The 286,020-nt window shown below is 41.3% G+C and overlaps 9 protein-coding genes and 2 long non-coding RNA genes across 25 annotated transcripts in view; 5 read left to right on the top strand and 6 right to left on the bottom strand.

The window, feature by feature from the left end:
• Positions 1–8,724, bottom strand: part of PCID2 (PCI domain containing 2) — an 11,686-nt gene extending 2,962 nt beyond the window's left edge. Inside the window, exons 1-10 of one of the 2 annotated variants that reach the window (XM_048077962.2) lie at positions 8,572–8,724; positions 7,617–7,706; positions 6,965–7,038; positions 6,181–6,246; positions 5,608–5,649; positions 5,028–5,082; positions 3,305–3,408; positions 2,470–2,545; positions 2,205–2,346; positions 1,700–1,800 (exon numbers count right to left, since the gene is read on the bottom strand). In XM_048077962.2, the coding sequence (XP_047933919.1) occupies positions 1,700–1,800; positions 2,205–2,346; positions 2,470–2,545; positions 3,305–3,408; positions 5,028–5,082; positions 5,608–5,649; positions 6,181–6,246; positions 6,965–7,038; positions 7,617–7,706; positions 8,572–8,607 (786 nt within the window). In that variant the 5' untranslated portion in view covers positions 8,608–8,724. Of the gene's footprint in view, positions 1–1,699; positions 1,801–2,204; positions 2,347–2,469; positions 2,546–3,304; positions 3,409–5,027; positions 5,083–5,607; positions 5,650–6,180; positions 6,247–6,964; positions 7,039–7,616; positions 7,707–8,544 lie in introns of both variants that reach the window. The other variant, XM_066990528.1, reaches the window with a different exon arrangement.
• A 552-nt stretch (positions 8,725–9,276) lies between these two features.
• Positions 9,277–46,577, top strand: CUL4A (cullin 4A). The gene is made up of 20 exons (XM_048077954.2): positions 9,277–9,528; positions 9,796–9,911; positions 14,386–14,489; positions 16,565–16,634; positions 18,034–18,107; positions 19,611–19,773; positions 22,310–22,399; positions 23,746–23,828; positions 26,692–26,759; positions 29,644–29,762; positions 32,236–32,428; positions 33,815–33,919; positions 34,362–34,472; positions 34,793–34,878; positions 35,864–35,971; positions 37,149–37,262; positions 38,339–38,444; positions 43,517–43,689; positions 44,499–44,651; positions 44,980–46,577. Exons 1-20 carry the CDS (start codon positions 9,363–9,365, stop codon positions 45,073–45,075), a joined length of 2,298 nt encoding a protein of 765 aa, XP_047933911.1. The 5' UTR covers positions 9,277–9,362; the 3' UTR covers positions 45,076–46,577.
• On the bottom strand, positions 45,098–50,445 carry LOC106046446 (uncharacterized). 6 transcript variants are annotated; one of them, XR_010828642.1, is made up of 4 exons: positions 50,366–50,445; positions 49,731–49,937; positions 47,617–47,812; positions 45,098–47,317 (listed from the first exon to the last, which is right to left on the bottom strand). It is a non-coding gene; the product is annotated as an uncharacterized lncRNA (long non-coding RNA). The 6 variants fall into 6 exon arrangements; XR_010828643.1 differs by lacking the exon at positions 50,366–50,445 and adding an exon at positions 50,162–50,356; XR_010828645.1 differs by lacking the exon at positions 50,366–50,445 and adding an exon at positions 48,588–48,873 and having other exon boundaries at positions 49,731–50,155.
• Positions 50,445–69,290, top strand: LAMP1 (lysosomal associated membrane protein 1). Its single transcript, XM_048077959.2, has 9 exons — positions 50,445–50,615; positions 58,827–58,942; positions 60,255–60,468; positions 60,565–60,726; positions 64,280–64,500; positions 66,235–66,357; positions 67,211–67,280; positions 67,451–67,621; positions 68,267–69,290. The coding sequence occupies exons 1-9, from the start codon at positions 50,489–50,491 to the stop codon at positions 68,404–68,406; spliced, it is 1,344 nt and encodes a 447-aa protein (XP_047933916.2). The 5' UTR covers positions 50,445–50,488; the 3' UTR covers positions 68,407–69,290.
• A 1,488-nt stretch (positions 69,291–70,778) lies between these two features.
• GRTP1 (growth hormone regulated TBC protein 1) lies at positions 70,779–107,653 on the bottom strand. Its single transcript, XM_048077965.2, has 8 exons — positions 107,491–107,653; positions 105,935–106,086; positions 100,108–100,266; positions 92,532–92,656; positions 89,382–89,478; positions 73,791–73,963; positions 73,483–73,668; positions 70,779–71,271 (listed from the first exon to the last, which is right to left on the bottom strand). The coding sequence occupies exons 1-8, from the start codon at positions 107,526–107,528 to the stop codon at positions 71,182–71,184; spliced, it is 1,020 nt and encodes a 339-aa protein (XP_047933922.2). The 5' UTR covers positions 107,529–107,653; the 3' UTR covers positions 70,779–71,181.
• Positions 107,654–109,789: 2,136 nt separating this feature from the next.
• On the top strand, positions 109,790–118,023 carry LOC106046422 (uncharacterized). Of its 2 annotated transcripts, none has more exons than XR_010828651.1 (3): positions 109,790–110,657; positions 112,273–112,424; positions 112,623–118,023. It is a non-coding gene; the product is annotated as an uncharacterized lncRNA (long non-coding RNA). The 2 variants fall into 2 exon arrangements; XR_010828650.1 differs by lacking the exon at positions 109,790–110,657 and adding an exon at positions 110,667–111,189.
• Positions 118,024–120,933: 2,910 nt separating this feature from the next.
• Positions 120,934–160,953, bottom strand: ADPRHL1 (ADP-ribosylhydrolase like 1). 4 transcript variants are annotated; one of them, XM_066990506.1, is made up of 9 exons: positions 160,422–160,929; positions 157,227–157,391; positions 150,313–150,438; positions 147,900–148,040; positions 143,359–143,486; positions 139,578–139,710; positions 137,530–137,683; positions 131,434–131,632; positions 120,934–125,595 (listed from the first exon to the last, which is right to left on the bottom strand). In XM_066990506.1, the coding sequence occupies exons 1-9, from the start codon at positions 160,633–160,635 to the stop codon at positions 125,284–125,286; spliced, it is 1,572 nt and encodes a 523-aa protein (XP_066846607.1). In that variant the 5' UTR covers positions 160,636–160,929; the 3' UTR covers positions 120,934–125,283. The 4 variants fall into 4 exon arrangements, with proteins under 4 accessions (XP_066846607.1, XP_066846608.1, XP_066846606.1 ...); XM_066990507.1 differs by having other exon boundaries at positions 120,934–124,725; positions 160,422–160,925; XM_066990505.1 differs by lacking the exon at positions 120,934–125,595 and having other exon boundaries at positions 126,595–131,632; positions 160,422–160,953.
• A 6,764-nt stretch (positions 160,954–167,717) lies between these two features.
• DCUN1D2 (defective in cullin neddylation 1 domain containing 2) lies at positions 167,718–192,192 on the bottom strand. 2 transcript variants are annotated; one of them, XM_066990529.1, is made up of 7 exons: positions 192,065–192,192; positions 189,970–190,186; positions 187,018–187,186; positions 184,423–184,553; positions 171,789–171,871; positions 169,189–169,285; positions 167,718–168,246 (listed from the first exon to the last, which is right to left on the bottom strand). In XM_066990529.1, the coding sequence occupies exons 1-7, from the start codon at positions 192,065–192,067 to the stop codon at positions 168,167–168,169; spliced, it is 780 nt and encodes a 259-aa protein (XP_066846630.1). In that variant the 5' UTR covers positions 192,068–192,192; the 3' UTR covers positions 167,718–168,166. The 2 variants fall into 2 exon arrangements, with proteins under 2 accessions (XP_066846630.1, XP_066846631.1); XM_066990530.1 differs by having other exon boundaries at positions 189,970–190,366; positions 192,065–192,179.
• Positions 192,193–192,319: 127 nt separating this feature from the next.
• TMCO3 (transmembrane and coiled-coil domains 3) lies at positions 192,320–221,962 on the top strand. The gene is made up of 13 exons (XM_013197485.3): positions 192,320–192,465; positions 193,967–194,509; positions 198,371–198,550; positions 201,454–201,645; positions 202,482–202,610; positions 204,420–204,512; positions 205,706–205,892; positions 206,821–206,938; positions 207,523–207,718; positions 213,859–214,009; positions 219,302–219,381; positions 219,964–220,113; positions 221,734–221,962. Exons 2-13 carry the CDS (start codon positions 194,063–194,065, stop codon positions 221,845–221,847), a joined length of 2,037 nt encoding a protein of 678 aa, XP_013052939.3. The 5' UTR covers positions 192,320–192,465; positions 193,967–194,062; the 3' UTR covers positions 221,848–221,962.
• Positions 221,963–229,469: 7,507 nt separating this feature from the next.
• Positions 229,470–271,135, top strand: TFDP1 (transcription factor Dp-1). Of its 4 annotated transcripts, none has more exons than XM_066990525.1 (12): positions 229,470–229,614; positions 231,026–231,110; positions 243,794–243,860; positions 254,180–254,286; positions 258,613–258,734; positions 260,468–260,633; positions 260,828–260,974; positions 264,498–264,566; positions 265,619–265,770; positions 266,447–266,613; positions 267,181–267,262; positions 269,815–271,135. In XM_066990525.1, the coding sequence occupies exons 2-12, from the start codon at positions 231,099–231,101 to the stop codon at positions 269,960–269,962; spliced, it is 1,239 nt and encodes a 412-aa protein (XP_066846626.1). In that variant the 5' UTR covers positions 229,470–229,614; positions 231,026–231,098; the 3' UTR covers positions 269,963–271,135. The 4 variants fall into 4 exon arrangements, with proteins under 4 accessions (XP_066846626.1, XP_066846627.1, XP_066846625.1 ...); XM_066990526.1 differs by lacking the exon at positions 229,470–229,614 and adding an exon at positions 230,110–230,339 and having other exon boundaries at positions 260,831–260,974; XM_066990524.1 differs by lacking the exon at positions 229,470–229,614 and adding an exon at positions 230,113–230,339.
• A 4,361-nt stretch (positions 271,136–275,496) lies between these two features.
• On the bottom strand, positions 275,497–281,282 carry ATP4B (ATPase H+/K+ transporting subunit beta). The gene is made up of 6 exons (XM_048077935.2): positions 280,546–281,282; positions 279,547–279,660; positions 278,785–278,984; positions 277,362–277,418; positions 276,723–276,815; positions 275,497–276,551 (listed from the first exon to the last, which is right to left on the bottom strand). The coding sequence occupies exons 1-6, from the start codon at positions 280,634–280,636 to the stop codon at positions 276,390–276,392; spliced, it is 717 nt and encodes a 238-aa protein (XP_047933892.2). The 5' UTR covers positions 280,637–281,282; the 3' UTR covers positions 275,497–276,389.
• Between the last annotated feature and the right edge of the window lie 4,738 nt (positions 281,283–286,020).

Genomic DNA, 286,020 nt, shown 5'->3' with positions numbered 1-286,020 from the left:
CAAATTTTACATTACAGTTGTATGATCTGATCTTCAAACAAAGTAACTGTGGGAATCCCATGCATTACTAATAATACAAGCAGTGCTTCAGCGCTGTCAAGTGCCACCTCAGTCTGTACCAGACTTTTTCTTCACCACGCCTCCATGTGGACATTCAAATGTCAGAGAGAGAGAGAGAAAAGACAGTTTAAATTTAAAGAAACGAAATTCTCATTGTTACATCAGGTAAGACTGAACCAGGTGGACTATCAAAAAGAAACTTTGTTTTTTTTTTTTTTTACCACCCCCCCCTTGCACAGTGGAGATCAGATTGCACACTGACTTGGTCAGCCTTTAAATTTAGTTACTGTCCTGCTCTGTTGTTGGTAACTCCTTTGCTGGTTGGAGGATTAACTGACAGCAGAACCCTGCTGCATGTTTACTGAGAGCTGCTAGGAATAAAAATAAAATTAAAAAAACACCACCGCCCAAGCTATTTTAGTAGAGTTTTAAGGTTAGTGTTAATGTTTGGAATGTGATTTTAAAAAGCAACTGTAAAAACAATGACCTTTAGATTCTTTAGTGCCTCTTGTACACTAGAGCTGCTACAGAAAAGCTACAGTTATCTCAGGCCCTACAGGACCCACCAGTTTAGGGAAGGCTGTTGGCTTTATCGACCTTACCATTGATTGATCTGAAAATAACCACTAAGACAGACAACAAACAAGAGCAGAAGCCGATTCTGATAGCCACTATGCTTCTCCCTTACACACGGTTAACTTCCTCCATCAAAAGACAGCTGCAAAGGAAATGAATTGACGCTGCAAGGGATGGAAAAAGGAGCACAAAGGGGAAAAAGGGAGAATGGTCACGAGCGGGCTGGGACAAGGGTGGAAGGTGGGAACTCTCTGAAGTGGATAACAAAAAAAAAAAAAAAAACAACATTCTCCACGAGGAACTCTGGTAATAGGGCCAGGAATAGAAAACTCTGTAAAATCTCGTTCTTGTCCCCTCAGTTACTCTGAACTAAGTGTTTGCATAATCCCACTAACTCAGGGGATGCACAAATACCAGTGCAGCACATGGGGAAGGACATGAACAAGAAGCAGAGAGGCACTTAATTCTTTTAACAAAAAGATGAAGTGATCAGGTAACCAGTCCTCACTGATTTCTTCAAAACGCAAATGCTCTGTGGTTCTTGACATGCCTCAAACGGGTAAACACACAAGGTGCAATTAGAGAAACCAGACAGCAGTCCTTTCTTTCCTGTGGCAAACGCACCACAACAGTCCTCAACCATTGATTTGCACATCCTCCTTCCCTTCCCCAGGTGAAAGGACCACAGATTTGCAGCTGTGAATCCAAACATTCCCTGGTCCGTCTGTGCACGGTTATCACCACACAGACACTCTGCTAAGTGACATAAATTACTTTAAGTTAATTTTGAGCTCTCTTATTTTTATTACAGAAGTAACCTCAGGTTCCACCTTTCAGATAGGTGGGAGGAAGTTGGGGAAGCAGCCTTTTTCTCCTTTCCTACTTTGCTGTAAATAAAAATTCTACATTTTCTGTCCTCAGCTCTCTAATAAAGTTTGCATACACTGGTGTTTATAGGGAGGAAAAAAAAAACAAAAAACACAGAAGAGCCAAACTGAGGTTTTTTTTTGTTTTTTTTTTTTTGCCTCCCAAAAAGTCATTTGGGAAAGTAACATTTACTCACCAACAACATCTTTACTGGCAGCAGGTAGATCAAGATCATTCTTTTGTTTTTCTGGCTTGAGCGGTGACAGTGCTCAAAGGCAAAGGACAGGTACTCCTCAGCTGCAGACACAAATAAAAGCAGTGCTAGTTACAAGAGTCAACAACAAAAATTGATTAAATCAGTAACCCAAATTCTCTGCTCAATGCCCATTTCTAGCTTGAGGCTATAATTGAAATTATATTTAAAAAAATCACACAAAAGACAAGGTATTACAAGAAAAATAAGTCTTCTCTCAGAAAGGAAAATACAATTTATCAGTATCCAGATGTCAGGTGTAACAGCTACAAGCAATATTGGAATTTTCAGCTCAATTCACTGATATTATTAGTACCAGCACGACTTTTCTGTCATCAACGCGAACATAACTGCACCTTCTGCACACATTTTGAGCCACACACGCATCGTAAGCCAGAGTTCACACCAAGCTGCAACAGCTTAAATCGGTCTTACCACCACACAGTACCTTGCTTAAAGTCACTGTCAAACATGGCTTTGCGTCCCACATAGTATCTGTATGTAACTCGCTGTGCCATACTGTATTCGTCCTTCAGATTTGAGCTGTCAATTGCTCTAATCAAGGGTTTACATAGGTGGAGCTTGTTGATCTGGTAAAAAAAATAAAATTGTGTTTTACTCAGAGAGGGTAGATACGCAACATCATGTAAAAAAGGGTGAATTTGACTCAGACTACAAAATACAAAACACAGCTTTTAAGACTTGAACCCTACCTTAAAATAAATTTTGAACAGCTGATTCACGAGAAACAACATGCCCCACTTTTTGGAATCTTCAATGCCTGCTCGACTGTCATAAGAATAGAAAAAAAACAAGCTGCTAGTACTGAACATTGTAAGGAAATAATGACTTTTTTTTTAAATGATTAATTCCATCCCTAGATATTTTATGGATTTTTTTTTTTTTTTAAGGATAAAAATGAGCATCTGAAAATAAAAGCCAAAGCCAAATTCTTTGTCTTAAACCATACCAATACTGTTAAAACAGAATGTGCTCCGATCTTAACTTCTGAACAACTCTGCTGCACTTCTTCTCAACATAATGAGATGTCATGTAGAATATTATTCATCTGCAGCAGAATCCTCCCTCCAGCCTGCAGCTAACACGTACACTAGGATAGCAGTTGCTTGTAATATTCAAGGTGAAAGATGGGTGATGGGTTTAAAAAAAAAAAAAAAGGCATTTTCTCCACCTGGAAAGTGCTAAATTGCTAAGACTGGAAACCAAAGTCACCTCTTCCCAGTCTGATCGCATTGAAGCAAACTTCAAGAGAGCACAAAAGGGTTAATCACCTTCCCTGAGAGAGGAGGACATAGCCAGTCCCTCCCAATAACATCTGCCAGGAAGCTTAAACCTGACAGAGGCCTCTCCAGCTGTAGTTAATAGTCAAGAGAGAACAGACTAGAAATGAGAGGAAACAAGCCTCAGAAAGTGTTCATTCTTACCCAAATATATAAGTAACTTAGTAAGTAGAGAAAACTTATGTAAAAGTTCATTAAGCTCTTAACAATTTAGCAGTCCGAGTTCTGCGGAGCATCTTTCACTTACGTGTCACTGGCACAGACTCGGAAACAGCTCATCAGCAGTTCTGCTGCTTTTTCCAACATGTCACCAACTTTGCTTTTCCCTTTCTTCATTAGCTGTTGATCTGCCTAACATCACACAGCAAGAAACAACGCGTAACTCTACATCCTGGTTCACCGGACTGTAAACAGGTTGGTTCCTTAATATAGTATTTTATAAGGCATTATAACAATAGATGTTATCTCTTACTAACCCCTAAATCTTGATAGTAGTCAAGCTGACAGAACAGATGTACCCAAAAAACCCACAACCCACACTTGGAGAGGTTCCTAAACATCCTGTACCAAACTCAATGCAGAGCAGGCCAGCCAGAACTTTGAAAATAGCACTGTCCACTTTTACCTTCAGCACCAAGAAGCTTAATGCGGCTCTCAGAAGGATCATCTTACAGCTGAACTGGAGCATCCACGCTCCAACTCAAACTTTAAAGTCCAAAGATCAAGCAAAAAGAAATATCTTTTAAACAAGAGCAAAAAAAAAAACATTTCCCCAGTTATGGAATCTTAGTTTTAAAAATTATAATCAAGCTTCTCTTTACAACCACAAGGACTAGATTTTATTTCTAACCTACACTCAACATTTTCTAGTAGTAATACACACTGCTGCAACCTGAGATTTTCAAGAGAAAGGAACACATATGCTACAGAGTCATAAGAAAAGTTGGCAACGCTGTTCACGGAAAGCCGGAAAGAACCATACACTAATGAACATGGAATTAAAACAACAAAGAAGACTGAGAAAAAACAGTGAGTGGATTGTTGCTATGTGCTTTCTGGCAAGTTTTACTCTAACACTTGCATTCTCATTAGCTGAAATGTAAGGACAAGAAATGCAAATACATCCTCTGCTGCACAAGTCTTCCTTGTACCCACATATTTTGAATAAGGTTAAAAGATAACATTCAAAACTGACCCCACTTTCTCTCTCTCTCTCACATACACACATGCAACAGAGTCTTCTCTGTGCAAATATGCAAAACGTGCTGCTTTGGATTTCCTGGGCACAAGGAAGTCCTGAGTGGACAACCACTAACAATATTGGATATTGAGAAACTCTAATCTAGCTTGGGCCAACTTCATCTCTTCAGGTCAAGTGGCTAGCAGCAAGGTCATGACCCTGTCGCTTACCTCGGGCCAAGCATTCCTCATTAGATCCCTACGCAAGCTACTTCAATTCACTAAGAAAAATAATGTTTTTTGTTGTTGTCAACAGTTGTACGGAGTCAGCAAGGGCTCCGATGAGCATCAAAAGCAACACACACAGAAGGAAGAGGGAAATGAGGGAAAAGTTTCCCTCACAAGATGTGGTGAGTGCTTAGACTAGCTTTGTTGCCTTGTGCATCTCCACCCTTAGAAAGACACAATCCCCAAGGATAACACACCGAAACCATGAGTTACACCATCGTGCTATTCTATAAAGACAGTGCGTGATCACTTTGTATGCTCTAAGCTGTCAGTTGCGTGCAGGTGCCCAGAACCTCTCCAGTTAAAGCTGCAAATGAGAGCCAGGCAGACTCAGCCACCTAGTTTTATAATAGGATGGGACAAATTTAGTGTGTTAACAAAATCTTAAACAACAAATTAGACACTAATGAGCAAAATTAGGCTATGTAATCAAGGAAAAATATTTCCACCGTAGAAACTCGTAACAGATAAAAATAATGAGGTTGTTAATCCGTTCTACTTACATTATTAGCAAAAATTCGAAGATCAAGGGCTACAGCATACATAATAGGCAAGGCCCTGGAAAAGTGAGGCACAGAGTGCTTAGTAAATGCAAATCATGCAGTAAAAGACATTAGAAACAGTGGTATTTTTTCTTGCTAGTTGGTCATAAATCTAGAAGAATATACACAAATCTTTAAGTAAAGAAGAATGCATGTTTTCAAAAAGGTAAAGTCTTCAAGAGCTCAGTATTTCAGAGTCCTACACTAATGGAAGAATTAATTTCAAACACAGTGAAATAAAAGGCTTATAATGGCTTTAAAAAAAAATCTCACTTTGAACAAATTCTTCATGTTTGCTTATTGATATTCTAAATACTTAAGCTTAGATGTTCAGTTCTCACACTTTTGGACCTAAAAACTCAGGCAGCAAAACCAATTAGGCTGCATCTCAGTATCGCTGGAGGTAAATAAAAACCGTAGGCATAATTTTAGCTTGATTACTATATTATACTATATTATAGTGTATAATATATACTATATTGTATTATACTAGTAAAAAATGAGAGTCCAGTTTTGAAGCAAGTCTCTACAATACACTTACCAGTTTTCTTCCTTATGTGCCTGAAATGCTCGCAGGAAAGATGTGTTGCATTTAAGAGAATTTAAAACGAAACGAACTGAAGCACGGATTTAAAGAACAGAGGAGTTGTCACACCATATACTACATGCTGTATGAAAGGGCAGAAGCAAACAAAGCAGCAAAGGAGATAAGAAAACAGGGTGCAAAGACACAGTAGGGAGGAATGTGAGCACAGCCACATGCTCTTGGTGCTGCAGTAGCAATGAAAAACATTGGTCACTTAGAGATAACAGCAGCTTTCTTTATCGGTATCTTCCCTCCAGCCAGGTACAAACTGGGACGTGTATTAATGATTTGAGGTTCTCCTATTCTCTGTTAGAAAATAACTTTCTATTTTACAGGCAAGAGGCACATTCCTTCGTAGTCCCAGAGAAAGCTGAATGGAGAAGAGCCTACCTGGATTTCATTGCTTAAGAATTTAAATACGTGAAGCGTATTTGCAAGCAAAATACATTCTAAAAGGGATAAGGATAACTTATTCTACAAGAAAACAGCTAATCTGAAAAAAATATACAAGACTTATGAAAAGGATATTGAACGATAACTGTTTGGCACTTGTATGCTTCTATAAAGTCATGGTTTCCAACAGCGTAAGTACATCTGCCAAAGAAAAGGAGCGTTAGCACATCCAAAGATACATACATAAGACAATTGTTGTTGTTATTGCACCTTTTAGCAGGTACAGGCTTTACAGTTCAATTAAAGGAGATACAGTGAGAGGATTAAAAATGTTCCTAAGAAAACAGCTAAGTATTTTAATGCAGCACTGAGTTTGATAACTGCAGAAAACTGATCCAAGAACAGGGATTTGTTTCTGCAGTACGTACAGAACCAACTGTACATGCTAATTCTTATTGAAATGTCACCAAGACTACCATAATTAAATATTTCCAGGACTTCTGAAAGTGAACTAAAGACAGTGTTAATACAACATAGAATTTCTTTTTATTAAAAACCTCACAAAACTACTTAAGCCTTCAATCTGACTTACGAGTACTTTGATGACCCAAATTACCTTTTTTAAACGTTTATTTCCCTTACTTACTTCACTCTAAATTTTCATATAGCTAGTAAAAGCAGAGCAAAGAAAACAAGAAGCACCAATGCCAAAGCTGTGCCAATGACCATATACAGGTGACTGTCAGGTACATAAAGAAAACTTAATGTGGAAAAGAAATGGAAGGCCTTTATTTCCTGCAGTCCTAAATACCAAGCCTTCAGATGTAAGCCCTTAAAAAAATAACTAAGTAAACTTTATGCTTCCCCATCCCTGCTGGCTGCCTCACAACCAACTTGCCTGTTCCTGGTCCATCTTTACCTTAAGTGGGCTGCAAACATTTCATCATATGGTGGTTCCAACACTTGTTGACACTTCTCCTCTGGAGATGGAAGCTAAGGACAGAATAAATCAACGAATCACGAAAGGAACATCCGTACGATGTTCTGTTTCTGGTGCAATGGATATTTCATCGTGGTAGTCTTATAATTAAGGTTCTGATAGATTGCAAAGACACGTATGCATATTAATAATCCAACACAGTGTAACGAATTGCTACAGTGTGCATTCTGTCTACCAGAATTAGAGCCAGTCTTATATAGAAGCACCTGCAACGCACGTGGCACAAGCACTGGACCCTTACTACCCACTGTTTTGCTCTTTTTATTTGTTTCCATGGTGCCACATTACTGACTTCACTAACTAATGCAGATCTGGCCACAGCGGACCTCCAGGACTCTATCCAGAAAGCAATTCCAAGTGGAACACACAAAGCCACCCAGGATAAAAATGAAAATACATCCTTGTAAAAAGAAAGGGGAACTAGTCTACAAGGGGATCCTGCTCTGGACTATGAAACCGATTTCTGAGGCTTATCCCCAGTGGGCAGGAACGCATAAGAACAGCTAAGGAAACTGAAAGCTGAACAAAAGAAACATCAAAAACAGATTCTTCCAGTGTAATAGGTTCTTACCTGAAGCCTTGGGTTTGCGACATGAGGGTGTTTAAATGATACCAATTCTGCACAAAACTGTCCATCTCTGCTGTCAATGGCTTCTTGTACCTACCCAAGGAAAGCACAACACACACTGAAATCCAGCTGCAGCCGTACAACACATTTACAGGTGACTACGTAAGCCACCTGCTCATAAACCGTGTTCATCCACCTCAATACCTTTTCAAATGCAAGTTTTCAAGGTTTAAAACCGGATAAAACAATGTACTTTCAATCCACCTGATTTTCAAAAAGGGATCAGGAGAGAGAACGGTGTGAATGCCATTCTGTTTTTTGCTCCTTTGTAAGATACAATCAAACCAGAGAACCTCAACACAACTTGGATGGATTCAGTACCATAAAGGAGTAGCTGTGAACCACGTTTACAGAAGCTTTTTTAAATGCCAGTTGGACTTATGGGCATCAAACATGTATGTGAAGGCGTGAGCTATCTCCGAGGACTACTCCTTGTGATGCTGCAGATGGAATTTTTATATAAAGAACCAGGACTTGCAAATGGAATTTTAATGTAAATCACCAGGACCTGCACATAGATTTCATACAGACTTAGTATTTAACATGAAAAACTGGCAAAATTCAAAGTTAACTTTCCTTTGCTAAAAAAATAAAACAAAAGTCTCTGAAAGAGCTTAAGTAGCTGATTTTATAACTCTCCTCTTTTGCAGCTTTCGTTGCTACTTTGTTCTACGCTATTTTCCATGTGGCATGGGGTTTCCATACGTGACAAAGATCCCTTTTCCTGTCAAGGTTTACAGACGGAGTAAATAACGCACCGGGAAGGGACCTCTCAAGAGGCACCACCCAGACGACCACCGCCGAAGCCGTTGCCAGCCATGACGGACATCGCCGCGAGCCCCGCGGAGAGCCAATTTGTGACGAGAGTTACCGTTAGCGGAGGCGCCGCCGGACCCACCTGCTGCAGGTACTGGTTGATGGTGATGTGCGCCATGCCGCCGCCCGCCAGGAGCCCTCCTCACCGCCCGCCCGCCCTCATGGCGCCGCCCAGCACAGCACTTCCGGCAACCGCCACGTCACTTCCGGCGCGGGCTAGCCGCCCACCGGAGCGAGAGCCCCCACGTGACGCCGCGCCCCGCCCCGCCCCGCCCCAACCCGCCGGGTCACGTGCTCCTGCTGCGCCTCTTTCCCGCCCCCGGCAGCGCGCGGGGGGCGTGGCCTCGCGCCGGCAGCCAAGGGGGAAGCGCGGTGGGCGGGGCCGGGCGCGCGCCGGCCACAGACCACGTGCGGCGGGGCGTGCGGCGCGTCAGTAGGCGGGGCGGAGGGGCGCGGGGAGGGTGGGTTTGCCGCTAAGGGGGCCGAGCGCGGCTGTGAGCTGTCTCCAGCGGCTTCGGTAGCGGCCGCGCCCCTCCCGTTGAACACACAGCTCCCGAAAGCACCGCTCCTAAAGCCCCCCCCGCTCCCCGGCCGCCCCTTCACCCCCAAGGGGGCTGCCATGGCGGGGAGCGCCCGGGAGCCATTTTGTGCGCGGGGCTGCCGCTGCCCGCACCGCCCAGCGGCCGGGGCGGCGAGACGGCGGCCGGGGCGCTGCGGGGGGGAGGCGGGCGCTTGCCGGTGACCGCCGGAGCCCGTGGGGGCGGGCGGAGGAGGAGGAGGAGGAGGAGGAGGAGGAGGGAGCGGAGGCGGGGACCAGGCGGCCCAGCCCAGCCCAGCGCCTTGCCCCGGCCGGACACGGCGCCCGGGGCGGAGATGGCGGACGAGCCGCAGAAGAAGCCGCACTTGTCGGCCCTGGTGGGGCACACCAACGGGCTCACCAAGCCCGCCTCGCTCGCCGCCACCACCGCCGCCAGCAGCCGGGCGGGAGGCGCCGCCGCCGCCGCCCCGTCCAAGAAACTGGTCATCAAGAACTTCAGAGGTGGGTGCAGGTGCCGCGGCCCGGCCCTCTCCCCACCCTTGTTTACAACGAGGCGGGGGGGGCCTCCCCTCGCCGCCTTATCGCGGTGTGAGGGGGGGACACCCGCTTATCGCGGTGCCGCCGCCTCGCCCGGCACCGGGCTGCCCCCCCCCGCGGTGCCGGAGCCGGGCGGTAGCGAGAGGAGAAGGGGGGGGGGGGGGGGGGGAAGATGGCTCCGCAGGGCCCTGCCCCCCCGCTGGCAGCGCCCCGCGCTGTGTCTCTCGGCAGAAAGGCCCAAGCTGCCCGATAACTACACGCAGGACACCTGGCAGAAACTTCACGACGCCGTGGGAGCGATCCAGAGCAGCGTTTCCATCAAGTACAACCTCGAGGAGCTCTACCAGGTAACACCTAGAGGGGTTTTCTGGGCTCCTTTCTGAGGGGAAATTAACTGCTCCGAGGGCTACGGATTTAACCTGGTGGGGTTTGGGTTGTTCAAAGCTGACCGCATCCTCCTAGCTGCGCTCCCCATACTCTCTTTCCACTCAATTTTCAGTTTTGTAGATCAGCGGCTCCTTGGAGAGCTACCAGGATCTGGGCCCATGAAAAAGCAATTTGTGTCGGGAGGCATGGAAAGCTGTGTCTGGGCAGGGCTGAGCTTTCAGCCTCTCTGGTACCGTGCCCCCTCAAGATGCTGAAAACGGGGTGTTAGGTTCACCAGGTTCTGCAGATACATATTTTATAATAACTTCTTTTCTCTATGCTTTAGTTCCTTGTGGATAGTAAATGTTAAAGTATTTGTTTAAAAAGAATCAGACTTCAGCATCAGTACTCTTTAGAGAACGAAAGAAAGAGTCTTGGTTGAGCAGGCACCAAACTCTCAGTTTACCTTCATTCAGAGCACTGTTGTATTTTCATAGTAATCAAGGATTTGATTTTTTTAGTGAAAATAGTGAAAAAGTACTGCTGAAACATCTGGACTACTGGAGGGGGTCTATGGACGAATAAAAAAAAAGAAATAGTCACAAGCCTGTTCTTCCTTTCTACTTTCCCCATCAATTATGGCTTAGTTCTTTATTATTTTAAATGTATATGCATTAAGATACTTAGCTGGAGTAGTAATTTTTTCAACCATCGTGTCATTATGAAAATTACTGATGCGGTAAGTTCTGCTACATAGCTTAAGTTAATTATGAGTTTTCTGTGGGTGCAGGTGTTTGGTCTGCAGATGTCGATCTCGCTGCCAGATCAGGACTTATGGCATTAATATTCTCACCCCAAATTTTCTAAATGTTCAGTAGAAGTAGGTTTGATGTTGTCTGCAGAGTAGAGACTCCGAGGGGAGGACAAAGCCAGCAGTCCACATTGGGTCCGTGGTCAAAAAATCAGGCTGAATTTCGAGAGCTCATTAGATTCTCTCTGTGATTAGTCAAGGTATATAATGTATGGTTCTAAAATGGCTCATTATGTAAATGTATATTGACTTAATAGGATTTAATGCCTTTAAACAGATAACTGGACTGATATATTCATCTATTAATATTTGCAGGTTTGCAGAGTTTGACTTACATGATATGTTTCATGGTTTTCAAATGAGCATTTGAAAAATCATGCTCTTTCATGCCCAGCTTAAAAAAAAAAAAAAAGAAAACCACAGATGCTTTGAATGTTACCTAACTTGTTTTCAGAGGCTCGGAAATGAGATTATAGTAATATGGGTATGAAATCGCCAGGCTACAGGCTTGAGTTTTGGCAGAAGAGAATGAGAGAGATTTCAGATAAGCTGTGGAGGGAGAGCTGTACTTTCTGCTTTTTCTGTTTGTCTGCTTGTTTGTAAAAACTGCACGTTATAAGGTCAGCCCAATAATCTGCAAGGCACTAGTGCAAATCAGCAAGATTTCTGTACAGTGGGTGGTGGCTGTGAGGGTGCCCATGCATACGTACTTCTCCTGCCAAAGGAATAAAAGATGAAGTTCAGCATCTATTGGAAACCCGATCTGTACTTACAGATCGTTTTAACTGTTGGTGAGCATGGAGCCATCCACTGGGGAAAATTTCTGCATTTGTACCAGTTGTTTTTGCTGTCGGGGCTTCTTTTTGTGCATCTCTGGCATCGTGAGAGGAGGTGAGAGCCTGCTGGGGCTCGGTGAGGTAGGCAGGCTGCTCTTGAACTTTTTGATTTGTTTAATTTGACACTGCGGCTGAGGAAAAAGTGAAGAACGGTGGCAAGGCCTGGTGGGAAATCCAAAGGATACTCCTTCCCAGGCGTTAGTGGCCAGCAGGGGTTAAAGCAGGAAGGTGCTTGGCAGAGCCAGTGAGCAATGGGAGGGCGGCAGCCAATTTTTTGCTACTAAAATAGAAATGATGCCTGGGATTGGTGGTGGATTGCACAGATTTTGATAGAAGTAGCTGGTATTTGATGGGATAGAGAAAGTGGGGCAGCGCAAAGAATTGCCGAGTGAGCAGCGAGTGATTAAAAATAATGGAGAAAGAAAATTCCCTTTGCAACAAGATCCTAAATAAACTGAAACGGGGCAGCAATGCCTTTCCTGAGGGCATAGAGAAAGATATTGTTGCAGTGAAGGAAAAAAATAATATTGGAGCCTTGACCAGACTTTCATTTGTATGGATGGATAGGAAGGGCTATGTCTCAAAAAATAATGAAGTGTCAGAAAAATAGCTGTGTGTGATTACTGTTTCTTGCAGAGGTCACCTTATGTACCTGTTTTAAGACCAGAAAAGCAAAAAGCAGTGTAGGCACCTTATGAGTACTTTTCTGTTTGTTTTCATTTTGTGTTTTAGAAGACAGGCTCTTCAGGATGTTAGCACCTATGGAGGAAATAGAACAAGCAGTAGCAATAATTTGCATACTAAAACTGAAGACTGCTCAAAACAAGCCATTAAAAGTGTTATTCAAAACTTTCACTAGGTTGATGTAGGCAAAGAGCCTGCAGCGTTGTCTCTCTCCTATCATTGTAGATTCAGTAATTACTACAGCTTTTTTTTCCCAGACTAATTGTGTGCAAGATGAATAAAAGTCAAATTACATTTCTTCAGAAAGAGAGACAGCAACAACACTGGATTAAACAAGAGGTGAAGAAGAAGGGAATTACTGGCTTGCTCCCCCCAACACCAGCCACAAAAGAAAGCACCAGCTAGTTAGAGGCAGTACGGAGGTGATAAGGCTGCAGTTTGAAGCATGCTTCAAGCCAGTGCTGCTGCCCAAAGAGCCACTTTTCCCTTTCACCTCTCTCTTGACCTGCTCACGTGCTAGCACAATTGTTTGTATGGTCTTAAAACAGAGTGTAGATCATGCGCTAGTACTTTTGACAAAGAGTTAGGTGCTGGCATTAGGCAGCATAACGTTTCACATGGCAAACAAGGCGCACACAGAAAAGCTAAAATATCAGCAGAACCGAGTAAAGACCAAGCACTGGGGAAATACTGAAACTTTCTCCAAGTTCATTTATGCTGTTCATCAACAAAATATGTGACTGTAGATCCTCTGGAGCAAGGGAAAACATTCTTGGGTCACTCTCAGTCGCCCGAGTGAAATGGTGCTTCAAGTGTCATGCAGTGTTCCCTGAGGTACCATCTCACAGAACAGAGGAAGTTGAGGTGAAGTTAAAGGAAGAGACGGGGTGATTTTCTCATCTTGTCCAACTCCTTTGGATAATTTTGTGTGAAGCACTGAATGGCCGCAAATACTTACTGCAAACTTTACAGCTCTCAGAGTGTTTGTCTGTCTTCATTGTGATTCATTTTAGATGCTGCGGTCTATTAATAAAATAGTTTATTGAAATACGGCACACAAGTTAAAATAAAGCGCGCCTGGAACAAAATCTAAATATAGGCAGTGGTATCAAGTGAGGCTACGTTTTCTCTTTGGTATTCCCACTCAGTTTCTTGTGAGGGGAAAAAAATGTTAGCGTGAGACAATGTAATTGCTGTATAGCTGAACAGGGGCATTACAGAGGTGTCCAGAGCTGTCCCAGCATAGTCTACGTCAGCTGCGCAACAACTCAGTTCACATTAAAGTGGTGACTGCAACAACACTTGATTTGGGGCAGAATTGGTGTTCTTAACTAGCAAGGATAAATCCTCAACTGAATCCCAAAGATCCAAATAAATTAATGCAAGTTATTTAATTGTTAATGCTTTTGTTGTTTTTCCACAGTTTGTATACCCAATACCTAGCGTGTGTATCAGTGGAAATAGAAATAAGCTAATAAAATGACAGGACAGCAACTATACTTATCATATACATATTTTGAGACAATAGTTTAAATGTTTGGCTCTAACGTTATTTCCACCTCACCTAATGAATGTGAAAGATGCAAACCCCGTCTTATTTAAATGTCTACGAAAATGATGCTTAATAATTAAACACTTAATCTACAGCAATGCTGAAATGCATCAGTATTCAACAATAATTCATCCTTAATGTTATTAAGAGAAGGGATGAAAATATTTGGTGCGATTGTGCTTTTATAAAACAAATAACACCAGTGTGCACATGTGGAGGGATGCGCAAGGGGATGTACAGAAAGAGTTCTGCTGTTGAGTGATATGAATGGGGGAAAAAATCTTGTAATGTTTAACAGCACATCTGAAATATGATAGAGATGATGATGATGGACCTTGTGCGTGACATCTGGTAGCGTAAGAAAGGACCTAAATCAGAAAGGAACCATAGAATCTTTATTTTTCTGTGTAGTTTGGCTAATTTTATTTTGATAAGCTTTATTTTGGTGCATAGTTTGGACAAGTAATGATGACTTTTTTTTATTTTCCTCTTTGGTGTTGGTCTTGATAACACAGGGAGAATCTGACTTCATTTAATTTTCTTAATCTCGTCTCAACTTTTTTTGGTTTTAGGCTGTTGAAAATCTCTGTTCTTACAAAGTCTCTGCTACACTGTACAAACAGCTGCGACAAGTCTGTGAAGATCATGTGAAAGCACAAATTCTTCAGTTTAGAGAATATCCTTTTCCCGTGCACAGATATGGTTAGATTTGGGTTTAAAACGTTATTTTTTTAAATAAGTTTTTTTAAAATGTCAGTGTTATTTGCAAATGTGTTAAGAGGTTCTCCGTTTACCACTTAAATATTTTCAAATCAACCGTATGCAACTTCAGTCATCTGGGTAAATAATTTTTGTGTACAGAGAAGTAGCGTGGTGACAACCATTTATTTTAGTAGGAATCCAAATTTTATAGCTAATCTAGAAAATTTCAGTAGCACTATCCGTCTAAGTAACAATATACGAAGTACACCTGTCTGTATGACTAATTAATTATAAGTGCTGGTCAGCACCAATATGTAGCAGAGGTGTCCAACAAGCCCTTAGATACCTCACATGCACCTTGGGAGGTTTTTGGAAGAGAAAGGGAAGTTCAGAAGATGACTTGGCTGCCCTGGGACCTGCAGAACACTGAACTTGTACGGTAAATTTCCCCCCAGTTTTCTCAAGTTCCGTTACCGGGCTTCTCTTTCTGTGGCTGAACTGATAACAGAAGTGCCTGCAGATCCTCTCTGTACACTTGGGTGCAGCCAGCCCTCTTCTCTGAAGCCCATTGTGCTCTGCGTGCTGAGAGCGTGCTTTATGTCTCTTCTGTATAATAGCCTACTGGTTACGCTTGCTCGGGAAGTAGGGTAAGTAGAGTCTACGCCCACCAGGCTGTCCTCGAGAGTGCCTTGGCAAACAGATGCTGGAGAGTGCCGTAGTGAACAGATGCTGCGGTGATCTGAGAGCTAACCCTATTTCCAAGCTCTCTTGCGTGTATTTTATTACAGAAAATCATTGGTTGAAATAGAAAGAAACAGGGGAACGGGGCCCAGAAAGAGCCCTTTTTCTAGGCAAATGCCTTAAATGCGCTTTGGATTGTAACTCTCAGTTTCTCAGTTCACTGCATTCCCCAGGTAGGTGCCTACACACACAAAGAAGATAAATTGCTGTCTCTGTTCTATTTATTATTTTTTTTTCTTTCTAGCTAAGTCCCAGCATGGCCTTTTTTTTTTTTCAACTTCTTGTCCCAGTAAGGGAGACTGGCTTCTACATGACACATGAGAAATATTGATACATAAATTGGCACTGTGAATTCAGCTCTTAATTATGCAGCACGTTTTTTCATTAGATTTAATTTGATGCATTAAAAATCACCTCTAACTAAAAAGCTCATTAATCAGTGCAGCAGTCTCTTAAACATAACTGAGGTCCAAGTGTTTTAGCCTAATTTAAAGCGGTGTACAGTTGACCAGTTCTGCATCCCAGTCTTTTCAGACCTCATCCCATCTTCTGAAGAGATGTTGTAAAACTTAAAATTTTAAAACTTCGCCTTCTTCCCGCGAGCCCAACAGAACCAATGTCTGAAGAGCTGAGAATTTTGTGTTTTACAGGTATACTGCTTTATATCCCAAGGACGTGAGATTACATTAATCAGATTTGGCCAGAGGGAGTTGGGGATGATACTGTGTGTGAAAGGAAGGCAAAGCCCCGCTTGGATTTACTTATATGACATTCTAGAATTCTGAAAGCACAAGTAACAATTGGATCTGTTGTGTAACTAATAAAACTTTATAGTTTACTTTGGGAGACCTCGGGATGTACATGAAAAGAGTGGTATTTGGATTTATTGAGGATTATTTAAAATTGTAACTGCTTTTAAGAGATTAGGGTCACTCCTGTTGCGCACGGTGTGAACTCATTAAACAAAGTAAACCTTTCTATCCAGCTCACCTCGATTGGCAATAAGGTTGTTTTTGACACTGATGGGATTTCTTGTTTAAATCTGTATTGGAGTTGTACAGTGCAGCCGCTAGATGGTATTGCTGAAGAGCTGTGAGCGTCATTCCTTGAAACCATAGGGAGGCCTGTTGGAGAATTGCCATCCCCTGTGCTGGGCAGAAGCTTTGCAATTAACCGTTTATCCCTAGGCAGTCCCAGTAACATCAGAATATCCACAGAGCAGATTTGCTTAATGGCTGGCAAAGACCATCTCTGGAATCTGGCCTCAGACGTTACTGGCAAGCTAGTTTTCCTTAATAGGTGTTGTACAGATTCTCTGGATAGTCTTTTATTTTTAAAGAAGATAAATAAATGCTGGCAAGATCATTGCAGACAAATGGTAAGTTGAATGTTTGTTCAGAATGTGTGTCCTTGAGATGTGAAGCCTGGCAAAGGGGAATTTGTTATGGTTTAAACGTGGGACTGTTGCATCTCCTCCAAGTTTCAGCATAGCCTTTCACTTTCCGTTTTGTTAGCTAGGGGCAGTTTTGTTGGTGAAAGCCAGGTTCTGCAGTGCTGTTGACTCTGATGCTGAAATATCACTCAGAAATGTATTGAAGCTTGTGGAATTGTTGGCTGTTTGCAATTTAAGTAATTGGAGCATCCACAAGCTTTGCTTTTAGATAGCTCCAACAGCTGGGTTAATTTGTGACTCTCTTCTTGTGATGCAGAGATGAATATACAGAGAGATTAAAGAGCTAAATCTCTTTCCCCTTTTTGTCATCAACCTCCATGATGAATTATGTTATAGAAAAAAATCCCCTCTCAAATACACTTCATAGGAATTGTCCTTTTAAAATGTTTCATTATAATTCTAAGACAGCATTTGTAAGTTTTCACTGCAGTCTCACCTAGCTTTGGCTACAGGTGCCCAAAATAGTTGAATTTTTATTTTCATTCCTCAAGTTCTTTTCTTTCCCCTTCCCTGTGGGGGATGGGCAGAGGGTAAGTGCTTTTTATCTCAAATAAAAATAGAAAGTGTTGTGGAAACTATGCAAAATAAATTCAACAGTCTGATGAAAATAGAGTTGAAGGCTTTTGCCTCGAAAGTTTAATTAAACTGGACTTGTGTTTTTGTAAAAATATGAACTCTGTTCACTTTAATTACTTTTGAGAGTTCTTTTGTTTTGGTCCTCAGAGCAACAACCTGTGGCAAGTGGCTCTCTTGCCTTTGTGCTGAGTTAGCACTTGTGGTGTTTAAGGAAAAAAACAAAACGTCAGTCACATTGCTGTTTTACTTTGATACGGTTGGCCAGAAACTGTATCAGCTTGAGAATTGCTTCAGAAGCAACTAACTTTCATTGTGAAAATGTCTTTTGCACAGTTTATTAGTGTCTCTGCTTAAAGCTTCTTTTTAAAAAAATAAATAAAATTTAAAGTGAAAACCGCAGCAGCATGCTATTTCAGGGTGTTTACTGGAAGTGTTGGTGATACTGCTTAAATGGCTCATTCATCTCAATAGCACTGAAACTTAAATAGCACTAAAACGGGCTAATAAAACTGGTTAAATGCTTATGAATTTGAAAACCACTTCAATATATTTTGTTGTACTGCTTAGTCATAGTGTTAACATCAATAAATTACATATCAGTAGCCATACAAGTCACCACAAGAGCTGAAAATAGATGTATCAGCAATTAAGGTACGTGTGTATGTGATATAACTTTCACAATTTGTCTTACAACTTAAAATGCTATGTGCTGGTGAAGGCAAAAACGATTTTTTTAATGTATTTTCAGATCATGATCAGAAGCATTTTCTTATTTCTGGATCGCACATACGTACTTCAGAATTCAATGCTTCCTTCTATATGGTGGGTACCTACATAAGCATTTCTCTGATCTTTAGAATCTGTACAGGCTATTATATTTGTAAAGGTTGAAAATATAATTTGCACGTAATATTTGAGTTGTGTAATAGGCGGATCCAAATTCTGTGTCAATTTGTGGAAATTTACATGTTGGTGTAGGCACACATCATTTCCGCCATCCCCAGGAATACCTGTTGTGAAGCGAAGGTAAAAGAAGAAGGTCAGAGGAATTAATGCTGACAAGTTCAGGCACACACAGCTGCAGCTGTCACCGCCTGGGTGAGGCTGTGCTGGGAGCCTCCTCTGGCCGCTGCCTCTGGGCCCAGCTGTACTGCAGGTGCTCCTGGTTTGGCAGAGTTCAGAGCTCGGCTACTGGCTCTTTTTTTTTTTTTTTTTTAAGTAAGTTAGGTACACTCACAAGGTGCAGATCATCTTTCCTGCACTGGCCTCTTCTGAGTTGAGGGCTGTGGCTCAGAGCTTTGAGGTTAACCCTGGGTGCTGCTGCTGGACTTGGAACACCCGCCCCATGGTCACGTCTTTGGGTGTTCTGTTTCTTAGCATCCTTCCTGAGAAGGATTTCGAATCATCAAGGCAAACAAACCCAGGCTTTTCCAAAATTTTGTGGTATTGTTACTCTGTCTAAAGAAAAAAAAAAAGTAACAGTAAAAAAAAAAAAGTAACAGTGTGCTTCTTCCCTGCCTGTGTTACTTCTGTGCTTTTGAGAGCTCCTCAGGCTTGGGGAGGAATCTTGTGGCCTTTTCCCACCTCACACTAGTTAGGTCCCACATGAAATCTGCCCATTTTGGTCTCTGTGTTAGTTTTTTTTGTTTTGTTCACACTTTGTGCTTTTTTGCTCATACTGGGAAAATCCCATTTACCGAAATCTTGATGCATATGAAGAAGTTGGGGGTAACAACTTTTACCTAAGGTTCTTCTGTTTTCCTTGATAAAGAACATGATTAATGATTGCCTTCTTCGTGATCGGATGTAGAGGCATCATTCCTCATCACCTTAGTATGAAACACAGATCTGATACAGGTGATCATAAGGTCATAAACGTACAGAGAATTCGTGATTTGAAACAAAACAAAATTTATGAATGACTTAAAGGTTGATCCTGGGGATCTTATGTGAAGGTAGATGTTCATTTTTGTAATTATTTTTATAATAGCAATGTGTTTTTTTGGTGGTGGTGGTCTGTTTTTTCATACACAGAGATCATTATAGACTTATGTGAAATACAGACAGACTGCTCGTAGTTCTCACCTGAACTATGCATAAACTGAAGTTTATCCATCTTGTAGCACCTCACCTGGTATTTTTGTGATGGTTATTGTTACAGTTCCCTTAGGGGATCATGTCAAAGAGAATATATGCACAATTAATACATTCACTCTCTGTATTGTATATATAATATATATTTTAAATGTGTATGTATTTTCTTAAACTGAGATGCATATTTTTGAAAAAAATCAAAAATATAATTTATTTTCAATGTTCATGCAGGGATATGGGGCTAGAGTTATTTAGAAACCATGTCATTAGTGATAAGCAAGTTCAAAACAAGACTATTGATGGAATTCTTCTGCTGATTGAACGAGAGCGAAGTGGTGAAGCTGTGGACAGAAGTTTGCTGCGAAGTTTGTTGAGCATGCTGTCTGATCTGCAGGTGAGCACAGCAAATTTCACTAATAACCACTACACTTAAAAACAGAGTTTGGACTTTTCTAATATGTGTATTGTACAGAAATAATTGTATTCTTCTAGTAAGCATGTGCTTCAAAATCTGTCTAACAGATTGAGAAGTGGTTCCCTTTTATTTACCCCATCTAGTCTTTCATTCTCTGCTTGTAAATGAGACCTCTTTGCTTGTTTTTCTTAGCTGATGCACTGGCCTTCAGGCTTTACAAGGTCGGCATGTCTTTTAGTGTGTGTAATACCTGTCTGTCTTAACCACTTGTTTTGTAATCCTAGTGAAGGTGGAGTGTAGCAACCAAAAAAGATTAGTTCTGTCACTGTAAAAAGATTTTTGGAGCCCAGATCATGGGTCTTACCACAAAAGACATCACTACATCAGCAACTTCTTAGCAGAGACCAAAGAGAGTTAGATGCAAAGTTAAGGTAAACATTTTTAAATGGTTATAGTCAGTCTATAGATAATTGGGATTTTCCATTAGAATAGATACTAAGTAACCAAACAGAATATAAAAAATATTGTGGTTTTGACTTTGGTATGTGTTGTCCTCTGGTCGACTTTGTTGTATGATGTGCAATAAAACTTAGGAGCTCTATTTCATTCTTAGAAACTGTTCAGGTTGCTCTGTTCCCAAGTGACATACGTTATTACAAAACTGGATAAGGGTTTAAAAAAGAGTGCAAAGGGGAAAGACTGCATGGAAAGCCTGTTAGAAAGTACTTTTTGGCCAGGCAGCTTACCTGCTTTTCTGCCTTTCACGTTAACCTTCCAGACTTTAATCTGTAATTACACTCTTCAGTGTATGAGAAAAATTTATAAGTAATTATTCTGTTCAAGAGAGAACAGAAACTTCTGTCAATGAATTTTCGGATCACATGCATGCCCCTTTCCCACTTTTATCCCATTGTTATTTGCAAGTCTTCTCTAATTGCATCAGTTTTTTGTAGGTGTTAACATTGATTATTTTTAGGAATATACTCTGCTAACTAAAGATAAACATTGCCCTTTATTGGATCCTTCTTACAGAATTGGATTTCAGTCTGCAGTCTTCTTCACTGGCTCAACAGTGTGGTTTTCTTTCTTCACTAGGGAACCTAACCAAATCTGTTCTTTTGTGTTACCTGTCACTATATCAAGGCACAGATGTGCTTATAATCCTGTAATTATACTCCAGGATCTCTGCTTCTCTATTTTCTTTCACCAGAGGTTAGCCTGTGGTGAAAGATGAATTAATAAAGCAACTCTTATATTTCATTCGAAAACAATTAAGCTCCTACTCATTCCTGATTTTTTAGGCAATTATGCAGTGGAGGACCGGCTGTTGAAAGCTGATTCCTGTTCATGTAAATCCTATTCTGTAGCAGTTGCCTTGTTGTAAAGAATTATACATGGTTTATACAGAAAATAGTTTCATATGCTGTTGCATTAATGTATAGGTCAGAAAGTTATACCAGTTATCTTGAAGGAAAGGATGGTAAGAAATGAAATCTGGTATTCAATCATGTTGAACATGGAGCTAGTGTAGAGAGAAGGCTGAAGCAATCACTTGATGTCTGCTCGTGATGCTGAATTAGTGAACTCATACACTGAGTGCTTGTCAAGCCTGAGGTTTCATGTTTGATGCATTGAAAAAAAAAATCAAACTTTTTTCCTCCTTATGGACTTCGAAAAAAGTCACCAGCCCCGCGGCCCCCCCCCCCCCAAGCCAACCTAGTCAGAATGTAATAATGACTTTTACAGCTCTGTGTTGTCTTTTGGGAGAAGTATTTCCTTCTATTCATCTACCATACTCAAGGACTCTTTTTTCTTTTCACTGACTCTCTGTTCATGTGTCATTCCCTAGCTACCTTCTCCAGTCTGCTTTAACTACTTTATGTAGTTGTCCTTTCTAATTTATCTCCTTTCTATATTAAAGCATGTTAATCATTATGCAGAAGTTTCTCAATTTCTGTGGTTGTTGTTGCTGCCCTTTTTTAGTCATCACTTTGTTCCTTCACTGGAGAAAGGAAGTTCATCTTACCTGGTATAATGAATTTTTCTTTCTTTTGTGCCACTGAGATGAGCCTGGCAGATGTGAGTTAACATATCAGTGTTGTTCTGAAGATTTGTTACTGAGAATATCATCATTTTACTGTTGGAAATTATCTCTTTTGGAACTTTTTTTTTTGGCCACAGAAGTATCAGTGGGAGTCTTGAGCTTAAGTGGATTAGATGTGCTGTTGTGTTGGATACCAGTTTTAGTCTATGTGAATTAAACAGAAGCTGTCAATTTAGACAATTTTAGCGCTGATGACTGAAACACACTATTGCTACACTGGAAAGTCATCTCTGATCAGAGTATTTCTAAAACCAGTAGATAAACAGAGAACTTATGAGTTTATACAATTTTAAACACTTGTCATAATTGTGTACATTCCCAAGGTTTTACTTGCCTTTTATGTCTGACAACCAGAATATGCTACCCTTATTGGCAGCTTAATGTAAGTAACTAAATCTGTTTCTTGAGCAGGTTTACAAGGAATCCTTTGAACAGAGGTTTCTGGAAGAGACAAACTGCTTATATGCCGCAGAGGGCCAAAGATTAATGCAAGAAAGAGAGGTAGGTGCATGATATAGATGATCGCTTTTACATTAGCTTCATCTGCTGTGGGATTGTGTGAGAATTTGGTAGGGCCATAGTGTGGTAATAAGTGAAATTTACTGGTGTGAATGGTGTTTACGCATAGGGGACTGCAGTACTGTATCAAGGGGAAGAGTGGAGTCCAGTTTGCCTTAACGTTTTATTGTATATGTGAATATACGTATGTTATATAAACGTATACAAATATAAATAAGGAGTGGAGAAACCCAGTGATATTTTTGTGTAGCTAAAGTCACACTACCAGAAAGTTAATCTCCACACAAAGCTTAAAGGTGTGCCATCAACTGTGTTTTTGCCCAAGAGCTGTGAAATATCCACTGGCATCATTCTACTCTGTGCTTAATACTGAAGCAAACTGTTTACTTTTTCACTGTTTTGTTAATTTATTTGTCTGTTTTATTTCTTTTGCTTCGCAGTTAAATAGACTTGACATTTTTGTTTTCTATGCTGTTGAGATGAAATCATGCTGTATGGTAGGCAGCCTGAAAATGCGTTTCTCTCTGAAAATGTAAATCAAATGAAGTGTTTCTTGGTGGTCTAAAATACAGCATATTGCTTTCATTAGTTCAATTTTAACACTGACTCGCTACAAACATTCTGAAAATGCCTGTCTACATGGCACCGAGGTGGATCTTTTGTGTCTAGTCCTGTTCCATTCACCTCATGCCTTGAAGTTCCCCCAGGACCTGAGATGAAATGCTCTGATGCATAGTTTTCCCACAAGTCTTACTGCTTTATAGGCCTGGTGGAAAACTGAGGAAAAAAAAAAAAACTAATAAGGCCCTAATTTATAGTGTTTACATTTATATGTTTATTCATATACATGTGTATATGTTTGTGTATGCATATATATTTACACACACACACGAACATATGTGTAACTGTTTTGATCATTTGAAGCCCAAGTTTCATACCCGTCTCACATGTGCTAACTCTCCATAGGGACAGATAGCCCACTGGAGAAACTGTATGGTTCACACCAACTGAAAATATGCTCTATGATATTTTAAGGACTAGCTTAACTCATTGGGTTTTGAGGAAAAAAAAAATTCCTCAGCAATAACCTCAGATTTCTGTTTATCTGCTTCTTTCTGTGAAGTGCAGTTGTAATACTTTAATTATGAAGTAATAATGTTTAATAAAAGTATAGGTATTTATATAATATATAACAACATTGTGGTGGAATAGTCCTTTCCAGTTAACTGTCTTTAAATTTAGAGTTAAAAATTATCACCATGAAACAGGATTGTCTTTTATGGTTTTGTACTTAACTATTGAACTTTGTCATTCTCTTCTATTGCTAGGTTCCAGAATATCTTCACCACGTTAATAAACGTTTGGAAGAAGAAGGAGACAGAGTGATAACATACTTAGACCACAGCACACAGTGAGTACAAATTTTGTCATTCTTAGCAAAAGTCAAGCATCCTTTATAAAACGGTGTGGTTATCCATGATTGTAGAGACAGAGATCATCTCTATAGTATTTTACAGATGTTATCTTGTAGACAGCACTCATGATACAGTTTAGTGTTTTTTTTAAGACTTTATTTTCATCAGAACTGATTTATTTAAAATCAGAATATTCTCTCAGTACAAGGGGGAGAAATTGGAAAAATTTATCGGTGAAATGTGAAGTTAACAAAATATTATATAACTCAAATTTGTATTATGAGAATAGTAGCTCATTTTAAGCATTCATGTGCTTATAATAAGGGAATATTTGCTGGGAGGGGGAGGAGGATGAAGAAAAAGGAAAAAAAGAAAAAGTTAAATTATGGCATAGGATAGAGAACATGAACAGGAACATTCAAAGATGTTTAAAGTAGATCAGCTTTGGTGTAGCTGCTGCCAGTGGATTGTGCGAGGTAGCTTGTCACTTTTTTTCCTGAGCTATTGAGTAATAGCGTGTGCATTGCTGGGGTAAGAATGTGCATTCAGGAATTACAGCACAGTCACTGTCAAATTATAAATGCATACGTAATTTATAAGTAATGCAGTAAGCTGTTGCCTTTTTTTAAAGAACATAAGCAAATAGAATTAACTCAGAATATAGCCCCCACCCCCTTTTTTCATTTTTTTATCTGATATGTTGGCATTTTATTGGGTGTGGAAATAACAGTATTTTTTTTTAACTTGTATGTATACATATATATGAAGAAAATAGGCTAAGCAAATGCCCTTAAGTTAATGGTGCATATTTGAACTTGAGTCTTCTTCCTATCAATGCTGATTGCAGGGATACACAGTCCTTGCTTTGAATCTAGTCCTTAGTCAAACTCTTAGAAACCTACTTTTAGAAGGCTTTGCACTGATTTCCTCTCTTTGCATCAAGAAACAGCAGCTCTTAAAATTAGTGCCCTTGAGTTGTCCTCAGGTCCTACTGTCTCCCCAGGTGTGCATGAAGAGAGCAGGAAGGATGTTAAATTTAGTTTAGCTTTGAACTTTAGACAGAAATGAAAACCAACATGGGAAACATGATTCAAAATACTTCAAAACGTGTTTGTGCGACGTGTGGAGTGTGTATTGATGCAGATCATTGAGTGATTTATTCAGCCCACCAGTACATGCCTCTTTCTGGACAGCTGACCAGAATAAGCAAATCTCCTGGCTGGTCAGTAGGTGCATACTTTGAGGCCGTACAGAAGGTACATCTATGGTCATTCATCAGCTAGATGTCAAGATAAATACTTGTTCTGTCTGTCTGCTTCTTAGGAAATACTGCTCTGTCTCAAGCAGACCAATTACCCTTACTTCCTCTGTAGGGTGAATAGGTCTTTCAGGGCAAAGGATGTTATTTTATGCAACCCTGAATCCTCCTGTCCTTGGAGACAGGCAGCAGTAGTTGGAAGTTTCAGGGAAAACAAAAGTAGCTATAAAAACAGCCGTATGTGTTAAGACCAAGGGTTTGTCTAACTGGTCTTCCGTGTTCACTTAGAAGCACTCAAGGGAAAGTGTATGTGATGCCCTGATACTGTTGTAGGATCTGCCTGTTCGCAGCTCAGCGTATTTTCTGAACCTGATGCTGTTTGCATGTCTAGTGCTATCCAATGAATCTTTCACATATTTGTGCCGTCTTACTGGGACTCACTTAAGTTTTTTCATCTATGACATCCCTTGGCAAGGAGATCCCACAGAGCACCAGCCACCATATGATAAATCCGATATAAACCATATGATAAAATTTTTGTTTAAGTCTGACACCCAGTACCATCACTGATGACCCCAAATCTTGTATCCTGAGGGAAAGTGGTCAGCCCCTTTCTTTTCACCTTTTCCCACATCAAAGGCTCCTGATGTGTAAAGATGTTTCTCTTGCAGATGCTGTTGCATAATTCGATCATCCATGTTCCCTTCTCCAGACCTTCCCAAATTCTAATTTAATCTTTTGAGATGAAGGGACTTAAACTGTGTATTGTGTATTAAATGCTGAGCAAATCATTGATAGGAGGTATTTTAGCAGAGGTGGGGGCTGCTACCTAACAGGCTTCCATCAATCTGAGTTGAACACCTTTCTTTTAGAAAACCTAAACTAAGGGTCTGAGAAACAGTTTTATAAAACTTAACACGGAAGGAAGTGTTTGGTCTGTTGTTGTCATATGATAAACAACGGTCGAAGTGTAGATAGTGAAATTAATTATCCCTTTGTGTTTCAGGCATTTTTTTCCTCTTTTAGCCTATAAGTGATGGGAAGGTAAACTTGCCATTATATTTCAGTCCTGTCTAAAGGGAATGCATCAAAAATATTTAATAGTAAAAAGCAGGGAAAACTTCAAAGATGAATTTTAAATGATTTACAAATTTGAGGAGTATTGTGGTTCTAGCTCAATTTATTTGGCTGCATAATACAGTTGGATAAAAAAATTTTCAGTTTTGAACATCACAAGTGTATATGGTATCGTGTTGTTTTGGAGTGCAAACCTTTGGAAGGTTTCCTTGTTTTCAAGAAAAATGTCAAATTGACTTTTTCCAGATTATGTCAATACAGATTTTTGGTATCTAAACTTCTCTCTACTGTTCTATAGCTTGTTTTTATTATTCAAAACCAAATTTCTTTTTTAATTGCATATGTGGTTCATTGCTTTCTTGACTTATATCACGTGAGATTTTTTTCTTGATTTGTAGCCTTTGTTTTAAGTAGAAAATTGTTGATTTTTGTACAATAAAGTAAGTTTCTCACAAATATACTCTGATGGGATGCAATACACTTATGCTGTAGTACTTCTAATATACTTTTCTTGCCTCATTTAGGAAACCACTGATAGCTTGTGTGGAGAAACAGCTACTAGGAGAACACTTAACAGCTATCTTGCAAAAAGGTATTTTTTTAACGTGCATTCTCTAATAAACAACAGATTCTTGTACTCTGCAATAACTTTAGAATCCACATCTTTTATTTCGTGAGAAGTGATAGCTGTGAAAAATACATCCATAGACACAGAAAGCCGATTCAGTAAAGCTCTCACCCCCGCTGTGACAAGTAGATCCTCCATGAGGAAACAAGTATCTAAAATGTAACTCTGTATTTGTAAAGCTTGATGAACTCTCTAAGTCCCCTTTGACTTGGAGTTTAGGATTTAAACCTTTGGAACTGCTGATTTCCTGTAACTCATATAAACTTCCAAATGAAAGCTGCAGTTACTGTTGTAGTTTCTTTTATGTGGTGACTACACAGCTCAAGTGCAATAGCTTCACATATCCTTGTGATTATATAGTTAAAGAATCATGAGCTATTGGAGCTGACAACGCTCAGAGGTGATGTACTTTATATGCTTTTTTCTGTATTTTGCCTTCTGTCTGGCAATTCCAAATTTGAGCTGCAGTCTTCTTAAGAACTCCCCATTCAGATACCAATCTTCAAATCGCCATTTCTTTGTTCCTCTTAATTTTTAATCTTTGCCTTTTTTCACTGAATTCCTGGGTTTGGTCTGATCTTCTATTACTTTAAATAATCCCTTCCTTTTCTAGCACTAGCCATCTTTTAGGCATTAGATCTTGTAGCAGTTTATCCTTATGTATTCTTTTACTGCTGCAAAACTGTTACTGTTATCTTCAAGCTCCATCACATCCATGTTTGTTAATACTTTTGAATTGTTTTGCACACGCCTTTCACTTCTTTCTTTGTCCCCTTTTTAAAGACAGATGCATGCTTACAGTTTTCACTGAACTACTCTGGGAATAGGTTATTTCATTATTTTCAGTACATTTACAAAACTAAGCATGGTTACTCTGTCTTAGCTATTCTTAAGCTTATCATAAATAGAAGGTAAGAATAACTAACAGTTTTGTTGATACATGCTAATTTTGCTTGTTTTTTAATTCAAGTATTATTTTCAAGTCACTTTGCCAATGACACGTGTTTCAGTTGGCGTAGTCAGAAACGTGTTCTTGTTTTAATCTGCACTCTTTTTTGGTTTATAATGTATATGCAGTGTCCATGTAAATATGGAGAAAATTGTACATATTTCTAGTTACTGTATTTTGGGACTTGTAATATTGTTGCATTATTTTTACATTCTATGTGTACACTTCAGGAAAAAAAGAAGCAAGTCTAACATCACTTGGCTTACATAACTTTCTGCCTTCATTTGATCCAGGGCACACTGTAATCCACTTACAACATTCTAGTATTCAGTGCAAGTAGATGATGATACTGCCTTTTGTAGGTTTTCTTCCTTACGAGAGAAGGCATATGATGTAGTCAGTTTGATACAGGAAAAAAAAAAAATCTTAACCAATGCAGGGTAGGTATGAGAAAGTTTTTCGTGTATTATTACAACTTCCATTGACTAGATGCTGGTTTTTTTTTTCATTGTAAGTACAGTAAAACTTGTCATGGCTGTGACAGTGCTTTCTGGAAGTTGTGTGAAGCCTTGTGTCAGAGGACTTACCTAAATGTCTTTTTTAATTTGTCCAGTATGTGACAAAATGCTTGTTTCCATCATGCAGTTTATATGCCAGAGGAAAAAGAAGGGTTGAACTTTATCAGCTAGGTTATAACAAAGCAGTTAGTGTATTTATTGGTCTCCCTAAATGAGTAGGAAGTGATGCTTGGGTATGATGGAATGGGCACTTCTTAATTTCAGTGTTCAAAAGAACATCAGTAACATGTATTCAAGACTTTGTAATCTGTTGTCTTATACACTTCTATAGTATGTTAATTCTTCTGGTATCTCTGTGTGGGCAAAAGCTTACCTGACATCATTCTTGAATACCGTCTGCCTTTCTGAACATGTAAATAAGTTTAAATCGAAGTATTTTAAGGTGAACAAGAAAGCAGAAAATGGGGTCGTGTAGTCAAGTAGTGCTTGAAAATCCTTTGTAATCTAATACCATTTAAAAATTGGAAGTAACTAAGTAATTTTGTACATGAGGTAGAACAGTTGTACAATGTCAGCTCACTGATGTGAATTGTCAACTTGTGTAAAATCCAGCTTTCTGGATTTTGAACAGTGGCATAAATCTTTGTTACCTTTGCATTTTACCAAAGCCTCTTGTCACTGACACCAGACAATGTATCTGTGATTACATTGGGACTAAATTCACCATGTTCTCAAATGTTAAAATGTGTATGTAATTGTCAAAAGTGTTACATTTAGCCTTGTGTTTTTCTTTATTCATTAGTCCAAGGCCTAGTCTCACATAGGGTGAACTGGTAAAAGGGTAATGTTGCTTGGAAGGAGTTTGTAATCATGTGTTATTACATCAGTACGAGCATAGACAATTTATGCACGTTCTTAATCTAAAAACATGGCTCACCACACTCTACAGAAAAAAAAAATCTTGCAAAGTGCATGTCTTTACTTTAAATTTGGGACAGTGTACTTAGCTTACTGTTTTTGACATTCTTTGGAGGTTCTATGAGTTCTTTTGATAAAACTGCACTTAAAATCAAGTACTTTTCATAAACATTCTGCAAAAGGCTTAGAGTCAACACCTTGTTGGAAAAGTACTTCAGCTGACTTAGTTTTATAATATCATAATGTAAATCAGTTCATCCAATTTAAACAAGGGAGCATGTTAATCCTGAGCATAATACTTGCTTTCAGAAATTTAGTCTTTAAAAATTCATACTTTTATGCATACTAGAGGGTCTTGTCTTTTGGTGTATTTCATAGAGATTTTTGGTTTTCTGATGTATTCCTAATTGTGTTTATGCAAGTCCCTTCTAATTCGCTTGTATTTCTAATTTTATTTTTTTAGGACTTGATAACCTGCTTGATGAAAACAGAATATCAGACTTGACCCAGACGTACCAGCTGTTCAGCCGGGTAAAAGGGGGGCAGCAGATCCTTTTGCAACATTGGAGTGAATACATCAAGGTATTTCAAAGATCTGTTCCTACTTGCAAAATTTATGATGTTATTGTAAATTGCTTCTTTCAGAAACAACAATAGTGTATCTTTTAGGTGTATACATCAAAGTTCTGTTTTAAGCAAGTATGTTGATGCTTGATGATACGTTGATTCCCAGTAATGATCACATGGTGAGAAACAGCAACGCTTAAGTTTTGATTTTAAATTCCTAGCTGCTTGGAAATTGCTTTTAATATAGGTTTTAACAATACGCAAGAAGTTACTTTGTTTACTTTTAAATAGAGCCATATGAACATTTATTTAGAGTATGCTGGATTGTAGTATATGTTGAGTTTTGGTACAAATACACTCAACTATTTTACATACCTGGAAAATCAATGTAACACCATAGTGCAGCTGTCCTACTGCAGATTAGCAGTGCTTCACATAACCAACTGCACTAATATGAATGCTCAAGCCATTTTGATAAGAATGCTCTTTTTGAAATTAATCCATTATCAAACTGGGGTATCTGGTTTGTTTAGTTAGTCATAATATGCAGGTAGTACGCTGCCCCAGAGAGCTTGGGCTCCAGTGCTCTTGCAAGATGAAGGCAGCAAAGCTTCACAGAAAATATTTCTCTCTGGAGTTGGTAATTCCCGATGTGCTAGTTCTCCCCTGAATCGTAGTTCTCCCCTGAATCGTCCGTGGGTGTCTCTACCTTCAGGGCTAAGTGCACAACATCAGTTCATTTGGGAGGTGACTTTCTTGTGCACCTATATCTGGAGTTATGCACAGCACATGGGAGAAAGGCAGCGTCTCCCCTCCACCCCCAAAACTGAGATGCAGTTTGCTCAGCAGGGTGTTGTCCCGTGTTCCTACGTGCACCCTGTGGATCTGTGGTCAGCTGGGCCAACAAACAGCTTGCCTTGGCTCCCAGATCTTCTTCCTCGCTCCTGGGTCACACTCCTGTCCTATCACTTGCATGGCCTGCTGCTCCATAGACTTTTTTGTGATGTTTTTTTAACGCTGTATGTGGGCAACATCAGGGTTATGCCAGGTTTAGTGAGCTTAAAGAGGCTCACAGAACGGTGCTGGTGCTGGCCCAAGGAATAGAGTAGTTCAGGACAGTGTAGGAACCTATGGGAAGGAGGAGCAGGCCCTCACCTTCAGCAGCAAGTCGCTTAGTTGGCTTGATCATGCCTTATGTCTCACAAAATCAGACCTCGTTTCTTAAAAACCTTTTTTTATGTGCTCAGAAATCTGCACTTTCTATCAGGTTTTTTCCTTTCCAACATTCTGTATGACAGACTTCATGAAAGTGAGGCTTCAAGAACTTAAATTCTGTCTTGTGAGGCAGCATAAGAAAAAGCACAGAGTGCTGGGGAGAAGACCTGTGCTCTGCTGTAGTCACCTTTTTATGATTTCAGGCATACCACTTAGCTCTCTGTAGCTCAGCTTGCCATTTGTGGAATGGCAACTTAGGAACACAAGTGATGGAAACAGATCTGGATGCTGTGTTAATGAAAGGGAAATTGTATTCAGTGCAAGATGTACGTACTGAGTCTAAGGACACTTGGCAGCCTCACGTTGCTGTTGATTCACTTGGAAATGGTTCTTGAGAAAGATCTTGGAGAAGGATTGCAGTGGATCATTAGGTATTTAAGTGGAAATTCTGAGGTTTAAGAGGGATTTTCCCATCTCTGCCTAACTGTTGTGGTTAATGTACTTTAGTTGATGTAAATATACTGGTTAAATGGTATTCCACTGTTACTGTGCAGATGTTGCCCTTTCCCATGGTGGAAAACTGGTCGTTCTGTCTAGGGCAGCAATTGGTGTTATTAAGCAGTTGTCTGATAGGTTAAAGTCTTTCCTTATGGGACATTTTGGTTTGGTGGACAAACGGTGTTATAGCTCTAATGTTAGGATAGTAGATGAACAAGAAAAGAAAGCCAAGTCTGTGGCTTCTTGCAAATGGGAAAACTCAGTTTTGTTGCAAATCAGCTGGATTTTTTTGGTTCTGTAGCCCTCACTGAGAGAGCAGTCTCGGAGCGATGAGCAGTAGTCGTATTTCAGCCACCTGTTCCTGTCAGTAGAGCTCTGTAGTGGATTTCAGCAGAATGGTGCAAAGCTTTCCATTACACTTAACATTTCTGAGGCAGTTTCCATATAATTTCTTTTACATGAATCATGTAGTTCTGTATTTAACTGTGAATTTGTACATCATACAGTCATGTCTACTTTGTATTTTTGTTTAGCTTCTGTCTTAAATGTATATAATCCTTAAGTCAAACGCTGATGTTTGAAATCCATTAATGTGTGTCTGGGTTTTTATTTCAAATTTTAATGCATCTCATTTTTTGAAAACTTGAAGTCACATAAGTAGCTCTGTAACATTTTTATTCTTTCTAATGATAAATTTTATAAGCGTGAATGTGTCTGTTGGGGGAGATAGGTAGTACTCTAAAGTATTTTATTATCAAAAGTGTTTGTTTTGCAGAACTTTGGGACAACAATAGTGGTTAATCCTGAAAAGGACAAGGATATGGTGCAAGAGCTACTAGATTTTAAGGATAAAGTGGACCATATCATAGAAGTGTGCTTTCAGAAAAATGAAAAATTTATAAACTTGATGAAGGAGTCCTTTGAAACATTTATCAACAAGAGACCAAATAAGCCTGCAGAATTGATAGGTACACAAATGTTTTTCTGTAAAATATTTCCAAAGTCTGTAGAAAGCATGATGAGATGCTGCTGCTGAGTGTGCTAGTGTAATCGCAGTACACGTCCTGCTTTTAGGAGACTTGCTTTGGGGGTGCCAGGCAAAAGTTAACCTGGGAGCACGGCGGGACCGAAAGCGCGGGTGTGTTTGGTAGGTGTGTGCAGCGTCCCAAAGGAGCATGTCAACCTCTGCTGCTCTGTGCTCTGCTTACTACCCTGTGACTGGTGCTAACACTTGCTCAGAGAACATAATGCGAATCCTACCAGTGGTGTGAGGGGCTGGGAGAAAAGCAGCCGTAGCAGAAAAAATGAACCATTTTTGACCGGTAGTAGACAAGCTCTTTGAATGTTACAGATCTCTCAGAAAGGAGTAAGTAGTGCCCGTCTGACTGGAATGGAAGGTTGAAGTTGGGAGAAAAATTGTAAAGCTTTCGGATATAAGGAGGAAAAAAAATAATCAGTACTTTGACAGGGGAACTAGATTTCATTAAGGGGAAAAATAATATAAAATATCTTAAAAGTACTTTTACTGGAATTATCCCTGATCTGGCAAAAGCTGTTCAGGCTGCTCTTTGCCTGCAGCTAGTGGAATCATGGCATTTACACCAAGAGAAGATCCTGCTCCTAGTTTTTTTTCCCTCTTTTGACTCTCTTCACCATGTTTTGTGGCTTCATCCTAAAACAAACCTAATGTAGGACAAATCGCACAACCTAGTGAATACAGGTTAAAGCCACGATACAGCTTGCTGTTCTTTGTGGATTGTGTTGTTTCAGCTATTGCAATGGCTTCCATCTTACCCCTGTAGAAGATTGTATAGGAATACTAATGTGGCTGAATCAGTACTTAGCTAAATTCGTGGCTTAACATTATTTTTGTCATTCTGAAGCTACTAACTTGAAAGCATTGCTTCTGCTTAATTTTTCATATGTTCATAGCAAGGAGCAAGAGGAGCCTGCTGAAAGTTATAAAACTATAGTCCTCTTTGTGTTGTTTGTTTCTGTTTCTCATAAATACATTCATATGCATTATACACTTCCAAAGCATTGTCTCTCAACAAGTAATGTGTTTGCAGTGAATATAACAAAGAATGTGGGAACTTCTAATGCATTAATTTTAATGATTTTACTCTATTCCTTTGTTTTTCCCTTGGGTGATTCCTTTTTGTGATACTTTTCCATTATGGCAGTAGTACAATAAGTGCTCTATCATTCCCCTGAACATAGGAAGAACAGAAAATAGGAAGCTTACCACTTATCCTATATTTTTAATATATGGTAATATTTCAAGTGGGAAACACTGAAGTTGGTGACTTTAGATTTTTATTTTTAATTAAACTGTTAAAATGTTTTATTTATAGCAAAATACGTGGATTCCAAGTTAAGAGCTGGTAATAAAGAAGCGACAGATGAAGAGTTGGAAAGAATCCTTGACAAAATCATGATCATATTTAGATTTATTCATGGTAAGAAATATCTGTTCAAAGTTAATGCAATTTAAAAGGTTTTTCTAGCTACTAGCTGAACTTTATTCCTCTGAGTGTAAGAGATTTTTTTTTTTAGCATGAGTTTCCACTAGAATTAGTCCTAAATTGAAGTTTCCTTACATTTGGAGGACCACATTATACACAACAGGGAGGACAAACTTTTTCTTTGGAGATTGAGTTGCAGACCTTTTATGGTCTCTGGGTAGACAACAAAGAGTTGGAGTAAAATTTTAAAAAATACTTTAAGAGAATAATTCAAATCTAAAAAGAACTCACTGTCTACATGTTCTTCTTTGTTGCATAGTGAATATTGATCTGCTGATCAACATGCCATGAGAAAGGCTTGTGTCACAAACCTGAAGTGCCATGGTACAAACAGTATGTATAATTTCATATGCGTTTTGCTCCCATTTCCATATAGGTAAAGATGTGTTTGAGGCATTCTATAAGAAGGACTTGGCCAAAAGACTGCTGGTTGGAAAAAGTGCATCAGTAGATGCTGAGAAGTCCATGTTGTCAAAGCTTAAACATGGTAGGCATCTTCAGATGTGTTTAATTTTTTTATTACTTTTTTTTTGGAAATTTGAACCCTTATTGTCTCATGCTTTAAAAAGTAACAAGCCAGATCTTAAGTAATAGCTGAGCATATCATTGTGCTCAGCGAGAACTATTGGACTGACCTCTCAGATATTTGACTGGTTCGTATAATATACCTATTTAGGAGCAAAATATGTACTTACGTGTGGGTGCTCTAGACCCTGGAAAATCTGGCTCAGCTGTCTCCGGTTAAACCTTTTGTTTGTTCTGTGCTTGTTTGTAATTGTGGGATCTTTGCTTTGATTTGTGTGACAGAATGTGGGGCTGCTTTTACCAGCAAACTGGAGGGCATGTTCAAGGACATGGAACTGTCAAAAGATGTCATGGTTCAGTTTAAGCAGGTACATTCAGATTGTGTTTGCGTGCTACATTTCAACAATGATGGGGAAGCACTTAATTGTGTTATACCTTGGATTAAGCTAAAATAAAATGAAACAGTTTTGAACAGGCCCTAATCATAGTAACAGTCTCTTTATAGATCCATTTATAAAGCAGAATTTATTTATTCTGTATCTATTCAGATATCTCTTTATTTTTTTTAAAGTGAAATAAAGTCTAAATACCACATAGTAACTTAGTTGGTTGACATCCTTTAAAGTCCCTATTCCTTCATTCTGGAAACTACTGCTGCTCTAATTCTTTGTGAATAAGACAAAAAAACTCCCTGAATGTTGCTACAATGCATAGAAATCATTTATATCTCAACCCCTGAACTTCCAAACTGTTGGTGACTGAAGAAATAGTGTGTACGCTTGCCTTGTTGTTATGCTTCTGCTGGGTACCTTTTCTGGGGCCTTACTGAAGACAGAGTTCTGGGCTAGAGGTCTGACCCAGAACAGCTACTCCACTAATAAAATACTGTAGTTTGTTGGTTTTTTTTCTATGCCAGAGTTTGCAGCCTGATTGGAATGCTGCTATGCTGAAGTTATAAGAAAATGTGTTGTCTCATAGACATGTTGAAGTCCTAGGGAATCACTCTGATCTTAAAATTGTTGCCCTGGCTTCTGATCAAAAGCTTTTTTTTTGCATGTGGTTAAAGTTTTTGACCTTGATACCTCATACAGACAGTCGTCTGGAGTATTTCAATGTATTTTATTTTTTTTCTTTTTACTTGCAGTCACTTGCTGTGTTTGAAATAGGTTGTTAGTGGGGCATTAACTAGACATGAAACTCAAAATCTTGGTAGAGCATGTCTAATCAAGGATGTGATCTGTAGGAATTTGTCATTCTTTTTTAATTTAAAATTTCTAATTCAAATTAAGTACGTATATTTTTCTAATTTAGCATACAAACAGTATACTTTGTTTTTTGTCTCTTGTATCTTAGTATATGCAGAACCAAAGTGACCCAGGAAATATAGACCTGACAGTAAATATATTAACTATGGGATATTGGCCAACTTATACACCTATGGAAGTCCACTTAAATTCAGAGGTTAGTGTTTGAATTCTCCTTATAAATGTAGATTATGTAATGGTATCATAATCACTATCACAGGGTGAACTAATGCCCTTCACTTAATGTTTTTCTGTGAGATTTTAAGGTTTTTTTCTCATTTCAAAATGGCAAAAAATCGAACATGGTGGATAAAATCCGCTGTTGTTTTTTTAGGTGATTGTTTCACTTAATGTTTTTTTCACTTCTTTAATAACGCTAATCTTAAATTAGTATTAAAATAAAATCAGTGTCCTATTTAACATTGCAGTCAGGCACTTAAAAGTTTAAAACAATTCACTGTAATCAGTCAGTTTTTAACTGCATTGGTTATGCACGTTGATCCAGCCAGTAGTTATGTTACTGCATGCTCTGACTTTCCATAAGATTCTTCCTCTGTTCTCTGCAAAGTCTCTCAGAAAACTATCCCCTGCATTTAAATGGCATCTGTCTGAAAAAAAAGATTGCTCCCAAGTTTACAGGTTTTGCAAAGCTCATACCTGTAGTTATTTAAGCTGAAATACGTATTTGGAGTCCTGTTTCCTGCAATACCTTGCTTGATCTGAAGAGCAGCAAACACCTAGAAGGCCAAAGGTGGCGGTGGTGCTCCCGTTCAGTTCAGGAGCGGTGGAAGCATTTGTGCGTTTGCTCCTGTGCCCTCTTTTCCTCAACAGCAGACTACTGTGGAAGGATCCAATCTGAGCAACGTGTCATGAAAATGGAGGAGTAAAAACCCATTACTTGGAATTCAAGCATTGAAATCAGACTTGACTCTCTATATGGCAAATAAAAGGAAGAACTTGGGAGCAGATGGCAGTAGGCAGTGTATAGGTGCGAGTTGTATGCTTCCTGTCCTGTGACGGCTTAGTCAGGAAATGTCCAGGACAAAACCAGTATTTTAGAGATTTTAAACCCATTATGGATGTTTCATTTCATATTTATTAAAAATAATAATAATCAGGGAAGTTGAAAGCTATACTTGAATTGAGAATATCTTTTGTACACAGTAGTAGCAATGTACTTGAGAGCAAATTTTAGCTCTTTAAAATAGGGATTGCTTTTTTCCTCACAAAAACATTTATTATGAAATACTGTTTAGGAGAACCAGTGGAATTAAATGTGAAATCATCCAGCATCACTGTACTGGGAAAACACTAATAATCTCTTTGCTTTGCAGATGATAAAGCTTCAAGAGGTGTTTAAAGCCTTTTATCTAGGAAAACACAGTGGTCGAAAGCTGCAGTGGCAGACCACTCTAGGGCATGCTGTCCTGAAGGCGGAATTTAAGGAAGTAAGTGCATGTTTAATGCTTAGCCTGTTGGGGTAAAATTTAAGTCAACTATTTGGAATCTAATCATGTTTAGTATTTTCTTTATAAAGGTAATAACGTGTTTGGTGGAGGAACAATCACAGTTCAATATTGTTATTTTGTACAGAAAGAAGATTTTTTTATAATTAAACTGAAATTCAACCTATCTAAAAAGACAAAAGCGTGATACCTTGCAGTAACATTTATATTCATTTGATAGGAAGTACTATTTATTTGAATAAAGAGAGTTGTAATAAAGCAGGAAATTAAAGAGAGAAATAGTACAGCATCTTATTTTTAATAAGGGATTGTTTTGATCTTAGAAATACTGATGACATTTATAGAATGCTTAATTGTTGCAAAAAGAGACTGAAGGGCGTTGGTGATGTGATGACTGGTTAAAATTTAAATGCTTGTTGAATTATTTAAGTCTTAAATAACCACATTGTTTCTTAATGTGGTTTTGTTTTGTCTCACAGAATATCTTGTGTTGCTAATAATGCAGCTTAATTGAAGCAGAGCAAAGACAAAAAAAAAAAATAAAGGCAAACCCACAACCTTGAATTCTTTTACCAGCTCACTGTAAATATGAAACTTACAGATTTTGGCATTATGTAACAGTAAGACAGATTTGTTGTTGATTGACGAAAGTGTGTACATCTGTCTGAAGAGTTTATTTCCTTTTCATTGCCTGCTTGTACAAACATTTGGCTACTCATAATACAGGGTGAAGTATAAAAAATTGGTTTGCTATTGGTGGTAGCAAAGCCAGAATTTGTAATGAAAATGAAGTAAATGATGTGGCCTAAGTGTTAGCTCATTCTAATGAGCTTCTGGTTTGTGATGTATTGCTACTGTTAGATTAGCAAAAAAGTTTAAAATATCCTGTTTCTTTAATGCTACATTTGAGCAGGTTCTTCTGTGTGATAGGCATACAAAAATGCACCTATCTTCTAGAAATAAAAAAAAAGTGTTGCTTCTGTAACTTATCAGATTTAAGCGATATGAGAGAAAATGGTCTGAATATTACTGCTAATTATTTTATATTTCTTTTTTAGGGAAAGAAAGAATTTCAAGTATCGCTCTTTCAGACATTAGTGCTGCTTATGTTCAATGAAGGAGATGAATTCAGTTTTGAAGAAATTAAAATGGCCACTGGCATAGGTAAGAAAAATACTTTGTGATTCTTATATTTATTAATTGAGTGATTGCCAATTACGAATCTGTAGGTAAAGGCCTAATTTTAAGAAATTTGTCATGATCATTAGGACAAACTTTGTGAGCCAACAGTATATCGATGCCAAAAAAGATGAGCAAAATACACTGCTCATACTTCCTGGTGTAGATAAAATGTTTCACAAAGTAGACAGTAAGAGGTGGGTAGCATATGGTACTACTAACAACCTGTCAGTTTTACAAAATACATTATGGCAGTTCTTAAAATTCAAGTGGTGATAAAGACTAGTTGTATGAACAGATTATTTTTGTTTAATCACACTTTCAAATATTATATTTTGAAAATGATTGATGAAGAATGTTGTCATTTTAGGATTATTGTTAGGTTAAAGGTTAGACTAGATGGTCTTAGAGGTCTTTTTCCAACCTAAATGCTTCTATAATTCTATGATTATTTGCAATTGAACTGTTCTTGTCCTTCTCTCTGCCATTACTGTTGCAGGAGTTCCCTTTTTACAATAGATCTGATTTGTTAAAAAGAGCAGTGTGCACTAGTGAGTGTACATTGTAGCTGTTCCTCTCTGCAGGTTGAACCTGAAGATACAAAGAACAACAACAGGAAAAAAAAAAAAAGAAAACGGTTTCTTTTTAACCACCAGCGGGATCTATCCTCTCAGGGTTTTTGTTTGGTGTTTTTTTGTTTTTGTTCTCTAAATCTACACTTTCTTGAAATAGTTACAGCCATTGGCATTAAAAAGCGTAACCCTTTCATCTCTTTATTCTTGGGAACTCTCTGCATCAACCGGCAGGTCATACCCAGTAGCTTTCTGTATGTTGAACCTTGAGATCAACCCAATAAAACAACTGCAGAAAAAGTACCTGAACACACCCAAGTACTAAAATACTGTAAATATATTTAATAAAATATTCTAAAGATGGGGTATCAAGAATCCCTGTTGTCTAGCAGGTTGTGTTTCGGAGGGCAGCACAGCCTAGGTACTCCAGCTTCTCAGGCTTGAATCTTCAGGTTGCTGAGTCACCTGTGCTACTAATAGTAAGGGAGCTGAAGAAAGCATGCCAGTGTGAGTGATAAGCATCAGGATGGTCCAGAGACTCACTAGGTCAGAGTACAATGCCTGCGGAACAAACAAAAGTTCACACAAGCCTGATCCAGATCCTGCATTCTCACCGTGTATTATTTTACCTCAGTGCTTGCATTCTGGCTGCCTTGCAGCAACAGATAAAATCTGCTGCATGGAAATCCATTATGTTGTAGCACAATAGGAAGGATTTTAATAGACTCTTTTCAAGGTGGCTGGCTAGAATTGATGGATAGTTGGGAGCTACCTTTATGTCCTGTCTGTTTCTCTCTCTCTTAGGAGGAGATAGTGTAGGAATCCCTGTAATGAGCTTATGGCTCACAGGGCCCTAGAGGCCAGGATGGCTGAAGTAAAATCTTGCTTCCAAGTTCTACCCGCACAAGGCATTCAGAGCTTCTCTAGAGAGGTCCCATTCCCATTTAGCAGTCTCCCTTCTTCTAAATGAGAGGAAAGTCTTATGGCCAGAAATGGTTTCGGAAGCAGGTCTCACACTGCACCCTTCCTGCCTCCTGCTACTTTGAAGGGAGGTCAGCATTTGCTGAGCAGTACCCTGATTTTTGCCCCACAGTGATAAGCTATGAAACTCTTGACCACAGCATGTTGTAAAAGCTGGAATTTTACAGAATTCAAGGAAGAGCAGTGCATGGAAAGGTACCTCAGTGCATGGAAGCTGCCTCTGCCTTAGGAATTCTCTGAGTTCCTGAATCCCCAAATGATTGGAGACTCAGTGAACAGTAGGATGAGGAGAAGAGGAGCAGCAGGGAAGTACGGAGCATTGCTGGGTTAGCTTCTCTTATGCAACGCTGACAGGGATGGTGAACCTCCCCACCCTGAAGAATTGTGTCTAGCCACTTCCTTTGCTTTGGTGTTTGAGTGCTGGCCCTTCCTGGGGGTTGCTGGAAGCCTTGTGCAGTTATTTAATTGATGTGTGTTTATGCTGAGACCCTGTTACAAGGTGTTAACCAGTCTTTGCACATTGGTGGTTATGGCAGAAGAGTCCAGGGAGCTACACCCAATGCACAGGACAGAATAAAGCGCTGTAAGTTGAAGTGTCAGTAAAGGGCTCAGAACAGATCAGTAAATCAGATGGTAAATTAGACCACCACCACCTGGTAGTATTCACCCAGAAGCTTTACAGAAACTTTCCAGTATAAATACCAGCTTAATCTCTCTGATTTATAATTTAAGTGAACCTTGGTGTAAGAAGAGTGGCAAATGATGAGAATAGTGGTTTGTTTGTTTGGGGGGTGGGTGTATGTGGAGTGATTCCACAGATTGCTGCAGGTTTATCAGGCCTGTGGTGGGGAGAACAGAATTGGGAGGCTCATGGCTAAGTGTGTATTAGGGAAGAGCATGATTTGTGACACATGATTTCCCTTTCAGCTTCTTTGAGGGAGTCAGCAAGCATATGCACGGTAATTGTACGCTTGGGTTTTAAAATCTTTTTTGGTAAGAGCTCATTACAGACTCATAAGTAAGTTTTCATGGCTTGAGAGGGAAATTCTTCTCACGGGTGAATGATTGATTAGAAGACAAAACAAGTAGAAATGAATGGGTCACTTTCACAGTGCTCCTAACTGGGATCCTAATTGGGATCCCTGTGTTAATATTCAACGTAGTCATTAATGATCTGAAAAAGAGGAATACCGATGTGACAATTTGTTGCTGATTCTTTAGGAAGGTCAAATCTGAAACTTTTAAACATTACAAAAGGATCTCCAACTTGAACAATTAGGAGATCAGATGACAACTAGTGTTGCTGAATACGAACACATCTGTGGAGGGAGGAAATAACTAACTACACATGCAGAGATCAGCAGTCATATTTAAGAGAGCCAGATATTTTGATCTAATCCATATAGCATATAATGCAGCTGTTCTCAACTGAAACAGGATTAGCTGTCTAAGGTTAATGGCAGACCTTAAAGCTGTCATTCTCAAACTTCAGATCAACTCAGGTTGTCAGCCCACAATGTCTTGCATGTACATTGATTTTTAATCGAGAACATCATAAATGTAATCATAAACTATATTCTGCTTATTTAATATCTTCCCATGGACCTCTTAGAATAAAGCCTCATGAATCATGTACTGGAATGAGGTGTAAATCATTTGGGATTTTCCAGTATTATAAAAACCAGTTTGGCACCTTTGGTACTCTTTCTTCTCCTATTGGAACTACTGAGAAAGCTGCTTCATGTTGGTTCCTCGGGTCTATCAGTCCCGTCTTCCTATCTCCTTCGGAGACTTCAGCAGAAGATAAGGCCAGTCAGATAAATATTTGGTTTACCTAAGAGTCACGCTGTAGTTGACATAAAGAAATTAAAAATTTATATGGTAGAAACCAGTAAGTCGTCATGACTTAAAACCTTCAGTTGTTTAATGTTTAAGGAAGCACTTTCACATAGTAAAACATAGCAATCTGTGTTCATTGGCAGGATAGGACAGCCGTGGGATAGCATAGTCCAGAAATCCAGCTCTTTAATATGTTATTCATACATTTGTTATCTAGAATGTGTCTTTTACAGAGGTGAGTATGATATTAAGTGTCTGGGCAGTAGAATCACAGATGGATTTCTGCAGTTCCTGTATAAGCTACATTGCTGTGTTCACAGCATTACAGGTTAGCTCTGTAAAAGTCATGTACTGGGCATTGAAGTAATTGGGTAAGGGGTCTCTACATGCATTTCAGACTTTGTGTATTGTATCTTTAATTTCCATTCCCATCTAACACAAAATACATGCACATTTCTGGGTGAGAAAGTCATACTCATTTTTCCTCATGCTAAATAGAAAAGTGGCTTATGGACTATTACAACATCCTCACCCCCACCCCCAAAATCATGAAGATTTCTCCTCTTTTGTCCTCATCTGTATTAATTGGTCATACTTGGGACTATAAGTTTTTTAACAGCATCCTTACACAGGAGTTTGGGCCTGGGCATCAGTCTGTATTTACTGAAGGTGAAACACCTAAAAAGTTTGAAACAGCATAAATGCATTATATCACTGGTTTAAAGTTTGGGCTTTTTTTTAGGAGTAAGAGAACAGCTGGAAGTTTTGTGGTTTTTTATTTGTTTTTTTAAAAAGAAATGGTCATTCTGTGTGAATGGGAAAATTACAGTATTTTAGAAATAATAACGGTTAATCTTCTAGTAAGCTATTTTGTGCATTTCAGCACTAGATTGCAAAATCTTTGATTCTTAAACTTTCCAGATCTGACATGTTCAGTGATAATTTTATATTGTCAATAAAAGTATTCTGGGAGACTGCAGAGGCTGTTTTAGTGCAAAATCTTGAGACAAGACTTTGCAATATAGTTAATAGAATGTTTTGGACTTTGTTCTAGCTACTTGTCCAAATGCTTTTACCTGTAAATCTTAATGGATAAAATTTTCCTCACTCCCTTTTTCCCACTGCTTTCTTGTTGTGGAGAAGTTTGCGACTATAATAGCTATACCTTCTCACAAAACATCTTCCTGCCAACTTAGGGTTCTCTCCTGTTTTCTTCTCTGTTTGCTTGTTTGCTTATCATTTGTGTTTATATTTTCTGGTGTGTGTTTAGAAAGAGTGATGAAATCATAAAATGGGTGGCTTGTGTTTCTTGTCATCAACTGATTTTTCTTCTGATTGCCAAACAAAACCACAGCAATAAAACCAGGCTCACATTGCTGTGATTTTTTTTCTGATACTACTGTTGGATAGAAACTTCGCTGAGATGAGTCTGAGTCTGTATTGTTTACTTGTAGAGTTCTGTGCACACTCTCAGCACTTGCCTGTGAGATGTGTGAGGCCAAGCTTGAAGTCTGTAAGTTGTTGTATAATTAGAACTTAGCTTGGAAATAAGTTAATAACATAAAAAACATTAACTTTTTTAATTTTATGGCTAGATTCATTGCATAAAACTTTTCATATTAACATTTTGTTCTATTTTCTCTTGTACTTTGAACTTCTTCACAGAGGACAGTGAATTAAGAAGAACCTTGCAGTCTTTAGCTTGTGGGAAAGCGCGAGTATTGATTAAAAATCCAAAGGGCAAGGATGTAGAAGATGGAGACAAATTCATCTTTAATGGTGATTTCAAGCATAAGTTGTTTAGAATAAAGATCAATCAAATCCAGATGAAAGAAACAGTATGTATTTATTTTTGCATTCTTTCTGGTTGACCGTTTACCCATGTCCCGCATGGAGAGACAAAATCTCTGCATTCTTGGTAGTCAGGCTAACTGATGGAGGCAATAAAGATCCTAAATCTCACTGAAATCAAAACAATTCAGGTTCCTTCTTCCCGTGCCTGCACATCTAAATGCCGTTACATTAAATTGATAGGATTTTGCAGATGTTTGTCTGTGTTAAAAGCTTTCATGGTATGACCGGAGTGCTGGTACTATACGGAACTCATTAATCAAATGTCACCGTGTCACTTTCCTTTATTAGGAGGGGTTATTAAAAGGGCAGGGTTGTCCCTTCATTTGTAGCGGATATATTTGTTTTACTTGAATCCCAATTCTTGACACCAGCTGACGTGTTTTAATTAGTATTGAGTTGTTTCCTTTTGGTCTCTGCGTGTTAAAAGAAAATTGTAAAAAGTCCTATCAGAGTTGAGCATTTTTAATGCAGAAGACCCGATGTGTTTGGACTGTCAAATTCTTCTGTGTTCCTCTAAAAATCTGAACTGAGTTCTTATGAATTAGTTTGATTTATCAAATAGATTTAAAATAAGACATGATTTTTTCTTTATGTTATCCTTAATGTTATATCTGGCTTGCTTTAGCAGTACTCTTCAGAATCACTTAGTTATTAGCATGCAGCAAGGTCTGTATCTGTCTCAAAGTCGGACAAGAATGTGTTTTCTTTTATTAGAAAGGTTAACTGCAGAAATATAATGGATAAAATAACAGCAATAAAAGGTGATTATTTGTGGTGTTGTATTGTTCTTTAGGTCGAGGAACAGGTTAGCACAACTGAAAGAGTATTCCAAGACAGACAATATCAGATTGATGCTGCTATTGTACGAATAATGAAGATGAGAAAGACTCTCGGTCATAATCTTCTTGTTTCTGAATTGTATAATCAACTGAAATTTCCAGTGAAGGTAAGTGATTTTGTTTCTCAAACCATCCTAGGATTATCTAAAAATATGTAATATACTTTCCCATTCAGATTGTAAGAGTAAGAAATGTGCAATATGCCTGAATCAAATTCAAAGATTCAAGTACTAAAATGAGCATGTGAACAGAACAAGCCGAAGTATCAATAGGAAATTCTGTTTAGCTATTCACAGTGGTTCATGTTCCTGTTCTTATGCGGTCTTCAGCTGTCCTCTCTTTTGGTTTTGTTTTTGTGTGTGTGTGTGTGTTTTAAATAAAATATATTTGCATTCCTATCATTAACTGTTTCACTAATCCCATCTTTTCTTGCAGCCTGGAGACTTGAAAAAGAGGATCGAGTCTCTCATTGACAGGGACTATATGGAGAGAGACAAAGACAACCCCAATCAGTACCACTATGTTGCATAATGGAGAGGAAATAATTTTATTAAAAAAAAAAATACAAATTAAAAAAAAATCCAAATATATCTTCAGGACTCTGAATACCTATGCTGTTCCAGACTTTATTTTTTAGCAGATTTCAGGTTGATGTATATTATTCAGCCAGCTGCATGCACTGCTGTGGACAAGAAGCAAAATGATATGTTAACTGATCATCCTTGTCGAGACTCCTTACTAATTTTAAATGTCGCATTTTTATTTCTTTCGGTTGTTTGTTTTGTTCTTTTGGGTTCTTCTCAGTTTATTTTTACAGTTTGGCTTAAAATTGTCATCGAAGTTGGTTGGAAAGGTAAAATCACCTGTGTAAGAAATACTTCTGTGATGGATGCAGGTCTGTTTTTTTTCATTTCTGTGTTCCTGACTGCATCCATAAAGACCCTATATGCTGCATTCTTTAGCTACAGTGACAACTTGGGTAACTTTTTAAAAACCCTTAATTGATGAACATTTATGTACAAACAGTGTTGTTGAAATACACTGAATTTTTGAAATTATGCACCATGAAAACTCTCGACCTTGCGTTTGTTTAATTTTCTTTCAAATGAGTATGAACTTCAGTCTGGTTTGGATAAATCAGGTTTTGAAGTGAGATCCTTTATGTGCCAAGAGGACAACTGCGTTCGTGTGTGTAGTGAATTGTTGGGTTATTTAGCTAAAATATGGATTATTATTTTATTACTACTTCTGCTGGGTTGGGTGGCAAGGATTAGATTTGAGTCAGAGGCCCTACCTCATTTTAGGGCAACTGGTTTTTATCACTGTTGATGTACTTGCCGTAACATTTAGTTTTGCCTTTAAAATCACAGACAGGGAAACTACTGTACAGCGTGCTCCACTTTAAGAGTCGAGAACTTTTTTTAAAAATAGACTTTTATGGTCTTGACGTTGTGAAAGCATAGTTTTTTGTCTTGAAAGACTAAGGATTTTGTGAGTACTTTGTTACATATTGTATATATGTAAGTTGATTTGAACTAAAGAAGGAAAGACACTGTAGATCTGTTAGATAATTGTAACTATAAAGAAGATACCTTTTGTGGTAATACTTACAAGATGCTGTTTATTTTCGGGATTTGCATACTGGCGTGTTTCATTCTGAAAAAGAGCTACCAAAGGAGTTTTGATCGTGGCGAAAATGAGAATTATAACAGCAATATTTTCTGAGAGATACCTTACTAAATTTATGTAACATGGGTTTTGTGCATCAGTTGAAATGCCACCATGTCTTCTTAAAGTAAACATTGCAAAGAGTTGACATCTCGCAGATTTACATAAAGTCCTTGTTCTGTCATCTGGTGTCATTAATTGTATTGCATTCTTCTCAATTATTTTTGTTCCCTTTGTGTTTAGAAACTAAAAACATCTAGTTTATTGTATTTAAAGCATATTTAATGTTGTAATTTAATGTACTTATTTTAATATTTGAATCCAGTTAATTCAAATAAAATCTTTGATGCATATTAAATTCCTTAGCCTTTGTGAGAATGTGGCTCTTAATTTATGCAGTATGTTCTCTGGCCTTAATTATGACTCGCCTTGTAACTGATTTTCCAGGCATGTGTAAGCCAGTCAGCTCCATTTTTCAAGGCTTTTAAAGCAAAAAGGAAGGTACTCTTCACAGAAGTGTGATGGGCAGAGGCTTTATCCACATATAAAGTTGGCCGTAGTAGACAGTAACTGATACTAAGCAATGAACGTCTGCTGCACTCCCTGGTCCAATAGTTTTAAACAATATGTGCTATTCTGAAGATGGACTGATTCTGCCTTACTAAGTGATGTTAATTGATTAAAAGTGCTGAGATCTGCAACTCTTCTTAATTGCCATAGCCTAGAACTCCTTGGCCAAATTACTCTGGTATAGCAATTAAAAATGGGTTGTTCCAGGAGCAGCAGAAATAACGATGGCAATCTTTCTGTGATATATGTCGTTTGCCCCTGGCTGTACTCTCCCCAACTTTCCCCATAAATAACCTCAAGAAGCAGCATTGCAGAATACTGCTGACAGAAAGCCATCAGCATCGGTTTTACTCTCTGTGATCCATTTGCCAATCTCCCCCCACTCCCTCACCCCCCAAACACAACTGGTCTGAAAGTGGCTTCAGAGGTTCAAAAGCTATGGGAGAGGTTGAGAGGCCGTGTGGCCGTGGCTCTTGTTCTCAGGCCCTTGTCTTCTGTTCGGCTTCCTCAAATTTCTCCTGGAATTTTGTGCATGCTGAATGAACAGAAAAGCAGTTAGCTTATTAGTCAGCATGGTAATCGCTGTTTCATAGTGAAATAGCTGCTTTTGGTTGTTTTTTGATTGCTGGTGATAGAATTTGGCTGAGCAGCCTGTCTCAGTTAAACTGAATTAAACTTCAACCTTTAGTTTAAGTCATCCAGACATACTTTACATCTACTTAAAAAGCAGTTTTCCATCCCAAGGTTTTTTGAGGGAAAACGAGTATGAGAATGGAGGTTGATGGCTGACAGTTGTAGGTTCTTCCTGAGTCTGGCAATTAAAGCATTCCTTACCAGCCACTAACTGCCTTCTTCCTGCCCCCTCCTTGTGTCCTGTTGTCTTCATACGCATTTTAGCTTCCCCCCTCTTACTTTGTCTGGACCTGGCTTTATTATCTAACTCCTTCGGTTTGCTCCAGCTTTCCTTCTGCCTTTGGTGTTAACTCCATTGAAGCTCCGTTCTGAGCTGAGGATTTTGGTGTTCCTTCCCCTGAAATACAAAATGCAGAGGAGCACAAGGCCACACACACACACACCTGGATCTGGAAATCCAGCCTGGGGGTGAATCCCTTTGTGCTGTGTGTCTTTGAAAATAAATCACAAACCTTTCAGCAACTTTAGTGTATCATCTTGTTATGCACGTAGACCTACTTGTACGTGTTTGATCTTTGACAGGTGTTCTAGGGAGAGTGGACTCTGTACTATAAACTCGGTTATCTATTCCTAGCTGAATCTCTTTGGAAGGAAGATAACCCTGTGAAGTCTGATAATACGCAGCAAAAAGCTACGGGAAAAAAGGAGTCATGTTTCATGGAAATCCTTTCCCGGTGAGAATTCTCAACCTGTACTCTGCCTTCCCTGCTCATTTTCTGCCTGAACTGTGCACACCAGGCTGTACTGTGCTCACCGGTCTCCCAGATCCTGTCAGCATTTCTCCATGCCCTTCCCTGTAGGCAGCCACCCCACATCCGTGGCTCGTCAGTGCCCGAAACACACCACGCTTGATGCGGAACTGCACGCACGTTGGTCAGCGGCTCAAACACAACGCGTGACCACTGTTCCTGCAGTGACAGCGCTAACTGGGATCTCTGGGCTCTGTCTGTATACCGGCTTTCACAGAAGCCCTAATTTTATGTTTGCTTGTTCCTTACCCTGCTACCAAGTTTGTCTGATGCTGGCCAAGGAGTAATTGAGAAGTGAGGCTGATGGCAGCGTTTGCATAAGATGCGTTTCATCAGGAAATCTCTCAATTTATCAATGCCTACCATTTTTTCAGTAGAGAGGAAGGCTACTGAATAGCGAGCTTAAGCGTGCTGTTGGGCCTCCCTCTTTGTTGTTTTCTGGCAGGCTTTGAGTAGCCCACAGGCTTTCCTTCACTCCCAGCGCAGGTTCCAAAAGCAGTGATCAAAAAACCGGAACAAGCCATGTCCCACCTCCACTCCTCTGCAAATGACTCACTCAAGCACTTGACCAGAGCTGTTCCTTGCGTCCTTTTTAAAGCTAACTTCTGCTTTTGGCAACGCATGGTGAGGATAAAGGCTGCTCTAAGTGCTGCAGGAAAAAGCAAGTGAAAAATGGAGTGTTTCCGTCTTTAAAAAGGCACGGAGAAAAACGCGGTATAAAGAAAGGTCTGTTTACAGTAGCATCGTTGAAAGAGAAAGGCAGATCTCTAAGGCACACTTAAGAGCTGATAATCCTCTCTAGGATGTTTTGTGGAAATAGGAAGTGTAAGTGAAACGAGACAAACATCGGGGAAAGGTCGTCTGGTTTAGAACAACTGCACTTGACTTCAGCAGCTGGTAGTAGCTATGTCGCATTTCCGGTCGGTCCTAAGTAAAAACGCACAAAGGCATCTTGGGAGCATAAAGTTCCATCTCTGAGCTGACTAACCTGGAGTACATTGTAATGAGGAGAAAGCAGCAGCGCACAGCTATTGGCACTTTCTAATAGCACAAGAAATAGTAAAATAAATACTTCTAAGGTTTCAGATGGAGAAACTATATCCTTAACAGCTTAGATAAGAGAGAGCATTGGATTGCATTGAATTACAAAGTGATCGAATGGCTGGGCTCTGTATCTCTATACTACACTAACATCTGACAATATCAATAGAAAAACCACCACCTTTTTTTTTCTTTCCAAAAAATAAGGCATGGGATTTCTTAAAATTCGTTTATAAAGATATTGGGCAATGTCAGAAGCTATGTGAAACTACAGATAATTTTACCTGCATGACAAGTCATACAGAGACAACTCATTAGTGGTCCCTGTTTTGGACTGGAACAGATACTCGGGTTGTCTGTCTACACAGGCATAGATGCATCACTTCAGAGATAACAGATCATTAACTTCCACTGAGTTTATACAGCTGGGACTGGATTTATTCTATGGAAGATGATTGTACCCACCTTAGATTGCCTTTAAACTCAGTAGCAAGAAACACTCTGGAGGCCACACAGATCTTAGGTGCGTTTTGTTGCAGGCCAAAGTTGTTTCTCACCCAGCTCTACCACTTTCCCTTTAACACAGGGATCCCAGGGCTGCACACCTCATCTGAGAACCACAGTTCACACCTGGAGCTGGCAAGGCTGGTTGGGCCTCATGTCACTCACATTCTGTGAGGAAAGAGATAAGACATATGGCAGCTTGCAGAAAGTCCCCAGACAGGATCACAGAATAGCTCAGGTTGGCAGGGCTGTCTGGAGGCCACCAGGCCCAGCCCTGCCCCAGCAGGGCCACCCAGCGCAGGCTGCCCAGGCCCAGCTCCAGGCGGCTTTGGAAGGCCTCCAAGGAGGAGACCCCACAGCCTCTCTGGGCAGCCTGTGCCAGGGCTCCTCACCCGCACAGCACAGAAGTGCTCCTGGGGCTCAGAGGGAGCCTCCTGGGGGCCAGTTTGTGCCCAGTGCCCCTGGTCCTGGCCCTGGGCACCTCTGACAAGAGCCTGGCTCTGTCCTCTCCGCAGCCTCCCCTCGGGTATTTACAGACACGGATGAGACCCCCCCTGAGCCTCCTCTTCTCCAGGCTGGGCAGTCCCAGCTCTCACCCTCTCGGAGGGGGGCGGCCGTTGGGGCCGTTACGACCGTTACAGCCCCACCCCCCTCTCGCGAGACCCCCCCCCCCCGTCACGTGAGGCCCCCTGGGCGGGGCGCGTGACGCCGCAGGTCATATGACCCCGCGGGACCAGCGCCGTGCGCAGCTGCCTCACGCTGCCGCTCCTCCTCCTCCTGCTGCTGCTCCTCGCCCCCCGCTCCCGGCCATGGCGCGGGGGCTGCTGGCGGCGGCCGCCCTGCTGGGTAGGGCTGGGGGGATCCGGGGCAGGGAGGGAGCGGCGCAGGGCTTGTGGGGGGGGATTTCAGGCCGCGGATCCGCATCACGCGACGCTATCGGGTTACCGGCGAGGGTGGCGGGGGCGCTTCAGCAGCCAGCACGGGGGGTCCCGGGTAAGGCAGCAGCTGGCGGCCGTGGCTTCGGGGTTGCGGCAGCCCTTAAAGCGCCTGGCAGCTCCTCGGCGGCAAACATCGCCGTCCCCGTTGGCTCCCTCAGTTTCTGTGCCGCACCGAGCCCGAAAGGCGTCGCTGCGCGGTGCCGCGGTCGTCGCGAGCTGGTCCGGCGGGCACAGCGGCTGGCGGTACCGTCGGGCCTGTTTTTGGGGTTGGGGTCTGCAGCCCGAGTGGCACTGAGCTGGCGTCCCAGTGGGAGTCCTTTGTGTGGCTTGTGGGGACGGCTTAAGTGGAGAATTGCGGCTGTTGGCGTCGAAGTCGGCCTGCAGGTTTAAAGTGACACTGCAAATGGCGTTTGCTGGGACTGTGACAGGCTCCCTCTGCTTAAATAGCACTTACAAACATGGCCCTCTCCATTTAGCATTGTCACTTTTCGGTATGTGAAATGTGTTGTTTCTGCTGTTGAAGAAACAAATTTATTCTACTGCAGAGTAACCAACTATGCTTACCAACAGGCCTTTGTGCCAGTGTCTAGTAGTTAGATCCTTCCACAGTGCTTTATCCTAAAATCTCAGGGGAATGCTTTGTGGTGCAAATAGAGACGCTGTCCTTCGAGTCACAGGTAACCTCCCAGGCTGAGAGGCTTGGGTGGTAGTGATGAGAAGAATGGCCTTACCTGAGCTGGCCTCATTTGCAGCCCTTTAGTCATCTCGGTGAATGCTGATTAGCTTAACACAAGATCACAGGAGGCTTGAGGATTATTGGGGTGGGTCGAATGTGAAAGCATTGTTCAGCAGTGCTTTGAGTTTGGGACAGTAGACTGATATCTGCCCGATTTTTCTCCTCTCCCTATGCCTTAATTACTGCTTCAGTTTCCCTTCATGTTGAGTAGCAAGCACTGAGCTGAATATTTCTTCATGTGTCAGCATTAAGTGTTTCCTGATGAGTTTCCTGGCTAATATAGAACGTGTATATGGAATGAGCAAAAGACTTGAGTAATAGTGATAAATACCGGGAAGGGAATCTAAAGGAAATGAAGTACTTTCCCTCAAATTAGCTGTTGCTTTTTGTAATATGGAGATTGTGCTTGTCTGCTGTTGAGCACGACATGCCAGTTGTGCTGAGTATCAGGCCCAACAGAGTCACTTGTGCTCTTCCAGTGCTGCAGCACCAGTAGTTCTCCTCCTCGCTGAAACATGAGCACAGCAGAGAAAACATTTCCAAAATTTAAGTGTAGTCAGACATTGCTACATACTCTCTGATTCAGTATCAGCGAGCGGATAATGAAATATCTGAGATCTGACAGGGAGGGGGGGGGAGTTAAAGGTACCATGATGCCATTTCAGGGTTATTGACGCATAATCCACGTGTTTCTATTGCACAACTTCAGTCTGAAGGGGAATTTCAAACTTTGCTACCAACATGTTTTGCTGTCTGTACTTGCATTGGATGTACTGATTAGAAGCACCCTGATAACAGGCCAGAATGCTGCTTGGAAACAGCAACTTAAAAGGGTATTTGAGAGAAACTTGACTAATGAATTCCAGCCACTAAATAATGTGGTGTTTTACTGTTTTCCGAAGTCTTAGGATTACTAGCTATATGAAACTGAGACTATGAAGTAGTTTTCGTAAAGTATAACCTCTGCTGTGTTGTGCAACTTACGGAATGTTGCTTTATCAAACGATGCACTTACCACTGTGCTTGCTTGATAGCTTCTTTAAGTGTATTGACACAGTCTCAAAGGACCTGAATTCATGTGCTAGTGCCAATCTGTCATCATGTGACAGGTTACTCAGCCTTGGCTTGTGCAGCTCTTCTGACTGGCAGGGTAAAAACTCCACTGGTTCCCAATCACGCTGCTTGAGATACGCGCCTTAGGTCCTTGTCCAGACTGACTTCCAAGTTCCACTCTTTGTGTAACCCCTTTCCAGATTGTTCTGTAGTGAATAGGATGATTGCCAATCAGTAGTAGACGATAAGCTGAAAAGTTTACTCTAGGTACGGGGGAGCCCTACTGAAAGGAGAGGATGGATATTTCATTGAGAAGCTAACTATTTTTACTTCAGCGTAGCCTTTTCCATGTCTTAGAGAACTTGTTCCTCGCACTAAAAAGACATGCCTTCCTTTGCTTGTTTCAGCTGAACTGCAGTGGTTTCTTTTCTCTCAAATCAGGCGTGATTTGGAAGTTCTCTGAGAAAGATTAGTGAGATCCTGGATTTCCTGGTATTTATTCTTTTAATCTTGGCAGGAGACCCTTTTGGGTGTGAGCGGCAGTAGTTACAACAGCTATTTGAATGCTTCATTGCATTACCTGAATTCTAAGTTACATGCCTACTTTTTTTAAAATGCATCTTATGCTTTGGTAAATCAGGCCTTCATGTTTCTGGTGCATCTGACATTAAGATAAAGTGGTATCTTGTTCAATCCAAGCATGACAGTTTCTCAGCCGTCCCTGTCACTTGGCAGCATGCCGCCTGCCAGTACTCTTTTCTCTACGTCCAAGGGCGAGAGTGTAAGTAGCACCCTGCCAGTGCAGCATGGACAGTAGTCCTTGCTTTTAATGCAGTTCGTTTTCTTTGATTAACCTCTTAGTGGTTTCTCATTTCTTAAATAGGCAGAATTCAGTCTGTGTAATATTACATATGTTAATATGGCTTTACTTTCCCTGACAAGTGATATCCCCTTCTCTCAGTAAGAATAGGAGAGTGGTTTACTGAGGCAAGACTGTTCTTTTTTCCAATTTCCTCTCCTCTGAGGGGACTTCTTAAGTGGTGCTCTTTCCTCTAAAAAGCTGTTTGGGGCTGTCAGCTACCTTAAAGGGTGTGTTAGTTGTGTGGTGTGAGACAGCAGTGCTAACCAGAGCAAGTGCAAAATTAACTTGTGCGAATGCTGGAAAGACTCCAGCCATGGTGTATCAGCCCTCCCGGTGGACTCGTGTAATCAGCTGCCATAGAGCTATCCCAAGACTTCCTTCCTCTAGATTGTAAACTGTAAAGAAGCTTCATGTGACTAAACTTGATGCAATTGTGCAATTGTCTGGCCAAATGGCAAGTGTACAGCTGCAAAATATCCTTTCCTTTATAATGCTTTGTGCTTTTGTGTTTATAAAGAGAGAGGTCATTCACCTGCACACTTGGATTGAGAAACAAAAGGCTTACTGCCCTAATGTAAATCAACAGTATTCAAAATATAACCTAAGATTGTGTGAATTCATCCCTGTAAGTTGGCAAGGATGCATCTTCTGGGGTTGGATCTGGAATTTGATAGCTCACTTTCTCTACCAGGGCACCCACCAACCTTGAATTAAGCTTTGCTCCCGCTTTTTGCCATTGTGCTTGTGTTCAAGCATGTCCCAACAGCAGCTGAGGTGAGCCTAGCCTTGTCTCTTCTTGATATGCTTTTGATATCCTGTGCTCAGGCTTCTGAGTCTACTGGTGACAGGTAAATTCTAACTCAGTTTTATGAAGAACATCTTGTCTGAGGCAAAGTGGTTCATGCATCAGATATGTCAAAGGATTTCTTGCTTTCATTTGTTCCTCAGAAACATAAGGGTTAGTAAGTAGTATGATCTTTTTATATATATATATATTTTTAAAGTTTTTGTTTTTTGTACTGTCCCAAGGTAGTGTAGATCCTGCATCCAAAGCAGTGATCTTGCCTTCTTTTCCAAGAAAGGACTTGTACAAGGTGCCCACCTGGGAGTGGTGCTTAAATTGGAAGACACGATTAGAGGAGAGAAGCAAAACTCCTCAGGGGTTTTTCCCATTCCCTGGCACAGACATTAGGAGTCTGAAGCACCGGGGTCACTATTTTGCTCACAAAATGGCACTGAGGTGACAGGATCCTTCCGAACCAGCCAAGTGAGTAAGTTACTGGGGCACTTCCACTCATGTGTACAGTGAGAAATAAACCTTTAGATAAGACCAAGCATGGCTTTGCTCCTTGGATCACTGCCATGTGGATAGCGGTGCTCCCTGCTCTGAGGGCCTGGCAACGTGGATACAAAATGGCCGCCTGGTGCTGGCACCTGCTGCCCAGTCACCCCTGGCATTGGGGTCTGGCTGCTTGCTGTCCTCTCCTCACAGAGGGAGGCAGACAATATTTATGCAGGAAACATGAATACAGTAACAAAAAATATATAAATAGCTTTCATGCTTGAGATCCTTGTTGTCCAATTGTTTTAGGAAAAAAAAACTTGGAGATGGTAAATGATTAACTATTGCAACCGAAGTCCTCTTTGCAAGCAGCTAGCGTAAACAATTGCCATTAATACATGCTTGCTTTTTTTAGAGCAAAATAAGGCATTTGTCTTTTTCCCTTGATAGGTTTCCATTATAAGGGAGAGTAGCCTAAGGGTAGCTGTGCTTGACTAATAGGATATAAATCATAAAAAGCTTGAAACCTGAAAGCATCTTGGTCTGGTCAAGAAAGGGGGAATCCCAGCTTTCCATGAACAATATTCAAAAGGGCTCAGATTTAGATTGTTCAAATGTGCCAAATTGTTTTGCTAGCTTCATAGTTCTCAGTTTAAAACAAATTTAACTTTTTTTTTGTGGTAGATGAGTTTAAGATAGTTGTTGTATAACCAAGGAAGTTTTAGTTTTCTTTGATTTGTTGATTCTTGGAGTGTTAATAAGCTCTGTTTGGTGGTGGTTGTTTTCTTGATGCATTTGTGTTAGTTGAAATGGATGCTAGATTTTAAGCAATGTATCTATCTAGTTTTTCCTTCAGTCTTTCATGCATGACAATATAAACTTCAGAAATGAGGTGTAAAGGGATCAGATACCTTATGATTTTCAGGTGAAAATGTGCAGCTTGAATAAATGTGTATGGAGACCTTTTCTAGGAACCGGTTGGAATCCAAAGGAAGCATCTGAATGAAGTGAGATTTCTTTGATACTGCTACGGTTTTGGTGATTCTTCTGCTAGATATTATAACATGCTATTTCCAGCTGAATGAATAATGAATGTCACAAAACTTTTTGCTATTGAAAAGTCTGAGATCTATTCAGCTGTATAAATCTGAAATACTGCCATGGCTCTGGCACAGTAAGATGCTGTAGTTTATTAAGAAGAGCATTTAAAGTTTGAAGACACTGGAGGCTGTATCAGTTTTTGTGGTAAACAGCAAAGAATGGCACCATTATGAGAAGTACAAGCAATGTTCTCAACTTGTAGATATGCTGTGATAACATTGACCATTACTTTATGTAACTTAATTAGAAATATTTGCAGGGCAGATTGATCCAACATCAGTTTGCTTTCTGTATTCTTGACATTTTGACTGCAGGCTCTTATTGTTTGTGGGCTGGAGATGATTCACGCGTTAATCACTGGTCGGCACTGAAGCAGCCTTCTCAAACTCAACAGCTGCTTTCCTCCCAAACCCGGCAAGCTGTTCTTCTGCTTTAAACTGGCTGGCTGGAGCGAAGAGTAGGCAGGAACGTCTTCAGTACCTTGCATTGCTCTGCTATGGTTTTGCTAATTTTTCAGTGCCCCTCTATTCTTGATGTTTCACGCAGTTTCTGTATGCTTCTCCATCCCCGCCCCCAAGACGATGGCAGTGTATTACACTGCTTGCTCTGATCGCCATCCTCGTGAATGCCAATTTACTTGCAGGGAAACAGCCCTGTTTTGCCACTTCTTTGAGGATATAGCTTGATGTCTCATGCCTGACGCATGTCTCATCACTCTGACACTGCAAATCCAGCAGCTGCCTAACATTTCTGGAGGGGGAATGGGGTTTTATAGTGTTTATTCCACGTTAACCACACTGGGTTTCATATCATGGTGTGAACTTAACCTTGCAAAATTCTAGTAGCTGTGTAGGTGGTATTCTTAATATTTGTTCAGACCACTTGTTCTCTATTACTTAAACTTGCTGAGGGTAATTTGTCAGCTGTTCGTTCCCAGAATCTGTGTTCCATTCAGTGATTTCTGTGGTACCTCTGCATTGTCTTTTGATGTTCTCTGAATCATCTGTAATGGGCAGGACTCTCATATTTTCCTTTAGGACAGCAATTTTTTCTTAATGCTGTTTTTGTCTTCTCTTTCCCCTGTAATTCTCTTCTAAACTTTTTTCATTCTGTAGTGCCTATTACTCACTTATTTTTAGTTCTAAAATCACCAAAATTTTTTAGTAGCTACAAAACAACGGAATCAGCATGCATACTGAAGATTTTCATTCTGTCACAGTTTCTATTTGTAGTATTAGCTCAAGCAGCCATGGACTGTTGTTTTCTGCCTCTACAATGCTTCCTATGCAGTGCTAGAAATCTTCAAGAAAGTGTAAGCCGATCTGTTCTCAAGAAAGCAAGTGCTCGGGTACAATGTAAATGATTTCCAAGCATAAATTTAATGTGAAGGAAACTTGGTAAATTGAAGCTACCATGTGGAGGAGCATCAATTATTTTATGATTGCAATAAGTAACATTTTCTTTGTGAATATATGTGCCTTCAGGAGCATTATAAGATGGACATAAAGGTAGGGCAATTTTGTTTTGGAGTATCAGTTTTCTACATTATCCATTAAGTAGTTTCTTTCTTTGATCTGTCTTTGGTTTTTGGTCTGTGCTCTTTGAACAGCTGGGTGAAGTGTGTGAGTTCTGACTTAAGTTTTGGTCGCCTTTGATGCTGGGGGAGATGTATGTCCCTTGTTGGAGATAAAGGAAATTGTTGCTGAGGGGAAGCAACCAGGGCAAATGCTTGCTGAAATTGTTTCCAATGTGTTCCTACAACTGAAGTGCCTTCTGCCTGACTGAAACTGACAAAAGTCCAGTTTTTCCTAATAATTGTCATAATGCAATTGTATACATGATACTTCTGTGGCAAAAACTTCTGAAGTTGGGATTTGCCTTTTAAAAACCTCTTGAGGGTTGGAAAGCTAGCTAATGGATAATCCCTCAGCTGGATCTTTTTGCTGTGTCAGCAGTTGAGTGGATTAGCATGTTTGACTCTTTAAAGCTTATTTGCTTGTGATAAATGGAGTGGTTTGTGCCTTGTAACTGCTTTTTTTCAGGTTTTCTTTGAGGTGACAAATGTGCTAGCAGGAAAATGGTGCAGGCTTTTTGCGGTGAGGTTTGTTTCAGATGCGTGGGGACAAAATAAGAATCAGAAACAAAGCAAATGCTCTGCAATAAAGAATGTGAACACCTTGGTATGAGTACAGATGCAAGAGCACTGTCTGGCTGGCACTCACCCCAGACAAAGTAGGGATAACCAGTGCTCTGGCTGAATCCAGCCTGCCAGCAGCCATCCCCTAGGTGGAGGCTGGTGTAAGTCCACGCTGCCATCAGAAGGGACGCTGCCATGCTCCTCCGTTCACATGGCTTTACCCTGCTCTGTCTGCAGTAACAGGTCAGTTGTGTTGTGCTCCAAGCAGAGGAGAAGCCCTGCTTTTGTCAGCGCTTGGTCTGAGATGAGCTTAAACCAGGCAGGAAAACAACCTCTGTCTGAGCCAAGGTCATGGCCCCCATCCTCCTAAGTGCGGGGAGCGTGAGGACAGCCAAGAGAAGCTCTCCTGGCAAGGGTGGCATGCTCCGTCACGCTATTTTCGGCAGTAACTCCAAAACATCTGCAGTCAGTCCAAGCCTTCTAAATGCTGCATTCAGCGCGTGTGCGGCTGAGTGTCCTGGTACAGCGGGAGTGGAGGCAGCGTGGCGTGCTGCGGGGGGAGGCTGAGCGCCGTAGGCGTGCGGGGTCCGACCTGTTAAGTCAGCTCTGGCTGCAGCTTGCAAAATAGTTGCTCTGTGAGGTGAATGCGGAGCTGCTGCCTTGAGCAGCAGGGCTGATACGGTTCTTACATGTTTTTCTTATGCTCTGAGGACCTCTCATGTCAACAGTTTGGGTGGCTTTGTCTTTTTCTAAATGGGCTGTTAAATATATCCTGTGTTAGTGATGTTAAGGCTAGCAAATAGACTGTTCACGGATGTTTCCAAACTCAACTGCTGTTCAGGATATTCTCCCAAAACATACAGTTGTATATATTTGTCTCTTTGCTTGGGTTCAAAAGCTAATTTTAATGTGACACCAAGTTAACTAACTCCTTGTCGCTCTCACCAGGCTTTTTACAGGTTTCCTCTTCGTTTGATGTGAAAGATTCATCTGGCAAAGTCTGCATAATTGCTAATCTGACAGCAGCCTTCTCAGTGGAATACAAAAGCAATGGGCAAAAACAGGTAATGGGAGTAGCTCGCTGCTTGTCTCTAATATGCATTTATAAAATGTGGGGTATTTTTGCACGTGTGCCGTACTGAAACAAATGTTGAACAAATATTTAAGCCTGAAAAACTGCTTCTGCAAACATTCCGTCCTTCCAGGCACGTTGCATCAACTTTTCCTTTATTACTGACGCTTCCTGTAATTATACAGCAGGACTGAAGCTGCCAGAAACCACCACAAGTGATACATGTGAAATTTTGTCTGGAATTCTACACGCGTCCTGTTGGTAGCTGTAATGGCTTTCACTGTGACTGTAAAGGATAAAACGCTGCCCGTCTCTTTTTGGTGAACTTGGTCACTGCAGCTTAGCTATATGGGCTACACCTGAACTGAAATGGCCATTGGCATCTAGCTTTGAAGCTTCCATGTGACCTGCTTAGCATATCTCTGTAGATCTCAGTGTATCTTCAGACCAGTGCAGTGCTTACAGGTTTTTATCAGCAAGTCCATTACTGGAAAGTTGAGGATCTTTATTTACAAATTTACTTAAAATTTACTGTTTTTCGCATCTTTACTACTAGACAGAATTGTGAATTATTTATAATCTTATTGCAGTTGCATGTTTTAAGGCACCCTTGTTAAAATTACCTTTTCCTAGTCGTCATAGTGTGAGATTAAAACATCCAGTTGCTCTGCCAGTGCTTACACTTGCTGTGTGTGATTTGAGCAGAATTGTATTGTGTAGTTGACTTTTTCAGTGCTGATGGTCTGAAATCCTGCTGATATTGCTATACAGGTTTGCATTCAGAGGTAACTGCTTTCATCACATGCTTTTGTCTGTTTCTTCTTGTTGAGCAGTCAGCTCACGCTTTCCAGTAAGCGTTCTATTTGTCCTCAGGTACCAAGTTCCTTGTCAATACACAATATATTCAAAAGAATTATAGCCAAAGTACGTACACTGTACCATTCACTTTTGTTTTTACTCAATTGTACTGCAAGAAGCAAAGTATAAATTCTCCTGTCTTTCACATGTCTGGAGTTTACCAGGTTGGATTTGCTGAGTACAGATTCACCTGCAAATTCATAGCCCAAGCTTAAAGGGAAAGTCTAAGGTGCTGTGAGGACGTACCACTATGTCCTGCAATTTCTGAGGAATATTCTTAGAAATCTGAGTGCCAATAACATGCTACTTGCTATATACCGGTACGTAAATAGACATAGCATGAGTGTCAGCTGTATGCTTTGTAGCGGGTTCATAGGGTATTTAAAAAGTGGTAAGGCAAAGTTATTACATTATCCCATTTATACATTATGTATTCTTTTTTACAGTTTGCACACTTCTTTCTTCCACAAAATGCCACAACAGAGCCACACAGCTCATGTGGTGAAGGTAACACATCTCAGCCAAGTCTAGCATTGAGTTTTGGAGCAGGACACTTGTTAAGATTGAATTTCTCGAAAACTGTGGATAAGTACCAAGTTGAAAAGCTAATTTTCAGCTACAACCTGTCAGATGCAACTTTATTCCATAATTCAACTGAAGGTAAACTTCCTGCTCTCATTGTGTCACCCTTCCGGACGTAACACTGATTTTTCTGTAAAAACTGTTACCTGCTGATGCAATATGATCTTTTCACAGGAAAAGTGACGGAAGCATCGCAAAAATCTGTTATTCAGGCACATATGGGCACAGAATACAGATGCATCAGCTCCAAGCGCATCCTTATGAAGCACGTGAACATTACTTTTAGCAACGTGACTTTGGAAGCCTTTCCCACAAATGGCACTTTCAGCAGAAACAGTAAGTATCTTGTAGCAGAAAATGTACTTGGGGAACTAATCTTCCTAATAATTTTTTTGAAGTCCCGATTTATCATATTCAGGCAGCTGTAGACTGGATCTGAAGCTCTGATAGCTCTGTAGCAGAATCTTCTGCAATGAACGGACCTCAGGTTTTCTCTGAGGGTGTCGGCATCCACAACTGGAAGATGGTGCACAATGTTCCCATGGATGCTGTACAGGCTTTAGGGAACGTTCCTTCTGCTCACGATTGCTTAGGGGTATAAAGACCTGCTGCGGAAGGTCAGCTGGGTGCATGGCCAAAATCCTGGTTCAAGAAGTATCTGATCACTTTATAGTTACTCTGCCAAAGTAATTTGAACCAGTTACTGTGCTCTGGGGAAAATTAGTGATAGAGTGGAGGACAGTAGCAAACTGGTCCGTAGGGAACAGATACATAACTCTTCCTAGAGGGGGTTTTATATAAGCTGTAAAAATGATATTTACTCAGCCTCAATCACAGAATGACTTTTTGTCCTGGTTGCTTGCATTGAAAGGCATTTCAGAATTTCACTTCTGTAATGATTAGAAGTCAGACGACTTCATGGTGTTTTCATGGTGCTCTGTTTCTGTGGCAATGTTCTTCAGTTCGTGTTTCTTCATGTTTGTCCGTGGTATTTTAGGAAGCGGTAAGTCTTGCTGGGGCAAGTAAGAAGTCTTCTCAGGGTAATGTGAAACTCTTCTTTCTTAGGCTATTAATCCCATTTATACACTCGTTAAATTGAAATTAATCTTAAAACTAGGGTAGTCAGTGGTGGCATATTATCGATTCATTGAAAAGCTGCGTTCTACAGGAGTATCTGTGTCCCATCTCTTTGAGAAATACTTTGCTTGATACACGATAATGCAGTTCTTTTATGGCTGCCTCAGGTTTCAGTGTATATCATTGTCTTGATCAGTCTTTTCCCTTTGAACTAGTTTGCAGCAAAAAAAAGGACCCATATTTGTAATTTAAAAAAGTTTCTATTACTTCAGTCTTCAGAGCAATCTCTTTTTTTTTTAAGTCTTGATCCAGTTGTGTGGGTATACTGGATAAAAATGAGAGGTGATCAGTTATGAGCAGGCTTTAACATGAGCCATGATATTGGGAAAAACTGATTTCTTAATCTCTATGAAACTTCAATAAAATCTCCTTACTGCCTAATACTTTTCAGCACCCCTTATCTGTTCTTACAGTCCTTTGGTTAAGCTGTAAGACAATACTGCATTATTTGGGGCGGGTGTTCCTTCTGGAACACAAGTTTATCAACATCTGTTTTACTTTCTATTCCTAATTGATTCCTTTTCCGTTTTTAGATTCTTCTAATGTCTGTTTGCTGGACTCACTTCCTCAAGGTTGCTTTCCTCCATCCTGTGGTATCACTGTCTTGATGAAGCTATTCTTAGAAAAGACACCTGATTCTATGATCTGGGGATAGACACTTTAGTTTGAGTTCAAGCTCTGTTTTGTTTTTCTATTTCCACATTACTGTTACTCATGCCATGCTCAGTTTTTTCTTTTAGTTATATTGTTCCCTTCTTTTTTATTACTTTCTTGAGACTTTACCCAGATCTTTGTATTTTTTTCAATTCTTACTGCATAATGCACTCTCATCATTTTATTTTTAATTCAGATGGTTAAAGAATTCTTACTTTATCATTTTTTAAATCTTGGTCCTGAAAATACCTTGTTCTTTCCAGATAAGTTCATTCTTTCCACCATTTTGAGCTTAAGGCTTCACCCTGTCCTTTTGGCAGCTAGTTATTGATAAACTTTAGATCTGGAATTCTCCCTTAACTTTTTTTTTACCTGCAGCTCTTTCATTAGAGGATATTTCTGCTCGTGATCTGGGCAAGGTTCTCTGAAGGGGAGAAAAGTCAGTATTCAATGCATCTGTGCGTCGCTAGTAATGGTAACTTCTGGCAGTGACTAAGGTTACTGCCATGATTATCTGCAGCTCTGAAGAAAAGAGGAGGCTTTAATTTTATCTGGTAGTACTGTTGTCAGCTGCTTTTTTGTAACGGTCAGAAAAAGACATAAGGATATCTTATCTCCACATCTGTCTTGCAGAGTTAGTAGGAGCGATGCTGTAAGTGAGTTCAGTAAAAACACTGTATCAAAACTGTACCCAGGGCAAACTTTCACTGGAAGTGAGATGGGTGTTTCCATCTCTGCCAGCGGCGGTAAGAGGTGGTATATGTTGAGGCCTTGCAGATGGAGGGAAATTCTCCACTGAAGTACCAGTCAAAGTGGCTGTCTGGTTTATTTGCTAGGAAATTATCACATTCTGGGACCTGAGCAGTATCTGTTAAGCCTACAGAAGATAGGGTCATGCCTCCATACTTCCACCTTCCAGAAATGGAGTTGAAATAGGAAAGTGTGCTGTGCTGGAGTCTGAGTTCAGGTGTGATTAGAGTTCCTCTTTCTGAGCTATAATCAGAAGCTAAGCTGCTGTTTAAGTACAGAGGCTATTCACTAGTTATCTGGTATCTGCAAGATATGGATGGTATTTTAGAACTAGGCCTTTTGAGACATTGTCTCAGAATTGAGATGATTTATAGCGCAGTTGCTGTCATCCTTATAAAGTTACAAGTTATCCCTGAAATAGGGAGATGACCTTGGCTTGGGACATGGAAGCCTGTGCCACAGCAATGTCTTTGCTGCGACCTTTGGATTTGGCGTAGATCTTCAGCGCAGGAACCTTCTTGGCTCTCACAACGTGTTGAGATCTTGCTGCCAGGTATTTGTGAATACTCTGGCAAACGAGGCCACTGTTCCTTTTGCCTTGGAAGCTGGTGCTGAAACTGGATGAAAAGAGAAGGCAGGCGGACATCTTCACTCCGCCTTGTACCTCGGGTGGTAGGTAGCTAGTAATGCAGAACTAGAGAGGGTGGATGTAAAACCCAAATGGAAGGGATATACCAGAATGCTTGCCATCATAAACAGGGTCTTAAGTCATGTTGTTAAGGATAAAAGAGCCACAGCACTGCTATGATGACAGGCCCAGTATTATTTTAATGCTACTGTGGGTATCGCCAAAATAATGAAGTAGGGCCCTCGTGACCTGGTAGTGTACTGGGGGGAAAGGAGGGAATGAGAACTACGTGTTCCCTGGGAGACTGCTTAATACTGAGCACAAGAACTGTTCCTCTGCTGCTAGCACGAGTGCCCAGAATGTCCAAAAGGGGGAGTCACTTGAGCCTTGCTGTGACTATACAGCAGGAAGGCTGGCTTTGTCGACATATGAATCTTACTTATCCTGAGTTGATTGTGAAGTAAAATGACAAATGAATAAAAGCAGATGTAGGTACCATGAACTCCTACAAATAACAGTAGAGGTGGCATTTTCATATGCGATGTTTTAAGTGTCTTAAACTCCACACCAATAGTTCCAGTAATGCTTTGCTATTGTTTCTCAGCTTTTATTATCTTCCCTTAGGAAACACTAGTTGAAATTGTCTTACTTTCCCTCGAGGATTAAAAAGGTAGATCATCCGGTGCCTCTGTTTGACTGTCTGTTTTCCTTTCTCTCCAGAGACAGAATGCTCTGAAGACATGGTTTCTACTACTACTACTGTAGTACCAACAACTCCTAAACAGACTACTAGCCAGGTTCCAACAGCTAGCCCAGCACCAACTGCATCGCCTCCAAATCCTGCAGTTGGTAAATACAATGTGACTGGTACAAATGGAACCTGTGTGCTTGCCTCCATGGGGCTACAGCTTAATATCACCTATCAAAAAAAAGATGAAAAGGTACATTCTTCTTCAAGATCTTAAGATTCCTTCTTTGGCGAAGACTTGCTAAATTATTACAGGCTATTTTCTGTAAAAATCTTGATTCTTCGCAGTGTTCATCCATGATTGTCCTCTATTTGAATTGCTTAGCTTGGTTTAGACTAGTGACTACTCAGTTGTATTCTACTGAAAGTGGCCATTAAAGATTTTTTTTCTCTTCAGTTAAGAGTACTAAACTTGCCTGTCAAATCCAGTTAGTGTAAATGGCCATGCCACAAAAGCAGTTAAAAATTATAAAAATGTGGTGAGAGGGAGTTCTATACCAAAGATGCCATCTAAACAACACGTGCAAAATGTTAATTACAGGAATCTGGCCTGGGGTACCCAAATGAAAACGGGGAATGACTGTTAGAGTGGGAAACTATTCCTACTGTAAAAATGGACAGAGTTGACAAATTCTTAGGGGACTCATACACTTGCAAAAGACTTAGTTAACTTCCAGCCAGTATCAAAGAGTACTGGGATTAACTGCAATGCCTAAGCGCTACTTAAATAATGGTTATTTTCAGTGACAAAAGTGCTGCATGGTTTAGGTAAGATCTAGCCTTGGTATAGGCTCTTTCCCTCTGATGTTGCTACAAAGCCCAGCTTGCCAGCCTTGTGGGCAAACCTCTTACCCACTAGCCAGTAAGGCAAAGCTACGAGCTGTAATCCTGAAGGCACTGCTGAAGGCCCTCAGCAGGAAACAATGACCAAGGGTTCAGTAAACCTACAAGCTTAATGCGTGGACCTTCTGGTTGCAAGCTTTTTTCCTATCCTGTGGCTTAATCTGAGGTAACGTGGATGACCATGGGCAAACAAATTGTGGCTGCTTTTGTGTAGTCTAAGTTGGATCCCAGTGACAAAGGGCCTGGTGTGTGGAGGGTGGTGTCGGTATAGGATTTAGGGGCTTAATGCTGTACGTAGTAGTGTAAAAGAATGTATTGCTCTTATTTATGACTGAGGGGTAGAATCATGAGCACTGATTGCTGATGTGCTGCTGCACAGTAAGTAGACGGTTAATGGCAAATGTTTAAGCCACCTTAATTGTATGAAATTCCCTAAGCAGCTTCCTGTAGCATGGCATTCCAGCACAGCTGGACTGCCTAACTTCTGATTTATCGACCAGTGAGGAAGTGCTAAATAAGGTGTCCAAAGTCATGTGAGGCTTAACATCTAAGAGCTGCTGATGGCTTCTATTTGATTGGCAAGTGCATTTAACCCACAGCCCTCTATAGATATAGGACAGTGTAAAATCAGGTACCGGGGGCAATGCCAAAACGTTTTGAACCGAAACAGCTTACAAGATGACCATCCTTGCAGACACTTCCCTTGATTGCTTCTACATTATGTTTAAGCAGTATTTTATAGCTTGTTGCTCCTTCTGTAGTGGTGGTTACTGATGTTTTCCTTGTGCTGCTAGGAGCAAAGAAGGTTAGTGTGGAGAAAGCAGCAGGTTATTGGCAGTCGGGCTGCAGGGAGCCTCTTTAGGGATACAAAGATGTGCTTTGCTCTCAGTGTCAGCATGGTAGCTCTGGTGCATCTATACCAGGTCTAGCTTGCATACGTGTCTGCCCTTTTGCCTGTAAAACAGGCAGGCAAATACAGCATTACATACATGTGAGTACAAGCAAATTAGGATTTGCCTGATCGCGTGCTGGTGTGTTAGTTGCTTGAAGGACAGATGTCGTAATCAATCCTCTTCTCTCCTAGATGGGGTTAGACTTGCTGAATTTCATACCACATAATACAACTGCTTCTGGAAAGTGTGACAACGCGTCTGCCTTCCTAAATTTGACTTTTGAGAAAACAAAGATTATCTTCCACTTCGTATTGGTAAGGATCCATAGACAAAGCATTTACGGTCTGCAGTTTTTTTGATGTGGGAAAATTAATCTGGGCAAGTACTAGAGCAGAAAAATCCATCTGTGGGAAGGGGAATGAGCAATGCCTTTGGTTTTAATACTAGGATTTAGAGGGCTTAATTCTTGGTAACTGTTGTGAGGAAAGAATGTATACCTGTACACACACATCTTGTTCAGAACGGGAATTCCTTCCCAGTGCTCTGCCCACTCTTTTTACACAAGTTCAGAACAATTCTGCTGAAGCACAGGAGTAGCCTGTGACAAATACGCATCTCATCTCATGGTGATAGTCTGGAGCTGGATTTAAGTCCTCACTAATATTCTGTGCACCGTCCAAGGGGCACGTGTGGTCTCCCATGATGGCTGGGAACCCTGTTTCCAACAGCCCAGTCCCAATGCTGTATTAGAGCCGTGTGCCCTTGAGACCAGAATCCAGGGCTTGTCAGAGCTTTGTGCTCCATTTGATGATCTCTGGATTGATCAAATTTGATTGCTTTGACCTGTTACTTCCCTGTAGCACAGGTGGGATTACTGCTCTAGCCTGGCTCAGGCAGAGCTGGGACTTTTTTTGCCTTTGGGGTGGGTGTGAGGTCAGTCTGAGGAGCAACAGCCTGCATTTCTCTGCCCCCCTCCCCACCAGCAGCCTTCCCTAAGGTGCATACCCTCTGTAGCTTCTCTCTCTAGAAGTAAGCCCTTTGGATGCTAGCATCCCACTTGTGGACTGTCATTTGAATGCACGCACAAATGAACCCTAACCATAACAGCTTGTTGTACGTCATTATTTTAAATTAAAACTGATGGTCTCCCTCTTTCTTTTTTTAAAGAATGCAAGTAATGACAAATTCTTCCTGCGAGGTGTGAGTGTCAGCACGACTCTGCCTTCTGAAGCAAAAGGTAGGGACTTTCAACAGGCTTACATTCAGTGACTACTTCTATAAACATTACGGGATGCCAGCATTAGAAAACCCATTAGAATCGTTGGGGTAAATGCCTCGAAGTTTAAGCTCAATGACCTTGCAGCTCCTGCTTTTCGGGGTTCTGTAATAAGACTTTCTCTTACGCAGCTCCAGTATTTGAGGCGTCAAACAACAGCATGAGCGAACTGAGAGCTACAGTAGGGAACTCCTACAAGTGCAGTGCAGAGGAGAATCTCCAGGTCACAGACAAAGCCCTTGTCAACGTGTTTAATGTTCAGGTCCAGGTTTTCAAGGTCGATGGAGACAAATTTGGAGCAGGTAAGTGGTCTACATTACAGGAGGGCGGATGGAGGGAATGACACTAAGGTTTGTGAACTGCAATTTGATATAAATTTATTAGTCTGTGGTCAAAAGACAATTTGTAGGTGCTATGCTTATTCTCTGCATGCCCTATTACAGGTGTTGTAGAGGTTGATAAGATGCCTGAATTGAGGCTAGTGCAAAAAGTGTTGTAAGAAGCAGCTTCGAAATAACTAGGACTTCTTACCTACGGTCTAGAGAAGAGTTAAGGAAGAGCGTTACTTCCTAACAGTCTTCAGACAGTTGTGTGAAAGGGGTAAAGGTCTAGTTAATGCTGTCCTTTGTGACTGGTTAAAGCAAAACAGCTAGGGGAGGAGTTTGCCTGGACAGATTTACCACAGCTAAGCTGTGTGCATAACAGTAACAGCCCTTGAGAGGGAAGCAGCTCTGACAAACCTCTACAGCGTGCATACAACTACTAGAAAGGCTTCATTGTAAATGATTGTAGTTACTGCACTTGGTTTCCTTCTAGCTGCTGCCAAGCTAAGCTAGAAGTTAACTCAGGTCGATTTTATCTGTGTGCTTGAGAGCAGGAGGTGGGGTTCTGGAAATACCTGTCTGTCAGTGGACTAGTGCCTAACACTACTCTTCTTTTCTCTTCAGTGGAAGAATGTCAGCTGGATGAAAACAACATGCTGATCCCTATAATAGTTGGTGCAGCCCTTGCTGGTCTTGTTCTAATTGTCTTGATTGCTTATTTGATTGGCAGAAAGAGGAGCCATGCTGGATATCAAACGATTTAATGACTTGCACTAAAATCCAGCGTAGATGAAAAGCAATTGCAAGAAGCTAGATGAAAAAATACCTATCTCCCCTGAGCTAAGATTGATATTGTAAGGGAACACCTTTTCTTGCAAATTGCTTCTTAAAGTCTGCTTTATTAAATGTGAAATCATCTTGCAGCATTTAACTATGCACAGGAATAACTTCTGAAAATTCTGGTGTTTAATTTTGCTAACTAGTTTAAATATTTACCCACTTAGAAACCAGCTAAAAGTTGTTTTGTTTTTTTTAAGGGTGCTTTTTTGGAATTGGCGTAAGGTAATGTCAGTGTAAAGATTCCAGAGAGGGATGTTGCTAATTTACTTTGACTCAATTGCAGAACTCTTTAACAAAGGGAAAAATGTTCATTTTTGGTACTGCTGCCATTCAGTGATGATGTTAATTATACTGATGATGCATTTAAAGAAATTCAGTAACAACTGACAAAATGGAAACTTACCTAAACTCCACCTTGTCTATTAGGTGTGTATTTTTTATTACTAAGCTTTAAACACGATGCCTGGCATATGCAGGGTGTGAACGCAATACGCAAACCTTACAGGAACTCTTTATGATTGGACAGCTTCCCTGTTTGATATTTTTGATGCTATGCCAGTTTGTTAGGAGCTGGCCCTTTTTTTAAAAAATGGGTGTTATTTTTATTTACATTTTTTTGTAAAGTGATTTCAGTCTCTTCTGTTGGAAGGTCCAGAGAGATCCTGTTACTGCACATGTGTACAATATAGGTCTCAATCTGCTGATTCTCTTGCTTTAAACTTGGCTGGGGGGTTGTACACTTCAAGGATCAGTTCTTATGTATGCATTGCCTGTAACAATGCTAATAAAGACACTTTTTTTCTGTAAATCCTTGTGTTGCTGATCACTTTTAAAAATGTTTGACTGCTTGATAAGTGCTGTAGTCTTGGCTTGGCTTTATTTCTGAAGCTTTAAGCTATCCTTAGTGTGGGATTGTTAAAACTTTATTTTTTTCCCTCTGGCAGGAAAAAAAACCCTCTGGTGTGAGGTTTAACTGTACCTCTCTCTCTTCCAAAGCACTGCTTTTTGTTGTGTCGGACTTTGAGCTTGGCAAGAGGGAAAGCTGCTGCATGTCAGCGAGCTAAGACCTGGAGAAGATAATGCTTACATTAAATTGCAGCTTGCTGAGAAATGTCAGTATAAAGTCCTGTCTGCTAAGCATCACTTTCTGAAAGTGGTGATGAGATACTTGGTATAAGGATATTGTAAGTGACATTTTGTCTTTCTGTGAAGTCAGATGCTTACCACAGAATAGGAAGTGCAGGCCTGCTGAGGTCTAGGTGTGAGTTTGGAGCTGAACCTTTGTGTTTGAAGCTTCCCAGCCTCCCTCCTGCAATAATGCTTCAGTGTTAACAATGGCTACAGAGGGCAGGAGCCAAGCTACAGTGAGACTTTGCACAGAGCAGCTGCCTTCTGATGGTGAAGGCTGGCATGCTCTGGACATCTGCCCAGCTACCCTGAAGTGACCAAGAACTGATAGATTTTACCCATGGTGAAACAAACTAGTAGAAACAAACTAGTACTTCCTGATAGCTGCTGCCATACTGAAGGTATGCTACTGTCCTTATAGTTGAGTATTCAAGATTAAAAAGTACTGTCTGGTAGCACAAAGGATGGGATAGCACAGTATCGTATTGTTGGACAAAGGCTTTTAAAGTAGTATTACCTTTTTTTCTGTAGGGAATGAACCAAATCTTCTGTAAATTCACAACCCTGCGTACTTGCCTGGGGCTTATCTCTGTATCACTGAGTCTTGCCTCCTTCTTGAGCACAATACAGCTGTTTGTTTAGAACCACTTAGGTAGTTTTATACTCTTACGGGGTGCACTTTCTTCTTCTAAAGAAACATGTGAAGATAGCAAATGGCAGCTGGGAAGTGCCGTTCTTTTCTCCATACAGCTTTCAGTACTCATAAGTTGCCTTTACTGGCCTAGAAGAATATTCACCTATTTCCTCTGAAAGTTTGTTTTTTCCTTTGTGAGGAATGAAATAAGCTCAATGTGCAGCAAAACAAAACCACTAACTGCCTTATCAAAGACCAGTCTTGCAGTAGAATCTGAAAAGGTGGTGTAAGAAGTGAGGCTTTCCACGGTCCTTCTGTAACAGTAAGGAAGGTGAGGGAAACGATGTGGCCACGAGAGGGCTCTGTAAGGACAAGAAAGCAATTAATTCAGCAGGGCGGGAGGTGGCACATTGCCAGCTTTGCTTGTTTCTGTTCCCTTCTTTCTGTCAGGAAAGATTAGTATATGCTGTATTCAGTCCACCACTGCTGCTACCACTACTGAGGTATTTTACTCTCTTAACACCAAACAACAGGTTCTGACAAATTAAATTAGATTTATTTTGTACAAATGATAAGGTGTTAACAGTAAGGAAGGATATGGAATTCTATACACCTGTTTTTAACATTACAAAATGCCCTGAAAAGACAAGGACAGTGATTTTTTTTTAAAAGGAGTGTCTTGACTTTTGATCACATTCTAATCAGAAAACACTTTAAAAACAAACAAAAAAAAACAATATAACCACCAGTTCCAGTAGTTCCAGTTATCAAGTCTGACATACAGTACAAAGTGTTAACAACACTTACTTGAAAGGCAGGAAAAAAATTGGTCAACTGTCAGTTAACTCATGGAAAGCTTAAAGTGTGCTTTAGTCAGTGCAAGTAGAGGAATGTGTCGATTTCTGGAGTGTGTGACCCCCTGCTGAGGCCTGGTGAGTTATCCCTGAGAAAGTAACTTCTCTCTGCAAGTCTCTCGGAGTTTGTTGATGGTTGTCATGGACAAGGTTCCGGGTTCTGTGAATATTTTCTGGGGGCAAAATGAGAAAATCCTTAGTTAAAATGCTGGCTTTAGACAAGATGCCAGAATTTTCTGTGATCCCACCTTTTACAGCCATGATGAGAGAACACTTACTGCTGTTTGGCCTCCTTAGAACAGGGAAGCATCTTCACCTACTCCATTTTAAAGACACTGTAAATCTGCAGCTCATAACAAGAGCTCCGAATTATACAAAAGTAACAATACAAAAATGCTATTGAATATAAGTATCCAGTTAAAATTATTTTAGAACACATTTGTGTTGTTGGATTGTATACATATTCAGAGACTCAGAACAGCCAGAGTTGGAAGTGACCCAACAATGATCCTGGCTCCACAGAGGACCATCCAAAAATTAAACCATATATCATATTCAGAACACACTAAGCCATCCTGGGTACTTCTACAACTACCAATTTACTTTTCCTATGGTGCTAGCATAGGTCATTCAGGCCGGGGCACACAAAATACAGCAGTCTGTTGCTGAAGGAATAAAATCAGCCATTAGTCCCTTACTCCGCTACCTTTGCTCTATTCCACGAGGCTTCCCAGGGTAGTAGCGTACATGGATGTAAGAATTTGAGACGTTTCAAATGCTACCAAACACTTCTGTAACTTTTCTGGCTCTCACTTGTTGCTTTTGCGATCTCAAGAACAATACATTTGTTTTCACTACTGCATTTAGAATTTCTGACAACAAAACCGTGAAGCAAGCTTGAGCACATAAACTTGCTTTGTGCCGAAGTCTGCAGCTAAGCTGCGTGGGCCCCTCTGTTCTCTGTACTTGTAGCCGACAGCTCTGGAGATGAGGTGGTAAATAAGCCAGCTTTGAGAGCACTCTGATAAAGAAATCCCCACTGCATTGAACTGAAAACTAAGTTTTTGTTCAAGAGGGGAACATAAAACCTTCAGCTGTCATCACCTCCACTGGTAGCAGTATCGGCATTTCTGCAAAACAAAACTGGAGCAGGCCTTCCACCGTTCCACAGAAACCTAACCTAAATTATGTTACTGCCTTGGAAGCCCCCGCACTACAGTAGCCACCCCAGTTAAAATAAACTCTTCCGGAAAATAAGTAACCCAGATATTTTTATTGGGGAAAACTGCAAGAAAAAGCTAGCGGTCTTTCTAAAAAGTCACAGTAATGTCATTAAAGGGAGGAGCAGAAAAAAACAATGTCCTTCAAGGACAAGTATTTGTATCAGTCTCTGAACTGCTATTCTCGTGGCAGTTCACATTTAACAAAACTCTTACTCTAAACTCTTTATGGAAGGGAAAATCCCTGCAAACATCTTCCTTTCAAGTTAAGCTACACTTGTGATTTATCTTTCCCCTCTCTCTTTTACCTAAAAGACTCACAAGCACTAATAAGTTAAACCTCTTTTCCTCATATGAGCAAAAACGAAACCCGGAACAACATCCTAACGTTACAGACCTATGCGCAGAGCTCTGCCATGAGCACAGAACATCTGGGGGTACGAAGTCACCTACAGGGATGTCCTTTTGGGCATGCTCGGTAACAAGGGTAGTGGAGCTGGCTAAGTGATTTGTGGCAGACCTGCTCCTGTTATTTTTGCAACTAATGTATTTCACATTTCCATCAACTGAGTTAAGCTCTGAATCTAGTGTTCTGTATGCATTTAGCATCCGCTCTATTCATAATTTACAAGAATAATTCTTAGGCTGCAGGTTGTCGTAAAACTTGGGTACTCAACTTAAGGTTTCAGACTGGAGGTTAAGAGCTGGGTACTTTTCGTTCTCTGACTAACCGAGGCTTTACATTGAAGATTTATCAATGCAAGTTGTATCCTATAATAATCTATTCCAATTGCTCTGAGAAAACGCACAGGAACACAATCAATGCACAGTTCTCTGAAAGCATTTGGTAAGGTTATTTTCTTGCCAGACTTCCTGCCTTAAAAAAAAAAAAGTTTAAAAAGGGCAGGAGGGATTTTCCCCCCCCCTGTAGGATAGAGAATACAAATGGATTGTTATATAGGGATTTGGATAATAATTCTAAAGTAAATAACAACAGTTTGAGTTTTTATATATATGTATATATACACACACACACACGAAAACATTCTTCATCCTTTCAGCAATTCCCACAGACACATTTCTCTGAACTGTCTCCCTCTTTTTGATGGAGACAAGTCAGTCTTGTTTTTAATTCCTAACAGCTAAAAGCTGTGAAGAATTTACCTGCATGAAGGTGTGACACTCTGTTACGAATGTTCCTTTGGTGATCTGCTTGAATTTATCACAAATGTCAGGGAAATTCGTGGCTTCCAGAATAAAAGCTTGGTGTTGCTTAATTAACGTTAAGGCCACGCGGAAGATGATCTTTGACCCTTCGTAGAACAAACAGTCCCATATTCGGAGCACGGTCTGCAGGAAAGGAGAGAATTCAGGTTACTGCCCGTTTTCCAATAGGAAATTATTACTAAAGCACCACAAATGAAATAATGATTATGGATGTACATTAAAAAGAACTGAATGTCACCACTTACCTCTACTGGAAGAATGTCAATAAACAAGCAGATGAACCAGCGTGACACCACCAGGGTCCACATGACCCCGTGTCTTTCCATCAGCTCTGCCACGGCAGGAACTTTCAGTTTCACCAGCTCTCCCAGGACCTCCTGGTCGGTTTTCAGGCCCATCATCGCCGGGCTGTAATAATCTTGGAGAGAAGAAACCAAAATTCAGTAGGCGGTAGACATGGTTTTCCACAGAACTGAGGGGAACGTCCTGTACGGCTGAGTATGTAAATGTGTGCTGAGCCTATGAACCCAAAGTTTAATTAAACCGTGCAACAAAGATGCCTGCATTGTGGTCATACAGCCCTTCTCTGTCAGCCGAGGCTCATCTCTACAAAATACTACTTCATTCATGCCTACCAAACTATCTTCTCTCTGATGTTCTCTGGATATCAATTCTTGGCAATTCATTCTTCCTTCTCAAGCGTGGGTAATCTAGGGAGCGTTCAAAGATACAATTCTAAAAACCTCACTAATATTTAAGGTTCAATAAATTCAGGTTCTTAATAAATAAGGTTCAACCCCCCCCCTTTCCACGCAGGGGGGTGCAAACCTCCCAGACCACGCTATACCCAGACAATTGGAAACAAAGCCTGTAGACTGGGTCTGGTCACAAACTGGAAATGTGAATTTCTGCGTGTCAGCTGTCCGGGGGAGCTGGAGACCGGGTAACACTTCCCTTTGGGTATGACCCAACCGCTATGTTAACTTTTTCACTTATTTCTCCGATCAAAGGAAATTCCACTTTTTCCAAGGAATAATTTCAAAAGGAAGGGAACGATGTGTCCCCATGGTAACACCTCTTCCCACTTAAAGATTTATCTGAGGGACAGGGATTGAAATTAGACCTACATCACTGCTCACCGCACTGAATTGTTGTAGCACCCTCCAGTTTTCTTAATTTTGGACATAACTGTTAGTCCAGAGCCTGTTTGACAGGGGAAGCATTTATGTTATCGAGGTGGAGGCTGAATAACGAGCACCTCAGTTCCATAAACAAGTAGTTCTGGGCATGCTTAGAGAAGAAAACTATTATTTTAGTATTTAAGAGCTCGTCAGATGTCTCGGCAAAGGACAAGATTTACAGAGATGTTCAAGGAATCCACGTTACGATTAAACATCCACTGAAACATTTAGGGTGGACTTGGTGGCAAACCTTGAGGGTTCACTGGTGCTGCGCTGACAAAATTTGCATTAACTGAAAGAAATAACGGGTAACGCAAGCACCTTCCTGCGTGTTCCCTTCCCTTGCTAATTCTGAAAAGCTGCAGTTCAGGTTCCTCTAACTTAAGCTGGTCTCTGCCAAGGTTTCCAGACATGCACACAGCGTAGACCGACTTTGTTTCCTTTGTTCCCATGAAGAAATGACAGGTAAGACTCCTCTACCAGCATAAGAGTCGCTGCTGCTGGATACACTCCTTTAACCAGTTGTCTTTGGCTTGCTTGTGGGGAAAGCTTTGAGAGCGAAAGCACATGCAGTGCCACGAGGAAGTACGCTGAAAACAAACAGAAAACTACACCATGACCTCAAAGCCAAAACAAAACCTTTCTTTCTGCATGTTTTAGTCCTGTGCATATTTGTGAACTGACAAGCTGGCAAAGTAATGTTAACTGGCCAAGTAAACTTCGCCTGAAGTGCTGCTTTAATACAAGAAAAAAAGAACAAGGAATCACATTTCAGGTAAAAGAAAAGTTCTCTTTCCTACCCTCCTTCCTCCTCTCATACACCCCCAAACCATTCTTTTTGGTGCTCCTGAGACACACGAGCACAAACTTCAAGTCACCACCAGTGAGTGTCCTTGGGAGGAATGAGGACCCACGTGCTCTGTGCAATCACCCGATACGCTGAACCCAACTGCGGCTGCTATTTTTAACTTGCACAACAACGTAAATGCCAGGATCCCAGCGAGGGCGCAACCAGACACCTGTCCAGCAGTCTGAGGGCTGGCGAGGAAAAAATGAACAGGCAGACAAGTCGGATATGTCGCTCCTGGAATGAGCGAAGCTGCGAGCAGCCGGGAAGCCTCAGCGTAAACTGAAATTGCATTCGGCTTCTCAGAAGGTACTGCTGGATGGAAAGGGGAAAGGAAGGATTCCCTTACCTGGGGCATTTACCTCCTGCTGCTCCTTGTGGAGTGGGAACAGCCCCCATGCACCCGATGTGCACTGCAGCAGGAGGAGCGACTGGGACTGTATGGCCATGCCAGTAACTGAGCCATGGCGTTCTTCCCTGATGCCAGGTCATAAGAGAGAGGAGCTGCATCCGAAGGATCAGCATCTGAGATGCTTTTGTGTGTTGTTATTATACATTCATTATAGCCACCAGGGATTATTACAGGTATTTGAGCAACCTGGTCTGGCGGGAGGTGTCCCTGCCCATGGCAGGGGGTTGGAACTGGATGGGCTTTGAGGTCCCTTCCAACCCAAACCTTTCTGTGGTTCTATTATGTGTTAGCTATAATTTTTAATTATTCAATATATATTATTACTTCATGATACATTATATGTTAATGTAAATACGTATCTAAAAATAGCTGCCCAAATTCGGAAAGCAGCATTTCCAGTCCTCCAGCTGCATTGCTGCGGGACCCCGTGCAAACCTTACCCTCAGATCTCGGAGCGCAGCTACTGCACAAGGCACGCGAGGGAAGGCACGACGGCGCAGCTCTCCCGCTGCGGCTCTGGCTCCGGCCTTCCAGGAGAGGCGACGCACCCAGCGTCATTAGTCAGAACGATTTTGTAACCTGGCTCGGTGCCCAAACGCATGGTAAGACCAAGCACACTTCGCTCTTCTGCTTTGCTCCTACTTGCGAGCGATGCCCAACCCCTAGAGCCTCTGCGAACATCCCCTCAGCAAAAACTCTGCAGTTCGGCCTCTGCTCCCTGACTGCAAACACTTCGCCGCGCGCTTTAGTTTCCTCATCTTTTGTAATCGGCTGCTCTGCCAGAATCTCTCCCCGAAGCCAAGACACCCTTGTTTATAAACAAGTATACACAAGCTTAACCCCACACACACACCACAGAAACTTTCACAAGATACTGTGCAGCAAATTGGTTTTACTCACCTACCACCAAAATACATCAGCTTTATGATCCTTCCGTATCTTACGCCACAAACTATTTGAAGTTTCTAGATATACAATATCCAGATTCGATGAGCATATTCATTATTATTCCTTCTCTGGCAAAATATTGAGCAGTTTATGACCCAGAATGGATCTGGCTCAGAATCTGCTCCCAAGCTGCCACTCGCTAATTAAAAATAAACAAATAACTAACAAGTGTAGGCTAATTGTGCATCTACTGCTCTGGGTTGGTTTACAGGAATGTCCTCTGACAAGATGTTATCCCCTGAAAAAAACCACACGGTCAGATTGCTTCCTTTTATTTCTCAATTGTCAGATGGAAGTGACGAAGATTTAGGTGATCACATGCTACATTACTTTCCATCCCGTGTTCTGGAAGGCAACAAATGAAATACAGGATGGGAAATTATTACTCTGTACTACAATTAAACCATTATCAAATTCCAGAGGTCTGCCTGGATGAAAACTAAGTTCCCCAGTACCAAACTCCCCGTCTCCAAGCTCTTTCGCAAGCTGCTCGCAGGCTCCATGTGCAGAGCGTGTGGGCAACCGGGGGCATGCTGGCAGCTCCACACGCGGGCTTCACCCCCGTGGTTCACCTGGTGCTGTTCCTCTCGCACCAAAAGGGAGAGCCAGCTCCGTCCGCTGCCAGGCGATGCATTGCTACTGTGTGAGAAACAGGGCTAGAGGAAGGGACTTTTTTCCTTGTTTGTAGGGTTTCTGTATGACTGCGCTGCCTGTGGCACGCGGACGCTGAGCCTGAATCCTGTATGAGCGCGGAGCCTGGTGAAGAGATGCTCCTCAATCTGCTTTTCGCTGCCTCCCAACACAGCGAAGCACCTGCCCGAACCTTCCCAGTGGCATGTCCAGCACCCGGACCGTGCTCCCCAGCGGTAATGAGATTTGCAGGAAATAAGGATCAGGCTTGTAAGGACCGCATGACCTTGTTCTGTGTTATGGATAGATTAAGCGGTTCCAAAAATAAAAGTTTAAGTTTAAGCAGCAGCACTCTTATAGCCTCGAATTACCTCTGCAAGTCAGAGCTGCAGAAGTTAAAAAAGACTCCTTCAAGTCTGTTGTGCGTATGTCAGGTTAAATATAAATACTCCTGCTGGAAGCAGCAGCAGGCTAGGAATTATTCTTAGTATTACAGAAATACCCACGGCAAGACCCAGGCTCTGCTGCACGTCTTCCAGAATTTCTAACTATTATTTCAAAAGCCTGCATAACCCGGCCTGGGACATGCGGTGATTTATCTCGCAGGTCCGATTTATTTAACCGAAGGGAGACATTAAGAATTGGCTATTTTAGCTTTTCTCACAGTCATGAGCCACGTAAAGTACTTTACCTGTAGCAATGTACTCGTAATGTCCCTGGGAGCCAAGGAAGAGGAAAAAAAAAAAAACCACTCCACCACTTTTGAAGACTAAGTTCTTTCCAAAGTGACCTCTCAGGTGCAAATTGCAGACCCTCAGCCATCTCCATTGACTACAGGTAACAAGTACAGAGGAGAAGAGCTACGCATTTGGGATGCATTCACAACTGACGATGTACCTAGCCACCTAATGTTGCCCCTCCCTTACTTTTAAAGTTGTCCTTCTCCCCCCAGATGTTCATTTTTACACCGTTACACAATACCCAAAATGTCTCCTTGCTGTAGCAGCAGGTTAGTGTTCGCAATGAGACTTCCCTCAACGCCCCAAGAGAAAAAGAGAGCCTCAGGCAAAAGCAGGCTGCCATAAACAGCAACTGGCCAACTCCACGAAAAGCTTCAGTTCTGCATTTCTAGTCAAAAGAGAGACAGATCCTACCGCATGTTTTTGGGGAAACGGGCGGAAGGTGAAGGGTGACACCTTTTCAGCAATCCTTCACTTACTGTAAGAACTTACTGTTTGAATCTTACCGAACATGGAGGTTATTTTAAATAACCTTACAGAACAAAGCTTTTCTTTCCAAAAAGATACGCTACCACAACCAAATTTATGAACTTCATGCACAACGCACGCAATGAATTTTATCACTTCAGTTGCACAGAAGTCAAACCAGACCCCAACAGCAGTCCCACCCCACCTTTGGAGCATCTCAGTGCCACATACACTACTCCTGCGCAATGACCTACGCGTTCTCCCCGTTGGCCGCTCTCAGCCTCTTTTGCCCAGGAAGGAAGGGCAATGCTCTGCTCTTTTATTTCTAGCAGGGGACAGCTCAAAAAGGTGCAACGGGGCTTGTAAGAATCTGTATCACAAGATTTGCATAAAGAGTTGGACAACACATGTTTGGGAGGAAATAAGAAAAGTCACAACAGGAAAAGGAGGAAAACCACGAGTACTGCCAATTCTTTTTGCAACATCAGGCCACAGTGACCCCCTGCAGATGTCCTGGCCAAAGTGATATCCTGCAGATACGTGGCTAAATGGCAAGCTGAACTCTTAACTATGGCATTTTAAAAACAAGTTCCCTGTCCTCCAGGGGGAGGATGAGCAATACCCCAAAACAGGCCCAAGCTGGACCTTTTACTGCATTGAACCAAAGTGAACCAAAACTTCTGTTCTGAGGTACTGACCTCACACCAGAACCAAGAGCAGCCAGCTCATTCACAACTGAACACTAGCTTTAAATATGTATTATATAAATATAAATATATAAATAAGTAAACCCAATTCATTTTGGATGGCAGAACTGCCTCGCAAAAGAGAGAACCCAATCCTTATAAGGGTGCTTACGGGTTGTGATATTGAGATTACACAAACGTTTAAATTACAATATTTTGAGAAATTATTTAACATTATCACCTTTTCGGCAAGCACAAAAAGGCAGTGTTCTACATAATCCTGTGTGGCTGTGTTCAGCCATCGCTTCTGATCCTAAACTTGGAAGATGGATGCTGTGGGACAGAAATGGCCTTTTGCTTTCTTATTTGCATTTCCTGCAGCACAATGGAAATCTGAGCAGGTGTAGTAGCTACCATTTGGAAACAGAAGAGGGATGCTGGTTAAATATAAAGACAATGGAAATAAATGCAAAAGACAATGGAAATAAAGGCAAAAACAATATTCTTCCAACATTACAGACGACAAAGATGAAATATGAAGGAGCAAAGACTCCCTATGTAATCTCTTGGACACACAAAGTGAAGTTGGCAGTGTGCTAGAAAGCACAAATGCAACTTTCAGACACTCTCGTTATGGGAAAAGAAGCAGGCTAGATTTGTTTTAAACACTAACTCACTGTCTTGCATTCAATAATGACACGTGCATCATTAGAAACGAGCACAGTTTAAAGTTACAGCTACCAGAGCAATCTCGTACAGACTGCACGCAACGCAGAGCAAAACGCTGCTGGCAGTTTTCCTGTCTCCCCTCTGCCCCTCTTTGTTGTGCTGACGGACACTGGGATTGCTCCTTTTGTAAATAGTGTTTTTTTTCCATAATACCCATGAGCTGACAGACACTAATGGACACAGGTTATTCACCACTCAGCTGTTTCCAACCAGCCTGGCCCGACTCCAGCCACCACGCTCAATGAATTTCACCAGTCTGCAGGGCTGCCTGCTTTGGAGAAGCCTCCAGCTCACCGGGTGGGGGTGACGGTCCCAGGGGTCGAGGTTTCGGACAGACTTTTAACTCAATTTCCTCCAATGGAGGGGAATTCGTGAACAAACACTGCAGGTTGCCACAACTGCTTACCGTGTTCGTAGAGGGGACGAATACGCTGTTATGAGTTTGCAACCCTATCACGAGTCTTACATGACCGGCGACTGCAGCTCAGCGAGGATTCCGGTCTCTGGCTTTTGTGATTCCTGGATGGGATTAGGCAGAGGAACTACGTTATCAGTTCACTGCACCGACAAGATTATTCTCGACACCTCAGCACAAAACACAGCACTTTTATTATCTCACGCTCAAAAATAACCCACGCTTTCTTCAGCTCTTTACAACAATGTTACAGTCATGCCACGGGAACTCCGTCACTTAAAAGACTTGGGCAGAAGCAGGAGGCTTAAATAGAAAGCTGAACAGGCACACGTGGCTCTAGCCTGATAAACGGAGAAGGAAGCCAACCCAACACTTCAGTCTGAACAGAATGAAATCCACAATCCTCTTACTTCAAACCTGAAGAAGCTAACGAGTATTAATTTTAATCTTGAAGCAACAGGTTTTAAAGGGGTACAAATGGGAGAAGAGACACACCTCTCCACCAGCCATAAACTGAAAACTTAGTAGGGCATTCAAGTCTTCTGAACATAAAACACATGAAAAAAACAAGGCAATATTTCCCAAGCATCTCTGAAACTAAACAGACCATCACTTCTTGAACGTTTAGGTAGACAACAGGTACTGCTGGGCACCGCATGTGATTTTCTTCCTATCATTTCTCCTTTACTCCCAAAGCACATATCCCTCCATAAACACATTCTCAATGCAGCTCCCTACACTGCAGACGCACTACACTATGTTTTGAAATAATATCAAAGCTTGCATTAACTGAGCAATTGAAAATCTTTTTTTTTTCCAACATCGTAAGTTACAAATACAATAAATCCTGAATAAGCAGGTCTTAGTTCAGGAAAAGCTAAAGTAATCCTTGGATATATTCACTGCTGAAGAAGAGAGTGTTATCTCTGTATATGACATTAACCAAAACGAAGTCAGAAAACTGCACCAGCTCTGATATTCCCACTTATGGCAGGAAGCTGATGGACTGGAAGGGATGTGAAGCAAAGGGTTATAAACACTACTTACAGAAATTGAGCTCTGTAAGGAACTTCTCTGTTTGCAAAGTTTATCCAAGGAATATGAAAAGCAAACTTGACTGCTTCACAGAGGAAACACCCCAGACATTATGGGCTTTTCGACAGAGGAAAACAAAGTCTTAAGAAGTAGCAGTAGCTACCGGTTAGAATGAGGCACATTCAAATAAAAAGCACGGCAAACATTTTTTATAAGAGTGATTTGCCCGGAGAAGCTGTGGAAGCCCCATCCCTGGAGGTGTTCAAGGCCAGGCTGGACGGGGCTTTGGGCAACCTGGTCTGGTGGGAGGTGTCCCTGCCCATGGCATGGGGGTGGAGCTGGGTGGGCTTTAAGGTCCCTTCCAACCCAATCCTTTCTGTGATTCTGTGATATACAGCTCGAATACACTGCTAGGAGTGGTGGTAGAGCCTCTTCCAACCAAGTCCAGGGCCTTTCACAATGACAAGCTCCAGCCAAATGTGCCTGCAGTAGAGGGCATGGGAAGCTATGCTGCTGTTTGCTCGGCTGGCTTCTTGTCCAGCAAGCCCAGTTACAAATCTCACTCCATGAGCCTCGGTATCTAACACATGGATTAGCTGGAGTAGACAAATACATTTTCTAGGAGTTTACAAGTTCAAATACAAAACTGTGTATTTGGATCTACAACAAGCACCTACAACCCCGTTTTACATTTGTCAGCAATTATATTACGCTTTTTGCTGTCCAAGTAAGATGTCCAGGAAGGCTGCATTATTGTAAATGAACGTGCAGAGCCCCTGCTGACCATTAGAAGGTCAAAAATATATGATATGAGGAATTAAATAAGCTATTCACTTTGGCTTTGCTTCTGCTGCTTTAATTACGGAGTTAAAACAGCACAATCCCTTTAATCAATACATAGACAGCTCTGTCAAAACAATAGTGTTTCAACACTACACGTGCACATTAATGCTTTCACAAGTAAAACCAATAGCTGAAAGCAAGCAAACAAAACGCCCCACCAACACAACTACTTCAATAAAACATAAGGCACCAAATTTAAGTAAGTGCTGTGCGCTAAGACTTGGCTTTTACACATCCGGAGGAAAAAAAAAAAAAAAAAAAAAAAGGATCTCCTTCCCCCAAACCCATGCTTCTGTATTTCCACTGCTACCTACCTTCCTGCTTTATCAGCAGCCAGGCAGTTCTGCCTTTAATCGGACCTAACCAAATTAAGAGTTCATTTGAAAACTTTATTTTGCTGGTGGCTTTTGAAAGGGATTTGAAACTTTGATCGACTGGGGAGACAAAGAGGCAAACATCACTGCTGGCACAGATAACCGAAGGCTTCAGTCCCCTCTCAGAGTAGGACCATGGAAGGACTATTAAAGATAACTCAAGGTTTAACATAATTAAATTCTATTAATACAGGGCTTGCCTGCCAGCAGGAAAGAGATGGGCCTGACTTTTTGGATGGAATAAATCATTTAGGTCCTGCTTCCACAGTGTAAACACAGCCACATCATGGAATAATATAATACTCTTGAGCATTTTAAAACACTAAGGGTTCTTCTGGTGTGTAGCCAAAATTTAGCACGTCCCCACACAAAAGTAAGGCTGAGAACATGTACATTTTGTCATACCCTAGAAACCCTGTGGTTTAGACAAAACTCTTGTACTTCTACCCAGCTACCTAAAGCCCATACACTGAATATTGAGCTCACTTTTTATCGATGAGGCTTGTGATTTGCAAGGAATAAGATACATATAGGAAATAAAATTATTCCAAAAGTATAAGCATACTTATCATGTAAAAGCAGAAAAGCCTTAGTTACTTGTTTCCTGCTTGCTCAAGTCTCCCAAGTGGCACAGCAGTTCAGATTTGTAAGTAATAAGCATTTCAGGCTTATCAAGGTTTCTAAATATACACACACGATGACCCCTACATTCCACCTTCAGCTTATCAGGACACTGCATGCTTAATTCCTGGATAAATACAACTGACCTCTAATGTTCAAAGATGAATCCTTTCATCGTGGCTGCTGACTAACAGTAGAACGTGTCAGAGTCTTGTACTTTAGAGCTCCTATTTATCCAGCCTATCAGCCGAGCGTTCCTCTCTCCTCGTGGTGGACGTGATCACAGAACCATTAGGGTTGGAAGAGCCCTCCAAGATCACCTGGTCCAACCATCCCCCTACCACCAATGTCACCCACTAAACCATGTCCCTGAGCACCAGGCCCAACCTCTCCTTGAACACCCCCAGGGACGTGACTCCACCACCTCCCTGGGCACCCCGTCCCAGTGCCTGACTGCTCTTTCTGAGAAGAAATGTCTCCTCATTTCCTATCTGAACCTCCCCAGTGCAACTTGAGGCCATTCCCTCTCATCCTACCAATAGTTACCTATAAGAAGAGGCCAACCCCCAGCTCCCCACACCTTCCTTTCAGGTACCTGTAGAGAGCATAAGGTCTCCCCTGAGCCTCCTCTTCTCCAAACTGAACAACCCCAGTGCCCTCAGCCACTCAGTTCCTTCAGCCAGAGGACAGAAACAAATACGTGCTTACTTGCAATCAAAAGCAAGCAGTCTGAATAGACATACTTCATAGGTAGTACAGCACTCTGTATTTCTCAAGTGACTCTTCCCTCGAAACCTGAAGCCTGTATGATGGGACTTGAAAGAATGTCATAACATTGATAACATTGAGCAAGGGAAAGACAAGGATGCACAAGAGTTGGATGAGCAATTATGTTATTATTCAGTTCAAATATTCATGCCTCTTACTGTGCCTAGTCTCTTCTGCAAAAATACCTGCAAGTCTATGGCTGATACAACTGAGAACCACAGCCAGCTCAAAACAGAAATGTGTTAGACCTTACTTATCTGAACACGCAGACGTTTGCCTTAACCAGCAGTTGCTAAGCTACACACCGAGTTAGTATCTTGCACTGCACCTTTTGTTCTTCCAGATAATGCCCGCTAGTTCACTGCAGTCTACCAGTTTTGTGACTATTTCATTATTCAAAAATCTTTATTTTTAGTAACTGATAAACAACCATGCAGTACGCAAGTTTAAAGAAAAGAAAAAAAAATCCCCAAAAAGTCACCTAAAAAAAATAGCAGGCTGAAAGCACATTGCTAGACTTCCTTGAGGAAGACTTGTAGGCTAATTTAAGATTTCCATTAACAACACTGGAGAAGAAGAGCAAGCTGGTATTTGTTAACAATACTAACCTGGAAGGTGTTGTCCCATGTCAACACACACGGCACAATGGAGTAATGTAGTGAAAGAACTGGATTACGTGAGGATGGAGTCAGGGAGACATGATGATATTTAACAAAATACAGAGACAAGAGTGTGCAAACAGTTCACCAAAAGGTGCTACAAATTCCTATAAGCTGCGGGAACACCTATCAGCAACGAAAGAGGACAGTAGTACGTACATCATTACCAAGATCACAGATCAAAATGACCCAGAAAAAAAGGCAAAGGAGGTCCTACAGTTTTCCTCTCTCAAATAAAACACTTTCAGCTGCAAAGAGAGATAGATAATGCCACTGCACAAGGCACTAGCAATATACCCACTAGGGAGGGGGAAAAAGTGTCATTGTGAGCATGTCAAAAAAAAAAAAAAAAGATCTAACTGGAACAAGCACATAACATTTTTAGGCTAAGAAGGGAACAGAGACCAAAATACAAGAGAAGAGTTTGACTGAAGCAGCTTAGTAATACAAACCAAGTGAAAAAAAAAAAAAAACATGTTCTGAGATATATATATACTGATATATATAATGCCTGCCATGCTAAAGTGAGTTCAAACTGTCAAGTTTTTCCTCTCTTAAACTCACCATTTAATCATAAATGTAAAAAAAAAAAAAAAAAGGCAAATATGCTCCTTAAATTACATACCAAAGTACCACAGTCATACGTTACCTCCTACCTGCTACTTTCTAAAGCAACCCCCCCAGAATTTCCTCAACAGAAGAAAAAATTTTCTCAGCACGAAGTAAAGCTATGAGCAGAACAAAAACAGTGGAGCTATACTGCACAGAAATTGCAAAGCCACATTTTCTCTGAGTTTGAACTGAATCCATACTGGTTCTTCTGGGCAAGGCTGTCTGCTCCAGCTCAGTCTATTTTGACTGAACCCGGGAATAAAAGGATCTTGGTAGCACCCAAAACTTCAGTTAAACAAACAGCTGCATTCTCCCATGGCGTGTTTAAATGAGATATGCCCCTAACCCCTCCAAACCCCCAGCTGAGCAGCTGACAGCCACAACAGGCATGGGGCTGGCCTTCAGCAGAAACACAAATCCTTCTGGCTCCGCTCAGCTGCACTGACCAGCGCTGAGTGCAGCCAGATGCGCGGCGTACACACAGCCCTACACACCAGCAAACCAGTTTAACTTCTGCTGGCTCCCTCTTACAGCTGCGCCAACTCCATCTGGGTGTAGTGGGATGACTCAGACAGAAAAACTTCTACTTACGAGGTCCCATCGCCAGCTGTCCCCTTCTGCCAGCGGGTGGAGGAGTCGCACCTCCGTCGTACTCTATGGCACATCTCTCTCCCTGGTATAAAGACCACTAAGACTGGGGAGGAGAGCTGTGGACTGGGGAAGTCTTCCTCTGTCACTTCCCCCAGAAGCTGCCTCTAATCCTTTATCTGTCACACGCTACATTTTTCAATAGATGACACGATCTGTGGCTGGTTTGGTTCACCTGCTGACCAAAAAACTCCTGCCAGTATCCAGGTGTTGAGTGTAATTATATGCTTGTGGGCAGGGGCAAGGAAGCTTTCACAGCAGCACCTCAGAGGGCAGAGGGGGGATTTCCAAACTGTCCTGAATCGCCCCCGATTTAACTGCAGTGACACGGGGATGCTTGGAAAACGAGGACATGACCTGGAGGCATATCTGTCGCAGTGAAAGGGGAAAACGCGTAGATCATAATGCAAACAGATCAAGAAAAGAGCCACGGTAGTAAAACTGAAGGAAAAAGATTGGCTTAACAAACTGTCAGCACCCAACGAAACTGACTGCTACTTTTCCCTCTTAAGACCTGGAGAGTACACAGTACTTCTCTGCTTTCCCAAGGAGTAATTGAAGGGCTTTAAACTGAAATGTGCTGTACCCTGCACTATTAACACAAGGGTAGTACTTATCTGAGACAATTTCTTTATGGATACAGCCTGCCTGCCTCTCTCTCACACATACATAATGTTTCTGAAATTATGATGATTATCCATCATGCTTTGAATTTCATAAAGGTACAATTCAAGCATGACCTGAGCAGGTAGTGGGGATAAAAGGAAAAAATAAATATATATATATATGTATAGAAATCACCACCATTATGACAAAGAACTGTCATGCAGATTTTTTGGCAGAAGAAAAGCAGCATCAAGTTTTCTGACAATGAAGCCTTGTATTCCTTCAATGCAAATATTTGCACTAGATAGAAGATTCACCCTACTAACTCGGGCTCTTGTTGAGGCACCCGAGCTGGAAGAGGTACCTCAAACTCTCTTAAAGCTGCCTGTGGAGGAGAAAGGGGCACAGGCAGGTTAGCAATTCTGATCAGATAGCCCTTTCACCACTGACAGAAGCAGAACTGCCAGCATGCATGTTTCTAACGTCAGTACCTCAGCTGGATGCCTCTGGACTGGACGTGCTGAACCCGGGCCAAAGTCTGTAGTAAGACTCTCATTACAGGGTAGTAAATATGTATCTATAAACAGGGTAGTAAAAAATATACCTATGGATATAAGTAAATGCGTATCTCCTTTATGCACAGTAATTGCCTTTCACATTATCAGTTTCTTCTCAACACCAATGCTACCAGCATAACATAAATGCAACAACTAAGAGGCCAAAATAGGAGCAACTTTTGTCATTTAGATATCAGCAATGTGTAGAAGGATATTTAGGGCTTCACGACAAACTAATTGAAGTAAATTCCTTGCCAAAAGCAATGATAAATTTATGAATATATCCTGAGCTGGAAGGGACCTACAAGATGAATAAAAAAAATCTGAATCTACTCCTTTGTCCCAAATAAAAACATGTAGGACTATCAAAAAGATTATCAGCAGAAGTTGCCACACATCAGTTTGCAATCAAATGTGCCTTTTACTGAGGGCCCTATGCCCCCAAAAGCGATGCCAACGGAAAGACATCCTCCGATTTCAGCCAGTGACAGGTCACATGGCAGACAGGAGCCTCCTGTCTCCTACCTGTTTGCACAGCTTATAGTTCTCAAGGCTGAACAAACCAACAGACAGTTGGTTTCTTCAGGCTATTGTCATAGCTTGAAAGTAAGCTTCAAGGCTGCAAAATCTCAAATATTTGCAGATTGACTCAACACATCACAGTGCTCCCTGCCAGTTCCTACTCCCGCAATGTGCAAACTCTTTCCAACCATTCTGCTTAACGTGCAAGGGAAAAACTCAGCTCCTACATGATGTATTCGGTGTAAAAGGTAATTCTTGCAGTTGGTCAAAAGCATTAAAAAACTCCCTCAGCTCTTTATTTTTCTTAGAGTCTTTCCCTTCTCTTCAAAAGGGAAGAAAATGTTTTTTTAAAAATCTTAAACCAGACCAGAAGGAAGCAGAAATACAAGTATCAACCTTGATGCCTTTGACCAGCACTTAGCTGACGCTGTAATATTGTAGTCAGCCTCCAGCCATTTGGGATAAACATCTGTTCAAAAGCAAAACTCGGCCAAGAGCAAATTTCACAGCCTCCTTACAGAAAAATGAGTCTCTTCTGTTCTGAATATGACACACATGGAGCGTGTAGCTGTAAGTCAGTCCCATGCACAATGCTCATGGGAATTCACGATGAAGCCATTCTTCCTCTAGAATTAAATCCCAAGGAAGAACATTCCCAAATATATTTCACAGGATTATAAATCATAGCTGTGCCTGATGTTTGCTTCTGGTTTTGAACTACTCCACATACGGTGAGATTCAGTTTAACATGAGGCAAAATTCTGTGTGAAAGCTCCTGCTGCAAGCCCAGGCAAGGAAAGTTTAGGGAGGTACTGAGCCGACCAGATGTAAACGCTATCTGCACTGTAGGGTGCACTGAATTTCCCTAAAGACTACTGACCAACCTGCCTAGATCACAATCGATTATAAGAGCTGTGAAGGGAACTTCGCATACAGCCACAGGCAGGAACTTTGACGTTTGCCTGCTCTGCTGCAGTATCAGTGTGTGGAAATGCCCAAGGCACACCCGCTCAGAGGGTCCCCATGCCTAGCAGAAGCCCACTCCACCTTGCCAGCTGTCTCTGAAGAAAGCTCATGCTGCCTCCTGCCAAGCCACCGGGAAGTGTTGCTGCAGGCTCACTGCTCAGTCTGTGTGCATCTCCCACCTTTGCTCTGTGATCACTGCTTCATCTGTGCCTCATATCACATTCCTGCAAACAGAAAGGCCAAATCCCAGACACCTTGAGTTCTGTTCCCCAGCTTCACACTGGCGTAGGAAGACACCTACCTAACAGGTACAAGTAGGGAGTGAGAAATAAGACTGCAAATTACCATACAAGTAAACCACTCCATCAAGACTAAATTGTAACTGCAGAAAAGACAAGTTTTGCCTGTGTGTAGTTGGCTTTGTCCTGTGCTTCCACGACCTTAAAAAGTCTTCAGTCCATGCAAACCCATTTTAACACCTGATCACTCTAAAAATGGACAAAAACGCAAAGATAAAGTAAAAGCCAAGCTCCAGCATACAGAACAAACTGTTCAAGTTTTTACCATACCAGGCAATATTCTTCCAATAAGAGCATCTAGCAACCAAAAGGACTCCTCTTCATTCTTTGTAATAAGAATCAGGTATCCAGCTATGAAATTCATGCCCTGAAAAAGAAAGAAGAATTTTAAGATGCGTACACTTACCTTAAGAGTTTCTAGTTCATTTGTTTTGACTAAAGGCTAAGTTACCGCAGTTTACAAAGGGGACGTATCAAGTAAAGTCCAGTAATAAAGGCCACTGTTTGAGTAAGCTGTTAAACCCGCAAGATGACAGCTAGTGAGAATTATTAACAAAGCTCAAGGAGAGAAAATTAAAAGAAACAGCTTAGTAGTCTATAATTTACTTTAAATTTTCCCTTTTTAAAAAATCACAAAGCAATGTCCTAGTGTAACTATTGACTGTTCTGACCAGAACCAAAGCATAGCTGATTTGGATGTGCAATGCAAACATAACACACCTGCAGGTGGGCCACGCAGCTGCAGAAGGAGAAAGCCTGATCCAAACGCTCCTTTGTAAAAAGTTGCAGCTTTTATGAGCTGTTGCTGCTTAGCTCATCAAACGACTGTATACAAATCATTTGTTTCCATTAGTACCTCCAGTACTGCCCATGGTAGGCAATGGCTCTGGCCACTGCAGCTCCTGCCTTTCAATGTAAAAAGGAAGGGGAACAACAGGAAGGAGCGAGGGGGAGCTACCAAAAAATTATGAAAACTAGTCAGCCCATATTTGGCCTATTCTGACTGCATAGAGAACACACAGGCTGTGAACTGGTATTCCGCATAAACATACTGCCTCAGCCTCAGGCACTTTTTTTTGTATCCACCATAATATCACTAAGTTATGGCAGTATTACTAATTTACATGCATGGTAGTTCACTTTCTTGGATTCCTCATCTTGAAAACAAACAAAAAAAACCATTTAAGTGTATCTTTTCTATTGTAAACCAGACGACAACTGCAATACCACAGCAAGCACACCAGCATGACAATTTACAAAAGATGTCTCTGAAAACGTTCCTAAGCTAACAGGAAATTATCTTTAAATATTTACAGGCTATGAAAGCTGGTGTTGGTTACATTGCCGCCTTCAGTTTCATCCCTTTATTTGGCCTTCTCCCTGTTCTCTCCCCTTCCACGCTTGACTTCTCCAGCACTGGCTATGGGCACAGGCAGCAGCGCTGTCTCTCGGTCTCCTGAGTGCTGCCAGCCACAGCTCTGAAAAGATGACGGCCACCAAGAAGGCCCTTCACAACCTCTGGAAGCCAGAAGTTCCTATCTCAGCTGAAATCTCATTTCTCACATTCAGCAGATTTGACTCGCCTGCCCCACCACACAAGGCCTTGCAACGCTCCCACAACACGGAAATATTAGGACATGGCATCTTCCCCAGGGCTTCATTTTCAAGCTTTGAGTCACTCAGCACTTGTTACTCAGACGGCTTGGACAGACCTTGTGTGGCCTTACACGGTGCTCGCCCTTCTAGCCAGGGAGGCAACGATTTGTTTCGAGGCTGACAGCTCAGTAACTTGTCGCCATAGATAGATGCAGAGACTGCTTGGCATTTAACATGGCATACACAGAAAAATACTCTTAAGCATAAATTCACAGGACTCTTGATTTTAGGCAATGCCATGGCCTTGTCACAGCATGACCATGCAAAGCCCAATACGCTCCCAAATAGAGGGCTAAACATCAGCAAATACTACAAATCCAGTAGGATTATGAAAATGCCTGCTGAAGAGTCTTCAGATGGCAAAAAGAACTTTGCAAAATACTAAAGTTCTCTCTTTTTTTTTTTTTACTTCGATTTTTCTACTGTTTACAGCGTCTTTCCTATTGTGCAGTAGGCATCACAATATCAATCTGGATGAAGTCTGCTGCTTCACTAGTAGAAAACATCCATTCCTGAAACATTCCCTGATTTACAACGTGCCTTGGAAAGCAGATGCTGCTGGCCTTTGGTTTATGTTCTAATTATTTAGCCAGAAAAAGTAACATTCATCCTGTGAGGACACCAGAGGTGAGGAGAAAGGAGAAAAACTAACTAAATCATTTTTTTAAAGTCACCTTTCATCTCTAATGTTCATAATGCCAAGTGCAAAGATTAGCACACTGATTCAACAATATACCAAAACTTTCCAATAACAATTGGACATCTATTTTGTTTAGAAGCCAGCATGGTTTAGAAGGGGTACATTTCTGTGGGTATAACTACCTTGATATAGGGGCCTGACCCTTGCAAAACAGACTATTCACAGTTCTATTCCTTCTATTATTCTTAAAACTTTAAACATCGTATCTTAATAAATTTATAATACTGAGAACAACAAAATGGAAAAATCAGGCATCTTTTACTCCTGTTTCAAATCTCTGCACTACAACTGGTTAGTATACACAAAAATAATGTTTTAGTGACTTTGGTCTAGCTTTAAGCCTCTCTAAGTCTCCTACTTTCCAGACTTCAGTAAATATAATTCATAATCTTCTAAACTTTGGAACAATTGTTATGTTCTGTACCAACTTCCTCAACTAGCATGAGACATAGCTTAGCACTTGCATCTTTAGTGAAGAAAGGGAAGACTTTATAAGTGGAATTCAAATAAATTTTCTTCCTACTTGCCTGTCTATACTTGGAGACAGCACCAAATAAATGCTACCATTTCCCTCTACCCAATTATCCAAAATCCTAGATGATAGATCACATGAGCACTGGTTTTCCTGTATTTTGAAAAACGTTCCAGTGAAAACAAAGACAACTGAGATCTCATGACGACTCCTACACACCAAGGACTGTTCCAGGAAAGACGGCAGGAGGGAGGAAGAGGGAAAGACAAGCTCTCTTTTTCCTCCTGTCCAAAGCAGCTAATCTTGATGCAACTACGTGTAATGAAACACTTGTTCTGCACTTAATGAATCAAACCAAATACAGCCTAAGTAGCTACAAAAAGACCCTGGGGAAACTCACAAGGATACCTGAACTTGCTTGAAGTGATTAATTTTTTTCTCTCCCAGGGCCATTTTAAAAACAGAAATTGCTTGTGGATCTGCTTCTGAAAGCGCACGTTCAAACGGACAAAACCAATTACCATTGGTGAAATGCAGCATTGTTTAGAAACAAACAAACGGGGAAAAAAAACACAAAACAATGACTACATACCTGACAATATCCTACTGCTTTATTGTGGTGCCCATATGCTACCAATACATTGTAGAGCGTGTGCTGCAGGCAGGGATCAGCCGTTCTGCGGAATTTTATGTTATCTGGAAATGTTCTATTCATGTCTAGACAAAAGGGAGAAAAATGATCAAAATTAGGAGCTGTTCCCTCCTTGGCTTTCAAAGCAGACTTTTACAGCCTTCCTGAAGCACAACTGAAACCTCATTAAACTGTAGTTTTGGTGGATGAATTTTAACAAGAACCAGCTTTACCTCTGTTTTGGCTAAAAGAGCATCTACACTTGAGGATAATCCATTCCTAGAAAGACTAATCCTATTAGGGTACAGAAAACAATTTAAAGCAGGACTAAAGCAATTCTCGTGCAGAATGGACTCAAGGTCTGGCTGCAAAAGCTTAAATGAAAGCAAACCACTCATTTAGACCAACAAAGAGAACTCATACCAAATTTATCTAGCAGAGCGGCCTGAAATGAGTTGCACCTCTAGGAAAACATTCTCATAACAAATCCAATGATCTTTCGGTTGACTTATCATTCAGGGAGCTTCAACCAAACAGTCCCAAACAACTAAAAAAAATAATCTTGGTCCTCCAACTGAGCACGTCTACCTGAAATCACTGTATTTTTTTTTCCCTGTGATGGGACCATTGGACAACCTGTTCCTTCCTTTGTGCAAGATCACCAAGAAGGAGATTGATTTGTCAACAGTGCACATGGCACAGGCTCAGCTCAATGCTAAACCAAGGAAGGACTGTGCAATTACTGACACTTCAAAACTTTCATTTCTTCTGGACCAAATGCGAATAACAGGACTCATCTCTCTTTACAAAGGCCTAAAAACTAGGCATGCAGGTTTGAGCTAGTCACCCAAAACTCCCTTTGGTTGTTGGAAAGAAAGAGGCAGAGTTAATTTTTAGCTTGCTTCACTCTGTAAAGAAGGAAGCCAAGGTTACTAGTCCACTTGCACGTCTGACTTTTAGAAGTCCAAGTCAGGGGAAAAAAAAATTGTTTTAAAAGTAACATTACTTTGAAGATTTTCAAACCTTGAGACATTAATAAAACAAGTTATTTTAGTTAGCTTTAACAAAAACAAAGAAAAAGTGAATTACAGTAAACAAAACAACAACAAAATCCGTAACAGTATTACTGTACAGATATTTATGTCCTAGAGTTATCAGATCCTATCAGCTTTTCCTGAATACTGCAAGAAGTCTACTACGGCTTTGACACAAACTTGAGTTGTAAGCAACCAAAGGAAGAAAGTCGCCCAAAATTATGATTAGTTTCATGGAAATCACAAGCATTAAAAAAATTTTACGTTAATCACTATTTCTTCCTTTTAAAGTCAATAAATCATTTACAGAAACAGGAGGGTTGGAAAATATTTCACCTCACCGCTCATGTGACTTGAAAGAAAAGCTCAAGGAAAAAGATAATTTTTAAAAGGACTTGAGTAACAGCCAGGCTAACTAAGGATACAGTTGCAGGAACAATGGGATAACTAAGTGCTGTCTTTCCTCTTGGTAGGAAGAGCAGCATTGTATTTGCATAATCGGAATAATTTCTTGTTTATTGAAGTATAGGCTGGGCTTCACAAAAAAAAAAAAAAAAAAAAAAAAAAAGAGGAATGCTGACATTTCAGCAGTGGCTCTTCCCCCCAAGCTGCGCAGAATAAGGGCAAGAGGGGAAGAGGAGAAGTCCCCTACACACGGAGCAGAAGCAGAACTGACCTTTAATTTCACAAACTGGGGAAGGCCTAAGGCTTAGAGCATCAGCTCCTACTTGCTTTCTCATTACAGAGCATGATTTTCCATTAAGGTTGGGAGAAACCTTTCAGTCCCACGAGCCCTCTTTTGTCAGATCATTACCGTGAGCATAGAGCAGCAAGAGCAGGCAGTCCTCCTTCCTCCCCTCTCCACTCTCCCCTTCTGCTCCCACCAGCACGTTTTCCCCCCTCCTGCAGCTCTGAGGCTCCTCCAAGCACACGCCAAGCAGCGCCAGCCCACTCGCCAAGCTCGCACGAGCCAATGTGTTTTGCTGTTTTATCGGACTTGTGCCAGAGATGCCTGAAAGCAAATGGCAGAGGCAGACGAAGACAGATGTACCTGACTTGAGCACTGACCCCACTTTACTACAGCTGTCACGACAGGGATGGCTGAACACCTCCTTCTCCCCATCCACACTTCAGAGCTGACCTGCTCTCCACTCACCTACCTCCTTCTGTTAGAACAGATGTTAGCGGCCAAAGGAACACAACCTCAAGCTACTCCAGTTTGGGGGAAAGATCACCAGAATGGACTGAGCAGCAAAATCAAAGTTAGTGCTTTTTACTGCTAAATAAATCCCAAAACCATGACAATCTTGTGTGCAGACCTGCTGACTAGATCCAAGCTATGCACAGGAGCATGGGGCCAGGAGGAAGGCCACAGAGAAAAGACTAGCTGTTTCTTTGCAGTACACTCAGATTAAATCCCAAAAGCTTTTTATTTCAGATGATCCTTCAGTACTGGGAGGTGGCGGTGTTATTCTGCTGTGAAACACAAAACCAACAGCTTTCCTCTCCTGTTGATTTATCTCTGTGCAGCAAGCATGAGAAGACCGTTGGCTTGCTTCTTTCCTTCCAGAGGACTGCGGCATTTTCACCTCTCATTCAGCAACACAAACATAGGCAGAAATCCACATTAGACTCAGTTGTGGAAAGAGATAATCTATTTTAAAACCCTAAATTAGAAATGTAGATGCTATTTCTGGAGCAAAGAGATTTAAATGTGCACTCCATTAATGTTTTTTGCATCAGTCTTGTGCTTTTCACGTTTAGGTTCCTTCAAAACCCAGGCATGCCTACAAGCCAGACTTCTTCAACTTGCTACCCTACCCTTTCTGTACTTATCTTCGTATCGATGGGCCTCCCACTCCCAGACACAATGCCCGATAAATTACACAAGCATTTATTTATTTATTTATTAGCATGCTATACTCCATGTGGGTAATAGCCACAAAATGGAGCACAGGAAGTTCTGCACCAACACTCGGAAGAACTTCTTCACGGTGAGGGTGACGGAGCACGGGAACAGGCTGCCCAGGGAGGTTGTGGAGTCTCCCTCTCTGGAGATATTCAAGGCCCGTCTGGACGCCTACCTGGGCAGCCTACTCTAAGAAACCTGCTTTGGCAGGGGGGTTGGACCCGATGATCTCTTGAGGTCCCTTCCAACCCCTACACTTCTGTGATTTTGATCACACTTCTTCACTACTGTTAGTCTGTAACTTGCTTCTGTTCTGAATAGATTCCAGGCAAGTAATTTTTTTATTTTATTTTTTTTTGCCAAGTACAAGCATTCAAAAACTCCAGTGAAAACCTAATCTCATTATTCTGGAGGTCATCAATTACGATTTCAAAAAATAAAATACATAAAGGGTATTTTAAATTTGTTATAATTGGATATTCAGGACTTATCTTCAAGCTTTACTTCGTAACAATGAGAACTAGTAATTGTTCTGGAGATTTGTTTTTTTGGTTTGTTTTAAAAAGTTATGTTGAAGTTTGCTATCAACTAAGACTAGAGAAATCAAGCCTGAATCACCCAGTTTCAAGTAATAGTTCAATAGCTTACAGCAATCAAGAAAGCAAACTGGGATAGGATTTTCTACAAAAGGAGATGATAATACCACTGCATGGGATTGAGAAGCATCCTGTATCTTGGTTATTGCATAAACCCCAGTCCCTTTCACATCCAAAAGGTGATACCAGAATTGGAGAGAACACAGAAGAGAATGACAACAATCACAGGAATGAAACGGCTACCATACGCAGAAAGGCAAGAAGGATTAAAGCTCTTTAGTCTGGAGGGATATGCTTATGAGTGAGGCAGCACAATGATCTGCAAAATCACGAGCAAGTTGAAGGAGATGAAAAAGGAGCAACACCATGTTTTTGGTGATTTTTTTCCCCCTATCCAGTGCTATTAACTACAAACATGACATGACTCAGGAAGTCCCCCAATCCACAGATAACTGGACACTAGGTAAAATACTCTGAGGAAGTATCACCATGCACTTTCCTTCTCCAGTTCTTCCTTTAACTGTTTCGGCAGACAGACAAGGAGACGAGGTAGCAGTTGGGCACCACCTGATTAACTTCTCTAACACAGAGCCCAAAGAGCTGACACCGCTCTTCCACATGGCTATATGCCATGAAAAGCTCATGAGAACGTTCCCAACCTCCACGAATAGGTCAACCCCCCTTCAGAGAAACTTATTCGTGCTCTGAGAGTAAAATGTTCACTGTCTGAAGTGTAGAGTCGATTTTATAGTTGGCTATTGTCTGAATTACAGTTCTGAACCTATTACGAATGATCCCACAACCGCTACCCGGCCCACACAGCTAGGCCCTCAGGCCAGCAGTCATGAGGTGCTGCACAGGCCGTGGGGACTCTCAGATATCAGACCCCAAGTTTGTCACCAATATAGCTCCCCCTCATGAAATGCTGTAGTGGGTTTACGTGGCAAGGTTTTGGTAGCAGGGGGCCACAGAGGTGGCTTCTGTGAGAAGGATCTAGAAGCTGCCCCATGTTAGGTAAGGGCCCCGCTGCTGACCAGAGCCGAGCCAGTAAGCGATGTTGTTTGCGCCTCTGTGAGAGCAGATTTAAAAAAGGGAAAAAAATAAAAAAGTGAAAACATGGATATTAGCTGCATGTGTACATGGGAAGACTTGCACACACTACATACTTACCTGAAAATGGCCTTTTTGAAGGGGGACTTACTGCAAAGAAGCTACATTAACTTAACGCCCAGGCCTTTTTGTAGCCTGCAGTTAGGCTTTGCATCAGGAGGACAGCCACATCTACTGGGACAACACCACTTGTCCAACTGAACTTTACTACAACAGTGCATGAACAACAAAGCTCAGTAGAAACATGTTCCCTTCTAAATATGTACGTAAACTAAACTATGAAAATTGCCATCAACTTTCAGAGACCTGCATTCCTTAGGTTTTTATTTTTATGTTTAAAGTAAGAAGTCTTCTCTCCCACGTTTCTCTTCAAAAATAAAACCCAAAAGTGTTCCAAAAGCAAGTGTCATAAAACAAAATCAGCAATAAAGCCCATCAATTAAGAAACAACAAGATGAAGAAGAAATCATTCAAAGGATAGTTTAGATTTATTGTTATTACTAATCAGATTTTTCTTTAAAATTAGACCATTTCTCTGTACAGTCCACCTGCATTTTTTAATTTAGTTACATCCCATTGAAGAGATATCCATATTGAAAATAAGTTCTAAATGGAAACGAAAATTTTTTGGAGCTTCTGGGCATGTAAAAGAAACAGGTAACTGGCTCTTAAATATTTTACAAGGGATTTTGAAGTCTTAAGTTGGCCTTGCCCTCCTGTCCCTCCCATTGAAAAAAAAAAGCACAGTTGCTATTCTCTTGTTTTTAAAGTGCAGCATTGTGTTGGGCTATTACTCTACAGCCGGGATGTATGATTAAATACAGCAAAATTGTCTGAAAATGCAGACCCAAGAAGTGCATGGCAGCAAGATTCCACATCCTAATTTAGTTTACTGTTAAAAACAACTGCTATGATGGGAAAACAACACAAGCAGAAATGAACTCAGACAACAATTTACACTAAAACAGTCCTCAGCTGAAGCTCCTGATAAAATTTGTACAGTCAAGAGGGGCATTAAGTTCATTAACATAAAATTTCCATTCATCTTAAATACTTTTCTCCTAACCGTCATATGTTTATATCATTGCTTCCTTTCTGAATGGAAATCTATCACTCTGAAAGTCTGAGGTCCTCTTCGTACTTTTTTCCCATCCAACCCATTTTTCTTGCATCCCTTTCCCTCACTTGCTCCTTGTTGATTTTCTCTTCTGCAGTTTACCTATCCATGCAGTCGCTCTTCCAAAAGTTTAGTTCCTCAGTAATTCAAAAGTAGATCTTTAGCTTCTGACATTATTTTTCCTCCCCCGCGGAAATATTTTAATTCATTGTATAACCAGTGTGAAAAGCTTCCTGCTGTCATGCTATGACCACTTGTGCTATGGTCTAGTTTCAGAAAAGAAATTGCTTGCATCTCCCACTTGCAGCAACTATACACTTTGCTCTGAATTTTGCACTGAATACACTTTGCTCCTTCTCCAGGCTCTTAGTAAGGATGGCTACAGAAACTCAACTTAGTTCCCTCTGTATAGATAAAGTTAGAGCTCTGCTGTGTCTATCCCTAGGCGGGATATGAACCTGGAGATTTGTGGTTAGTCTTCATTTGCAGGAACATGAGAGATTATGTTCCAAAATGCCTTACTAAGGCGTGTAGTCTCAAAAGCCCACGGTGCTGCTGTGGAGGGGGAACTTGGCATAAAACAAAAGGAGTTCTAACGATTATCCAACTTCAACTAAAATCAGTAAAATCCCAGCTTTAACTACCTGGCTTTTTTAAGATGGAAAAAGAAAACAGCAACCACACCTGCCATTCTTACGTAACAGCCTCAGCATTGTGCTTGTCCAAAGCACAGTCCTACCTCTCAACTCAGCAAGCGGGCAATCCAGGCAGTAACAGCTTCTCCGCAAAAACTTTGCTGCAGCAGGTTGAAAAATGTGGGGACGAATACCAGTTACATTGAACTTTTACTTACTTGTCCCGTCCCTCCCATCCCTGCCTCTTTCAGACACCCAGAGGGCCAGTGCAAGGTCGGGGTGGTCTAACACCTTGTCACCCATTTTTGGCCACTAGTCAATGTACAAAGAGTATAAGAAACTGGACTAGTAGGAGAGTGCTATTTACCATCCTACTCTTCCCTTCTTTCAAGGATTTACATTTAGTGATTTCATGCATCAGGGGGTACATCCATACTGCTGTAACAGTCCTGAGCAGATTTCTCCACCCCTCAGTTTGTCAAATTCCTTTTTGAACCAGTTCATGGTTTTGACCTCAGCAGCACCCTCCAGCAACAAGCACCACAATTCAGTGATGTGCTCTTCTAAATCCACAGCATGGCAAAGTTCATTCAGCGTCCTTAGCTCTTGTTAGACAAATTGCTTCAGTTAACAATTGTTCCCCATTCACCCTCTCTACACCCTTTATAATTCATTTAGGTCTATCAGCAATTTTTTCCTTAGCAATCTTTTTCCTCGAGCTGAGATGCAAGCGTAATTCATCTGCCTTACACAGACGCTGTTCCACAACTTCAACCATCTCTGCTGCTCTTCCAGGTCCTTTTGGGACAGAAATAAGGAGAAACAGATGCAAAGGCAGGTCTCACAGTACAAAGTTAGAACTCATCATTCACCTAGGAGATGACATAACAACGCCTTCTAGTTTGTTCTCTGTTCCTTTCCAAAAAAATTCTAATCTTCCTTATGTTTTTGACCACACGAAGAACCTGGAAAGATCTGTGCTGTTAAAGAGCTTATGGCTAATCTAATTTACATGCTAATTCAGCGCTTAAACCACTACTACAGAAACCCAAGTTTTCCATGACATAACTTGACCTCTAACAATTTAAGGATATAGGACAGTAGATAAACACAGTTTTAATTATCAGGACAATAACCTGTTTTGATTGCTTCGACCAGCTTGTCATTCTTCTCTCCTTCGAGCAGCCTGTGGTAGTATCCAGGGTTTTGCTCCATGTTGGTTTGGGCCCCACTCACGATCATCCAGATCAACGCACGGTGTTCATTGGGGATGCCTTTCCTGATATATCTCTTCACTGCAAAACAAGAAGTTTTTGTTTGTTAGATTGCTTTGAAAACATCTCCAGCTACATTTTTCTTTTGGAATGAGCAACAGAAAGCTGATAAGTCACAGGACAACTCTTGACTAGAGAGTATTAGGCTTTCTCCCCTATATCACCACTTAGGATAAGCATTTTCTTCTCAGCTACACAGTTTATTTTTGATTCTTGCGTAAATACTTGCCACTCAAACTCCCCAGGCTGATCTCCAGACCCATGCTTTTCTCAGTCCTCTATTGCCTCATTAGGATTTTGAATCCTTCCCACTTTCTGACTGGAGATACGAACACCAAAAAGCTTCTCCTTGATCTTTGTCCTTTATCATTCAGACAAGCACTAACTTTTTTCTTTCCCTAATGGCCTCTGACACGTTACCACTGTTTGCTTGATTATGCTCTAGCATAAATGGCTCTGTTAACCTAACCCTGGGATTTCAGCTTAGCACCTAACCACTGAAGCCATAGCAGGCACAGAAGTATGAAATACGTGGCTACTGTCTAAACTCATTTAGAAGGGATGGAAACGTGAGAGAGCAGCAGATGATTTGTCCCAGAATAACTGGGGAAATCTTTTCAGATCTAAAATAGCTGTTATCTCCTGCATCCTCGTCTTATTTTTTTTTTTTAAGCAGATGATTCAGTGTGAATAACTAGGATGCAAGATTGCAGGAAGAAGCATCAGGCTAATAACAGCCAAAGCAGCTTCCTCCTGGGAATGGAATGAAAGATGTTAATAAGGGAACCAATGCTGCTCATCGGTACATAATCCTACATCAGCATTACCCCTTCTGACCCCAAAAAGACAGCCGAACTTCTGCTTTTTTCCAGAGAGAAGAAACTGACAAAGGAATCAGGCATTTACTACTGAATGAATGACAATTAAAGCACCAGCTTCTCTTCTCCGAATTCAATGGGACTCGAATGAGAGTGGGGAATTCTTGGTAGTTGCACAAAATATCATTACCTAACCTGGTTTTATCCAGTTACATAGGTCTGTAACTCATGATAAATGGTGTCTGAATTAAAGGTCTTAAAAACAGCAGAGCAAAACGAGTTTACAGCAACTCAGCCAGCGACCTTCTACATGCCTCGTTTCCTCCTCTTTTTAGCTGCCTATCCTTTAGGAGCCAAAACTGCTTTCCCAATGTCAACGGAGAGATCTGTGCATCTCTAATGGGCATTCCACCCACCTAAAATCTGGCACTTTCTCTCAAAAAAAAAATGTTCCTACCCTTCACATTTGCAATAAGCACCTGGCCTTCAGGGTACAGTTCTTAATTTAGCGTTCCCATGAGGATTTATACTATGGGTAATGGCCTCTCTTGTTCCAGCTGTAAAGTAACTTTAACTGCAACCTTTTTCTAGACAGACTGGAAATAATTCACTCGTTTCTGTTTGATAATCCCCATTTCATCTTTTTTTTTTTTTTTTTTTTTTTTACAAGATTTTGAACTCTGATGCTCAATAAATCCTATAGATGGGCACAGCAAGCACAGGAATGCAGCTAAGGAAGCAGCCCCATTTCAGCCAGCGTGAAGACATGTTCAGATGAGCCCGCAAATGCTCCTAGAAGCACACACACTGGGTAAAATCACTGGATTATCATATTTTAACACACAAATTGGGATGATATTTTTTTTTTCCTGGAAAAACTATCAATTCTGAAAGCACAGCCAGCAACCACATCCAACAACAATACGCATTGAATTCACAGAAGTGGGGACAGGCCTTTGACATTGGCACAAGGGGAAAGCAGCCCTGCAGCGCCCAGTACACTCATTATTCCTCGGTGTCATCATTCACATGACAATGGACAGCCAGAGGCTCGTATTGCCCCGAGCGCTTCCACATTATCTTCAGGAAATAGAAAGCCCACAACGACATCCCACACAGCAGAATATCCTCCCACTGTCATATTTAAGAAGCTTTCACAGATGAAGCCGGATTGTGCACGTGTCTTCAATCACACGTCCGCACCCGACTGTAAACCACCGGCTTGATCTCAGAAGCAGCACTGCTGAAAACCACCGAGCCCTCAGCACCTGCACCCAGATGCTCTCCCATAGCATGCAACAGTCTAAGTTTTGGAGCGTGTGATAAAGAAATATCTTTACATCAAAATTTTGCCTCTGTTCATAGACGAAACACGAAACATCAGTTTTTAAGCAAATTGTTTAACACAGGATATGGTAATTCTTGAGGTTTTTACCTCAAGTTAAAGTTGTATTCACCTTTTCCCCTTCCCCTTAATGTTGTTTCACTCTACACCATGGACAGACCAAGTTATGCAGGAAAACACCATGTAAAAACAAAAATTATCCTGCCTAAAATATTAGAAGAGTGTGGTTTTGACAAACATCTGCACGTAACAATTACGATTAAATGCTGAGGAAAGTAACTCGGACCCTGGAAAAAACTCTACGGCAGAGCTGAAAGCAGCATACCAACAAAGAACTGAAGGTTTTGTTTTATGCGTACATCACAGAAGAAACAAAACAGACCTGTGCTGTAAACATTCAAGTTACTGTCAGACGTACAAACTGACTTTCCAAGATGCTCCTTCCTTCCTCCAACATCTGGGCAGGAACGGATGTGCTCCTGCGACAACCACTTTCACCTTTCACTGGATTTTACCAGCCTCAAAGACCAGAAAGTGCCTTCTGCTGCCCGACATTTTGACTAATCCACTTGCAGCCCAATTCTCTTACACAGCACACTTTTGGTCAGAGTTAAGCTCCTTTGGGTAATTATGTCAGTTTGTTGCCTGCCTGTGGTTGTCTGCCTGCCTGCCTACTGTCCCAATAAAGACAGCGGCCAAGCGGATGAAAGCAATAATTCTATCTTCTTTGTTACTGAGATCCTGTGAAAGAGAGGAGGTAAGCGACCAAACGCCAACTGGAACTTCTCATGTGCAGAGGAGACAGCATTGATAACAACGGCAGAAAGGGAAACACAACACCACAAAATAGCACAAAGGAAGAGACTGGAGAACGAGCAAAAGGAACTATCAGCCAAAACTCCCATGACCTGCCCTGCCGGAAGGCTCTGACCCAAAACAACAGGATACACTGCTTAATTACCCTTGTTAAAATGTAGCCTAATTAGTTTTCTTTACAGTAGACCAGAATTACATACGTCCATACCGCACATGGGCATGAGGCTAACGTGAGCAGCACGTGAACACGCCACATTTCCAAACTGGAAAATCAGCACAAGTCATCACTTCTTCCTGGCCAGCTGGGCCGGAGCGCTGAGCTCCTCTACGTGTGGAGACAAGTGGGTGTGGAGCCGCAGAGATGTCACACGTACAGCACCTCTCCCCCAGCTAGACACAGCAGCGCACCTTTCAAAAAGGCCCCAGCAGAACTCAAACGGGTAAGGGTTTGCAGATACACCTGTTGGGTTTAGGGGAAAAAGCAGCAAATCAAGCATTTCTCAGTTCTAGCTTGTGGTTGACCTGCAGCCGAGGGAAAGTCGATCAGAACCAGAGGTTTGAGCTCCAGAGCAAGGAAGCCAGGTGCTGGAGTGCCTTACCAGGCAGCGAGCACCCCACAAAGCAGACCTTCTGCTCCCCAAGGGCCTGCAGGGTCATCTTGTAGGATAAAGCACACACCGAAGCAACTGCTTAGGTAATTAATTCTGTGCTTCACAGAACTGACAGGCTTCAGTCTGAATCCTGGTATCAGAGGGGAAGTATTTCAGTCAGTAGTTGTACAGGTTCATCTGCTGCTCTCCTCCGCTGAGGTATCAGCTGATGATGGTGAGGGCGGCTTATTGTAACAACTTCAAATTTACACTCAGACTGCACTTCCTCAACGCTACTTACCCCAGTCGCTCTCCTTATAATTACACATTATATATTACACAGATACATGAGAATGCAGATTTGAGTACCTTTAGCAAAAATTAGCATCAAAGATGATACACCAGCCTGCAAGGGCTTGCTACAGCCAAAGCTGTTGCCTGCATCCACTCAGTGGATCTACGTTATCCCATTTTTCACAAACCGCAGCAGGCTTTTTAAAAATACAACACATTAGCCTGTTTGGGAAGATAAACATGACATAAATGGTTGTTATCATTATGTGTCTAGAGGGACAGCACCACTATTGGTACTGAAGCTTAGTGGACAAGCTGAGAGAATTAGTCAAAGTTTCGCCTCTGAAATAAGACCAAAGGCATTCACACAGCTCTGTCACAGGAACGTTCTGCGTCTGTGAGGCTGGAACAGGCTACACAAGAGCAGAGAGATGTGAGCAGCTTGCACAAATTACTAAAGGTTTCGCCCGTCACAGTTCACCCATTTTAAGAAAATAAGAAGATGAATAAAAACCCAAGATTATTTTTTTCCACAACTAGAACACTAAATTCTGCAGAAACTCAAAATCCTCAGAATACTGCAAATAACTCAGAATCCTTAGAATACTACAAAATAACTCAGAATACTGGAGATTACTACTATATTAAAAATGAACACCCTAAAAAAATCTTCTTTATCTTTGAAAGAACAATAAGAAGGTATCAGTAGTTACTTTCTAGTTAGCAGCATATGATCTAGCAACTGTAGCTCAAACCTACATTTTCTGGTGTTCCTCAGCCTCAAAACTGACATCCTTGCACTAAATACACTGTTCCACTTTAAATGTCTCGCTTGTTATCGTTCCATTCCTGATGCCAAGGGGAAAAAAAAACAGCCAGAATTAGCACTCAAAGTCCGCACCTGAAGCAGAGCTTTGAACATTCAGCTATGTTACAGCCAGTGCATTAACTTCTGGTTTGTTTTACTCACTTTTTCTTTAACATAGAGAACTCCAAAAGGTTTCCTAAAAGAAAGCAACCTGAATAACGTAATTGAGAGCAAAGGGAAAAAATTGATGCCTATATGGAAAAACAACCAACCCAAAGGGGGGGGGGGGGGGGGACACACACCTTCAGTCTCACAACACCCCGTCCCCTTCTGATTCCCTCCATGTATTTATTTCTCCCTATCATCTCTCTTGTAAGATGAAGAAAATCTCTAGTAATGTTTCCTTTTTGAACTGGCCATAAACTGTTCCATCAGCATGTTCTCCAATGCTGCGTTAGCTCCCGCATTAATTTTTGCTTTGTTCAATCTGTAAGGTGCTTAGTTTTAGCTCTCCATACACACCCTTCTAGCAGCGAGGTGAACATCGTTTTACAAAAGGAGGATAAAATGAACTAGAAAATTTCAGCGATCTAAAAACCGCCAAGGAGTCAATAACCACTCTGCTGGTAGAGACCTAACGTCCCCATCCCGGGGCTTCCAGACAATGCCTTCTGCATCATCACACGTCTTTTCAGAGAGAGCACAGAGCAGAATGCAATGTAACAAACAGCTGTACACCAGCATCTGGAAGTGCCAGTGGCCATAATCTCTGGGTTACAGATGTAGTAAGATATTACAGTGTATGCCAAAGAAGGATTACTCCTTTGTAAGCTGTAAATCAAATCAATGATCCCCCTAACAACAGGGCATTCGTTTACGTATTGTTACTGTTTATAATAATATTTTTCATTTGAAGGAGAAAACAGTATTCAACATTCAAAAACCCAAACCAACTGAACATAACGTATACCGGTTCCAACATAATGCTCTTTTACTTGTAAGCAAACATACAGCTCACCTTTTAAACTCTTCTGTATACTGTTTTTCCCCTTCAGGAGCTTGGACCATTTTATCGCTCTTCTAGTGAGTACCACTAGGTATCTGGAAAAGAAAGCTTCGTAGGATGCGTAATCAAAGTCATCCGGCCTTTCAAATCCATATGGATCAACCCTATAAAACAAAAAAAAAGAATTCTTGTACAACTGCTTCTACATACCTTCAAGTGAGGAAAAAAAAAAAAAGTCAATTATACTTTAAATAACTTCCAGATGCTATTTCTAAATGCAGCTCAAAACTCTCTCCTCCCAACAAACACTTTACGCAGACTGTTACACTCTGCATAGCATATCAAAGCTGCTTAAGTAAATGAATTTAAATATGCACCGTTCAGTCAGTTTTACAGATTTCACTCGTTTTAGAAGTAAAGAATTTTTAGAGCAAAGGATCTGGTGTGTGCAAAATTGACCCAAATTACCACTGCACAGAAGTCCAGGGTGCATTTTTCTCTATAACACTGATAAACAATTAAAAAGAGAGAACTGACATTGTAAAAGCATAGCACAAAAGCTCAAATATGGACCAAACTCACTTTTCCACGCAGTTCTGCACAGAAAAACGACAACAAAAAGAGGTAGTACCATGGTACAAAGATTATTTTTTAAAGGGGTTGTTTCTGAAATACGGTCAGAAGCTGGAAATTCGGGAAAAAAAGTCATTGTGGCCAGCTACCTTCTGCATATGTAGGATCAGAAATGCTTATCTTAACATCTTCACCAGTTTTTCAGTAGGAGGTCATGTTATCTCGGGCAACGTGGAGCTGGTGGAATCACAGAATCATTAGGGTTGGAAGAGCCCTCCGAGATCACCTGGTCCAACCATCCCCCTGCCACCAATGTCACCCACTAAACCACGTCCCTGAGCACCACGTCCAACCTCTCCTTGAACACCCCCAGGGACAGAGTTTCAGAACCGCCAGCCCGACTCCATTTCGTCTCGATGCACCCAGCCACTTTTGGAAACCAGATTTGGGGCAGCTCCCCTGACCGCTTTACACCTGCTGCCGATCCAGGGATCAAACAGGCAGAAAGGTTGGCAAGAGCCCCACGGGGAAGGCTCGCATCACGCCTTCCCTTCATTCAGAGGCAGAATTTGCCCCCGGACAGGCAGTGGCACAGCCTTAGGTAAACTCAGGCTGAGGGGATCTTCCTGGAGGCGAGGCACGGGGCAGAAAGGGAAGATTTATTTACGAGGCAGGCAGGGGAAGAGGCCGCAGGACGGTGCCGGCGCCTCGCCCAGCGCACACCTGCGCCGCCGCCGGGGGTGGCCAGGTCCAAAAATTTAAAAAAATAGGAAAAAATAAGGAAAAAAAAAAAACACAAAGCACACCACCAAAAGTGACCGTACTGCCACTGCACACGGGCAGGCGGGGAAGTTGTAAAAGCGGCGTTCCCGAGGGCTGCCCCCCGGGGAGCCGGCAGCAGGGGGCTCACCGGCCCGGGCCAGCCCGGGGGGAGCGGGCAGCCGGCCCCGGCGCCCACCGCCGAGCCGAACCGGCCGCGGTCCCTCCAGCCCTACCTGTACGCCCAGTCCCGGCCGTCCTCTCGCCCGGCCATCGGCCGTCCGCGCTCGGCCCCCTCCGGCCGGGAGCCGCCGGCGGGCTCTCCTCAGGCCGAGCAGCTCCGCCTCGGCCGCCCCATTCGGAGCTCCGGCTGCCCGGCCCGGCTCCGCCGGCTGAGGGGCGGGGGCGGCCGCCCGGACCCGCCTCCCTCCCGTGCCGGGGGCCGGGCTCTGCCCCGGCCGCCCCCATGCCAGGACGGGGGCTGCCGGGGGTCCCCGGCTCCGTGGAGACCCCCAGAGGGCGAGCGGGGCGCTGCCTGGGCAGCCCCTGTCCTGCGGAGGCCGGAGGGTCCGCCGCGGCCAGCCGCCATTTCGGGGTCCCGCGGCGGCGCCCGGTGGCTGGTTGTGGGGGAAGGTCCCTGCATGCGCCCCCCTTCCTTTGGAGTATGTGCGCTTAAGTGTCTGCAGGCATTAGTGCTTCTAATCAGGACTCGGTGCTGGAGTAGATATACCTCATTAAAAGTCAGTCTTCTTGTCTTCGGTGCACTTTATCCCACTGCAACAAACAGATGTTGATCTGGTGCTGTTTGGATGGGTGTATTTCACATTTCTGCGACTTCTTGAGAAATTGTCAAAGATCTCAGTGCAAGGGAAATGTTTCAGAGGCGGTTGTGTTAGATTTCGAATTCACTTGGTTGGTTTGAGCTATTTTTTCCCCAACTCCTCAGGCTCTGATACAGCCTTCCATTTAACTTTATTTCCCCAAATAACTCATTGGAAGTACAGTCAGTGCTTTGTTACATTGAAATACGATTAACTTTAGCTTCTGCTCACTTAGTTTCCACCTCAAACTAACAATCTACGGGGGCAGATTGTCGAAGACGTGCGGAGTAATAATACCACAAATATTAATACCCAGAAAGGCTTCCCTATTTCCTGAACCCGCCTCTAACATTAGCATACTGCTCCTCGCCTTCTGAGGCATGGAACAAACCCCAAAACTCACACAGACTCTGCACTGTCTGGCTGCTGGCAGCATAACTCGTACCGCGCTGCAGAACAGACGGGAGAGAGGGAAATTATATTCCTGCTTGTCCTTTTTTAATCAAGTTCTGACTTTGCACCAAGCAAGCACTTGGAAAATTACAGCTCCTGCCAGAGAAACATTATCTAGTCCAGCCAGCAAGTCATAGTTGCTGAAGACAACAGATGGGATTTCGGGAGGGAGATCAACAGTTGTTCCTTCCCAGCACACTCCTCAAGAAAGCTACCTCCTCTGTGTGGGATCAAAGGCAGTCACCCACACAGCAACGTGGATGCAGTTGGGCTCCGACAACAGGGAAAAAAAACACAGAGCCTTGTACTCGTGTCATCTGCCGTCACAGGCGTGTAAAAGTTCCCCCTTGTTCAGCAAAACGCAATACTTTTCGTGAAATCCGATGGAAAATTCTGGGCAAAAGCAGGAGCGCGACCTTTCTGGCAGGGGGATGGTCCCCGGAAAATGGCTGTGCGGCGTCACGAGCACGCCGGAGTACTGGCAGGGCTGGAACCCGATTACAGAGCAGCGAAGGCAGAGCCGCCGGCGCCTCTGCCAAGCCCGCGCGCTGACACCCTGCCAGCGTTGCCTTGGCTGAGGGTGGGCAGGGGTGTGCTCCGCAGACTGCTCTGCCCAGACACTCGGCCACAGCTGCTCAGAAAACGCTTGGAGGAGCTGGGACTAGAAGGAGGAAACGCTGTCCCACCGAAGGGAAAAGGGACCCTCGCCTTCCTCCCCCAAATCCCAAAGCCGCAGCACTCAGTTGTAGTTCATCTGAAAAGGGCTGGCTGTGTTGCGCATGTTCCTTCTAAAGTGGTTCCGTCAAAAATTCCCCATGAACAACAGGTTACGTCTCCGATTAATTACGGGCACACCTGCAGCACATCAAGGACAGCCTTTGTGTATGCCACGGTGCATTTTTACCGTCAGCAAGCCTTAAATGTTTTAGACAGTTACTGTTGCTTTGATGCAAGTCTAACAGCTTTGTGGTGCGCTCTGATGTATGCTGGTTTCACAAAAAGGCTCCCATTAAACTTCAGGTAGCTCCTATTAAGAATCTTTCATCTCAGTATCATGGCTGATAATGTGAACTAGTCTCCTGTCTGGCAAGAGAATACCTTGGTTGTCCTTCACAGGGTGTCAATGCTGCTCTCTTCTGGGCAGATCATATCGCGTCTTTTTTTAAAGGCATACAAAGAAAGAAATGCATAAAATCTCAAATCTGAAAACTTCATGTGCTTCGTTTTTGCTCAGCGGGAAAGGATACCAGTGACTTTTGATCCCTACTTTAAGGGAGCTGCTGACAGGGGCAGTGACAGTGCAGGAGGGGAGTTTTGGGACATTCAGCCCAGAGAAGCACCTTCCTGACTAGTGCCTGGCACATGGGGAATGAACCTGATGTGCCTCCCCCTGCCCCCTTGCATCCAGACCCTTATCCCTGAAATTTTTACATTATGGAAAATGCGTTTGGTAGAAATTCTCATCTCGCTGCTCGCCAGAGTAAGCCCTTAAAATAGGGACTTCCCTTTAAGGCTAGGCATTTAGCTCTGCTCACTGCAGGGCAGATAAACACAGCCGAGTAGTATTTCACGCGCTGCGGCATTCACAGCTTCACTCGCCTGTATTGCCCTTGCCCCGTATTTTAGCGAGGAACACTTCCATATTTGTGTTTGTAGAGCAGTTGTTATTAAATAGCAACACCAGCAAAATTTTCAGCCTTATCAGGAATAGTCGTAGGTAGCGTTATGCTACCCAGTCCCAGGGGCTCAAACAGCCACAGCGGTGCAGGACCAGACCTGGGAAATGGACCACATGTGCTTGGCATATCGGCAGCACTGAAACACAGTCCTGCTTCTCACATGCTACTGCCAAACCCCTTGCTGCTTTTAGGCCAGAACTGGGGGGGTCATCAACAGAAAGCCTTCAGTAACATTTGTGGAAGGAAATCCTGGAAGGAGCCACAAGGATTCTTTATCTGTCAGAGAATGGAAGAAATATCCTTATTATTTTCTGTATCATAAATGTGTCGTTTTTCTGTCCCAAGGCTCTTCTCACTGGCTGCATGAGGTCAATGATAACAAACTGTCGGGGGGAAGCAGTGTGCAATGGGACCGAGGCCATGGTGCACCTACTGTTTTTGACAGCACTGGTGAGTCTGTTTATTGAGAAGCACCTGTGAGAAACACCATTCCCAGCAAGGCCAGCAGGTCTGCTTTTCCAAATCCAGGCGAGAAGTTTAAAAAAACCCTAGCTATTCACAAAACAGTTAAAAACCCCTGTTCAGAAATAGCACATGCGGAAGCATTGGAGGGGACATGTGAGGTTTGCCAATGCTTTGAGAGGAGATGCAAGCTCCTCTTGAGATTCACGCAGTTCAGCACAGTATTATCATAAAATACTTCAAACTTAGGGGGAGTTTGGGCCTGTAGCAAATGCTGTCAGGTATGTTCACATTAAACACATTTTACAGATCTATTTGGAAGGAGCTATTTTGAGCTGTCTGCTCCTTCAGCTGCTCCTGAGAGGGGTCTTGGAGAAAGAAGTTTTGCAAGTGTCAGTTACAGCTGGATCGTGGCTGGGATCAGGAAGGTTGCTGCTATGTATTCCAGTCTGTAAGAAACAAAACTAGAGGTTTTCTCCTGAAGACATGAGTGAGACCTGCTATGCAGGGGCTATGCAAGGTAGGGCCTCTTCAGCTGGCAGGGTGGAGGGAGTGGGGAGTGGGATAGGAAGGTGATCCAGCCTGGAGGGACCCTTGGGGAGGGTCTCGTCCCTTGGAAAGAGTGCTGAGGGGAGATCATGAGTTCACCTTGAGCAGAGCAGGGAAACCCCATGTGGTAAAGAGTATTTAAAAGAGTATTAATTAAGAGTATTAAAAGAGTAGTGATTCCTGCATAGCAAGTGGTTAGGAAGTCGTGTCTGAGTATTAAAGCAGAGTTTGAAGTATTTTATAATGATACTGTGCTGAACTACATGAATCTCTTTAGCATCTAAAGAGTGATGACCGAAATGGCTTATGTCAATTCATTGTGAGATGCTGTGAACTCAGGTAACAGAACAGATCTGTCCAGACTGTTTAAGGAAGTAACAAGATAAATAGGTAAAATTACCAAGCAGCTATGAAGAATAACACACATCTCAGAGAACAGGCTTTTTACAATACTTAAGTATCTGGAAACAGGTACTTGGAATAAAAATATATTTCTGAAATGAAAATTTAAATTGCTGCTACTCAGAGAATGTATTGCTCATACAAGTTTGTGGCCATTAATGCTGGATTCTCTAATACCAACGCTGGCAGAACAAAAAAGAGTAATGCAATCTGCACGCACCAAAGAGTGCAATAGCTCTTGGCAAAGCATCCAGACAATGTTGCTACTCCTTTGCCATGAGCAAATACACACACAGGCACAAAAAGATAATTCTTACTGGTAACTGGATGTTCCAGTATCCTAAGTAAGCGATGAAACTTACAGCATACATTTCCCTTGTCTGTGTGGCTTGTCTTGTAGACCTTCATCTTTGTGTCTGTATTTAGTAAACCACTCCATGCAAGCATACCCTGTCTTGCTGGAGCTCTACTCTGCATTCATTTAGCTTGAGCTACTTTCATATGACGGGAAAAAACTGCTATTCCCTGCTCAGGGAAAACAGTTTAGATTAAGCAAATTTGGCAATATAGAAACATCCACTAAGAAGTGAAGAGATATATATATATATATATGTATATATATTAATCACTGGAGGAGTATCTTCTCGCCTAGGCACAACGTGCTGCAGGACTAGACAGCTCGTCCATCTGGCCAGGTTAAGGAATGCCACCATCACATCCTGACGCCTTTGGTTCGTGTTACCACCACCTACCTACCGGGTTTAGTCAACCTCCAGCCTACGTACGGACTGAGTCTCTGGACGGGTAATGAAATGCTGAACTTGCTCCATATTTTTGTCCCAGCAAATTGCGTCATGCTTACATAACTACTCTGTGGGCCTGATTAAACCTGCTCATGTGAATTGTTCCAGCAGCAATCGCTGAACTTTAGAACAGGCTGTATAGCAAGGACAGAAACATATAAATAATAATAATAATAATAATTTCCTCTCTTCCCTGAAGGCTTCACAGCTTCACACTGATGCAGGTTGCTAGCTGGCAGGACAAGCTACAAACCCACGTGCAGTCTTGAACACGCCAGTGTTTTGATTACTCTCAGTATGACTGTGGCCCCAGGAGTCAAAGCATACTGATATGAGCAGCTATAAAAAGGAGCTCTGAAGCTTGCTGCCTACCACCACAGCTGCCTGGAGAATCAACATTACCCGTGGAAAACTCTGCAGAGGGGTTTTTGCACTCAGCTGCCATCCTCCAGCTGAGTCAGACGAGAAGGCTCAAGGCTGTAAGTGACAGTGCTGGGAACAGCAGGGAAGAAAAATGATGTGGCAGTGCCCTCGATGTGAAAAACACTGCAAAAGTAGATGTCAGAGGTGATATGAAAACAATACTTGAACATTAGGAAGCGTTCCTAAGACAGAGACAGGAACGTCCTTGCGAAAAGTGAGCAACTCTCACAGAGCAGTGACCCTATGGAGTGGAATTGAATGAAACAAATGAGAAGTTCCTACTGGCTAATTGCTTGATGAATCTTAGGTCAGGCTGCAACTTCAGAAAATGTGTTTGTGATTCGAACTGACAAAGTATTTTCTAAATGGCTTTGGTTTTTTTTTTTTTTTCCTTATCTACTTGAATGGTCATAGGCAGTGTGCTGAAAGCAATTTAAATTCATGCTGGTGTTGTTTAATTTCCTGTGGCTGTGTGAGTGCCGTGCTTCTAACTGAACCTTGAAATTCCTCAGGGAACAGTAACTCCCTCTTCCTTCTCCCCACCCTCCACCCCTTTTTGTCCCCATCCCTATTGAGCTTGTGAAGATACCTAGCTGACTAGGGATGGGCTTTCGGGCTTATATCTGAATGTCCTCTCACTGCATACCATAATTTTACATTCCTACCTGGCTCTGACAAGTGAAAGCAAGCCTTCTGCTGGCCTTCTGCTGCGCTGGGACTTGTGCAAGGACTCTCGTTACAATTGTCTCAAGCACTATCCTGTTCCACCATCAGCAGGCAGAGTTATCATTACAGGCATTTAAATACAATCATTTCTTGTAAATGCATAGTGTAAGCTGTGAAGGACATTGTCTATTTTATTTAATTATCTCTTTGCTGTTAAGGGTTTCTCAAAAATCATTAGGATCATTAAAAAAAATCATTATCAACAATCATCAAAAATCATTAGGGGAAAAAAAAAAAAGAAAATGTTGACATAATTTGGTGTAAAAAGGAAAAGGATTAGGAAAAGGATTATAGCTGCCCATGCAATGGGAGATATCCATTCCTTACATGGAATAAGGCAGGAGTTTTCTGGGAACACAGATAGTCCTAAGTTTCTGTAATTAAATACCATTTCAAAATGCAAATGTGCCAGGACACTGAGTCTAGGTCGGATCAGCAAATTCCCTGTCTGTAACTTCCCAAATTTGGAGTGCTGAACTCCATGCTGTGCTCCCAAGGACACTGCTGTCCACTGTAGCCTTCTGCACGCGTATTCCCCATGCGCTTTTCAGACTCATGGGCTCAAAGAAAACTTAGAAGTTTTGTGAAAAAACAAGCTTGGGTTTGACAGCAGGAGTGGCTGAAGGTCCTTTCGACTGCAGGGTACAGCAATAACCGTCTGTGCAGATAAGCCTCAGTATTTGCATGTAATCAAGGTATCGGCTGAAATAGCTCATGTTATTTTTAAATTCCTTTGGAAGGTAAGAAACTTTGATTGCAACAGCCAAGATCAAATAATGACTTCTCTCTGGCATACTTTGCAGGTCACAGATTAAATCAAATGGCTAATACTGGGGGAAATACTCAATTCTCACTTGGTGTTAATTTGCAGATAAATGTCCCCTCAAGTTAACAGGAATAATTTCACTGATACATTGTCAACATTCAAATGATTTAATTTAAATTTCATTTTCATATTTTGAATATTTCTGATACTGGTCTTTCCCATCACAAAGCAATCAAACTGAGAAGGGATGCGTAGCATTGAAAACTATCAGCAACTTTTTGGTATTTCCATGGTTTGCTGCGTAAGTAGTTATGAAAATGATACATTTTCATCCAGATGTTTGATTTTTTTCTCCATTGAAAGTCTAGCTCAATGTCCACAATACAAAGGATGTTTCTTCAACTGAGAAATTTTATTTTAGCTACGTGTGAACTTAGGAAAAGTATGCAACTTATTTTGCTGTTATTATCCAGTAAGCCATAACAATCGTTGTGTGGACAATGCTGCACATTTCTACTGTGTCTGCAACAAGCATCTTGTTTTGCTGTATTTTCATATTTCTCAGCAACATTTTTTCAATAATTTTATTCTCAGAAACTATGATAGCGTTATCTTTATAATCATTTCCTTCTACATGACATCTCATTACCAGCAGCCTCATGAGCAACTGAGAAACACCTGGACACAGTCAAGTGGGCCTTAGGATAGTTATCTTTCCTGATCTATGATTATTTTTTTATTTGCAAAAATGCAAGGATCTTCTTATTAGATGTTGATGGAAAATTGACCATCACTGTCATAGCTGTAATCCATATGCAGTTGTAAATCAACCCAGCAAAATATTTAAATAATACTTAGAGTCAATGTTAGACCATTATAATTTTGTCTGCTGTGGACCTCCCTAATAGGGGCTGGTAGACCCCTGATGCTCTGCCCCACTCAGTACTAGTTATCCAATAATATCTACGTGTAGTAAAACCATTTTACATGTCAAAGAATAAGTCTATAAGTAATTCCAGCTGCGATCCTCTTAGCTAATGCTGTTCTGGAAATATCCCTCATACAATAGCTTTTTGCATTTCAGTGGCAGCATAGATGTCCTGCACAAAATTTGCTGAGAAATGCAGACTTCTGAGTATCTAATGGCTTTTCATATGTGTGTAAATGAAGCAATTTTCAGCAAAGAAAGGTCGGATTCAACCCCACAGAAGTTACAGGGGTGGGGAGGAGGGGGCTGAGTATTCATCATACCTCTCTTGATTATTTTCAGCTTTTTGTTGCAGTTTGACCCAGTCCCAGGGGTTCAAACAGCCACAGCAGTGCATGACCAGTAGGTGTGCAAGCCTCTCAAGGAAAGATGTCTGTCCTCCAGCACGAAAAACTCTCTTTCGGGCCTTCACCTAAGCTCAGAAGGTGATTTCTCTCTCTGGCTCCAGTGCCCAGCTCTGAAGACCACCAATCATTGCTGCAGCAGCTCGGAGCCCCCCAGGCTATATGCTAAAGCAAACCAGCTCCTAAATGTGAAGGTACAGACACAATTTTACTTTGTATTTGAGTACTGAGGGAAAGAAGAACATAGGAGCTGCAAGTAGAGACAAAGCAAGTTCAGTCTGCCAACCAGTAGAGAAGTGGCTGGTGCATTGGCTATTGCTCTGCAGAACACTGCAGAGTTGGGTTTTTGTTTGTTTCTTTCGTTCATTTATTATTACTATTTTTTTCCTGCACATCACAGGACCAAATGTAGCTAACAGCAAGTTTGCAGGTCACACACCTATACGCAAGCTGAGAATTGAGCTGTCAGATACCAGGAAGATGAACAACATCCTGAGAACTGCCTCAGACCAACTGAATGCTTCAGAAAAGAAAAAAAAAAAAAAGAGTTTCCACAAAGAAGGTGGTTGGGAGTCTTCTTCTAAGGAGAATTCAGCCTCTCAAAGTGCACCATCAGTATTCCTCAGGGTGCCTGGGGCTTCCTCTGTATGGAAAAACACCGGTAGCTCTTCAGGTTGCAGTGGCTGCCTTTTAGAGTACCGATGTGTGGTTACTGCAAGTGGCGATTATTATTCACAGGGAATTTTCTATTATGAAACGAATACCAGATTAGCAAGGTGTTGTATCTCCCACAGCAGTGACAGCGTGTCTCTGGCTGTACCATCCATATTCCCACCGGCGAAATCTGTCACTGATCCTTGCAGTCAAGCTTTTGTGGTGATAATAAACAACACTTACAAATCTCACAGCTGCTGTAAAGAGTCCTCATCAAGAGGACACTTGTAACGAGGCAAGAGACGGCCCTGATGTGCCGTTTTCTAGGAAGAAATAACAATTAGGTAACACTTACATAAGCAGCAATGGCTGTTTTTAGCTTTCCAATGGTCTATTTTTCCTTTCGAGCACCCTTCAGCATCTTTTGTAAGTACTTCTTCCCGTGTGTAATTGGCTTTGGCGACTTGTGCTTTGCTGACTCGCAGAGCTACCTTTGGATGCTCTGGTCCAGAGTGCATCCAGCATTTCTTGCTGGATGCCTTTGAAAACCAGGAGTAACATCAAATAACGTTTGAGAAATTTGCAGCAGATGATTGCAAAGAGCAAAACTGCGAGTGCTGAAATGTTGTTAAGATGCATGTCTTGCTGTTTATATTTGTGCACTTACCTTTAATTAAACTAAAAGCCTGTGTTGGCCAAAGGCGTCTGGGGTCCCCTCCCTGAACACGCACACTTCGAGGCAGTAATTGAGCTAATGGCCTGTACTATTAAAGACAGGCAAAAATAGTTTAGAAGCAGAGAGGCAAAGTCCCTCTGTGATGAGCGTGAGAACTGACGAGGCAGGACACCACAGGAAACAATCATATGGGGGTTTTGCGTCTCTGAGGGGGATTGCTGGGTTGCCACCCTCCACCCAGGCCTCTCACCACATCGTGTAAGTGACAGCAGACTCTGGGTTTATTTCTGTGAGCAGTAAGCTTGGGCGGCAGTCGAATGATGGTGACAGGGCTCTAAGCCCCTGGTGCTCCTGTGCTCTGAGAACCCCATAAGAGCATCTTCAACCTCAGCTGAGCCAGGAAGCCTTGTGCATCTTAGGAAGGTTGGAGGTAATGGCACAGAGAGTGTTGCAGCAATGCAGCTGGGTTTGGTCAGGCAAAAATTTTTTTGTTTGTTTTTCAGCCAAAAATCCTGTGCATGCAAAAGAATTTCCCAGAGGTATTGCCTCTGCTCTCCTTAGCTCTTCCCCCCTACTCCCCACAGGACTCACAGACCACTGTGGGGTCAAAGAAAAGTTTTGAACACCTAGAAATGAAGCAGAGCCTGTGGGTAGTGGGAAGGATGAGGATGCTCTTTGCAAAGAACCTTCTGAGCAGAAATCAAGAATTTTTTTCTCTGTATTATTGCTCTGCACTTGTGCAATTCTCCTTTCCCGGTGCTGTAGGAAAACCCAGCCCATCCACAACGGGGTTGGTACCACACTGGAGAACAGGAGGGATGGAAAAAAAACCTTCCCCTCCCCTCCCCAGAATGTTATACTCACGTGGGCATCGAATTGTCACCACATTTGAGGTTTGCAGCCAGAATGCAGTATGTGTGCTTATTTGGGTAGCTGATCAAAATAGCATATTGAAAACGTTTTTTGAATGTCTGCAAGTGTTTTTTGTTTCCTTTTTTTTTCTTTTTGATCAAATAAAAGTGAAGCTTCAATATGGAAAGACTACTGTATTAATGAAAGTTTTGTTTGTGTTAGGGGTTCTCCCAGGAATTAATGAGCAGCTGCATGTTGGAAAGACATCCCTACACATGTGGCTCTTGGGAGGGCTCAGAAATCGTTTTTGAAAAATAAATGGAAAAATTGACCCATGGAGCAAGTTCTCTATGCTTCTTGGAAATATATGATTCACATTCCAGCCTCATTTTGTAGCCCTTGGACAGGACAGAAATACAAGGGGAAAAGGTGGGAAAGTAGAAAGGGCAAGAGGGAAGCCAGCAATGGGAAATGCATGCATCACAGGATGAGCGTAGGGTAAGTGGAGTTTCCATTTGGGCAGTCAGGGGAAAACATGTCTTTCTGTGTGTATTAAAAACATGCTTTCCAACTTCATATTTTTACTAGGTGTTTGGCGAAGGAGTCCGGATGAGATTACAATACAGATGTGCGTTATGAAAACCAGATATAGAAAACATGACTTCCTAAAAGTATGTGATGATTCAGTGGGGGCCAGGCTCAACATTTTTGACCTCCTGGGGGAATTTCATTCATGATGGCCCAGAGACCAATAACACTGCAAGTCACTCCTCAAATCTTAGTCATGGACCGAGCGGTGTGAGCTTTGAGGTCAGTCAGTCAACACGGGTACCTCTTCGTGTTGGTGTATTAATAAAGGCCATAGGGGGAACGAGAAAATGGATGACAGCATGATCATTGCATACCCTTACTTCACTATCCTATCCTATCCTATCCTATCCTATCCTATCCTATCCTATCCTATCCTATCCTATCCTATCCTATCCTATCCTATCCTATCCTATCCTATCCTATCCTATCCTATCCTATCCTATCCTAATCCATGCCCAGCAAGCAGTTGCTCATGCACACAAAATTAAGCATTATGGGACGGGCACTAGGGAGGCTGAGGAGTTAAATCTTCATTACCGTCTTCACACGGTATTTGTATGTCAGATTCCCTTAAGGATGCCAGGCTTTTCCTCACCTTGTCAGCGAGCAGCCAGTCTCCAAATGGAAAACTCGCCATCTGCAGGCCAACGAGACCACTCGCAAGGACCTGTGAACAAGGCCCGACAAGCTCAGGGGGATTTCCTCTTAGGATTTCCTCTTCTTTTCTGCTCCGGCTGGCAAAATGATACTGCCCTTTGGGCGTTATCCCAAGGAAGTTTGGAGGGTCTGCCTCTGGAGCTTCATCTGACCTCATAAAAATGCAAGAACAGAGTTGATGATCTTCTACAGAAGGTTTCGCCTACTCTTGCTCACAGTCTCCCCATGGGTGGTCGGTGTCTCAGCTGTAGGGTTCCTGCCCCTCGGGCTTCCCAGCACAGGCCCTAGCACCCTCTCCCTGCTACTAGAAATCAGCAGTGGTTTCCCCACAAAACATATTTTTGGTGAGAACATACTGTTTCTTAACCATTTTATTTTTTTCCATGGAAACATGTTTTATTTTGGAAAGATATCAAAACACAGTGTTTTGGGAAGCCTGAGCTTTCTTTGTCAGGCTGGAGGAACGTTGCTAGAATGCGTTTTTCTATTTGAAATAAATTTCAAAGAGAAAAGTTGCTGTATTTCTGTGCCTGCCTTACTGTAGTGACCAGGATCACTAGTAAAAGGTCAAGGCCAGAATAAAATGTTTCATTTTTATAAACTTTATCCTTTTACCCCTTAAAAACAAGAGGCCGGCGAGGCAGTCTTGGTTTCACCCCATTTTGAATAGAAGCTATCCCACAGCCAGTGAAAGGAAAACATGTAAATACTGCCGAGGAAAGAGAGGATCTGCAGGCCTGCCTTCACCACCCTTGTAAACCGTGTCCTGAATGCCGTCACGCAGCACGCTAATGAGAAACAGCCGAGCCTTAGCATGCCTCCTGCCCATAACTCACCGCACATTTGGCTCGGCCGGGCCTAGTGACTGTGAGCGGGGCCCAGCCCTGTTTATGGCTTCTTCTGGCTCTTATCAGAGGTTTGGTGGTGGCCTTGTCCCACCCGTAGCTTCGGCCGTGGGGTGACACCGAGAGCAGCCACCAGGCACGGTGCAGCCCAGAGAGATGCCAAAGCTTTGGGTGGTTGCTCCTGGTTGACTTAATTCGCTCTTACAATCCTTCATCGGTCACAGGGCATGCAAAGAAGGATGTTAACAACATTCGTAGTGATCTCACTGCCTTCAGAAGTGAAGCCGAAGCTGTTTTTCAGCCCTGAGGAAGTGGAAGCATGTCTTGTTGTAGTTTGGGCTGTGGGATTTGACAACAGCTATTCTATTCTATTTTTTTTTTTTTTTTGCATTAAACTTGGATTTCTAAAGGAGAAGGCATAAAGAAAGACCCAGGGAGGTTGTGGAGTCTCCTTCTCTGGAGATATTCAAGGCCCGTCTGGACGCCTACCTGGGCAGCCTGCTCTAGGGAACCTGCTTTGGCAGGGGGGTTGGACCTGATGATCTCTTGAGATCCCTTCCGACCCCTACAATTCTGTGAAGACTGGATTTCATGTTTCTGTTTGCCTAGAGCTGGACACCGGTGTTTTGCATTAGAAAGCAGTGGTCACTTATTTTTAAAAGATATTTAAAAAATCAGTGAGCCGGTCTGCTGCTTCTAGATGAATCCCGAGGCACATCCACATACTCACACATATTGCAGGCTGCCGTGACCCGAAGAACTTATGCCTCAAGTACGCAAAGACAGGTGCAGGAGAGGATGTAGCGCGTCCTGCTCTCTTCAAAGCCACGGCATTTGCACAAGTGATGCTCTGCGCTTTATAGCTGCTCGCAGCTGCCCCACAAAGCTCAGCCTGCGCCAGCTCTCTCGGGCGAAAGGAGAGCGGTTTGCATACCAATGAGGTACGCACAGGCTCCCTCCTTGATAATGACAGAACGCCAACGAGCTCGTTAGTTGGCACGATTTTATTGTCTTCATCTTCCTGACACACGAGACTCGGTGGTACAAATAAGTAACCCACATACAAAGGGAAACAGTTGTATTAAGAAATCTGCATGGCATGACAACAGTACAAGCTTTCTTGTTATGTGATGGGTGTCATTTGAGTGAGTTAATAAAGATGTCTTTGGGGGATTTCTGGTCTTCTGCGATAATTTCCTTCAGTCTGAAGGTACTTAGAGCTGAGATACATTTGCTGGGACCCCGTTTGGATGCTTGGATCAGCGCTGCCCTGCACTGTTCCCATTCTTTAGGGGAATGAAAGATCTCAGTAACCGGGGCTAGCAATCCAGAGCTGTGTTCAGACAGCCCAGCATTTGTACAAGTCCCAAGGGACACAATTGTTTAACACTGGTGATGTAGCTCAACTAGACATGGCTGTTCCTTGGTAAGGATGCACTGGCTCTGCAGCATCCAAGAGTTTTATTTCTCTGAAACTTTTCAGAAGCCCTGGGGAGCACAGCGATGGGAAGCATCTCAGCCATATAAGAACTTTGTCAGTGCCCTGCAAGGGCCAGAGGGACAGGCGCTGCATCTGCTGTGGGGCAGGCCAGACAGTTGTGCGCTCTGTGGGTTGTGGTCACCGTTTCTCTCAGTCAAAGCAACCTGTGCTGGCTGCATTCACTGGTTCCTGCACACCGAGCCTTTTGTTCACAGCCTTTTTTTGGTAGGTACAGGGCAAGTAGGTGCCTGTGAAGCTCCCCTATATTTCAGAAAACTAGCTCAAGTTTTCAGAAGGGGCTTTGGCTGCCTAACATGAGACACAGTATGGAAGAAGCGTGATTTTAAGAGAGCAAGTGCTGAGCACTTCCCAAAAAATCAGATCCTTCGGTAAGGTGTCCCGTGTTGGACATCTGAAGTCACTTGCCACTGTTGAAAATATAGTCCCTAACAGCTAACTGGGGGTTTTTCTGAGAATAACCAGTTTGGTGCACTATAGATTATTATGGCTTTTTCTTCTCAGCAGTGTGCTTTTGCTACTGTTCTGCACACACCCCGGAAAGCCTGCTGTAGTGCTGGCTTGCCAAGTGAGAATCACACCACGCCACCAAGTTGTTCTTGCACCTGCAGCTGTGCACAATACAAGCAATGAACAGGGACAAATCAAGCACAGTGACAGGAGACATGAAACGATTTCCAAAACTGCCTCAGGTCCTTCAGGTTGTAAGAGGTTAAATACAGGCCTGCCAACTCTTTTGCTATTTGGTATTAAAAAAAAAAAAAAAAAGTCATTTGGTAGGCAGGAAAGCAGATTCCCATAAATATTTTTTTCTTTCCATATTGAAAGTTCTCATCAAAAACTGAAAAATGCTTCATTTTATAAAAAGAGATGCTTGTGGAAATGAAAAACAGAAATAAAACTTAGCGGACGTTACACATTTTGGAAAACGCATAGGGAGCGAAGTAGTTAAAATTGGTTCTGCTAAGAGCTGATTATACTTCTGTGCTCATTTCTAAGGTAACAGAAATCTCCTTTAGCAAAATGTTAAGTGGAAATGCTATGAGGATTCACAGTTATTATTTGTGAGGTTTCTCACAAAGAAGAGAGCTCCTTTTGGATGGTGTGCAGTCCTTACCAGAATGGGAGTAAGAGAAGAACTTGTTCTCTACATTTCCCTGCTATTTCCACCAGAGTGATTTTTTACTCCGTGTTCACCGGTGCTTGCTCGTGACCTGCTGTACAAATCCAACCATTAGGTGGAGCTTTTCTACAGCTGAGAGATGCGATCTGTGGCAGCTCTGCCTGGGAGGGATGCTGCACCGCAGGACTGAGTAATGCCCGTGTGTTGTTATCTGCTGGCTGCAGATGGGCACGAGAAAAGCTAAAATGGGGGGTGTGCTGTATTTTAATATGAAATCTTTGATTATTTTATTATTTTTTTTAAATTTCTTTTAGTATTTCTATTGCTGTCCTTTCAGTTGAAAAAGACGAGAGATGGCGGGAAAGTGAGATGCATCTAGAAGGCAGTTGACGTGGTGCTGCTGAAGTGAGGTACATCCAGAGTGCAGTTGACCCGGTGCTGTTTTTGGGGACCAAAGACAGAGTTGCTTGTCATTCAGTCAGAAATGCAGGCGTGGGACTGCTGGAGATGGCCACGCATTCAGCAACAGGAAGGGGACAGACTGTCCACTTCAGTGTGAAGTTTCTTTGGATAGCCAGACTTGGCTATCCACATTGCCCAAACCAATCCTTCTGTGATCTCCATATTACTAAGCCCATCCGAGAGGTTTCTTGCTGATTTGAAGAGTTTGGGAAGCTTTTCACTGTGGTCTAATTGGATGGGACATAATCATCTGAAACACTTTACTAATGGCTGCTGCTGGGAGCCTGCCTGGTTCCTCTGCCTGCCCCACTGCTAACCACGAACCCTCCCCTTGGAGGAACACTGACAGGCATGGGACATCAACCACCTCACTAGGAAGCCTGTACTAGGGTTTGACCACCCTCACGGTAGAGAATTTTCCCTAATGCTCAGTCTGAACCTCCCCTGACACAGCTTTGAGCCATTCCCACACGTCCTGACATCGGTGCCCAGGGAGCAGAGACTGGCACCTTCCTCTGTGCTTCCCCTCCTCAGGACTTGCAGAGAGCAACGGGGTCACGCCTCAGCCTCCTCTTCCCCAGACTGGACAGCCCGGGTGTCCTCAGCCTCTCCTCATGGGAGACTTGTTTGATTGACTGCATCTATAGTGAAACCAGGGCTTTAAGGAATTGTAACTAAAACTGACAAAAATAGTAATAATAGTAATATCTTGCTACATTTAGTGAGGACTATGGACCTGGTGCCTTTAGAGACTTCAAGAGATGCTGGCTGCCACTGTACTTTAGTGAAGCAGAAGGCTGTCTCATGGCATAGGAGCAGGACTGTTCAGCATTACACCCGTCACACAAAATTGCAAAAGCAAAGAGATGTGTCAGCAGAGGCAGCAACAATATCTGGTACTGGGTCAGACGCAGTGAAATGGCAGCCTGAGAGGGCTCCCTCGCTGCTTCTCCTGGGGTGAAGGGGGCTGGGAAAAGCTCTGAGGGACTGGAGCCAGGAATGGGAAATGAAATTTTTAATGTCTGTTGTGTATGTCTCCTGGGCAAGGATCTCACCAGGGTTGGTGCCTGGTGATTTGCACAGTTTGTGCCACAGATGACGTAGATGTACATCCTCCTCCCCATGCTCCTCTTCTTTCTTAAATATTCACTTCTGGAGTCTCTTTGCTTATCAGCAATGCCAAATTCCCCATCAGTGTGGTCAGGAGCGGCTTGTTTTGAGCTGCTAACTGCAAGACACTCCAAAGAGTTGCCTGTGCTCTTCTGATGATTGCCGCTGAGATTTGCACGGCCTCGCTCCCTCCTCTCTTGAGGAATTGCTTGTGCTAACTCCTGAAGCTCAGGGATGTGCATTACACCTAAGGATGCATTCAGTGCAAACCTCCATCATGCCTGAAGTGCACTTCAGGGAGGAACCCTCAGTTGGCTCGAATGGATGTTTTACCTCTTACCATCAGAGATGAAGGCAAGCTGTGATCTAAAAGTTAACCCTCAGGAGATGACTCTGCCCAAACAGAGGGTGTTGCACCTTATTCTCCTTGTGCTGTATCCATCAAGAAAACCAGGCATTGCAGGTGTGAAATGGAAGAGCCGAGGGCCCCCTGGTACCCACCGATTCACTCTCCTGGGGGGCACCTGCTGCACACGTGGGTAATTTTCTGCTAGACAGAATCCTTTAATTCGTCACAAGGCAGTGATCTTTCAGATGTGAATAAGAGGGGAAAAAAAAAGCCTTTAAGTTTCTTTTGAAAGATTAGAAAAAGAATAATAAAAGCGGCTTCTCCTATGCCAGCAAGATCTGCCTGCTTTTTTAAAATGCCAGCTAGCAGAGAATTTACTATTCAAGTCTGGTGCAGACGCTTTATGTTGTAAGGGCTTTTCTCCAATGGGAAATGAAATCATGGACAATAAAAAGTAAATTACAGCTTAGGTTTAGTACAAAGTGGCCTTTATGGTTGCCAGCCCATAAAAGCTGCAAGGGTGACATACACCTCCGTGCAGAAGGGCAGCGTTGTACAACCGATAAATTCCCTTCAGCGGGTTTTTTTTTTAGGACCAGTGCGGTATACAAATGCACTTCTCATTTTGTGAGCCTGCAGATGCCAGGAAGCCTAACTCGTGGCATGTTGTGGACAAGAAATCAAAGCCCAAGCCTCTTCAGCAGCCAGGGGATGCTGCTGCGTGCATGTCCCCTCTTCCTCCCAGCAGTGTCCCTGACCAGGCTGGCCCAGTTGTCACGTATATGACTCGTGTGCGTTATTCGGGCAAAGGGATTTGATCCCAGCGTGCTGCCAGCCCGCTCTCGTCCTCGCTCCTTGCTGGCCGCGGGTCGGGGCGGCCTGCCAGCCGGGCTGGAGCAGCAGCCAGGCCGCAGCCAGCAGGCCGCACGCTGCGGGAGCAGGACATCCGAAACGCTTGAGGGGAGCCAGGGCCACAGGGAGCAACCAACGCTTGCCCTCTCTCTTCCTGGGCAGCTCTGAAGCTTGGTGCCACTGAAAAGATTTTAATTGTTTTTTTTTGAGCAGCCCCACCTTTGCTGTCACGGAGCCAAGATCCGCATGGGGGTGGCTGTGGAAAAAATGAATCGACTCTTTAGGCCATGCCTTTAAATACCTGAACTCGTCATTACAGCACTGAGCTGAAGGGGTGCACAGGAGATTTTTGCTGTAACACCTCTCTGCCTGTCTGCTGTTCACCAGGGGCAGAGGAGCCTTTGGAGCAGCCCCGTCCTCATTTCTCCAAAACAAAGTTTGTCCCGGGCACGCTTTACGCAGAAGCCGCTGTTGTGGTACACACAGAAAGCCATGGCCCATTAGCAGTGTTCGGCAGTGCTGGCTGCCTCGTATTGCTCCTTTGCACATCAGGCTGTAAAATCAGCACTTCCTAAGACTTTTGGTGCTAGCTGCAGTGCCTGGCTGTGCCCGCATGCCCAAGGACCCAGGCTGAGACAGAAATCCCAAGAAGAGCTGAGCTCCCCCGGCAAGGTTTTCAGCCTCTTCTGCTGACATTATCCCCCAGAGAGGTTCTCAGAGCCTCTCAGCGTTGAGCTGCTCCGTACTCCTACACTTGTTGCACATTTGTCTGCGATAGTTAAGAATAACTTGAAATGGCGTATCCCTCCCAACAATAACGCATGCAGTATGTGGCCAAAGTACCAATAGCTTCACAGGAGGTTAAATCACTATTTTTCCAATATTAATAAGGCTGAAAATTTGCATTCACAGTAAGAGCTTTTGTAAAACCAATGTCCTTTGAGGATTTTTCTGCAGATAAATAAAGCGTTCCCTTCCTGCCCTCGCTACTTCTGCTAGCAGTGCCACTCAATGCAGCCGTAGACCAACAGTTCCCATTAACTGGTGAAAAGGCAGAGCCTGGAACGAGCGCTTTTTGACATAATTAAAGCTGACACTGCCTACCACCATTCCTGGAAAACGTGCTAGCAGAGTTTCATTAGAATAAGTAAATACAAATAGAGTTCACCCTGAACAGTCCTCTTTGTTACAAACAACACCCATTAGTTAGCAAGGGGAGTCTGGAGCAGGACTGAATTCACACTGATCTCAAAGCCCTTCTCATATTTAATTTATAAACTGATGATTAATTCAGTGATTAGCTAATACACTTGCAGTGATTAATTTAATTCATGTATTCAGGCTAATCTTAAGAAAAGAAAAGCCCAGCTTGGATAGATGCACATCAATGTCCTTGTGATTAAAAAATGATAATGTAATGCCCTGGAGAGTAAAGAAAAAAAGAAAGATTGAGTGACTCGGTGGCATGATCAGCTGTAAGTTCTTACTTAAGCTGTAGCAGTATTTTTCAGCTGTGATGTTTAAATGTGTCAGTTACTCTAATGATCAGTGGTTTAAAAGATGAATCTAAGGGTCTTTCACCGTAGCTTTCCACTGTGTACTTGGAGAATGACGCTGTTTTGGAGCAGTCCTCCAGCTCTGCTTCTCTGTCACTTGTTACAGCAGCTGCCTGCCAGCTAGCCTCCCTTTCAGCAATGTCTTTTTCATGCTTCACCAAATTATTTGATGAGAGTGCTTGGTACTTCTTAAATCCAGGACGTTTTTTTCTATTTTCAGCAGGACTTCCATCATATTTTGATGCATCATGCAATGGGGACAACTGGGGGGACTTTTCTGAATTAGACAAACAGGTCTCTTTTGGGACAGTGTCTTTTGGGACAGTGTTGCTTTTACGTTTTATGCCATCACGTGGCAATGGAGTTTGAGAGCTCTTGAGGTCACCTGCAGAGTCTTCTTTTCCTGAATCATGATTGTCCTTCTTCCCTTTCTTATCCGAAGACTGTAGCTGGTATTTCTCTGTTCTCAGGGGTACACTCCTCTTTTCTGGACTACCAGCTTTATACTTCGTTTTTTCATCAGACGGTGGTGTTGATTGCTTCTTTTTGGCTGTGACGGTCTTTTCTTGAGGTTTCACCTGCAGATTTGAAGATGGGGACTGGGACATCCCAGAACCTAGATCTTTGTTTTTATCTTTTACATCATTTGCATCAGGCTTTTTAAAACTTTCAGTTGCAGTTTCTTGTTTTTCTCCTCCTGGACCATTTTTCCCAGGCTTTGCTGATTTACTTGGAAGGGGTAACTGACGGTTCCCAGCACACTGGTGTTTATCATCCTCTTTTACAGCCTTTGTTTCAGGTGGCCTGATGTCCTCTGCTGATGGTGTCTTTTGCTTCCTCTTCCCTGAAGTAGTTTTTTCTTGGGATTTCATCCCTTTTTTTGAAGAGGGTGACTGGGGCTCCTCAGAATTTGGATCTTCATCTTTTTCTTTTACAGCATTAGTACCAGGCTTCTTAAAACCTGTAGCAGCTGATGTTTGTTGCTTTTGATCTTGTGGATTCTTTTCTTGAGGCTTAGCCAGTATTTCTGAAGATACTGATCGGTACTTCTTGAGATTTGGAAACTTGTTCTTCTCTTTTGCATTATTTGTACCAGGCATTGTAAAATCTCCAGACCTAGTTTGCTGTTTTTCTCCTCCTGGAGTTTCTTTCTCATGCTTTGCTGATTTACTTGACAGTGGTAACCGGTACTTTCCTGGGTGCTGGTGTTCGTTGTCCCCTTTTACAGCCTTTGTTTTGGGTGACAGGATGTCCTCTGCTGCTGGTGTCTTCTGCTTCCTCTCTGCTGAAGAGCTTCTTTCTTGAGGCTTCTCCAGTTTGTTTGAAGAAGGTGACTGGGGCTTCTCAGAGGTATGTTTAGTCTTTTTTTCAGCTGACTTAGTTTCAGGCTTTACAAAGTCAGCAGGTGATGTTTGTTGCTGAGGGGAAGATTTCTTGTCTTGCTTCACCAGAGGATTTGATGATGGTATTTGATTTTTAGGATCACATGAAGTATTCCTCTCTCCTTCATGACTCTTTTTATGCTGCACTGGATCGTTTTTCAAACCATGAAAAGTATTCTCCTCGTCAGTGGTGTTATTGTCATTGCTTGCCGTATTTCTTGGCGGCACTGAATAATTCTTGAAGCTCAACTTTATGTTTCTTTTCCCTGCAGTGTCATTTGCACGTTTCATTGGTTCATTTGACGAGGACAGTTGGTGTTTCTCATTATTGCAGCAGATGTTTTCATCGACTGTCATATCATGTTTGTGTTTTACAATATCTCTTGCAGGTGTTGGGCACTTCAAGCCCTGCCCAGTATTTTTCACTCCTTGAATGTTAGTATCACGTTCTGACGAAGACAGCTGAGGTGCCTGAGGACTATGAGCACTCCTCTCATTTGAAGAGTTATTATCATGATCCATCGTATCGCTTGGTGTTGATACTTGTTCCTCCTGAAATTTATGTAAGACACTTCTCTCTTCTCTCTCCTCTGTCTCCATGCTCTCATTGCCATGCTTCATGTCGTCATCTGAAGGCAAAGGCTTACGTTTTTTATATTTGGAGACATTATCAGTACCTTTTGCATGCTTCTTTTGGCCTGACACCAATTCAGTTGATGAAGGAAACAGGTTCTCTTCCTGCATATCAATTCCTTGCTTCAAGGTATCATCTGGAATTTGTGTTTGGTTCTTCTCCAAGAGTAACAGGGGCTTTCTTGCTAGCACAGTTTTATTTTCATGTTTTCCTGTTTTCTTGGTTGAAAGTGAAATATAATTATCAAAGCTCTGGAGTGTATTTGTCTCTTCAGCTGTAACATTTTCATTTTCTGTTTCATGATTTGGGGACAGCAGTTGGTTCTTAAAATCACATTCATTTTTCTTCTCCACTGTAGTATTGTTCTCATGCATTGTCAACTCATCTGAAGAGGGTAATGGATGCTTCTCATAGCCGTGACTGCCATGATCATCTTCCACACCACCAGCTCCTGGTCTTACCACATCAGTAGGTGGAAGGTCCGGGGGATTTACAAGAGTGTGGTGGATTCTTTGTCCTGCAACCCCACTCACTGGTCTTGTTTCAAGGTTTGATGAGGATGACAGCCCTGTTTCAGAGTCAGGCCATGGCATCTCGTCTGCAGTGGTCTCCTCACGCTGAATGAAATACTTGGACAGCTTGTGACAGGTCTCCAGGTCAGTCAAGGTACTCCTGCCCAGGACTCGATTGTCTCCATCATTCATTATTTTGTTTGATGAAGATAATTGGCCCTTCCCCAAATCCTCTTCTGCGAAGTGCAATCTGTGTTTCACAAACTCATCTGGCAAAGGGCCTTGTTTCTTTTCCCGGTCAGAAGAGGTGTGCTCTTCTGCAGCACCAGGCTCCTGCTCCTGGCTCTCCTTTGAGGAGAGCATAGGTTTGGTCTGATTCGCATCTGGATTTGACATGTGAGCATCGGAATTACCAAAGTCATTTTGTGGGCTGGGCATTTGAGGTGGCTGCGGCTGCTTGATTTTGGGTTCATTTTGCTTCTGGCACTGGGGTGTTTCATTCTCCTGTTCCTTTTTATTTGGGACATCACTAAAATTTTTGCTAGAAGTAGAGCGTACTTTGTCTTCACTGTGATACTTCTCTCCTTCTTTGGCTTCCTCAGAACATCTGCCTTTTAAACCTGCTGCCTCTTTTTGAGCTACTGGTGGCCTTTTACCCGCAGCTGGTGTTAAAAGAGTTAGCTGTCGGTCCTGCGTCACAGGCTCAGCTTCAAAAGATGCTCGAACTCTCGGAGAGTGAAATGGCAGGGTGTTTTCCAGGGCTTTCTGCTCCGGGATACATTTTTGGCCTGTGAAAAAAGGATCCTTTTCTGGCTGTGTGAGCTCTGGGTCAGCTTCCTCAGAACAATACACGTACATTATTATTTCAGGAATCTCATCTGTTTTAGTGTCCTGAGGACTTGGTTCAGGGGATCCTTCAGCTTTGCTAGAGTAAGGTGAGCTAGAGGGTGGACCATCATCCTTAACACGTTGCACAGCATTGGTAGTCCCCAGTAGTGAAGATGTATCAGGCCCAGCTGATAAGTTATTCCTGTTGAAGTCTAGACTATGTTCAGATGCAGGAGGAATGCAATCTGCAAGTGCTTTATTTTTACAGATGGTAGAAGAGCCATCTAGATTAGGATTAAAGTCAGGTCCTTGCGTTGTGGAATCTATTTCCATCTCAGCACTGTCCTTTGCATCAGGCATCTCCTTGGGTGCCATCAGTATCTGTCCTTTGTCCTCCCTGTCCTGGACTGCATGTGCTGGTGTTTTCTTCTCACCAGGCTTTCTCTCAGACTCTCCCTTTTCCTTCAGTGGCGTGTTGTGATTGAAAGGCTGTATCGCGGCATTATTTTTTGACCAGCTCCAAGGATGGTTAATTTCAGTAGCCATGCTGAGTCTGGGCATCGGAACCATGGAGCACACTAAATACTGGGACTCAGGGCTGTTTATATCTGTGGCTGCCAGTGCTGCCGTGCGCAGTACTCTGACCTCGGGTTTACGAATAGCTTTTCTGCTGGCGAAGTTTTTAGTCTTCTTCTCACCTTTGCGCAAGAGTGACGCTTTCACCTCCGCGGCTGAACAGAGGGAGCTTTGTTCAAATTGCTCCTTCAGCTTGGAGAGGACTGAACTCTTGTTGACTATTTTTGGCAAGCCACTGTTTGGCCCCTTCTTTTTCCAGACGGGAGACTTCTCCTTGGCTTCTTTTTCTTCGGCAGCCAGAAATTTCTTCAAAATGTCCTTCACTGTGTTTTTCCCACTCTGGCCGCTCCACCTGACCCTCTCGCTGGGCACTGTGTCTTCACCCTCTTCTGCCACTTTTCCATCTCCTCTTCTCTCCTTGCCTCTGTCTAACTTGTTTCCAGCCCTGTTCACCCACAGCCTCTCCTTAATGACCAGTCTGCCGACTTCTCTTCTTTTCTTGATGTAAGGCTCGCGATTGTTGTTTAGAAACCTGGACCGCAGGAGCTGAAATCGGGTAGGGTACTGCCCCCTGTTTGGGTCTGGAGATGGTTGTTTAAAACTCACCTGGTTTTCTTTACCTTCTGCCCATTTTGTCCTCTTGCTGTTGAGCTGCGGGTCGCAGGCTGCGAGCTCAGTGACGTACAGCAGCAGGCTGCTGAGAACAGCAAAGGCCCCTTGCTCTGTTGCCATCCTATTGAGCTTCTTCTTCAGCACCAAAGGGTCTATCAGCATCTTATCTCCACAAGAGTTTGTGCTTTTGGTGCTGCACAAGAAAAAACACGCATGTTCTTTTCAAGTCATCAACATTGCTGCTACCTCCTTATTTTGCTTAGTGGCATGCTACTGTGCATAAAATGGAAAAAAATACTATGACTTTGAACTTTTCTAGAGAGTTGGTGTTAGTGGCCTGTTAAAAAGCATGCAAAGTGCTTTACAAGCTTCGTGAGGCATCGTGTAGCGGAGCGCACAGGCTTTACACAGTTCCTGTGGCACCGTCGGCTCGTTCTTCTGTGCTTTGTGGCAAGTGGAAGCACTCAGGGGAACAACAACACTAGTCAGGGTGACTACATCTCCTCCGTACCACTCCTCACTCTAATTTGGTGTTACAGTGTCCTAATGCAAGGACAACATCAAAGCTGTTTTCCCCTCCTGCTAGGTAAAGCATAGGTAAAGGTAAATACAATGAGAACACAGCAGGAGAACATGGTTCTGCCTATGGGTTACTAAAACAGACTCTCAAATGATCCAAATAAAACAAAATATCAAGGCTGGTGAGCACAAATGTGCTACTGATGGTTTTTGCTAATGGTACTGGTTAGAAGTCAGGAGGTATGCTTCCAAAATAAAGAGAAAAAAAAAACCAACAACAAACAACAACACGTGATTTGCATTATTTGCATTTTGATAGAATTCAAATCCCAATTCAAATTTATGCTCTTAAATCTTCTTTCTGAAAGAGTACCACCACACAGCTCAGCACTACCTGACAAACCAACAACCGTGGCAATGTCACTTGGCTGCAAGACCCTTTAATCTGGGGCAAGAAGGCTGGTATGTTGGATCTACACTTGAGGTACTGAAGAATCAGGCCCTTGGACAGCTGGGGATTTAGGCAATGCTTTAATTGGTGTGGATCAGTTACTAAATAAAATACTGAACTCAGCACAAGAGCTGGAGTGTGAAGTCAATAACAATAGATGGGGCTGGAAGGGAAAAAAAAAACAAGAGGTGTCAGCTTTCTAACACCACAAAAGTCTGGAAGGCTACTTCACCGTGCAGAGAAATAGCTTCACGCACAGAATTGCAGCCTGCATACCAGGAGGGTATTAATTTTTATGAGCAGAACCCGAATAAGAAATTCTTCAAGTTAAACCCACATGTAGAAAACGAAGAGAAGCTGCAGAGGCTCATCCTTTGGGGAGTGTCAGGCTTGAAAAGCTGTGGAAGGCCCAGCTGTGCCCCAGCAGCTGTTACCCCATGGACTCGGAAAGAAACTGGAACTGTTCCCCCCAGTTTTATTACAGGGGCTATTTGGAAAGTGAGGGGCTGCTCCTCATCCGTTTGGGTGGTGACATTTGGATTCCATTTGGCTGCGTTTCAAGTGCACGCACATATTGAAAATTACATCCCTCGGCAGTGGGATGAAGTTGCCATCTTGAATGGAAGAAGGTCTATTTATAATGACTTTGTAGCTATTTTTAGAGGCCAATAAAAGAAAAAAAAAACCAACAACGTGACAACTGGCACATGTCTAATGTAACAAACAATACTTTGTTGGTTTTGATCGGGAATAAGCACATTTCAACATGTCACAGGTGCTCTCTCCCATGTGCACAATGTGGTAACATCTACCCTTTCTGCTACTGAACGCACCTCAGCTGAGGAAGCAAGGATTGTGAAGGGAAGAAGATCAGGTCCTCTTTATTATAATTACTAAAAGTAAATTATGACTTATGAGCTATAAAATCCAAACAGCTTCGTTAAAATATATTACTAGTGAGCTCCATTCAGGCTTTTCCTTTGACTCTGTGTTGGTAACATATAAATTAGCGTGTTCTTATATGATGCCTTCTGAAATGTAGAACTTATGGGAAAAGTGCATTGCCTTAAGTACCAAGCAAGGTATGTTGCCTGGGTTGAGTGTTTGATCTGTATTCACCAGCAAGAAACAGAAGATGAGCACCTCTAGGAGCTATGGCACCTATTTAGAGCATCTGTAGTTCTTCCAAGGTGATCTCACCTACATATCAGCATTATGACCATGTACATCTCAAAAGCATTCTGTGCAAGGGCTGTGGCACAAGGAAAGTATGCTGAGACCACCACAGAAAACGTGGGGTAATGATGAGACTGTGTTGTCTCAGTGTTTGGAGAACAGTGTGCTTTCCCCTCTGGGAAGGAGGTAAAAGACCAAGGGTTTCTCAGGTACATTAATTCGGGAGCGTGACCACCATTTTCAATGGGCCACGACATCATCCCTAATATTTCTTCACCACCTTTTCCCAATTTGCATCCTGCTGTTCTTGAACGGTGTGACCTATCAATGAAATATATTCACCTCTATATCACCTACACATAGTCAGCTCTAGTCCCACCTATGGCTGGGAGGAACCAGGCAGGTACCCGCTGTGAGCAGGGGGAACCCCAGGCCAGCAGCGACCTCTCTGGAGAAGTCACTACACATTGTTCTTAGTGCACATGATGCTGCTTTGATGTGCTGCCCGCTTCTGGAAGCGCTGCTGTAAAGAGGTGTTTTTCGGTGTCCGGAGGACAGACCTCTTGGGCCTCCACAGGAGGCAAGGCCATCTTCAAAAGTTTCCTGCCTCCTTGTCCCTTGAATAATTAAGATGCGTAAGACAGGCAGTTTGCTTATTTATTTATAGGTTCTTTGGAGACACTTATCATAGCAGTATCTGAGTGGCAACAGCCTGATACGCTAAGGGGCTGCAGTGCAACCCTATCCCAGAGGCCGTCCTGTCCTGGGGAAACCTCTGCAGCAGGTCTGCTGCCATGTGGTGGATGGAGCCAGCACTCTCCTCCATCCCTGCCCGCACCCAAGTGCACCAACCCACCCTTCGCTTCTCACTGCGTTAGGGCTCTGGGGGATGCAGAAGAAGCGGTGGTGGCATCTCACAGTGCTTGCTAAAAGCATCCAATGAAGGAGTTTCTGGTTCACTGCCTCTGACAATAAGGTGTAGGCCTTTTTAGTGTTTTTGATGAAATGATGGCCAACACGCCGCTCACCTCAACAAGTGCAGAGGTAGTGTTTTGTAAATCCAGTCCTTGTGAACCACCTTCTAAATTACATTCTCTTACTCGTCTCTGAAACTAAACTTGGTCCTCACCAGTCTGGACATAAGGTGAAGTGTGGAGGAAATGGTTATGAGTGTGCTTCATCCTTTTGTGATTCGTTTTTTTTAAAGGAAACGTCAAAGTACTGGAGAAGATCCTACCTGATGCAGGATATGTTTTTCTCTCTTCTCTATTGCTGAATTTATTACAGGTATGCTAGAGTCATCATAAACTAGAAGGAATGTTTTTAGGAAATCTTGGTATCCTCTTAAATCAAAAGCTACTGACACAAACGATCCTTTTTGTTTAACGTATCTCCAAAGCAAATAAGAAAGCACCTTGCAAAGCTGCGAAGAGAAAACATGCTAAAACAACAGTGTTTGAAGTAGCCCATAGTACAGAAACCTTTTTCATATGGGTATTGTCATGCAGGCTTCTATTCATAACAACATGGATCACCTGCTCCTCCTTCTGCCACATAACATCCCAGTGACAATCCCTGCAATTGCTTACATGGAAAAAGGAGTAGGAAAGTACTTATGTATTTTTAGCTATCTTTTTAAAACACGCTTCAGCAGCTGGAGAAAGATAGGAGAAACCAACACCACGTAGTCAATCACTCTCTGTGGAGATTAGAAAGTGCTACACAGACCTCAGTTTTTGAACTTCTGAATTAAAACATGAGGTTAAACACCAGGGACAAATTCCATGCTTAATTCTTCTGTGTCATTTCACTAAGGATTTGAGATCTGTGCCCATGTTGCTGGTATATCAGAATCTCCTTCACCCAGTGCTACTGTTTACTTTAGATGCAGATGTATGCAGCTTTTAGTTGAATCATAGTTCACTGGTTTTCTTAAGACAGAAAGAGAAAGAGAAAAATAGGAGGAGGAGGAGGAGGAGGAGGAGGAGAAGAAGAAGAAGAAGAAGAAGAAAAGTGAGGAGAAAAGTGAGAAGAAGGAGAAGAAGGAGGAGGAGAAGGAGAAGAAGAGAGGAGAGGAGAGAAGAGAGGAGAGAAGAGGAGAGGAGAAGAAGAAGAAGAAGAAGAAGAAGAGGAGAAGAAGAAGAGGAGAGGAGAAGAAGAGAGGAGAGAGAGGAGAGGAGAGGAGAGAGAGGAGAGAAGGAGAGAGAGGAGAAGGAGAGGAGAGAAGGAGAGGAGAGGAAGGAGAGGAGAGGAGAGGAGAGGGAGGAGAGGAAGGAGAGGAGAGGAGAGGAGAGGAGAGGAGAGGAAGGAGAGGAGAGGAGAGAGAGGAAGGAGAGGAAGGAGAGGAAGGGAGGAAGGAGGGAAGGGAAGGGAAGGGAAGGGAGAAGGGGAAAGGAAAGGAAAGGAAAGGGAAGGGAAAAGGGAAAGGGAAGGAAAGGGAAGGAAGGGAAGGGAAGGGAAGGGAAAGGGAAGGGAAGGGAAGGGAAGGGAAGGGAAGGGAAGGGAAAGGGAAGGAAAGGAAGGGAAAGGGAAGGGAAAGGGAAGGAAGGGAAGGGAAGGGAAGGGAAGGGAAGGGAAGGGAAGGGAAGGGAAGGAAAAGGAAAGGGAAAAGGAAAGGAAAAGGAAAGGAAAAGGAAAGGAAGGGAAAGGGAAAAGGAAAGGGAAAAGGGAAAGGAAAGGAAACGAAACAAAACGAAAAGAAAAGGGAAAAGAGGAAAAGAGAAGGAGAAGGAGAAGAAAAGAGAAGAAGGGAAGAAAAGAGAAGAAAAGAGAAGAGAAGGGAAAGGAAAAAAAAAAAGGAAAGGGAAAAGAAAAGAAAAGAAAAGGGAAGGGAAAAGAAAAGAAAAGAAAAGAAAAGAAAAGAAAAGAAAAGAAAAGGAAAAGGAAAGGAAAAGAAAAGGAAAGGAAAGGAAAGGAAAGGAAAGGAAAGGAAAGGAAAGGAAAGGAAAGGAAAGGAAAGGAAAGGAAAGAAAAGGAAAGGAAAGAAAAGGAAAGGAAAGGAAAGGAAAGGAAAGGAAAGGAAAGGAAAGAAAAAGGAAAAGCAGTTGTAACTGTTTTCTTTCCAGGGTTTCTGTTTCTCAGACTTGTGAAATGTATCACAGCTGTACTGTTGACCTATTACAACTGCTTGAAGACCTCAGCCAAAAATTATGATACTGATACAGCAACATATAATCTGTTCAGTCTAAAAATAAATAATGATGCTTAGGAAATAGTGTAAGCACTGATTTATTTACAAATATTTCAGCCAGTTGTATTTTTAAAAAAGTTTGTTCTGAAGACTGAAGAACAACAAAAGTGTAAATCAGGAAGTTTGGACACGCTGATGCTTTGCTGAGCCTTGGGGGTATTTTTAGTGTTGGCTTTTCCTTTTCTTGAAGCTTGTAATGTAACAATACCTTGCACCACAGCGCTGATGCAGGGATCAGCGGTTCATTAAAGGATAATCCGTGAGATATTAGGTTTACAAGTGTCACAGACACATTAGATTTGAGAACAAGGCAGAACAGCAGTGGTGAAAGGATTGTCAAATATACAGAGAATATCCCCATAAGTGGGCACTGCCATTAGTTTTGCAGGAAAGCATTAGTTCTGCAAATTAATTTTGTATGTGTAATTACTGGTCACAGCTGTTTAGAATGTGGTATTATAGCAAGTTAGACTGAAATCAATCAAAAGAGGTTTTATTTATTTTTTTCCATTTGAGGTTATCTCACGGGTTTAAGTAGCAATCATTATACTCAGAAATCCCTACATCTGTAAAAAAAGAACACCATAAAAACCTAGTTGCTCTTGAATTATTCAGCTATCTTCACTTGCACACAGTCTACATACAGCCTTCCAGACTGACTCTCAGCTAGTTCCTTCATCGTTAAAGTCAGTCAATTATCTACAGGGTCTGATATAGTCTTTATAGAAAGAGAAAATGGCAGAAACTGCTTTACTTTTCCTGCGTGGACAGTCGGTAAAGGTTCTCGCCCAAGTACTCTAGCCTCTCCCTTTGCTCAAGGTCCTGGTACAAGCCCTTGGGAACCTTGCTCAGGCCGTACACCAGCCCGTACAGGCAGCCCGCGATAGATCCAGTCGCTGCACTTTCTCCTGCGGGTTCAAGCACAGATGCAAAGTTCTCTTAGGGTCGCCTTTAAGTACAAAACCACAGCCCGCACTGCACAGGGGAGGAAGTATGAAGCCACTGATGGAGCGTGGAAAGGACATAATGGCCATGCTGGGTCAGCCCCAAAGGTTTGCGTGACCCCATGTCTTGTCCCGTGTCTAGGGAAGAGAGTAACACCAAGGCCAGCGTACAGCAATGCCTCTGCAGTGTGTGCTCCTGAGCCAGAGTGGCCTCTCTATCTCCTGGCCTTCATCAAACCTTTTCCCATGGGTCTGTCAAGTGCTTGATCACTTTTTGAATGCAGGTGAACTTTTAGCATTTACAACATCCTTTCTCACTGTTTGAAAGGAGCATCTCCTTTGGTCTGTTTCAAAGATTTCACCTGCTCTTCGTATTTGATACTCTGTAGATCTTGTAGTGGAAGAGACAGCATAGGATTGATCCCTCTGTTTACTTTTTCTGTGACGTTTGATTACACAGATTTCTATTATATTTGCTCTATGTCGTCTCTTTTCCATGCAGTGTGTGTGTGTGTGTGCATTGAGGTGGGGAGTGGGGAAGAAGCAGGACAAGACAGTTTGGTTTTGGCCTGGTTTCCTGGAGGAACAAGGGACAGACGGTCACTCTGATGCGACAGTCATGCATGTCTGTCTGCCATGTGCTCACACACGTGGTTTGTGAACCTGTTGATTGGTTTTGGAAAATGTGATTGAGGGCTAACACTAGTGGAGGATAAGCAACAGGGAGATGCATGACAGATGAGCTCTGGCTCACTCTTTGTCTAACGTAATCTCAATCACCTTTCCAGCATTAGGAAAGGGAAGGACATGTCTGGTCAAATGAGAGACTGAGTGGCCAGAGGCAGAGGCAGGGGCATGGCCAGGAGAGTGGACAAGGTCATTGCTGACAGCACAGACTCATTACTAATTTGGCTTGGGGAAAACCCACTGCAACCCAACAGCTCTTGCAAGCAGCTAGCTATCGGCAGGAACACAGGAGGGAACAGTAACTGCAGGAGTCCCTGCTACATGGAAAATATCCTGATTTGGAGACTGTGTCTCCCATCCTAACACCACAGCATGACACTGCATGTGATTTAAAACATCTAACCCCATGATAAGTAGCAACAATGCTCATTGTGGTCCTTGTAGGTTCTTGTTGGCCAGACTCTGCAGTGAGGGGCCACCACCTCCCACCACCATGGCGCAGGTGTTTTCGGTGCTGGGATCATCTCCCACAGCTGCCCTGGCCCAGGGTGTGTGGGTGCCAGTGAGGGAGTTATCTCTTGCAAAAGAATAGAAACAACTTATTGTGTGCCTCTAAGATTTATCTGGCAGGAACTTGATTGGGCACTGGTTTATTTTTCTGCCTTACTTGCCTTCACTATATACAGTTAAAAGGTGGCTTTGCCAAAGGTGCTAGTATTTTGGTGTAGAAAGATGCCAACCCTAAGTTATATTGGACTTACTTCTCATGCACCTCTGGCAAAACCGTGGGACTCAGATGAAGTAACATTTGACAAGGACCATAAATAGCTTGCACAGCAGCTGCTGCTAAAAGAATGTGATTGATGGCCCACAGAGGTTGTGGAGTCTCCCTTCTGGGAGATCTTCAAAAGCCTCCTGGATGTGGTCCTGGGCAGCCTGCTCTGGGCGTCCCTGCTGGAGCAGGGGTTGGAGCAGGTGATCTCCAGAGGTCCCTGCCCACCTCAGCCATGCTGTGACTCTGTGATGGTGTAAAACCAGGAGACACAGAAATAACCGGTGACATGGCAGGTTGGTCAACAGCGGCCATTCACAGGCAGGTCTCACTCCCACCTCCTGTGAGGACCCTGTGGCAGGAAGGAGCAGGGGATGGGAGCCGCGGCCGCGCCCTCACCTCCGTGGAACATGGAGCGGTTGCAGAGCTCCGTCCAGTCCCCGCCGCACCCCAGCAGGGCGTCATAGGCGATCATGGGGGCGTCGTGGCCCCGTCTCCCGCCCCGGCCTTCGGAGCTCCACCTCCGGTACGTCTGAAGGAAAGATAGAGTCATCAGCGTGGGACAACAGACAGGGGGATACGTGCCACAGCTTACCACCCTATATCTCACTTGCCTACCCTGTCCCTGTGCCATGGGAGTCACAAGGAGGTATTTGGTACTCTTGAGCTTTGATCTTTTCTGCTCTGGGACTGTTTCACATCGAGAAGATTGACGGGTACCTCAACTGGGGCAAATGTCTTGCTGCCAATTGCTGACATTTTGTATGGGTGCAAACAGCATATGGGTGCCTGAGCTTTCTGCTGATGACTGAGTGCAAAACAACTTCCTGCATATTTAGCTTGCTGAGAGCAGGCTCTGCTGCACTCCCTCTCTCTCTGCTGGTTGGTCTCTTCTGGAAGCAGCACATCTCTCTGAGAGACAGAGGCCACCATGCCCACAGTAGAGGCGCTCCACTAGTAAGGACATGAAGAAACTTGGCAGGTCAAGCACTTGGCTTGATATAAGCAAGCCAAGAATGCCAAAAAGGATCAAGAAAGATTCTAATTTCACACCCTAGAAGTCCCTATTCTTTCAAAAATTAGGGTTGGAAAGGACTTACATTATCGTTCTTCTTTCTGCCTCTGGGAAATGTTCTCAGCTTCCCTTGTCACATGTTTGCAAAAGTTTAATTAGCCAAGTTTTATGTGGGCATTGAAAAAGGTTTGATTCGGTAATTTCTTTAGGGACTCAGTTTCAGGCTGTGTTAACTCAGGTCACTTTCTCTGACTTTTTCTTGCCAAGCTCATTCTTTCCCCTTCCATTGAACAACCTTGCAAATATAAGAAACGCTTCTTTCCCAGGAAAAGAAAGAAGGAAAAAACAACCAAACCAAACCAAACCAAACCAAACCAAACCAAACCAAAACACAGCAAGGTTTGCAAAAGACAGCTGGATTTCCTCTAGAGGAAGTACCTCCAGAACTCACTTCTACCTGCCCAAAATCCCCAATGAACTCAAGACTCTGATAAATTTAGCATTAAAAATAACTTCATTTAAAGGAAATTGGCAGCTTTCATTCCTGGAGTTTAAGTTGCGTTATTGTAAGTTAGTTGCAGCTGCTTAGCTGGCCTGTGGTTTCTGCGATGTATATGAAGATTTGCGCTTATATCTACTCACTTCAACCTCAATCAGTATATACTTTGTTGTGGTTTATCTGCATTTACATCAAACAGGGCGGAGTTGGATTACCTTTAGTCTGTTGCCTTTTTTTTTTCTTTGCAAACTAAAGAGGGTATTTATTTATTCTGTCCTCTAACACAAGCAAAATTTAAAGCCTTATTTCTGCAGTTTTACTCTGGTGGAGCAGCACTGACGCAGGTGCAACACTACCAAAGGCAAGCACAAACCGTGGAAGTGCTATTCTGGGTGAGCACGCCGGCGTCTCAAGTTTCGCTCCATTTAGCCCTCACGATCGCTGATGTTCTGCACACATCTGATGTTACCTCACTTTGCTGGGAATTCTTTATTTGAGGAAGAGTGCTCCCGGGGATCGATCTGCACCAAGGCAGCATTTCTCAAACTTTTCAAAAGTGCAGCCTTGCACTGTGATTGGCAACAGCCCGGCTTCCCTTGGCAAGGGCAAGTGAAGACCACAGGGTGGATGGATGCGGGTGTGACTATGTTCCCCCTTCTGCTGCCAAGCCCTAGAGGCAACGCACACATCCCCTCCTCGCTGCAAACCCCTGCAGTCAGTAATTACAGCTGCCTCTGCCTTCCTCACCCTCGAGCGGATGACCTGCAGCTGGCTAGCACTCCCTTTTCTACCATTTTCTATCCCTTTCTGAGCACCTTTTGGGGTGCTGGTTTAAACAACTTCATCTTAAGGGGACAAAGTCCCTCTCACATTTTGTTTGTCATGCAATGTGTCCAGCATTGGGAAAGCGAGCAGGGCAAGGGTGTGTTTGCAGAAGCAAGGCTGAACCTGAGTGCAGTGCAATTTCTGCCTATTTACTCTATATCTAACATGTACAAAACATATATTGCTGAAAAATGATTTATCCTACTATGAGCTGCTTGCCCACCTTGTGTTTATACATTAAAGAAGGGGTAATCTGTTTTTCTTCCCCCACATTTCCAGTTACCTCCAAGTTTAGGCTGTGTACTTTTTTATACAGAATGCAACCTTTGCTGCTTAACGTTTGAAGTGCATTTCTTTTTTATAGAGGGAAATCGCCTTTGCAACGTACTCAGATCAGCCACGTTTGAGAGCTTAACTTTCACAGCTCCTGCAGCTGCTGTGTGCCTACAGAAACGTGCCTCTGGTTTAGCAGGAACCTGCCCAAAACAACCTGCTGGTGAGAAGGGGTGACACATATTTGTGGTTTATTAATTGCCTGCAGAAAGGCAATCAGACACAAAATGGTTTGAAGGGAGTGCAAAGGCAAACAGTCCTGGGAAACAGATAGGCAGGATGGTTGCCTTCTCTGTGATTATTCTTTCCATGGCTATAAACATGCTCAATTTGTAAGCAAAATGAGAGACTTCTGCCAGGCTGTGGTCTTTGCATGGCAGTGGAGTTCAAGCAACATTTTCCTTTCTTGTGCATGAAAATAAATAGTTTAGCAGATCAAGCTAGTTGGGTTAGGTAATACAAAGATAAATTTTGTTTCTGTATTAGGAATAAAATCAGTTCTCTCTTGAATACAACTGTGGGGAGATTCTATTCAGTTTAATCTCTCATTACGCTCTTCTAAGACTCCAGTAGAACTGGAAGAAACAAAAAAACTAGTAACATTCATGGCACAGAACTGATAAAATAAAGCTGGAAGGAGATTTAATCTAGTCTTTGTATTTAAAGCATCCAGTGTCAATCTATCTTCCATTGGCACCTTTCTCTGCATAGATGAACACCTAAAAATATACAAAGTGGCTTCTCAGAATAGAGCTGTGCTTTAATAGTCTGGAAAGGGGGATTGATTTATGGGAAAAGGTGACAAGAACCACATACTTTTTGCTTAGCTGCTAAGTGAAGAAACTTGAGAGGTGCCAGCATGTTATCAGAAAGCTGTAAACACCAGTGAAGAACGGCATTATTTCTCCTGAGTTAAGAAGTTTTAACCAGAAGTCATAAGTCAAAAGAAAGATCACATATGCTATAAAATAGTATCCCATGAGATGTGGTGAAACACAATCTCTTGAGACACCTAAAACTAGTTGGGACACTGCCTGTGTTTGCAAATAACTGCTTAGGAGGGCTGTCTTCTGTTCAAAAGACCATAGCTACACCCAGCTCCTAAGAGATTTCTTTGGGACTTGGGCCACAGCTTTGCTAGGCTCTCATGAGAGCCTCCAGCTGGATGTTTTTCTTTTCCAGCCTCAAACAGCCCTGGCTGATGGGAGTTTATTTACAAGTTTTGTACTTGCGCTGAGTATCACCACATTTGACATTAGGACTTCCTCTCCCACTGCAGGAACCTTTAGCACCTCAGGACTGATTGCAGCTGCTTTTTAACAACAACATTTAACCTGCACCAAGGATGGGAGTTTTTTATTCTTCCTTGAAAATTTAGGAAAAAAGAAAACACAAAGACTTTCTCTCTGCTCTGGCACTGCAAAAAGTTGTAAAATATTGGTGTGTCCCTTTGAAAATACCTCTCTTAGTTCAGAGCCTTTCTGGGCATTTTCTGAAGTTGCAGTTACCTTTTCTCTCTCCTCTGCATCATAGTTGTCCGGAAAGACAGGTTTGTTCTGGTTTTCCTCATTGATTTCTCTCTCCTCCAAATAAAACTGCCACTTGGCTTCAAAGTAAAACCAGTGTTCCTGATATTCTGAATGCAAAAGAAATTAATCATGCAGTATTTCATCTCAGCAGCATTTTCAGTTCTATTTAAATAGCTTTTAAAGAAAATGATCACATTGACTCATACGGAAAACTGGTTATTTTCCAGTAACATACATTAAACAGGCATATATACTAAGTATGCATTTTAATATGAAGTGGGACATCTAACTGGAAAAAGAAGATGTGAAAGAGAAGAAAGTATTTTCAGAATCTTGTGCTATTTTTATGATATATTAAAATTACATTAAGATACATCAAGATAAGATTTGGAGAACTTACTGAGGAACACTCTAAGAAAAAAGACAAGAGTCAACAAAAAACAGAGAGAAAAAATCAAATCTATGCCATTTTTAAAATTCCTTTACTATGCCTAAAGATTATCTAAAAATGCTTACATGTCCTAAATACAAATTACCTCCTACCTCAGTTATCAGTTTTTATTCATGCAATTTCTCTAATATTTCTGTTCATTACTGTGATCTTTCAGGAAAGGGCTGATAGAACGACCAAAATTTCCATTTTTTGTATATTGTAATACTTATTGAACATAGTAAAAGGGATAAATAACACATACATCTACTATTTGTGCCCATACAAATAAGCCTTTTTTTAGTAACCACAGGTCTTTCTCCTTTTTTATGTCACTTTGAGAAGAGTATCTCTAATAATGTTTAACTTTGTGCATGCGAATAATCTTATTAAATTCAGTTTGTTTTTAAAACAATGCTCAACCCTTTATAAAGGCTTGAAAAGTTGCAGAAGTCACACTGAACACATACACACACCTCTGCAGAATTTATGCCTGAATGAAACCCTGTCTGGAAAGCAGATGGGGTTCAGGAATTAGAAATCAGTGAGATGGACAAGACCTCTAAGTATGCCAAGGCAAAGCAGTGAATCAGTATGGGACTACTTGTGTACAGTTTAAAATATAATTAAATGTTGCTGCTTTTTCCCTGGTTCTGTCCTTTCTGGTCACTCAGTTCTGTGCTGCAAGTGACTGAGGAATGTGCACACAACCAAACTATTTTTCTGAAGGATGTAACCAATGAAGAAAGACTGAGAGATCTGGGGTTGTTTAGTCTGAAGAAGAGAAGGCTCCAGGGAGACCTTACTGCAGCATTTCAGGACTTTAAGGGGGCCTATAAGAAAGATGGAGAGAGATCTTTTACAAGGGCATTCAGTGATAGGACAAGGGGTAATGGTTTTACACTGAATTTAAACTGATTTAAGTTAGATATTAGGAAGAAATTCTTTACTGTGAGGATGGCGAGACACTGGCACAGGTTTCCCAGAGAAGCTGTGGCTGCCCCATCCCTGGAGGTGTTCAAGGCCAGGTTGGATGGGGCTTTGGGCAGCCTGGTCTGGTGGGAGGTGTCCCTGCCCATGGCAGGGAGGTCGGAACTGGGTGATCTTTAAGGTCTTTCCAGCCCAAACCACGCTGTGATTCTGTGGTTTTGCTTCTTTTCCTAACAGGCCATAAAGGTGTCCTTCTTTGCTGATTAAGATCTTTAAAGCAGTTCATTGCCAAGTAAACTCATCCAGGCTGACTTGCGTGACCTGATACCTTCACAAAATTGTGCCTCCCCAGCCCCACACTGAGACTAATCTCCAGCTATGTGGCCCTGATGACCGGGAAACTAGTTCTCAGAACTCTAAAGAAGGGGGTGTTTAGAAAAACAAAGTGAAAATGCACTAACAGCCATCAGAGAGCATTTTAAGAGGAAAAATATAAAATCACGGTATCATAGAATATCCTGAGTTGGAAGGGACCCACAAGAACCATCGAGTCCAACTCCTGGCTCCACACAGGACCACCCAAAAATCAGACCCTATGTCTGAGAGTGTTGTTCAAACACTTCTTGAACTCCGGCAGACTCAGGGCCTTGACCACTGCCCTGGGCAGCCTGTCCCACTGCTCGACCACCCTCTGGGCGCAGAACCTTTCCCTAACACCCAGCCTGATCCTCCCCTGTCCCAGCCCCATGCCGTTCCCTCGGGTCCTGTCGCTGTCCCCAGAGAGCAGAGCTCAGCGCCTGCCCCTCCACTCCCCTCGTGAGGGAGCTGCAGGCCGCCATGAGGCCTCCCCTCGGCTTGCTCTGCTCTGGGCTGAACAAACCAAGGGACCTCAGCTGCTCCTCATACATCTTCCCCTCTAGACCCTTCACCATCTTAGTTGTCTTCCTTTGGACACTCTTGAATGGTTTTATGTCCTTCTTATACTGTGGTGCCCAGTACTACACCCAGTACTTGAGGTGAGGCCTCCCCAGCACAGAGCAGAGCAGGCTAATCACCTCCTTTGACCAGCTAGCAGTGCCGTGCCTGATCCACCCATGGGTACAGTTGGCCCTTCTGGCTGCCAGGGCACACTGCAGGCTCATGTTCAACTTGCCATTGACCAGAACCCCCAGATCCCTTTTCGTGGGGCTGTTCTCCAGCCTCTCGTCCCCTAATAGGTACATATACCCAGGGTTTCCCTGTCCCAGGTGCAGAATCCAGCACTCGCTCATGTTAATATCATACCATTGGTGATTGTCCAGCCCTCTAATTCGACAAGATCTCTCTGCAATGCCCCCCTACCCCTGAGGGATTCCTCCCAGTTTGGTGTCATCCTCAAACCTTTAAGTCCTGCATCCAAGTCATTTATGAAAACATTAAAGAGAACTGGCCCTAAAGTGGAGCCTTGTGGAACCCCACAGTGACTGGCGTCTTCACTATCCAGTGAAGAAAAAATTTATTGGTTGAAGAAAACTACCAAAAAACACCCCATCGGTTAGTTCCAAAACTGCTTTTGAAAATGCAGATGACGCGACAGGTTGCTTTGTATTTTAAAGCAGGCATTTTCCACTTTCCTTTTTTCCACATGACCATAAAATGTGAACACCTCAGAAATGACTATTCTCTATATAGCACCTTGATAACCAGGGGTGTGTGATTGTTGCAATGCACAGGCTCAGTAACAAAGGGGAAAAGCATATGCAGGAGATGTTGGTTGTGTGGACGACCTGTGACATGGTATGAAACCCTAGCCATCAGACCTACTGAGGCTCTGCCCCACCCAGTCTCATCCAGCCTGAGACTACAGTCACATTGAGATCCATGGGATATCTGGCAAGTAAATGCAACTGAATAGCAGGGAGGGGTGCTGAATCAAGCCCTCTGTGACTGAACATGGTGTTTGTTATCCAAGGGGGATAAAGAAGCCAAGAAAGAGTTTCCTAATCAGGAGGACTCTGTTTGGCAGGACTTCTTTGCAGTGCATCTCACCAGCCAAGGAGCTTAAGTTTAATGCAGAAGACTTCTCTTGCTACCAAAATAGGACTAAGCTCAACAATACAGGCACTACCCGGACGGCGTGCCTCAGGAGTCCAACACACATACCTCCATGCAGGGGGGGTCCTGCTATGGTGGAGTGACAGGGACCTGCTGTAAAGTCGTTCAAAGAGGAGCTCACTCACACTAATCCTGCACCTGCTCCTCATAGGTCTCATCTAAAAAAAATCTTAGTGTGCAATGAGACGTGGTTGAAAATGCACTTTCTTTCAGGAAGGTTCCCTGCTTCTTTCAGGTTTTAAAGCAGCAGCTTTCCTTCCCATGTAAATCTTCATTTCTGGGTGCTTTTGATTATAGATTTCCACAGAATTCAGTCTTTCTCAACAGTCATCCCTTGAGATTAACAGGAAAATTTTCCTCAATGTTTTAATGTAACTATTCTCATCTGTCCACAGCAGGTCTCACTGTTACAAATGCATCACTCCCAAGCAAGAGGGAACTAAAACACCTTTGTACTGAAGATCGCACCCATTAGTGAAGTAGCAATATCAAGTTGAACAGTTGTGGTCCACTCAGTTGTTTTAAAAAAGGATACAACAGGTTGTATCTTAAATATTTGTTCAGAATATCAACAAGTCAAATCTGCATCTGTGGTCAAAAGCTAACTCTTTGTCAAGAGGCATCTACAGGTGAACTTTTCCTGGCAAAATGAGGAAAGTAGTGGATTTTTTTTATAGAAGATATTGGCCCGTGCTAACTGATGGAAGAAGTGAATAATTCATATCTCAGCAGTCAGTTTGCTTAATAACCTGCTAACTAACAGTTCTTCCTTCCCCACCACCCCATAGCAATCTTTGAAGATTTATTAAAGATCAAACTGTGCAGTACGGAATTATCATTTCTCTTTGTATTTTTGCCACCAATATTTCAGACACCTAACAGATGGTATGAGAAGAAGACACCACCTGGAAAGAGCTTACAGTCTAACCAGATGATGCAGGAGGACAGCCTGTGGAGTCATGAGCTTGGGGAAAATAGCAAAAATGGGGAGAGTTAGCAGTGATGTTTCTTTAGTCTTTCTAGCTGAACATGTTTTTGAGAAAATAACTCTTGGTTCAGACATTACCTGCCATGTGGCGAATGGTCTTCTTGCAGTATTCCTCGGCCATTGGCACGACCTTCATCATCTCTCTTCCCCACTGCACCAGAGGCTTCCCTTGTATTGCATAAGCCACAAAGAGAGCTGTACACAGTGACCCTAGAAAGCCTGGAATTAATAGATAAATATGATTACCACCATGTGAACTGAGGTTGTGCCATCCTTGTCATGTCCCTAGTAAAATCATTAGTAAGATGCCTCATGACTGTTGGGTAGATTAACAAACACACGTAACCTACCCCTGTCTGTTTACTGTCTGGCTCTTGGCATGTTAAGATTCTTGGCTAATACATGGTGTCCAGTGGTTTACAACTTATTTTGTATAGAAGAGTGCTTCTGTTCTCACTGGTGTAACATGACAGAAACTGAGGTAGGGGTCAAAAATAAACATAATCCACTAATGTGATACTGAAAGACTTCTAATTGAGGTCACATGGAATAACTGACTTGCACAAAATGATTCAGTTGCTTATGATTCACCTTGCTTATGCATTCACAAAATGATTCACCTTGCTTATGGATTCATCCAGCTTAGTGGCTGTGGTTGTTGGATATAACTACTTTCTGGTGCATTTTACTCTAGGGGGACAAATCTGTTCCATCTAGTTGGATCCACTTTCTTTGGTCTGTACTTGTCTTGAAGAAGCAGTTGTCTAAGTAATACATGTTGTCTGCATGCCTAGCTAGGCCTTCCTCTTCAGATACAAATATATTTAAAATTAACTTTTTATTAATGGGCAATCAACTCTTCAATCATGTCAGAAACAGAGAAGCATGTTTCTCATGTTTCTTGTGATCCTGGCATTTTGTCAAATGCAACAAAACCAACCTAGAGCAACATGCAAAAGAAGGCTAAGAAAACAACTCTATCATTGAAATAAGCCCCAGGTGAGGAGAATATTGTCATGTGTACTTCTCTAGATGCACGGTTCAAAAAACATTCTCTCGTGCATAGAGATAAGCATGAACTTGATGTGTTTTGCTGAAGGTAAACCCAAATTATTTTAGGAGGTTATAGCTCAAGAGGAGACAATTACTACTTCTTTCTGCCATAAGACTTGCAATTCTAGGTCAAGCCAAAGGCATGTCTAATAGATGCTTTCAGAATTATTAAAAAAAAAATAGAGGCAGAGACAGCAAAAAGGGCCTCTCTTGGACAGACAGCATCTAACCCAATTGCCACAAAGATCCTTAAGAGTGTCATATTCAGTGCGAGGGTGGCAGAAAAGGGTATCAAGGATGAAGCCAAGGGCTAGGAGGGGACATCAGGACAAGCCAATCCTGTATCAGTCCTGACTAACATTTCAGTTGGGTTTTCCCAGTCTCTGGCTTATGAGACTCACAGGTAAACTTTCCCTGGTACCTCTCAGGATGTTAGTGATGTCCCTCGTGCCCCTTCCACCACTCTCCTCACTGTACCCCGCTGTGCCACTTGTCTCCTTTCCAAGCAGAAAAGTCTTTCTGGACTTAATTTATCCTCTTATGGAAGGCATTTGATGACTTTGATACTCCTTGATGCCACTTCCTGGCTCTGGTAAGTTCTTTATGAGGTGGGATACCCAGAACTACAAGCAGGCTTGCTGCTGCTAACACACTGTGGATTTTGTATATTGGTTAAACGGTATTTTCTGCTTTGCTCTAAATTCTTTTCCTCTAATTTTGTGCCATCCTGCTGGATGTTCTGACTACTTCAGAGCAGTGAGCATGTTGAACATGTCACCCTTCATTATGGTTTTATTTAATGCTGTCTAAAGCAGACAGAATGAATACATGCTTACATAGCATAAAACTATCAGAATGACAGACTTGAATATTCAGAGCAACATTAAATGTAATTACTTTTGTTTTGTTTAGATAATAAATCATATTGTGTCCTAAAATGTGTGGAGTTAGAATTTTTTGGCTTTCTACCTTTACCTGCGGTGATTGGATGTGACAAGACCTTTCAACAGAAAAATATTATTATCCCCTGAACCATAAACTCGCATGATAACAGTGAGTCATATGGTTGTACATGAATCCTAAAATTTGATCAGAGCGAGTGACATGAATATGCTTTGGATGAGACAGGTTGTGTTTAGTTACTGGCATTTTAGGAAGGAATACTCCTATGCTGTGGTTTCTGTTTGTATAATATACAATCACATACATAAGCTTGTATGTAGGACTTGGAGTTGGACTCAAGGAGTCCCTTCCAACTCGGGATATTCTATGATTCAATGATTGTACAAGTGGTATATACATACATATACTATCCAAGCAAATTCATATGAAAGCCTTGGAGCCTGCAAAGCAAAAGCTACAAGTGGATTTACAGGAGCTGTGTTAGTACTCATGGAAGAGAAAAGCTTCACAGAAATGATATGCCCGTCGACATTACCTGTAGGGTGGTTATGAGTCATTCGTCCACACTCAATGCTCACTTCAATAAGTGACTCGAGCCTTTCTGGTTTCCAGTATCTCATCCCTAAGCACATGGCTTTTGTAGATGCTCCAAATCCAGAGCCTATAGTAAAACAACAATGGTAAGCATTTAAAAGGAGATGGATGATACATAAATATGTTGATAAAATCTGAAGCAAGTACATTTTATTATTTCAGCACTTGTGTGGGAGCTCCCTAAGAAGCGGGAAAACAGCATGCAAAGCAAGTTACATGTTTTGAAAGTTTCATGCAAGGAATTTTGCCTACACACAACCATTCTGATATTACAAATTTATTCCAATACTACTACATTACAATGTATTTTACCAGTATATTCCAGTATTCTCAGGTTCTATGAAGAGCATAGCAGGTACCAAAGAGCAGCATGCTAGCCTGTTACCAGTACGTTTTTTATTCACACTCTCATGTCATCTTTACTCATCCTCAACTGACACCTCTTTTTTTCTCGTTCCACATGCCAGGACTGGAAGCAGCAGTCTGTAAAACAGGTACACTTTTACTATGCCCTTATTTTAGTAGTCTTCCTTTTGAAAGCACATTACTAAAACCCTTTCTATGGGTATCACAGCTGATCTTACAGTTTTGTTGCATGTTTCATCCTAGAGAGCCCCACAGATAGTTCAAAAAATTCTCTATTAATTACAAAAATAATGTGTCAGAAAAAGAAATTAAAGAGTCCAAAGACAAATCCTCCAAAGTTAGAAGGCAGAACTGAGGTTTCCTGTTCAACCTGAAGTCTGTGCTTTTGCGCACACTCATCATGGTACAGCCTGCACTTGTTGGAAATTTCTGTCTCATGCAGTACAGACATTATTTATTGAGTAGATAATTCAGTATTTCTTTAAATCCTCAGCACAGAGTGCATGATTCCAGGTGTTCGTATTTTAAACTCCTCATTGAATGGAGAGTTAAATTTACTAACGAGTTTCTCTGCAGTACTCATCACAGTAATATCAGGATCCCACAGAAGTTTTAATGAGCTTATCTTCCCTAGGCACAAGTGAGGTGATTATCTCCCCTTCACAGCTGGTAAGCCAATGCCCAAAAAAAGCATATACTCATTGCAGGGACTCATTCTGAGATGGATAGGGTACGATTTTTCAAAGTACTTAGGATTTTTTCAGCACTGCCTTTGCTCAGTCACACTTCCCAGTGACCTTGGGTAGAGCTGAGAGCAATCAGTGTTTCTCTGCTTGGCCCCTGCAAGATAAGGGGGAATATTTATGCCACCTAATTTTAGCATCTGTGGAACTTACATTAGGAGCACACTCTTCCTGTCTTTCCCAGACAGGCAGCAGGGAGAAAGGTTGCCTCTGTTAGCCAGTATAATGGCAGAGGAGGAGGAATTCACAGGTCAGAGTGAAGCAGCAGATGCCAAGGAGCTAGGGTCAATGCTTTGGACACCTACCTCCAGAGGAGCCCTCGGCTGCTCCCCAGGCTCTGCTTGCTGTGGCTGTGGAGCTCCAGGGGCTCTTCTAGAGCACTGTGCTCCCTTTAGTTTCATCCCAAGGGACTCCATCTCGGGTGCTCCAAGATCATGAGCATGATCAAAGTGCGATAGCGGGGGTTGCGGAAAGATCTGATGCAAAAGTACTTGCCTGATACAAACTGAAACGTTAACACAAGCCGCCCATTGGCATCTCCAAATGAAATACACACTAACTAGAGTCTTACTTACTCTCTAGAGAGGGCTTGTTTTCTTCCCAGAGAGGACCTATCCTGAGTGGACACCCTGGTTAAGTGATCTAACAAGGTTAGATGAAGACATTTCTTCCTATCCTCCTGAGAGTTCAATGTGAAAATTTTTGAGTGCAGTAACTCTGCCACCTCTTTAACCTTAACAGTCTAAAACGGTCAAATATCAAATAAATATTACATGAAAGGAGTTTCCCAAATACTATTTTATTCTCTGCAGTCTCAGACCTTTCTTCCTCATCCCTTCTGAGCCATCATGATTATAGTGAGAGATCCTCTCCAGCACACCATTGCTGGCCATTGCTCCTGGTGGACACCTGTGCTGCAAACGGCATTCTTTCCCTTGAGGGTGAAGAGGCATTGCAGAGAGATCTTGACAAATTAGAGGGCTGGACAACCACTAATGGTATGACATTTAACAAGAGCAAGTGCTGAATTCTGCACCTGGGCAAGGCAACCCTGGGTATATTTACAAACAGTGGAACAAGAGGCTGGAGAGCAGCCCCACAAAAAGGGATCTGAGGGTTCTGGTCAATGGCAAGTTGAACATGAGCCTGCAGTGTGCCCTGGCAGCTAAAAGGGCAAACCGTACCCATGGGTGCATCAGGCACGGCACTGCTAGCTGGTCAAAGGAGGTGATTAGCCTGCTCTGCTCTGTGCTGGGAGGCCTCACCTCAAGTACTGGGTGTAGTACTGGGCACCACAGTATAAGAAAGACATAAAACCATTCAAGAGTGTCCAAAGGATGACAACTAAGATGGTGAAGGGTCTAGAGGGGAAGATGTATGAGGAGCAGCTGAGGTCCCTTGGCTTGTTCAGCCCCGAGCAGAGCAGGCCGAGGGGAGGCCTCATGGCGGCCTGCAGCTCCCTCACGAGGGGAGCGGAGGGGCAGGCGCTGAGCTCTGCTCTCTGGGGACAGCGACAGGACCCGAGGGAACGGCATGGAGCTGGGACAGGGGAGGGTCAGGCTGGGTGTGAGGGAAAGGTTCTGCACCCAGAGGGTGGTCGGGCACTGGGACAGGCTGCCCAGGGCAGTGGTCAAGGCCCTGAGTCTGCCAGAGTTCAAGAAGTGTTTGGACGACACTCTCAGACATAGGGTCTGATTTTTGGGTGGTCCTGTGTGGAGCCAGGAGTTGGGTTTGATGATCCTTGTGGGTCCCTTTCGACACAAGATATTCTATAATTCTATGATTCTTGTTTGAAAGGTGTCTTATCCACTACTCAGTTCCAGTTCCTCCAAGGGACATAATCCATGCTGGTTATCTAAAAGGTACGGGTGTTGTGCTACACCAGAGCTACAAATTAAAGAAAATTGCAGTGTATTCAAAGAGAAGGATGCACTACAGACTGGGGGTCTGAAGGTGGTTGCCTTTGCAACTTCGTTGTGTTCCTCTCTGTTAGAAAGCTGTATTGAAACATTTTTCAGAATTAAACAAGCAAACTTGTCAACAAAAAAAAAATCCATCACTTGGAATAACATTAAGCCTAGGAAGGGTTTCCTGTGATTAGTAGCTATTAAGTCCAGTGTATCGATACCATGTGAATCAATGAAGCAAGGGACAGCAAGATTAGTGCCTACCAGGGGTGAGATATACCTGTGAGAACATAAGGACTGTTCTCCACAGTCAGACCAAAGGTCAACCTAACTCTGACAGTGGCCAATGGAGAGGATATTTAAGAAGGGGTAAAAGGAAAGTATAATGACACTGCCCCTTTGTACTAACTATAGTGTTGACAATTTCCTGTCGTGATCCAGCAGGCAGCTGTTTCTTCATCTTTCTGCTTGGTAACCCTGGAAGGATTTTCCTTGGGTGAATTTGCGCAGCTGTTTTTTGAACCCACCGGAACTGTATCATCTGCATGTTCCCATAGAAAACAGTTGTGCAGCTTAATTAGGTGCTGCATGAAGTCCTTTTACTTGCTTTGAACTCATGACTTGTTTTCATCTGAGGTACCTAGTTCCTGTACTGGAGGAGACGTGAGTTTTCTCTACCTGTATTAACATTCTCCAACCTGTCTATGATTTTGCAGATCTACTTCAGACATTAGTGTCTTTGGAAGCTGTTTTTGACTAACCCAGTCATCCTTCCTCATGTCCTTTCTAGTTCTCTTACATCCCTTTGTAGGGAGGGAGGGACCAGATTACATATAGTAATCAAGAAACAGGAGCTATATAGTGGTGCCAGTGTGTTTAGTGCTTTGTTCTCTGTTTCCTTCCTAGTCATTTCTAATAGTATATTAATTTTTCGGCTCTTATTGAGCACTGAAGTGATGTTCTTATAGAACTATTATAGCTCCACGATCCCTTTCCTGAATGGTTACAGTTAGCTCAGCAACTGCAACCATGTATATAAAATTAGGATATTTTTTTTCCCATGCATATGACTTTTCATTTACCTACACTGCATTTAGTTCTGCTATTGCATCACAGTTATTCATCGCTGTGAGGATCTTCTACAGCTCTGCACTTTATTATTTTTGACAGCAGACTTTGCTGACCAACTATGTACTTGTTTTTTTCAGATAGTTTGTGGACGTGTTGAACAGCATGGGGCCAACACAGCTGCCTCTTTCTCTCGGGAGAAGACAGACTGCAATCTCCTGCTCTTTGTTTACTGTCTTTTAACCAGTTATCTATGCTTATGAGAGCCTTTCCATCATTCTTAGCAACTTATTGCCTTGTCACTTGGTGACTTGGTCACTTTGGTGAGGGATCTTGTCGAATGTCTTTTGGAAATTCAAACACTGTCTTTACAGTGTCTCCTTTGTTCCCCAGTTTCTTGGCTATTTCATGAACTTTCTCACAAATTTCTGAGGTGTGACTTCTCTCTACAAAAGCTGTGTTATGTTTCTATGAAAACGCTATATCATCTTCATTCATGCACTACATTATTTTCTATTATTACGGAATTCCTTTTTTTTTTTTCCAACTCTATATAATAATGCAGATCAGCTTAATGGCTACTGAGCTCTGAAGAGGATGCCTCTTTTGTGACTACAGGCTGTTCTGCATGAAAACTTAGAGCCTGACTACTTTTACTTCCTGTCCTTCTACAGCTTATCCTTCTCTTCATTTTTGCTCCCCACCATCCCGCATTTAACTTGCGCTTACCACCATTGCATACCATCATCAAAAGACACTGTTCATAAGCACCACTAGAGCAGCTGGCTTCAGTAGCTGCACATAAAGTCATGCTTGGATGCTGCATGCTCAGCCTGAAATACATTTGATACAGGTAGAGTCAAGCTGGCTTTTAAATTGACTTTTGCAGTGGCTCCAAAGGCACATTTCTGGCCTTATTCAGATTTCTGGTTTTGCTCTCAACCATCAGAGATTCTCTTCTGAACAATTCAAGTTTTTAGTAATGAAACAAAGCATTTTGACCACTTCTCAGAAAGAGCAGACTCATCTGTATCAAAAATTTAAACAAATACTAACAATAAGAAGCAAACACTCCTTTCAGCCTAGAGCTTATCAATGACATAATTTGGATATGAGCTCTTAAAATGGAAGGTGTTGGACAGCCTAGGACAATTTTTCTGGTAGTCACAGGAACCCCATCAGCCTTTAACATAGTTTGGGTACCGCTGCATGATTGTGTTAATGAACCTGAGAGCAGGTGGCAAAGAAACACACAGGGCAATTTAACTTAGGAGCTCAATGTGCTGGCTATACCCACATAAATTTGAGCAGAGGAGCTTCATATAAGCAATTTGAAATTACTTAAGGTACAGTTTCACTGTTCCATGAGGGCTAGCACATGAATTTTTGCTAGAAGTGAGATGGCTAGAATGATCGTAATAAAGCAGCTTGTGGGTTCCAGCCCATCCAAAATACCACCTCACTGTTAGACATTGAACATGATTTTTTTTTTTTTTTCCTCAAGAGGAAGTTTGTGGAAAGTCATTTTAAAAGTTGTGTCCATAGCAGTGTCAGGCCCCATGGTAGGCTGAGCATCTCCAACCCAGGTGACCGGTATTTTTGTTCTCAGAGTGAAAAAAAAAAGCCACATAAGATGTTCAGGATGGCATTTTTTGGACCAGATGCAGATAGTGCATTTTAGCTGCCAGGTCTGAAGGAATTTATTTCACACACTTCTAGCCCAGAGTATCCCAAGAACAAATCTTCAGCTATAAAAGGCTGGGGAGGAGGAAGGCTAAAAGAGGAGATGTGGCTCCAGCACTGCAACAGGCTGGGGAGCAGCCGTGCTCCACTCCTGACAGTGCTGAGAGCTGCTCAGGGCCAGCAGCAGCTCCTATGATTATTTTGACTGAATTTTACTCACGGTCAGTCAGAAAACACATGATGACTGCCAGCGGGGCCCTTTCTCAGATCTGCCCGGCGAATGATGGGGTGGGCAGGGTACACGTGGAGAGGATCCTTCCCCTCCCAGCAGCTGTTGTAGGGGCGGGGGCTGAGTGGGTGATGCTTTTTGTATCAAAGAAAACTGACTGCAGAGACCCAGAAATAGCCATGGCGTGGTGCCACCGTGTTTTTGTCACGGTGTTGCATCAACGTGCAATGCCGTTGGGTGGTGCCGATACATACCACAGTGATACCACACCACTCTGACACGGTGCAACGTCTATATTATGTGAGCTGCCATCGTCGTGTGGCAGTCTTTCATGATTAATTGCACTGCTTAGGTGCAGCTGCATGCATGTTATCTAGCTTGAAGTAGAAATTCCATTTATCATAAAATGAAATAATCACAAAAAGAAAGGAAGGGTCATGGGGAGGGAGACAGTGCTAGGACTATTAGGGGTTAGCATTGCATCCTCCTGGAGAAAAGTAACATATGACTGGAAAGACCCACAACTACAAACATTTAAATGAAAAAAAAAGGCAGAAAATATTTCTTAAAATAACCATTAAACTCAAGGCCAAAGACCTGGACCCCAAGGCAGTGAGCCAAGAATAGAGTCTCTTTAAATAGATGTTAAACAGGGAAGGGCTCGTTTACGAGAGGACATAGTGCCCTAGAGCAGGAATTCCTGGCAGACCTCTTGCCATCCCCAGGCGAACATGGAAATGTTTCAGGGGTAGCAGCCTTTGACGCCGGGGAGAGAAAGGAAACAATTTCCCCATAACCCCAAATCTTGAGAGCGTGCACTGTACAAGCCAGCATCTCTGAATGGGAAGCGGTACCGTACCCTTTTCGTTGAACGGTGTGTGCCAAGCGAGAAGGTAGTTGTCTGGTTTCAGTTCCCTGCAGCCTTCGATGGTAGCGGGGTCTGGCCGCCTCCCCGAGAGCTTGTCAACAGCGTCCACGTAGCGTTTCACCAACTCGCGGTACAGGTCTTCCAGACACCAGTAGTCTGGGCAGAACGGGAATAAAAGGTTGTCATACAAAGACAAAAGAGAGAGAGAGTGCTGAAAACAACCGCAAAAAGCTAGTTATGGTTTTAATAAATGTTCCTACTCCCCAATTCCAGTATATCGGGTCACATTTCTGGTGCCACGCTATAAACACTCTTCCATCCGTGAGAGCAGGCTGGAGAGAAAATATTCTTGTCTCTCCGTTTTTACATTTTCCTGCTTTCCTTTTCATTTTTAATTCCTTTAATTGAAAAGACAGGGGTGTTCTTCTCCTCGACAGGAGCTTCTCAGGGGTTGTACCTCGCCTTGGGGTGTGCGGTGCTCGCCAAGGTGTCTCACCCCCTGGGGACGTGCTGCCTTGGTGGCTCTGCCCGCACCTCTGCGCTCATTTGCAGGCATGAATCCACATTAAAAACAAAGCTCCCCCCCACATTTTTTAAATTGCCACAAAATATTTTAATGAGATATGCATAATAAAACACAAAAGCAAATCAGTGATCCCATTTGTAAGTTTTTCACGTGTTGGGCTTTTCAGGTGTTGGGCCTGAAGAGTCCTGCCCCTGGTTCTTACTGAGGAAAAGCCTCCACTGACTTCTCCTACAGCTTTGTACGCAGCAGGAGCTGAGGAAGCTGTCACAATTTGACCATCTATATGTTTCCAGCGTACTCGAAGAAACCCCTCCTAACACTTGGGTTGCCTACAGATCAAATGACGTGGTAAGGGAAGTTCTAAAAATACCTTCTAGCGTTTTGTCAAAGATTGGTGATTTCCTGAAATCCACAGAAGAGGTTTAATTTAAGACTATGTTTGGAGACCCATAGCCAGAGCCACTCTAAAGTGTCATCTATGCAGAGAGATGAGGAGAAAAGACACAGGGTAAAACCCAGATTCCCCTCCTTTCACAAGAAAAATGCCCTATTGATTACAGTGGCCATCCTACTTACAGCCCTGGAGGAACAGGATAGTTTCAAGCTGCTGACTCTTTCCAGATTTAGGAATCAGGTGTCAGTTTATCCGGATATGAGCCAAGAGCAGTATTTACCGCTCGGCAGCACCCACAGAAGTGCTGTCCCCAAAATCAGGGTCCCTTGGTCCAGCACTGCCAGCTGCCAGAGCCCACCACGGGTCCCTCATGTGGGGCCAAGCTGGTGCCTCAGCCGTCAGCCAAATGGGGCAGGCTTCTTTAGACATGAGTGCTCATTTCTTAAAATCTGTGTTTAATCAGAGAGGAAAAGGCTTTCCTTGTGGTGGGGGTAGGTCCCCTGCCTTTGGTGGTGCTGGTTTTGTTCCTCCCTCACGGGACAAACGACTCCCGCAGGTAGATATTTCATCTGTCCTTCGCTCTCAGATCAAACTTTCCGTCTGTGCACAGGGTGGATTTGGGGCCAGTGCCAGCTGGCTTCAGCCTCACAGAGCCACCTTTACCTTCGTGGGCATCACTCTGTTGGCTTTGGGGCTCTTGTGGGTGGGTCCTGCCTCCCTTTTGGGAAGCAAAGGAAAGGACTTGATTTCCCACACTCACGAGCATTGCTCTGAAATGAAGGTTTCTCACTAAAATTTCCCTCTCCTTCTTGTTGCTTTATCACCAGCCCACACCAGCATCTTTTTTAAAGCCCGTCTGATCAGAACAAAGAAACGAGAGCGCAGGATCAGCACAGCTGATATGAATTATAGCGAGACCTTATTTTTCTCTTTAAAGAAGGGCAGCGCTCCTGTTGTGTTTAAGATTTATTACTGTACAGATAGCCCGAGTGACTTGACTACCCGTAAGTTATGGTTTTGGAGAGTTCAATAAGCAAGAAACATATGATACGGATTTAATCATAGCCTATATTCAGAAATATGTTAGTCATCTTTTTTCCTTCATAGGCTGACATCTTGCCCTTATCTTTAGTGTATTAGCTACCCCTTAAACCATTGGCTAGCTAATAGCCAAGCACGAAGTGCCCGACACACTCTTCAACTGATCTCTGCACGCTAAATTTAGAGCACACTAGAAGCAGGCAGAGATAAAGCAGCGAAACAGAGGCACAAGTGAAATCTCATTGACTTCAGCAATACTTAGCTACATTGCATTACTTTTGCTAGCTATCCAGTGCTGCTTGTGTTAGGAGAAGTCATGAATATTTCTAGAGATTAAAAAAGTTGATTCATTTTGAGGAGATAAAAAAATAGCTGCTGTCTTCTGATGTAGTTTTGATGACAATCGTGATGGTCTCAGTTTTAGCTCAGTGGGTACGGTGTTGATACAAATATCGTGACATCTTACAAAAGACTGCTACTTCCTCAAGAAAAAACAAATGTTCTCTCTCAAACTGTTGTGATTTTAGAAGACATATATTAATAATTTTCTCTGTTCTGATATACTTTATTATAAACATCTTATTTTAGAATATGTTTTTGGACTAAAGATACAGAGCTCTCCCTACAAAGCAGCTTGCTCCTTTTCTGGCTTTGCAGGCACAACCCTGTGCCTGCAGGGCAGCAAAGAGGAGATGGCTCTCAAGATTCTAGCCTGGATGAGATACTGAGGGGACTCCACTCCAGCCTGGAGCAGAGAGCACACGGACATTCAAAGTGCACTTGGAAAAGCTCTAATCTGTTATAGAAAAATTTATAAGATTATATCTTCTAGGAGATCTTTTATAGAAGAATTTCAGACAGGTTTATTTCTGGTGGCTATTCCGTTCCCTGACATATGCAGTGTACACACAAACTATTTAATATTTTTGCTATTATGCCGGACATGCAGTATTTTAAGTCTTTAAGCTTTAACCAACTTCATAAACCTAGACAAAGTCCAGGGCGAGCCCATCCACATTTAAGAAATCAAAATTCCTGTTTGTGTGGTGGCCACAAGTTTATGCTCGTGGAGGAGATGAGCTAATACGCATTATCATTCACATCAGCAGCATTTCTGACACATTTTCTCCCGACTTCCACAGCACTCAGGCTTGTTTTAAGGAAAGCAGCAGCTCTACAGCTTTGCTCCTTGCCAGACTGCAGCTGTGAGTCCCGTCTTACCTACCTGTGATGACAGCCTCTGCTGTAGCCATGTGCATGAGAGTGTTGTCACTTACTGGCCATTTGTCTGGAGAGAGCACCAGGTTCTCAAGCCCTCCGATTTCCTTCAGCTCCTGCTGGATTTTTGCACCTAAAGCATTGTCTTGTCGGGAGAAATTTCGGTAACCAAGAGCATCCCCTACCCCGGCCAGTACAAGCGCAGCCTTAAATTTATCCATCCCCGAGACACTTTTTGCTTCCCTTTTTCCTGAAGCAGCCACTGAATCTGGATCTTCCTTTGTTCCTTTGCCTTCGGCTCAGCTCCCCCGACACTTTATATCAGCCATTGTGTCACCCCGGGAGCTCTCTCTATAAGGCAAGAGCTTCCTTTTCTGGCTCTGCAGATGCCATCTCTTGTCTGGGACCCAATGGAGAGGAAATATTTCATAAGCCAGGGATTTTGCAGGGGCTTTGTTCAATGAAACCGCGAGAGCATGCCCACAAAGCGAAGTGCAAAAACATCGTTTCTGCAGCCCAGCACAAAGCAAGCCAGGAAATACTTAGCCCTACCCCGTGTAAGTAACTCTACACCCAGAAAAACAGATGGCTTCACAAGGGTGTTTATTTATTTAATAACTTGCAAATTAATACATTTCCCTCCACTTTTCTGATACGCTCGAGTCAGTCTCCCTTTCAGGGACTGGTCAAGAAGCTGAAAGCCTGGGATAAAAGAGGTTTCTGAACTCAGGAAACACAAGAACGATGGCTTAGGTGGCAAGAAACCCAGTAAAATACAGTAGACCTCTCGCATTTCTAATGCACATCTCCAATGGCAATATTTCATCAACAACCTTCTTGCTCTGTTCCACATATACCAATTTGTTTAGCCAATTCACTGCACCCTGATGAGCACTCAGCAAGATGCCAGCTTCAGTCCCACATCTCTTTCTGCCTGGCAAAGAATGACTTTTTCCTAGGACAGAGCTTAGGTGCAGCCCACATTTGGACTCTGAAAGGAAACTATTTGGAAAGATATATTTAAATGGCATCCTGTAAATCTAGGAAAGCTCACATATGAAGAAATCACACTTAGTACGAACTTAGTTATATTAATACCATCCTTCCAAACCTGATACTTGGGAAATTATCTGCTTCATTCTGTTACTGCAGTTTTTCCTGTACTTCTGCCATGCACTGTAAGAAAAGGCTTTGCAATCTGGCAGCCTTCTGAACATGTTTTGCCCAAATACAGGTCTCTGCGTAGGCTCAGGGTCTTCCTTTAAGGGGTCTATGGAAACTGCCTCACATTGTGGCCCTGAGTTGCTACTCATGCTGCCCTAAGGATTCACAAATTACTAAACTTTAGAGGTAGAAATACAAATGTAAATATAAACACGTAGATATACAGAAAGCTTTGACTTAACTTCAGTTGGCTTGACTGCAATTTTGATAAAGGATACCTTGGGAAAGATCTTTGTTTTATCTTTTTCAGAATGCAGTACCGATTGCTGTTCAGATGGACAAGGCCAGCAGCGTAGAGGATGCACTCTGCTATCTCCCAGAATGATAAGCAGTTAATCACAGTCTGGGTATCTGACATGAGTAAGAATACCACTGTACTTCTCAAGGGACTTTAATGCAGTTTTTGACCACTTGGATGGAAGATAAGCCTTGCCATCCCTGTTCTACGTTATAAGAAATAAGATGCAGAAGTGGAGGAAGTAGCCTTGGTTAGTACACTCTTGTTTTACAGATTAGGACTTGGGTAACAGAGGCTCTGAGTTTTAAGAAGAGGACACAGAGTGTTCAGGGAGGTTGTGGAGTCTCCTTCTCTGGAGATACTCAAGGCCCGTCTGGACGCCTCCCTGGGCAGCCTGCTCTAGGGAACCTGCTTTGGTGGGGGGGTTGGACCTGATGATCTCTTGAGGTCCCTTCCAACCCCTACAATTCAGTGATTCTGTGTCTTCTTTGCTAGGAAAGAACAGCTGTGAACTGAAAAAGCACAAAATAAATAGCAATTATGCCTTTGGTACCAGGGACACTACATAGGGATGAGAGGCAATGCAGGGCCACAAGCTCTACAGCACAGAGATGGCTTGCCATGAGCATCGTGGGTCTGAAAGAGAACATTCAGATGGAAAACTACGGCCAATTTTTACCAAAAAAAAACGCCACATCAGAAGTGTGGTAGCTCCCAATCTGACGCCTCATTTACAGGTCTGTGCATCCTGGTGTGGCCCCCCCTTTGGTACTCCCACAGAATATTGTGATTTCTGGGAAGCTGAACTTGCAAACCAAGGGTAGGAGAAACCACCTGCTGAGGCACTGCAGAGAGCTACAGGGGCCTTATCAGATGAAAGGTTCCTTTCTGGAAATGGGCAAAGCTATTCTTAGTTTTCCATTTATCTCTTCCTCTTATATGTGGCTGGCAGTTGTACTGCCCCTTTGCCTCCCATGGACTTTACCCTCTTGCATGCACACTCGACTGCTTCTAACACAGCCCAAATTAGGAATAAGGTCTTTGGCTATTAGAAATAAGGCTAGAATCAAAACCCAGAGAAAAATTCAGAGACGTTCTAGCTTTCCAACACCACTAAACAGAACACGCAACAAAGAATTAAGCATTTGTTTAACTTGTAAATTGCATATTATCTCCTTTTCATGTGTTAACTTCCAAACACTGTGAACTTTCTCAACAGAGGTAAGTTAGGCACGCTGATATCTACTCCCCCTGCCAAAACCAAAAAACCAAAAACAATTATTTGTGAAATATACTTGCATGTAAGCAGCCGAAGTACAAAAACTCCATTAAGATGGTTAAGTATTCACTTATCCTACAGACTCACTGTAGGGGAAAAAAAATAGTAGAGCTGGCAAAAAATGTTTGGTATATTTTAAATTAGATAAAAATGCAGCTTTGGTGTCCTCTCACCAATATGCATAGGACTGCTTTCAGACGGGGAGAGTACAAAAAAAAGGCACGGGAAGGCAGTGCAGAGCAAAGCCTTCGTGTTTGTGGCAACATGCGGTTATTTCAGCTCAACTGCGCTGGAAACTGTATGTTAAATATTAAAGCCTGCATTCAGCTTATGGGGAACTTGGTTCCAGCGGATACCTCCTCTACCTGCTGGGATGTGAATCAGTTCTTTCCACCTCTCAGGAGAGGGCTCTAGGTCTGCGCAGGCACCGCTGTCTTTTACGAAGCAATGGGCCAGTCAATGGAGCATGAGCTGAGGTGGCTGTGACCACAAGCCCTTCATCATTTTAAGGCAAAGACTATGCTGCAAGCCCTTGACCCGTGAGTCTGCCAGCCAAGCAAACACAGCAGGGAAAAGCTCCAGGTTCCAAGTTCACCCATCCCAGGGAAGCAGACCTGTGCCCAAAGCATGGCTGATACCAGACAGGGCTTCTCAGCAGCTCTGCCTCCTGCTTCTCGCTAGCCTCGAACCCATTCACTAGCCCTTGTCAGAGCTGCAACTTTGCAACCACTGAAGTGAAGGGTTTCACTCTGGCACCAGGATCATTTCTTTAGGAATGATGCTAATTATAGAACACGTGAATTGAGATCCAGGAAAAAAACAGACTGGCTTTCCTTAATTGCTTAATAGTTGGGGGGTGACTCATTTTTATACCACTTCACACCACTGCCTTGAGAGAAAAATTTTCCTTTAATGCTGCAGCAAGGACTGCATTCTTCTTCACCCTCTTGACAGAAAGCCTGCCATCACACAGTGTCTGAAATATGGGATTTTGTGCATGTGGGCGGAGAGGTGGCTGCAGTCACAGCCCCTTCTGCCAACAGTTCATAAGAAAAAAGCCCTGTTTAAGAGGTGCCATTCCCACCTAATTCTACTTGGCACACTGTATATAATGCAAAGGTCAGAAAACATGCTTTGGTGAGTATTTTCAAAAAAAAAAAAAGACCTCATGGTTGCAAAACAACTCTTTTTCAGCAGGGCTGTGCCTCTCGATGTGCCAGGTGCTGGGCTGGCATCAGCTGGTGGAAGCTGGTGTTGGGTGCTGGGTGCTGACGCTTGAAAGGTATTGAAGGCATCGTGCCATGGTTCGAGTATCTGCGTCAGCAGTTTTTGCTGTTACAGGCAAAGGAAGACAGACTCGTACGATACCAAAGCAGCCAGCGGCTGGTGAAACCTTCGGCTCATCTGTTTGCAGGAGGGAGACCAATAGTCCCACTGCTCTGCTCACCCGCTGCGATACTTGTGCTCGGTAGGGAAGGCAACCACTAGGACAGCCACTCCAGCGTAGCGCAGTGTCACAGAGAGGGCCGTTTGCTTTGTCTTCCTTCAACCTTTCAGGTGAGAATTAAGGGCAGTTGAACACATACATCTGAGGGTCTTCGCACAGACTTCTGAACGTGCTGCTTCTCCTACAGAGCTCAGTGCATAGGAGTGCACAAGACTTTCCCTGCAGGTACAACTCTCGTTGCCTGTACAAACTACTGATGCACACTGGAGCTGCTTAAAAGCTTAAAGGTGGCACAGACGAACAAAACAGACATCTGTTTTAAGTATAACTGCTGAAAATCATGAGTTGCATCCTTGCACTCTTCTGGTTGATGGAATAATAATGCACGAATCCAGTAAATTAACTGAAAACAAACAAACAAACAAAATCCCCTCCCCAGTCTTCGCAAGGCTTCCCTTCACAAGGCTTCCAAAGCAGAAAGCTGATAAAACCATACAGACATCTCACATGACCGACTTCAATCCTTAATGTTCCAAGTCCCTTTATTCCTTTTTCCATTGCCACAAAATTCACACACGTACAGCTTACTCAGCAGCAAATCCCTCAGGTGCATCGCATGAGTGGACGCCTGCGGGTCTGCTCTTCTTGGCATGACATACATGATAAATTACATTTAAATTTAGAATTGGCAAGTACAAATCCTATGGCTCAGTTTCAAATGCTCCAGGAAGAAAACCCAAAAAATTTGGCAACAGCTTTAAAAAATACATACAGTTTATCTAGGAACTAATACTGTATGCAATGAACAACTTCATAAATGGTAGAGAAATCTTGATTATAAATTAATCAGCCTAGGTGTTACTGCTATAGGAGCTAAAAAGCAAAGTCAGAGTACCCTGTAAAGGGGAACAGCAGACAGTTGCAAATACTGGAAATCATAAAGAAAACATCATTTGAAAGCTGATCATTTGCATTTACTTTTATGATCATTCAAGCTTGAAGCTGTCAATCCATGTTTATGGGAATGTAAAATGCACAGGTGGTTTCAAGTGAGTAGGAGACTGGGAAGAGTGAAAGAAAAAGATCTACTACACTGGCTGATAGGGAGCAACTCCTACCTTGAGAATATTTCGCCCAGCCTTCCTCTGAGGGAAGGTGTTTTCCACAAAGGACCTCACAGGAATGAAGCTTAGGGGAGGCAAACAATTGTGCGTATGTAAGAACTAAATACTCTAAGCACCTGCTTCCTCAGATTAACAAACCAAAAAACCTCAAGCCACATACGTTATGCTCCACTTATCTCAAAAGGAGAAAGCATCGTTAGGTTGATTTGAAGGAGTTCTCAGCACGTACAAATGTTTCGCAAGCTCCGGCGCTATGAGGCTATTTTGTTACATCATATACCAATGGATTAAACTATTTCTGCTCAGTTATATTATACCTATATAGTTTTAAAAGATAATTGTGTCAGTAGCAAGCATTTCACTGCTTTTGGCTAGACAGAGGCAGTTGATGCCATGGGGTGTTACACACTTATGCTCCAAAGCCTACAGGACAGAAGTGACTTGTTTTGGGTAGAACAAGTAGATAAATCAACTGCATTAAGAGCATACTACTGCTTTTATATCTCAGATGACTTCTATAGAATCTGTGGAATACAGGAGTTACATAAGCAAATGCCATCCTAAAAAGGACATAGTCAGAAAGTAGTAATTGGGGTCAGCATTACACCCCTAACTTCCTATACAAGAGAAGCACCTGAAGACTGAGACACTGACATCTAGCGGCTGTCATGCAAGATCTGACATTTACAAATACTGCTTGGGGTAAAGAGACTAACAATGAATCAATAACTGGGCGTTTCTAACTTGCTTGCTCTATTCCTATACATAGAAAATTTGCTAATTTGTTCAAATTTGTCCTAACCCTGCTTTCTAAACATCATACACACCTGAAATTTTCTCACGTAGAAGAACGTGAACTTCGTGTGCATGTACATTTCCTCTTGCAGACTGCGTTGACAGAAATGAAACCTGAATGCTTATATGAAAATCTTAGATTTTTTAAAAGAGTATTTTAAGTATTTATACCCTCACGACTATGAAACAAAATGTCACCATGCAATACTTAAGTTATATAACTCAATGCAGTACCTTCTCAAAAAATTCTTGCATCTAAGCAGCTCTGATTACAGCATATGTACTAATCATAGTTGTATTTACTCTTTAGCCACTCTTTAACAAACTTTTATAGAGGCTATGACAAACTCATTTTGATGAGGTAGTGTTTAGAAGAGCCCTGTGTGAAAGCTTGTTGAATAGTTTCTGGAAAAAAAAAAGTTGTGCTTAAGCATTGGAAGACACTGTTGGGGAAAAAGAAGACTGACCTCTGTACGCTTCATAATAGGTAGCTGGTGAGAGGAGAGAAAGAAATAACTGAACAAATTTGGATTTGGTGAAAACTGACTCAATTCCACTACTCTTGAGCAGTATTGCACTAATTTACTCTTTTTTTCCCCTTAAGCATTACTGAATATACAAAATATCCAGAGGCTAACATCGTTAATGTGAAGTTTCCTTTACATGAAGTTTCCTTTCCTCTGTTTTCAAAGTGGAAGCCAACTGTTGAAGTCTTTGGGCTTATTCATGTTTACTTTCTGTGAGGCTTGTCAGGAACTGCACTCATAACTTGTTGCATCTTGCTAGAACTGAAGGTGTCTTTCAGGCTAGAAATAAAAGTTATATTCTACCAATCCACTGTTTAAAATAAAGGAAATACATAACTGAAGACTAACAGAATTGATAACCAAACGAATTATAAAAGTATCTTTGGTTGGTTAAGGTCTATTTTAAAATGGTTAATAAAAAAAAGCTGGAGATGCAACAAAGCACAGAGCAGCAACCCCTTCCTCAGCAATGCTACTGCAACATGTCCAAGCTCTTCAAGAATTCAGTAATGAGGAAGTTAATCTCATTGGGAGAAAACAAAAGGCTGGGTATGCTCAAATCTATCTAAAGCTTAAAAATATAAATTCAAAATTATGGCAACAAGTCAAAAAACTCTACATGAGGACACATTCATAGAGCTAGCTTTTATAAAAATACAACATACTACATAAGTTTTACTTAGGGATTTAATTTATATACCACAAATACTGCTTTTCATATAAGTACAATATAATACAGTTTTATTTATTTAACTGCTGGTGTCCACTTTGGATCATGAACTCAATGGCATGCTGTGCTGTCAAAACTTTAATAAAATGGCCTCTAGTTAAACTTCTCCAAAGTATAAAATCATGCAAAATCTACATCCTATATGATACAACCAATACAATAATTGAAGCCAATAGCCTACAAACAGCCTGGACTATCTTCTGGAGTTTGTTCATGAAATGTCCACGAGCCATCATTTTCTTCAGACAGAAAGGAGGAATTTCTGCGTTGTCTCCGGAATCTCATCACAACCACCGAAACCAGCAACAATGTGCACAGTTATCAGCCAACAAGTCTTCGTTACCTAATGCAGTTCAGACTGTGCGTTTAGTCCACATTACGTCTGGGGTTAGGAAGTTTTACGCTTTCCTCCTGTGACTACAGGTCGTGCATATTCCACAAAATCATCTATAAGAACAGGCCACGCTCCTAAAGAGAAGTCAAGCAGGTCAGAAATTAATGTATCATTATTAGCAGTAAGTTGGCGTAGTCTCTAAATAAAAAGGATCAGAAGGTCACTTTGACTTTTCTGGCCTAGATTAGCTTTAGAATCATAAAATCATTAAGGTTGGAAGAGACCTCCAAGATCACCTGGACCAACCATCCCCCTACCACCAATGTCACCCACTAAACCATGTCCCTAAGCACCAGGCCCAACCTTTCCTTGAACACCCCCAGGGAAGGTGATTCCACCACCTCCCTGGGCAACCCGTCCCAGTGCCTGACTGCTCTTTCTGAGAAAAAATGTCTCCTCTTTTCTGACCTGAAACATGCATGACATGAAAAACACCACAAAAAAGCTCCTAAATAGTACAAAGAAACATTGCATCTCTTCTTGCAGCAACAGTTTTTAGTACAAGCAAAATGCATTTAAAGCATAATGCATGCTACAAAGTTTGTAAACATTAGTTGATAGAAAAATCATGTCATTTCTATTAGTCATTCATAACCCAGTAAATATTTCTGTACACAGCCATCCCAGTGTAGGATTTGTAAGATTAGTGACAGTGTACGTTTCTTTTAGGTTAATTTAAAAAAAAGCTTACATAGGCATTCTTGCAAGTGGAAAAAATGTTTACCCTTGCATTTAGCAGCACTTTAGGTACAAAAACACAGTTCTACTGTGACTCTTGTAGCATAACAGGTTCAAAGAGCATGGGCTGTATCACTGTGTGACAATATCTTTAATTCCATCTACATGTTACGGCAAACTTATTAGTTTTGGCAACAAGTATGTTACCCTAAATTTGCAGCTAAACCTCTACATGTAAGAAATTGAAACAAAAGGTTTCAGCATGTCCTGATGTTCATTTACAGTAGTATTTCAGTTCTGCTGTACCAACTTTTGAAGATAATTCAAGTACTGCTTACCTTCTTCATCGTAGTTGGACATATCATCTGCAATCATATTTCCAAAATCTAACAGAAGATTCCAAGTATCTTTTGGAATTGATCTTTTATGATGTTCCTGCAGAGGAAGAAAAATGGTACTGTTTAATACAAACTATTTTCAAATTCCATGGTAGTATGGCAGTACTTTATTTTGACATATACAGAAGCAGATATTTTACATTATTTATTTTTAAAAGTTGAATGCTTCCAAAGAAAACTATAAAAACTACTACTAAAGGATGCAAAAAAATGGAAGTTTCTGATATTTTGTTTGTTCTACTTTTTGCTTTTAGGGTGTGTTCCTAACTTGCTAGGGTAAAGAATAAAACAAATGTACTTTTATACTTCTACATGATGGATCTTGGTGTCCAACTGTTTCAACTCAAGCCCTTTTTACCACAACCTTTTTTACCCACCCTTACACAGTTTGTTTCAACCCGCTGGTTATATTTGCACCCGTTTTCCTCTTCTCACTCCCAGACTACCTTCTGGATCCAACATCTCAGCCTCTCAAACTATTATCTCCTTCACCATTGCGTAACATCCGCATTTTCTCCAGTTGTTTTCTCCAGTCTCCTTTTCCCCACTTCCTCCTATTTTCCCACACGACCTCCTAGTCTGATTTCAGGTATGCTCCTTTTGCCTCATTCACATGGAACAGTTTCAAGCCCGGCCAGTTTGAACAGCACCCCGAAAGGTTTCAGTACTAGTTGGTATTCTTTCAGCTTTTATTCAGCCCTCCCATTGTCATTTCTCCCTCTCAACCCTGTTCAATGCTGTAAGTTCTTGCTCCTTTCCCCTATACTGGCCCTGTAACTTGGTCAGCAGGGTCAAGGATCTGGTCATAACCTGCCACCTTCTCTTCACTTCCATCCCTCCACACCACATGGTCCTGCAGAACAACCCAAATCAGCCCTGGTGCTCATCCGACCCCTTGGGAAGCCAACTGATTAGCCTGGAGGAAAACACTCAGCTTTTGCTGGATCTGTCTTCTGCCAGCTTAGCAAGCAGAAACAGTTCATAAAGGATGGTCAGTAAAGCACCGCAGCTGCCGTAAAGGAAATCAGCAGAAATATACATGGGGAAACACAACTTGAAGCAGTTTTGAGCTGTAGGACTAGGTCAGACCACCTAGAACTCACCTCATCTGTTGATACTGCTATAGTACTTGAAGACATTAGGGGAGACTAATCAGGAATTCAGTGTCAGCCCTGATACCTAGATCTGGTTTGCAACAAGAAGTTGTAGCTGCATGTAAAGAATTAGTGTGTTTCTTTTTTTATTTTTTTAAGCATTAACACTCTGAAATATTTTGAAGAACAAACTGTATTTCTAAAATCCTGGAACTTGATCAAAATGAGGCTGACATCCACCACAACAGCAAACATGCACCCTTACTCAAGTCAAATGTCACATTTTTTGGGGCCAAGATATAACAAGCAAACAGATCTTCTGGAAAAGGTTCCTTAAAAAGAAAAACAAAACCACACCCTGAAGAGTCCTAGCTTGCTGTTTTCTTAGGTTGAATTTTTTTATTCTAAACATTTTTTTCTATTGTTTACATTCAGGTTAAATACTTGTAGCAAAATAAGACTATATTACATCTTCTAGAGTACTGCTTGAAGCAGAGACCCGTAGAACAGTTTGTTGTAACAAACTCGATCACATAGCCTAGTGGGATATTGCATTTTGATGTTTTAAGTGTTAAGTGTATTAAGGCAGTTAAAATCTGAAATGTTTTCATAAATTCTCTTGACGAAACTGGTACACATAGTCAGTGAATAAAACATACTATCCAAAAACTTCAGAAAAATATTCTAAAAGCATACACAAAAATATATGAATATAGAAAAGACTTATTCTCCTAAACTACAAAATTAAATTGAAAACTAAAGATAAATTACACATTATATGCATTTTTTTGATAGCATGTAGAAATGCAAATGTAGAAACATGGATAAATCAATTGGCTCTTTAATAAGAATATTTTGTGATTTCTAAAGTTTAATTTATGCATCTTTACTCCACTGCCCACAGAATTGCACTGGTAACAAAACTATCAAGATAAGTTCACAACTATTATCTAAAAAATGAGTCAGAATAATTACTTGGACAAAAACTTTCACTAAAAAGTCATCTCTCAGGTTAAGTCAGTCATAACAGAATTGACTTTGTAAAAAGACACAATTTATGCATTAATACCACAAAAGGCAGAGCATGGTAAAATACATGGCTCACAGCAATCACAGCTGTCTTGAGAATAAAGACAACATAGGTTCAATCTACAATTATGGCTTCAGTTCATGCAGAAGCTTTCTTAAAGTGGGTAAAGTGGGAGGATACAGGACTGTGCAAGCAGAACCCACTATTGCTTTGCTACATCTGTTTGCTTTCTCCTCAACTAGAAAACTATACAAAGATGATTTAATTTGGCTTGATTTAAGACTACCTTATATCAGTCTTCAGAAAAGTTAAAGGGAAGTATTCATAGGTCCTGTCTTTTTCTTTATTGTAAGCACAGCATCATAGAAGTCAGACTACTGTGGACTAAGGCGGGAAAGAATAAAGGACGTACTTACCAACAAGAATTTATTCCAAAGATCTAGAAACTTAAATCTTCCTGACAAGACTAAATTCCAATATGCAATTGCCATTTCTAGATCTGCAAGAGACAAAGCAAAACATTTAATATTACAGCATATCATATGCAATAAAACTGTTATGGTTAAACAATTAAGGCTACATCCAGTGTATTAAGATACAAATTTATTACATTCTTTTGAAATTCTTACAGTCATTACCAAGAACTGCTCTCTGCAGTAACCCAAAAGGCAGAAGACAAGCAGTAATGGTAAAAACTGCATATTGAACGTTACAGTCATAAAGATTAAAGTCTCTTTGTCACCACCCAACAGTGCAGGATTAAAATCACTCAATCTAGAAACAAAACAATAGTTATCAATAACCCTGCCACAAACTTAAAGAACACGCCCATAAAAAGAAGGCAAATATTAATAGAAACCCAAACATTCAAGTCTGCAGGTGCCAACTACTGTTTATTTACCACATTTTAGACACACCTGACTTGAAAGGGAATTTAAGGACAAGAGGGAATAAAAAAAGATTTGTCTGGGTATAATAATTCTACAACACCCCTTACAGCAATATAATCTTCTGATAAGTGTTTGTAGAAGAAAAACCCCTACACCCAGAACTGAAAATGTAAGACCAAGCAAGCAGATCTTATTCCACACCACGACGAGCGATGTAGGAACAAAGCTCAGCTCATGCATGCCAAGAGGAGGATGCAGCACTGCCACAAATTCAAGCAGAACAGTAACAACAGTATTAGATACAGCATTAGGGTAGAAATAAAATTTTCTTGAAGGTCTGTTTCATCTCAGCAATCCACAATAGCTAACCACTTCTGTCCCTGGTCCCACCCATAACACCACTAAATATAGTGGTGCATGCACACTGCTGTGCACCAGCAAAATAAAGGCATATCCTTTCTTAAACCACAAAATGATTTAGTTTTTGCTTTCAGTGTAGGTTAAGCACAAACCAAATATGAAACTTAACAGAAAGGGTTACCATAGCAGACGAGGAGGAAGGCTGACCTACCTACAAGAGAGGGGTGTGCTGCTTGGAACTGCGCATATCCTATTACAAACCTAAAGCCACCGCGCCACCTGAAATCAAGTTTCTCAGCACATCCAGTTCCCTAGAGTCTGTACGGTGGAGGGCTGAGGCCCAAAGTTAAGCACAGCAGTTAAGATGATGCAGACAATTGCCATACATCTGATACCCAGCTATATGGAGCCAGTGTTTCAGGTGTTTGTTCGAGTATGATCGGAGCACAAAATTTTATGTCCTAATAAACTTTCTTCAGTCCTACCAAAGTCAGATGTCTTTGCCAACGTGCTCACTTTCCACAGAAAATGCTATTTAATAGTTTTTACTTGCTGCTTAGGTATGCAAATTAATTATTCATATCTGTTATCCCAACTGAAAAGCAGAAGTGGGAAGGGAGAAACTCACATAATCTTAAGGGTTTCTAAACTTCACCGTGAAGCAACTGGCTTTGATCCCATTCACTCAGGCTTCATTATGAAGCCTCAACTTTTCCAAGCTGATCTTGTAAGCATTGGCAAGCATTAAGCAAAACGCACTTTGATGAAAAACAGTTTTACAGCACAAGAGTTTTTATATTTCAGATGAAATATTCCTTGGAAAATGGAAGAAGGTACAGGCAAGGAAGCAAAGACGGTTAGAGGTACTGCAAAAATGTTAAAAAGGAAAGAAGATGCAACACTTCTTTGGTTTATTTGGGTATTTGCAGCACCATATTTAGCAGTATGTTAAAATAAACCTGATTGCTGCAACATTATATTCAACACAATGTAAATAAAATACTATTTTAATTAACCTGACACCTGTGGAATACTTCACACCTGTGTGCCAACTGGTTCTCCTGCACAGAGATGCAGGAGTTGGTTGTTGTGACTTACAGTAACAGCACATCCTTGTCAGGATGGGGACTTGTACTGCACACACAGTAAGGTAAAGGCTGAGATTGAGGCAAACCCAACTAAATTCAAACTATGCTAGTCTGAAAGGCTTTGAAAAAAGCATCTGTCCTACTCCTCCTTTGTTGTTCAGCATAATTAACTGAAGGCCACACAATTAAAAGAGAGGAAGCCTTGATCCTAGATAAAACTGGCTCAGGGGAAGATAAGAAAAATAAATTTTAAAAAAGAAAAGTAGATCTTCCTTATCTGGTTCATAGCAATCACACAAACCCATGAACCGATACAAAGAAGAGATATTGGAACAAATGGACTAGATGGGACTATCACTCTTGGTAACGGTGCTAGTTTATGCAATCTTAACAGTATTTGGGGAAATCGGGCCTTTAGGTGTGCCATGCTGTCAAGGGATATGGCTACATACAGTTTTGTTTGAAGACATTTCTCTATCTACGTTGAAAACCTGAGTCCCAGAGGACAGAAAACTGGATTCTTCTGCTGTCGAGGGAGGGCTTAGTCTCACAGAGTTGCAGTTCTTCATTAGGCTGCTGATAGCAGTATCAATAAACTGTAATGCTGCGGAGTGCAGCTGCTACAATGAGCACAGCATTAAAAGATTAAAACAAAAACATCAAAAGAAAGAAAAAAGCCTTCACAGGATCACAGGATGGCTGAGGTTGGCAGATGCCTCTGGAGGCCACCTGGTCCAACGCCTGCTCCAGCAGGGCCACCCAGAGCCACTTGCCCAGGCCCACGTCTGGGTGGCTTTCAAATACCTCCAGGGAGGGAGGGAGGCTGCCCAACACCTCTGGCCTCATGCCCTGAGTTCTGCATCCCTGCAGAAAGATGCCTTGGCAAGGCACAGATTTGTCATGCACTATGAGGAACGTCTATCTCAACGCTGCACAGTTACAAAAGCATCAATTACAAATAAAATAAAATTGTAATTATAAAAAGGATGCTGATTTTGTACCAAAAAATATGCTTCCCATGTTATATACTAGTGATGCGAATTTTAGAAATGGAAAGGTAAAGACAGACACACAAACCTCTGGAAACTAATGTCTAAGCAAGGACCAATTTGTGTACATGTTGCATGTCATGCAGACCTTTAGTACTGTCTAAAGAGTTTGCATACACTGAAACAAAGCTTCATTATCGAGATGTTTGGCTTTCTGGATACCTAGTCTAGGTACATAATACAGCATCCCTATAGCTTTCTGTAGCGAAACCCTGAGAACTAATTGAATCACCTACAAGTGATATCAGTTATTTAAAATTATCAAATCTAAAATTATTAAAAATATCAAAAAAATCAAAGTAAAAGTAGAATTCAAGAAGGAAAAGGATAGTAAGGTAATATTTTAATTATTTCAAACATTATTTTGCTGTAATAGTGGTTATTACAGTAAACATGCTTTAGTACATTTTAGTGTTTTAGCTTTAATTCGAAATGTTAGGAACTCCTTTTATTTATACTGTTTTTACACTATTTAAAAGATTTACATTTATTTTCACAGTCAGAAATAAACGATCTTGCAAGCAGCACGATCTATTCTGAAACAATAAAACACATCCTAAATTTGTTAAGAAGATGAAAACCTCAGCCTTTGCTACCCTCATTGAACAGAAAGCTTAAAAAGTGGAAATAAATTAGCACAATTAATACAGGAGAAATAGGCTACCAGCTAAATAGCTTGTATCTACCTTCAAGGTTAGATTGAATGCTTATTTTGTTAATAAAAATTTCAGAAATTAAAGATAGAAATTAAATGAAGTTCCTTATGCCTTTGCTATGATTTTGGACACGGGGAATGAAGTCACTGCACACAAGTAATCAAGGAAGTGAGAAAACTGATAAATCAACAGACAGCAAGGAACTGACTGGAGAGGAGGATTTACGAGGAACATGAAATTAAGTTCATTTAGACCTGCTGCGCCAAAACAGCTCTCTGGGACTGCAGCACTCACTTGTCATCCTCTGCCAAGCAGAGCTTTCCAGCTCTCTCAGATTGCCCTACCAACAGAGCTGTTTATGCAGCCATGTTTGATGCTGTCAGAATACTAAATCTAATTAATTTAAATTACTGACAACTTCAGAGAAAAAAAAACACAGCATTAGTCTCCCAAGTACTTATTAAGATCTTTAAGTTATTTATAAGAATACTTCAGTATTTGTCACTGTTGCCCTTAAAATCCATAGTTAGCATGCTGACTAGGTTCTGCACATTATGATAGTAGAGTGTAGCATGTTTTAGAGCTTGGAAATAAATCATTTATCTTGATTTCCTCTCTTGAAATTAACTGACTGTACCAGTATTGCCTTCTTCCTCTGCTGACATTTAACCTTCTTATCAACACTGTAAAGCTTTGCTAAATTACACAAGTCATCCCTATGAAACAGGTTGAGCAGCTTGTTAAAAGCCTCAGTGCTCACTCAGAGTACTCTCTCAAACTACAAGGGTAGGATTTTTTACACCAGGAAGTATCAGGCAGTGCTTCCCAGTCCACCTACAGCCACAAAACAAAAAATTAGCAAAGAATGTAACACAGCTTGTAGGAGAAAACAGTTACTTTTATTAGATCAGTTAATAAAGAATTTAAAAAAATGAAATGAAAATGTCTTTGTTTGAGGCTCTCTCTCCTCAGTGCATTAACTGAACCTTACTTTACAGATTTGAAAACAAAAGTAGCCAGCAAACTATTGTACCCAAAACAGCATAAAAATTTAATCTGGACAGGTGCAAGACAAATCTATTTCATCATTCAACTGACTTATAATAGTATATTTAACCTTTGTAAGAGATGGGACTTCAGATGTTTTCTTTAAAATCATGTAATTTCCCCTACAGGATCATTGGGTTGATATTCTTTGATCTCTTCCCTTTTGTTCACGCACTGTGATCACAGGCAAATATCATACTTTTACAAAGCTAAACCAAACTGCATTGTATGAATAATTACTTGGTTTCAATAAAATTCATGGACACAGTGCAGAAACTCGTGCAGATGTGGGAACAGTGGAAACTGGCGTGAATCTAAAGAATTGGACTATCACACTACTCTCACCAAAAGACATCAAATGAATACTTGCAAGATTCAGTGAGTTACTTGACTCCTTGTTTCCTCATCTCTTAATGATTTTAAGAGTCTTCTTAGGCCTCCACATTACTAAGGATATGGACACAAAAATTAGTTTCTTTCCTAATCAGAACATTTTTTCCTACATACAAATAAAATCTACAAAGCAAAATAGCACAAAAATACTATTAGGACTCAACCTGGAAACCCTTCATCAATTTGTCAAATGTTTAAAGCAAAATAGCCCTTATCTGCAATTCGTAGCTCCCTCTAGAAGGAATAGACAAGGGGAAAAATAGAGAAGGGGTATGAAGTGAACGCTGGAAGTGGCTCAGCTCAGGATCCAACTGAGTTGTCTCTGTTCATCCCTGCAAAGCCGTAAGCAAGGAGCTTCCCAGTGCTCTACGTTAGCGGACACATAATTCACAGTGTCAGAATTACATCTCTGTGGTGGACAGGGAAGCATGGTGAATCACAGGATGCAGATTTCAGAAGAGCTCTGCAGGAATCAGTCAGGCTCTGACTGCTTATTAACTATCTCACTGATAGCAGGCTGATTTCATGCAGAACCTTTCATGCTCATTATCTCGAGCATCAGCTGCACAAAAGCAAATAAACTGCTCCTGACTGTGAGCTTGGCTTAGAAGAAGGTAATCTAAATATCAGTTTGAGCGCAGGATAATAAACCTGATTAAAGATTTTAAGACTGTCTACATCTCTCCAAATCTCCCCATGCACAGTTCAAATAAGCTACAACAGATGACTTAAAGTGGACTGGGTATACATTTCCTAAGCAAGAGCCAAACATGACTAAAAGAGTTAACATGAGTAAAAGAGTTAAGGCATTACTAGAACTGGCAGTTATGCCACACCTTTGCTGCTGCTCTTGGCCTCTCTTTATCAGAGTGCCCTGTCTTAAACTAAATTTCTCTTAAATTGGTGGCATTTTCAGAATGCAAAAAAAAAAGGAATAAAAATAAAACAAGGACCAATAAAACTTGGACAGACCAAGGCTATTCAAACACCTGAAACATGGTATTCACAGACCTCTTCCAAAGTAAACATGAAATTCATTTAATTCCCTCAATTTCTTCATCTACCCCCTCCTGTAAGTACCCTACAAATGGATCAATCTTCATTGAAAGTGGAGGAAATCCTCTTAACTAGTAAGAAAAAAAATTATAACCTTGCCTATTGTCTAAGTGTCTGTTCAAAGAATCTCAAACTTCAGATACCGCTACGATGAAAGCTAAAGATGATGTCGCTTCAATTAAAAAGAGCATGTTATACTCATCTGCTCATAGAAGATGCAACCTCCTTGAAGTCCACATACCGGATGCAAAGATAGTCATTCTTCGGGTCTTGAGGTAACATTTGATTCAAGTCTGAATGCCCTCCTCATGTATCATGTCTTGCTTGATCCCAGGAAACTGGCAGAGAGAAGGAAGCACAACCTTTTGAGCCAGTAAATAGGCGAAGGGACCACAAAGGAGCGACGAAGGACCAAATCTGCTTTTTGTCTCCATGTTGAAAGGAAGTCGAAGACCATGAAGGAACGCATTAAGTTCCTCCACTGTGCTGAAACAAACTGTAGTAAAAGTCCTGAGCATGAGGAATCTCTTGAACACATCTTGTTGGGGCTCAAAGGGAGATCCATTAAGAGACTCACAATAAGTAACAGGTTTAAAAACAAAACAAGAAAAAAAGAAAGAAAGATAGGGCTAAGGCCTTATTTTGAGCTTGAACAGTGTCCTTAAAAATCTCAACTGCTCTACACACAACATGACTGAAGATCAGTAATACTGTCTTTACTACAGTTATCAAGCAAGAGCTAGGATGCAAAATTTCACTCAGACTGCAGTAGAAAAAGCTGAACTTTGGGAGTAGAAGGTGAGATAAACCTCTCCAAATCTGCACCACGCAAAACTTAAGAGTTATTGTAACATATATACTAGCAAGACCATGAGAAAACAGATAAACAGGCAAAACTAGTTATTCATAATAATCCTTTGTCTGAGTTTCCTGGCAAATTGGACCTTAATAAACTGCACCTTTTATATTATCTCAAAGATACCAACAAAGCACTCGGATGCAGCTTAATATGTCCAAATATTATGTCTGCCAGGTCCAATATTCAGCCATCGAGATAGCATTGCTGCATGAAACCTTGTTATCTTTCTTCCTGAGTTCCGTCTACCACTCCGAGGGCAGCAGCCTTAACAGTCATAAACATCCATCTTTTTCTCAGACAACAATCAAATCTATTCAGGTGTATCAGAGACTTGACAGCTGGGTCCTAAGCAACATTAATCAGAACATGTTTTTCTGTTTCAAGGAAATCATGGTAGACCTCATGCAATATGCTTTTGTTTCCTGTATTTCACTACTTATACGAGCTATCACCTAGGGGTACTAGTACCACTTTTTACTTTTTTTTTTTTAAAAAGTGTATATGCCTGACTGAAGCAAACTACTTGACAATATTAAGTGAATAAAAATAAATGGAATATTCAAGTTAGACGAGACTATGGAGAGAAAGAAAAATTCCCTAGTATCACCAGGTTAGCCGTCGAAAAGAGACTCCTATAAAAGACAGTCCTGTTTCTAGGAATTAATACTGATGTACTGAACAATTTGCCTAGTTTGGGGCCTGACAGAATCAATGCAACTGAATTTACTGGAGAGGATTCTTCACATCTAATTATGTAAAGGCAGAATTTCTTGCACTACTTCTGAGTGGAACTATAGAAGAAGAAATTAAAGAAGCAGCTGAAGACGGACTGTTCTAAAAATGAATAAAACAAACAATACTGCAACAAAAGAACCAGAATCCCTTTCCTATAGTGAAATCCACTGTACCACAAAGATGACCATGTCAGATATCAAAATTCTTTTTCATCACCAAAATAACTTCTAAGAAGGGCTTCTGGGTCTTTCCACTCCCACCCTTACAAATGTCAGCTGGTGTAATGAAAGATACTATAGCTCTTGCTGATATCTCCTAAAAGAGAGATGTTTGGGACCTATGGATTTATTTTTTCTCCAAGATATGCTCAGGTAAAAAGCTTCACTGAAAACTGACAGCAATCCCAGAAAGAAATAGAAATTCAGTCTGAAAGCACTGATGGTTAAAGTGAAGCTAGATGTGATCAAATTCAAAGCACACTGAAGCAGCCTCAAACTGCTACCTACCATATCTGAGACTCCAAGGAGGTTCTAGGAGATCACACTCAAATTTATTTTCAGTAGTTCTCTGCCAAACTGGGAGAACTTGTCTATAGGAGTCAGTCCTATATCTAACGCTGTCCAACACTTAAGTAACTCAGATGATACAACAAAGGAAACCTTCGTTAAATCTGCAACTTATACAAAGCCTGGGAAAACCTGGGAAAAGTGTAGCATGGTAGAAGACAGGACTAGAATTCAAAGTTATCTGTACAAATTGAAAAAAACTCTTGAAAGTAAATGGGGAAGATTTCACTAAGGAGAAATGCAAAGTAATACAGCTAGTAGGAATAATCAACTACAGAAACAGAAGACTGGAATCAACTGGGTGCATTGCAGTTCTGCAGAAACCCAGTAATGTAATAGATCACAAACTGCTGACATTATCAGTGTTGAAATATAAGCAAACTTAATACTGAGATGTAAAACAAGGAGCGAAGTACCTAAGGCAAATGAAAAGTCTAGCTTATTTGGGTACTACAAGATAAGAGAAAGATCAATTAGATTGCAATGGAAAAAATACATGATCAGAGGGTTGGAAGATATAATTTATTCAAGTAGTTGGTTTTACTCAATCTAGAGACCAAGGGAAGACATTTACCTGCCAAATATGTAAGAAGCTGTTACTGACTGTGACATTTTTCTGTGTATTCACTCTGGATGTGTAAGTATTGAACTTCAGAACTCATGAACATAGATTTAATTTGTACACTAGAAAACAATATAAAATAGTAACCATAAGTGTGAGCAAACATTGACACAGATGTACAAGACCTGTTGTCAGAAATTTAAGAACTTACTAAGCAAAGGCAGCAGCTTCCAAACTTTTTCAGCCAGAGGACTACAGCTAACAGATCTAAAATCTTGCAGATAACTACTGAAACCAAGAAGGCAAGGTGGTATACATTGCTAGCACACCACTGAATGCTTGGGTAGAAGAACATCTGTGAGGAACTGTTTTGGTAGCACTTGATCCTATCTGGCACAAAGGAATGCACTAAGCAATTGTTTCTCTACCTTTTAAACTGAAAGGCTGCCAGGCATATTGAAAATGAACTCGTGATTCATTGTATTTCCTAATGTTCTTCGGTGGAAATGGGGAAAAAAATAAAGTAGTAACTGCTGCTTATTGTTTCTTAAAACAAAAGCAATAGTGTTTGTTTTTTTTTTTTTTTTTTTTTCCACATAGAAATTCATCTGGCGAGCTCTCATCTCATTTTTTGTTTGTTAAAAAATGTGGTAGCACTTAGCCCAGAGGATCCTACCATTTTAATTACATCATCTTTTACATGTTATGCTATTAATAATCTGCTACAAATATGAATTTTATGTTTGTTAATGACACAATGACAAACCTGTTTAGTTTTCAAATATGAGTATTGATAGGTCATGTGTATTCCTGAGAATCAAACAATACTCTTTTAGCATACAGATCGCTGTCCAAAGCAATGAGTGCAACAGCTATGAGACTCGGTGATTTAAGTTCCCAGTGTAGTTAAAAGAAAAAAAAAGTGCTGGATACTTTAAGCCTCCAAAAAAATAAAATCACATTAAAATATTTTGTAACTGACAGGCAGGAAATAATTCCTTTTGTCATTTTCATTTCATTATTCACTTTTATCTCTACTTTCTATAAGCTTACTGACCTCTTAGTCTTCAAGTCATAATTCAAATGTGAGTGTCTGTAGGCAAACACTATTACTGTAGCACGTCATCAGAAAAAAAATTAAGGCAAGCAGCTAGGACAGTTGCTTGGGAGCATCCTATATTTACACAGGATTGCACATCATCTAACATGCATGTGAGGAGGAACAAGAGATCTAGATCTTCACTGTAAAAGGACCTAGGCGAGGTTTATACCAGCTCGTTTAGTGACAAATCAAGTTGTGCATTCTGTTTAACTGCCTGCACTGAATTCATAAAAGCATCGTGAGCCAAGGCTCCAAAGTCAGTAAGAGAGAAACACACTTTTTACATGAGTGAGATATGTTCCTGCATCTCCTTGACAGCAGTCACTGGGACACAACTACCACACAACCCCATGCAGTTGTGGAGAGAGGGAGGGAAGATGAACAGATAGAAGAAAATACATAGAGTATATAGAGAAGACGATGTAAAGTAAGAAAGGACCTCATCCTGTATGAGGGGTAGCTGAAGAGAGTACCATTCTCAACCCATAGAAATGCTCTTGTAAGATAACTGTCTGAAATTCTTTTGCTTAGTTTCTTGTCTTTACTTTGTTTTTGTTTTTCCCCCAAAGAACAGGAATAACCCTTAGAACAATCAGAGCAGAAAGCAGCATGTAGTAAACACCAACCAGTATTTTTTTTTCTTCTTTCTCTCCGCTCCACTGAACACAATGGCATTCCTTGAAAAGAGTCCAACTGCAAACCTATGCAGCGTTAATTTTTCTTTGGCTAAGCTATCACTGACCTCAAGCACTGAAAAAATACCGTATCAGTCAATATGCTTGCTCAGCACCCTTTTCTGCTCAACCTGTAGTGGCCCAAGTTCACACCAGAGAGAAGTATATATCTCCGCTGAAATAGGTAGAACCTGATTAGATTTATTTAATATCTAGAATAACCTTAACAACCCCAAAAGAAGTCTGACCAAAATGTCCTCAAAATACTGTCAACTAAGCACTACTTGAAATTAAGGAACAGTAAGTATTGGCAGAATTATTAAAATTCCTCAAACCTGAAATCAGCAACGGTTCCAATCAACTCTTTCTATAGCATATTTTACACTTGGCTTTCTTTCTGTTCTAGTTAGTTCATCCCGCTAACACTTCAACTTTTAGTGCAAGAAGGCACTTTGGCATTTTATTGCTGAAAAGTACCACTCTTACAAAACAGTGAAGACAGACATCAATGAAAGGGCTTCTATACCAAATAAACAGAAGTAATGGAACACAACTAAGTTTCCTTTTTCCTCCTCATGTCAAATAAACAGTACATTCAGTTCCATAATCTGGGTTGGGCTGCCTTCCCTCCCCCTCTCTCTTTGTACAGACTTAGGCGAAAAGCTTTTGAGTCCCATTTCCCAAGTACATGAGTTTCAAGTTGGAAGTGAGCCAATTAAAACAGGAAACCATTTGTAATATTTCTGTAGGTATCCCATAAATTCCAACCTCAGCTGTAACCAACCTACTTTTTTTCCCTGCAGTCTGATGGAGCTAGGCTTTTTAAAGCAGAAGCAAGAAAATGAACAACTAGTTGATGAACTTGAACTCCAACCACCTCCACAGAACCTCTACAGGTCTATTTCATTTGTGTCTAGAAAGGTGGCATGTGACGCAAGGAAGACATATGTAATAAAAGAAGAAATTGCTGCAAAAGATAAAGAAAATGGGACACTGACTAAAAGCTGTCCACAGTTTAAAAAAAGACTTCGGAAAACACAAGAGATTATTACTCCAAGTAATTCCCAAGAAAGAATGAGGTACAGACACTACTGCTTGAGCAGGCCTAAATTAATATTCTGCTTCTCCTTCCCACTTCTTTGAACAATTTTTGAGAAAGAGTATTTGTTAACATGCTTGCCAAGCAATGTAGACACGCAATTAAAGTGGCTAGGCTTAAAACAAACAAAAAAACCAATCCACACACTTCTTAACCATTGCACAAGCGTACAGTGATGATGACATGATGCTGTTCTACACACAAGACTGGGTCTTCTGGAAGTGGACATATATTTGAAATTTTATCTTACAATTTTTCCCATCTATTCCCAAACTACAGGTATTTTTCATTTGAATATAAAAATTGGATTTTTGATTTGAGAATAAAATATTGGAATTTAACTAACATGTCCTTTTCACTCCAGCAATACAAGACATGGACTGGGACAATCTCAAACTTTAGAGACAATAACAACGTAACACTTCATAAATCATATGCCTATTTCTGCTCACTAGCTTTGAACCAAATCCATATTACTTATTTTAGAAACTTTACATAAAAACTGTGGGCAAAAGCCAAAAATTCTTGAAAGGACAATATCTTTTGCCCAGAGTTTTCTCCCTCTTTTCAAGCTGATACAGAGATTTTGTTTCAGCTTTATTCTGAACAAAACAAACAGGAGGAGCTCATTAGCTAAGTCTTTATTTTAAACAAAAAATGATGTCAGGGGTCTGAAGAACTGCAGGAGCTTCCTTTGACAAGAAGAGAGATAATGTCAAAGCTAGCAGAAAACCCTTTTAAATTACCTGTACCAAGGGGACATTTAAGAAGAGATTAATTGACAGAAGAGGGGAAAGAGGAAAAGTCAGGAAAAATAATTAATAATGAATTTACTATACAATTGCCAATGAGACAACTATATTATTGGAAGCATTTGGAATTGAGTTCACTGTCTGTAGATTTTTTCTACTTACCTAGACCTTTTTGTCCAGGGTTTTTAGCAAAGTTGAAAGTAAATTGATAAAAATCTTTGAACTTTGTTGGATCCTTCAGTTCTTGTTCCAGTCGCGGCAATAGAGCTTTTAGTTTTTCTGTGGTGTCACACCTGTTGCAAGAGAGATTACATTATATAAAATTAAGGTATTTTTTTAGTTTCAGAGCAAAATAAAACAGTAGTTAAGATAAAAACAGTGTCTCTTCAGATAGAATTTTAAAAAATATGACAATCCTTTACTAAACATTTTTAGGTAGAACAATACACATAGGCCTTTATAATCCTTCCCTTTCGTAGCTGTTGTAATATAAGCATTTTTTTTAATCTAATTACACTTTATTCATTCCCTGTTCTACATAAATGAAGAACTGTGTGCTATGTTTACAGCTAATCTCAATGTTAGAGGATTTTCCAACAAAATGAACTATTTGCAAACATCTGCTTGTCACCACTGTACATCTACAGATAAAACCTGGGAAAAAAAAAGTGAGCCTTTGACAACACTTTGAAGGCTAACAAACCGTTTAACAGCTTGGCACAGGTAAGCTAAGATGGAATCAAATTACTGAGATTCTAGCAGAAACACATCCCTTACCACAACTGAAGTATTTCCTGTGAAAGGGTATGACCTAACAAGATGCAATTTTAAAAGAAAAAGGGTTTTCCCTACATCAAGGAATCAAATGCATATTCAAGATTTACAGGATATTACCAATACTCTGAACTGCACCTTGAAACTCAAAGAGACGGAAACCGGTTTCAAAAAATCTTGCTGATAAAATTTCTCAGTACCTAAATGATTGCATTTATTTTAAAGCTTCAATAACGATTTTATTAAAGAATGGATGGCTATAGAAAAATCCATACAATGCAGATGTCATTCTAGATGCTTTGCATGTTACAGATTTAAAAAAAAAAACAGAAAACCTCTCATCTCCAACAGTACCTGGTAGAGGAAAGATGAGGAATTGTGCCAAGTTTTCAACTGAGAGCTTCAGTTTCCTGGGGACATGATCTACCTAACAATAGGAACACTTAACATGCCTTCCTTCTGCTTCCCATTCACACCCTGAAAGTGCTATGTGGACTAAGCCTCAAGGAATGTCTTCTCATTCAAATCTTAACCTGTGTTCAATGCTAACAAAACACAGACTTTGCACATCCTGTATGTAACAAAAAGCATTCCAAATTATCAATAAGCAGCATACCAGTGGCAAGCAGGTATAACCAGATTATGCTTCCAAGAACTCTAAAAGGAACAAAGAGGTAAAATTCACAGACCTCTGTGAAACGTACCTTGGAATGTCATGAGGATATATGATCAACATGACAATAAAGTTACAAAACAATATCCAAGCCAGAAACCACAGGAGGATTACCAAAATCTTTTTATTTTTATTTTTAAATCAGTTATATCAAATAATGCTGGCAGCCTTCAATATAACAGCATGACTGCTTGAGTGTTCTCTATGGCTAGAGAGTCGTAATTATTCACAACCTATCCAAAAGCCAGATTGAAAGGAACAAAATAAAGCAGTGGAGCTCAGATGATGTTCAAAGATCATCTTATTTTCTGAATATCCTTACCTAAAAAGTAAAGCTTAGACACAAGTCAATAACTGATGAGGTCAGTAACAACAGACTGCTAGGACCCCTGCTCAACAAACTACTGCATTTGCTGCAAGTTGCCCTACTGTAGAAAGGTATTTATAAAGTGTCATTCTAAACCAAAGTTTATTTAACAACAAAAAGTATGCACAATAAACTGTAATTCCCCGCTTACCTAATGCAATCTGTTAAAAATATATATGTATATATAAGGGTCAAAATGATATACCTAAGTAATACTATATTTCTTCTACAGAATTATACATAAAATATTAATTTATGATGATAAATGCTAAACTGGTGATTTTATTGCTAAACAGGAGCAACAAGTTTTAACCTCTGTCTACTCTCCAGAACAGTTCAATAATTCAGGAAGAAAAAAAAATCTTTTATCAGTTATGTCAGAGTTGGAGCAATTAACTTTTTCTACCACTAATATTCTCATTTTTATTTCAGTTCCTTAGAGATATTCTCTACAAATTAAGTATCTAGCATAGAAGGCAATAAAAGAAAACTGCATTTTGTAAAACTGGTAAAAAGAAAGAGTTCCATTTGGTGGTGATAAGACAAAGAACTAAAAGTTCTTTTCTGCTGTCCTTTTCTGCTTTATTTCTTCTCAATGCTGACAATTTTTTGGAAACTTCTCCAGTGATGTTCATCTGTTAACAGCACAGGGTCCAACAAAACCGTAACACAATCATACATGTATTTATGTAAGTTACATGAAAAAATCAGCATATCTGGCTGTACTATTAAGAATTATTTTGCTTCTACCTTACCGAGGCTGTTAACATTTTGCAGTACAGCACCAATTTACAGAAGACTGGACACTACAGGCCTTGAGCAGCTGTTAAGCTTGGCACCATCATTACCAGCTTTTCAAAGCTTCACACTTGATTCAATTATAAATATTTTAATCAGAAACTGAGCACATTACATTTTGAATCATGAAGAAACTGATACTCACCCCAGCTCTGTCATGCCATCTACAAATTCCTTTTTACTAAATTCACACTGAGTAGCTGCCCTGAACTTCCATGCTACAACCAGCACGCTGATACTGGCAGGGTCCAGGCTTAAATCATCACAGAACTGCTGAATCCCATCAATGCCAATTTTATTTTCATCTTGCGGGTCTGCAATTCAAAACACAAAGAGAAGAATTACAATTATTCATAAGAATATTTACCAAAAGTCATCAGCACAGCTCTGAGATGCTGCATATCACAGGTCTTCAGTTTTACACAAGCTTCACTTGAAATCTACCTATTCGGCAGGTAGATCAAGTATTCTGCAAACTTCCCTAAGAATTGGCTTGCAACTTTTACAAACAGTAACTTTAACAAAGCAGTTTTGTCTTCTCTCCACAATGCTCCATGCAAGATCCAAATTTACAGGAAGAAATGCCTGACTGAATCTACAAAGCAGCAAGGCTGACAAATACATCCAACTGCACAATGTATTTACTGGTAGCATATAGCTAACTTAAAAAAAGCAAATAAACAAAAAACTTACCAAGCAAGGCCAGAGATTTTTTCCTGATAGTGGCTGATGAGAATACACTACAAGTGTACACTGAAATATTTTTGGTTTTAATTGTAAGCCAGGAAAATCACCACAGCATTGCTCAAACGATGCCTCAGCACACTAGTGGCTTATGATAAACAATACAACTTAGAAAATGTTATGTTTCAGTAGCACTAAGTACCTTTTTAAGATTAGCACCACACTTCTTAACTACCTGAATGTCAGGGTTGGTAACAATGCTGTAACTGTAACAGAATTCTCTCTTTAAAAAAAAACACTAAAAATTACACCTTTAGTTCTAAAGACTTTACTCGAGGTATCCCTTGAGTAAACTTAAAAAATTAATCCCTTAAGCTAGTAAGATTTTCAACTACACTACTTTTTAAGTCCTTATTCTATGACTGATCAAAAATCCAGTTTAAGAACCATTTTTTTTGTTTTGTTAACATAAGATACCTTTCTCTTTTCCAGACACAGCTACAGTGGCAAACATACTAAAAAGGGAAAGTAAATTTAGCAAAGATTTATAGCCATTACACAAAGAATTATTACGGACTTTTGAGCACGAATAACAAGTAACAAGTCTACTGTGTGCCAGATCTAGTTCTGTGACAAGATGCCTTTTTTGTATAACTTGGGAATAATTGAAGATATGAAGGCAAAAAGTGTGTGTGTGTTTTAAAATCAATGGAAACATTTTGATGGACTTCAACAAGGACATCCTTATCATGCTGCATGTCATCCAGGTGACTGGGAACAAAAATGAATTTGTTTTGATAAAGCTGCTGGATAAACAGATAAGACAACTACCACCAAGATGGCACAGCAAACGGAAGACCTCTCATCTCAGATTTCGAATATAATGCAATGTATGCAGTAATTCTATAAACCTTAGTGAACACAGGAATCCCATCTTGTTGAGAGGCCATGTGAAGTTTAAGCTACATCTAAGCACCTTTCCCTAGGTGCTTAATCAATTCTGCTTTCTCTCAAATCTTGTGAAAGTTTTGTTAAGTTTACGGTTTTACTGGGATTTGCAGTAGAATTGCAAAGGTGTGCTGCTAACCAAAACACGGACATATAACTGAATAGACTTTTCTTTCACAAAAATAAGAAATAAATTTTTTATTTTTTAAAAATGTATATATTCTTGGCAGCATTCATGAATTGGTATACATATTTTTGACCCAACAATCTCTATGACTGACATGCACAGATCAAGGAAAGGACTGAGAGAAAGAGATACAGACATATTAAAAACAAAGAGTGGTTCATTAATCCAACTTCTTCCACCTTCTCAGAGGAAATGCTACAGTTTTGCTGATTCTTTGTCTCTCCCGCAATTCATTACCACCTTATAACAAAATATTGAAGTGTCTATATTTAAAATAGAGCGTGTGATTTAAAAAGTAGAAAAAAGCGGAAATACTACTGTAAGAACAGGACGAAGTATATATGAAGCATGCTATATACTACAATTAGAAAAGTATGTAAAATCATAGCTGGTTAATTTTGAAGAGTCCATTTTTTAAAACACAAGGTTTACAGATCTCAACAGTGGCTGGTACTGATGCTTCTAGGGCACTCGGCATTAACACAAAGAATGCATGTGTTCACATCAGATGTCCACATTTCAGAAAGCCCTGTTACCTTGATCACGTACATTCTTATGTACGTTCTTATATGACTATCTATTCCTTTTATTTTTCCTATGTTTTTAACAATGCTCCAAAATCAAATGAAACAACCCTGCCTTTAATCTGTTTCCCTGTGGTTTTCCCTCCAAGCCTCTCTGAACACAGGCATCATTTTTGCTGTCACAAGCAAGCATAAAGAATAAATTAAGGATGGAGTTTCAAGACTACTTTCTGAGTTCTCATTTTACTGCTTAGTCAGGCTTCTAGCCGTAATGTTACCTGATATGCTTTTGATTTCAATGTATAGAAATACTACCATCTTTGAACTAAATTAACTCCCCCAAATATTTGTACAGGAATCACGTGTATTATTATTTTGCCACACGAAGTGTATCACGGATATATTTAATAGCAGCTACCAGCAATAAATCCAGTTCCATGATAAACTCTACTTTCCTTTCTACCACATGTAGCTGAGATTTTCTTCACATAAGGTTTAGTTTTCTGTTGTGAATTTATTTTAAACTCTACAGGAATATCTAAGGAAGCTGCGTATCGGAACACTAAGAACATTTAAGACCTTTCTCATTCTTACCTCACTACTACATACAGAGTAAGAAGCACAAGTCAACAATCTTTCCTTAAAACACCTTAAGAATGGCAGAGGGAAGAATAGGAATATCACCCCAAAAGAAATTTAAAAAAAACATACAAAACCCAACCCAGAGCAAGAAAAAAAAAAAAACAAGCCTTACCTTTGTATCGATTATACAATTGTTCTAATTTCTTCCTGTCTACTGAATTTTTCATGGATTCTTTGTAGTACAAGTCTGGGTTCTGGAAGTAGTTGTCTGTTGCCACTTCTAGTTTCCACTCATTCTGCATTAAGCAGTATATAGCAGTCCTTTCCCCGGCCTGGGTAAAGGCCATAAACTGCCGGACCTTGTCCTTCTGTGACGATTTAAGCTTATGCTTTGGGATGCAAAAGAAGCAGGAAAGCCAATGAAGCTAATCCAGAAGTTTGTTTCAGCATTCTACTACTACTGCCTATATTTAAAAGGGTTTAGTTTTCTCGTTGGTGACAACTTTCACTTCAGAATTACAGGAAGACAAAGCCTTGTTCTTCTGCAGTTAAAAAGACAGCATTTTCTTCTGAAAATCGAAACAACAGCATCTATATGTACACTTTTAGCAAAAAAAATATTCCACTAGTAATAGAGTTATATGCTGCTCTACTGCTCACATATGCAAGAGTCTTTTCTGTTCTGCTCTGTAACATCAGCAAACACAAGTTTCATCATATACAACACGGCTATATCCTGAAAATATGACCATTGGTCACATAAACAAGAAATCACACAGGCCTGATGCACAGATTCTCAGATCCTGCGTAAGTCCTTTGGGAATGGAGAAAGTGAGAAATCTGCTTAAAGGTTTTCCTAACGCTAATGCAAAGTTTAATCATTTTAAGCGATCAACTGAAAGTCAGAAGCATTTCTCACATTTTTATGTTAGGAACTATTAACTCGTGCCATCAGAAGATATAAGACCAAAAGGAAACGAAGCACACACCCCAGAGGTTTGCTGAATGCTGCAACGAGTCTATAAAGTTTCTGTAAACATGATCTAAAACTTTAATTTTCTCTGGAAAAAAAGCTATTTGCACTGTTAGCACATTAACCAGCAAAGCGGCCTGTTGCAGTGGCACCGAGGCACCACTAAGGGGTCCCCCTTAATGACAGCTAATTGCCGCAGCCACCAATTGCAGCACCCCCAAGTCTGTGGGAATAAAAACAAGAGGCGGGAGAAGGGATTTTCTAGGGAGCAAACTTGCCGTCGCCATCGGTCAGCGCGATCCTGCTGGAGGAAGGAGCTAGCTTAAACCCAACTCTGGTTTTTTATCACGTTTTGACACCACTGGACGCGTTATCTGAGAAATCTGTCTCAAGCTGCTTACTGCTGCCTGAAGCAGCGGGTGAAGCAGAAAACACCCCCCCGGGGGTGTCCGAAATATCGGTGGGACGGAGGCTGCCGCTGGCAGGGGGGGCAGCACGCCGCGAGCGCGGGACCACCCCCGGGTTTCCTCCTTATCTCTCGGACACAGACGGAGCCTACGGATGGGCTCGGGACAAGCAACGCACGGCACAAACAAGATACGGACTGCGGTCTTTCCCTGTTTTATATAAGCAGAAAAACGCAAAGCTTTTCGCGTAAGAAGGACCCCCCCCCCCCCCCCCCCCCCCAAAACCAACAACAGCAGCGTGCTTTGGGATGAACCCCTCAATAACCCCTCCCTTCTGACGAAGGTTCAGACACCGGAGCCGCCCCCCCCCCCCTCACTAACCCCTCACCTACCCAAACCCCTGAGCCAGGGGGCACCCAGCAGGGGTCGGGGGGGGGGGGGACACCCCAAAAGAGCCATGACCCCCACACCTGAGGGGCCGGGGGGGACGGACAGGGGGACAGACGGGGGGACGGACACGGAGGGGGGGTTGCGCGTCCGCCCGCAGCCCAAAAAAGGGCAAGGTACGCGGCTGCCGGCTCCGTGCCCGCCCCGGGTCACCTTCCCCGCTGCCTGCCGGCGGCACCGGGGGGACACCGGGGGGACACCGGGGAATGGGGGGGGTTGGTCCCCGCTCGCCCCCCGCCGTGCCCCGGAGCAGGGCTCGGGACGCGGTGCCGGGACGGGAGGAGGGACGGGGGGGAACGGGGCGGGGAATTGGGGACCGCTGCGCTTAACGGGGCGGGCAGCCGAGGGCTGCCCGGGGTCCCCCCCGCCTCCGACCCGTCCCCGCTCCCCGCTTCTCGCCGTGCCCCCCTCGCTCCCTCCCCCCCCGCCCCGCCGCCTACCATGTTCCCAGCGGCGCTTCGCCCAACTTCACCGCCCGCCGCCGCCTCCCGCGCAGGCGCCGAGCAGCGGCGCCGCCTACCGCCGGCCGGCCGGGCAGCGGGATCGCCCCGCCGCCTTCCTCCTCCTCCCTCCTCCTCCTCCTCCCGCGCCGCGGGTTAGGCCGCGGTCGGGCGGCGGACTACATCTCCCGGCGTGCTCCGCGCCGCGCCGCGCCGCCCGCCGAAAGGAGCAGCCCCGCCGCCGCGCCGCTATATATACCCCGGACTACATCTCCCATGAGGCAGCGCGCTTAAAGGAGCCGCAGCGGCCGAGCGAGGCTGGCGGTGCCCGGGGGCCTTGCCCCGCTGCCACCGCGGCGGGTGCGGAGCCCGGCTCCGGGAGGGCGGCTGGGCGCTGTGCGGTAAGCGGGTAGCGCCGGTCGGGGGGCGAGCGGGAAGCACCTCCCTGAAACACCGCTCCGGCTTCCGCCGGGGGATGGGGACCGCTGCTCTCCAGCTCCTAAAAATGGCAAAACCGCAGGGATTTCACCCAAGTTGTGAAATATTGCCACTTTATTTATCGCAGCCAGCGGCGTGGGCGCGCTCCTGCCCCTCGTTTATCCCCCCGTTTCTTAATTTTAAACGTTTTAATTCCTGTATTCGTACACCTTTATTCTGTAGCCAACTGCTGGCACCGAAATCCACGGGCTCGGGTTTCATTCATTGCAAGGAAACCAGCAAGGAAACCAACCCACCTCCGCCCACCCCCACGGGTCGGGACCAGGGATTTCTGGCACCCCAAAAGCCCAGGTGGGGCACCCCAAAAGCCGTGCTTGACACCGTCCCGACACCTTCGTACCCCTCCCTGCCGCTGCTGCTGCTGCCTTACGGGCACAGCGGGTCCTCTGCCAGGGGCTGCCTCCAGGCAGCTGCACCCATCTTGTGGTAACCCCAGGCCGGGGCTTGAAGGGCGAGATTTGGGCTTACACACGCTCCTGCGGCGATACACCCAAATGTCGTGTGGGTTGTGTGTCTTTAGGATGCTGTGCTCCGGTATGAGTGGGTGCTTTATCGCGTGTAGCCTCGGGGGGGGTGGGTTTGTGTCAAGGAAATGGACCTGGTTTCGCACCGAGATTTTGAAGTAGCTTCTGGGTAAGGAACTCACGAACAATACCGGTTTTGCCTTTAATATAAGTCTGTTTTATAATATAAGCCTATTTTAAAATCACAAGGATCAATAATTAGCATTCAGACAAAATGCCTCCAGGCCATGCAGCCTTTCACATCAAGGTCTCTGATCCGAACTGGTAGCGCGAAGTCCAGCAAGTTTTGCTCCTGTTTTTTCCCTGCAGATATGTTTCTCTCACAAGTATGATGTAATCTCTTTCAGTTAAGGTTCTTTTCGTTAAGTTTTGTATAAATCACAGAATCGTCTAGGTTGGAAGAGACCTCCAAGATCACCTAGTCCGACCTCTGACCTAACGCTAACAGTTCTGAGACCGTATACATACCAAGTGAATATAATACAATTTCTCAGGATAGGTTTCAGAAACTACAAGGGGTTACTGATATAAAGGAAGAATGCCTTCTGGTGCTGGGTTGAAATACAACCTATGGCCTCACAGCATGATATTTTAATAGCTTTTCTCTCCTCTGAGAAGCAGCACAAATGACTGCCACGTGATATGACTAAGCCTTCCGGTTGATGTTCTTTAAACAAGGTCGTCTCTAGAAGATAGAGAGAATAAAACCTGTCAATAACTTCGGGCTGTTGCTGGTTTTGATAACTATTGACCGAAGGAGACCATTCATGTTCTGTTAAAGACTGTAGCGTAGAATGCAGCCTTCCGTTTGTTTTATAATTTATTTGATCCAGTGGCTCAACATTTCCATGTTTGATACCTGATTAGTACTGTCTTGCAGCAGGGTGTATGCACTGGAGATGCAGAAACCATGTAGCAGAAAGCCTTGAGCGGCTGTGGATGATCGGCTTCCCCCAGCAGCAGTAAAAAGTGAAGGATGAAGGTGACTGGATTTACTCCCCTATGGACGTTGGTTTCGCTGCTTTGTGGCCACTTGGCGAATGCTGCAGAACACGAAGATGTAGTAAAGCATGCAATAAAGCTGCACCGTGGGAAAGGAGCTGTTATTACCCAGCGGAAGCAATGGGTGTTGGAGAGCTGCAGAAAGCTGTCCGGCCTTCTTCGCCAGAAGAACGTTGTTCTCAACAAACTGAAAAATGCCATAAGAGCAGTTGAGAAGGATGCGGGGCTGTCGGATGAAGAGAAACTTTTTCAGGTGCATACCTTCGAAATTTTCCAAAAGGAGCTAAATGAGAGTGAAAACTCCGTCTTCCAAGCAATCCACGGCCTCCAGAGAGCTCTACAGGGGGATTATAAAGACGTTGTAAATATGAAGGAAAGCAGTAGGCAGAGACTGGAAGCCTTGAGAGAAGCTGCAATTAAGGTTAGTTCCTTCTCCCTTTTGTTCCTCCCCCCACTGTGTTTGTTACTGGAATGTTATTTTAATTTTATTATGATACTGTTTCAATCTGTTCTAATGAAAAAAGTGGATCTACATAAAACGTGGAGTTTTAAAGTCGATTTTGAATAAAGTTGCGAGTATATGATTCTGGAATAAAGCTTAAAACTTAGTGGCAGCCAATAGACCAAAACAAAGCCAAGCATACTCATACGTCAAATATGTCAGACGAGAAGGAAGACAAGAAGTGAGTCAGTGCACTTAACAGAGTTGCACTGTGTGAATGACCGGGATTATGAGAGTGGAAATAAGGCAACGAGCTGGCAAAATACTAAATGTTTTTTCCACTTCAGAAGAGAATTGCTCAACGAAAACCTGCAAATCAGGCAGAACAACTTCTTTACTTCCTGTACTCGTATAGATGTGAGTAAAATGGGTGTGCAGAGTATTGATGACCGGATTTTTTGACCTCGGTGGAGTATTCCTAGCCTACGAAGTGCAGGTTTGAAAAATAACATCTCCAGCAAAGAGCTGGCTGAGGTAACTTTGCTGAGCAAAGCACAGATGAGTAACAGAAGTGCACAAGTACTTTGGGGAAAGTTTGGGTTCCCATGTTGGGGCAGAGCTGTTGGGGCTTGCACAGTCTGGCCCCAAACTTGGTAGTGCTCAGAGTGTCTACTGAAGGCCTACAAATGAGAGAAAATGTTGCTGAGCTAACTCGGTAGTTAAATTGTTCATTTCCTAGCCTCTACCCCTCAACCACTGCAGAAAATCATTAAGAATGTTCTTTGTTTTCTTCAAGAAGAGGCTTTCCTTGTGAAAGGGAGGAAAGGAAAAAAATGTAATTGGTCTATAGTGAGCGGAGAGGGGAGAATCCAGAAAGTGCATCTGCATGAGAGACGGGCAGACCTTAGCAGGTGATGATGGCAAGAGACTGCTGTGTGCCAGAAACGTGTGCAGCGAATGGTTGGGAAGAAAGGCTGATGGCAGTAGAAGGTAGGAAGCAGGCTTGGGAGACTGGAGTGGTCTGTGCAGTGAAAAGAAAGCCTGGATTATCAGAGCTTAGCTTCTGCAGGGGTGGGTTGTGTAGGCTATCAAGGGGTGTGATTGTCTAAACAGTATTTGTTGTTCTAACCTTATAAGTTGCTTTATACTGTGAAATAAAGGAGGAGATGATGGGGAAATGAGTGCCAAAGATGAATATTACACGGAATAAATTTCCTTGGACTTGCTCTCGCTTCAAAAGACATGCGCTAGGTCTGGTTTTGTTCCAGTTTGGTTTTATTGTCATGATTATTTTCTCGGTGCACTCGTAAGACATCCTTTCCATTTTCTAAATAAAGGTTGAATGGAAAATAAAAAATACTGTAGGGGGTGCTGGACTTACTCATTCACTTTATTTCTGTTGAGTTCAAGTATTTGAAAGTCTTCAGTATCAGAATATGTGTGCGTGTGATGCATTTCAAGCTGCTTCTGCTGCCGGGGAAAAGTAGAACAGTTGTTCACGGAGGAGAAATATTGAAGACAGCTTCTGTCTTCCTTTGCTTGAGGAACTGGATGGAGTTTCTAGATGAAGCAACAAAATCTTGTCCAGTTTACCTGCTTCAGATTTCTTGGGTGGAATTCAGATTTCCCTGATGGAAAAGATAAGTCTCAAGCACTGTAAAGAATTGAATTTATTTTCTTCATCCTGTATTAAACAGTAGGAACAGCAGTGCTGCATTCTTAACTAGTCTTGCCTTCCTTTTGCTCACATTTCTAGGCATTCAAGTCTCCTGCTTAGTACAGAATCCTTACCCATACTACCTTGCTTAAAATGTTGCTTAGTATGTACTTTGTGATCAAATGTCTCCAATCCCAGCTTGAGTTGCAGAACAGAGCTTGCACTGTGAAGCACTTTGGTCTAACACGTAGCAGGCTGCTGTGGCAAGCAAGCAAGCTTGTCCTGCTCATGGACACTGTTCTTGGTCCCACTGTACTGCCGTGGCGCTGGGCAAAACAGGGCTGCCGCTTGGTAGGCTGTACATGCTTCATCTTCATTAAAGGAACTTACAACCAAAGCCAGGTTGTTTCAAAGCTGCTCTTTTAAATTGAGAGTTTGTCCCAGCTGGCAGGAAGGACCGATCAGCTCCCTTTCACCCCAAACCTCTTTCTGTTTGGAGGGGAGAGACCAAACCTCATTAACTCCATCCTGAGCTCTAAGCTGTTGACTGAGGAGAGAGCCCGCAGCTCTCCCTGGGTGCGGTTTTTACATCTCTGAGACAATGTCTGCAAGCAGAGAGCAGCAGATAGGAAATGTTTTCCTTTCCTTGAGGCTGTACAAGAGTGGCTGGGACTCCTTCCTACGTGTTGCATAAGAAGTGAAGCAGTTGACATCGGTCCAAACACACTAATAGCTACATTTTTTTTCCCAACTCAAGTTATTTTAGGAGCTGGGTAATCTTCAGCATGCCAGTGTAACTATGGTAATCCCAAACACCAGTAGTCAAGAGCCAGCGATTCTGTGGTTTTGTCACAACCTGGAGCATTCATCTGACTGTCGGGATTTAAAAAAAAAAAAACAAACAAACAAACAAAAAACTCCGGGCTAAACACAGTTACAGGCTGTTCTGAACATACTGTTGTCTTGGCGTCAAGGAATCGATTGAGATACATGCATGTTCTCGCAGGTTTTAAGCAGAAAAATGTCCATCCATAAACGTGTTGAGAAGGAGACCCTCCTTATTCCAACATCGGTGTTTAGGACCAGTTTAGATGCCCAGGCTGTCTAAGATACTTGAGTGGGGTAGGCAGACAAAGCCCAAAACTGGAGGGAAATAGATCCGTGTCTATCTGATCTCTAGCTGGGTATGGCAGAGCATCTAAAATACACGTCGAAACCTGTGTTTCCAGGCAATTCAGTCTGACCTAGAGGCTGCTTGTATTTTTTGCCCAGACTGTTTCTTGTTTCCCTTGGTAATAATATTGGCTCTCTCGAAAACCAGATGTAGGAGCTATCTGAGCCAAACCCTCACGGTATCCTGAACCTCTCTGAAAGGAAGAAGCCTGCTATCCCATCTCCCCTCGTTCGTTCATGATTGTCCTCACTCAGTTAGTGCATCTTCAGGGGAATGAAGGCATGTAAGCTGAAGCATCTTATATTTATCCCCCCCAAAAAATGCTGGGAAAGTTAACTTCATCCCAGCCAGGCTCAGTACATGATGGAAAACGCTTCCTGGGAAGCAGAAACAGGAACCTCAGCTAACTGCTGAGGTGTTTAACTGCTCATCTGTGCTCTTACCCTGCTTTTTTTATTTTATTTTTTGTAGCTATTTTCAAAAGGTACAATAACTGTGGAAATCATAAAACAGACTTCTTCCCATGTTGGTAAATCTGTTTGTAAAAATTGTTTATAAAATTCAGATTCGTTGTGTTTACCTTTCACTTCGTTTGATGCTTGTAGCTAGTAAAGCGATGCTTTCAAGTTTATTACACTTCCCTGCTAAAACATTGAGATTTAAGTTTTATTTGGCTTTGAAATGTTTCCTAGAATTCCTCAAAGTAATTCCTCTCTTATTTTCTGTAACCTTGAGGCAGCTCTACTGTTCAATAGATTAGGAAAGGGAATCGGTGTTTTGTTGTTTGTTTTGTTGTTTGTTTATTTTGCTTTGTTGTTTTCCTTTCCCCCTTCCTCCAATCGAGATTGGCACAAGAGGAAACAGTCTTCAAACACCAATACAATGTCTATATTGCTTTTGCAATTCCCCTTGTAAGATGCGTTGCATCAAAAGAAGCCTACATTTATGTTAAATGTTTTGCTGCTCAAAGGCCCAGCCAGCACTTTATCTGTGTTGTAAAATTCAACAGGAAGAAATGGAATATGTCGAACTCCTAGCAGCAGAAAAGCATCAGGTTGAGGCCCTTAAGAACATGCAGCATCAAAACAAAAGCCTGTCAATGCTTGATGAAATTCTTGAAGACGTCAGGAAGGCAGCTGACAGATTGGAGGAAGAAATAGAAGAGCACGCCTTTGATGACAACAAATCTGTAAGTGATGTTTTGGACTGTCTTTTCATTCATGTGTATTTATTTTTAAGTTGATATTTGCATTGTATGAGTGCTTCTCTTGTATTAGATAGTTTTTAGGATTTTAGTGACAACTATAAAAAAAAACAAAAAACGTTGGTTTGACATTTGTTTTTGCTTCCCTTTCAAGAGAAGAATGTAACTAGTAGTAAAATAGTTGGTTTTTAGGAATGACCAAACAGGGATCATTATTTTCTTTGCTAATGATTTCTCTGCTGTAGTTTGAAAGTGCTCCCTGCGGCTGCCACTTTCAGTGATAAGTGTATTCCATCTCACTGACACAGCTCGTGAGAGTTACGACATATCCGTGATGGTGGTTTTTAGACTTTGCAGGACTCCGTGACTGTGGTATTTAGACTTTGCAGGATATGGAGTTAAGTATAGTCTCCAGTTTTATTTTTCTCTTTCATTTTGTTGAGGAAGCTATAGGAGAACAAGAATCCTTGCAGTTAGTTTTCACAATCTGGGAAAAGATGTATTTTTCAAGGTAAGGGCTTGTCATGTGTTTGTGGTGTTGCATTCTTCAGCTTCCCACATTCTCTGCTTTTAACACCATTTGCATTGCTCGTTGTTTCTATGTTGCAGGATGGACATACCCTCAGGTAAGGCTGTGTGTATTTGGAGCTGGGAATACATCAGATTATCCCAGCGTCCCATCGCACTTTTCTCAGAAGCTGACTCTCTGAGCTGATCCTCTTTATAAGCATGGACTGAAATTTTTGTTTGGCTTCTGCTCTTGAAAGGTTTTTGTTGATTTGCAGCTCAACTTCCAAGGCAAGCATAGTCCGTGAATTCTGCTGAGGAGGAAAAAAAACTCTGTAGGAAAGGGCCAGGCCATTTTTGTTAATTGTACTCGCTTGAGAGAAAGTGAAAGTAGCTTTTTGCCTGCACCAGACAGGTACAATTACACCTAGTGGTAATCCTACCTAGCAGCACCAGCGGAGGGTAGGGAAGATCTTGCTGGAGTGCCCTCTTCTGTTATACTGGGGTATAACGGCACATTTTAAAGGAATGTGCAATAGCTGTTCATTGGCAAAAAATACCCAGTGCATCCTTCTTCTCCAATGTATCTCTTTTGTTTTTCTTATATCTCGATTCATGAAACAAAAGGAATAATGAAATGCAAACTAGAGGACTATTTGCATCTCTATCTTTGTGAGGAATATCTAGAATATTTTCTCTTAAGCTGGAATGCGGAAACAAAGAAGTTCTAATAGAATCATCAGTAATCTGATAAGGATGCAAAGGCCTTTATTAAAGATATAATCAAATAGAGAAATGTAATGGAGAAAAATAAAAAAATAGAATATGAGCTAACCTACATAGTGAGAAAACATTTTTTTTCAGGATTTTATTTCTTAAAACAACAATCCCTGAAAGGGTGTTTTATATAACAGTGCACAAATATTGTTGTCTTCTATTATGTCCTCAGATGCTTAGTATTTTTTAAAAGCACCTCTGAACCTGTGCCATCTACTCTCACTCTCTGAGCATAGTCTGTCTTTTGTCAGTTCCCTTTTCTTTAGTAAAAGTAAAAATGCACCATAATATCCACACAATACATGACTTCTAAATATATTACACAGAAAAAATATTTTTTTCATAATAGTCTTAATCTTAATCTTCTCTCTATTCCTAATACCGTTTCTGAAATAGACTGCATCACTTTTATATGATCTTTGATACATTTTTGATTTTGATACAGAGAGGTTTGATCAGATTCCATATACACAAGCTACCAAGTACAAAGGAACATATAGCAAACTCTATGTGAATTTAGAATTCCAGATCTTCAAAGTAGATGCCTCAGTGCTGATGTATTTCGTAAGGTAATTCTGTTTACTGTACGTTATCACTGATGTCATAACTTTAAATTCCCAAGAAAATACTAGAGCAGATGTTGGTTTATTAGCGTTTTGTTTTTAGGCAAAGTACTGCACCGAACAGTGAAATAATTCCTACATGAAAATCCGAGTAAAGTGTATTTTAATTCACAAAGCCAGCATTCAACAGTATGCTCTAAGCTCTGTTTTGGTTTTCCTTGTAGTAGCAACAAGGGCATCAGGAGTGAAGATGACAGAAAAACAGTAGGATTGGGAACCTATTGTGTATTCTGATTAGAAACAGTTCTTGTTTGCTGACTGTAGGGAAGCTTTACTTCTTTGTTCTGATGCTGTGAGAATAGTTTGCATGTACGTGGCGCGCAGCTGCTCTTGCTTTTTCTCATCAGCTGAAAACATGAAAATGTGGTTTGGTCTCCTAGACTTGGCAATGGAGACTTCATTCCGGAATGCAAAATAGTCTGGTAAGTGGGGAGCTCAGGGAAGCGAAGGCGGAATAGATATAAAAAGGCAGGTTGCAGGCAAAAAGTGAGTAAAACATAACTTTCATAATATATAAAAGGAAAATGGTTGTCAGTCTCTCATTCGGACACCTGAAAAAGCTGATGTTTGAATTAGATATATCACACTTATAAATAATTCTGCAATCTTCAGAATTTGTTTCAGATTCGTGAATTGGAATTTTGCAACTTTGAAGCCCTGTCCTTATTATTTTTTAGTTGAACAATGTGGCTGAAGAGGCATTATTCCGCTAGCAAGTAGGTCTGGAAAACCCCTCATTGTTTGAAATGAAAAGTAAGTTATAGTGTTTTCAGTTACGGACATCAAGTTTTGATAAAGAGGCTGAAAAGATTTCTCTAAGAAGGAACTAGTATTTTTAGTCACTGTCAACAAATGCTGGAGCAACTTCAAGAACAGCTAATAGTCTTTTCCTTTTTACTATAGGCTTCCTAGACATGCAAGTGTCTTTTGTTTGTTTGCTTTTCTTTTTCTTTATTATTGTTTTCCTTCTTTTCCTTACAGGTAAGAGGTGTTAACTTTGAAGCGGTTTTAAGGGTGGAAGAAGACGAAGCCAACTCCAAAAGAAATGCTTCAAAAAGAGAAGTGGAGGATGACTTGGGTCTAAGTATGCTTATTGATTCCCAGAACAATCAGTATATCCTTACCAAGCCCAGAGATTCAACCATTCCTCGTGCTGATCATCATTTCATAAAGGTAATCCTTTTAGAGACACTCTTGCCATTTGTTTTGATCAGACTTAGTCCCACCAGTTTGCATGCCGGAACTGCTTGATGGGGTTGAATAAAGTTTCAGTGTTTTTCCCTCTAAAGCTACCCCTAGCATTCATGATTTTCCCCTTCTGCTGGTGATCTGGCCAATGTGTTCCTAATCCTAATATAGTCTTCACAAGACTGATTGTGATACCGTACGGATGCTCTCTGTTTGTATTTGCCGTGACTTGTTGCACCTTTGGGGCAGCATTCTTTCTGCCTGGCTGCACAGGGTTGAAGCAAGCTACTGCTGTACCTCGTAAGCCACTTGCATATTATCACTACAGATAATTTATGTATTTATGCCTTTTGGTAGGGAAATGGAAGCTGAAAAATGCATAGACAGTTTTTATTATATTTGTGCTTCATGAAGAATAACAGGATTGGGAAACTTTTTTTAAACCAAATGGATCTGTTTCACCATCGTGTTTTTTTCACCATTTTATGTAAAGTGTCAGTCCCCCACCACCATTCCAGAAGCCCCCAGGAAACTGTATAATTCCTGTTATGTATTTAAAATATTTAATAAGTTAATGAGAAGTCCCCAAGGCACTAATTACTTAAGGTTAGTACCTCGAGTGTTTTATCTACAAAACTGGAGTGCTTATACCTTCGACATTGTGTTCAGGTTAGTTTACTGAAGTTGTGTTTTGTTTTCACGGAGAGTATTCTACATTTAATTTTACAGTGCCATTTCTCTTTTGAAGGATCAGAGTCTTTAATTTCACCACAAAATTGTGTATCCTTTATGTTAACATACTTTTAAATTTTATACATTAGGATATTGTGACGATAGGAATGTTGTCTTTGCCATGTGGCTGGCTGTGCACAACAATAGGATTGCCAACCATGTTTGGGTATATCATCTGTGGCGTACTCTTAGGACCATCAGGATTAAATAGCATCAAGGTAAGTGTGCAAGCTGCTTCTTGACTGATATAATTTATTGACATGTTTTAACAGTAGCTTAAAAAATGGTATATCCAGCTGCAAACATATTAGAAAATAAAGTAAAATCCCCAAGCGCGGACCTTTTTTTGTTTTCTCCTATGTAACGAAGATATAAAAGAATTGTTGAAAGTGAAAGGTAAAGGCTTATTTTGTTTGGTTTATTTTTTTATTTTGTTTTGTTTTATTTTGTTTTTGTTTGTTTGTTTTAGTTTTGCCTGTTTGCTTTTAATCATAAAGCATTACATTTGGGAGCCAAGTTATTTAAGTGATATCAAATATTCAGAAACTTGCAAAAAGTCAGCGTTAACATGTAAGAAGTGTTTAAAACAAGTAGATTCCTGAGTAGCATAGCTTGGCTTCCTAGAGAGTTATTTTGCATCTCTGTAGCTCTTTCATCCCTCCTAGTAACCCTGGTTCTTTTCCCTGCCTGCATTCCTGAATTTGCTTGAAGCCTTTTAGCTCCGTCACGTGTAGCCGGATTACTAGCTCAGTGAGAACCAGTGGGCTGTGTTTGGCCAGAAGCTGCACGTTTTGATTAGTGTTCTGGTGTGCATTAACAGATTGTTTGGCCAGCAGGCAAAACAGAGCAAGTGTTAAGGTTGGATGTTAAAGTCAGGTTAAGTTATATGTGTCTATTATGTTGATAGCCACATAGCTGCGTGGAAATTGCTACCTTTGCAACCTCTGCTCTGACGTGGGCTTTTGTTGAAACTGATTATTGTGCTCAAAAGTAAAGGGAGTAGAAATTGTAGGATTTTTCTCAGTCTCGTATCAGAAAGGAAGGTCAAAAAAATACACTTTCAAAATTGTATTTTTCTAAAACTGAGATTAAATAATAACCTTTGTGTAGTACGTAACTGATGGGTTGAGAAGGTCTGGAACGCTTGCCCGCTTAAGATTATGAAACAAGTTTGTATGGCTGGCATTAGAAAGATTCAACAGTGAATTTTCAGAGACTTATGCTGAGGAAGATAATGTGATCAGAACAGAGATGAGGGAGATTTCTTTAGGAGGGTTTCTTTCTGAGCTGCCTATTTCTTATGGAGCTGTGATTAAGCAGTACTCCTCTGGATACTGTTATTATTGACTGGGTCTCTTGTGCATATTCTCTTTGTTCTGCATTTCATAAAAACATGGAATGTAGGAAGAGTGTTGGAGGCAGGCAGATCCTGATCTTGGGGAAAGATAGTTTCCATCTCTGCTTCGCTGTGATTGATGGTAGAGCCTGTCCTCTTTTGCTCTGGACTATAAATGCATAGAAAAAAAGTGTTTTCCCTGTTCTGAGAAGGAACCACTTCCCTTGCTGTTGCGTCCTTCTCTCTGAGGAAGAAAGGCAGGCAATTATACTTGTCTGAGAGATGGATTCATGGAGTCTATAGGATGGAGAGTAGAACAGCAGCTACAGTACATTGGAATAATTGTACCAGTAGACCCACTAAGTAACTAGCCAGAAGTAACTTCTGGAACAGAAGCCTTGGGGGTTTAATAGCTTATGTATGAAGCAACCTATGTAATTTCAACAAGCAAGCAAGCTTTCCTAGCTCAAAGCATCTGTGCTTTTTGGGTGACCAGCCCTACCCAACCTAACTATCTAGTAATAGCTAGGTGGTGTTCTGAATCCTAAAGGTGCTGAGGGAACTCCTGGTGTCATATGACCAGAGAGTGAACTACCTATGGAAACATAAACTATTTATTTTGTGAGTATACTTACATTTTGCTTTATGTGTAGACTGATATGCACTAATATTTTTTATACCTTTTTAAAAGTCTATTGTACAGGTGGAGACATTGGGAGAGTTCGGTGTATTCTTCACTCTATTTCTAGTTGGTCTGGAATTTTCTCCTGAAAGATTAAGAAAGGTATTTCTGTATAATATTTCTATATTGCAGAATTTAATTGCTAATGTTCAAGTTACCAGTTCTATTTCAGATCTTTACACGTTCTCTGTAATATACTATTGTAACATTGTACAATTTTGCAAAGACAAATATGGCGTTTTTGTCTTTAACTCTCTAGAAAGAATAGAATGCATTATTTATTCAGTGTCTCCAACAAACTTTGCTATTCCTCTTCATTTTAGTAAAACAGTTTGATTGGTAGAAAAATCTCACACAATTTATGGCAATCCATCTCTGCTTTATTTTAACATGCAGTAACATGCAGTTGCTGTTATGGAGTGTCCAGTGATGTTTGCCAGTCCTGTAATAAAAAAAAAAAAAATCAGTTTGTTAAGTACTGCATACTGAATTGATGATACATGCTGTACTGGCTAATAAACTAATTCTGCAAGTATGTTAGCACAATCTGGAATAATTCATGCTGTGGCCATCGGGATTCAGCAAAAAGGTACAAGTTTCTTTTGGTCTTAATTAAAAAAAAAAAGAGTCTCATAAAACCAGCTAGAATTTTAACAGTGGAAAATACTGCTGCAAAATATGTGAAGATCTATTTAAAGAGTTTCATTGTATGATTTGTTCCTAAACTGATGGTTGTGAGTTCATCAGACTATAAAAGCTTTATCTGAAATGTGTTAAAGTTTATGAGCATTCAGCCACTCTGCTATTTTTAGTCCACCTAAAGTCAAAGATAAAAGTCAGTAAGTCAGAGGTTTCTAAATCTTAGCATGCAAACTGTTACTGGTGTGCAAGCAAATTCACAATCGTGTGTTGGACTAGTATGGAGTGGGCTGCTGGTATTTATGATGGTCTTAACTGTGTCTTTTTTTTTTTCCCTTGGAGTCATACCAAATAACTGGTCTTCCATTTGATTTTAATGTAGTTCAACCCATAGTGGACCTTTGACCCTTAACTTGTTGGTCTGTGAGCTATGGGAATTTACGTAATGAGCTTTCATGAGGTAATAAGTGTTCTGGCACAGAATATTATCTACTAGGCATAATATCTTTAGAGTTTCAGGATGTGTATGATGAGAGCTGTTTATGTCAGTGGCCCAGCACTGCAGCCCCTAATCATGCACCTTTAATTGCTTATTTGCACTGAAAAACCATTGTCATGTATCAGACTTTATTACAAGAACTTGTTTTCTTCCCAAGGTATGGAAAATATCTTTGCAAGGACCCTGCTACATGACCGTTCTGATGATTGCCTTTGGTTTATTATGGGGACACTTGCTTCAAATCAGACCAACACAAAGCGTCTTCATTTCCACTTGTTTGTCTTTATCGAGCACACCACTGGTGTCAAGATTTCTTGCAGGTACTGTTCGAGGAGATAAAGAAGGTAAGTAAGATTTAAATGTTTGATGTATTAAATCAATGTATGACAAATATTTATGCATCTACAATGAAATTTCATTGAAATGGACTTCGTAATATTGCAAGAGAAACAAAAGACATTGTTTAGCTTGCAAGGGATCATCTTCTTTTCACACTGGCCAGTGTTATGTATATTCTTGTTATGAAGTGTACCTGCTGTTTATGTAGCCAGTCCTCTTTGGAGAATGACAGTGTGGCCCAATCAACACTCTGCATGAAAAGATTTAACTTTGCCGGAGCTCTGGAATTCTTGTGCTATTTCAGAGATTACTAGGTTGGACCGTTACTACCAGTCAGTCAGTGGGGCAGAAAGTTTGACTTAAGTAATTTACAACCTCTTCCTGCAAACTAAGACCAGCTCAGGTAGTCTTTCAAAGACTGCAGCTCTTCAAATAAATACTTTCAAGTGCCAGGTTACTAACTTCTCCAAAGGCTCCTAAATGTTTCCACTCAAACGTTTGGCCAACCTGTTCTTCCCCTTAAACCTGTCTCATACATACTGCATTAAGGTGTTTTTGTTTTCCCTCTCTCTAGAATATTCATACCGCAATGCATAAATTCAAAGTCTGTGTTTTATGTATACTGGCTCATTAACTTAGATACGCCTGTTATTTTGAAGACTAAGTTTCAGTAAAGAAGTTTCAGTAAATGTGTAACTGGTGCCTAACTGCAAAGCAAAGTCAAGCTTCGTATGAGTATTTCATTTATATTATTAACATATATATTGATTTAGCTACTGGGGAGGTGGAGAGAAACAAAACAAAACCAGAATACTTTGACCTCACCCTATGGAGAGCTATACATAGCTTCCATTTGATTAAGACACTTCTAGATTTCTGCAAGCATTCATAGATTCTGATAAATGTTTCCATGACTGCTTTGTTGGTGTACAGGAGATATTGACTACAGCAGCGTACTACTTGGCATGTTGGTGATGCAGGACGTGCAGCTTGGTTTATTTATAGCTGTTATGCCTACACTTATCCAAGCAGGAGTGAGCACATCCTCCAGGTAAAAAAAATAAAATAAAGTTCATCTCTTCCCCTCCCCCTTCCAATTTAGTATATAGATCTCAAATATGAATATGAGGGCTCTACCTTTAACGTCAGCTCCTTGAAAAATAGGGCTTTGTTCTCCAAGTTCCCTTTACTATTTGTATTTGTCATGTTGTATGAGGATATTCTTTCTGCTCTAGCTACCTTAGTCCTGTCCACTCTTAAACTAAAATTTGTAGTGAAAAAATCGTTATTGTTGAAAATAAGAGAATTTCTTCAGACTTAACTTTATTCCCTTTATTTACTAAGACATTTTTGTCAAAGGCTGAGGGATAGAATTATTGATTCTGATGGTTTACTATGAAGATTAATCAACAAAAATTTTTTTGAACCAGCATGAAAGTAAATTCTATTCTATAAAAGAGATTGACAGGCATTCAGCAGATTTAATATTCATGTTGTTTGCTAATGTATTGAAATATCTTACTGTAGCTACCCAACTTCGAACATCTGTGGAATTAGATCTTTTCACTTAAGGGAAACTCATTTAGAGGCAAGAGAGCAGTTGAAAGAAATGTTCTGTTTGTTCTTCTCTTCCAGCATTTTCAAGGAAATACTGAGAATACTGATACTGATCGGCCAAATTCTCTTTTCTCTGGCTGCTGTTTTTCTTATATGTCTTGTTATAAAGACTTACCTCATAGGACCGTATTATCGCAAGTTGCATGCAGAAAGCAAAGGGAATAAAGAAATCCTCATTCTAGGAATATCTGCATTCATCTTCCTTATGCTAACGGTAATCTTTTAAATTAATAAAACTTTTTGATACGAGTTGTAGAGTATACTGCGTCGGTACCACAAAAGCCATCACACTTACTGTTATTGCATATCCACATAGCTCTCTGGTTAATTATTTAGTTTTAAAATGTTTTAAAACCCAGATGAACAGATGATTCATGCATCACAGTACAGATGAGTAGTAGCAGACATATCTTGAATGTAAATAGATTGAACTTCTGTGGGTAACTTTACACAGCCACTCTAAGGACCATGATTGCAGTTTTAATTTTGGAATACTTCATGCATTTCAAAATAATTTAGGATGGGTTTTGAGATACTGATAATGTCTGACTGCCACTTGCTGACTGGTTTCTTTTCAATGGCAAATTCTGGATGGTTTTTATTATAAAATTAGCTGCTTTTTTTTCTGTGGGAGATAAACAGCTGGAGATGAAGTTGAGAAAACAGGGAAATGCCGTAAGGTTTTGATATCTTTTCTGGGTTTGCTTTGTTTGGCTCTCAATCTTCCTTCCATTGGTTTCTATCTCACGTTTCATACCTCTGAGAAACTATTCAGTTGGAGAACAGACTGTGATGGCTATTGGTAATGTTGTGGGTTCGAAACTCTGTTATCCTGGTTATGCAGATTTTTGTGTCCTCTTTAAGAAATTCTGAGAAAAAATGTCAAAAAAAACTTCCTGTGTGTGCAACCTTTTTTGCTAGGTGTGTTTGCTTAATTATTACGGGGTCTTCTTCAGGAAAAAGGTCAAGAAAGAAGTCAGTGAATTAATTGATTTCTGTTCTGTAGGCTAAAAATACCATCCCTCTAAACAGCTATTAATATTCCAAACACTGGTGCTATTTAATAAGAAAAGAAACAAAATTATTTTCTTCTTTTTACTTTCAAAGAGGCAGACATAACATTTGTACAACAACTTGAATAAAAACAAAACCCCATGCAAGTCATGTTAGATACTGTGGTATACCACAGTCTTACTTTCATGAAAGAATGGCCTGCACGGACTGATTTGATCGAATTGGGCATATTGTGCCCCAATCCACATCAAATGTAAAAGGAGTTTGTGTACATGACTTCACATAATGTGCAAAATACAAACCTAGGGGAGAAAATGTTTGAGTGGATTGGATGCATAACGCAAAAATGGAATGCTTGTTCAGCATGGGAAGCGTTTGTAAAGAAGCAGGTATTTTGTGTACTTTTAAGTGAAAGCAGCTTTCCCTTTTAAATTTGATAAATAATGTATCAAAAGGAACAGTACAAAAGATGCTACACGTAACTTTGGTAAACCAGTTCAGACGCTTTATGCTCACTGACACAGATACATTTATTATAGTAATACTGCAAGTTGTGGCTTGAGCACAAAGACTTAAAAATAAATATAATAACAATTTAAAAAATGGTGATATAGCAACCTGGAAGGGGGGGTTGGTAATCAAATTTGAAAAAGTTGCATGAATTTGGAAAGGGTAAACTACGTTTTTTGGGTGCCAGGTAGGAAAACAGTTAAACTGACATAGTGCCTGCAAAGGTCTTTATTGTTTGAAAAGCAAGCCAAAATGTTGACAGAATGTGTACAATTATCTGCACACGTGGAATTTTCCATGCTTGTATAATTCTAAATAGCTTTTAAGTTTTTTAAAGGGAGGGATAAGAGAGTGAGAAAGATTTTAGTAGCCTTTACCAAAAATAACTCTGCAGCTTCATTTAGAAAAATTGAGGGATGTTTTCAAAGAAAATATTTTAATTCTCTGTCTAGTGTGTGAATTACTTTGCAGGCCACATCCTTTCCAATGCATGACAAAGCAGGTAGGAATGATACTGCGTTTCTATTTCATGCACAGTTACTTGTTGTGTGCTTCTGTACTGTCTAGATTGCTGGGCTCCACCGAAGTTTATCATGTATTAGGGTTCAAGTGTAACACTAGCACATGTATTGAACACACACATGTAAACTTATTTATTATTTTATTTATTTCCTGTGCTTGAAAATCTCCTATGACTATGACAAGAATTGCAGTTTCCTCTACCAACAAGGGCAAATTCTGTGCCTCAGTGTGGGAAAGCAAGAGGGAATATAGGGCAAAAGAGGTTCTCGCACTGCAGTGTAAGTGATTTCAGTGTAAGGGTTATCCTGTCAGTTGAGGAACTTTCTGTATGGAAATGACTTTTGAACTTTGTCTTGAGGATTTCTGATCTGCTTGGCTCACTTGGATAACATTGCAGCTCATTGAATCTGAAACTGGATCTTAAATATGTCTCTGATTTATAACCTAAGAGTAAAAGAGATGTAACAAATCTAAAATATAAGCTATTTTACGAAGTTTTGGAGATGTTTCTTTTTGCTTCCCTATATTCTGAGAAGTAGCTGAAATTCTCTTTTTCCCTCAACGAGTTGGGCAGACTGGGGGTCAGGGAGTTGTCAGGTGCCAATCCTACGCAAGTCTAGCTGAATTTTGACATGCAGTTGTACATCTTTAAATCTTGTTACCTTATCATCAGTAACAAAGGTTCAGTAGATAACTATTAAACTTTAAACCGATTTTCAAGATATTTTTTTTTAAGACTGGGAAACTGTTTTTCTCAATTACAACATAAAAAGTGAATCCAGCTTCTGGTTTTAAATATGACCGTTGAGGGCGGATAGCCAAAACGGTGCTTTTTAAGTTAAGACACTTACTGTAGTGGCTGAAGAATGTGTCATAGGTCAGCCAGAGTGTTGATGAGTGCAACGTTGCCTTTTCATATTCTGTATATATAGAAATATTACAAGAACATTTGTCTTAAACACTCCACTGATAATGAATTGCTATATTAGATATTTGCAGGACAACAGTGGTCAATTTTGTCGCGTTAGCACTAAGTTGTGGAAATTGGACAAGCAATTGAAAAAAACAAGACCTGACAAGGAGGACAGCAGTTACACGTTTATAGGACTGCGTATACACATGGAGGAGATGTGGCTTCCAGTTTGACTGCTCTGATCTCTGATGATAGCAGCAAGAGGAGGGAAATTGCCAGTTATCTTTACATATCAAAAAGATGGAAAGAAAATATAGTTACTTCATTGCAGCATTTCCTATAAGAAAATGTACATACTTTTCCCTGCAGTCAACTAGGAAAGTCATTCCTGGTTTGCTGGAGTACTTCTCAGTGGCTCATAACCTGCTTTTGAACTCTCTTCTGTCAATTAAAGGGAGAAGATTAAGGAAGAACTGTAATCTCATATTCAAATTAATTATTTCATAAAATACAGCTGAGATGGAGTTTTCAAAGGCTCTCTAAAAATTATTTCAGTTCCCATTAATGCTTTGCTTCTTTAAAATGCAAGCTTAGCATCCACGTCTTTACTCTTGGGCAGGTTTAAGTTATTAATGCCCCAAATATTAATATCTTGATTTCAGTCAGGGATTTCTTTGGTCTTACTGGCTCACCCTATTCATTAAGCTTCTATGATGATTAAAAAGTAGCAATAAGATGCACGTTATTAGTGAATATAGGCAAAACAACTGCTGAGCAAATGGTTGAAATTCAACAGGAACATGGTATAGCAGTAATGAATGTTTCTCTCTTTATTTATTGCTACGGTAGAACACTTGAACATAAAAATCCTATATTCTAGTGAGTGCAAAACGATCCTCTCTGAATTAAGAGTAAAATGCAACCTTTGAAAGCAAATGAAAACTAAATTGTACGGGGGGAAAAAAGGTGCAAATTAACAAAAGTTTTCATTTAGTTTTGACTGGCAAAGCTTACTGTAACGTAGGAGTCAAGAAAAGGACAGAACATGGCACAGGGAACAGTAGTCATTAGAGCCCTGCTCAATAAAGGAAAACATTAAAAATGGTGCAAGCAGAGAGGGAATGCTAAATGCAAAATACATTCTGAGTTTTGCCTATGTAATACATTTTGTTGAGAAGCCCTTCCTGCCAGTAAAACACACATTCTTCATTGTACCTATCTGCACACATTATTTATGATAACCCCTGAAGCTACAGAATAATTTGCGGAAATGTGTCTGCTTATTGATAATATTGGACAACCAGAAACCAGGATGGGAACAGTAAAAGCAGTCTTGGTATAAATCTGAAGAACAGACTGGAGGAAGTTGAGTGAGGTTAAGAAAATACCCTAGTTTTGGGGTTTTTCCTTGCCCTCTCATCTACTTCTCTTTTTATATCTTTTTATCTCTTTATATCTTTTTATCTCTTGATTATATATACATTTATATGTGTATGTATATATATATATATATATATATATATATGTAGTAGACCTGAGGTTGTGAAGTACCTAGAGAACAGACAAATAGCAAAATTTGCATTTGTATCTACCAGGTCCTTGAACTCATACTTAACTTGCTCTAGAGTAAAGACATAGATCTCGGGTTTTATGCTGTGGGAGCAAACCTAAACAGACATAGATTTTACTCTAGTTATGTTTTATGCCTTCTGAACAAGCATGTAGTATATTTATTTCACACTTAAAATGTTCCTTACTTGACTAGTGATTCTGATAACAGCACAATATCATACAATTCCAATACAAGAGCTGGTAAATCCCTTCTTAAATGGTAACTTAACCGTGTGCATATGAATGCTTAAAATATTAGGTATAAATGTTTTGACCTGAAGCTCTGTTATAGCAAATAACACTTAACTGTGGGTGGTTTATATCTGAATAGTAGAAATAATTCCAACTTTATTTGAAGAGGCTGTGTTGGATCATGGTCATACTCCAGAGCTTGTGACTTCCCAAAATGTTTCTTATGTTTCTCTTCCTTTTTTTTTTCACCCCTGGTGATTTTAAATCCTTTGTATACATTTCCTTCTTCCCTCTTGCAATTTCAGATTGTTAGGAAAAGCACTGCACATCTTTGAGACTGAACTGAAATTCCTTTTGTTTTAAGATAGGAGTGTATCCAAAGTGGCATATTTTTCACAGTCGCTGGCATGGATTATTTTGTTGGTTTTGCCAGATTAGCAACTATTTGCATAAGTTGACAGACCCAATTTGTTTTCTTAAATATCTTGCAATAAATTAAGGACTATCATCACAAATGGAATTATGTGATGATCATTCAGACATTAATAGTTAAATATGCAAAAGACGGGTTTAGTTTTAGGCAGCATTTTATACATTGCTTGGAGACTTGTTATCATGTCTTTCCTTCTCCTCCATTAATTTCAAGTCACTTGAGTTTTAGCTTCATACCTTAGTGTAACACCATTAAAGACATGATCAATGTCGTCCATAAATGCACTGTGGTGTATTGTTACTTAAACTAAATTAGTATGGAAATAAGTCTTCAGTTAAAATGTCCTATTAATATTAATAGCATTGTCCTTTCTAAGTGAGGTGACCGTCTGCAGCAGTATGGTTTTAAAGGCATTTTATTTATACCTATGAGAAGTGCTGCTTGCTTTTCTCATGTTACAAGCATTGCCCTAGGCAATTTCTTATTTTGTAGTTCAGTCTCTTTACATGTTTCATCTCTCCCTTCTAGCACCATGTTCAAATAATAAAAAAAGAATGAAGAGCAGTCTGATTTTTTTCAAGTAGATGCTTCATTCCAGCAGTTTACTTCACATGCTTAAATCCATCCCTACTCAGTAAAAGCCACAAGCACATTTAGGTCTTATTTACAGTAATAAAATGTAAATTATGTCTGGGACTGTTTTTGCTAAATTGAGACTATTCTCCCAAATTATAAGCTTTGATTTTTTTTCCCCTTGTTTGACGGTTGGGAAACATGAAGTTCCTATGGCTTATTTTCACAGCCTCGGTGTATAATGCAAGCCTGTCTCTCAAGCTGTTAGTCTCTCTCATTTTGGTGAAATCAGATGCTATCCATAAGAGTGACACAAAGCATTGCAATGTAGATTAAGAAATTTGTTTTTGTGGGGAAGGAAGTAACATCATGGAGGGGAAACATCATGGTTTTGTGAGTCTCTTGTACAAACATAATACAGAAAACTGAAATAAGCTAAATTATATTTAATGTTGAGTTTGTGTAAGGTTATATTAATTTATCACATCCGGTGCAATGTATAGCTCTGTAATTTCTATGTGAAATGGTAAAGAAGGTCACTCTGGGCAAGAGAACGGTAATAGATTTTCCTGTTATTCCTCAACAGATCACAGAGCTGCTGGATGTCTCGATGGAGCTGGGATGCTTCTTAGCTGGAGCTCTGATCTCTTCTCAGGGTCATATGGTCACTGAGGAGATTATGTCCTGTATTGAACCAATACGAGACTTTCTTGCCATCATTTTCTTTGCATCCATAGGTAATTTCCGACAAACCTTACTAAAAACAGTGCTAACCTACCAATGTGGGGAGTAAAAATAAATAAATCAACTGGTGTCTACAAACTGGGGGGAGATAGATTTTATGCTTTTTCAATACTAAAATGTTAACTGATGACAACATTGGTTTGACTTTGCTAATGTTTTAAATGCAACATGAATGTTCATAAGGAATTTCCATGTTGTACTCTCAATTTTTGTTTTAATGGCAGGTTTTTGTTCTCAATTCTGAGTTTGTCTGTGCTATTTAAAGCACATAACTAAAAATTTTAAGGGAAGAAGGGGCTTATATTTGGTTTTTAGAAAATGTTCTTCTCTCTTTGCAGTGGATATACTTGTAATTTATACCAAAAAATTATTACCAATTTGAGTCAGTGAATAGAGTAAATTTCAGGTCCTTGTGGCTCGGTTTTCTCTGTAAGCAGAATATGGTAATGGAAGCAGAGCCTTTTTATAGCATCTTGGTTCCTTAGTTAGGAAGATGTAATGTGTGTGTGTGCTCAATGCAGGAAGAATTGAACAAGAAATATCTCAGACTACCTGCCGGTTGAAATGCAATATTGATGCCTAAGGCCAGGGGAGAAATTCGTTAAGGTTGTTATCCAGAGCATGCTAATTCCAAGAATATTTATATAAATCGGTTGCTATCTTCATTTTGAAGTGTTAGATTTCTTAGCTGCCCACATGCCTTCTCTGAAGAAAACTGAAACACATTTCTGCAGTGCTTAGGTACACTGGATGAGGAGACAGGCCTAGTGAGAGCACTTGCCTTGGGGGGGTGACTTAACCGAAGAGTGAATGTAAATACATCATTTGGAGAAGTTAGTCGCTCTTTTGGTCGTCCTAAAGGTCTACTTGTGTTCTCACTACAAAAATCATTCTGGTTCTTGAAAGCTGAGCTGAACAGTACTTGTTCACATACTGTCTGTGACAGTGGTCCTGCCCTTAGCTCGACCTGTGTAGTACTGCTGCTCTTAACTTTACGCATGGATGCGTTTGTGGGAATAATATACCTGTGCAGTTAGACATTAACAGCTGTACTTTGAGTAACTCTCCATCTGTACATTCACTTACACCTCTGTGTGTTGCTTCAAATTTTCGTCCAGTTTTCTGACCCTCTTCGTGTTACCTGTTGAGGTCAGAAAGTTCCTGTTACTCTCCGTCCTCACTAATATTTTCTGAGGGAACATCTGGACCAGTCTCTTCTTAGAGCCACATGTGGAGAACTTTGAGTACCTGCTACTCAGATCCTTCCCTTTCCACCTCTGCCTCATTTGATTTTTCTTTTGATTGCTTTTCAGGGAGATGGGAGGAATCTTTGCGTAGCCTGTTTATTTTTTAAGGCTCCAATATCCTGGGTTTTCTCAGACTACAAGATGCGTGGAATTTGGGCATCAGCAACCCTATCTGCCACTGGCGAGGAGGCATCTTGCTTCTAGTGAGTGACTGGGTCGTGTGTCCTCAGTGTGCTGTACAGACGTACTCACTTGCAAGGCTCCATGTTTCTCTTCTGGGTAAATCTTGTGGCCAGCACTGGGGCCTTAAATGCAAGATGCTGAAAAACTTCATCTTCTTCCTCTGAAGAGGGGTGATGCTGACAGTGTTAGCGGTACCACTGTTCAGAACAAACATACGGTGTTTCTCCGAGCCTCTAACATTTCTGTTGAATTTGAGAGAATTCAAAGGAAGATCCCAAGACTGGAATTCATTAGGTGACATTCATCACCTTCTCATCCATCCAGCCCTACCGCTTTGTTGTCCTGCATGGGACAGAATGAAACCTGGATGTTTCAAGCTCTCAGAACTGACGTTAGACTAGAGGTAGCTTTCTCCTTTTTTTCAGAAAAATGGAGGCGAATGTTGGTTTTTCCATTCTGCTATTGTAATCTTTTTGATCTAGCCAGGGCTCTTAGGTCCGTTAAGATGCAGCATCCCAATACATCACTATAGTCATTTTTCTGATTGACTGTCCTGTCTTGAGGATGTGTCAGAAATATTCCTACTGGCTGAGATTTGACCACCAGAGTTTTGTTTTCTTTCATCACGTCTGCTGTCAAGGATCTCTAAGATTCCTCTTATTGATGCTGGATTTTGCAGGACATGATGATGACTGTAGTTGGACCTTCGCATGCTGTTTAGCAGCCATGTAGCAGGCGGGTAGAATCTGTGTAATCTGTTTAAAATAAATACAATTTTTCTGTTAAGGAAAAAGTACGTATAAAAAGTGTGTAAAATCTTGCATGTAACCACCCATAGGAGAACACATAGCAACTTATATGAGTGAACTGTGGTTTTGGGCTTGATGTTGGTGTAAGGTCACCTTCAAACCGATGCTCCATTCCAGAACAGTGCTTGGAGTTGAAGTCCCATGGATTGTACTCAGCTCTGTGAAAACCGACCTAGCTGGTACCCTAGCTACTAGTGACCAGCCGACGTGCCGCACACTACCAGATGATGGTGCTGAAGTTTTTGAGTTACTTGACTGAAGTGTTTCTGCTGTCTTAGAACAAGTCTGTGTTGGTTCCCGAGCCTAGTCGCAGAGTCTGATTAAATCCATTGAAATAAGTCGTGCTCCTGCTGTCTGGGAGGTGAATGTCTGGTGGAGTTTGTGCTGTCAGGAAGGCTTCGTGTGCCTGTGTCGCAGTCTGATGTGACTTGTGGCTCTACCCTAAGTTTTTGTTGAGGGCTAGGGTAAAGGTTTGTAACAACCGTGAACCCACTATGGTGGGCTCTGTTTTGCCCAAAATGTGTGTGCCTGCAGGGCTGTGTATTTGTTTTCTCAGAGCTGTGTACGCAACAGGTTTAGGCTTGCTTTACCTTACAGACACTTGTCACCTAATAGACACCTCCAAAGGGTTAGTGTAGAAGTCTGTGCTAGTTTGTGCCTCAGCTCTTTTGAATATGGTAATAATCTCCACATCAGGAAGCAGTCCAAATGAACTTCAGACTGCCTGTCTGCTCCAGAACTGAAAACGTTGATGCACCAATAGTGAGGAGAGCCCTAGGCTATACTTACAGCCTCCCTTTGAAGTCTACAGTTCCAGATATGCTGGTTGGCCCTCTTGTCAGACACGACGACGTTGTTACAGGCTGTATTTCTCTAGCTGCTTTTCATGTACCTCTCTGAGAGCAGCCTAGAGGTGAACAAGCAACGTGCACATGATAAACACTAAAAAGAGAGAAGCTACTTGCCCGTCCATGTGCACACACATTTACATTTCTTTTTTTTTTTTTTGGTGTGGTGTTCATCTCTTGTTCTGCCATCTCTCTCCTTATTCTGATAATCTTTTGCATTTGTGCCTCCGCAGTTGGAAGGAAATTAAGAAATAAAACAGGGTGTGTGCATGCTGACTGGGTAGTACTTGTATACAAATCTCTGAGCTTACAGTATTTGAAGTACATTTTCATCCACAATGGAACGTGCACATGGACAGAACACCTTGAAGTTGCTCTAAGTAAATTCTCCTGTGCATTTGGGAAGACAGCAACTCTTGGTTCTCTACAGCTCTTTTGGCTCTGCAGTGCTACAGGGCAGGGAAAATTCGTGGAAACCGGTCTTGCATTAGAATAAGAAGTTAGAGCATTGATTTACTGGCCTCGTGCTTCAGAAAGCTAAACTCTTGCCCTTCAACAAAAACAGTTAGGCTGGAGAATTGCCAACTATTATGGATTTTTCAGGAACATCTCCACTAGTTTGGTTTCTCTTTTAAGAGATTTTGTGAAAAAGGAATGGACTTCCAAAGATGCTTGCCTGCACAAGTCCCTCATATCCTAGGGGAAAAAATGGACTTAGCTGTGAGTAAGATTCCTCCTCAGTGACACCAGGACTTCTCCAACAAATATTTGTTTTTCTCGTCTGTTTAATAGTAGCCGGATTTAGTTTTAAGCTTCTGTGTTCTTGACAGTTCATTATCTTGCTTCATGTAATAACCAAATAATTTCGCTGATACTACAGCAAGATTTGACCTTTTACTGATTATACAGATAAGATTAATGAAAATATGTGTGTGGTAACTTGGAATAAAATTCAAGTGTCTCAATATGAGACATAAGGTTCTCGAGCAAGGCCACCTTGATATATTCCTTTTTCAAACAAACAAACAAACAAAAAAAAAACCACAAAACCCAAGACCAACAGAAAACAACCCTAAATCATAGAAATGTGGCTTTATATAATCCTTTAGTTGGGGCAGACCATACTCAGGGGTTTATGGCTTTTCCCAATTCCAGTCCAAGTGAGTTTTCTTGTTCAGGTGACTTTCAGTGATTGCATGTGAGGGTCACGGGATCACAACAATTACGTTTTTTGTTGCACTTGTAATTTATGTGTAACGTGTTCCATCCTCAGTAATAGTCCATTACCATTTCATGCAAGAATGTTAAATGGCTAGCAAAGTGTATCTTGTAGTCACTGTGCAGAACAATGGAATTATTTTCCAGCAGCATTTTTATAGCTTTAATGAAAGAAGCGTGTTTCAGTTCAGGTTCTGGACTGTTGACTGGTGTGGAAGAGACAAAATATAAACAAAAGTGCTAATGCATCTGTCATATACAATTTAACTCAGTTTGGAATATTGTTGGAGATAACCCCCTCCAAAAATGTCTAGGTTTGGCAGGAAATACTTAAGTGATTAAGTAGGTAGTGTTGGTAGGTGTATTAGGGATTTTTGTTTGTTTGTTTTTGAAAATATAGTTTTGCACTTAAATCTATTATGAACTCTGAAAATTATCATAATAAAATATTGGCATTAGACTTTGAAATATTTCTTTCCAGGGATTTCTAGAATAACAAATTGAGTATTGCTATTAAATAGAACTTAGTTGCACTCAGTAAATTAAAAATATATCAAAGCAGCGGTAAAAAAAAAATCTTAAAAAAAAAGTCAAAACTGAATCATTGTAAATACTTCTTGTGAGACGTTACCGTCTGGTGGATTTCTTTCAGCAATGAACCGTATATGCTCTAAATAAGTTAGAAATGGAACAAACCACAGTATAACACATACCTTTAAGGAAAAAAAATTCACTAATAACCCTAGCTCTTGTAAATGAAATGTAACTCCATGCTTCTTTATAGATGCAATAAAATCTGAATAGTTTAAAATACAAATATATTATTTCAGCATTTGGAAACATTACATGTTTTCATTGTCTGTTCCAATAAATACAAGATTTTTATATTCAGCCTTAGCTTACATGTGAGTATGAATGCTTGGCTAAAGTTGTTCATTTTAAAAGATGTACTAAGATAATACCAATGTTTTTCCTTCTAGGACTTCATGTTTTCCCCACATTTGTCATATATGAACTCACAGTCTTACTCTTCCTTACATTGTCTGTGGTCATAATGAAGGTATTATTATTTATTTTTTTTAAATCTTTTAACAGTGTGAATAATCTTAGTGCTGCATGCCGTAATGAAAATTGTACAAAAACTGAACATCTGATAAAAAATATGATAAATCTGATAAACATCTGAGAAGTAATACATCTTTACTGCAATTGGGGGAATCTAACTGATAGAATACAGTTTGATACAACATTCTTAGGCTATATACACAGAAATACATATGTTTTTATGTTTAAAATATAAAAATAAGTATACAGGGATAAAAATCAAATATACAGGGTTTTTATATAATGTTAAAAGTCTGTTACACATGGAGAAATGTCTATTTGCCTAACTCAGGACTTGTAACAGTTATCAAATGCTTTATTTTAGTAAATACGCTACTTTGTACTGTGCTGTGTACTTTTTGCCTCTTTTGACATTAACATAGAAGACATTTAGAAGTCCGCTAGTTTATTTTTATGTCCAGCATTGTTGTATTTGATGCTATGTATCTTACAGTGATAGTACTATTCTTTTATTTAAAAACAAACATAAAAGCCAACAATGTAACAACAACCCCCCCAAAACCCCTGCTTTTTAAAGTTTGTCTTGGCAGTGCTTGTCCTTTCCCTGATTCTTCCAAAGACCAGCCAGTATATCAAATGGATTGTCTCAGCAGGACTGGCACAAGTCAGTGAATTCTCTTTTGTTCTTGGAAGTAGAGCACGCAGAGCAGGGATCATATCTCGGGAGGTAAGCTACCTTATAGTTATTAACTTTGGGTTTTGCACCTTAAAAACTTACTGGGATTTTATATTGCAGTGTATGTGAAATACAGGCCTATTTTGTGTAATCTCTAAACTGTTAACAAATAATCAGCCCATATAAATAGAAACTTGTATGTCCTTGACAGGGTTCTTAGTACAATTTTTTCTTTATTGAACCTTTTTACATGTTTGACTTTAATATTGTAGATTGCACGTTTTAATTTTAAAATTTAGTTATGTTTTGCCTTAACTGTTCCCCCTTGACAACTTCTTTATTAAGTGAGCAGTGAATTGTAGATAGCACCCGAGTGTCTTAAGAGTGAGAAGCCTTTGCTTTTAAAATCTTGATACAGCTATAGAAAGAGGTAATTGAGAGTGTAGGAACTGACTAAGGAAATATTAGTAAATCAGAAGTAGAGGGCAGGTATGGTGAAGCGCAAGTTGCCTTAATATACAATCAAACAAGTGAGCAAACAAACTTATGGTCTTTACCTGCAAAGACTGTTAATTTTAAATCCACTGCAGAAGAAACGAGCTTTTTCAGTAGTCGTGAAAAAATACTCTAGGAAGGAAACCTTAAACTTAGCTTTATATTCAAGCTATGAGAACACTATTTTCTCAAGATGAAATCTGTTTTGCGAACTTCAGTAAATTATGGCTAGAGAGATGTAACAACTGACCTCACTTTCTAAAGCTAAGTGCTTTCTCCTCTGTATCTCTGCTCACAAAAATACTCTGCTGGCTCTTTGAACTGTCCATTGTGGGAGCGCTGGGCTGTATAATGCTGGAACCAATTCCAAATAAAGCTAGTGTGGAAAATCTACACAATGCTGTTCACTTGCGTATGTAGAGGTGAATCATTTTCCTGCTTACTCCTGCATATAATTAGGAGTTATACATACTGTATGTTTGTACAGAGTTTCAAGATACCCATACGTGATCACAGAATCAGTTTAGGGGCCCACCCAGAGCGCTTGCAGGCCCGCAGGCTTTCAATTTTCCTGGGTCAGTGTTCATGTCATTTTCTACTGTACAGGTTTGCGTAGCTCTGAATTCCAAATGTCACTCTTCTGTTTGAGACCTCAAAACTACTTCTCACTGCCATTTTAAAAGCCTCTTCCGTAACATGTAACAAAGATCTCATTTCAGAAGATGTGCAGCGTGACTTAGAGGGATTCTTGATAGTTAAAAAGCTATAGTGTATATATTAGTAATACACGTTGCCATTATATCTTTCAACCAGAATAGTTTATGTTTTTTAATAAAGTGGTATTTGGCCTTTGACTTTTTAGCACACCTTAAGCTTTTGAAATTGACCTCTCAGCTATAGATGTAAATAACTGTTATTCTATAAGCTCATTATGGTTTGTTTAGTTTTTTCTTTTTTGCAAGTGAATGTTCAAACCAGGTAAACAGATAATTACATGATTTGTGCATGCACTTGTTTGCCTTTGTAACAATAAGCATACCTGGATAGAGAGACAGGTGAAGTCTCAGCCTGAAAATATTATTATTGAGAAAAGTCTGATCTCATCAAATTTAAATCATTTCTTAGTTTACCATGTAACTGTGGAGAGAAGTAATGGCTCTTATTTCTGATTTTCAGGTCTATCTTCTTATTCTGAGTGTGACTACTCTAAGCCTTTTACTTGCCCCTGCCCTGTGGAGAGCTGCTATTATGAAGTGTGTTCCAAGACCCGAAAGACGCTCAAGTACTTGATAAGACTTGCACATGTACAAGAATGCATCTTGCAAAGAATATATTCATTGTTCGTTGTATCTCTATGCACTCGGAAAACAAGAGGTTTTGAGTAGTCCTCTTAACATGCACTTGGTTATAAGCCTTACACTGACCTTAAAACAAAACAAAATTCAACTTTTAAAAAAGAGTGATCTGATTTAAATTGCACATCTCTTACAAAACTGGCTTTCTCTGACGGATTAGAATCTACCAGAGTATTTGTTCCTGATCTGTTCAATTATGCAGAGTATAAATTATTTTTTTAACTATAGCATCATGCAAACTGTGTTGATTATTTCTTGCCTGAATGTGCCTTTTAATTTTCATCCTCCTTTTCTTACTGTTGGTCCTTCACCACGTTTTGTTTAAAAAAAAAAGTATATTATGGTGCCTATGGTATCTTCTTCTACTATATGACTTGAGTCATTTTCACACTTAAGAGCTTAGTATACTGGTATAAAATTAATCACAAAACACATTTCTGATGGTGAGTAAAAGTCTAGTCCTTTACACAAAGAAGTTTAACTGTTAGTATCAAGCTGTTTTAAGCAAATACATACCCCAAATAATGCAGCCGATATTGTATGAGATTTTATTCCAAATTACAGCATATAATGTATTTTCTTATAGTGGTAACTTTTATTTGTGTTAGTTCTTGTATTTATTTACATACTGGACTAAAAGGTGATGGTAAGAAAGGGCATAGGTTATATTTGATGACTGACAATTATCACCCATTCTTGTTGCTAACTGCTGTTATAGTAATTGTTTACAGTTTTTTGTTTTAAATCAAAAATAAAATTAGTGGATCTGGGAAGTCTAATTTCAAGCAGATATAAAAAAATCATTTTTTTATCTCTGGAGGTTGGGTGTTACTGATAATACTCTTCATTTGAAGTTATTTCAAGCAAATTAATTTGCACAGAACTAGAAATGGCAGATTGAATGTGTATTTGGAACTCCACAACTTCATACTTCGCATTTACATTGTATAAATTGTTAGTCTCCTTAAAATATCATGATATTAAAAAAAATGTTTTGAATGTGATCTTAAATGTAAGTGCTTTATTCTTTAAAACATTATGCGTAACAGGATAAGCCTTGTAAGACTATTTCTTAAGCATCATAGAGAAAGATTATTCATAGACTGTAGTCTACTCTGACAATTTCAAAGTCATGTCGAGTTTTATCTGTTTAAAACAACGGTATTAAAAAAGATATATTAACACTTTAGGCTGGTATTATACTGTCACATGAAATAACTTTGATACCCGCCAAATAGCTAGAAAAATGCATGTTACATGGGTTTAAATTGCCAATTAAAATGAAAGTTGTCCTCCAAGTAGCGAAACTAGCAAAGCTTTGGATGGATTTGTGTGCTTTATACTTCTTTCCTCTATCATATCATATATATCAGCAAGGCTTTTGACACTGTCTCCCATAACATCCTCATAGACAAGCTCAGGCAATGCAGCCTAGATGAGTGGATGGTGAGGTGGATTGGCAATTTGCTGGAGGACAGGGCTCGGAGTTGTGCTTAGTGATGCAGAATCTAGCTGGAGGCCTGTAGCTAGCGGTGTCCCCCAGGGGTCAGTACTGGGTCAGTGTTGTTCAATTTACTCGTCAACAACCTGGATGAAGGAACTGAGTGCACCCTCAGCAAGTTCGCTGATGACACAAACCTGGGAGGAGTGGCTGATACCCCAGAGGGCTGTGCTGCCATTCAGAGGGACCTCAACAGGCTTGAGGGTAGGACTGAGGGCAACCTCGTGAAGTTCAGCAAGGGCAAGTGCAAGGTCCTGCACCTAGGGAGGAATAACCCCAAGCACCAGTACAGGTAGGGGGGTGACCTGCTGGAGTGCAGCTCTGCAGAGAGGGACCTGGGAGTCCTGGTGGACAGCAGGCTGACCATGAGTCAGCAATGGGCCCTTGTGGCCAAGAAGGCCAATGGTGTCCTGGAGCACATTCAGAAGAGCGTTGCCAGCAGGTCATGAGAGATGTTCTCTCTACTCAGCCTCTACTGAGCCCTGGTGAGGCCACACCTGGAGTATTGTGTCCAGCTCTGGGCTCCCCAGTACAAGAGGGACGTAGAAGTACTGGAACGAGTTCAGAGGAGGTCTACAATGATGAGTAGGGGACTGGAGCACCTGTTGTGTGAGGACAGGCTCAGAGAACAGGGCCTGTTTAGCCTGAGAAAGTGAAGGCTGAGGGAAGTCCTCATTAATGTTTATCAATATCTGAGGGGATGGTGTCGAGGGGATGGAGCCAGTCTCTTTTCAGTTGTGCCCAGCAAGAGGACGAGAGGCAACGGACACAAACTGAAGCACAGGAGGTTCTGCCTCAATATGAGGGGGCACTTCAATACTGTGAGGGTGACAGAGCACTGGGACAGGTTGCCCAGAGAGGTTGTGGAGTCTCCTTCTCTGAAGATACTTAAAACCCACCTGGATGCCATCCTGTGCAATGGTGATTGCACAGCATGATCCTGTGTGATGATGCACAGGATGAACCTAGGTGATCCTGCTCGGCAGGGGGGTTGGACTAGAGGATCTTCAGAGGTCCCTTCCAACCTCGGCCATTCTGTGATCATAGTAGCCTCAGCTTCCTCCTGTGTTTTCTCTGACGTCTGCTGGGTTTGTCAAAATGCAGCTTGGACTAGTTTAGAGCATGTACTTACTGTTAGGCTGGTTGGCCACTGCCACTCATCACATCTGAGTTCTTGCTGATTGGATGTGGGGCTTTATCTCCAGGCACAGATTTCTTCATAGAAACTTACAGGGCATGCATGGCAATTCCACCTCTCCTGTAACGGTTTCCAAAGTTATTGAGGAACAGTGACAAAAACAGAGACAAAAGCTGCCCTATAAATCTATACAAGAGTTTGATTATAAAATGAGCATCAGAAAAGAAATTTGAAACTGCTTTCTTGGTTTATTTCAATAACTGGTATTCAAAATATAGAAGTAATTCAAAAGCTTTATGATAGAGTTTAAGTCTACCATCTCAAACTTTTGTTTCAGTTACCCCACTAAAATAATTTAAACTTTGTTTCTTAAGAACTAAGGAGAGAAATCTTACTCTGTCCACTGATCTAGTCTACAATTTCTCCCTGAAATACAAGGTTCTCTAATAAATGCCCCATGTTAGTTTTGAAAGATGCTTAACTCACACGTAGTATACTACCTATGTTTCAGGGAAAAAGTAAAATTGACCACAACAGAGGCCTCTATCTGGTTTCCATTATGTCTCTTTGTCAGTAAGCCCTCAGAACTATTATACAAAGTATTACAGCTGTGATGAGTAAACCTTATGTCTAAATAAACTGTTGTGGCTAGTTGTACTTCTCTGGAAAATTCCTGTGAGGACAGAAGGAAACAAAGATGGTTTACGTCTCTTAAGAAATACATAAAATACATATTTTCCCTGATTACCTTTTAAAAGATTTAAGTGAAAAGTCCCTTTTGGCACCATGTCCAAAATGGAAAGCAAGTATCTAGCTACCCTATGGGCAGCTTCATCTCTGCCATCTCTTTGCTGAATAATTTTTGATTCAGACATGACTTGGCTAGCCTTTCTAAGGACTGGGGAAAGAGAAATAGGAACTTCATCTGAGTTCAATATCCTGTGTCACTTTGTTGACACAGCCTTGAATTGCCTGACTAGATAATAAATGCAAGTCCAAATTACTAATCTTAATAGACACAAGTTGGTTTACAACCAGATAGTTGAGGCTGTCCTGTAGAAAGCTGCAGGTATGTTTCGATACTGTAAATGTTTCCTGAAATACAAGTTACAGCTCCATGCATAATTCCATGTCCAAATTGGGTAGTCCCATGACACAATCTTAGGACAGAAACAAAGGCTTTATTCCTGAACGATTGTCATGCCTGTATATAAAATGGGGAGAATATTTCACAATTGGCATGCATTAGATATAGCAGCAGCTTTTCAGGAATTTACTGCTTGTAATCTGGAATACTCTCTTTCTGTGTCGAGGAGATAAAAATAAAGCAGAGATCCAGAACCCTTGAAAGGAACATCTGCTGATTTGTTGAAGATTTGTTAAAGAACAGGTGGTCTTGTCTGGAATTTTTTATTTCAGCTTGTTGGATAGAGGTTCTATCTCATTATTTTATCCAGTGATCAGCATCATTTGAACACAAAAAAGCTGATGTGAAGCAGAAACTTCATTAATGATAGGACATCTTCATAATGAGAGGACATTTATGTGGTGAAGCTGAGCTTAAGAGAATGGAAAGAATGGAAAGGAAAGATAACAACCCGTTCAGCATACTTTTTTTTTTTTTCGGTGGTGGTTTTGTTGTTTTTTGTTTTGGAGACGAGTGTAACTGGTTGCTTGTTTTGTGTGTCTTTCTCTGAGGACTGCAGTTCTTGCATGTTAGCCCTTAATTGCTAGTTTTGTTCATTGTTGTCTATGAGGGAGAAGGAATCAAAACCCTTCACAAACTGGTAGTGTTGACCATCGTTGTACCTTGTGGTTCATTTCCCTGTTTCCAGTGTTAGATCGGTATATATTGACCCTAAACCACCCTACGTAGGGCTCATCTCATAGAAAGCTGGCTGTGCTTTTTTCTCAGTAGGAAGGTGTCTTTCTGTGGGAGCTACGAGGTAGCTTCTTGCAATTGACACTGACATCGCCCTAGGGTAGCTCAAAGAATGCTGTTTTAGGTGCCTAGAACTTTTTTGAAAGTTTTAAGAATTCATATTTCCTGTAATCCTCAAAGATGAGAAGAAAACCTCACGGTACCTTATAGTTTTGTAGTTGGACATCCTTTGCTTTGTGGGCAGAGAGGCATGCGAGGGTGCCTCGCTTGAGAGATTAGTGCTGTATGATGATGCTTGATGGAGGGTGTGGGAAACCTAGTATGGCCTTGCTGCCTGTTGGAGTGAACCCAAAACAATCTAACCACAAAAGCTCTCCTGGGTTTTGTCTAGGGAAGGAATCTACTTTTGCTCTGTAAGTGTTCCTGGCAGTGCTCCAGCACATGGGCAACAAGGAGCATGGAAGAAACGGGACCGGTGAGTGACAGGAGGTAAGCCATGCTAGCAGTGCTAGTAGTTTGGCTGAAAATGGCAATTGCATGTAAACAGCAGCCGGTACCAGGCATCCACTGGTAAGCTGATCTGACGATGAAGGAGGCAACAATACCCCTGAAAGGAGAGAGAGGAGCAGCAAGATGTCCTCAGGGCTGGGAAACGTGTGGTCCACCCTGCCCTGAGGGAAAGGAGAGGCAGAAGAGAGCATCCACCAGCTTCAGGTAGTAGCCTAGGAGGTGTGCTTCTTTGGTCCTCCCACCATCTCTGTTGAGTAATTACCACTGCCAGGTGGGAGAACCTTCTTGACAGTAAGGACAGTGAGCTACCATGAGAGACTGCTGAACCCTGCTGCCGGAGATAAAGGACAAACTGGGCAATCTGAATGGCCTAGGGACAGCTAGGGACAGAACCTAGGTCAGAGAATGGCAAAACTTTCAAGGTTACAATGCCAAGCTGTATTTTTATTTCCTAAAATAGAGCAGAAATTTGAGAATTAGGGGATACTGCCTCCCAATGAGGCCAAATGTTGACGTGCTTATCAGCTGGTGTGGGGTGTCTGTTTAAGAAGGGAGCTCTGGCAGGTCCCTGTCTGAAAATGGCGCGGCTGCCAGTTCCAGAGCATGTAGGTCAAAATGCATCCATGTGCACGTACTCTGGCGTGTCACAGGTGTCTGATTATCGACTAGATGATCCGAAACACGTTTTTCTCATCTCTCTGTCTGCTGCACAGTTGCACCAAACTGACGCTGTTTGAAGTTGTGATCTGTTCTCCTTTTCAAGCACACTTAAAATGAGGAGACAGGCCACAGAAAAAAAAAAAAAAGAAAAAAAGAAAAACCAAAAACCTGCAAACAGTCTTTCACCACTACAAACATAAAGGAAGTCCTAAAGCTCCAAAAAGCCTTAGAGAGACCAAGAGAAGAGGAATGCTTAGAGAGCACAGAAATGCTGAAGATTTTTTCCACTGGTGCAACACAGTGAGATTACAGGACAAGTGTAAATAGAGGAATTTGAGTAATTGAACAAGGTGGTCTTCAATCACTGTTTCTTTACCAACTGGGGTCAAAAAAGACTTGATTCTTGTGTTTGCAGAGCTGTGAAGTTTGCAGAAGCAGTGGTATGAGGTTCGCATTTTGTCCTTTGTTATTGCTCCTTTGTTCTAAAAGGCTAGTATTGTTTTCTTAGTCCCTACAAATCACAGTCATTAATGAATCATTTTCTCATCTTTCTATTTGTAAGAAGATTCTGTCCATTTTCCTCTGCACTAGAGAGGCTACAAGTCTTCAACCTGAGAGTTTCCAAAAATGATAGTAGTCTCAGAGGTAAAACATAACACATTGGAGGAAAGGTCTTATAACTTTGCACTGACATTTAACTACCTTTCTAAAAACAGGTTTTTTTTTTTTTGTTTTTTTTTTTTTTTTTTGTAGTCCTTTCTTTGCCCTGAGACAAACATACCCCACTGTCTGTTGAGGGTGCCGTCCTGCAACCTGCAGGAGCCTCTGGGATACTGGAACAAATTTTCTCAAAAAAAAATAATGTAAAAAAGGGAGGTTGTAGTCAGAGACTTGAGATACAGAAACAGTTTAAGTACACAGGCTCAGTGTGTATATATATGGCTTGGAGGGTGGACAGCATTAACAGGAGGAGATGCTGCCTTTTGGGAAGCATTTTTTCTGCAGCTACCGTAAGGTGCTTAATGTTACTTGGGTGGGAAGTTGTGGGGAGCTGGGGGTCGGCCTCTTCTCACAGGTAACTAGTGATAGGACTAGAGGGAATGGCCTCAAGTTGTGCCAGGGGAGGTTCAGGTTGGAAATGAGGAGACATTTCTTCTCAGAAAGAGCAGTCAGGCATTGGGACGGGTTGCCCAGGGAGGTGGTGGCGTCACCGTCCCTGGGGGTGTTCAAGGAGAGGTTGGACGTGGTGCTCAGGGACATGGTTTAGTGGGTGACATTGGTGGTAGGGGGGTGGTTGGACCAGGTGATTGAGCTGGGGCCGGGGCAGTTGGGGGAGCAGGGCACTGACGGAGGGGCCGGCCGGGCTGTGGTACCCGGGGCAGACGTGTAGTGAGGAGATGCTGTGCCTGAGACGCCCTGAGGAGCGGGTGGATAGTGATGAGGTGACACATCTCCCTCAAAAAGAAGTAAATAAGGCAGGAAGGCATCCAAACGTGCATCTCCAGTCATGAAACCCATCTCCCCCCGTGTCCGGGGCTGGGCGTTTCTGGTGTTTGCACAGCGGCTGCCCGGGCACTGATCCCGACCGGCCTCCCCCAGGCGCCACCAGCTCTGGGTCAGGGACGAGCCTCGCGTGTCCCTCCCCCCCCGCCCCCCGCCCCCCCGGCCGTTAGGGCAGCCCCCGGGCCGCCGCCGCTTTTCCCGCCCTCCGCGCGCGCCGCCGCCCACGTGCCACCGCCACCACCACCAGCAGCAGCAGCAGCAGCAGCAGCAGCAGCAGTGCATGCAGCGCACGCAGCGCCTGCAGCGCCCCAGCAGCTTCCCGCGCGGCGCGGGGCGGGGCGGGGCGGCGGGGAAAGGCGCGAAAAGCGGCGCGCATGCTCGCTGCCCTCCCTCGTGCCCGCGGAGGGAGGGGCGGGCGGCCCGGAGCGCTCCGCGTGTGCCCGTGCAAGGCACGCTACACCCCCGTGACGTCAGCGCGCAGCGTCACGCCGGTGGGACGCACAAAAGTGTAAGTTTCAATCCCCCCCCCCCCCCCCCCCTCTCCGTTCAACCGTCGCCGCCACGGCCGTTGGGCTAACGGGCGATAATAATAAAAATAATAAAAATAATTTAAAATAAGGGAAAAACGGCGGCGGGGAGGGGGAGGGGGGGTTATTAACGCCCCCCCCCCCTCCCTCCCCTCCCCTCCCAACCGTCGGCGGGGCCGCGCAGGTGTGCGAGGGCCGCGGGCGAGCCCACGGCTGTGTGAGGGGGGGGGCACCGAGCCGTGACGGGGCCGTCGCAGCCCGCACCGGGACCCCCGCCCCTCACCCCGCACGGCCCCGGGGGGGGGGTGCGGGACGGCCCCCGGTGGGGTCCCCGCGGCAGCCGTTGGGGGCGGTTGCGACCGTTGAGCGCGCGCCCGTGCGGTGTCGCACCCCCCCCCCCCCCCCTCACCCCCCCCACCCCGTCAGGGAGCGTTGGTGCCGGCTCCCTCCGCCCCTGCCCCCTCCCGCCGGGGCCCGCGCGCGCGCCGCCGCCGCACATGTGCAGTGGGGAGCGTCCGCTGCAGCGCGGCGGGTGCTGGGGTGCTGCTGCTGCTGGTAGTACTGCTGCTGGTAGTACTGCTGCTGCTGGTAGTGCTGCTGCTAGTGGTCGTGGTGGTGGTGGTGGTGGTGCCGCTGCCGCTCCGGGTCCCTGGCTGGGGGCGGCGGCGGGGGATGGAGCCGGCGCTCTCCGCCTTCGGCCGCTCAGGTGGGTAAAGGGAGGATGGGGAGAGCCGGGGGGGTGCCCTCGCACGGTGTGTGTCCCCCCCCCCCCCCGCCTCCCTCCCCTTCTCGGTGCCCCCCAGGCGATGCGGGCGGCCCCTGGCTGCCGTAGGGAGGAGGAGGAGGAGGAGGGAGGCGCGGGGAGCAGGGCTAAGCCCGGGTGGTGAGGCCCTGGGCGGGGGGCGCGGAGGGGGAGGGAGGGAAGGAGGGGAACGGGGGGGGGGGGGGTGTCTGCCTGAGGCGCTGCCAGCCTCTGCCGCCCGCTGCGAGGAGGAGGAGGAGGAGGTTGCGGTGGGGGGGTGCTGAAGGCCCCTCGGGGGGAGTCGTCGTCGTCTCTCCCCCCCCCCCCCCCCCCCCGAGGCCTGCTTGCGCCCGCTGCCGCGAACGGGGGTGGGGAGGAGGCGGCCGAGGGAGCGCTGCCCCCGCTGGGATCGGCCGGGGGAAGGGCGCCCCGCCAGGGCGACTCCCAAAGGCAGCGCGCCCCACGTGTCAGATCGGCCCGGGGGGCTTAGGGGCCGGCCGGTGGTGGCACAAAACTTTCTCCTCCTCAAAACGCTTCTTTATTACCGAAGCAGAACGTGTTTGGGGGTAGGCGCTAATTTAAATGGGGAGGAAAAAACTTTTCCCTCCTCTTGTTTTTTAGAGCTGATGTTGGCTTTTCTTGCTTTATAGAAAATAGCATCATTGTCTCCGTGTCCTGCAGCCATCAAGATTTTAAGAGGATTGATTTCTAGTCTTTGGTAACATGGCAAAAGATGTAAGTATATTTATAGCACGTCACATGTAGCAGCATAGCAAATAGCATGTTTTGCTTTTGTTTTTATTAACAGAAGCAAAACAGGTCATGCTTTATAATAGCTGACATCAGTGAATATGCGAAACTTTCTGTGCATTGCACATCAAGCCTGTGCACATCTATGTTTCCCTCTAGATGTAGCAACATAAAACCAGCTTCAGATCTGCAGCTATTTTCTCAGAGTAATGTTAAGAATTCGCTATCCCCATAAAAGCACTTGGGTCATTGGCATTAGGTATATTCATGTTGAACACTAAAACAAGTTGGGGTTCAGAATACCCCAGAACATTGTGTTTGGGTGTTGGGGTTGTCGTTGACCACTGTTCTGTTGTTACTTGTTGACAAAAGTCACAACATGAGTGTCGCTGCTGGCTAGTGTTGCCTTTCTACTGCTGGATGGGACATCATATATTCAGGGCAGGGAAGTCTCCACGCGTGTTCACCATTTCTTCTCCATCTACCAAAAGATGCCAATTAGTGTCAGTAAGAACAGGCTTTGGGGACTTTCATCATTGACTTTCATTACCACTCACTTCAAGATTAGCGGCTTTGATTCTGTGGCCTGCCTCCTGAACCATGCTTGATCTTTACCCATTCCAGTATTTTTTTAAACTGTTTAAACAGGTTCTGCTTTTAAGGTGTAGTTTGTTAATACCTAAGACAACTGGGCTTTCACATTTCCCTATCGAAAAAGAGACAAGATATTATTCCATATTCAAATTAGAATATATCTCCACTTAGTTTAAAAACAAAAACAAAAGCAAACAAGCTGAAATTCTTAAACAGCAGGGTGTGATCTATTGTGAAGTGGTGTAGCTTTCACGGAGTGAGAATTACCATGAAATAGTGATTGTTTTAAAACATTAATCTTGTAGAGAATTTTCGTAGTTCAGAGGCAACTGAAAAATATCTTAGTTTGCAGAAACGCAACCAGAAATACGTAGTCACTCAAAGCTTGCTTGTAAAAGATAAGGGTGGCCAAGTGTGGCACAGATAGCAGAGTTCAGGGAATGAAAGGCCACATGAGCGGGAAGAAAATGAAAGAGGAGTGGTGGAACAGGAGATGAAATTGCAGCAGTTCAAAGTAATGGGTACATTTGTTTAATACCGCCATTTGGAGGAGAGATCAGCTACGTGAAGAAGTACCGGCACCTGGAAATACAGATGAAGGTCCTAGAAAGTCTGTGGGAGCATAATGAGAGTAAGACATTTAAGGAAGAACCTCATTTTTGAAAGATCTAGCTTATTCTACAAAGGAGAATGGTTAAGGGACGAATAACATACGTGGTTATAAACTTCAGAAATGGAAGAAGATGGTAGAGATGGGAACAAAAAGCTGTTTTCAGCGTCTTCTAAGAGTAGAACTTGAGCTGCATATGGAAAAGTGATAATCTAGGTCAGGTTGTAGGTAAAACTTTAAGTGTTTTTGAGCGCTGGAACAGGGTAGGTAGAGAGTATGAAACCTTGAAGGATTGTCTAACCTGTTCTTAAAAACCTCTGCACATATATATAATCCTGCCTCAGGGAAGAAAGATGAACTGCTTACCTTGTTGTGGATTATTGCATGCCCACCATTACACGACGTCTAAAATGTATAATGAATGCTGGGAAATTTTAAATTTCCAGTCTGATGATGGGCTGCCTTAGGTTTCATTTAATGCCAGAAAATAAAGGTGCTAATTGGTGCTAATACATATTTTTGGTCTTTAGAAGGGAAAAGAACAATAATTCTCTCTTTTTTTTTTTTGTCCCAAGTCCCAGTTCTTTCCCTAGTGAAACAGTGGAATTAATCGTGATAGAGAAAGTACTACTAAGTATCTGGATAGTAAGTCTGTAAGACCTGCTCTACTGTAAATTTAAACGTTTTGACCTGGAAATACTGCTGTGATTAACGGCCTGTGGTTCTGCTGTGTCACCTATCGAGTGCAGTCGCTGACTGTAAGATGCCGTGGCGAAGAAGATGGCACAGTTGATGAATGCCCCCACCCCTTCCTTCCTTTTTTTGTCATCAGGGCTGAAATGGCTAAACTGTGGTAAGGACGGGTTGTGCTGCTCATACCCAAAGTCTGGGCTTCAGGTGGCATTTACGTGGCCAAGCGCGCCTCGGTGTGCGGCAGCCAGCGGGCGCAGGCTCGGGGTGCGTGCCACGCTCGCTCTGTGCTGCTGGGTCCTGTGCCTGCTCTGGGGCCTGGTGAAACAGGCAGCCCCGCCAAAGAGGAAGGTGTGGAGCCAGGGCTCCGCTAGATAACGCGCCTCTACTTAACCCCTCCTCCCACCTGCTACAAGAAAAGAAGGGTTTCTTTTCCTTCGGTTGCTCGCTTCCAGCTTTTCTGCTGAAGCCTCTTTATAAAAGCTGCCGCTTGAGATAGCTGTTTGAAAAGTTATGTGCCTGTAAAAGATGGCAGGCTGAGACTTCATTGGAGAATTGAACAAAAGGGGAGCTCGATGGAGAATGCTGGCAAACCCAAGAAAATGGTTTTTAAAAGGATTAAGTAATTACAAAAGTACTGATCAGGTAAGCTGGCAAGATAATGCTTACTAGATATTTGACCAAAGTCTAAATTCTGTTAAATATTACTTTAAAACGTATCCCTCTAATGCTCTTCAGAGTGTACAATAAAGAGAAAATAAGCAACGAAGCATTGATTTCTGGCAAAATACTTTGATTTCCTCTGCCAGGGTCAGGAATCTATTTGGGGGGGGAAGGGAAAGCACCTTAATTAAGAGTCTGTAGGTTGAGCTTAAGAGCATAATTGAGACTAATCTTATAGCTGGATACAGTGACAGATAATAACATAAATAGAGAAATACCAGCTTGTGAGGGTTGAAGTACTTGTGGGTATGCCAAATCTTATTTTTTGGAGAACTGTTACATAAAGAGTAGGAGATCTAGAAAGCAATCAATGTAGAAGGAAAAAGAAGGAGCAAACACATTTTCCAGTGGGGTCTGGTAATAGCAATAAGCGTAGCCGTTTTAGGTGAGCGTTATGTGGAGCTGAGAATCAGTTCGACCAGAACCAGGCAGACTGGCCATGGAATACCACGTTCAGTTTAGAAGAGCTTAGTTACTAGAAAGACTTGACTTTTTTTTAATGCAATTTAAAGAAACAGTGGGGAAAAAAACATGCATAGATGAGGGAACACTGGTTGCAGTATCTTAAGAACATGTGCACCATGGAAGCAGGATTGTTCCTCTGCTCGTCAGAGGCAGAATGACCGCTTGTGTTCAGTTGAGGTCAGTAGAGTTGGGCACAGTTTGACGGGTACGCTTGCACCGCGTACATCTTTGAGAGCAGTGGACAACAGCGTATGGGAAGTTTCTTGGTCTGAGACAGAGGTAGTCATTGTGCGCAGAGCATCTCCAGAAACTCCAGCTTAGCCACATCCTCCTCCTGGATAATGTGTCATTCTCTAAGTCTTTGTCGAGTCTCCTGTAAACTCTTCCACTACTTTTACAGATGTGGCACCTTGCAGGCAGGAGGAGCCAAATGAAAATACCAAGGTCCTCAGCTGACTTGTGCTGCTCACGGGATTCACGGCGTAGTTTGGTGGGGGGTGGAGTTCCCTGAGTGAAACGGGGACCTGTCCATCCCTGGCATGCTTAAAGCCAGGCAGGATGCAGAGTCAATAGAAGGAGCTGGAATTACTTTAGAAAGTGAGTATATTTGGTAGCTTAATTTTTTGTCTTCCAGCTCCCAGCATGACTGTTCTTGTGTTCAGTCACATATTAGAATCACCTGAAAATTCAGATGATGCACTTTCTAGTATCAGTTGGTTAGTATACCCTCCACCGCTCAATTAACAGCTTCTGTACTGCAGCTGAAGATCCAGCTTGTGGTATGACCCTGGTTCTCCTTCTGCTTACTTCTTTTGCAAGTGAACTGTGTTGAGGCCCCATCAAGCAGCCACGAAGAGAAGCTTGTGGTTCTTTTCCTTACAACCCGTTACACAATGGAGGAGAAGAAGCAGGAGTCACTTTCAGGCACTGGAGCTATTAGGAAGGATAGTCCAATGCACGGTATTACAGCCACGTGGGAATAAAAACGGGGCTAGACAAAAGGAATGAGTAGGGTTCCTTCTGAAGTTGGAAATTGCATGCATTGAAATACATTAATTACATAAATAAATACTCTATATGTAGTGGCAGGTGCTTATGATTGTTTCCGTTATTCACCTTCATTGCATGGACTGTTTCCAGTCATAAAAAAGAATTAAAAAACGTTAATGAGGAATGTACAGTTGAAAACTAATTTGGTGTTTCACAATCTTTTTGAAGTGACATGCCAGCGGTACCCTTCAGAACTTCTCACGGGTTGAAATATCTTTCTTGAGAGCTGTTCATCTGGAAGGCTCACAAATGTTACTGTTTCATAAGTTGCATACAGTGGCAATGGTTTGGGGACCACTGGTTCTAAAATCATTTTTTTTTAAGTTTGTTTTATTCTACTGCCATCTTCTTCTTTAATTCCTTTCTAAGGGATTTTTCTCTGAATCTCTAGTTTGCATAAAGCGTACTGTCTGTCTTCAGTGTTTAATGGTGCCTTTATTAATGTCTTTGAATACCAGATACAGCCCATGTATCTAACTTTGCAAAGGAAACCCCGTGCACATGTGTAAATCCCAAAGATAGTGGAGGAAGTTCTGCTGGCGCAAAGTTCAGCACCTTGTCTAACATCACTGTTTCAGAGCTCTAGAGATACAGGGATTATGGTGGATGGCTTATTTTAATTGGGTATTCAGAATACGTTTGGGCATGTGATTTCATCTAATGAATTTATTTTACAGTATTACTTAAATATTCTTTAAGCAAAAGATATATAAAACAAAAAACAAAAGGCAAAACCAGAAGACAGCAAACTGTAATTTCTTAGAGCAGCCTTACTTGATAGGTCAATGGGTGTGCTAAATCTGGGGAAAGATCTGTAGGTCTTTGCTTCTCTACCAGTAGTTTTGCAGGAACATCCTGAAAGTTGAACTTTTGGTTGCTTTCATGTGGAACTAGTACATCACCCTTTTGAGCAAGTCTTCATGGTAAGAGAAGGTTACATTTGGGATAGATTTATAAAAAGATCCTGATGGAATTAGGAAATAGATTGAGGGTCTTTTTTACATGATGCACTCTGAATATCTAGAAAGTATTGAAAACCTTTCAAAACATTTTGCAGATTTCCTTTTTAAAATATCAGCATGTGTTTCTCCTTTTATGATTGTTTTTGGTTATGTACTGGGAATTGCAGTGAGACAGCTTAGATAAATTAAACCTTGAGTGGATCTCAAGTGGTTTGTGCACCTTTTTTGATACCGTTATGGTTCAGTGACTTCTCGGTACCTTCATTTATTTCTGTTTGACTTTAGTCAGTTCTGACACGTACAGAAGTTGGTAAACTGAAGATGAAGTAATATGAAATCAGGTCTTATTAAAAAAAAAAAAGGCGTCTCAGTCTAGGATTTCATATGCTGTTAGAATGTTTTAAAATAGGCCTTGCTGAAGAACACTGAAGGAAAATGATCTTTAAGCTTTCCTTTCTGCATTGTAACCGCACAATAAGAGTATCTCTTGCTTTCCTTGTTAGTTTGTATTTATTAAACAGAAAATAGCAACTCTGAAGCTACCTATCACCTTGCTATATTATTTGCGGAAATAAATTATTTTGCTATAGCCTTTTAAGTGTTTAGCTTCTTTATTAATTGTATGTGTAGTTAATAGTAGTGGCTTTCTATATTTATTTATTTGTTACATTACTGAATAAATACACTGTGCTGACATCTTCACAAGCTAAACAGAAATGCCAGCTTTTAAGAGTTAAGTTACACTATGGACTAGTGTTTGTATTTCCTTGCTTGGATATCACTTAATGGAGATTAATTGTGGATAATTGAAAGTGGGAGGGAAAAATGGGCCGATCTTTGCTGAACATTCTCAAAGTTTTTCTCAGTGAACGAACACCTTGATCCTAAAGGTTGACCGTGGTCTGTGTCCCCCAGAAGCCTGCTAGCTACTTGTCTAGTTACACTACAGCTGCTAAGCCTCCCTGTATCGCAGTAGTGGCTACACAGACTTAGGAGGAAATAATGTGGGCTGCTGTAGCCTTTCAATACACTGGTAGGGAACTTGGTGAGGCAAATGGCTTTGGAACGAGTCTTGCTCAATGTGACTTGTTGAATTCTGATGTGTTCAGGTGCTATTGAACAAACTGCTGTGAAAGATTTGGTTTGGTTGGAATACCAGAAGTCTGTTAAGGTCAAATCTAGAATGGCACTGGGAGCTAGCTGTGGCAATGGCAGCAGCTGCTGCCTCTTTGTGTATGATACCGTGGACAGGAGGACACAACTTGGGATTTTCTTTGCTGATCAGTTTGTGGTGGAAATGGCAAACCATGGCTTTGGTCATACCCTAGGAATCCTGTGTTCAGTATTACTTACAGCTTTGCAGTTAGTTCTGGGGCTCCAGCTTTAACATATGGACGGATTGTATCACTTGGGCAATTCATTATCGTAAGAAACAATCCAGTATAATAATTTTAACTCCTTTAGTATATTTGATCTGTGTGGCTACTTAGACTGGACCACTATTTGACTCTCTTCAAAATGAATTCTTCATTTAATCTTTGCTGAATTCTAGGCATGTTACTCTGTTTAGAAAAACAGCCAAAAAAAAAAGCTAATGGTCCTGACATAGTCCACAACTGAGACTCCCTCAGGTGTCATTCTGTCTGTGGTCAGGGTTCAGCGTGTGTGTAGTACCAGTGGGGCATGTATTCAGAGCAGAGATCGACAGTGCTTAATTCAGCTGCTAACCTGTTTAATTTTTATTAATCTTCATGGTTTTCTGTGTGATCCAGGTCTTTCAATGTATAGCATTTTGACTATGCCTTGCATAGGTTAAGGTGCTAATAATTCAGTTTACTCTTTGGGAAGCTTATTTCTACTGTATAGGTCATTGCCAAGTAGTTAACAAGCACATTTATCTTCCTGGTGCTGCTGTGAGTTGAGGATGTGGTATGATAACTGTCGCTGATGCAGGCTGCTCAGAGGCAGTGAAGTAACACATCTGAGAATTTTGCAGGATCAGATTCCCGCAGCCTGACTTTAAAAGTTCTCTTGTGTTACTTCGTACATTGAGGCATAGTTCTCACTTCATTTGCAAAATGAAATTCAAATGTTTTAAATTTAAGAACCTTCTTTCCTTTCCTGCAGTCCTCTACTGTATTTCTTGATTGTCTTTTAATTTCTGTGGAAAAAAAATGAATTGGCTGTCCCATAAAACTAGGCTCCTGATCTGATATGATGATTCATTCCCATAGCGTGCTTGCTCTGGTCCCTGAATGAGATGAGAGTCCGATGGGAAAAACAGCGTATGATCATCTTGTTACGAGTAACATCTGCATGTGGGTAGAGGGGAGAGAAAAAGTGAAGTTGTTTAAGCAGCGTTATTCCTGATCATAAGTTTTCTCCATCTCGTAGCCGTGCTAATTTTCCACTCTGTGTGTGTGTTGCTTCCTCATAATAAAATAAGGTGACCTCCCCCCCCACATTGTCATTAAAGTGGCACATAGTAAAATTGCGTGGCAATTTTCCATTTATTTTTTCCATTTATTGCCTGCTCTTAAACAGGCAGATCCCAGGGACTGTCATTCTGTGGTGGTCATCTAGGTGCAGTTTGTGCCAGAGGCGTGTGTTTTTACTAGTTGACTTTGCAAGTGCCTGCAGACAGCAGAGGCATCCTCCTCATGAGTTTGACAAGCTCTGGGAGGAAATGTACTCTAATGGGAATGCTTTTCCTTTCCAATTTCTCCATTCCCTAGTTTTGTCTTTACTGCAATGCTGAGTGCCAGCTTATTTACCCTTTCAGTCATAGCTTAATTTGGCATAGGAAGGTGAAAATACCTTCCCAATTCCCATGTTGTTCCTTTCTCTGCATGGGATCCAAACTCCTGGTCCTGTTAAAACTCTCTTTTAGGTTCTCATGAGTTGTGTTTCCTGTACTTCTTCAGAGACTCCCAGTTTCTCTAACCTCCACACCTCATCTGTCATCTTCCATGTGATTTTCTAGCTCATTTTCTGTTTCTTCCCCCACCAGTGCCAATGTTGTCTGTTTATTTCTCTGTCCCATTCTGACTCCTGTTCTTTAACCAATGTTGTGTATTTTGACCTAAATCTAATGTTTTGTTGTCACACCCAGTCCTGTGCCTCATTCTAGGGATCTTAATCTGCAGTTAGCAACTTAAAACTTTCTGAGAAATACCTTTTGGCAAATGCTTGTTTCTGTTTATCTCAACTGTTTTTTTCCCCCTCTTCTTTCAGTTTTCTCACAGAGCATACTTAAAAACACAAAGAATGCTTAAAATTGGGCTCGCTTACTTAGGAGCAAGATAGAAAAGGTATTTCTGTGGCACAAAAGCAGCTTTCTGTTCCCTGTATTTGCTTATCTCAGTGTAGTGGGGGTGACCTTACTCTCAGGTTAAGCCTGACAGACATAGGACATGTACTTGTTCAGTCTCATTTGAGTCAAGCTTCTATACCTGGTCATGCTTTTATAGGTTCCCAGTCCTTCTGTCTATGTTCTGCTTGACACTTTTCTGTAGTTTAAAGATGTAGCAAATAATTTTATGCAAGTTTTTTATAAAGAAATAGAGTTGCAAGTCTAGAAAGCTGGGGAAGAAACCTAATTTTCATTGGAAGGGTGTTAAGTTTCTAGTGCATTACTTCAGAGATCACAAATATTAGCTAGTTAGTAAGATATTGAACTCTAAAAAGTCTCTGCAGTTCTAGGAAATTTTGTTTCAGGTTTACTTTCGTCCCAGCAAAAAGCTTATTTCCCAATTGACTGACTTCCAGTTTTTCAACTTTTACTTAGAAACAAAACAAAAATAGAATTCCCATTCCATTCGCCTGCTGGTGGCCAAACCTAACTTGGTGATATGTTTAGCTCTTCACTTGTTCAGAACTTCTAAGGAACAGAAAACAATGTGATATGATAGATCCTAGGTGGTAGCTGAGGTCTCTATTCAAACTTAGCATCCACAGTTAAAATTAGCAGCTTTGCTGATTTATCCAGTGATCTTTAACCTCCCACCTGTGTTCTCCACCAAGGAGGAGATAAAAGTTTTTGCTCAGAACTCAAGTCATTACAGATAAATGCTATGTGGAGCACGAAAAGCTCTTTTTATTACGTAATTGTTCATTTTGTTGAAATGTGAAAAGCAGAAAGGGTAATATACCTGTTACCCGTTTCAGAAAGTAAAGGTTTCTTTGTGTAGCTTACAGAAGGATACACAGCCAACATCTCTTTGAAGAGGAAAGCAACCCCAAATTGTGAAGTTACAGACGATTAATAAAGCCTTTGGAATCAAATGTTAAGATCATGATATCATTTCAAGCAGCCCTGATGTTATCATTAAAGGAAGTTATGCATCTTGAAGTTGAGAATCATGGGAAGAAGAAAATGGAGAAAAAAAAAAGTTATCAGGTGGAAAACAAAATCAAAATACCTTGATACAAGTACCTTGGTAAGGCCTGAAAACTAAGTGTATTTTCCCATCAGCAAAGGCTTAAACACTGCTTGGCAGAAGGTTACTTTTTTATTGGAGAAAACAAACAAATACTCAAATGCTACTTTTGCTCATCGTGAATTCATGACTGTGAAATACCTAAGGGGAGCTGTGGTCACATTTTCCTCTGAGTTCTATTTTCTTGCTTTCTTTAGAGCACTGCTCTGTGCTAAATGGTTATGGAGGAGTAATCATGGATTCTCTTCCAAAATAACCCACCTTGAAAAATAGTGGAAATTTCTGTGAATTATGCACTGAGAGATTTTTGCCCAGCAGTTCTATTTTAGAGCAAAGATACTGTATCTTGGTATGGGATGGAAGTTTTGCTTTTCAGTTCTGTATCTCCAAAAGCTAGTGACTTTGAAGAGACTTAAATAGTGATAAATTTTACTAATCAAGAATCAAATGATGTAACCAGAATCATGAAATGCATACTGAGCCTAGAGTAGCAGGATTTCACTAGAAATGAAATCAAGTTTCATTATGGATATTAGCAGCTGGGGGTGCTATTCATTACGGGATTTGACAGTGTTCTTTCCAAGCAGTTTTCTTGGAGCCTGTCCTAGGCACACACTCAGGAGTCGAACGTTTCCAGCCATGTAGCTGCCAGAACTGCAAGCACCTGGTGTGCAAGGTGGAGCAGCCATAACTGCTGTAGTCCTCATCAGCTTGCTGGTGGTTCTTCAGTGATTGCTGTTCTCTGGTTTCTCCCAAATTGTATTCTATTGTTGATTGAAATGCGGTGTTTTTCCCAAATGTTTCCCAGTTTGTCAGTGACTTGCATAATTTCAGTCACACAAGCATGCTCCCCAGGCTATGTGGCACTAACCTGACCCTGTGTAATGCTAGGTTGCGTTTCTAGAGTTGAACATGGGTTTTGGTAGTTTTTCATGGTATATCTTAATTATGTAGAAGGAAACATGAAGCTTATTTGATGATTTGATACTACAGTGTGTTGGTTGGCTAAGGATAAAATGAATTAATAGAAATGGTTATATTGGAGATCATTCTAGTTTAGAGAAAAAAAGGGGGGACTGAAGAATAATTGATTACCCAATTACCTAATTTGCTAATTATTGAAATACCTATTTCAGCAGTGACTTGCTTTTAGTACTTGAATTTGCTGAGTAAGCTCACCACTTAAACATTTGGACCATCACTATAACTGACAAGCAAGCTCAGTGCAAGTTTGCTTTTGCATATTAAACTGATGAATGGATTTAATAATTCAAAAGCTTTAAATTCATCTGCTTCTATCATGAGAGACATTACAGATCAAACCAGCCGTTTTCTGGGTGTTCTGCCAATCACAAACTCAATGTAATGAGTTTTTATATTGTCTTATATTTTTATGTTGTCTTTCCATTCTCATTGGTATGTTTTGGATTCTCATGGACAAGAGAAATGGCAGGAGTCCTAGGACTACAAACCTCTTCTTTCTGGTGTTGAACAGAAACTGAAGGATTGCATTTTAGAAATGTGATGACAACAAGGCTGCGCTTCCTGTGTGGTTTAACACGCTGGTTGTGAAACAGAGGTGGAATTGGGAGTATAATGTAACACTCTAAAATTTGGCTTCATCTTCAACGCTCCAGTGTTCTAGAAGGTCCTATTGCCTATATTGGTCCTATAGAATCTATAGAGTGCGTTTCTAGTGACATCTTTGCACGTGATATGATTTCAGGTGGATTAGTACCATCTTTCTTTGACGGAGCAGCTTGTGGCTTGCTTGATGTCAGCTCTGGTGCCTGGGAATAGGGCAGCAGAACTGCCTTTGAATCCCTGCTGTGGGCAAGGTGGAGAACAGGCAGTGTTTGTATAATAGAAAGTTGTTGCTGTTTCATTAAAACCAGGCTATTTCATTATTTAGGGGTGGGGGGAGGGAAGGTTTTGAGAAAGGAGGACAAATGCTACAGGCTCTTAATTTTACCCATCACTTCCATTACCTCCTCATTTAAGTTTCCTCTGTGTCACCAGGTCCTCATCTCTGCCATGCTATTAGAGGTCACTGCTCTTTATGCTTCCCTTCACAAAATTTCTCCTCTTCTCACTTCCCAGCCTGTCCCCAGTGCTCTGTCTTTTTTCACTTTCTTCCTTTCATTGAGGAGAGAAGATTGTAGAAAGTTTCCCATTTTGTAAAGTTGCATCTTAAGGATTCATTGCTGTCATACACCTGGATAGTAACAGCACCACAGCATCCTCTAGTGGCTCGCTTGGTTTGCTGAACTTCTGGCAAATTGCAGGCAGGACTCTTCAGGTAGGCTTTTATGGGGAAACCTGTGCTACTGACAGCAGACCACATACTTGTCTCTTGAAGATGTGCAGTAGCCTGGAAGTACAGGCTATGCACAAAATACAGCTAGGGACTTTTCACCCTCTGAACACCACTTGCTGAACTCTGGTAAGTACAAATGTTGACTTTGTTGCTGTTTTTTCTAAATGGTTACAGTCTGTTTGTCCTGTGTTCATTATTCTTTCAGGGCTGTTTTGTCTGGAGATAACAAGGAATTGTGGTTTCATGTGTTTTCTATCCAGTGTTACCTTTTAAATTTCTACTATGAGCTTTCTCAAAGGATGATGATTACTTGATACACTTGTATGTAATCCTTCATTTAAGAGCTCTGCAGTCTGATCCTTAAAGAAAAAAGTGAAAAGCTCAAGGTGTTTCTTTTTAATGCCATTTTCCTGGTTAAAATATCTTAAGGTGCTCTTAACCACCTACATTGTCTCTGCTATAATGTTGCTAACAGGGTAAAAGTTCCTACATAGCAAAAGGTGTAGTCACAGACGGCAGTGGTTCTAATTAGGGGGGTGTTCAGCTGTCTCTTAAGACAGTGCATATATGCTGTTAGGGCACAAAATAGCAAGGTAGGTGTAAACCGATTTTTTTGCTTGCTTTTTAAGAATATGTATTTATAAAAATCAACAGATTTTTAAAGTTGGGAAATACTGTGCCACAAACAGTGCAGTTAGTGGCAGATTTGTGAGGAACTGAGTAGTGGCAGCAGAGTCTTCTGGTGTGATTGCTTCCATCTTTAACAATAAAAGGCTATCGGTGTTTGTACATGTAATAAAAGTTACTTTCTTTAATAGGCTGGACTAATTGAAGCCAATGGAGAGCTTAAGGTGTTTATAGACCAAAACCTAAGTCCTGGAAAAGGTAAGAACACAATTTTAGTAAGACTGTTTCTTGATTTTTAGTTGTTATGCTTATTACTGGCTTTAAACTACTTTCTTAGCATAGCTTTGTAAAGCTTTTCTCAAGTTATGTCTTATGTACTCAGCAAACAAACTGTAGATTTTGTTATGGTTTATAATTGTCTATAAACCGAGTACAAAGTTCAGTTGTGGTTTTACTGTCATTCCATATGTGGTCTTCTCGTTAGTATAGCTATGTTTAAGTATAAAGGCCACAATGGCCTAAAACAGCTTTTGGGGCAGTATGCTCTAGCAATGGAAAAAAAACGCAGGGGTGTAACAGTTTAAAATGGGCTATGACAGGTTTTTATGGTAGCGCATCCATTAGCACCTATCTGAAATAGTACCTTGAACAGAACTGTTTTGGACTTGCTGATAGTGGCTGTGCTTGTATGATAGTGTGATGTAATCAAGCAATTTTATAAAATGTGGGCTACAACACTTCAATTTGATATGTAAGCTCAAAAAACTAAGAGTATCTAAATGTTTGGAGAGTTGTGTGTGCTGTATGTTACAATTAGTATAACTGGGGGGAAAAAACAGCATGCTAAGTTCCAGCGCCTGCAGTTCTAGACAGTTAAATAGAATCTTTTCTAAATTGATTATGCTAAGTATCAAAATCAGATTTTTCTTCCCTGTATTCTTATGGGAAGGCTGTGTCCATAGTGAGACTCTGAACTATTTTCTGACTTCCAGTTAAGTATATTTTTGCCAGTTTATGCATTTTGCTGGTGGCAGTGTTATTTTTTCAGCTTAAGTTTTCTCCAGTGCGTTTGTGTTCTTTATTAAGAACAATTGTATGTCCTAAGTCTTTAGTTTGACAAGCCATCTAGCCATTGTTTTGTAGATTTCACATCAGATGGGCTCTTTGTCCATATAGTCAGTCTTTGAGCCTGTTTTAGTGCTTTTTATCAACCTACCTGAACACAAGTATCCAAAATTGTGTATATGATTCCAAGTGAAGTAAGTGTTGGTCATACTTTTACGGAGGTGTCATTTTTTTCTGTGCAACTTCATGTTTATGGTTACATTCATCTAAGGGTAGATTTTGGTGGGCTGACCATTTTCCTTCGTTGCTTCCAAATGCTGCTAAGTCTGGTTTACTCCTGTGTGACAGATGGCATGCTTTGGTAAGTTGTATTAAGTAGGGAGAAATGTATTAGGTTTGACTCGCTGCTTCTTGTCTGATGTTCTCATAAACCTTAGTGTTGACAAGTCCATTGACTTCATGCATTGTTGGATTACCCCCGTCCCCTCAGATTAACCTGTAGTCTAGTTCAGGGGAATTTAGGTCTAGTCTTCTATGTCCTGTTCCTGCAAACCCATATCACTTCACAACTCACAGAACTTCTTCTAATTTGTCAGAGCTGATTTAACTAACAACTTCTGTTTTTAAAGCATGATCTGACTTCATTTATGAGGAGAAAATAGTTTAAAAATCACAACATCTGTTTTGCATAAAGCATGTGATTTTGAGTAAATTGTCATGGAGATAAAACACCATTCTAGAAAATGCTTCAAAGATGTCTTTCTTGCTTTAAATGCATCTTTAGTGTGCAATAAGAGCTATCAGTGGAAATGAGCTGGAAGCTTGTGTATTCAGAAGTAGCTGGGTGTAAATTCACTTACATTAGTGGAATGTATTTCCATTAATGGAGTGCAGCACCTCATTTAGCCCCCTAAAAAACAGCGTGCCATCAAGTGGCTCAAGCAAGGTGCAAGTTTTCCTTTGTATTAGGATGATGCTATTAGCTCTGCTCACTTGAAGATTCTCTCTCCACTTCTGTTCCTTCTCCACTGAGAATTTATTCTGGAAGGCAAGTTCTCAAAGCTGAATCTTGGAAAAGTGTCAGTGGAGTGATACATCAATTACATCAACTTGATATGAGGCCATATTGATTCCCAGATCTCATGAAAGTTTCAGAAAATGTACCATTTAGTTTTTTCTTCTTGATACAAATGTATTTGTAATAAATTTCTCTAGTATTCAAGTATTTGTCAATCTGTCAGTGAAGAAGTATTGATAATGCAGGTTTCCAGTACATTTGGCTCCAGGGAGGTTCTGATGGAAAGATCTATGTTCTCCTGGAAGTCCTGTGTTTTTTTGTTTTTTTTTGAGAGGAGGTGAGGTATGAAATTGCATCTTAGTGCGGCTTTCCTGTTACGTGCCAGGTCTGCTGAGCTTGTAGCCTGGTAGGGTTAAAGTGGCACAATTCCATGGGTTTGGCGTAGAGTGTTTGGTTTGGCACAAGGTTTTGGTGTACTCGGTAACCAGGAAGGTGGTTTTCTGGTATAACCCTCTCCGGGAGAGAAGCAGCAATGTAATGTGCAGAGAGTGTCTGAGAAGGGAAGAAGAGAATATGTAAACATGTTTGTTTTGGGAAATCCTGAACAACGCCAGGTGCTTTAAAAGTGCAGCTTTGCTAGAGTCTGCTAATGATTTGACACGCAGCCAAAGGTAGTGGTGTATCCAGATGTCCTTTCACTGATAAGCTAATAAAGCTATATGGTTTTATATCTGCTGTTTGCCCTGTGCTGTTGTACTGTCAGCTTGTGACATTGTGGAGGAACGATAAATCCCATTGGACCCAGATGCAAGTTTCCTTGGCTCATACCAAAGTACCCAGTTGCATTTTTCTCCCTGAGGCCTCAATTGCTAAGAACACCACAGAGGGCCTGTTCCATCGCTTGTTACCCTGTACTTGGGAATGGGATTTGCATAAGCTGTTCATAATTTGAGGGTTTATTGAGATTAATTTGTAACCAGAAACAATGTTTATGAAAATTTAAAACATCAAGTGAAGAAATAGTGTGATTTATAGCTCTATCCCTCCTTCTGGCAATAATAAAAAGGAGGAATTCCTTTATTCAAGACAAAATTAAAAGAGCAGTTTAATCGTGGAGTAAGTTTCCAAAGTGACTCGATTGTAATTGCTTGCTTCTTGCAGGCAAGATATGAGGCAAGGATAATCTCATCTGGATGCTTAACTTGTTATTTTAGTTTGTTTCCATTCTGGGATTATTACTGTTACCATACTTCTTTTAATCTAGTTTTGTTAATTACTGGATTTGTTTTGTAGTAGGAACCCAGCTAATTGTTCAACCCTGAAATGCTCAAATTCACCCTGTATGTTGACTTCAACTGATAATTATAATCAGAATTCATTTTGAGGGTTAGAAGATAATGTATGTGTTGGAGGAATGGAAAAAACTTTTAATAGGAACTGAACCAGTAAAGCTTCCTCATAAGTCTGTGTATTCTAAAAAATTAATTGCTGATGAACTTTATAGACTTAGAAAATTTGCTTTTCCAGGAGGTTGCATTTTGAAGAAAAGTACTGCACTCTGGTCCTTGTTGTTACAGTCAGATTAGAGTTGGTATTTAAGTAGGGCACTGTTCAGTTCTAATCCTGCCCCATACTTGAGAGGATATTTGGTGAAAGAAAATACCTGGTTGAGTGGAAGGGAAAGGAGAGCCAACGGTATTTAGTGTTGTATTGAAATTAAAGCTCTTAGGTTAACTTCAAAATTAATCAAAAAGAGAACTTGGATCATCTATCATGCCAGTAGGTGGCATTATTGGTATGCAACCAGAAGATACTTGTAAAGATGTCTTCCTTTTGTCTCCTACACCTTAAAATAAGATTTCACATTATATAGGCGTAAAGAACTTGAGTTTTGTTCTCATTTCAGATTTGGTAATTGAACAAAATTAAAGTTGTCAAATATGTAAATTTTTGAGGTGTATTTAAACTCTTTTATTTCAACACTGTCTAGAACGTTGTCTTGTGCTTTTAATTTAAATGACTAGAAGCTTTCGCAATGTTATGTTATTGTATCTAAATCGAGAGATCAAGCTCTTCCTGGTTTTTGACAATGTTTAGAGTTGTTCCTCTGGAACGAAAGCAGACACCTATTTCAGAGCCTGTGATTCACCTTTCAGCAAACATATGCCTGAACATCGGTTATGAAATGCCAGGGCATTACAGCAGCACAGACAATTCCAAACGATTGTTATTGTCTAAAGTCACAGTCGGGAAATAAAACTGTTGCTGCCAATAGGAAGGATATCTTAAAAAGTCTAGAAAGACTTGTAAAGTCTAAGAGTAGACCACAGTTTATCTGAACAGACTTGGAAAGACTCGTTTGTAGTATGTGGAGTGAAGTATTATTAGTCATATCTAAGGATGGCAAGAATTAGCTAAAAGTCTAAGTCGATGTAAGAAATCACTTAAGCACTCAGTAATACTGTGGTATTACATCAGGGGAGATTGATGTCTTTGTAAAAGTATTCAAGGCTGCTGTGTAAGCATGTTGTCTTAACGTGATGGTGCAATTTGCTCAATAAGCAAAGATATTCTTACTTGGCTTGGCACACAACTGGAGTCAGTCATCTGTGTGTTGTCAAAGCTTACGGGAGGTTGATAGGCTCAGAAGTAGTTCAATGCTAATTTTCAAAAAAATATATAATTAGTCATAATGTGTCTGTGGTGTTTGTGAGAGAGAAGTTACAAACTGCAGCTTTCCAGGAATGGGGACTGAGGAATCAGCTCCCAGGATCTAATTGTCACCTCTGTGGTCTCCCCCAGATCTTCTAAGTACGCTCTTTGCACATATTCTGAGCAGATTGTGCAGTTGATTACTAGTTTGCTTTTTAAGCTTTTTTTGTTTATTCTAAGCTGATGGTTTGGTGGACAGGTTTGAAGCTGGAATTAGCTTTGTATTTGCTTTACCAAATGGTGACAGTAAGGAATTCTGTTAGCTGTTGATGTAGAACTTCTTTTTTTTTCCCCTCCTGTTTCTTTTCTAACAAAAGAAAAAAAAATCCACAAACAGAAGATGCCCAAACTGTTTCTACAACATTTTCCGAATATTTCTCATAGCTTTCATGTAATCCTATATCAAGCATTCGCATCTTTAGTAGTGGTTCTCTGGCTATGTAAATTCTATTCCTATTTATTTTTAATTCCAAACATAAGGAATGTTCCAGATGACACTTGGTCTTCTCAGAAGTGGTAGTCACAATGGGATCTTGTGTCAGTTACACTTCCTGAAATCATCTGGTTCATGGAAAGTCTCACGGGTCTTTTTTGCTCTCTTCAACTCATATTCTCTTAGTTGTGAGTTTTATCAGGTTATTGATAGTAGTGTTGTCTTTTCAAAAGCATAAGTCATGTGTGACTTGTATTGAGGATGGTTTAATAATGCTGCTACCTTCAAGTTGCATAGATGTCCTTAAGCTAGATTCAACTGCTCTGTTAAAACCATCAGTTTTAAAGAGGATTGAAACAAGAGTTTGTGGAGTTCGTAAGAGCAGTTAAAAGCAGTTGTACTGCAAAATGTCATCTGCAAGGTTAATTTGCTTTAGACCTTTCTTAAAATAACTCTTTGCTCAACTCCTAACCTTCAATCATGTAGAGTATTTACTTACAAACGGGTCTGCTGAACAGAGTTTGAGACTGTTGCAGGAAATGGTAGGAATTACTTTGAATCCAGACAAACCACTCTCTTCTTACTCCATGCCTTCTTTTTTCGGCCTGGGATAATTCAGTTTCAGAATTCCGCCACATACAATATTGCTTCCACTGACAAGACTTAACTTTGTTAGAAGTTTTATCCTTCATTATCAGGAAACAAGCTTGTTTTTTCAGTTGATTTCTGTTGTTGCATCACTCCTATTGCGTGCTCTTTCTCAGGTAAAGAAGACATAAAGACTGGTTGCATCAGCAAATGGTATGGTGCCTAGATTGAGTGGGATTTCTGTTCCCGAGGCGAGGAGTGCTTCAGCCCAAACACTTTGACACGAAACACCACATTCAGAGTCACTACTGTTACATGAACTGGAGCAGTCAGTGCTCAGAGAGATCTATTGCCTTGTCTGCAGAGGGCATTCTTTTGTCTTAGATGTACTGTCTCTTTTTCTGTGACATCTCAAATTATTTAAAGTGTTCATAATTATACGTACCACCACTCTGCTAAAATTCTGCAGGAGATTCTTTATTCTTGGTAAAATTCTTGGGTTTGTTCTCATATACTGGTAAGGGCATATGAAACAGTTCAAGAGTTCTACCCTGATTGAACTCAGTAACCAAAGCAGGCTATTTAACACATTTTCTGTATGCAGAAGACACTTACCTGTCTACAAAGACTTCCAGGTGAATATTTTATTTTTCTGTTAAAGTGTGCTACTGCTTTTGCTGTTCAAGTTTTATATGACATCGCTCTTTGATCCCATCTCTATCTTTATCTTCTGTTTGGAGACATTCTGGAGCTTTACAGTAAAGAAGTTCTACTTTCATTGTGGTTTACTGATTGGTAAGCTGCTAAGAGTTTTCTTCTGAACTGGCAGTACTTGGGAGGCTGAGAATTCAGGTAGTAGTATTGTCCTTCAGAGTGTGTGTGTGTACATATATATATATATATATGTAGTGCTTTAGCTGGCCTTTTACCATGTTTTTTGAAGTCTTTAGTTCTTTAGAAGAAAAAAATGCAAGGAACTAGCTGTATTCATATGTTTGTTTTGAAAAGGAAGAAGAGTTGGTGCCAGGAAACTGTTTGCAAACTTGCGGTTTTAATTTTTACATGCTGCAGTGCACACTGTATCTTGGCAATAAAGTACAAGATTATCTGGATGGCAGTGATTGCTGTAAAAGTAACAGTAATTAACAAATGATTAGTAAAATTCCTTTGAGAAACTGAGCTGTCAGTCACTTGCAAAGCTAAGTTAATAACATTATTTCTGCTTGTATACTTAAAAACAGTTTTCACTCCACACACACACTGAAATCAGAGTATTATGAGCCTTTGGAAAAAAAAATGCAGTGAGATGCTAGAACAACTTCTGCAAGTCAGGTAGATGAGAAAGTAGGATGCATGAAGCAGAGATAAATTGAAAAAATTGTTTTAAAAAAAACTCATTTTTTTCCTTTAATTGAGCAGTTTTGCTTTCCTGTTTAATATGCTCTCTTTTATGGGTGGACTTTGCCTTTGCTTAGAACAGAGGTGTGTTGCTGTTCTTCCAGTTCCGTTTGCATTTCCTTGCCAATCAGTTTGTGCGTACAGACAGCCGTACCTTGCTGTTTCTGTACAGAGACGGGTTGGTTCAGTGGCATGTATTAATGCTGGCACAGTGCCACAGAAAATGCTAATGTAATTAAAAACTTTAAAGAAGCATAACGTATACCTTCCCCTTCATGCAGATGATGTAGTTGCAAGATAACTATTTGTATTCCTAGAATTATATGAATAATATAAGGAGGCTGGAGGCCATCTAATCTAGCCTTAGATCAAAACAGGGGCGACTTCAAAGCACAGAGCCTTGAGTAGTTGAAATTTTTATATATCTCCAGGGAACTTCCTAGGCAACCTGTTCCTGTGCTTTGCCATTTTCATTGTGACTTTTTCCCCCTTGTATTTAGCTGGAATTTGCTGTGTGCAGCAACTTGAGACTTGCCTCTCTTCCTTCTGCTGTGTCATCTCTGTAGCTCCCCATTTGCTATTTGAAGGCAGTGATCAGATGCCACAGACAGACCTCTTGTCCTGTCTTAATCCATCCTACGGGATGAACACACCAAGCTCCCTCAGCTTCTCCTTGTACATCATAAGCTCCAGTACCCTGACTGTGTTGGCAGCTTTACGCTGAACTCTCCTGTTTGTGAATCCTCTTGCACTGTGGCCCCAAAGTTGAACAGGGTAATCCAGATGCAGCTTAGAGTGCAGGCACAGAAGAGACTAATCACTTCTTTTGACCCTGGTGATCTCTTCTAAATGCAGGCCAGTGTGCTGTTAAGCCTTCATTAGCACAGAGGTACGTTTTGGACTCAATTCAGCCTCCTGTCCACCAGGACCCCCTTGGGTCCATTTCTGCAGAGCTAACCACTTGACTCTTCACGTCTGCTGTTGCGTGGAGTTGTACTGGACTGTTACAAGTGCATTTGTATTTGTCTTTGCTGACTGCTTAAATGGAAACAACATGATAGCATAAAGAATTGCTTTGGTTTTGAACACATCAGGAGAGCAAAGTGTGTGTGTGTGTCTGTAGAGTTGACAGATGATGAAGATGCTTCGGGAGCATCTCATGGCAAGACTGTTGTTTATGAAGTTATCTCACTGTAGCAGAAGTACTTCTGGCATGCTTGGAATAATCTTGTCACGTGCAAGTAATATCCTACCAGGATAGGAAGGGACATACCTTGCACTGATTCTTGGCGGGCTTGAACTGCAGATGAGGAAGTCGGTGTTCTGTTCAGGAGATGAGCTGAGAGCATAACAGAGAAGAGTATTAGTAGGCATGGATAAATGTGATACTGGGCAGGAGTTAACATGTTTTTCTCTAGAAGGAGGGGAAAAGGGAAGTTAGGAAGTTACGTCTTTTCAAAGTCAAGCTTTGAAAGAATCAACAAATGTATGGATAAGGGATATCTAATCAGTGTGATGTCCTTGGATTTCTTGAAAGCAACAGCAAAAAAACATTATCAAGGTCCTTAATTGGCCTGTTAAAGAAACTAAGGTGTCAGAGAATGGGACAGTCATCTCATGGATTAATAATTGATGAAAACTAAACCAGATAAAATGAGGAACCCTAGTGAGCTCTTCACACTCAGGAAAGTTATTAAAGTCATTGTAGGCTATATTATGAAAACATGAAATCAGTGTCTGCTGGGGAACAAGCAAATTACATTTTCAGAATTATTTGGGAAGGAATAGGGAGTAAAATAAATGTTATACAATAACATGTCATTCATTTGTCATGAATAATGTGTCTGTCCCATTCAAAAATAAATCTCAAAGGGTAGGAGACCTAGAAAGTGTACAGGCAACAAGAACCATCAAAGGTAAGGAAAAGGCTCTGTAAAATGAGAGATCAAATAGATAAGGGGACTTAACTTGGAGCAGTTGCAGCTCTTAAGCTGGAAGTCGAATCTTCAGTTTGCTTTCATGTTTTTCAAGCAATGAGAAGGTTTAAAAAAAAAAAAGCGCACTGATGAGTAGCTGAGCAAAGATACACAAGCGGTACTAGTCAAAGTAGTTTATTCTGGTTTACTGCATTCTGCAAAGAGGAAGGCCAAAAAAATAAAAAAGGCAGCAATAGTGATGGCTCTACTTGAAGGAAGAGAAAGGCGTAACAGCCTTCCTTGTGTGACAGGCTAGATACCTGCTGACTCTGAAGGAGCATTCAAAAGTTGGAAGAATGATGGGCTACAGCATCCTATGCTTGCGTGGGGCTCAGAATAACTCTTGAGTGAAGCTGTCAGTTTGTCATGGTGTAGTAATGGCAGCTGGGAAATACAGGCCTTTCGGAAAGGAGGGACTTAAGACTCCAACTTTGTGTTGACTACCTGCACGTGTGAGAGGGATGGAGGGCATCAAGGACTGGTTAGGGACCTTCCTGATGCAGCTATTGCAGTAATTATTTTCTCTGCATTGGATAAAGGGAAAAAGAAGAGGAATGAGAATTCTGCCATGCCCTTCTGACAGGGAAGGAGCTGTCAAACCTCTCACCTTATTTGCCCCATGATTCTTTTTCAGTCCTTGTTGCTTATTTATTTAAAGACTGGTATGGAGCATTAAGTCACTACGGATACCTGGCATAGAATTTTTGTAGTTGAACTTTTGTCTTATGTGGCTTAAGGCTTAACCATCAACAGTGACTATGGATGGCTTGTGAACAGGAAGAGAGCAGCTTTCCCTGCAGGGTCGGTCTACTGTGTTGCGTGTGTTTTGCTAAGTACTGGTTTCTTGTGTGCTTCAGTTCTTTAATTCCCTTCAGCTGGAAGAGGGTACCTAAAAGAAAGAGGAAGGTTGGGAATACTCTCTTGGAAAAGCCTGTGCTAACCAAATACAGTATCTTGTAGACCAGCATGCCTCAGAAGAGTCTGTTGTATGCTGGGGAATTGGACATAGTTTTGGGGTGGTGTGGGAAAAGGTTTCAACAGCCACAAAGGAAAGAGGGTAGATGAGGAGGGTAATACGCCTTCTATCAGATACCAGTTAGCTCTGCTACTGTGCTTTGAGAGAAAAAATAGAGTATGAGGAGTTAAAACATGCTCATACTAGATCGCTGAGCTGTAAGGTCACACAGGAGGAAGCTTAAGACAACATACTAAAAATCTTTTAAGAATCTTTTTTTCTTCAGATGCATAAACACTACGTTTATGTTGGCTCTCTGTGAAGCTCAGAGCTAGTTTCTGTTAATATGCATTGGTAATATTTCTGAAACTGCAGTTGCTAAAATAATACAATGTGGCTGACCTGAAGATTTGTACTTGTATTTGTTTTTAGGAGTTGTTTCTCTATTGGCTGTACATCCCTCTACAGTAAATACACTCGGAAAGCAGCTCCTGCCAAAAACATTTGGACAGTCTAATGTCAACATTACACAACAAGTGGTAAGGAGACTTTGCATTTTTTTTCTTATTGATTACACATACTGTAAATCTGAGTTGTAGATTGATATTCAGCATCACTTGTCATGTGCAGATTGTCTAAATGTTTCTAATTTTAATGGACTTACTACATTAGAACAAATGTGCTTTTGCAGAAAGAAATGCAAAGATGACTGTCAAATCAACATACCTGAATATTCAGGTGGCTTTATCTTTCATTAATGTTGCCACTTCTAATCAGTGGTTCTTCCAGATTCTGTAATGGAGACATGTAAATTTAATTCCATTAGCACATTTTTACTGAGATTGAAGTCAGATGGAACAAACTTGAAAGCTATACTACATTTTTTAATGCTAATGCTGATTTTAGATATCCTTTTGCCTAAATGCTTGCTTTTGCTCTGTGTGAGGTATGTGAAATTAGAGGACTCAAAGAATCTAATAATGCAGTAGATAATACATAGGTTGTGAGAAGTCATTTCTATATTGATCAAAATTGAGATCAACTGAGAGCTGGTCTCAGTTCATCTTCTGGAAAGCTACTGTAAGGTATAAACATTTGGAATTTAATTTCTTGTATTTGGGTTTCTTCTTGATACAAGTTTACCATCTCCCTTGCCCAACTCTAAGCTCTAGGGAGTGTCTGATAACTGAGGTTGCCTGAATCTATAAACTGTGTCACTTTAACTGCACAGATGTTGTGGAAAGTCCACTCCCTCTGCAATTACCAGTCTATCTGTATAATTGCTTATTGACTATACTTCAAAACTGTGACCATGCTCAGATAGCTGCTCTGGTACAGCTGTCAGTTTGAAGAGAGCCTGGGGGTGGGGAGATGGCACAACAAACCAACCAAACCTCTACATCCACAAGTGTTCGTAATTGAATTGCAGTAGTGCAACATGAACTATGTTCAACTCTTGAGCTTCACATAATTTGAGGAGTCCCATCTGAGACAGACTGAAGATAGTTAAGTAGCAAAGTGTCAGTATAACTGCAGATTATTTGTGCTGTATTACCAGTGGTGGAGGTGAGCTAACTCCCTCCAGCAATTACTTGAAAGTTAAAGTGCATTAAAATTAGTTTAACTGAAGTTGTCTCTTTAGTAGGAGACAGCTTTAATCCAAACAAGGAAACAGAGTTGTAATGACATGTAGGATATCTCTTCCAGGTTTTATTGCTAGGCTGTGTACATAGTAGATTTTAATGTTGAAAGTGAAAGGTAACTTACAAAACCCTTTTCTCAAAGTAGGAAAGCCATGGTTTAATAATTAAATGACAAATTGTCTGATGCCTTTTTAAACTTTGAACAATAAGTAAATAAATGTATACAAATCTGTTTGTATATCTGTGTGTGTATGTTTACACATACAAATCACATACTTAAATTGACAAATGCTCATCTGTATTATAATGATTAATTTTGCATGGTAAGATTATTAAAATTTTTGATTCTGAAAGAACCACTCGTGATATCGTAGTCTTTGGTAGTATGATGACTGTGTGAAATTCACATTCTCAGTAATAAGTTCTTTATCACTTTGCTAAAATATTCAGAATAAGGCGATAATAAATTTTGATGGAATAAGGGTCCCATATTAGAGCATATTTGTATAGGCTATTATTACCAATACAAAATTAAATGCTTGGTTGTATGTCACTAAAGAAGAGGTGGAGTTGTTTATTTTATGTATATATAGAGAGAAACCTTGGATAAATTTCTTCTGGCTTTATGATATAGAAGGACAGCAAGAATTTTCTGTCAGTGAGCCAAATGTTCTTGAGGATCAGAGTTGATGAGTTGGCTTGTGACCCTGTTCAACTTTCTAACCCTTGGCTGGTAAAACCAGTTTTTTAATACTTAAGTACTTAATTTTCTGAGCTTGTGGTCTTTGTTCAGTTAGTCTGATTTCTTTTTCTTAGCAGGAAAATGTACATGGGGACAGTGTTCAGTACAGTGAAGTGGTTAGTGTAGGCTCTTGCTGTTCACTGTTCTTTGCCATGGTCTTGATCTTACTGGTTCTTAAGGAGCCGGATTGTAATCTCGTTCTCCCTGTAAATCAGGAAACTTTAGAGAACAGCAGACATGTCTTTTTCTGCTTCTTCATTCTTTGCCTCTCCTCTCCATGTTTTCCTTAAAACTAGATTTTATAATTACATGCATAAGCTTTTGTTTTAGGATGTTCCCAGTGACTTGATACTGCCTAACTCTTTCAATGTTTTTTTCATTTGAAGTCGTGGTTGTTTATGTACTTGTGAGTAAAAGTTAGGGACATCAACATTTCTTTTAAGGAGCCAATAACACCAAGTAATTCTTCAGCAGAATCTGAAGCTCTAGGCTGTAGGGTCTTCTGTAACATCAGTACATGCTTGTTCAGATTTGGTAAGACGTTTGGTATAGACAGCTGCTTTGTTAAGGAGTTTTCCTTCACTTGCTTATAATGTAGAGAGGCTCACCAGTTCTTTCTGAAGTTCTGGAGTATTTCTGCCATTTGCATCCTTCAAATACTGAAAGAAATTGGACGTGTTTGGAAACAATCTAATGCAGTTACTGGTAGATGATACGGATTTTGGATTAAAAACATACAAATTCTAAGCCTATGTGGCAGTCCTTGTCTTTAAGAGGTTGTATAGATGCATCTTTCAGAAAAACAAGAAAAATCACCACTCTCTTTTCCTGTATATAACCACAAGAATAATTAGATTTAAAGTGGCTATTAAAAAACAAACATCCCTGCTACGTTGAAGAAGTTCATTTTTGTCTGTAAGTTTTATTTCCATTCCATAGAAAAATAGCAGTCTTTAACATGTGGTTGTTTGCTATATAAAGACTTTTCGACATGTAAGAGAAATTATTAGAATTTTTTAAGGGTAGTTCTTGTATTTCTAAGTTTCTCTATGTCTGAGATACGTATTGTTTGCATAACATATAAGCTTAAATCTGAGACATTCTTTATGTAAAAGTTGAGCTTTTTAAAGATATAACATGAAAGCATATGATTCTGTCCAGTTGCAGACTTCTGTGAGTTAGATTGGGAACGCTGAGCAGGTTTTGAATTTACTAAACAGACTTCAATTTTCCATTCTAGAAATGAGTGTGGGTTTATCTCCATCCATTTACTTCTTTGTACTGCTGAATGTTTAACGACACTACTGAGCACAGTAGATTTCCAGTGTTTGCTGTTGCCAAATGGTTTGTTTTTCTGAGTTTTATAACTCCACTCCCTCCCTCTGTATGGGTTTGGCTTCCCATCTTTGTGCACTGTGTTACGTGTTAGGCACCACGGTGATGGTGGGCTTGTTTGTGGAAATGGGAAGCAAGGGAGTAGGGTGGGACCCTCTAATTTTAGCCTCTGCAAGAAAAATGTCATCTCCACCAGTCCTCTCTAACTGTATCCTAAGGAATAAAAACTGGCTAAGAGCTTTCCTCTCTTCTCTCTATTGTCTGTGTTACCTGAACAGCACACTGGCTGTCCTCATGGCATTCTGAAATGTTGGTGAACCAGGCCTTTTTTTCATGAGATCAGTGAAAGTGAAAAGGTGGTGGACAGAATTGTTGGTGGGTGGCTACAGGAATTGTGGTCATCTAAGGGCAGAAAACAAAGCAGTGGGATGAGATATCTCAAATATGCCTGGAGATGTTTATTCCAACTCTTCTTAAAAACATGCTGTAAAAAATGGCCTAATACGAGAGGTTAAAACAGCTAAGGTTTTTGGTCTGTAGTTGGCAGAGAACTGCCAGTAGCAAAATTGATGGTGTTTTTTTCCCCCAGGGAGAAAGTGAGCTGGTTCACATACACCCAGCGCCTGTTCTGTATCCCCCACCCTCGTTCTGTTTTCCACAATGAGCAGTTTTGGTTATGAATAGTAGTAGGGGAGATTGGTTGGCTTTCTGTAAGAATTGGAAACATTTTAAGTGGATGGTTTCATTTCGACTTTTAAGTTTTTCTACTTTATTCTTGCAAAGGCTAAATTATTGAAGCTAGTTTGGGGAATAAACTTTAAATTTTGTTGGTGAGGCAGACTGTAGCTAAAGGAAAATGGAATGCTTTTGTGTAAAACCAAATTCTGCACTAAGTGAGAAGGTTAGCATGAAAAGCTTGTTTAGGAAGGATGAAACAAATGATTATTACTTAGGGAGTGCTCTAACTATGTAATACGTAGTCTGAAGATTTTTATGCTAATGTGTGTAAGTTGAAAACGTCTAATAGAAGTGGGTAGAAACAAAGTATTATTCATGCTTGGATAATACATCACTTGAATATTGCAGCATCTGAATATCTTGGAATACTTATGTTTATTTTCCAAATGATTTTATCTTTACTGTAGGTTATCAGTACACCTCAGAGACCTTCAGCGCCAAATACTATCCTGGTAGGAAGCCCACATACACCTAATACACATTTTGTATCACAGAACCAGACGGCAGATTCTTCGCCGTGGTCTGCTGGGTGAGCTAAATAAAAGTTGCAAAGGATTAATAAATTGCTTGAAACTTTTGTTCTAAACGTTCGCTGTGATAGTGTATGCGCTGTTGAGGTGAGCTGTGTGAGAAGGACAGTCTACTTACCTTTCAACTAAGAGCACTTCAACATTAAAGTATACTATATTAAAAAATAGGCATAATCATACAGGAATGAATATCTGCTCATTTGTCATACAAGCAAGTAGCATATTTTCTATAAACACTGACGATTTTCTCATGTTACTTGGATTTAGAGAATTCAGCTCCTAAAAGGACACAGGAATTCACCTGATTTGATTCACATTTTAATTTGGCATTTCTATTTTGCTGGGTTATTTCCAAGACAAGACAGTATACTTCAGATTGAAAAAGTATATCCTGAAGAATCGTTTTAAATAAGAATGAAGCCTTTACTGCAGATAAATTTTAGATACAATGAATGTGGTGTTCTGATGTCTTTTTTTGTGCAGGTTTGTTTTTAAGGGTCTCTTGTTAACTGTAGTTGTTTTAAGACAGAAATTATCATCAGTGTCCTGTTACACATAGATAGGTTTTCTACTTTGGAATTATGATGAATTTGAGAAAACGAGAGGTTCTATTTCTGATACTAATTCTGTTGATACTTAGATTTCTCTTCAAGTTACACAGAACTTTTTATTTAAAAGACATGCAGAAAAAATCATTATACTTCATTCATCTATAGTAACTTTGAAGCTTTTGTAATAGCTTCATAGAATCATAGGGTGGTTTGGGTTGGAAGGGACCCTAAAGTCCATCTGGTTCCAACCCCCTGCCATGGGCAGGGACACCTCCCACCAGACCAGGTTGCCCAAAGCCCCATCCAACCTGGTCTTGAACACCTCCGGGGATGGGGCATCCACAGCTCTGGGAAACCTGGGTCCAGTGCCTCACCACCCTCATAGTAAAGATTTTCTTCTTAATGGTTAATCTAGACCTACCTTCTTCTAGTTTAAAGCCTCCTGGTCCTCTCGCTACCCTCCCTGACAAAGAGTCCCTCCCCAGCTTTCCTGTAGCCCCTGTTAGGTACTGGAAGGCTGCTGTAAGGTCTCCCTGGAGCCTTCTCTTCTCCAGGCTGAACAAGCCCAACTCTTCTGAGCCTTTCTTCATAGGAGAGGTGCTCAACCAGTGAAGTGAATTCAAACAGTGTATCTGTTCAATCAGTATCAGACTTAGCCCATAACCTACATCGGTTGAATATTGTTCTATCTAACAAGAAATAAATAATCTGTTATAATTCACTTCTCATTTTAGCCTTTCGCCCCCATCTTGAAGATTGTAAGGTTTTCCTTACTGACTTTAAGGAACATCCCTGTCGTTAACTTATTATCTGCTACTGGAGCTAGCAGAGTTGCCAAAAAGATAAATCTGTATTGTGTATATATAAAGATAATATATAAAGCATAAAGATATATATGTGTATATATATATAAAATTTATATATATTTATATAATATATATTTATATATTACATATATTTTATTTAATATATATAAAGCATAAAGATGGTAGAATTGTTACCGTAAATTTTAGCGGGGGGGGGGGGAAGAGGAATAATAGGAAGAAAATGTTGGAAAGGGGTGAGGAGCAGATCGAAAGGGAAGACTTGCTTTTTACTGTAGTGTGCTTGTATTTGAAAAAGCAACATTAAGTATTCCAAAGTTCAAATCTTCTTAAATTACATATTATGTGTATATTTAGGAAACGGAACAAAAAAGGAGAGAAGAATGGCAAAGGTTTACGTCATTTCTCTATGAAGGTTTGTGAGAAGGTACAAAGAAAAGGAACCACTTCATATAATGAGGTGGCAGACGAGTTGGTTGCAGAGTTCAGTACCACTGATAATCACATTTCACCAAATGAATCAGTAAGTATATGGGAGGACAAGTATATGTGAACTCAATGGGGGAAGATACATTTCTTTAGAGATTTCCATTTCTTTTCCTCCTGCTAAATGAAACAGTTCAGATACTACCCAAGCTTACCCATTTACTGTAATATATTTTATTTTCAAATGTTTCTGTCACAGGTATGTTTTTGATTAATGCACTATGTCTACAGCAGGCTTATGACCAGAAGAATATTAGACGACGTGTCTATGATGCCTTAAATGTCCTTATGGCCATGAACATTATCTCTAAGGAGAAGAAGGAAATCAAATGGATCGGTCTACCTACTAACTCGGCTCAGGAATGTCAGAATTTAGAGGTATTTGTATAGGAAATTCACAATGGCTTTGTGTTTGAATAAAAGTTCGCTTGAAAATGTTTTTATCCTGCATGTGATCTTCTGAGATAGCAAAATAGAATAGTTGGATCTCTTTCGATACTTTTTTTTTTTCCCATTTGTATTTACAGAATACACATCTAACCAGATTGCTTTAATAATTTTTTGAAGTAATTCTTCTATGTCAGGAGCAACTCTGCCACACAACACTTAAAAATATATGTGAAGTGGTTCCGACTGGAAGTTAATCAAAGTGAATAACTAGTGTACGTTTCCACTGCAGTAGTGGTGGTCAAAGCTGAGGCAAATTGTTTTCTCCAGATGCCACACAAATAGATTTGCAGTGATAGGTGTTACATGTCAATCAGTATGTGCACACAGCGCTCCTTTGTTGCTATAGGTCATTTTTGTTTCTGATACTTGTCTTACGTAAACATGTCAAAATTTTTTACTACGAGCCTTGGGAGAGAAGCAAAATGTTTAATACTCAGAGGCATTCCTAAGTTCTGGGAGAATTTTTCCATTTCATTTATAAGTATCCTGAGTCCTACACTTGCAGGATAATAAACTTACTGAGGTTTACAGAGGTCAATTTACTTTATCAGAAGAGAATGAGGTTTTTGTATTTGTTCTTAGTAAGTGTTAAGTTCCCTTCAGTAGAACTTAAAGGCAGTATAGAAGCAGACAAGTTGAGAAGAATATTTTGTAACCTATCTAAAAAAGCCTAATTCTGTGAACATTTTTGTTTGACACTGGTAACTGTTTTTTCAGTTGCCAGTGTAATTGCTATGTAGATGAAGACAATATAACAGATCTAATCAATCTGAGTTTCATGTAAGTAAGATACTTAAATTAAAATTATTAGGGTGAGAGAGTGACAATCAGGGCATAAAAACTAGGGTGAAGTGATTTGAAGATGTCTGTTCTGTGTGCTGAATAGGAAATCAGTTGTCTGGGAGGATTTTCAAGCTGATCTTTTTGAATCTGTCTCATAAAGTGTGACATTGCCAGTAATGTTGGAGCAACAAAAAGAGATGCATGGCTGCTTCTACTGAATTTAATGCCATGACTGATAATGTCCTAAAGAAGGGTGGGATAATATTTGTACTGACAGAAGAAGCAGCTTAGAATGTTCAGTGAAATTTCTTGCATTTAAGATATGTAGAATGCTAATTTCTGATCTCAAAGTGAGAACTTGTTAATTGCAAGTCACAAGAGGAGAAAGGGGTTCTGTTAACCATGGAATAATTGAGCCACAAGTGTAGTGTATCTTTGGAAATGGCAAAAATTGTAATTTGTGTTGAGCTTGTTCAAGGAATTTGCAAGATTCCTCCCTTCCCCCATTATTACTTTGAGTGTTCTAGCTCCAATTTTTCTGCAAGGTCCATCGACATTTAAATTGTTAGTGACATTATCTGGAAAGTTTTGTGATAAGTTTTGTTGTTTTTTTAAGAAGCCTATGGAGGCTAATATTTAATTTGTCAAATTGTCAAGCATAATAAACTTTTTTTGACTATTCCAGTTGAAAATGCTTAGGCTCACCCCTTAAACTGTTTAAAAATTAATCAAAATAGTCCATAAGGGAATAAATGAGCTTGGGGGATTCCCCGTTAAGCATTTAGTATTTTAAGTATTTAAAATACATATTTTTGAATTTGCATTTTCTGTGTAAATTAGAGTATTGGAAATGGTAAAATACATCCTGATAATGCGAAGAGGGTTGTGGGGGGCAGTTAATAGGGTCTGTATCTTGAATTAATATAGAAAGCAGTGTAGTTTACATGTATGTGATAGGAAAATACCTCAGGTCATTTGTGGTAAGTCTCTTTTTTTGGAAGGAGGCAGTTATTTCTAATACTAAATTAAAAACACTGGACTTAAAAGCACTGGACTCTTTTTTTTCATCAACATCATGCCTTTACAGTTTTTTCAACAGTGTACACTTGTAATTTCTTCATCAAAAGTGGGCACAAAACTGCATTCTGTGTGTGAATTTTAACTCCAGTCATTTTGCCTTTAGTACATATTATAAGGACATAAGAACAAAAGTGTATCTTCAGATGAGCGGTCTGTCTATCCTAGTGTCTTGCTGGACAGTAGCAGTAACCTAGGAAGGAGTATATGATTAGAGAAAGCAATTAATGATGCTTTCTCCTGTAACTGGTGGCTCAGGCACAACCTGAGACAGATATATGTATGCATCCTTCTATTTAATAGTCTTCAATTTTGTACAAAGTTTGCCTTTAACATTGAATCTTTTATGGCAGTGAGATTTTCAGCTGTGTTAGGAGTTTCTTATGAAATACCTTTTTGTTTGTTTTTAAAGTATACTCTATTTAGTTGATATCCTCTGGTGTTTTTTTGGATTGGAAGTGATGGTGACCCAGCCATGTACTTTCTCCACGTTACTTGTGGTTTATAGTTATCACCCACATTCTCTCACCTTATTTCATTCTCCTTTCTAAAAAGTCCTAACTTACTCATTATTTCCTTGTATGGAATCTGTTCCATACTATTAGTTATCCTGATTGTTCTTTTATGTGGCCTTTTTGAAATAGGAACACAAGACCTACAGAATCCAAGATACAGAACTTCAGGGTTTGTACGCTGATGTAGTGATAACTTGTGTTATGTTCTCTGTTCCTTGCCTAATAATTAAATTTTTTGACCATGTACTGAGCTGATGTTTTTGTAGATAATGTAGTTCAAGATCTCTTTACTGAGTGGCAATATGTAATTCAGAGCTCGTCACTTTTTCTAAAATTTGCATGAATGGGATTATGGTTTCTCACATATACCACATTATATTTACCAGCATTAATTTTGATGGTTTAATCACTCAGTGCTACAAAGGCACTTCCTATGTACTTTGTGATGAGCTCTCTTCTTTTTACTATACCAGATAGCCCAACATTATCAGCAAGTTCTGTCACCTTGCTGTTCATCCCCTTATTCTGATCCTTTATATTTTGAGTAATAGTCTGTAAAAGAAATCCTTGTGAGAATCTGTTGGTGACTTCCTCCACTGAGAAAGCTGTTTATTTTGTACTGTATTGTCCCCAGTCTTCTGTATTATTATCTAGTATACGTTTAATACTGTGGGGACATAACCTTTGATTCTATAACAGCTTCATTTCTTTAAGCATCTTTAATCTCTCTTCTCCAATACCTCCAATATCAGTAGAGGATATCAAGTGGATCCACCTGGTCCACATGCTCTGTCTCCTTCAGAGAATCTGGATAACTCTTTGAGGCATAACTTCTGTTTGCAAAGAAATTTTTCCACTCACTAATATATTCTACTTTATTCCTCGATGTCTTAATTCTGCTTTGTTACAGTTTCCATCAGTAGTACTGATGTGAGACTTGGTGGATCTCTGAATCATCAGCAGAACCTTAATGACTGACATACTTCATGCCTTCAGTTCTCTGGTATTTAAGCAATTTAAGGGGAGAAAATGCTGTGTAAAACCAACAAACTAACCAGTTCTCTTTCTGTCTTAAGGTGGAGAAACAGAGAAGACTTGAAAGAATAAAGCAAAAACAGTCTCAACTACAAGAACTCATTCTACAGGTACAGTCAAGGTACTCTTGTCTATAGGGCAAGGTAACTTACATTTGTATTCCTGTTTTATCTCAGTGAGGGATGGGAGACACCTGAGAAGACTGTCTTGCCTTTCTTGAACTTTGCTGCCCCTGTTGTATAGGTGGCTTAGTTTTTCTGGAACAGTTGCTGAATTGTAACCGAACTCCTTTCCAGATTTCACCTAGTAGATTGTGGGAAGCAGCAGTCTATTCCCTAAGTCACTGTACTGGTGGTTCACCAAAGTATCCCTTAGTAATTCCATTACATATGCAGTAAGGATGAGAATCTCAGGAAGAGCTTGCAGAAAGAAAAGACAGCTGTGGAACAGCAACCTCTACAACTCTGATACTTATCAGCCTCTGTTTGCTTTGGATTTTGTTTTTAATTCCTGTTCATTTCATCTGATTCCATGACCAGAAAAGTACTTCGTTTGGTGACTTGCTGTAAGGTTTTAATATAACTTGAGTTTTAATAGTTGAGTAATTTTAGTTCTCAAGTTTGCTAATCTTTAAAATATGAACTTTCCATTCTGAAAAAATGTTGGTAAGAAATATAAGAGTAAAGTCACTGATCTTAGTTCAATGATTCAGAAACCTAATATCAAGATGTTCACATCCTAAACTGTAGCCTTTTTTTAGCATACCATTTCAGCAAAAATACAGTATTAATCATTCAACTATTATTGTGGAGTACAGTAGCTAGCAGGAAATACTAAACAGAGTGGAAGTAGGATGCTGTATGAAACTTGCTTTTTCCAGTCATTGTTCTCTTCTCTCTGTCAAGGATCTGCTGAAGGATCTGTCCTGATGTAGTTCTTAGAAGATACATTTTTTTCCCCTCAATTAATTTTTATCATTTTGCATTTTTAATACTCTAGGTTTTGTCTATTGTTGCATCTTAAAATTCAGGAATGTGATGAATGTTCTCTGTTTGTTTCTGCATTTACATGCTACAACCGTTGTTGGTATTCATTGAGGGATTTTTAGGTTAACCAAATGTTGAAGGTTTAATTCACTCCCATATCACTCTTGCTTTTGTAGCAAATTGCCTTCAAGAACCTCGTTCAGCGAAATCGTCAGGCAGAGCAGCAGGCAAATCGGCCGCCACCTTCCAATTCTGTCATCCATTTGCCATTCATCATTGTGAACACCAGCAAGAAAACAGTGATTGACTGCAGTATTTCAAATGACAAGTGAGTAAACAAAGTTTTCTTTCTGGCTTTTGGTACACCTATGAGTTTTATGTCTATGTTAAAGAGTTCATCTACAATTGTTAAAACTGAGGTATGAATAAACATACATCTACCTTTTGTTGACTGAGAACTTGCAATTTAGATGAGTTAAGCTTAATGTTGAATAGAAATAGAGCTTTGTAAAGCTATGAAACTTTGTAAAGCTATGGAAGTATGAACTGTCTAGAAATCTTAAAAGTGTGTTAAGTTAGCTCTGCTGAATTTTTAGGTAATACTTTACCAAGTAGTGTAAACTTGCCATTAACACGATGAAATACAGCCAGCTGACTTGAAAACGGATTTTGCTTTTAGAACTGCTGTTCTCTAGTTTTGGTTCAAAAACCTAGGCTTTTCATCTGCTAATTAAAAGCTGAAAGTAGCAATCATTTCTGCTTGTACTATTAGCTTACAAGAAAAGGTTAAAAAAAAAAAAATGACACAGTAGACAGCTTTTGCCAGCAAGAAGAGAGGAATGGGCTTAGAGAAATATTGATCAAATGTGCAAAATACTTCAAGTGTTTAACTAGAACTTTTAATCTCTTTATCTGTTAAACCTAAAATGCATGTGTAATTTTAATTTTAGTGAAGTTTAAGTGACTGGAAAGATGGAGTTAATTGAGACGTTTTCCCCCTACAGGTTTGAGTATCTATTTAATTTTGACAATACTTTTGAAATTCATGATGATATAGAAGTACTAAAACGAATGGGGATGGCCTGTGGGCTAGAATCTGGAAGCTGTTCAGCAGAGGACCTAAAAATTGCAAGGAGTTTGGTTCCCAAAGCTTTGGAACCATATGTGACAGGTTAGTTACTCTTGAGTTCATTTGTTTTCCTTCTTAACATGGAAATCGAGGAAAAAACATGAGATCATTTAAGATCAGTTAATTTCCACTGGTTTGTGGTGTAGATTTATTAAGTTTTCAAATGTGTGCTTTTTAGTGTATGTTAGGGAGCAAATAACATTGAGATTCTTAGAGAAGGGGCTGTTGCTGTTCAGAGAACTACATTTTGCATTGTCCCATGCCAGTAGATCTTTTCAGTGTGTAATTTTTTTTATGAGGACATTACTTATAGTTGATTTGTCTGAAAAGGGAAAAGGTATTAAGTGCAAACATGGTCATGGCTTCGTTTTACAATGTTTTATCATTTTTGCGCTATAATTATACTGAAGACTTCTCTGTTGCTCACTTCAAAATGTATAATTTATTTTGAATTTTTGCAGTCATTAGCTTTTTAATTATGAAATTTTGGGTATAGGGCATTAATATGTTGGTTTGGTTGTAAGACTTATTTTCTGGACTCTAAAAAGATTAAGCATTTTCACTGAATAAGAAGAGTTGAAATATTGCTGAAATACTTTGTTTTTACAGAAATGGCTCAGGGATCAATCAGCAGTGTATATGTCACATCTTCATCAGGTTCTGCATCAAATGGCACAAGATTTTCAGCCAGGTGAGTTGGAATTATCAATTAGTTTTGAAAATCAGTAAGCATGAAATAAAATTAATTACAGATGAAGTACTTTGAAACTAGTTATATTTTGATCAAATGTGGTGTGGATATGTGTTTGAGTTTATCCTCAGACATGGCTTTAACTTGACTAGAGGTGCTTCTTCCCAGTGTCATTAAAGAAATCTTTCTCAAGGTTTTGGAAAACAAATTGGTCAGACTGCTGTTAATCTTGAAGGTGGTATTTTTGTTTAGTTCTGAGTTTGTGACAAGAAAAGAGATACTTGTCTAAAGACATAATCTGGTCAAGATTCTCACTTGGTCGTTGGTGTCTAGTGTAAAGCTGAACCCTGGTCTTTAGACTTTAAACAGCATCAGATGCTGGTAGAACAATAAGCCATGACTTTGTTTAACTTTGTGTGAGCATGTGCCATTTCAGTTAAGCATTTCATGCTTAACTAGTATTTTTTCTCTTTTTGTATTAAGACACTTTTTCCTTATGTAGTCACTACTGACTACCATTTTGTTATAGCATTAATTAAAAAGGATTCCCTTGTGTGAGCTTTGAGTTTTAAAATGACTGAAATGTTAATGAAATGTTTAACGTTGTTAACAAATACTGGAATGAAGCAAGTTGATTAGCTGAGCAAATCATCTGCAAAAGTGTTTGTTTTCTGCAAGTTTTTTGTTTTATTGCGTTTGGAAACTTAGCTTTGTTTGAAATGTCATTTGCGTTTGTCATAAGTGTCATGCAACTAATCCAGTCTGGGCAATTCAGAACGAGAAGGAAAGGGTAAGTTCTAGAGTATGTAGGCTTTTTCCATAACAGTGACTTAGGTGTCAGAGTCACTGTCTCTGTCTATGCCTCATCAATTATTTGGGAAATTGCTATATTGAAATTCTTAAGGAAGTCCTAGTTTGGGGGATATTCCTTAAGCCATTTGTATTAACAGGCAAAACTCTTATATCCTCATCAGTATAAGGTTTTCTTCTGTTTCTCTGAAGGTGTGATCTTCTGGCAGCTTTTTCTCACCTGTTTGTCTTCCCTCAGAGTTGGAAGAAGGTCCTTCTAAAGAAACAGTATCTAGCTTTGAAAGTGTAATTGCATTAGCCATTTAAACATTATATTTGGGAAAAAAATGCAACATTTTGTATATGATGAGCTTATTTTTTTCTTTGTATTCTGGAAAGTCAGGAAATAAGGGAAACATTTAAGCTCAGGGATACACAGGACTACCAGCAGTGGGGAGGGCAGCTTATACAGCTGCCCAAAAGAGCGCGAGGGGAACATAGCCTATTCTATGCTAGGGAAATGAAGCTCAGTGAGAATTGTGACAAAATACATTTAGAAAAGCAGAAGAGAGAAGGTACTGTCTTCTTTAGAGAAGTACTTCAAAAACTGGGGTGCTTGTTATTCCGCCAGTAGTGGAAAGAGGAGGTGGGATGTGCTTGGTTAATTGTGGTTAGCTAGTTTACCACCAATTTCAGATCAAATAAAACAAAAGAAAGCACAGGATTAATTTATTCAAGATTAAAGAAGAGGAATATAATTTTACTGAAAGTACTTTGAATTTGTGTAAAGATAGACTTCCAAACCTTTGAGTTAGTTCAACACAACAAGACTGTGCACGACTGATCGTATGTGTTAACTGGATTAAAAAAAATGACTAGCAAATGTATTTTTGAAAAAATGATGAGTATCTGTCAAGTTAGAAATGCTATTTCAGTGATTTTCAGGAAAAAAGTTTTTCACTAATTTTAACTAAGAATGTGAAACTTGATAATTAAAAGAATAGCAAAACAGCAAATAACGATGGAGGCAGAAATGTACTGAATACTAAAAATAAAATTCTTCTGGATACAGTTAATTATTCTAGGAACAAGAAATGTCAGACCATATCTACAATATGTATTACGGGTTCTGGGGGGGAGAACATATTTAAGTAAGAAAGTGAGTGCTCTCTAAATCTACTTGCTGTTCTAAGGGCAAATTTTCAGTTCAGGAATACTCTTACAGAGGATAAAAATTCAGGATGCTAAAGAGTTTTTCTTAAAACTAGAAAAGCACAGTGAGAATAAAAGAATTTCCAGTTTGAAAATACAGCATGGTAGTTGGCCATATAACAACAAAGAATTAACCAGGAGAAACTATGAATTCTTTACTCTTCCAAAAGTACTAATCTTGATTTGGAGATGTGATTCACTTGTGATGGAAGTGTCTGGTGCTACATAAAAATGTTTTGGGCCTTAGATAGCTGTTTACTCTTAAAAGTAAATATACCTTGAATGAAATTTGAAATACATGCTTGTAAAGCACTTGTGAAAGGATTCCATTGTTATATTAAACCCCATGGGACAAACATAGTAAGAAACATTTCGAAATTATTTCAACTGTTAGCGCTTTTGAGAAGCAACTTAGACGTATGCTAAAGACAATTTACAAAGAAGCAATGGCAGATCTGTTACAGGAAAGGAGCAGATACATGATAATAGTTAAAAACACAGCAAACTAGGAAAAATTGTTAAACAACGCCAATGTTTTTTTCTTTTTCCAGTGACTTTTCCAATGGTGGAGATGGGATGTTGGCTACAAGTTCCAATGGATCTCAGTACAGTGGCTCCAGAGTTGAAACACCAGTTTCTTACGTAGGGGATGACGATGATGACGACGATGATTTTAATGAAAACGATGATGACGACTGATGCCCTTTGCTTGTAGACTATTTTTTGTTAAAAATTCAGCAAGCTTCAGGAATAAATTGTTCTAGGGAGAGAAGTCTCAAATTACTTTGCCCCGTCCCTCAAGGAAAATGTTGGTAAGCAGTTCTGAGTTTAGAAATTGCACCTCTGATAAGCAAACAAGGATTGTTTTATGTAGGATATTTTTAAATGTGGTGTGGATGTGTGTTTTTGATACCAGTGTGTTAATGCAGAGCCTTTATTTACTCGTTTTAGGGGGTTTTGGTTTATTTTATTTTTTTTTTTACTTGAAGGAAAATGGATTTTGCCCCAAATGTTCTTGCTAAGTTTGCTAAAGAAATTGTAGACACATCATTGAGAAATAAAATGCTATCCTTCTGTGGAAAATGAATACACTGAATGGCAATTTATTTGGAGTGTATTTTGATTATACCACTTTTTGAGGGATAGTGAGCTAATGTAGTAGTGTTTTTTTTGTTAACCATGCAGTGTCCAAAGAACCAAACAAGAAAGATACGTCCTACTTTTTTACATGTTAAATTCCAAAAATGTTTTTGTGAACTTATTTTCCCTTAAATTATATCTAACATTATGATTCCATCAAGTTTATATACTTGTCACTGTATGTTGGGACATGAATTACAGAGTTTTTGGCAAATGTTTACTGCCAGTTGGTGCAGCTATATAAAATGTCTTGAAGGTTTGGAATGATTTATTGCTTATGGTAAAAATTGCCTGATTTCTTACAGGCAGACTTTGGAAACTTTTTATTATATAGTTGTTTACATACTTATAAGTCTATCATATAAAGACATGTACTGAAACAAATGTTTGTATTTGTTTCATAAGCATCTTCCTGTAATCTATTATAAAGTTGAAATTAAATATAGAGAATGTTTTAAGTTTTTTAACTCAAAATTTGTCAATCATTTTTAATAGTTCATTTTTATAAAAGGAATTTCAGGGCAGGTGGTAGTCTTTTTAAATCTATTCACAAACAATTAACTGCACAAATACTGTCAGCTGCCTATTCTAAGACAGTAGTCTTTTTATTGAAACACAAATAAACTTTTCTGTAATATTTTATGGAATATAAAGAGACTATAATTGTTTGACTTGTTTAACCTTGGCACTGTTAGTTTTTATTAATAAAACGCGCATGGGCATTTTTAACAAGCTCTGTGGTTTTTCTAATTTTAGGGTAATTTTAGAACATTTCACTTCCTCTCGCCACAAGACCTAGAATTAACTGTCTCAGGATACTGCATCTGCGCTACATAGGGCCCTGCCTTTTTGATTTAGTTTAGCAATTTGTCCTTTTAGGTCTTGATATCTTTTGATGCAAAGAGCAATATTATGCACTGTGTACTCTCTTTTTTCATGTCTCCTTTCTTCAGTCCTGTTGCCCCTCAGAATGTCAGGCCGGGCTTCATACTCTAATCCAGCTGTTCTATTTAAAACCCCAAGCTTGCTGTCCTAACTTTTCATCCCATATTCCTCAGTCCTCAGCTTTCTGTTGTACATTCCCACATCCTCAAAACAGGTCTTCACATACTTTCCATATACTTCCACCTTTCTGGTACTTCAGTCTCTGCTCTCACCACCTGAAAGCACAGGTTACTGAAATGTCTCAGTCGCTCTCTCAGGCCACTGCCATAGTAAGGCTTAGATGCTTCCACAAGGGAGCCGCCGCAAAGACATGTTAGGGTAGCAACTGCTCCGTCTGTGGTAAAGGCTCCTCCATGTGTTTAAATTAAACCATGGGTTAAATATGAAGAATGTTACTGTTTTTCTCTCTGAGGGATTATGTCCTGATGCATATTCTGCGGTAATAGGATGTGGGCACATACTACAGAGCAGTTGATAATGCAGTGAACACTTTATAATTGTATCAAACCCTGTACTAATATGAGTGAACAAAGAAAATTACTTAATTTTACAGGTCTGGAAAAAACTTTTTAGGGGAAGGCGAATTGAATGCTTTCTTTCTAAAGATACGTCATTCTTTGCAGTGCTGATGCTAGAAGCCATGTTCTTGTAGCAGGTGGGTCAGCTGCTTCAAATTCTTTTTGCCACTGAATGGCGATTTTTATCTGCAGAGCCCAACAATAGTTATCAAGGACCTTCTGTCCTAGTCCTAGGGGATTATTACAGTTTTTCCTAATATTCTAAGTCTCCAATGTATGATTCAAGACTTACTTCAAGAGAGGGAGGCAGTACTGTATGGGGATGTTGGTGGGTGAGTAAGGAAAACTGAAAGCATCTATGTATTTTTTTTTTTGTCAGTAGAATAGACCTTACATGGACTTTGTCAGGGCAGGAGTGGAAATGTAGCAAAACTTGCACTTCAAAAGATGCTGCTTTCCTTGCTTTGGGTTGCTAATTAATCTCCAAAATGGGGGTTGGGAGTTTAAAACAAGCACTATTACAGTGGCTTGGGGGCATGGATCTGTATTACCTCTGTTTCAGGAGTGCCTTCTAAAGGCAACAATCAGGAACTAGGGAAAGTATTCACTTTTTAATTACTTGCTAGGTTTCAGACAGTTACCTGGTCTTAGTGTTTCCATCTAGACCTAAGCAGGAGCTTAGTGAGGATGGTGAAGTAATGGAACAGGTTGCTCAGAGAGGTGCCGACTCCCACCCTTAGGGTTTTCGAAGGTGGGACAGGATAAAAGCGCGAAGCAAGGTAAACTCTGACCTTACCGCTGAGTAGGAATTGCACTTCGGGAGGCTCCTAGTCCCTTCCGGCCTGAGTTACCATATGAAAGTGTTAGAAAAAAGGGAGTGTTAGAAAAAAAGTTAGAAAATCCCATACGTCAGTCTCGTGAGCGGTCCCACAAATGGCTGATGTGGCTTGCCTGCATACTGAAGACTCGGTAAAAAAATAAATGGAAGCTCAGCTGATCTTCAGAAGCCATCAGAAGTTACCAAGCTCCTATGATGAACAAGGTAGCTAGCTGGGTAGGTGGAAGTGAAGACTGCCTGCCTTAGGATGAGACTTCCAAGCAGAAATACAGGTGAAGCTAAGAGCAAGCTGGAGGAGGACAATGGACACGCACAGGCGTTTCCTTCTTCCAGCAGTTGTTTCCACTGGTAGCTCACCTGGCATTACCATGGTGCTCACCTAGCCATGCCTGCCTCTTGCTACAGGTTGGAGAAAGTATGCCAACACCGATGAGCAAAACATTAGCCAGAGAAAATCAAGATTGTTGATTACATATTTGCTGTAATAAAGGCAGAATGCCCAGAAATCCCTTGTCAGGCATGCCCCATCCCTGGAGGTGCTCAAGGCCAGGCTGGATGGGGCTTTGGGCAACCTGGTGTGGTGGGAGGTGTCCCTGCCCATGGCAGGGGGGTGGAACTGGGTGGGCTTTAAGGTCCCTTCCAACCCAAACCTTTCTGTGTGGTAGAGAATAAAGAACAGAGACTGGTGTTAATGCCAATGGTTCTTCCTTCCCTAGCCTTTTCCCCCAACAGATCCCATCTCTGTTGCACAGCCGATAGGAAACGGGACTGGCAGTCTGTCACTGACAGCCATCCTCTGGTGTCACCACTGCTTGCCCCTCTCTCTGCACCACGATCACAAACTAACTGCCTTTGCTCCCAGGGTCTCTTGCTGAGCAACATCCAGTTAAACTCAGGAATCTTTTTTTTTTTTTTTAACGTGTTTAGTTCTGAAATCCACTGCTTCAGTGTCTAATCAAAGAAAGACTCATGTAGCCTGACAGGTTTTTTTTTTCCCATTTGTATTGGTTACAAGTATTGATAATCAAGTATCTCTAATGTTGTAGCTGAATGCAGGTACATATATATATATATGTATATGTACTAATGTGTGCATAGGTATGTATTTCAAGGAATTAGAGACTTGCAATGGGAGTGCTTAAAAGACTGATAAATGGGGCCAGTTTTAAACTTCAAAACTACTAAATTCATTAACAACACTTTGTGCTAATGGTTAGTTCTTGTTTGTAATTAATCATAATTGCTACTTCCATAAAGCTGTTAGCTTATGACAACTGGATGCTAAGTTAGCTGTGGCCGTGCAGCAGTTGCTGTTGCACAGCTGGCGTTGGCAGCTGAGGTCCTCTCTATCCTCCAAGGTGGAGGTGATCAGAGAGCTCCTTCCCCAGAGCACCCAGAACCAGGCAGACCGTCTGTCTGTCTGTCTGCATCTTTCCCCAGCCCCTGTTGGTGCTTACCCCACCTGCAGAAAGCGGGGTGTCAGCTGCCCCCTGCTCCTGAGTGTGCTTTTGGTTCTGCCGGTCACCCCTCCTGTGCCTGGGGCAGGACATCCGGCCCATTTTCCTTCCTGTCCTCGTTTTGGTCTCGTCGATTCTGTCACTTGGATGTCTCCAAAGCACAGCTGTGTGAGTTTTTTTTTTGCTTCTTCGATGGCTACATGGCTCGCCACATGAAATGTTTGCACGTTCTCTGAGGCTGTGCTATCGCAGTATTACAAAATACCTGCATGCTGTTGGTTCTGCTGTTTAAGTATGCTTATATTTGGGTTCTAGGAAAGGTAATGTTAATTATACCCAGGTCAATTCACAGGTGTTCACTTCAACTACGCTAGCCACAAACCTTGCTCTGCGTTGTTATTACCTGTAATTCCCGTAAAGAAAGAGAATCCTCTCAGATGACCATAAGTTAAATCCAACTTCAGGGTGAAAATCATTGTTCTTAAAGAACCAGAGGTGGAGGATCTGCATACAGTTTTTGACTGTAGAATGCATGGTCTTCCATTCAACACGGGGACAGGCTTGTCTCCTCCTTACGTTTGTCCCATCAAAGGCCTTTCTGTAAGGTTGTAGATGTAATTCTGAAGCTGTGGCTGTGCAGATACCTGGTCAGTGGGAAATCTGTTCTGCATCTTCCTGTTCTGCGCTGTAGTGCTAACTAAAATGTGAGCTTCTAATACTGCATTGCCTGACTCCAACGTGCAGGTTGTAGAACCTAAATCAAATACGGTCAAGCAGAGAATCTGCCTAGGTTAGAGACAGCAGGGGGACAGTTCTCCGTGATCTTGGTAATATTTAAACGTTTTGCTTACAGACAACCTCGAATTACTTTTGAGCATGAATGACTGTTTTGGTTATCAAAAATATTTTATTGTTTCATAGTTCTCTGTATTATTTTGGAAGGATGTGCAGGAGGAAGAGACCTGTGTTCCAACAAGGATGTAAAACTCGTTTTCATACAGTTTCTTAAAAGAGAGGCAAGGCCCCAATGTAAAAATTGAAACATGGAAGGACGGGGAAAAATTCCTATATGAGGGTGCATTTTCTTATTGTTTCTGAAATGCAGAATGCTCATATTTTTAAAGAATAGTCTCAAATACCTCTTCTGGTTTTGAATTGGAAATATTCCCCTTCAACTGGATTCCTTCTGTGACCTGGGTGTCCGAATGTCACTGTTGTAATGGTGAGGCTTACCTTTTCCATCTTTCTAACATGCCCAGGCAATGAAGGATTTCTTCTGTCAGATTTCTTTTTTTCTGTATAATGTTTGTTCTTTGGCTGAAGCAATCTGGACTTCATCTAAGATAAATATACTCTACAGACACAGCAATCCTGTGTCTTCGTATTGTTCGTTCGGGCTAGACTTCTCAAGTTTTAAATTCATTTAAAGATTTAATTTTAACATTTTCATTTTTCCAGATTATTCCAGGTAACCCAGCAAGCCCTATAAAGCTATTCTATTGGGGGGGGTTGGAGAGGGGAAGCAAACAAAACCAGCAGCCCCTAATAGCTAAATGAACACAGTTCTCCTGGATGTAACTGAGTGTTACAGTCTTACCGAGCATTTTTATTGTTGGACAAAAATTACAAGTGGTAGGTACAATAAAAGCTGTGGCCTAGAGGCCAGTTTCAAGTTCGCTTCTTTTGCAGCCATCGATTTGTCAATAAAAAATTCTGGCTTGGCTAACTAGTACAAAAAGCAATGCATGGGGATACAGATAATTTTGCTACCCCTTTATAATTTAAACATCCTATACAAGACAGATTGAGAATCGTATCACCTTGTGCTATTTCAAACTATTTTTCTAGCTATCCTAATTATTTCTACAATATTTAGTATTATACATTAATTATTTATTACGGTTTGAAAAGTAAATGAAAATGGTGTTTTGATCCTGTACTTATTTTCTTTGAAGACACATCTCGGTTTAGAGGAAACTTGTTTTGTACAAGTATTTGCACGGAGGCACAAGCAAGCTATGTACATGCAGGGTGATCTCTATCTCCTTCACACACGGAAAGCGGTATCTTGATTTTTAGTTACATGGGTTGCCTTTCAGTAGAAAATGTCTATTTTCACTGCAATTTGAGTCAATTTATCTGGAAATCATAGAAAATAAATACGAGTGAAAGTGGTAAAAGGTAAGTCACTCTTCACAGATGTCTTTCAGAAGTGTCTCTGCTGCTGCTTAGTCTTCTATTTTCAATTTAAATTCCACTTTTCCTTCGTACGGATCATGAACGTTGTCAAAGGTAATCCCAGCTCCAATGATTTTGCACACTATTTTGAGTTCTACGTTCCTTGTAATGTTGAGGAATTTCACAGCTACCAAAGGATTGCTGTAAGTAGGCTAGGAGAAAAATAAAAAAATGGGTACTTTAATTTTACATTATTGATTTCAAAATAAACTCTTGAAATTAACCTTCTTTCCAGTTCACGTAAGATCACAGAAGTGATCAGACAGACATTTCATCTTATACACAGATGAAGAAAATCCGAGCTGACGTAAATGAGCACCCACCTGTGCCTTTTTTCCGTAGTAAGGGAAGTAGTGCAGGTTGAAGGTGCCGTTCACTGGGTAGTAGTCCACCTCCAGCGGGCGAGACTCATCGCCCTGTTAAAGCAAGAGAGGAGATCTGTTGGCCAGCCCTGTGCGAATGTTTTATTGCTGTTAAAAGCTGCAATAGTGCGTATTAAAACTCGAGTTCAGCAGTCTGTTTAGTGCCAATTTTATTTTTCATATAAAAGTGGAAATCTCCTGCCGTTACTATTGCCAAGAGAAACAGCCAAGTGTTCTTTTGTGGCAGTTGTGAACTCAATGAATTAGGATCTGCTGAAATTTGCAGAAAGCCCGGAGAAGTTGCTCTGGTTCATAAGCTTCACTACTGGGAGAGGAAAACAAATAGCAAATGATTTTGTGTTTTTCCTGCAGCATGGAAAAACAATTTTAGATGATTTAAAAGAAAACTTTCTTTTTCCTTTTTTTTTTTTGGCTCTTAGGATGCCTGCTGGTGCCAGAAATTGCCCAGAACTAAGAACATTCCTACTGTACTTTGCCAGAATAACCCGATTTCCAGAGGTGCAGGGTGACCTTTCTGTCACAGCTTGCTCTCAGACCTGCAGTGCTTGAAACCTTTGAGCCCAGACCTCATGCACTTACTACGTATGTGCAGTCCACTCTCGGTGCAGTGCCGTTACCGGGGTAAAACTTGATAATCTGAAACAGAAAGCATGCGTTTGGTCATCTTGGAATTTGTTTCCAGAGACAAAGATGAACAAATGATTCACTGAGCTTCAGATGCTGCTTAAAGTGCTTCTGCATAAGGCACTGACAAACTGATCAGCTCGTCTTAGGTACCCGGGGGGGAAAAACTTCTTGGGTTGTTATTTAGGAGTCAGGACTGTGCATCCCGGGCTGGTCAGTGCTCTAACACACCCAGGGTGGGTAGTGCTGCACCTCCTGGCACATCCAGCTCATCGCCTGCATGCAAGGGTTGCTCTTTCCGATGCCCAGGCAGACGGGTGTCCCTTAAAGCGGGTAGCTGTGTGAAAATTACAAAGGAGCTGTGCTTGTCATTATCTCTCCTACTAGGAAGCCTTGGCTTGAGCAGAAATTCTCAAGTCTACTTGATCCTGTAAAAATAGGGGATAAATATAATATAAATAGGGGATAAATATAATAAAAAGGGTCGTGCCCTGTGGCAGCACGGGCAAAAGGAGGTAAAGTCCCTTGAGCACTGCAAACATGCCTTTCCGCTGCCCTGGCTGGCATGCAGCAAGCAAAAACTTTCCTTGGGGAAAGTGTGCTTGTTCCCCTGCAGAAATCAGGTGCGTGGTTCTCCTCTCACAGTTGGGTCTCGCACAGATTCTTGAAAATGTTCATCACCCAAGTCTAGTGTGTGAACCAAAGCAGAATTAAGTGGTTTTGTCCATCAGGAGCTGATGGAGAATATGAGATCCTCATTTTGTTCTGAAATTGAATTAGAATGCTCAGTGTCTTTCCTGGAAAAATTAAATGCTTATGCCCTTTTCTATGTCCTGGAAAAAAAAAAAAATATATTCACTTTCTCCTCCCCCATAAAATATGTTGGTGGTGGTTTTTGCTGATACCCATATCCACCTGTTTTGAATTTTGTCTTTTACAAGTTCTGCTAAAGATTTTCCTTGCAGGTTGGAGAAATAAGGTGTGCAAGAAGCACTTCTCTGAAATCACTATTTACGGCTCCATCTTCACACTTTTAACTGAAGCCACAGGATCTGTGTATTGCAGGAGAAAACATTTTACGTAGCAGTTTGTCAGATGGGAGCACTACGGAGATGCTAGCAAAACAAACCCCAAAGCTTTAGAGACCTTTCGTAGAGATTGTCCTCTGTTACTTTCCTAGGGGTGGTGGGGAAGTCTCGCTATTTCTGTAGCAGCTCTGTGGGTGTCTCAGGAAAAGCATGGTCATTTGCCTGTCCTGTACAAAGCAGAGGCTAGCTCCTGGGGCAGCAGGCTGTAGAGCAGCTCCCCAGATGAGAATCAGGAGGCCTGGTGGCTCTCGACTAATTATTTCTTCTCTGCAGTCTGAGGCTGTACTTACCCTGTTCATTTTTATAATAAAGCAAGGTTTTCCTTCCGGGAATCCAAAAGTAGGATCTGCGATGCCAGAGCAGTTCTGAAGCATATCTGATGTAAACTTGCAGGACAGCTTTGTGTTATTTGGGCCATCAAAGGTGTCCTGGATGAAGTACTTGTCACCTGTGCAGTTGACGTTCAGATGCTGAGCAGCAGGGGTATACGCTAGGTTCGTGAAAGAAAGAAACATTCCTCTCTGAAGCTTCTCATATAGAAGTCATACACCCCAATATCAGGCTGCAGCTTCTACAAGGAGACTATGTCAAGTTAAATTGGGATTAGATGGAAAGCAGAGAGTTTAAATTGATTTTTTTTGTTGTTGTTTTGTTGTTAGAATACCCATGGGGAAAAAAAAAGATCAAATTGAGTTAAGGATGACAATTGGTGTTGATAGCTCCATATAAAGGCAATTTCAAATACAGTTTTTCTCAATACATGTATGAGAAACACAGAAATAAGAAGTTAAGGCTCACAGGGAATATAAATGTATTAAGATACGAGCAGGTAAATGGAACGCCTGACCTGTTTCGACTATGCTCTTTGGTAACAGTATGTACTGGCCCCACCGGACCTACTGTGGCACTTTCATACTTGTAGTCACAGACATAATTAGATTCATTTAAATTAGACTGGTTCTGAAAATCAGAATTGGCATTGAGATGTGATAAGGGAGATGTGACAGCACGTTTCTTCAGCATGATGCAGAAAACCTCATCACTTCTGTTACCTGTCAGAAAGGTTTGAAGGGTCGTCACCAGTCGCTCCCAGGTTTTGTTTTCAGATGTGTTGTAGTAGATTTGTAGTCCTCTGTCCCCGTAGACGTCCGGGCGTAACGTTACACCTTCATAAGGGAAGGCAAAGCAGCAGAGAGGTGACAGGCACCCATTAGTTTGCTTAAATTGACAACAGCCTTCGTGCCGCGTAAAGACTTGTGACTGCGAACGTTTGTGATGCCCAGGCTGTGCTAGAGAGGGGTTACCTGGGATTTCCCCAGGACTTGTTAAAAATAGCATTTACATTAACATCATCAGGTTAAAGAAACTGCTGGCTGAGGAACAGCTCTTGGAAAAGCCACACTTAGTGTTTTACAGGAATTATTTTTCCAGCAAACATCAAACTTACAGAATATTGAGAAAGAAAGCTTCAAAATACAATAACAAGCAGGTAATAATTTTTATGGCTATATCTTCAATTTTTTTTTTTTTGTAAAGACGGGGGGGAGGGGGTGTTAAAGCTTTAGTACCAGGCTCTGATGATCTGCTAATCCTGTCTTGTCCCTCTATCACTAAGCTCTACAGCTATTCCTAATTCCATGTCTCCGCCTTATTTTCGCTTACCTGGCTGCTGGCCCAGCACACCCCACAAGGGAGGGCTTCCCCCTCTCTCTCCCAGGGATTTTCCACGCAGGTGGCAAGCACAGAAATACCCACGCCAGGCTCCTCACCCCGGCCCCCTATCTCTCAGGACACCCCCAGAGCCTTCCAGTGCCTGGGGCTGAAGCAGAAGCCAGGTTTTCCCCAGGGCCGAGCCCTGCCCCGAGGGCTTCTCTGCTTGCAGGTGACTGCGCTGTGCTCAGGCACTGGTGGTCTCAATGGTGTGGCATGCATAAAGGAACTAAATGCACTGATTTATCATTATTATTATTATATATATATATTTTTTAATTGGTAAAGTGTTTTCAGGAGGAGGTTAAGTTTTGCAGGGATGGTTTGGGCAGCTGCTGTACCTGGGGACTTCAGTTGGTCTTGATAGTCCGGCTCGTAGGGGTTCACCGTTCTCATTAAGGAATATATGGAGAGCGCGAACAGCCCGGTCATCACCACGTAGAAGGCCAGGTAGTACAGGCTGATCCACACTGGGGAAAAAAGGAGGTGAAAAATCTCATTTTAGAGCCAGGCAGAGCAGCGATCCCTCCATGGCTGAGCCCATCGCAGCAGCGGCAGCAGCAGTTGCCTTCCCATCCTCAGCCCCAAGGATATTTTCCCTGCGAAGGGATGGGAGTTTTGGATGTTTTTCTGCACACTCAGAAGAATATCCTCCCACGAAAACCTGGCACTGCATCTGTTCAGCTCTACAAGAAAGCAAGCGAAGGGTCCTTGAGCTGACACCGTGAACACAGCAGCTGATGGTGTCACATCGACAGGGAAGGACCGGCTTTTGAGGCAGTTGGCACCTAGCTCAGGTTGTTTAAAGCTTAAAGGACGGTGTGGCTTCTTGAAGATGACCACTGTAGACCATTCAGCTGCTTACGACACACAGACTAACCAAAAGAGCCAATGTATTTCATCAACAAAAACAAGCTGCTGCTTGTATTGTTCGGATCAGGGAGTTCAGCATTTCAGGTGTGCTGATTTTAGACCTGTATTGCCTCTGACATCCAAAACCACCTTCAGCAAAATGCACCATCTTCCATTTCATTACGGCGTGAGATTTAGAATAATGCTCTGTTTCTGTATCTGTGTGCGTAACGTATACACAAATGGGAAAGGTTCACATTTTGGTCCGATTTTTGTTTTTAAGGATGGCCCATAAGCTGCACTCACAAGTTTCCCACAAGAAAAAAAAAACCTTCTGGAAGCTTGCAGCTACCCTTAGGGTCTGTGGGAAGAGCAGGGACCCTCTTTAATGTGTTCAGAGCTGCACTTCTCAGAGCATAGCTCATAAAACACATTGTTGTTGCAGACACAAGTTTGGCTATGGAGAGGGAGACTCAGCTGAAATATGCATTAGCCTGCTATGATAACAGAGGAGATTTACTAAACAGACAATAATTTAGAAAGGAAATTCAGAAAAGCAAAACGCGTTTCCAGAGAACTGGACAAAAAACATTTTCTCACAGTTCCCCAGCTAGGTCTGGGGAAGAAGAGCACCAGTGTAGGCATCTACAGTACGCTGCTGCCATGGCATTAGCACCATCCAGCCCGATGCCTGCAGTCCTGAGCAACGCAAACCCACCAAGGAGCAAAATTCTCCATACAGCAGAAGCCCCTGGAGTCAGCAGTGGCAGAATCGTATTATAAATATACCCTTGGCTAGTAATGGTAGCTGTTAACATGTTAGATTTTGTCCCTACCAAATATCTGGGACACGATTGCTTAAAATACTTAAAATATATTTGCAGGATCAATTACTTGGAGCAGTATTTTGATCTAACTGACCCAACTTAGAGGGCCACTCTAGAGATGGATCAGAAGCATATATGAGAACTGATGTTTTCAACAATTAGGAAAAAAATCTACCCATCACCACATTATATCCCTTTCATCAGAACAACGCTCCCTCCCCCTTCAAGGTTTCTGAGGATACCGAAGGAAGAGGAGACCCCTATGTATGGAAACGTACCCCAGTTTATCAAGGTCCTTCCCATGAACAGCTTCGTTTCGGGATTCCAGACAAAACGACGGAAATTTTCCATCCGTTCACTGCAGGTCTTCTTTTCGTTTAAAGTTGCCATTTTGTCACCAAATTTCCCCCAAACACGTCCTCCTCAGAAACTGAGAAATACAAGGGGTGCCCAAACAGTTGCCCAAGGGAACTACTTCGGTTTTTATACCTTCTTCTCTGCTGAAGGTCAATGAGATTGCTTCCTATACCAGTGAAAGCCCCTACCCACGACTATCAACCCGCAGCAGATACAGTTCTTTATAAGCAGTGCTGATAACGACTGGGTGGCCAGGCTGGCGAAGGAAAGTTGGCTCCTATCAAATGCCCTTCTACTTTCTCTCGGCCACCGCAGTAGATTGGCAGAATTACGCATTTTGCAGAGTGCCTTTAGGGCTTGAGATATACTCGGTGTGATAGCGGTTATCTAAGCAGATAAAGCAAAGGAGAAATTGTTTCTCTCTGGTTTTACTTCTTTTTTTTTTCTTCTTCTTCTTCTTCTTTTTTTTTTTCAACTGACCTGCAGATACCTAATGCAATTCTCCCACTACAACCCATAGCATTCTTCTCAGAGATATGGGATCGCAGTGGGGTGACTTGGGCAAAACCGGCTGTTTCCCGTAGTGCTTGCCACATTTCAGAGCTGGGGAATTGAAGATAACACTTTTTATGCGACCTCTGATGATGCTGACTCCAATTCAGAGGGTATCCTCACCTCCTGTACTGACTACCCCGACTCTTTCTCAGCACATACTGAAAATCGGAGAGCTGATGGCTTCCTCCATGCCCCTGGTGCAAGGTGAGCTGCAGCCAGCGTTTGCTGTCCACCAGGAGAAACAAATCGGTGAGGAGCCGGGCTTTGCGGCATGGAAGGTGCCTTGGGAAAGAGGTGGCGTCAATAAATCTGCATGGTTGCAGAAAAAAACACAAGGTGGAGCAAGGCTTGTGCTTTAGAAATCCCTTCCAGTCATGCTGCTGTTCTTGCTTCTTGTTGGAAGTCATTCACTCGTGCCATTGCTCTCTTCTTGGACCCCGGTAATGTCAATCCCCAAAATTGCCCTTTAATTCAACAGGGGCAGGACTTCATCCCTTTTAACTAGGTGTATCGGCATGCCCTGCCTTTCGCTCACTTCACTGGACGTGGTGTGGTGGCAAAATCTTTAAAATGGGAACATGTGAAAAGCTTAACTGCTAGGCTTTTGGTTATTTGGATGTTGAGACAGCTGTAGGTGATCCTCTCAGATGGAGTAATATGGCAGAGGGGGTTGTCAGCTAAATCGTGCTGAGTTTCTGAGAATAGATACAAATTTAGTGTGCTTTTCTGCCTCAGATCAGGCAGCATGATTGTTTAGTGTAATACCCACTGAGTTGGGGTGATTTTTCTTGTTTTCAGATGACAAAATAGGAACCAGGCCAAGTAAAACAGAACTAAGATCTACAGACGTGTCCAGCTTGTATTCCCCATAGAAAGGGGAAGGTGAGCAAAAAGGTGCTTTAAGTCATCACACCATGAGCTGGCCAATATTTAAGACAAACATGCTAAAATAAGACAAGGAGATTGGGCAGTGGCCTGAAAAAGATGCAAATCAAGCACTTACGCTGAGGTTAAAAGGATTGTCAAGGTTCCTATGAAGCAGTTTTGGAAAGGATAACAAAGACGTGAAGGACCTGGAGGTAAAGCAGGCAGGAAAACAGCAGGTCTTCAGTGTGATTTCAGTGTTTCTGTGTGGATCAGTAGCCATCCCGGTTAATCCTCTGGAGGGGAGTCACTAGATGTGGAGTTAATTTTAGGGAAAAAAAAAGAAGGAAAAGTAAATTTTGACACTGCTTGCAGAAAGGTGATGATTCAGCAGTACAAACCTTCAGTATGTAACTAAATCTAAACAGCTTAGTAATTCATAACGAAATAACATCCCAAATTATGTTCTAAAGGAAAACATTGCCACTGCTGTGCTCACGCTCTGCCGGGTGGTGTGGAGGCCAGCAGGGCTTCTGCCGGGGTGGCAGAGCTGAAGCCAAAGCGTGCCTACATTTGGGAGGCTGTGTCCTGCCGCCTGGAAAGCTGCCACTAAGCCCTGTGAAACCAAGGCCAAGGGTTTCACGTGGTCGTCCTCTCTCTTGTGGAAACCCAAAACTCCTCTGAGCTCGGCACCGTTGTGCACAGGTCTGGCTGTACGGCCTGAAGGAGGCTGTGGGACCAGGGAGGCAGAGCCGCCTGCGGGAGGGCAAGAAAGGGCCTTGGGATGCCAAGGCAACCGTGTGCTGCAAGGACACAAAGTGACCTAAGTGGGTGACTTAGATTAAAGTTCCTTATTTCTAAGCTGGAGTTAGAAAAGTTCATTGGAAATTGCAAATGAAAACGTGCAAAGTTAACAGCAGCATCTACAATAACAGGTAAGGGTAAACGGGAAAATTATTACAGATGGAAATCTGCTCTGACTGGAAGCGCCCAAAATGCAAATTACATAAATGCGTTAACCACATTAATACAACAGCATAAATAAAATGACTATAATTGAATTATATCCTTATTTTGTAACGAGCTAGACACCTCATTTTAACTTATGCACAAATTAAATACATACATATATTAAAACCAATCAATTACAAAGCACATTTACATTAAAAAACAGAAGGAAAACAAAGGGTGAAAGCCAGATGGCAGTGGGTGGTCACATAGAGAGGGCTTCGCTCTTCAGTATTTGAAATCGTCAGTGGAAATGTCAGTGAAAATGAAGGATGCCAATATTTGGAGAGGGATGCAGCAGTAGATAAGAGTGGAGAAACTTGCATTTTATTGAAGAAATCGCTAGGAGTTTCTTAATAGAAAGACTTGCTGGTGCAATCTTGCCTGATTTCTAAAGACAACTAAAGAAAGAAGTGGCTAGAAAATAAATCACTACTTATTAAGTACAGACGTCCTCCTGGACAACATTTGGAAGCACGCGGAAGGCAAGGAGGTGAGAGGGCCTGACTAAGTGAGACGACCTTGTGGTACGACCAGCCTGGTGGGCAAAGGCAGAGCCGAGGACACCACGAACGTGATGGCAGCAGAGCTCCTGGTGCGGTGTCCCCACGGGATGGGAAGTGGCCGGGCAGCTGGGGCCACAGAGCAGTGGTGGGCGCCCAGCCAGGAGCCGTGTCCCTCAGGGTGTCCCTGCTGGGTGCCAGGGCTGCCGAACACCTTCATCGAGCCCTGGGTGCACCTCAGCAGGCTCCCTGGGGACACCACGGCGTGGGGCAGCGGTGGGCATGCTGGAGAGCAGGGCTGCCACTCCGAGAGAGGCCACCAGGTGCCCTCCAGACCCCCCTGAGCCCTCCAGACCCCCTTATTCCAAGCTGCTTCACCCAAATCAGACAACTATTATTATTTTTTTCCCCAGTTTGATATCTAATCAGGACAAACCGCTTGCTTTTGGTTGAGGTTAGACCCACCCACCCTCTCCGCTTGCCCCGTGAGACCCCCAGCAGCAGCAGCAGCAGCAGCATTCCCCTACCCCATGGCCCTCGCTCTGCCCCTCAGTGAGAGACCAAACAGGGCAGAAAAGGCACTTGGGCTGAAGCCCCCATGAGATGTGACTGCAGAAGCTAGTCTTTGCATGGATTTAAGTGTTTTGCACGGATTTAAGTGTTCTGAAGCGTTCTTCTGAAAGGTAGCGCTCGGGGAAAGCAGTGAGTCCTCTCCACGTCGTGCCACAAAATGTCCCCCCGATGGGGTGCCTGCTGTGCTGTCACCTCCGCAGTCTTGTCCCACCGTCCTCCTTCTGCTAAGCCCCAGCAGAGAGGTGACAAGGGGAGGCTCAGCCAGGGTCACACCTTC

Source organism: Anser cygnoides, chromosome 1, assembly GCF_040182565.1.
Source record: "Anser cygnoides isolate HZ-2024a breed goose chromosome 1, Taihu_goose_T2T_genome, whole genome shotgun sequence".
Taxonomy (NCBI): Eukaryota; Metazoa; Chordata; class Aves; order Anseriformes; family Anatidae; genus Anser; species Anser cygnoides.
Note: the sequence above shows the minus strand (reverse complement) of the source record. Positions and strands in the feature narration are given on the sequence as shown.

Excerpts from the sequence above, each read along its gene's own strand:
- ATP4B (XM_048077935.2), bottom strand. The coding sequence starts at position 280,636 with ATGACCGGGCTGTTCGCGCTCTCCATATATTCCTTAATGAGAACGGTG. Across the intron at positions 277,419-278,784 it reads TTATTATAAAAATGAACAGG|ATTATCAAGTTTTACCCCGG; the intron begins GTAAGTACAGCC and ends TTTCTGTTTCAG. Across the intron at positions 276,552-276,722 it reads ACTACGGAAAAAAGGCACAG|CCTACTTACAGCAATCCTTT; the intron begins GTGGGTGCTCAT and ends TTTTTCTCCTAG.
- DCUN1D2 (XM_066990529.1), bottom strand. Across the intron at positions 187,187-189,969 it reads ATTGTATAATCGATACAAAG|ACCCGCAAGATGAAAATAAA; the intron begins GTAAGGCTTGTT and ends TTTGAATTGCAG. Across the intron at positions 168,247-169,188 it reads GTCCAACTACGATGAAGAAG|GAGCGTGGCCTGTTCTTATA; the intron begins GTAAGCAGTACT and ends ACTTCTCTTTAG.
- LAMP1 (XM_048077959.2), top strand. The coding sequence starts at position 50,489 with ATGACCCCGCGGGACCAGCGCCGTGCGCAGCTGCCTCACGCTGCCGCT. Across the intron at positions 60,469-60,564 it reads ATTCCATAATTCAACTGAAG|GAAAAGTGACGGAAGCATCG; the intron begins GTAAACTTCCTG and ends ATCTTTTCACAG. Across the intron at positions 64,501-66,234 it reads ATCAAAAAAAAGATGAAAAG|ATGGGGTTAGACTTGCTGAA; the intron begins GTACATTCTTCT and ends CTTCTCTCCTAG.
- CUL4A (XM_048077954.2), top strand. The coding sequence starts at position 9,363 with ATGGCGGACGAGCCGCAGAAGAAGCCGCACTTGTCGGCCCTGGTGGGG. Across the intron at positions 22,400-23,745 it reads GATTAATGCAAGAAAGAGAG|GTTCCAGAATATCTTCACCA; the intron begins GTAGGTGCATGA and ends TTCTATTGCTAG. Across the intron at positions 43,690-44,498 it reads AAATCCAGATGAAAGAAACA|GTCGAGGAACAGGTTAGCAC; the intron begins GTATGTATTTAT and ends ATTGTTCTTTAG.
- TFDP1 (XM_066990525.1), top strand. Across the intron at positions 258,735-260,467 it reads TCTTCGCCGTGGTCTGCTGG|GAAACGGAACAAAAAAGGAG; the intron begins GTGAGCTAAATA and ends GTGTATATTTAG. Across the intron at positions 267,263-269,814 it reads GGCACAAGATTTTCAGCCAG|TGACTTTTCCAATGGTGGAG; the intron begins GTGAGTTGGAAT and ends TTCTTTTTCCAG.
- ADPRHL1 (XM_066990505.1), bottom strand. The coding sequence starts at position 160,635 with ATGGATAAATTTAAGGCTGCGCTTGTACTGGCCGGGGTAGGGGATGCT. Across the intron at positions 150,439-157,226 it reads CACACCGTTCAACGAAAAGG|GCTCTGGATTTGGAGCATCT; the intron begins GTACGGTACCGC and ends GTTTTACTATAG. Across the intron at positions 139,711-143,358 it reads ATGCAGAGGAGAGAGAAAAG|ACGTACCGGAGGTGGAGCTC; the intron begins GTAACTGCAACT and ends TCTTTCCTTCAG.
- GRTP1 (XM_048077965.2), bottom strand. The coding sequence starts at position 107,528 with ATGGCCGGGCGAGAGGACGGCCGGGACTGGGCGTACAG. Across the intron at positions 106,087-107,490 it reads GGCCGGGACTGGGCGTACAG|GGTTGATCCATATGGATTTG; the intron begins GTAGGGCTGGAG and ends TTTGTTTTATAG. Across the intron at positions 89,479-92,531 it reads AAGCAGTAGGATATTGTCAG|GGCATGAATTTCATAGCTGG; the intron begins GTATGTAGTCAT and ends TTTCTTTTTCAG.
- TMCO3 (XM_013197485.3), top strand. The coding sequence starts at position 194,063 with ATGAAGGTGACTGGATTTACTCCCCTATGGACGTTGGTTTCGCTGCTT. Across the intron at positions 198,551-201,453 it reads CCTTTGATGACAACAAATCT|GTAAGAGGTGTTAACTTTGA; the intron begins GTAAGTGATGTT and ends TTTTCCTTACAG. Across the intron at positions 207,719-213,858 it reads TCATCTTCCTTATGCTAACG|ATCACAGAGCTGCTGGATGT; the intron begins GTAATCTTTTAA and ends ATTCCTCAACAG.